Here is a 207,602-nt window from a genome sequence, read left to right on the forward strand (position 1 = left end):
AATTTTCTTTAAAAAATTATTATTATTAATACTATATATGCATCGCCTATTTAAATTAATTTATATCAACTAGTTAAAACAAGGTCGTGAGTTCAAATTCTCATCCACATAAAAGGGAGACATTAGATTTCCATAAGCCAAAAAGCTAAGAAATGGAAAGAAGATAGGGATTAAAAGGAAAATTGCACGGGTAGAAATCAGAAAGTGCATTCTCAAACCCGTCCCGCCCTAATATCGTGTATATATATAAGTAGCATATCAAGATTTAAGTCCTATCACTTGTCAATCACCTTGGTAAAGAAACGAACAAGAAAAGAAATAAAACAAGAGGACCCCTAGCCCAACCACCAACAAGAGAGAGGGAGGTATAATGTAATCTACCAGATTTCACTTCAGTTAGATGGGTAAAAAGGCAAAAAGACAGGAGGACCCCCAGCCCAAACACCAAAACAAGAAAGAGAGAGAGGTAGAGAGAGGTACTTTGGATGGCAACAGCACCAGAGGGGGCAGGGTTGCTCTTTTTACCTGTTGCTTCACCTGAAAGATATGCAAATGCAACATCAGTAAAGGGGAGGGGAAAATGGGATATTGCATTGGGTAAACCTAACAATCACCACAAAAAAAAAAAAAAAAAATCATTATTAATTCCAATATTCAATCATTTCCCCCAACAATCTTTTTATCTCTATGCTGATGGGAAATCACAGTAAAATAATAATATTTAGATACTGATCATTTGTTAACACCCGTTCATTGTCAATTATGTTGGGAATACGACCAAGTCCCACATTGACTAAATACAGGTAAGATTATAGGTATATATATAAAGGCAATTATCTTTATTACTATGAGATTTTTTGAATGAAACTAAAAAGTAAAGTCGTAATGATTATGTTTTTGAAGTACAAGAGTACCGTTATCCTTAACACAATATTAAATTTTTGACAAAAAAGAAAGGAAAAAAAAGTATATATATATATATACAGTGGTAATCAGCGGAGCATGAAGAGATCAACAACCATATATTCATCATAAAACAGAATACAATTAATAATGGTTTCAATATCCATCCATCCCATCGTCATCAGTCATCCCTTGCATTATAATTAATTATATAAATATAATAAGCCTAAGGAAGTGAAAATGATTAGCCATTCCAACTAAAGCATACGCCTCTGGCCTTTGATTAGTTTGTTGGGATTAGATTGTCATGTTAGGTCAATTGGAAGCATCAAAGAGAGTTTTTTTTTTTTTTTTGGGTGTTTGGTTTTTGATGCGAAGCAAGGCCACAACAATTATGTCATCCAGCCGACACTCCGGCTTTCAATTAATTCACATTAAATAACACAGATGAACATTATTGCCTATTCACCAATAGAATTCCAGATTTTGTATTTATCTTCTGAGATTCTTTTACAAAAGTTTAAATTCTGAATTCTTACCATTTTTACCCAAAAAAAATATACTGCAAATTGGTCATTTTCACCATTAAATGCTTGACAACTAAGAGAGAAAAATGCAAAATATAGATACTTTTTTTTAAATAATAATAAATTGTCAAATATTTAACGATGAAGAGGAATTTCTTCCTCATTGTTGAGAAACCAAGTGTTTTCCTTTTTTTCCACCCATACGAAAAGTTACTAATACCTTAACTATTGAACTAAACTTAAGTTAGCTATAAGATGTCTAACATGAGCTTAGCTCAATGTTAATCAACACATGTCTCTAACCAAGAGGTTATGAGTTCAAATCTGTTCATCCCACTTCTCGTACTAAACAAAAGATAGCTATAAGATATTTTTTTTATTTTGATAATACTATACCAAATTAATCTTATACACCCCTAAAAATTTATAGATAGATGTCAGTTATTGAAGTTGGGATTTCAAATTCTCATACCCGCACATGAATTGTAGTGAAGAAAACTTATAAATAGGTTAAGATATGTTTAAACTTTTTTGGATATATTTTCAATAATTATCTAAAAACCCTACTCTTTACTTATAACCAACCATGCGTTAGATCAGTTTAAAGAAACAAGAAGAAAATTTATATTTCAAAATAATTTCCATGAAGAAAATGCAGATAGAGACCCTAAGTAAATTCCTAAAAGCATAACTGGCTACTTTCATGAAAGAAAGAGGGAAATAATGATGAACCTTTTTTTTTCTTTAATTTTTTGGACGTTGGATGTGGGTGGGTGGGTAGGCTCTTGCGTCAAGGCATAGGGTTCCTTGGTGGGGCTTTGGATGCTTTTCCTCACTGCTGAAGATTTTGATATTGCAAATGGAACTTTCAAGCCACAGCCTACATCAATAGAAAAGAAGACAATGAGAGATTATTTATAAGAGAAAAATAAAATAAAAAAAATTTAGGTGCCGATCAAAATTAAATACAAAAGAGAGAGAGATAGCTTTTCTACTTTCAAAAAAAAGGAAAAAAAACGGTCAAATCTCGAGTGGTGAACAACATGAAAATAGGTTACTAACATCCGAATATTGTTGAAATTAAAGTCAAGACTTCACTTTATTATGTTGTGATGGTTGTGGGTTTGGTGAACTAAAGGAAGATGGGCTCACTAATTTTTGTCCTTATATTGCTTTTATTATATAACTAGTATTGTATCTCAACTATCTATCTCCTACCCTTTTTTTCTTTTTTTTTTTTACAAAAAGTACATATATCCATCCTAAATTTGGGAAATCATGATTTTTTTTTGGCTTACTTTGTAAAGGGTGTCTTTTTTTTTAATCTTGTTACACTAGTTAAGTTAACAAATAAATGGAGATTTAACATATAAAATTATTGGTGGGTAAGACATCTATTTCCAACAAAAATATCGTGAGTTCGAATCTCCACCTCACATGTTGTACTAAAGAAAAAAAATGTAAGATTATTAAAACTGACCTAACTCCTCTTCTAAAGCTTCAACTATAATCTCAAAGATCTTATTTTGACAATTTTTGTTCAAATTGTTAGAAATAAGACCCCAAAGCTAGATTGCAAATCTAGTACTAATATATAATCCCACAAGCTCAAATAAATTATATTACAAAATCAAATACAAATTGCAACATATTGGTTTCAAATTAAATTTAGGGACTTTCTCTATATAATAATAAAAATTATTATTAGTTACACAAATTTAATAATTTGTATACTATTTATTTAAGTCAACTCAAGCTTATTTATATTTTAAGGCATTAGGCATGCTACAAAGCACCAACTAAAAATTTCAATAAAAAAAATAGTCTTCAATCAGACATAAATCTGACAATTCCACACATTAAAATTTTAGAGAATGAATTAAGAAATTAGAAAGATATATGTGTGTGTGTCTAAAAGTTGAGTGGTTAGTTTTTAACTAAAGAAGGTTAAAAAGGGAGAAAATTTTAAAGCTTTTTTTCCCTTAAATTATTTTAAATATGGAGAGCAGAGGATTTAGGATTAAATTTCTCATCAATTTGTATACTTTTAATGTCAATGAAAAACTTCTCATTTTCATTTTATAAAAAGTCATCTCTATTCTTTTTCATCATTCCTAAAAGAATAAGGTGGCTAATGAGTAGGCATCAGATTGGTTAGATGTTTCATGGTAGGCATCACCAAATAAAGAAAATTAAGAATGTGAAAGAAGTTTGTTCAATAATTTGTAATTTATATCATACTTTTGGAGAATATCCCTAATAAGACAACTATACAGAGAGGAAGAAAAAAAATCAAAATCAAAATCAGTCCTAATTAACAATTATTCTACTAAGCTAATCATTTGTGCTTAGAATATAACCCTTTTGATTAAAAAGTACATGGTAATTGTTTGGATTTTTATTTATGAAAAAGAGAATCGAGAGATAACTATATAGAGAGGAAGAGTTAATCTGAACATAGTTCAACTAATCAAGACATTATTTACTACGCTAAAGGTCCTAGGTTTGAATCATCTCATCCTGTTGGTGTAATAAAAAAAACAAAAAAAACAAAAAAAAAACTATATATTAGAAGAGGCAACCTTTAGTTTATAGCTTTTAATTACATTAAGTTTTTCTCATTCTGAATATATTTGATTAGTCAACCCCGGCATAATTTAGTAGTTAAATTAAAACATCTCTACCTCTCTAATATTATTTGTTAAGGTTTAAAAGAGATGTGTCAACCTTTAGGGGTCAAGACAACCATATCTCCCCTAAGATGGAAGGTTTAATTCTTATCTCACTCCACATTCGTTTAATTTGGAAAAGGTAAAATAATAAATATTCGTTTAACTCGAAAAAAGTTAAAATAATAATAATAACAATAATAGAGACGAAAAATTTATATATCATGTATATCCTAAATCAATAGGTCATAAAATGCAATGAAGCTATGAACTCTTTTTTTCCCTTTCCAGTAATTGAGATATATTTTAAAAATTGTTAAATCTTGGACAACATCAAAACTACCCCAGAAATTTTTTGAATTATATATATAATTTTCAGAGATTTTATAAAATATCCATGATATATTAACAAAGTCGACTTAAAAATTTTCATCCATAGTTCAAATTTCTCCATCTTTACTCGTACTTTTAACAATTTTTTTTTCAAGAAAATCTGTAGTAAACTTTTTCTTGTACCTGTAAAAGTTTTTTTATGAAAAAAGTTCTCAAAATACACATTTGATTGTCCAATAAGAGAAAGCATTAATTATTGAATAAGATTCACACAATATAGTTGATGCTTTACTTGTTTATCACAGAATCTACTATTGAGCAATTAATAAAGCATGAGTCATATTGTACAACCTCATGCAATAATTTCTCCCTAAGATGACATAAATACTATATTGACATGTGAAAGGAAACTAAATTTTCTCAATCATCACATCAGAATAATAAAATTTCATTATATTATTTTGCTAGAAAACAACTGTCAACTATCTTTTTAAAGTAGTTAATTCGAACCTAACTCGATAGATAAAAACATCTATTTTCAATTCAAAAGTTAATGATTCAATCTCCATCCTACTATTTAACTAAAAAAACTATCTTTGTCCCCAGAGGATAACTTGGATGGCTTGAGGCCTTAAGGAATAACCTTACATATGTACTAGTTCAATTAGTTGGCATGAACATAAGGTTCGAAAATCTTTTCCCTTCAACTAAAATAATAATAATAATAATTAATGAACCTATCACATCAGGGTTTTGTTGGTACTGTCTAAAGTTTTAAGATTGTAACTAAAACTTTATTACAGTTAGGAATTAAAATGATATATAGATTAATTTAATTTAACCTTATTATTTTCATTAACATAGAATGAATGTTTGGAGGGAGGGGAAAAAAGTTCCGAGACCCCGTTCCCCTTTCCCCACTCCCTGACTTTATTTTATATCACATGGGCCAAATCATGTTCACAGTGCATATATATTTCCATGCTGCATTTTTCCCAACCATATACTATATAAAATCACAGTTTTTAACCTACCTAAAGTAATTTTCACTTTTTTTTTTTTAATTCAATGATATGTTGGGTGGAGATTCGAAACTTGAATTCTTGACGCCTTAACCAGTTGAACTTGAAGTTGACAATACTAAAGTAAATTTTGAATATGGACAAGAAAGGAAAATTTATGAGTGATGAAATAAACTATGACTTTTAAATCATTGATCTTTTTTATTGTAGTAAATATAGACTTAGTTTAACGATAATTAACACCAATCTCTAACCAAAACGTCATGAGTTCGAATTCCCAACTTCACTTGTTGTAAAAAACTTTTTTTAGGGTCCATAAAACAAGGTATTGATAAAACAACATATACATGCACTACTAACTAAGAGATCATGAGTTTGAATTCCTGTTCCACTGCTCTTTAGATCCGTAAGACAGGATATTGATAAAACAGAACATCCATGTGGGACTTAGTTGGACTGGCAGACAACAATATCTAGTTTGTGGGCTTTGTTAAATTCAATGAAACGACTTGGTGGTGGACATATCTCCTGTTAATAGGCATGGACTTACCCAAAAAAGTTGGTGATGGGCTTCATCTTTCAAACCCCACCATCCCAAACCCACAACAAAAGGGACACTACCAAGACCAAGAGGAACAAATATCTACGGCTTTGCTTCGTTTCAAAGAAAAGCTAAAAATGGCTGGCAAGGCATGGCTCAAACTTATTCTAGTGTCCTACCACTTCCAGAGAGCTCCTCAAACGCAGGAAACAAAAAAGTTTTATGTCAAAACCAAAAGTTGTAGTCCAGGCTCCAAAGTGGGATATTTGTTTTTGGGCAGTGGAAACTAAAGAAAAAGATGCACGAAAAGCAATAAGGCTCGGATAATCATGATGGGGAGCATGCAAAAGTGGGCATTCAACAGCAAGATAAAGATTCAATTACCTAGAAGAAAGGCCGCGCCTTTACATCCTGAAACTTGATCGTGCTGAGCCATCTTGCACCTGCAAAAGAAAGTAAAGCTGTTGGTTGGTCCCGCGTTCGCGTTCTTGGCTTTTGTAATTCTAGAACTCGGTTACTAAAGTAAACTGCCAATGAGCACCTTCTTACCGCTACACTCAAACTTTGACAGGTCTTTAGCTTTTTGAAAAACAGAGAAAATATTTCTTTTCCAGCCTCTCTCTTTTTACTTGTAAAAAATTCTTTAGCCAACTTAAGCTTAGCTCAACTAGTTAAGGTAGCTATATCCGACTAAAAGGGTGTGAGTTAAATATCCACCCACGTATTGTAATAGAAAAAAATATTAAAATTATTAGAACTAAGCACCTAAGAGTATTATTCGTCAATAAATAGAAATAATGACTATTTTTTATCAATCATGCAACAATAAGCCAATGGAAATGGCGGTCCTGCCAAAAACATGGTATATACTGGCGAGAATTTCACAAGTGATTAAATGCTGCATTGCCACGAGAAAATGCACTAAAATATTGAAGATCAGTGGGATAAGGTCGTTGGTTATGATACAAATTTTAGCATGAGATAAAAAGGGGATATTTCTTATTCAAGCGAGTCTATAACAAAAGGACTCTTAATCATAACTCACCAATATGCACTCTAATTTGCTAGGTAGTCACAAATCATGGATCATTAAGAAACGATCTGGGTTCAGATTAAGGTTTGTTTCAGATTTTGTATTGGGGGGTTAACGAGTAATACTATCATTTTAGTACAAATTTGAGATGATATTCTCTTCCTTAGACTTACTAGCGTTGTGTAAAAACTAGGGAGGTTCAATTTTCCCATGGGGCCCTGTTCCAGCAAAGATGTACCAAAATGGGGCGGAGACTCCTTGTTTAAATTTTCCGTGGGGTAGGGATGGGGAAAAATTTTCCCCACTACCTAAATGGGGACTCGGACGGGGAATACGTTCCCCGCCGTGTCAATTTTTTAATATATATATACACTAAAATAATTATATTATCCTCTTTATATTTACATGTACTAAAAAAGATCATGTAATCATGTATTCTTCTCTACTCACACCCACCTAATATATATATTTGAGATAATTAGATCTTAGAAATTAGCAATTAAATAAAAATTTCTTTAAGAAAAAAATATTTGTTGAAAGATAATTTAAAAAATAAAAAAATAATAAATGTCCCCACGAGGAACCCGATCCCCACGAATTCCCCGGTAATCCCGTCCCTGATCCTCGTGAAATTTCGCGGAGATGGAGAATTAAATGGGGCCTCAATCCCCGCCCCATGAACATCCTAGTAAAAACTAAGGTCGCCGACTCACAAGGATAGGATACGGTGCCTATTCTTTCTCAAGTTTAAACTTAAAAGGCCTAGATTCACAAGCTAGCTAGTGGTGTCCTTCAGGCAACAGTTATCATAGTCTATTTTCTTTGACAAAAAGTGCACATAATTTTGAGTAGGCTGAAATGAACTTAGAGGTCAATTTCTATCAAAAGGTTGCAAGGGCTGAGTACGGCCTGCATAGAATTAGATGCAGTTTGAAGTACCAGAGAACACTTCTACACATATAAGACAGATGACTACATGACAAATTTTCAAGTTGTGCACCAAAAAGTAATCTTACTTTCCTTCATAAACCGAAGACTTTGTACTAAGGATTCTAGTAAATCCTATTCATGCAATGTGCAGCTCGAAGGGAGTGGTTTTGGTTATTTAGGCTCATCATTTTGTCAAATTTTTAGTCATCTTGTTCTTCATTGTCTTATTCTCTTGTTCTTTTTATCATTTTGGAGTTTTTTTTTTTTTTCTGGACGTTGTCTTTTTTCACCTCTTTTGGGAGTTTGTATCTTTGAACTCTCAAAATATCATTTGGTTCTCTTTCTCCATCCATCTGTTCCAGGACAAGGTTTAGTTGACCACTTTTTCCTAAATTGTAATATCACTTAAATTATGGTTCAGGCTTTTCAATTTGGTATATTTCACAATTTTCTTCTGATGTTTATTCGTACTTTCGCTTCCAAGAGAATGTAGGCTTTTTGGAAATGTGCAATTTATATTCTGTTTAATATTTAGATTGAAACCACCAAGCTCATACTTTTAGGCAAATATCATGATTGGGTGCTTTTTCACATCTTCGTTCAATGCACACCATATGGGGATCATTCTTGTAGTTTTTATTTTTCTTTTTAGCTAGAGGATTTCTCGTCCCCATCACTCACAAATATTCTTTCATTTCAATATTTTTCTTATAAAATGATACGGATAGTATATTTTACAAGTTTGAGAACGCTACATTCATGATAATTTCCTACTATATTTGACCTTGCAATAGTTAGATTTGATCTAAAATGTTTTTATGTCTGCGGCTATTATTTTATTTGTGGCATATAAATGAAAAGTTTGGTTGTCAACGCATAGCTCAATGGTAATTGGTATCTACTTCATTCCTTGAGATTTTACTCCTAAGTTGTTGGATAAAAGAAAAAGGAAAAAAGAAAAAAAAAATATTCCCACAAATTTTTGGTTCTCCAGTTTCCCTTTACTTCTTCCCTCTATTTCTGTAGCGTTTTTTCTCTTCTCCTGCATCACTCAAATATAACAGAAGATTGTGAGAACTCTTAATTCCCAGTGATTTCTTGAAACTTAGTGGAACCATAACCATAACTATAACTATGCAGGAGAATAATCTTGGATTACTTGGAGCTTATTTGATAATGTTATCGACTCTTGTCGAACATACAATTGATAACTATTTATCGTTATTTCTTTTTTTATCGAAAAAAAATAATAAATGTATTTTGTACTAATTTATTATTTCTGGTTGAAGTATAAGTTTTATATGAAAATAAAATTTTCAAATTAAATATTCAAAATGGTATGTTATACTTATTTTTTGAGATTTTTGTATGAATGTTATAAATAAAAAAAATTATCTATGTTTTGAAAAAAATTAGAACAAGAAACAATAAACTTGATTTTGTTATTCAACACAATTTTGAAAATGTTTCTTAAAAACGAGAAACAAGAAACAAGAATAATTCCTTAACACTTATGTTCCCAAAAATTAGAAATGAAAAACAATAAACGAAAACATTATCAAACCGAGCTTAAAGTACTTAGGTGTGTATTGCCTATTAGCTTTTAGGAACCCATCACATAATTAATGAAGAAAAACATTCTACCCTTGTAGTCAATTCAGTAACGTTTCCTACACCATGCCTACGAATCAATAATTTTCAGAAATCAGAACATAAAATGAGTGACCAGATGGTATTAAGGATCCTACATTGATAAGATTAGAGACTGGATGCTCGTTTGAGCTTTTGGGCTCTAGTACGATTTTAATATTTATAGATTTCATCTCAAAATCAATTCGCAATGAAAAGGGTGACCCATGTTAATTATAAACCTTTGTAAGATCCATTTTCTTTTCAATGTAGGATCCTTAACCGATAGATTCAATCATTGGTGAGCAGAAATGTACCTTCAGTTAATAATTATAGGATTGCACCATTTCCTTTTCTGCCTTCTTGCTTTCCTTAAAATTCTTTCAGTTTCTTCCTTGGCATCTTCTATGGAGTAGTAACCTACATCTTCACCTAGTATTTTGGCACGTTAATATAAATAACTTCAAACAAAATACAAATCTTCAGTTCATAATCCAGCATGGAGACATGTTAACACTGATTCATCTGAAAGTCAAATGAAGCACGTTGAAAATAAAATTCCATTACAGAGGGTTTCCTAACTTTCTCTTTATATCACTATTATAGGACCCCTTTGTTTCATATTCTTTTGGAATGATCACTGTTTTTGCTTGCGGAAATAAGTCCTTTTGAGACGCCACACCACTGTCCTCTTATGAAGCATGAATGCTCCTCCAAAGTTAAAAGTATCAGTGTCCAATATCTAGGGCAGATAGACTCGCCTTGAACACATGTCCATAACATCTAAAAAAACCTTAGACACATTCCAACTTGAGCATACCTCGGTCAAGGCATCTATTTCTAACCAAAAATTCGTGAGTTCGAATCTCCCCATATTATTGTACTAAAAAAATATACATACATATCTTATCTTAACCAGCCCAATAAATTGCCAATCAGATCAATTTGGGATTGTCTGAAATCCCATATTGTCTACTCTATCCAAAATCAGAATCGCCATTCTGATTGCTCCCGAGCACTTAAAATGAATACCAAATTTCTATATTATATGTATCTAAACAGTGTCCATGTCTTAACTTTCTTTAATACATGTCATTATTTCTTTGTTCCGTCCTATCCATGTCTCATTAGTTAGTTACATGCTAGACAATTTACACGTGAAGAAGATATGATTAGCAATATTCATATTATCTAAATGCTTCTTCTATATTTCCAGGAATCACCTGTTTTCTTCTCTTCAATTAAGCAGGAGAAACTTCTTCCGATCTCCTCATCGGAATCAACAATAACTCTATATTCTGTTCCCAGCACCAGGCACTGCTAATATTCAAGGTGAAATCTTTAGTGACTTCGTAGAATAATTAGTAAAAATTTCTGACTCAATAATCAGGGAAAACGTCTACATTGGCTATCAAAAATACAATTACACAATTTCCGCGATAAATGGCAATGAGATAGATGGCAGAAAAAGATAAAAAATAATGAAATTCTAATCAATACCTGTTCAGAAAATGGAATTGCTTTCTTTGCATCTTCCTTTCTCACCACACTATTAGTGCAGAAAGCCTTTGAAACTTTTACTGATTTCCAACCTCCCACTTCCTCGTTTTGTACTGCAGGTGCTCGAATGCAAACATTTGGAGACGCAGATTGGCTGATGTTAAGAGGAAAAAGTAAGCTCTCTTAAGATGCTAAAGAACAGAGGACCACTGCATATAATACCAAATTTCATTTAACAATCGCCTGAACATTATGCTTGCTCAGGAGAATGATTTTGTCATGCTACATTAAGTTAACATCAGTAGAAAGAATTGGAAATTTCTTTTGCTCCTCGAATATGCTCCACAATGCCAAGTTACAGAATTTAATAGAATATTACACAGTAATTCCTTTGAGAACTTCCAGACTGCTATATATCAGAGCCATAAAATATACAGGAACTGAAAGAAATTATGGAGTTTTATAGGTCATAAATTTCATAGACTGCATGAAATTCTACATTTTTAACGTCAAGAAAAGATTAAATCCGAGACATCTGTTCAATCTAAATCCATTCACCATTATAAGTAATTCATTTATTCATTTAAGACAGAATGACAATTTTCCAAATATTAAATGCATGAAAATACTAGATATCAAGCCAGTTATTATGAAAACTAAGATTCATACATTTTACATCGCTGCCGCTTTTTCTGTGGAACAACCAAACAACCGCTACTCTGGCATTTGCAAGAAAAACTTCCTTGAGGATATGTTCAGAATGAAACAGATGCTTGATATATTTGACCGATATTTAATAAGAAACAGAACCTCAGGTGATCGAATAGAGTTTGGTGGAAATTTCTGTGATGGGTTCTTCAAGGCACAATTCATTGCCTACAAATCATTGAAAAATTACCAGCAAGTTACGTGACAAGAAAGGTGGCATTTACTTGAGATTTTAAAACAGTCTAAAGTACCAAATAAACACCCCATCCCATCACAACCAGAGTTAGGAGGAAAATTATTTTTATTGTGTATTAATAGCAATACCTAATACCACATGCACTTGCCTTCATTTCTTGTGTGAATGTGCTGACGACGTCATCTTTTAATTTCAGTAGAGATGCTTGTACTTGCTTTCCCAACGCAGAAAGAACATCGGAAATCTCATGTAGCTTTTCTTGGTATGCATCCTTCTTTAGTTGATCAGATATCACTTTGAAGCCTCCATCAAGGGTAGCTCTAATGTCATCTTGCTCTTTGTTCTGACGTTGAACTTTGCACTCATTAGTTGAATGCCCAATTTAGATATTCTGACTAAAATTAAACAAACTTAATTGGTCAGTAAAATATTCCTTAGATCTAGTACTATTTTTACCACGGACTGCAGTGAGCTACTGTGAACAGTCATCTTTTGCCATATGCCCTCCACTGCAATTCGAAAAAAATAAATAAATAAATAAGCAGATTATTTGAATAAACTTTTCGCCTTGAAGCAATTACTCAGAGGTCAGAATTACTTATTGATTTAGGCACTTTCCCTTTTCACAGTCATAACATAGAAATCTTAATTCTACTTTATGAAGGAAATGAAAATTCAATTAAATATTAATCACCATATTCCTACTTGAGAAACAAGCATATCAGGTTTCAATTCAGAAAGTGGTTTTTGCAGTAATGCATATTCTCTCTTCAGATTTTACTTTTCAGCTTGAGGGATTGGAAAGCTCACCATCCAGAGAAACTTGCTTCACTCCTTTGTTTAGTTGCAGGACATCACTGTGAAGAGAATCCAAGATCATTCCAAACTTGCTTAATGAGTTTTCTATGTTTCCAATGCGGCGGTCAAGTTCTTCACCAACTTGACCTGAAAAGAAAAGCTAAAATTATCGTAATTGAAGTCGCAACAAATAAATAAAGACTGTAAGAAATGACAGCTTATCACCCTGGCTACATATACATTTATACCACGCTGTAATCAAATCAGACAAACTTATTGAAATAGTCTGTGTCGTGTAATATGAGTTCCAAGAGAGTGAGCTTACACTTAGAGTCCGGAAGAGGAGTTGATTTCCATTTTTGTACTAGACTGGTAGAAGATCTAGAGAGTGGCAATTGGCAATCTTCTCTGGAATAACTTAGAGGAGGAAAAAATGAATTCTTCTTAATTGAGTTTTCTCGGTCTTGAGAGCTAAATCTCTGTCAAACAGAATGATACGTCTAAAATAAATCATAAGATGTGATGAAAAAAGAAAGAACGCAACTTGAATCATAAAAAAATAATAATAATAATAATAAATAAACTTTATTTCAAGTCTATACGAGGGCATAGTCATATCATCACTGCACAAGAAACTAGAAGCATTCATCCTGGCACTTTCATTTATGTAATGATTCTATGAAATGTTTTGTATCTTGTTCAGAAAAAATGATGCCGTAAAAGAAAAAAGTATAAGCAATTTTTACAACCAGTTTGAGGAATTTCAGCTTCCAAGTTCTAGTATGGACTTGATGAGTTACTTAAGTAGCCTATTATGTATCTGTATGTGGAAAGCTAGTTAGTCTACACTGCAAAATGCATGTAAGCTTAGGTGTCAGTGTCACTGAGTACCTGGAAACCTGCCAGCTCAGCTCACTGAGTTTATCATGTTGTAAGGTATCTTCCTAACTATTCAAGTTCTCGTAAGCATAGAGAAAATCCCTCACATACAAAAGGTGCCCAGCCGTTAGAGAGGGCTAGGAGCTCTCCTTCCCAAGTTTAAATCCTAACACGAAAGGCAAAAGATACCTTTCCTAGCTAACGAGGTAGCAACCTGACGCTCCTTTCCAGTTGTGAATGATCTTCTTTCCTTCATTATAGGGTTGCTCTTACCTCTGTAATCACCACACAAAAGGCTTGGTCTAATTTCTATACTGAGTGAATTGCTTACTGCATTCACAGAGTGGACGTAAGTTTTCTAATGCCGAACCACTAAACATATTCGTGTCCCTCATTGTATTACCCATCTCCTCTTTCCTTTACTGGCAATCATCTCGCCTTTAGTGTACATTCTGTTCCAATCAATTTTAGTTGATAAAATTGTTGGTCCTTGTCCTAATAATGTAAACCATGATGAGAAGAAAATTATTTCGGATAAGGTGGAAGGGATCTACACTCCAAACTGACCAAGGTCATAGACTTAATACGGACAGGAAAGTAATTACATTGGGCAGACTAATATTAAAGAATACAAAGTTCTACTAGTGGCTAGAATAAGCACTTGAAACGGAGTCAATGGATAAATACCTTCATGCATATGATTATATTTTACACGGTTAAAATTTTAGTGATCTATATGGGGTAAACTGATTTCTCATAGATTATGATCACCATGAAAAATGAATATTCAGATGTTTTGAAGTTGTATCAGTTACCATTCTCAAGAGATTATAAATGAGAACGACGTCCAAGTGAGCCTCATCCAGTAAAGCATATATATAGATGATTCATTTACCAGTACTGCAACTAAAGAGTTTGCAGGAGTTACTAAAGTATTCTCTTAAGATAAACAAATAGAAGGAAAATAAATTTGAATAATATATTTTTTTTTTGTTTTTTATGAAATCCGTGTGTCCGAGCCAGCTTGCTTAGGATATTAAATCCTAAGTAGGTGGCCACCATGTTTGAGCTCATTCCCTCTAAGTCCTTTGCTATTTACATTGGCCTTCATTGACCACTTGAGTCATCCCAAGATTGTTTGAATAATATAAATTTTAACAATAAGAAATTTGGAACTTCAGTTAAACGATTAATAACCCAAAAGAGTGTGAAAATGAATCAAGTCCTGTATACTACTACTAATTGTAATTGAACAAAAGGATTAGCGTGATTATGAAATTTTCGTTAGTTATAATGATAAACTAAGAAAACAATTAAAGGAAGTATGGTTATTTCAGATGAGAAAGATACTCAACTGACTTTTTATTTGCATAGAAGTGCAAATATTCACTCAGTATGGTATATGTATATACCACATAAATTCTAAGCAGTCTTTCAAGATTATAAACATAACCATCTAATCATATTCATAAACACATCTATCGCGTTAGCCAATGCATGTCCATAAGAGAATTTTTAAATACATAATGAAATCCTCCTTCCACGGCAATTTGAATCACTGTTCATCGCTAGAAATACAAAGAGCCATACAACTTTAATGCCATTTCCTTTCTATTACTCGCTTTCTCTATAGGCAAGCGAAATCTTAAAACCTGAAAATCCATAGTAGAATCGAGATTGACCTGATCATTTGTCACGACTTCGTCAAAAGAGTTCTGCGAGAGCTGAGAATACATGCCGTGCTGAGATGACAGTCCCTGTGAAAAGGATTGTTGCGAAGGTTGTGATCGCAACTGTGGTGCTTGCTGCCCAGTAGGTGCATTTGACCTCCTTCAGATCATTCAAGACAATTCATATTTTCATTTGAGAATACGTTTATGAGAAATTTTATACTTTCCTTTCTTTCTTATTATTTGTGTTTCCTCTGAAACAGACGAAAACAATGACGTAAAACTAAAGACATTGGATCGAGTTTAATTTGCAGCGAACTCAACTTGCAATTTCACGACAAGGTTATGGTCTGAAAACTTCAAATTCTAACTCATCTATGTTTTTATCCAAAACTAAAAGTCACTGAGTCTTGTATCTACAAAATGAAGTCAATTCAATCAAACAAACAATTACACAAAGCTGTGTAAGTACAAATTTCGAAGTTTACAGTAAAATATGTTGAAAATGTCGATCTCTTAAAAACTTCAAACCAATCAATTCCATCTGAAACATCAAGAAACATACCTATGATCAAAACGAGATCCATATCTGTCAGAACTCGGGACACAATAAACAGCTAGAAGCGCGGGAAATGTATGGAGAAAAAATTGCAAGCTAGTGAAGATGGACAACATTGCAGTCTAAACTACTTATTTCCATTAATTATTGCTAACAAAACAAAATAGAACGCTTTAAATGAAGAAATAAACATACATACCTGGATTGAGGAGGAAGAACAGAGATAGAGCTGAGATCGCAGGCCTTGTTGATCTTCAGCCGCATTTGATCGAAACACTCTCCGCGCGGAGACTGATAAACCAAATACGCTTAAACTCTTCGGCCAAAACTGCAGGCGTGTAAGGTAGAAGAACGATCACGAATCTCGAACCAAGAATCTGTTTCCTCACAGTACGGAGATGGGAAATATTCCTCCTAAGCTTGGTAGTTGTTAAGCTCCAAAATTACGGATATGAAAAGAAAAAACAATGGCGGGAAACGCCGCACGCGATTCGGAATGTGGGCCGAATTACCGGCCCATCTCTAATTGTATAACCCGACGGTCCAACTCCAATCTGGACAAGGATTCCCTGTGGTCGGGTGTAGAACGTTGGACAAAATTTCTCAATATGCTACCGAATTTAATTATCAATTTTATCCTTAATGTATTAATGATTATCGATTAGATATTTATTAATAGAAAAGTACTAGTGTATTTTTTTTTAAATAAACGAGTTGAGTTTTATGTAACAGGGAGCGTACAAGTAGCGGTGTTCGCATGTTAAAATATATTAATATTACACTTATTCGATGACATATTAAATTTTTGTTAATAAAATTTAACAAGTGAAATGACTTACTTGATGACATTTAATACATCGTGGTAATTTTGAAAATTTTAAAATATTAAATATCGAATTGAAAAATACCTCAAGTGGTAAGGATATTTAACTTTCTTATTTCATAAATTAAATATGAGTGTGATTTTTATCTTTAGTACATCAATGGGGATTCGTGATTCTTCTTCTTTAGTATGCATGTGGGTGCGGATTCAAATTCACGATTTTTAATTATAAATAGATGTCTTAACCAGTTTGTTAGATTGAGAATACTAAATATGATTTGGACATACTACTACCCTTTCAAAAATATTATTAATATATTAATCTGTTGAATTATGTTAAATCTCACTACTGAATTTTAGGAGGTAAAAGTTATAAACATACTAATCGATTTAGTATTTGTGTTTTGTTTATATAATTTAATATTTGTTGGAATATGACAAATACAAATAGTTTGCCCAAATATATGTTTTAGCTTCTAAATTTATTGGTGTTTTCAATCTAGTTTATACAAAGTCTCAATCGGTTTATTATATTTTAACTTTTTCAACTACATACTTTGTGATATTAAATATTAAACTTAATTATTGGAAAAATAATTTGTATGAGATGATAATTACCAGGTTGATAAACTATATGTCATGTAGTAGATAAAAGTTTATAATATTTGTTATAAATTTAGAAGAAGTTGGCAAAAAAATGTAGACTTTTTAGGGATTAAGAGGTTTAATCAATAATATCTTGTAATATAACTTTATTATCAATCAATTTGAGAACATAAAAAAATACTTAAAAATATATTAGAACTTTTTAAATAATATATACTAAATTTTAAAAAATATATTTTTTAGTTTAAGAATATATATTGTGAAGATTTGATCATATTTTGGTCTATATTATAATATTTTAATTAATTGAAACTAGGTTCAAATTAGTCATGTAAGTTAAAATGTTATTTTAAAAAATAAATATGAAAAAATCGTTTAGAAAATGCTGGAAATATGTGTAATATGCATATATTATGAAGAAAAAAAATACTGGAAATTCAACGGTCCGCCTGGCACTGAAAATGGACGGTGAAATCGAGGCTGACGACGTGACATATCGAATAAATCCAGAATATTCCGCGGCCCTCAATTTCACAATTATCTGACAACAGGCGCGCCACCAACAAACGTTGTCTTCTAATTTAGAAACGACCGATTATTTATTAATTTTATTAATTTTTCTTTTCTTTGATAGACAATTTATTTATATAATACGGTAAAACAAAAATTTATTGATTGGGAGTGAAGATTACACCGTGGAGGACAAGGAGACGTTCACTTTGCACTCGATCAGATATTTTTAAGTTATTTTGGACGATTTCAAGATGTCATACTTAGTCATAAATTCATTATGCGAAACATCCTACGATCCAACCAGCATCCAAATCTGACCCACTATCTAAGACATGTTCGACCTACCATCTGTTACCAACTCAAAACTTATAAATAGATGGTAACACTTTTGTAGACAAGTATTACATTCTAACTCGAATTTACTATTAGTTCGAACTAGTATTGACTTAAACGTCAGAATGTTTGTTTATCTTGTGTAGGTTATTCCTTGACAAATCGGGATAACTATTCCACCGACATTAACAAGACTTGACCTTGTTTTATTTCACGCATAAATAGTTATAATTGTTCAAAATACAAATATTCGTCTAATCATAATTAATTTATTCTTAATAACAAATGCAATTGAAGAATTCAACTCTCAATATTAATCAATTACCTGTATTCAATTTGGAACTAATATACTAACCATTGAAATATACTCGAACTAGTCCTAATCGTTCATTCAAATAAATTAATAAACAGCTCAATTGAATTATAATTCAATTAAACAAGATACGGACAAAATATATTGTGACCTTTTAGTCAAGTATTAAATTATTGTTAGTTTTAATTAAAGACGGTACGCGTTCAATTTTTAAAATATGAAAATAACTGGAAACTTGCTCATTCTGAATTTAAAATCAAACTTAGCCACAAACTGGAGATTTAGCATGTTGTCTACTAATTAGAGTCAAACAGGTTTTTTTTTTTTTTTTTTTTGTATTGTTATTCCTATTATTTATAATAGGATTGATATTTAAACATTGAAAATTTCATAATAAATATGTAATTCCTTAGTATATTCAAATTAGTATGTACCAACCTAAACTGATTAAGGTACTATAAGATTGTGAGTTCAAATTTTCACGTTTTTATATTAATAATAATAATAATTAACCTGCCATTTAATTTATAAAATATATATTATTTTCAACTTTATATCCATTATTTCAAATAACTTCATGAATGATCAGATTATTATTATTAATTTAAAAAATGTTAGACTTAACTAATGGTCTTATAAATACTACAATTCAATTAGTCTTTTTTAATATATAATTATATATGGGTGGAGATTTGAACTCACGAATATTTTGAATCGGAGATAGATACTTTAAACAATTGAGTCATGTTCTCATTGACAATTTAATTCATCAATTAAAAATATAACTATAAAATTAGATATAAGATAATTGCAATTTTAACAAATTACAAATATAACATGAATAAACTAAATATATGCAACAATAAACTATTAAGGTTTTTGGTTAGGGAATTAATAAGACATATATTATCCTCTTCTACCTCCACAATTATTTAATTAAATAACAGTTGTTGTCAAACCGAGTATAACTCAATGATCAATGATAATTGTCATATACCTCAAATCAAAAGGTTGTGAGTGGTTGTGAGTACGAATCCTCCCGACATTTCGAAAAAAAATTATAGCAAAATTATTTGGTTTGATTTGGTACGTATGGTCATCTAAATTGAATGGACTCGAATCAATTTGCTTCGGGTCGTCTTTTTGGATCGGGTAAGTTTCTCTCACTCTTATCCAAACCCATCTTATAAAATTCCTTCGCACCTAAGTAAATTGTACGGGGTCCTTTCTACATGCATGTATATATAATAAAGAATCATCTCATATGAACCTTTTCAATCCCACTTTTTAACGAGACAACTTTTTTCTTTATTTTTTTAATAATTTTTAATAAGACAATTGTACTTTATAATAATAAAAATAATTGTTATTTACCGAGATGAATATAGTTTTACAGTAATTAACATCTACATTTGAGAACAAAGATTCGAATTCTAATATATCTCGTGTATATTGTATTGAAAAAAAAGTTATTATTTATCAGCTTCGTCTAATGTAATTACTTTATAATATAAAATTAAAGGGCAAAAGAGTAAATGATATTGGATAAGGTAGGTTTATGGTTTAAATGTTGTTTTGTTATGTGTTTTTTTTTTCAATTTGAATACAACAATACGTGGTACTAAAAAAAAGAAAAGAGAAAAAAATAAAACGTGAAAGTATAGATTCGAATTTATAGTCGTTTGATAAGAAATAGGTGTTTTAATCCGTCGATCTAACTCTAGGTTGGAATTTTGGTATTAAAACTTTTAAGATTATTTTTATTTTTAAGATAATTTCTATCTTCGTTTATGAACTTTCAAGTTTATTCTATTTTAATTCATGAGCATTCGAAATGTCTATTTTAAGTCTACACTTTAAAAAGTTAATCAATTTTATTTTTATTTTAACAAATTAATAATATGGAGCTAAACGTGTTAATATAAAAAGGTGTGTTTATGTGAACATGTATTTAAACACAGCTTAAATTAAAATCTAAGTATTGGATAAGCAAATATAGACGTTATAAAATAATAATAATAATAATAATAAAATAAATAAATAAATATATATATATATTTTTTGAACGATTAAAATTACAATTTAATCATTTATGTACAGAAAAAATAAAATTAGAGGACTGCATCTGGTGTGGCTCAAGCTCAAGTATGAAATCAACTCCGACGACAGAAAATTGAATTTACATAAAGGTGTACTTATGTGGAAAAACAAAAAAGGAAGAAAAAAGTTACAAAAGCTTGAAATTATGTAAACAGTGTTTGATTTATTATTATTAATTTTTAGGCAAAAGATAAAACAAAACAACAAAATACTTGTCAAAACCAGCATGGTAGATGATCTCAAATTTATTTATTTAACTAAGAAAAATATAATTTTTATAGCATCGGAGTAGACGTTATTACTTAAACTATGTTCGGGTTGATTTTTTTTCTAATTTTTGTTTGAATTAAATAAACATCAAATTTCTATTAAATATTTATACAGAGTTGCAGACATAGAGACCAAAATTGATTAAAGAATTAGCAAGCTTATTATGATCACGAGGAGCATGCACGAAAGAGCAGGAGAGGAGAGAGCTGGATTTAGCTCTTATTTCAGGAATACAAGCCCGCTTTTCTCCAAGATACCCAGAGTCGTTGGTGAGGAGAGATACAGCACAAAGAGCATCCGATTCAACAATAAGCCGAGAGCAACCCCTATAAAATGACTAGCTCAGGCCCTTCAAGAATAGCCAGAATTTATGAATTTATGTGAGAAAAGCTGGGTAAGCAAGAGGTATGCACTTGGAACCTGCTGCAAAAGCTGAGTCAGAGGAGTTACAGAGGATGAAGCCTAAGCCAATGATTTGGATGACAGGTCGTATCCTTGTTGAGCTTAAGGGACGGGAAATTGAATCTTTAGGTAGTGAGAGATCTTAATTGTTTATTGACAATGAGTCAATGGTGTAGGTTTTACAAATTTAGTACCTATGCAAGCAAATACCTTAGTTATTTGAAATTGGTATGCCACTCGTACGTAAACAATACAATCGATGGTAAGCGTCAATGAATTAATTAACAACAAGTACCTATCGTATTTTGTAAGCCATAAAGACTAGATATGACCTTTAAAACTTTTAAAAGATTAATTTTTATTACGTTTTAATATATTTTGATTTTAACAATGATGAGAGGTAGATCTGTTAAATGATAACAATATTTTATCTACTTTGATCGCATCTTTTTCGAGTTAATCTAACTCATATGACGTCGATAGCTAGGTTATCGACAATAACAATTGCCATTTGAAGAGTGTAAAACGGAAAAAAGAATTAGAAGAAAAAATCATAATAGTAAGATATTTCAACACACGCCATGACACTGTAGATAGTCAAGTAAAATCTAGGAAAAATAAGATTATTGGGTAGCACATCACATATGTTCGTGATATTTAAAGTAATTTTACCTATTTCTTAAATAAAATATCATGAATAAAAAAGTGTTACAAAAATTATCTCTTTCTGCACTTACAGAAAATCCAAAGATAGACTTGTTCAACTAAGTTTTATTGGTCACTGGACCTTAAAAATATAAGGTTGGATGACAATAAAATATGTGGAATGACCATTTTTAACTTCTAAAATAGACTTGTCAACACGATTCAAAAACCAGTATCCGACTACGGAGTCGAGAGTTCGAATCTCTACTCCAAATATTGAGAAAAAAAAACCTTCTAAAAGAGGCTTACAATGGTGCAGTAGGAGTCTATGGCACGTATTTTTATTGGGTATGAAATAGGAGTTACCGCACATGGACTTTCTCCCGTCACTCGACTTGTTTGAAAATGGGAGATTGCTTGCTCCCAAACTCCTTTCTGTTTAAATCTTGGGAAATTGGGATTTTTGACCCATTTCAATAACCACTTGGACTTTTGACCCCCTTTTGATTTTTACCTATTTATGACCCCTCCACCTCAGATTTCTGACCCCTCCCCTTATTTTGCTTTGTAAAATTACCAAGTTACCCTCAATTTAAAAAAAGAAATCAAACCCAGCCCTCCCCTCCTTTCCCTCCCTGTCTCGGTCCTTCCCTTCCCTCATTCACTATCTCGTTGTCCATCCCAGTCTTCATCCCGGTCTCTCCCTCACAACCAGAAAGTTCATCTCCGTCGTTTCTTCTTCGTTTCCCTCACTTCGTCTCTATCAGAGCTTTCCCTCTTCCCTAATTGAGGTAATTTTTCTTTCGAACTCGCGATCTTATTGTGAATGATTTTCTACCTTTTTTTTTCTTCGTTCTTTGCGTGGGTGTGAATGATTTCAACCTTCGGCTCTATCTGAAGTAGCCAAGGTTATTATGAAGTTTGATTTATTGTTGCTTCCATTGTTTTGTTTTAATTTTTGACTTTCAGGGTTCCATCTCGGCTTTAAGCCCAGTGGATTTAGGACCGGGATGAAACCCTGAAAGTCCATTCCAGAAGGATGGACTTCCTGGATTCCATCTCGGGCCTCATCCCGGTTCGAAATAGACTGGGATGAAGACCGAGATGGTATCCAGAAAGACCATCCTTCTGGAATCCATCTTGGGACTCATCCCGGTTCGAAATGGACCGGGACGAGGCCCGAGATGGAATCCAGAAAGAGAAGGATGGTCTTTCTGGATATCATCTCGGTCTTCATCCCGGTCTATTTCGAACCGGGATGAGGCCCGAGATGGAATCCAGAAAGTCCATCCTTCTGGAATGGACTTTCAGGGTTTCATCCCGGTCCTAAATCCACCGGGCTTAAAGCCGAGATGGAACCCTGAAAGTCAAAAATTAAAACAAAACAATGGAAGCAACAATAAATCAAACTTCATAATAACCTTGGCTACTTCAGATAGAGCTGAAGGTTGAAATCATTCACACCCACGCAAAGAACGAAGAAAAAAAAGGTAGAAAATCATTCACAATAAGATCGCGAGTTCGAAAGAAAAATTACCTCAATTAGGGAAGGGGGAAAGCTCTGATAGGACCGAGACAGGGAGGGAAATGAGGGGAGGGTTGAGTTTGATTTCTTTTTTAAATTGAGGGTAACTTGGTAATTTTACAAAGCAAAATAAGGGGAGGGATCAGAAAGGTGTAGGGGTCTAAAAATCAAAAGGGATCAAAAGTCAAAAGTGGTTACTGTGAGGGGTCAAAATCCCAATTTCCCTTAAATCTTCGAACAAAATTTGGAAAGATCTTGCTGCGTCGGTTCCTCGAAGTTTCTCCTCCAAGGAATCGGCGAATCGCGACATGCGGAAAAACAGAGAGAGAGAGCGGCCGAGTAAGAAAAATGGATGAAATGGAATGGATTACTGGGCGTTTGATTACCAGAGCCATGTGTTGATTTTGTATTTTGCTTTCGCTTTCTCTTCTTTTTACATTGCAAATTCCATAGCGCCATTCTCTTTGTTCTCATCGCTGATTCATTGGCGCCAAAGACAAACTACCCTTTTTGTTTACCAAAGTAAACAGCTATTAGGACCCAGCATATCAAAATCTTCACCGCAAGTCTGAAAGGATTTTTCCCTTTCTCTTCGCGCTTTTGACTTTTGAGCCCTTTTTTCTCGTTAATTTCTTGAATTCTTAGTCGATATGAGCTTGTTTTCTGCGATTAGAATCGTTTAAGCTGTACCGAGTTACTTGATTTGTGATGGTTGAGTTCATTTTGTTCAGAAATTGGCGAGAGAGAGAGAGAGATAGAGAGAGCGGAGACGGAGGGACGGAGGTGGTTGAAAAAAAAAAGGAGAGGTTCATACTTTTGGTGGAAAAGCGAAAGTAGTTTGTTGTATGTAACTTTATCTGATTGGGATTCCCCACTTTTGTTTCTTTTTCCCCTCTTTTTCAACATGGGCATTAGGCCGGGGAATCCATAACATGAGTTCACTATCCAACTGGGAATTTACTAGTTCAACTGTCATGGTTCTGAAGAGGCAGAAATTTGCAAAAATATAATTGGGTTAAGTTGGGATGGAGTTTTGATGGTACAGTATCCTGGAGTTTCTTGTCATGGCGATCGTGAGTCCTATGCAGGCAACTACACCTCTAGCTGGTCCAACTAATCATGCTGAAGCTTCACCAATTATGTTTAGCTCAAGCAGAGAAATTGTAGAAGAGCCTGCGGGAACTACTGGTGAAGATATAATTTGTGTGGCTGTTGGGAAAGATGTGAAAGAGTGCCAATCGGTTTTGAGGTATGCACTAAAATCGTTACGTAGGAAGAAGATTCGCCTACTACATGTTCATGTCCCTGCACAGATGATTCCACTAAGTAAGTCTTCGTTTACACAGAGAACTCGGCATGAATCTTCCTGTTTCCCTGTAGTTATGTGATGAAAACTGTATATTCTGTATGTGTGTCCTTGCGGTGAACTGGTGGTTTATCCATCATGGTGATTTGATTTTTGGTTTTTCATGTCCCATGTTGTTTAATTTATGTTCTAGTCTGATCTGTAGACAATATGAATTATGTGAAGAAACTTGTACTTTTCTATGTTTGCATCATATGTGGACTACGTGATTAAACTTTGGTTTCCTTGGCTAGTGGGAACAAAATTTCCGGCGAACTCATTGGAGAAGGAGGAAGTGAGAGCATATCGTGAGTTTGAGAAGCAAAATTTGCCGAGGGTCATGAATGAGTACATTCTTTACTGTCTTCAAGAAGGGGTATACATCCTTCAGTCTAATTTTCTTATTGGCCTGTTTATGTGGGTTCAGTTAGATCTTTATTTTTAAATAATGGGTTAGTTAAAAATGATACCCAACCTTGAGTTTCATCACAGGCTTGTTGTGTAGGTCTTCTTGTCATCAATTTGTTTTGAATTCTGTACCTCCTTACTATTTTGCTAATATAAATTTTAAATTAAACAGGTTCATGTTGATAAATTATGTGCTGAAGCTGAGAGTATTGAAAAGGGAATAGTTGATTTGATTTCTCTGCACAGGATTAAGAAACTTGTTATGGGAGCAGCTGTAGACAAGTACTATTCAAGGTGAAAACTAACCCTTAGCCATTTTCAGTTTGATGTACATCCATCTAGTTCTCCAACTGTAGCATTTTTTTTGTTGGAGACTTTAACTATAACATAACTACCATATCGCGTCCCTAGATTTACCTCATCTAGCGTGCATTTCCACTGTTTTTGTTCATTTTTACAGACATGGCTATTTTCAGTCAAAATAGTTGTTAAATATTTTTTAACCAAAGAAGGGCAAATAAATGCTGATAGTCCTTACGAAAATACTGATGGTCGTTAAGAAAGGCTTTCAAACCACATTTAGGATGTATGAGAAATGATATAGAAATCCGACATGTGTGTGAAAAATTTTAGGCATATAATGATGCTTATATGTATCGGCCTTGCATCCGTTATTCAGCTTTACATGTGATGGCTTTTATTGATTAATAGAAAATGAGAGCTTATTAACTGCAATTTTTCTGAAGACTAGATTTTTGGGTGTTTCAGTTGCTATTGTTAATATTTTTAAACTGAGCCACTTCCTCATTCCTGGTTGATGTGACATTCTTATGCACATGTATCATGGGTTTAGCATTCACCATTTTCCTCTGACATTTTGTTGTTGAGCTGAAATCGGATAAGGAAGAGATTTATTGGTTCAGAACTTTATGAACATTTAAACTATGGTTGTTTAACATATCATGATGAATATTGTAGGAAAATGATGGATCTGAAATCTAAGAAAGCCATTTATGTACGTTCAAAGGCACCGGCTTTCTGTCACATTGAGTTTATTTGCAAGGGGAACCTCATTTGCATCAGGTTAATTACTGCTTGCTGCCTTGCAGATTTATTTAGATATTTGGACACATTAAAATGCATGTGCCTACCCATAACTACATTGATTGTTTTTATTCCCAAAGAAAATGTTTTTACTTATCTTTTACTGCCTCGCAAATCTTTTGCGTGAAATTGCTTGGGAGCTTCAGATAGTCTGACTTGAAGTGTGTTAAAATATTCGAATTTGTAATCTGATTAACACAAGTACCAGGGAGGGTAGTTCAAATGGAGCTCAAGTAGAAGCCACCATCTCATCACCACAAACAAGTCCAGATACTGAAGCCTCAGAAATTAGCCACCGGAGATCTCAGTCACTGCCACTGGGGCAGGTTAGCAGCAGGGAAGTTGGAAGTCCATCTTCGAATTTACGTCCCAGAGGGAGATCATTACTTGTTGACCATTTTAGAGGGAGCATACTAGATCCTTCTCCTTCTCCTTCTCCTTCTCCAAATATTATGAATGGGATTCAAACTGAGAGTAACTTAATTGTTAATGAGGCTTTTGATGAATGGGGTTTATTAACAAGGAGGAGTCCTTATGAACAGTCAGAAAATTCCGTACGCTCTCCTCGTGGTGTGATTGATATGGCTCCATCTCCACTTTCTAGGATTGAGTTAAGTGAAAATGGGCTGGAGGTAAAGATATTTTCTTAACTTTAAGTGTACATGTAATTTAGTTATTCTCAATCAGATGTGCTGGCCAGAATTACTAATCATCAGTTGTTGTCATGACAAAATCAAATTTAAATTTGTTTCTCTATTTGCCTGTGTATTCTTTTTTGTTCTCTTCTACAACCCACCCTCTTTAACCCCCAAGTAAAACAACCAACAAAATTCCCTCTAATTTTAGCAGGATGGGAAAACAAGTGATTGCCTCTACAATCAATGTGAACGGATGATGATGGAGGCTGCTCATGCAAAGCGTGAAGCATTTTTAGAGGCAATCGCACGAAGAAAATCTGAGAAAGAGACTGTTAATGCTCTACGCAGGGTGAGGTCAATATATTGAATCCAAACGTTTCTTGTTTTAAGTCTTGAAGTTGATTCATTATGTATCAGATATGGCATGCAAGTTCTTTACGTGTACTTCCATGCTTAAAAGGCAAATATGTTTTAGCTTTGGAAATATTAGAACTATTTTTGCCATAGAAAACTTAATAATTTAAAATCCTTGTTGTCTCTCAAAATTGGCCTTTGAGGTGGGAAAGCCTTTCGAAAATGAGTGAGTGTAGGCCATGAGCTTAATGCGAGGAGTGTGAATCATTTCTTATGTGTTACACCAGTCTGCTTAATCAGTATAATCATAACATATTTACCTTTCCATTTATAAACATAAAGGTTAAAGCTGCAGAAGGGTTATACGCTGAAGAATTGAACCATAGGAAGGAGATTGAACAAGAACTAGCAAAGGAAAAGGCAAAACTTGAAAGTATAAAGAAACAACTAAATGAAGAGATGGAAGAACTCCGGATGGCCCAAGATCAGAAGGCAAGTCTTGAGAGAGAACTTTCAGAATCTGACCTAACGGTGAAGGAGTTGGAGCAAAAGATTCTTTCTGCTGTTGACTTGTTACAGAGTTACAAAAGAGAGCGAGAGGAGCTGCAGATTCAACGTGACAATGCACTTAGAGAAGCAGAGGATCTTAGAAAAAATGAATACTCAGGCCGAAACATTCCGCAGTTCTTTACAGAGTTCCCGTTTCGGGAGATTGAGGAAGCAACTAAAAATTTTGATCCTTCAATGAAGATCGGAGAAGGGGGATATGGGAGTATATATAAAGGCTTTTTGCGTCATACTATGGTGGCTATAAAAATCCTTCATCCTGATAGCTCTCAAGGCCCCGCTGAATTTCAACAAGAGGTAAACCTTTTCTTTCAAAATTTGTATTCATTTTTTGTTTAATTTTGTGAATCATTTGTATTTTTCCAGAAATGAAAGAAAACAAAAAAGCCCACCAAAAGTGAGGGGTACCAAAAAGAACTTATAACAAGGAACCAACTTTTGGTCATCAAAAGTAAAGGATAATTATGAAAGAGATTTGAGTTAACCCAACTTTTGGTTCTCTTATCTCTGTTTTATCTGGTTTATCAGGTTAATGTATTGAGTAAGATGAGACATCCCAATCTGGTCACACTCATTGGAGCCTGCCCAGAAGCCTGGATTCTCATTTATGAATACCTATGTAACGGAAGCCTCGAAGACAGGCTCAGCTGCAAGGATAATACTCCGCCTTTATCTTGGCAAACACGAATACGCATCGCCACTGAATTATGCTCGGCTCTTATGTTTCTTCACTCGAGTAAACCCCATAGCATCATACATGGTGACTTGAAACCTGCAAATGTTTTACTCGATGCAAACTATGTTTGCAAGCTTGGCGACTTCGGGATTTGTCGCTTGTTGTCTCGGGATGAAATACTAAACAACAACGAAACGCTTGTTTGGAGAACTGACAACCCTAAGGGAACTTTTGCTTACATGGATCCTGAATTCCTTTCATCTGGAGAGCTAACAACAAAGTCAGACGTTTATTCGTTCGGGATAATACTGTTGCGGTTATTGACCGGTAGATCTGCAATGGGGATATCAAAGGAAGTGCAATATGCACTGGGAAATGGAAAGTTAAAGTCCATTTTGGATCCTTTAGCTGGAGACTGGCCTTTCGTCCAGGCTGAACAGCTTGCTCGATTGGCACTGAGGTGTTGTGATATGAACCGAAAGAGCCGCCCCGATCTCATTACTGACATCTGGAGGATGCTTGGACCAATGAGGGCTTCATGTGGTGGCTTATTGTCCGTCCAGCTTGGTTCTGCAGAACCATTTCAACCTCCCCCTTATTTCATCTGTCCCATCTTCCAAGTAAATCATCCTGCACCCACCCTAACGTGTTTGAGTTTCGATCTTTTACTAGTTTTTCGGTGTTTTCATTCAACTTTATCACCATTTCATGAACTGAAATTAACTTCAAGACTTGCAAATTCACAGGAAGTCATGCAGGACCCACATGTAGCTGCAGATGGTTTTACATACGAAGCAGAAGCCGTGAGAGGATGGCTAGACAGTGGACATGATACTTCCCCAATGACGAATCTTAGGCTCGAGCACCGCAACCTCGTCCCAAACCGTGCTCTTCGTTCTGCTATCCAGGAATGGCTTCAACAGAACTGAAACCTGAATCACTCCCATTTTCGGTCGAAGAATGTGAGGAAAGGAAAACAAAAGAGGGGGAGACAGAAAATTGCAGTATCTGCAACTATTCTATTCTTTCATGTGTTCCTCCCCCTCTTCTGTTTTCCTTAAGCATAGAGTTCATATTTTGGTGTGTTTTGAATGTATATAGCTTATACGGTTATGAAGATACGTAAAAAATGCCATCTGATTGTATATTTGTGACAAAGAAAACATGAAATTACATGCCATTTGTATATAACAATGCATAGGATTTTGCCTCTCTTATGCCGCCTTCCTTCATGCTTGCTTTACCGAATGAGTTGAAGTTCAAAAAGTTCTAAAATCTAGGGGTGTAATTTCGTCGGTTCAGGTCATTTTTCAGATAAAACTTGAATCAACCTGAAAATGTTCGGTTTAAGTTCAGATCGGGAAAAATTTTGTTTTTTTTCCCCTTAGTGAGAGATAATTTACTTCACATGAGATATTTATTTCTTGAAATTGAAATTAGAGAGATTCTTGAAATTGAAATTGGAGAGATTCTTGAATGTTTGCACATATATTTTTTTTGTCACACCAAAGGAGGTGCCATATTTTTAAAATCTAACTGCAAATTAAAATATTTTTAGAATAGTCACCTTCATTTAGCTTATCTCTTATCGAAGATGTTGTGGTAGAATAAAAAAAAAATGGGCAAATTTTTTATAAGTTGAAAAATTGCATCCTTAAACTTTTAATTTTTTAAAACAAACCCTTAAACTATTGTAGATTAAAATATTAATTAAATTAATTTTTATCATCTCTTCTTACTTTCTATCTAGAAACTTGAGGTTACTCAAAACTTGGAGCAGTGATAGAATCTTGGCCTAAATACACAGCCCAAAACTTCTTACTTCTTAGTGCATTTTCTATTTCAATTTCATCTTATCGATCTAATTGATGACTTATAGAATCAAAATTTTAAAAAGAACGATCGAAATTAGGTATTTACCAAAATGATGATGAACGACAAAGACACCATGAATGATAAGAGATGGTAATTAAATTTTTCACTGGGAGAGAGTAGAATCAGAGGAGAGAGAGTAAAAATTGATTTAATCTTTTTATTGACTAAAGTTCAATGACTTATTTTTTAAAACCGAAAGTTTAGAGGTGTAATTTTTTCAATCGTAAAAGTTGAAGAATTTTATTTTTACAATTGAGAGTGGTTACAAGTATAACAATCAATTCATATTTTAAGTATGGTTCAAGCAATTTGGCAAAAAAAAATCATAACAAATAACAACAAAAAAATAAAAAAGGAAAACAAGTGACTATTGACTATTGAGTCGTGGGTGAGGACTGAGGAGGACTCTCCTTTACAAGGGTCAAATCAAATAGGATAGAAGGGTATTTTTGTCTTTTCCTGCTATCTACGGCGTGCTCCTCCATAACGCGGAGGATGATGGGCCACGTGTCCATCTCTCGATCCCACCATTTTGTCATTCATTCACACCAAATTGCTTCCCGCTTCTTGAGAGAGAGAAAAAAAAGAAGAGGAGAGAGACGGAAAGGAATATGAATCTCTAAATCAGAGGCCACTGCTTATCTTCTTCTACAGCTCCAACAACGTCAGAGGATTGCAGGCTGCAGACTGAGCGACGGAGATAACTATAATCTTCTGCCGCGCCATCAGCCATGCGCTTTGTTCTTCATAAACAGTAGTTCTTTTCTTTTTCTTCAGTTTCAGTAGCTTAGTGGAGCTTTCCTCTGTTGAAAATGGCCATCGGCAGTTTGGTTTCTAATCGGAACTTTGGTTCCTTCGTCGGCTCAGGTATTTTTCTATTCTTCTCATCTAATTTTGGTCAGTTCTTATGCAGAATTGAATTTGTAGTGTCCGTGTTATTTTCTTCCTGCTCCAGGCCTTTTTTGTATGCTATGCAATGAAAACTTGTTTGCTGCTTTAGCTGCATTTTGTTCTTTAATATTCCTCTACATTTCGGTTATTCAAGGTTTTTGTCTCAAGTAAAATCCGGAAGTGAACAAGACTTAACTTCACGGAATTTTTTTGTTAGCTGATGATATTTTCTGCGATGATTGGCTTTCTATTGATTTTTCTTTCGGACAATTGTTCGTAATTCAGTCATTTTGATTTGCTGCACTACCGTTATATAGATTTCAGGAGTAATAATGCTTGGTGGTATGAAAGGTCCATGTATGGCTAATTTTGTTGCATATGATAATAAAGGAGTCTTGGATATTTTCTTGAACAAGAATGTTACTAGTTATTCGCACTTTCTGATGGTCTAACGCTAATTTGAATGCATCAACCTTGTTATTGTGGTTTCAATTTAATTGATTATTCGTGGATAAAAGATTATGACAGTATTGAGTACCGTTCCGATAGTGGTGTCTGTTAAATCTTCGCGTTTAAAGGTAGCACATATATATGTATATATGAAATTTAAATGTGATTTAATGGCCGTGAAGAAAACACATTTGCTTCTCACTCTTATGTTTGCAGGAAAAGCGTGCAAGACAGAGAAAGCATTTTCTCACCATGCAGTAGAACGTTCGGTTATCTCTGCGGCTCGATATGGACAGGCGAATTTGTTTTCTAGAAAGTCACTTGGTTTCAGATTAAATAGTTCTTGTCCTAGGATCTCATGTTCCACATTTCTTCATGCTCGAGCCCGAGATGGAAAACTTTTGAAGTCACAGAGAGTTTATACAGATGAAACTGCTGGATCAAGATTGCCATTTATCCAAAGTACCATCAGTTGGCCAAGAAGAAAATGCAGATGTTCTCCTCACTGTACTACTGCTTGCATTCTAACGAGTGGACCTAGTTGGTGGCAATGCCAAAAGTCTCGGCATGTTAAGGTCAACCGAACTTCTGCTCGTTACAAATCAAATGACTTTGATATAACAAAAGGAGATGTGGATGCGTTGGCATTGGCAGAGGGGTCAGGTGATGCACTTTTTATTGAAGGCAATGAGCAGTTAGTATCGCCTTGGTGGGAGCGCTTTCCCAAACGCTGGGTGATTGTATTGCTTTGTTTCTTAGCTTTTCTGCTATGCAATATGGATCGTGTGAGTATTATGCCTTTCCCTTTCACTTGGCACTTATCTTGAATCAAATTCATTTGTTTTCAGCCTGAAGAACATGGAACTATTGAACAGTCTCTCAAAAAAGAAAAAAACAATTATTACTTTGTCCTTATTTCCATTAGGATTGCTGCCTTAAGATATCCCCGTATAAAAACGTAATGGCTGTGTGCAAGAATGGCTTGTGGTAAAACCCAAACAATGACCTAATGTAGGTTTGTTTTTAGTTGTGGTCAATGGTCCACCAAGAATCTACAGTTAATATCATTAATCGTCTTTGATAACTTCAATATTTTATTTTTTAAGGCTTGATAAATATATTTTTTCTGCTTAGATAGTAAATAATGATTGGCTATAGTAGGTCAGTTAACACACGTGCATACATCTCTGTTTGTAGATAAAATGGTATTCTTGTAGGGGCAATCTTACATTTTATCCTCAATATGTCAAGGATGGGTTCAACTTGCAGTCTTCAATGTGCTGCCATAAATAATATCAATACATTTTACTTTCTGAGCTAAATGTATAATTTGTAGGTGAACATGAGTATTGCCATACTTCCAATGTCGAAAGAATTTAATTGGAACAGTGCAACAGTTGGCTTGATCCAGTCATCTTTTTTCTGGGGCTACCTTCTAACACAGGTTTGATTAGATTGATCAACCCAAAATTTCTCCCGACATAACTAATCTTGTTACTTTGATGCATTGGATTAAGTTAGAGATATTGCGAAGTGTATCATATATGATGTGTTTATGTTTGATTTCACTATTAGATTGTTGGAGGGATATGGGCAGACAAAATTGGTGGAAAGCTCGTGTTAGGTTTTGGAGTAGTCTGGTGGTCAATAGCAACCATAATGACACCTATTGCTGCAAGAATTGGGCTTCCTTTCCTGCTTATGATGCGTGCTTTCATGGGAATTGGTGAGGTAGGCTTTTTATGCTTCTCTACAGTTCCCATGTGCTCATATCATGATCATCTGAGTTTCACTGTCTTTTCTTTCTTTTTTTTTTATTTTTTATTTATCTCTTTTACCAAACTAATGTTCAACTCAGCTGGATTAAATTCTCTGATCGAATTTTGGTAAACTAAAATTGTTCTTGAGTAACAACACGTGATAGATCTCTTTATTTATGTTTTGTGCCTTCTTTGCAGGGTGTTGCAATGCCTGCAATGAACAATATTATATCAAAGTGGATTCCCATATCAGAGAGAAGCAGATCACTTGCACTAGTGTATAGTGGCATGTATCTCGGTTCTGTGACGGGATTGGCTGTCTCACCAGTGCTAATTCACAAATTTGGATGGCCATCTGTGTTTTACTCATTTGGATCTCTTGGAAGTATATGGTTTGCACTGTGGCTAACAAAAGTATTTTTCTCTTCAACTATGTTTAAATTATAATTTTAACACTGGGTATTCAAATAGAAAATATTAAACATGCAAGTTAATCGCTCTACTCCTCTACTAAAGATAATCCATTTTATGCAATCATCATAAAGAGAAGATCTAGGCAGTGAGAGAAGGAATATGCTGAGTTTTCATTACATCCATGCCAGTCAATTTTTCCTCTAACTTTTTACATAATGAATAGTTAAAAGATTGGGTAATAACAAAAAATGGTAAACTTTGAGTTGCACTTGCTTTTCTCATATCATTTTGTTGGATCGAAAATCTCTTTCTGCCTTCATCATTTCCTTTTGTAGTCTTTTCAATGAAAATTTTCTATTACCTGTCAAAAAAAAGAGAGAGAAAAAAGGCACTCCTACACGCTCATTCTGGTTCATTGTCAGGCATATAGCTCTCCAAAGGAAGATCCAGGTCTCAGTGCAAAGGAAAAGGAGTTTATCTATGATGGAAGCATTTCGAAGGAACCTGTGGAAGTTATTCCGTGGAAACTAATTTTATCAAAAGCGCCTGTGTGGGCTCTTATAATCTCCCATTTCTGCCATAATTGGGGAACCTTCATTCTGTTGACGTGGATGCCCACATACTATAATCAGGTAATTCAGGGTTCAACATTTAGCTCAAGTTGATGATAGACTTGCACGTAGACATAGCAGAAAATAACACGAGAAATGAGTAATCAAATCGCTAAAGAGTTCGTTCTCAATTCCTGGTGCATGAGTTGTGTACCAAGTTAAATAGTTTTACATGTGCCTTTAATCTATTTGCCGCTACTGAAGCTTGAACAAAAGTCCAAATAGAAAAAATTTTGATCCTGGATAACAAAAGCTGTATTAGATTAAGCATATTGCAGTTCCAGACTCCAGTATATTGTGGAATTGAAGGTTCCATTCGTGATAATTATGTTAACGATGATTGTATGTTCAGCTTCAGCATTGGGACACAGCCACTAACATTTCTATCAAACTATTGGTTCCTGTCTCAGGTTTTGAAGTTCAACCTCACTGAATCTGGACTCTTCTGTGTTCTGCCATGGTTGACCATGGCTGTTTTTGCAAATATAGGAGGATGGATTGCAGACACGCTTGTGAGCAGAGGTTTTTCCATCACTACAGTTCGAAAGGCAAGATTCTTTCCAACTTAATTATGTCTCAAGTAATTGGATGATTGAAGGGATGATGATCCGTTCTTAATTTTACGTTTTAGTACTTCGGAAAGCTTTACAGTAAATTTGCCCTGTTATCTGCTAGACGTTAATTCGTTTGTACAAGTATCATGCCACCATAATTAACTTGAAGATATATTCTACATAAATTTCATAGGGTAATCTGTTTCGAATAGACGAATATAGTACAAGATGCACTTCATTTTGCCCACTGTCTACAGCTGCATGAACTATATTTTCTCCTTTTACAATTAAATTGGTGTCCTACAGGAGTTATAGGTTGTATTTCAATTTCTACTTCATAAAATGCAGGGATTCTAGCCTAGTTAACTCAGGTTTATTAATGAACTTTTTCTCCTTTTTCCTTTCTTATGATAAATAATTATCCCGGGAGATCGTTTTTTGATGCAGATAATGCAATCTATTGGATTTCTGGGACCAGCTTTCTTCCTTACTCAGCTGAGTCATGTTAGAACACCTGCCATGGCAGTGTTATGCATGGCATGCAGTCAGGTATTCCCATTTTCTTATATAGAAAGTAATTATCTTAACTTAGATTGATTAAAGAAAGTAGTACAACTGCATAAAAAGTTCCTACAATACTCTCACTCCAAATCCACCAAAAGATGGTAAAGATAGTAGCTCCATTAAGTTTTAGCCTTTTTTCTAGAAGGATAAGGAACAGCAAGTTTCAAGAAGGCCCAAGACCTCACGGTGCACACCAAGAGAAACTGCTGGTAGAAAAATATGTACTTTATATAGTGAGAGAGGCCGAACCATTAGAGCCCGAGCATACAAACCATGATATGCCTCGAAGGTACAACACCCCGCCTCCTTGTGTTAGCCTCAAACATATGGTGAGAGAGGCCATCAGGTGGAGATATGCTGACAATCTCAAAGTCCATCTTGTAAAATACGCACCAAAGAAGGCTGAGACAAGACTAAGATTCGAGATATACCTTGATTAATCTTAACCCTACTACAAGGAAACTCCTAGGATATTAAATTTTAAGCAAGTGACCACCATAGTTTGAACACGTTCCCTCCGCACCTTTATTAACCAAAGCGTCCTTTTTGGATTCTAAGGTATTGAGCCTTCCACGACACCCCAAGTTTCAATGGAGTGGAAGAAACTTTCCAGCTTGCATTTCTTCTCCTCCATAGAAATCCCACCCCAACATTTTGTAATTTGGTTGTAGTTATGTGGGCACAACAATCATATGATAAAGATTAGAATGTACTGAAAATTATTTGTTTGAGCAATAAATTAAACTTGTGTTGACAGGGATCTGATGCGTTTTCACAATCTGGTCTCTACTCCAATCACCAAGACATCGGACCAAGATATGCTGTGAGTTTAATGCTAAAACTGCATATTACTTTCCCAATTCCCACATATTTCTGCAGTACCATTGCTCCTGAATTTTAAAACGAGTGGCAAATTGCATGTTGGATAAGTAATAACATGAACCATTAGCTCACTCAAAAAAACAAAAAAAATCATGAAACATTGGCATTTTGATATGATTAATTATGCTTTGTTTGTTTGTTTTTTCATACATAGGGAGTATTGCTGGGATTATCAAACACCGCAGGCGTCCTCGCCGGTGTCTTTGGTACAGCAGCAACCGGATACATACTCCAACGAGGTTAGTTGGAAAACATTTCACTCGTTTTGGTTAAATTGAAAATTTTTAATCCATAATCTTTAAAAAAAAAATTAAAAAAAAACTTAATCATAGAAGTGAAAAAAAATTAATTATATCCCTCGACTTTAATTTGTGATGTTGTGCGGTTTTTGTCCTTAGATAGAGATCATAGATGATAGAATAAGATGGGCAGTTAAGGAAAGATAGATTGATCATGTGTGCAATCTACCCTCATTTTTTGTCCTTAAATTAAGTAGCATTCGATAAGGTTTCTAGTTTTTGTTATTGTTTCGTTTTTTTTTTCTTTTTTTCAATAATTAAATATAGAATTGTGTTTGGTAATTGTTTTTTGTTCTTTTTTTTATTGAAAAAAATATAGTAACATATTTAGTAATTATTTCTGGCTTCTCATTCTCTAGCATTTTGATTTTATTAAAAAAAAAAACACTATATGAAATTTAATTTTTAAAATTAAATATTCAAAATTTGTATATTATATATATATATATATATATATATATTTTAATCTTGATCCTGCATTTTATAAGTTAAGAATGATAAAGCAATGCTTTTATTTATGTTCTGGAAAAAATTGAAAATGGGAAAAAAACGAGAAATTTGATCTGTTATTTTCAAAATTTCTACACAATTGTGGAAATATTTAACAAAAACAGTTACTAAATGTTTACATTTCTAAAAAACAGGAAACGAGTCTTGTATTATCAAATTAGTCCAAAATTATCTAACAGGAGGCATGTCACTTAATTGGAACTCTATAAAATTTAAGTATTACAAATACTACCCAACCATCAAAATTCTCGAACTAAATTTATGATTCAACTCTTTTTTTTTTCACTTAGTTTAATTTGATTGTGGATCACACGGTTGTGGGTGGTGCAGGTTCATGGGATGATGTATTCAAGGTGGCAGTTGTATTGTACATCATGGGCACATTAGTGTGGAACATCTTTTCAACTGGAGAAAAAGTCCTTGATTAAATCAAATGGAGGATGGCCTCTATGTCTACAAATAGTAAACAAAGTCAAATCCCATCAGTTGCCAAATTTTATGGAGGAAAAGAGAAAACAGGCAAGTTTTAGCAACTATAAAACCCCACCCATCCTCAAATGGCGTATCAATTTTTCTTTTTCCTTCTAGCAACAGCTTTCTGAGTTGGCTTCAAAAAGAAAGAAAAATTTGAAAAAGGAAAAAATAAAAAAAAAAAGGAAAGAGAGAGAGAGAGAGAGATAGATAAGGGAGAAAAAAAAACCCCCACATACAAATTATTCCACGCCCCTACTCTTTACTTTGTTCTTTGTTCTTATAATAAGAAGTTTGTTTGTTCCCCCTCTTTGCTCCAAGCCTAATCACTAATTCAATTATTGTTTCTCATCTTCCTTGCTCTTCTTAATGCTATGAGAAACTTTAGTCTCTTGTTAGCTTTCCCATTCGAGGGAAATTACTGTGCTTTTCATATTCTCACTTCCAGAAGATTTGATCTTGCACCATCTTCAACTCTTCTCAAGATCTAGTATTTTTTTAGAAAAGATTTGACCTTTTAATATCATGATGATGATTGGATCGACTAGGGTAGATTATCATGATCAAGTCGACCAAGCTAGATCACGAGTGAATAGAAAATCGAAAACCTAAAGAAGATAATATTTTACCTCAAAAAATTGATGCCAAACCCAACCGGTTGAGATCCATTCTAACCACACTACCGACCCACTTTTGAATTTTACACTAAAGAAAATTTGGTCAACAAGCGCAGTACTAGATTTGGTTTCATTGGTCTTTTGGGTTGGCCTAACACTCAAATAAATGCATATTAAAGTTAAATGAACAAGATTAATATGTAATTAAATCTGATTTGCAAGGCGATTCTCGACCAAGTCGAAAAGAAAATGAGCCCTAGATATAAGGACCTCCAAAACTTACATATCATCAAATTGATTAAGCTAATGTACAATGCGATATTGGTACTATACCACCATGATAAGATATAATTTAAACAATCAGACTTCAACATGTTCCCCAAAAGTACTTGTGTGTAAAATTTGAAAGACGCCCAAAGACAACCAGGCACATTCAACTAACAAACCTCTTTCTTTCTGTTCCTTTCTTTCTACACTTATCGTCGTCATCTTATAACTCACTACTGGGGCTGAACTTGATGGACGAGCCACGGCGTTGCCCACCCACGATCACGTCTTTGAGCCGAGTTATCGGTCCCAGCACTCTGTTTGTCTGCAGTAATTGCAGCAGTACAGTGAAAATTAAGGCCATAAGATATAAACGTGAGAATGGAAGCAAATATCTCTCCTAAAATAGGCATGATAGTGCATTTATATAACCATGGTGCGAGCAAGAGTTACAATTTCAAATAACAATGTAATGCGAGCAGAGCAACCGACGAGTAAACTTCTATACTACCATCTCAGAAATTGAATCAGAACATTTACTGCATGACCACGAACACGAGAGAAGGATGGAAGCAAGTTATTAATCAACATGTAATCGATGGCAATGACCTGTGTGTGGTTGTCAAGTGAAGAAGCCACAACCCAATAGTTTGAACTGACATCACTTCAAAAAGGACTTGCAACAGATGGTTACCATAATGAATATATCACAGTTCTTCCTTCTATTTTTTCTCCACAAGCCAAAACTAAGAACTAGAAATTTTAAGGTGGAATTTTGCATATATTTCCTCAGCAGCTGCAAAGATGAAGCTTGGAAAATAGTGGGCACTATAGAGATTTGACTTTGTAACCATATAATAAGTTCCCCTAATCAGAATCAGAATTATGGAATGCTTGGTACACCATTTGAATTCTGATTCTTGTTTTCAAATTCACTGAAGATTCAGGGGATATATATCTGACAAATTTATTATTGAAAACTATTTTCAGATTCTCTGAACCAAATAGTGTAAATTCTGAAAACATGTTCTATATTTTCAGATTTTGAATTTGAAACTTTAAAATGCAGAATTAAGTTAATTAATTTAAATTTTTTTATAAATATACTATTTCATATTACAACTTAATTTCATTTTAAAACTATAAAATACAACTTCGTTTTTCATTGAATCCCTATCGCCAACAAAACGCACTAGATACTCAATCTGGTTTCGTAGGTCTCAGAATTTGTGCCACCAACAAGCTCGTTCGCATTGTTTCTACTTATAAAAATTAAGCCTAGCAGTTCAACTTCAAGTCAGAGCACCATGTGCCTCTTCAAAGAAATGCTAGCAGGCTAAATACCAAGGAAATGTAAACAAAGATAAACCATCCTAAACAAGTGAAACTTTTCACTCATCATCTACGTGTTACTATTTTAAGATCTAAGTAGTCAGTACCATTGCTTTTGTTGAGATTAGACTAAATTCTCCTATTCTTAATCCAGAGACTGAAATATGAAACTTAAAATACATAATAGATGCATACGGAATGATAGCAAAGCAGCAGAACCAACATAAACAGAATGATACCAAATGGAGGCAACAGGAATCAACATACCTGATCATTTACACTAATCTGCCACTTCAGTTGCAAAGTCTGCCAACTTTCCTGCTGCCAGCGCTGCCCAAGTATTACAAGTCCCATAACAGCTGCTGCAATGAAAACGGACCAAAATGCGTTTGCTTCCTTCGCATGAGAATATAAATTAGCAGCTCTTCTCTTCCACCAAGCACCACAAGGAAGGGTGGACTTATTGCCTTTATCGTCAACTCTTGAAGTTTCTGAGATTTCTGGAGTTGAGATTTGATCAGTAGGTTCCAATGGAGGGATTTCACCAAACGTTGATGAACTGAGATCGGTTTCACCGTGAAAAGAACTGTATGTAGGAGCACCGAAGGGATCCTGCTCCTTGTCAATCAGATTTAAATCTTGTAGGGTCGTGTCGTCACCAAGATCACCATCATGAAAAGACAATTTGCTGCCTTTCTCCATGGTTTTATCAATCTCGGAAAACTTATCAGTCTCATCCAACCCTTCTAAATTCAAGCTGTCTTCATTCTTTCTACCAGATTTCCCCCCATCTACTGGAGAACAATCAGACACCACATTCTCCTTACCTCCTTGATCATTATGAATCTCGCTCTGATCAGGTTCTAGTGGCAAATTCTCGTGCTGACTTGGTGGAAATACAAAGTGACGAGACATAAAAAGGGCACTGGAAGTTTCTGCTTCATACAAATTGCTTTTATTTTCATCAATTGATTCATCTTCCTTCACACCAGGAGCAGCTTCATACGCCGAAGCAGTGAGTGAAACAACTTCCCATTCATTTCCACGAGAGGTGTTTTCTTCTCCATCGTTATCGGCATCTGCCATCTTAAGGGAGTCTCCTCGTGTATTCAAACCTCACAGAATCTGGCAAGGGAAAACACATCTTAACAGTCTCATTAAAAAGAAGAAAGATAACAGCACATAAATCCAGATGCAAAATTCGACCGTATAACAACCTTTCTTCCGCAAAATTTTGGAACAAAGTAATAAGTCGTAAAACCATCTTCTTCATACACGGAAACGGAAACAACAAGGCAAACAATAAGATACTACCCGATTATCACTCTAAGATAACAAAATCACGCAATTCAATCTAATTGAGAAAATTAGACCTGCAAAAGTATAAATTACCAATCAAATCGCAATTGCACAAACGCAAATACAATCATACATCTTGGTCGTATATTCATCCATTCAGATAGGTATTCAAGATCCAACAATAAACGGATCCAAAACCGTACCAATCGGCAACAAAGATCGCTACCAAACAGAGCGGATCATATCATCCATCAAACAGGTGAAAGAAAAAAAAAAGCAATAATCAACGAGACAACTTGTCGATCCAAAAAGAAAAGAGAAAAGAATCAATCAAGCTGCATAGAACAGTAGCGGAGACGAACCGAGGGGAGAGAGCGGCGATCGGAGATCTGCGACGAACGGCGACGTGGCGACGATAAGGATGAAAGTGGCTCGGGAAATGTAAGAGGGATTTTGGGAGAATGGAATTTGTTAAATGTGTGAAAGCAATGATGGAAACCGGCGGTTACCGGTGATACATATTTTCAAAACAGATAGCGTAACCGCTACAGCAGGTTGAGTTTGTCGCTTTGTGGAGTCTGAATCTGATATTCGATGCATTTTACCGAAAGAAAATTTTGGGTCATGATACGATTTCAACTTAATATTTCGATACCGAATTCATTTTAGTAAATAACATTAAAAAAATTCTGATAAATTCAATTAAAGGAATAACATCCTCGACCACAGTAAAAAGAACAATTTTGATCTCTTTACTTTTATTTTGATCTCGTTTATCTCACAAAGTACCCTCTTTTACCTGTAAAATAGAGGATAAGATTTAATAGTTATCATATTTTCTTCACGTTATAGATAAAAAGTTCTATTCATTCTCCTTGTTTTATAACATTTTCCATGTTGAAAAGGGAGAATTTATTTTTATTTATCAATATTTCAGCTATGACACTTTAATTGTTAACTTATTTTTATATATAATCATAAATTCGTATCAAATCATTTTCATTAATTCAAAAATTACAAATAAAGACCAAAGTAGTCCCTCTTTAAAAGTACTATAATCAAAACTAATGTTTTGAAATTACATGGACGAAAAACAAATGTTGAATGTACAGAGATCAATATATTATTTAAACCTTATTTTTATTATCATTCAAAAAGTTAATTCAACAAAATTTGCTAGTCCCCCTTTTCTTTTTAATATTACATTACAATCAAATTTTCAACTAAAAATAATTGGTAGCATGTCAACATCGATATACGAGGGAAAAGTCGGTTTTCCCCCATGTTATGGACATATCGACTCAAATGTTGACATGTCTTTTTTTTTTCCCTCTTCTTTAATGTTATTTTATTTTCATCATCTTCTTACTATGCCGCTATAGTCTATAATTTTTCATAACTTCGATGATTGTAATCTTAGTCTGTTTAATGAAACATTCGAATTTTAAATATAATTAATAAGATTTGGAATTTGCTTTATTGATAATTTCTAATCCAATCTAGTCCTACTTACACAATTGAACAATATATGTGAAATATTGGCATATATAAAGATTGAAATAATCTTATAATTTTTTAAAAATAAAATAGTATTATATACAAATAGTGGTGAAACATAAAGTGGAATAGGTAACTTAATTAATACCAAAAATATGATATCGGAGGATCTAGTGCACTATCTTGATAACTTTGATATAAATTACAATAGTTCTCCCCGATCATCCTAGACTGAAAGTTTTGAAGGTAGTTGCTCAATGAGTAAAATATGAAGCACATATGAATCCCATTGATAGATAATTTGGATGAAAGACACAATCACAAGGTTGAGGTGTTTGAAAATTGTGTAAATTTGGTTGGAAAGTTGGATTGATGATTGATTTGAAAATGTGTTTGAAAAATGTGTAAATTCAAATTTGAAAAGAGAAGTAGGTAAAAAGTAAACCGGTACGAGTTAATTAGAATTTTAAAATGTGTTTGGAAACCAAGTCGGTAATTATCTCATTTTCGAATAAATTCTATTATGAAAAACATTAAAGAAGTAGTAAAAAATTTACGATTAAAGTTTACTTCACATATTCGAATAATTTCCACCAATTTTCATTAAAGGAAAAAATCTTTTTTCGATATTTCCAGACATTGACGTTTTCATAAGTAAAATAGTCATATTCTTACATTTAATGGTCAATTATAGGTTAATTAAGCTACAATTCAAGTTTTATTTGCTAATTCAAAAAATTTCTATCAATTTCCACAATTTCCATTATTTTTCTCAATGGCTAACTGTCGTTTTATTTCTAAAATTTTGAAGATGATGATGATGATGATGATAATAATAATAATAATAATAATAATAATAATAATAATAATAGTGTGAGATTTTAAAATGTAGGGACATACACAAAATTTTTTTCCTTTTTAAACGAGATAGTACACAATTGTCGTTATTTTCACATAATATAATCTTATTTTTTCTTATTTTCGAATTAACATATTAAGATAGAATGGTTAAATATAGTTTTTAGTTACTAAAAGTTAACTCATCTAAGCATAATTCAATTGGTTAAGAAGTTGGTTAAGAAGATCGTGTGTTCGAATCCTATCTTTATACATTGTATTTTAAAAAACTTCTTTTAACTTGCTCTAAATTTACAAACAAAATGTCATTAGTTTCTTCTAACTTAACAAAAAGAACCTACATTTTCTTGTTCCATATTCTAATCAACTGTAAAATAAATGTTTAAATACAATCTTGATACATGTACTTTCATTTTAGTTTATGTACTTTTAAAATGTCTATTTTAGTCCATGTAATTTTTGTTCATTTTCAAAACGTTCACATTGGTCTCGTACTTTTAAAAAGTGACAGTATCTATCCCTATTTGTAAAATTTTAATACAAATTTTATATACAATGAAAGAATTTGAACACAACTTTATTGCTACATTTCAAGAACTTTAGTAAGTAAAATATCATGTTAAAATTTGGAACGAATTAAACAATATAAAAATGATGGGGTCAAAATAGTCACTTTTCTTAAAGCACATAGATAAGTTAGTGTTTCAAAAATATAAGAACTAAAATGAACAAAAGTTGAAAATATAGGAACCAAACTATAGAGTATCAAAATGAACCAAAAGTCGAAATTAATATTTAAACCTAAAATAAATAATGTATTTGCTTTGAAATCTAACCCGTACTTCAATAATATTTGTTTTAGAAACCAAACTTATAGTTTATTTTAAAAGAAAATATGATCCTTTTTACTTTTTATATATATGTGACTGTTTTGACCAGTTTGTGTGCACCTTGACTAAACTCACGAAACAATTGCTTGACCCTATAACATTTGGTGTCGAGAAACACATAAAAATTAATTTCTAAGGTAAATGGTCATCACAGGGTTTAACTCATTCCTTCTCAATTTTTCCTAGTCCCTTTGGAACACGAGGTTTTATCAACCCGTAAATTGATAAGCTTGGCTTTATCATTACTTGACTTGTCATGATAAAACTACCATCTGTCTTATGATTGCAAGAGATGACTTTCCCCATATTTTTCATGCTTGGCTACAAACAATACTAAGAAGTAAAACAAATCAACAGATCAAATAATCCCAGATCAAGCTTCAAGTTAAAGATTCATACCATGTATGAGCACTACAATTCCTGGTGCAATGGCTCAACATTTTCTGAAGGATTGGTGTCTTCAGCTTTGTTCTTATCTTTCCGGAGCATCTCAATGACTTCCTGCAGAGGAGGATCTCCAGGCCTTCGAAATACTTGGTCCCCAATTTTGATCTCGTATGACTCTGGCTGCCTCAACACATACTCCTTCAACTGCTCTCACAATGTAAAATAACATTACCAAAAAGAGAAAAAAAAGTTGAGAAGAATGAATTCGAAAAGCTATTCTCGATATCGTTCCCATTTTGAGGAGCAATGAATTGTTTGATTTACTTAGGAAGTTATGTTTGATGGGTTACTTTCCGAAAATCAAAACAGAGGAACAGCCCAGAACAGAGATGATCAAAACTGGGTGTGAGGAATAATGTTCTTGGTACTACATTTTTGTTTTTATTAGTCTGCAGTACCATAAATTTGAGTGATAAACATTGAAAAATACTGTAGTTTTGCATATAATGGGGGAAAAGGTGTTCTATCCAACGAGTTTTCTGAGTAAAAAGTGGAATCAAGAAGCTAGTCCTTAACAAACAACTTATTTAGGTTACAACACAACAACTTCACCATTTGAGCTCATCCTCAATTCCTTATATGGTCGGTTTTTACACGTTCTATTTATTAAATGGATTATGGGTCTACTAGAAAACCACCAAAAATAAGGAAACGTAATTACTTAATATGGTAGAGGAAAATTTGAGCTCGACCTATGTTCTAATGTGAAACATTTCTAGAATCTACTTATTTTCGAAATGTGATATCAACGAAATGTTAAAAAATGACCCAGTCAATGGAGGCTGGAACCTAAGTTGTTCTTCCCATCTGTATCTACTCAATGTAAATGTGGGAGTTTGATAATACAAAAACAGAATCAGTCATATAAAAAAAAATTATGATCGAACTTAAATGACAAGATTAATATGTTCCGGAACTGATTAACTTGATAGGAATTGAATATAGGGCTTTCGAATTAGATCACAACTACCAAAGCTAGGTGTAAAAACTATTCTTTCAGACAAATTGGAGAGCAATTGATGAGTCTCAGTTTCAGATTTTGGTAATTGAAGTAGTGTACCTCATCTATGTCTTGCCCTCTGCTCATCGTGAACATGAGTGTATTAAGGTCGACCGCCATAAAATGTGCCTCAACGGATCCAGTTTTGAGAACTTTCGTCCACTGCATAGCAATGTCAGCCACCAAGTCCTGAAATCAAGAGCCAAAAATGCTGGTAAAACGCTATCATACGAAGACGTTAATCGCCGAATTTTCCAATTATAAGCCATATACAATTCCAATTAACAGAAAACACATCGTTTAAATTGTACTACCGCTTTCTTCCAGATTTTCAAGGTTTTTCGTTCCAACTTCAGCATCAGTTAAACAGATTCCCTGTCCTAAAATCAGATTCGAGTTGCATTCGAAATTTAAAATCATTTCAGTACCGGAACCGATTGACTAGCGGAGTCAGATTGTGTAGCACTTTCCGGAAGGAGAATGTAGAAATACTTTCTTACCGCAGTCCGGCGAACGCCCAGCCGAAGCTTCACAAATCCCATAGCCGGACCTGAACGCCGCTTGATCATCTCAGCCTGAATCTCCGAAATCTCCATCTTCGACAAATCGGCGGCCGGCAAGTCGAAATTGCTGGAGGACGTCTTTTTCTTGCCCCATTCCTTCCAAGATTCATCCTCCTCGTCGTCGACCACGTCGTCGAGATCATCGGTAATGTGGATTCGCCGCTGTCCACCCTCAACTAAGCGATTAAAACCGGCATCCTTGAAAATTCCGACGGCGATTACGATCAGAAAGAAGATGGGAAGGAGAGGAGAACGTCGTGGGAAGCAAATTCTCATTGGTTTTTTTGAGTGAGAGGCGAGGCGAAGATTGCGAGTCCAAAAATAATAATAATAATAAATTAATTAAATTTGAGGGAAGTAGTAGTAGAGCAACGGGATAATTTGCGTGGACTGTTTGATTAATGCTCCATTAAAAAATAACATAAAGATTGCTGTGACAATATTTTAATTTTTCTCTCTAAATATATTTAGAGATTTTCAAATATTATTGTATTAAAAAAAGTTCGTCAAAGCGAACATAGTTCAGCGGTAATTGACGTATACCTCCAACAAAATTGTATGAGTTTGAATCTCCTCTACATGAACGTTTGGCCATTTGATATTTGTAGCTTAAGAATATCAAATATGGATTTATTCGCTACTCAATTTGAGAGGTCGAATTTACAATCAGACCGATTAAAGTTCGTCTAAGTTGATGATGTACGAGATCATGAATAGGAAAGGTTCGGATTTATTTTCTACATGTACTATCCGATTCTCATTTCCTTCATCATCTTGTTTGCACTTTCTTTGTGATACCTTTTAGTTGTGCTTTATTTTGATTGTCATTCTATTTTAATTTCTTATTATTTTTCTTCACTTGTCTTGATAGAACTAAATTGTATTTGATAAAATTTGTACTTAATATTTTATATTGTATTTGTTGATTTTAGCATAGCTTCGACGAAACTCCATGACAAATTTCACTTTATGAGTTTTTACTCAGTTGTTTGAATCACAATTTTAATAACAACACAATTTTCATACTTGCGTTGAACAAAAGTCAATTTAATATATCCTCTATCATTTAACGACATATATTTTCATTGACAAAATCTACAATATATATTAAAATCTTGAAGCTACCAATAAATTACAATAATAGATTTATGAATACGTATTTAAATTTGCACACTTGTAATATTCTAATGATAAGTCCATCAAATTTACAAGATGTAGGGTGGAAAATTAAACTTACAACCTCTTGATAAAAAATATATGCCATTATCATTAAGCTAATAGCTCTGACAGCCAAAAGTATTATAAATTTAATTATCCCATCTTATTTATCGTTTGAATGAAAAAAAAACTCAACAAAATAAATAGTCTAAAAGTTGAAGGGCTAAAACGAATACTGAGTTGGATCATTCACCCCTAAAATGTACTAAAAAAAATCTAAAAATTTAAAATTAAATATAAGTTATTTATTTTTGTTGTTGGAGGAAAAATAAAAAATTTATTTGATTTACGAAGCGACTGACGGATTTAATATTTGCGAGCCAATAAGTCAACAAATAATTAAATAAACTCAAAACTAAATTAAGAACTATGAAAAGAAAAAGGAGAAAAATCGTAGGGTCATTATCGTAAATACACAAGGTTCCAGTGCTAAATTCATAATATATAGAAAATCAATCGCGAAAATGTAACTGCAGAGACGCCGGTCCCAGACTCAAGCTCATTGTTCGCATAAAGCCATAAACTCCGTTACAATCCTTGAGAGAGAGAGAGAGAGAGAGAGAGAGAGAGAAGAGAGAGAGAGATTGAAAAATCGGAAAAAGAAAAGAATTTAAGGCTTCGAAAAATGCAAAATTGCGTGCAATCACTGATTGCGTCAACTAAGCTTCAGTGGTTGAGCCCTAAGTCCGATCCCGTTGGCCATTTTCCAAAAATCTCGCTGTAGAGAGAGAGTTTTTTTTTTTTTTTTTTGTTTGGTTGCCCAAACGCAGATAGAGCGGGATGGAGGGTTTTGAACATTGGGATCGGAGGGTATATATCCGTTGAATTTTTTAGGGATTTTGATTTATTAAACTTTTTTTCCGTTTTTTTTATTTTGAATTTTTGTATTTTTCGGAGTGGGAAGAGGGGGCTGTTCCTCGTTTGGGCTTCTTGGTTGGTATAGAAGTAGTGGAAGTGGTGTTGGTAGTTTAGTTTGGTTTGATTTTGCATGCAATCGGGTGGGGGTGGCCCCCCTCCGGAACCCGGGATTCCCGGCCGGTCGGGCGGCTTCGACATCGTCTGCGGCGTCGCCGTCGTCATCTTCGTCGGCGGTGTCGACGCCGCATTTGGGCTTTGATTCAATGCAGCAGCAGCTAGCAGCGTCTAGGCAGGTAAAGTGGCTCTATAATTTCTTTTTTCCTCGTGTTTAGCTAAATTGTCAGTTGGGTTCTGGAAATTGAGTCATGCCAGTGGTTAAAATGAAGTGTGAACTTGATTTTTGTTGGATTCATTGCTACTCGACGTGCATCTTGTTCCAATGGGTTTGGAGTGAAGTTCTCGATTCAGGCATTCTTGTTCTTTATTTCTTTTTCCCCTTTTTTTGTTTGGACTAGGATATTGGTATCAATGTTCGTTAGCTTCTGATTTTCTGTTTGGTAGTTGGTCTTTTCATTCTAGAATTGACCCTGTGCTGTGCAAAGATTTTGTGCTCATGTTGGATCAAGCATCTAAGCCAAGGCGGAGTTTTTATGAGTTTCTGATTATTTACTGAATTTGGGTTGCGTTTGACAATTTTGATTTATGTGATTCAGTCGCTGCAACATCAATTACTGAGAAAGTCCGATGGAAATGAAGCTCTCCTATCATATCAAGCTAGTGGTATCCCAGGAGTATTAGCTGGGAACAATTTTCCTTCATCACCGGGATCCTCACATTTGCCTCAGCAAGCAAGAAAATTCATTGATCTGGCTCAACAGCAGCATAGTTCATCTCAGGAGGGCCAAAACAGGAGCCAAGGTCTTGAGCAGCAAGTGATAAATCCCATGCATCAAGCTTATCTGCAATATGCCTTTCAGGCTCAGCAGAAGTCTGCTATGGCAATGCAACCGCAGCATCAGGCTAAAATGGGAATTATGAGCCCTCACTCTATTAAGGATCAGGATATGCGAATGGGAAATCAGAAAATTCAGGAACTTATTCCACCTCAAGTCTCTAATCAAGCATCGACGTCATTATCTAAAAATTCATCTGATCATTTTGTACGCGGCGAAAAACAAATGGAGCAGGGACAGCCATCAACTTCCGAGCAGAGAACTGATCCAAAATCTTCTAACCAGCTACCTGCCATGGGCAATTTGATGCCAGTGAATATGACAAGGCCTATGCAGGCACCACAATCTCAACAGGGAATCCCTAACATGGCAAACAACCAGCTTGCCATGGCCCAGTTGCAGGCCATGCAAGCATGGGCTCTGGAACGCAATATTGATCTTTCACAACCTGCTAATGCAAACTTGATGGCACAGCTTATTCCACTGATGCAGTCTAGAATGGCTGCCCAACAAAAAGCAAATGAAAGCAATATGGGATCACAGACATCACCTGCTTCTGTCTCAAAGCAGCAGATTAATTCTTTGTTTGCTGGGAAAGAGACTTCTGCCCATGCTAATTCATTGAGTGATGTACCTGGACAGTCTAGCAGCACGAAAGCCAGACAGATAGCTTCACCAAGCCCCTTTGGTCAAAACATGAATGCCAGTGTTGTTACTAGCCATACCAGCATGCAGCAGTTCAGCATTCCTGGCATGGAAAACCAATTACCTTCTAGATTACCGGTTTCTGGAAATACAATACCTCCAGTACACCCTTCAGAATCATCTGGGAATGTCAATCAAAGTGTCGAACATTCCCTTCAAGGAAAAACTTCATTAAGTAGCCCAGAGAATTTGCAAACACAGTATGTCAGGCAGGTGAATCGATCATCTCCACAGGCTACTCTTCCTACTAGTGATGGTGGTCCTAGCAATTCTTCAACCTTGTCACAAAGTGGGCACTCTAACCAGATAGCACAACAGCGATTTGGGTTCACCAAACATCAATTGCATGTCTTAAAAGCTCAAATTTTAGCATTTAGGCGGCTAAAGGTTCTCTCTTCTTCTTCTTCTGTTTATTTTTCATGCTAACTTAACAGATCCTTTTGGTGCATCTTTAGATGGATCTTTATGTTCTTTTCATTTCTGTTTCATGTCAGAAAGGAGAGGGTACACTGCCGCAAGAACTTCTAAGGGCCATTGCTCCTCCACCCCTGGATGTGCAGCTGCAGCAGCAATTTTTACCTCCTGGAGGTAATAACCAGGACAAACCATCTGGCAAGATTGTGGAAAATAAAAAAAACGTGGAGGTTAATGAGAAGGACTCCCTGTCTCTTGTGTCGAGTAATGGACATAGATTTCCAAGAGAGGAAGTTTCAACGGGAGACGACAAACCAAAGATGTCAACTGCGGATGTGCAAACTATGCCCCTTGTGATGAAGGAAACTGTACCTTTGGGATCTACTGGAAAAGAAGAGCAACAGGCAACAGTCTCGGTTAAATCAGATCAGGAAATTGATCGTGGTTGTCAAAAGCCTTCTGGTAAAAGTGACTTTCCAGTTGAAAGGGGAAAGGCTATTGCAAACCAGGCTGCTATACCAGATGTTACACAAGTTAAAAAACCTGCACCACCAAGTACTACACCCCAGTCAAAAGATGTTGCCTCTGCTAGGAAGTATCATGGACCTCTTTTTGACTTCCCATATTTCACTAGGAAACACGACTCGTTTGGTTCAGCAATGTCAGTTAATAACAATAACAATTTAACGTTGGCTTATGATGTCAAAGATCTTCTTTTTGAGGAAGGGTTGGAAGTTATTAGTAAGAAAAGGACAGAAAACTTAAAGAAGATTGGGGGTTTGCTTGCTGTTAACTTAGAGCGGAAAAGGATCAGGCCTGATTTGGTAGTACGCTTGCAAATTGAAGAAAAGAAGCTTCGACTTTTAGATCTACAGGCACGTCTAAGGGATGAAATTGATCAACAACAGCAAGAGATAATGGCAATGCCTGATAGGCCTTATAGAAAGTTTGTGCGTTTATGTGAGCGACAGCGTATGGAGCTAACTCGACAAGTACAAGCCTCTCAGAAAGCCATGAGAGAAAAGCAACTGAAATCTGTCTTTCAGTGGAGGAAAAAACTTCTAGAGGCTCACTGGGCCATCCGTGATGCTCGGACTGCACGTAACAGAGGAGTTGCCAAATATCATGAGAAAATGTTGAGGGAGTTCTCCAAGAGAAAAGATGATGATAGGAACAGAAGGATGGAAGCTTTAAAGAATAATGATGTTGAAAGGTATAGAGAAATGTTGTTGGAGCAGCAGACGAGCATGCCTGGTGATGCTGCTGAGAGATATTCTGTTCTCTCATCATTTTTGACTCAGACTGAAGAATATCTTCATAAACTGGGAAGCAAAATAACTGCTGCCAAGAGTCAGCAGGAAGTGGCAGAGGCTGCAAATATTGCTGCGGCCGCTGCCCGATTGCAGGCAAGTACTCTCTTTGTTCGATACAACCTGTTGATTTGGTAGATTTCTCATCAAGTGTTCGTTCTTGTTCGTTGAATTAGGGTCTTTCAGAAGAAGAAGTTAGAGCAGCAGCTGCTTGTGCTGGAGAGGAAGTTATGATAAGAAACCGTTTTATGGAAATGAATGCTCCCAAAGATAGTTCATATGTGAACAAGTAAGTTCAATATTTTATGTTAGCGTATGGTTCACAATGTGAAGAAGTTGACTTGCTGAGATCTGTGCTTCAGTTTTATCTCAAATTCAGCATTTTCTCTGCTATTTTCCTTTTCCTGGAGGGGTCCCTTTTCTTTTTGAATGAATTTATATCTTGCCAGGATCTGGATAAAGAGCAGTTATAGTTTCTGAACTGTTTTTTTTTCTTCCATTATCATCATCTGTCCTTTACTTTTTGTCAGGTACTATAACCTTGCTCATGCCGTGAATGAGAGAATTGCGAGACAACCATCAATGTTACGGGCTGGAACCTTAAGAGACTATCAGCTTGTAGGTCACTACAATTAGAATCAGGGGCGGAGCCATAAATTTTCTTTTCTAAAGGAGGGGAAAAATTTTACCTGCTCACTTTTTGTATATATAATCTTTCTATTCTAAAAATTTAGGGGGCAAATTAGAGGAAAACTACTAAATCTTAAGTACTTTATTTATACATGCTGCTGGGGTACCTCCTTCCTTCTTTGCTCTGCCCTTGATTAGAATTGTTCTTTACAGGATTTCAGTGCACTTTTCTCCTTTTCGTGGTTGTAATCATTTTTGTTTATGTTGCAGGTTGGGTTGCAATGGATGCTTTCACTATATAACAATAAATTAAATGGAATCTTAGCAGATGAGATGGGTCTTGGGAAGACAGTGCAGGTACTTTCCATTTGTTAGGCAATTGTTACCCGTTTCCTATTTTTTCAAATACGTTTTTGTGGAAGTGAGGACAAATTAGCTCATTTGTAGTGCACAGTGAGAACAAATTAGCTCATTTGTAGTGTATAGGTACTTTATATATTCTGGTTAAATATTAAAAGACCTTTTTCTGGTACTTTGTTCTCTGTCTTTCTTCTGCAGGTTATGGCATTGATTGCTTATTTGATGGAATTTAAAGGGAACTATGGCCCTCATCTTATAATTGTCCCCAATGCTGTTTTGGTCAATTGGAAGGTCAGTTAAATTATTTTGACCGTTTGGAAACTACAAGTAAGAGCTTACTTATAACATGGAATTGGAAAATTAAAATTTTGCAGAGTGAGCTCCATACTTGGCTACCATCGGTATCGTGCATCTATTATGTTGGTGGGAAGGATGAACGGTCAAAATTATTTTCACAAGTAAGAGATGGTTTTTCTTTTGTTTCTTTATAATTGAGGTGTCAAGTGACTGAGATTTCTTCACTGCATTATGCTGTACAGGAGGTTTGTGCCTTGAAATTTAATGTTCTCGTGACAACTTACGAGTTTATCATGTACGATCGCTCAAAGCTTTCAAAAATTGATTGGAAGTATATTATAATTGATGAAGCTCAAAGAATGAAGGATAGGGAATCAGTTCTAGCTCGTGACCTTGATAGGTATAGATGCCAGAGGCGCCTGCTCCTAACTGGGACACCATTACAGGTCTGTGAGGATGTTATTCTTCCTGGAAGCTTGTTTATCAGTAGACTTTGCTAGTGTGCCTAGAGTCTAGATTTCAATTGTCGAGTTTTATGGCACATTGCTTCTGATTCTCTCTACTATAAATGACTTCCCACTGGCTTAGAAAAGTTGATAGGGAGAACAAATATGTTTTAGTTATTGTTTCATGCTGATATAGTTGATGATTGAATCGGTTGTGTTCTGCATCATCTCCAAAAGAAAATTTTCTGTTCAGGTTTGACATAACCATGTGATTAATAAGGTAAGGCATAATCCCATGATTCTTTTACATTCCACAAAATTGTTTGGGTGGTAATGATAGCATCTTGTATGTGGACCGGTGGCTCATTTTTTCTTTTAGGTTTTTTTTTTGGGGACAATACAGCTGAATCTCGAGTACATACAAATAAAAACACCTGCCTTTGACTGAGAAGGTTTTGATTTCATTTAAAGTAAATCTTTGTTCCTCTGCCCACCTGTTAGAAAAAGCACGCAAACAATAATGAAAAAGGGTGGCATATGAATCAAATGGTTGGATATGAATGAAGCTTATTAGTATTATAAATGTCACGTAAGCATTGCTAATATGCTTCCAATTTTCTACTATGGTAAAGATGCTAAGCATTTAGTTTTGTAATTTAGAAAAGGAAGGCTTTCAACTTGGCTGATAAGGAAGGTTTGAATTTGGGTATATGCTTACTATCTTATGACTTGTTCAACCACTTCTTAAAATAAGATCTAATGAGTGAAAATTTCATAAATCTTCTTTTACAGAATGATTTGAAGGAACTTTGGTCGCTGCTTAATCTGCTTCTTCCAGAAGTGTTTGATAATCGAAAAGCTTTTCATGATTGGTTCTCAAAACCCTTTCAGAAGGAAGGTCCCACGCCGAATGCTGAAGATGATTGGCTTGAGACTGAAAAAAAAATTATCATAATCCATCGACTTCATCAAATTCTTGAACCTTTTATGCTTCGTCGTCGTGTTGAAGATGTTGAAGGATCACTTCCGCCAAAGGTTTGAATTTGTTTCCTCTGATGATCACATTTCATTTCACTTGTTCAACTAATGACACCAATGTTGAAATTCAGGTTTCCATAGTGTTGAGGTGTAGGATGTCAGCCATTCAGAGTGCTATATATGACTGGATTAAATCCACTGGTACTCTTCGCGTTGATCCAGAAGATGAGAAACTTAGGGTTCAGAAAAATCCGAATTACCAACCCAAGGTGTATAAAACACTAAATAACAGGTGTATGGAACTAAGGAAAACTTGTAACCACCCTTTGCTTAACTATCCATATTATGGTGACTTCTCAAAGGACTTCCTGGTAAGATCATGTGGAAAACTGTGGATCCTGGATAGGATCCTTATAAAACTTGAGAAGACAGGGCACAGAGTACTGCTCTTTAGTACAATGACAAAACTTCTTGATATATTAGAGGAATACTTGCAATGGAGGCGACTCATATATAGAAGAATTGATGGAACAACTAGTTTGGAGGATCGTGAATCTGCCATAGTGGACTTCAATAGTCCTGGCTCAGACTGTTTTATATTCTTGCTGAGTATACGTGCTGCAGGTCGTGGTCTTAATCTTCAGTCTGCTGACACGGTTATTATTTATGACCCTGATCCCAATCCCAAAAATGAGGAGCAAGCTGTTGCTAGAGCACACCGTATCGGACAAACAAGAGAAGTCAAAGTCATCTACATGGAAGCAGTGGTTGACAAAATCTCTAGTAATCAGAAAGAAGATGAGCTAAGAAGTGGAGGGTCAGGTGATTTAGAAGACGACTTTGCTGGTAAGGATCGATATATGGGATCTATTGAGAGTCTAATAAGGAATAACATTCAGCAATATAAGATAGATATGGCAGATGAGGTCATCAATGCTGGGCGTTTTGACCAGAGAACAACACATGAAGAGAGGCGCCTGACTTTAGAGACGTTGTTGCATGACGAAGAGCGATATCAAGAAACTGTGCATGATGTACCTTCTTTGCAGGAGGTGAATCGAATGATTGCTAGGAGTGAAGATGAGGTTGAACTGTTTGACCAAATGGATGAAGAACTTGATTGGACGGAGGAAATGACTAGTTATGACCAGGTACCTAAGTGGCTTCGAGCAAGTACAAGAGAAGTAAATAATGCTATTGCTAATTTATCAAAAAGACCTTCAAAAAATATATTGTTTGGTGGTGGTTATGGTTTGGAATCCAGTGAACTTGGCTCTGATTCATCCCTCAGAACTGAAAGAAAAAGAGGCCGACCAAAGGGCAAAAAGATCCCCAATTACAAGGAAATGGATGATGAAAATGGAGAGTTCTCAGAAGCGAGTTCTGATGAGAGAAATGGATACTCCGTCCATGAAGAAGAGGGAGAAATTGCAGAGTTTGAAGATGATGAATTTAGTAGATCTGTTGAGGCGACACAACTTAACAAGGACCAGATGGAAGATGGTCCAGATTGTGATGCTAGATATGATTATCCTCGGGCTTCAGAAAGCACTAGAAACAACCATTTGCTGGAAGAAGCTGGCTCTTCAGGCTCCTCTTCCAGCAGCCGAAGATTGACACAGTTGGTGTCTCCTTCTGTTTCTTCTCAGAAATTTGGCTTTTTGTCTACCTTAGATGCCAGGCCTAGTTCCCTCTCAAAGAGGCTGGTAAATTATTCTCTTTTATACTGGCGGTTAATGTTGGAACATTGGCCTATGTCAATTACATGGATTTATACCTTTCTTTTGTTTTTGTTTTTTTAACTTTTTCCAGCCAGATGAATTAGAAGAAGGGGAAATTGCAATATCTGGCGACTCTCACATGGAGAACCAACAATCAGAAAGTTGGATTCATGATCGTGAAGATGGGGAAGATGAACAAGTACTGCAACCCAAGATAAAACGAAAAAGAAGTCTTAGGCTTAGGCCGCGTCCTCCTGCAGAAAGGCGAGAAGAGAAGATATATAGTGAGACACAATCTCTTCAATATGGAGACTCTTCATCTCCTTCTCCATTTCTAGCCGACCATAAACTTACCAAATTGAAGAATGATCCTGAGGCTAAACCATATGGAGAATCTAGTTCTTTGAAGCATGATCCAAGTGAATCATCTTCAAAGGCTCGACGTAATTTGTCTACCAGAAGAATGGCTCCTACTTCAAAATTGCACTCCTCTCCAAAATCTAGCAGATTGAATTCTTTGCCTGGACCTGCAGAAGATGCTGGTGAACACTCTAGAGAAAGCTGGGATGGTAAACCATTGAATAGCAGTGGAAATTCAGCTTTTGGTTCTAAGATGCCTGACATAATCCAGAGGAGGGTACGTATTATAAGTTTGAACATACAGCTCTTTTGAAGGACGTGCATTGATTTTTTATGTTCTTATAGAAGAACGTTTATATTATTCCTCCACTTCTTTCATGTCTTTTTTCAGCAAGAGTACTGTGTTCATTATTTTTCTCTTGAACAACTTACTGCACTATCAGATATATCTTTCTTTTCCAAAGTCACAGTAGTTTACACTCATTCTGGCCGCCCTATTCTCTTCTCTCTGTCATATTGCTATAAAATAATATTACTTCTACTTTGGGTTCACGTCTTCATTATTTGGATGAATAATGAAGTGCCTGGTCTAGTAGAGATGTACGGTTAGTACGGTTATATTATTCTTTCTTCTCATTTGTACATTTTTGTTGAAAATTTCCATTTAGTGATACAGTAACTGCATTTCAAATAATTTAGCATGGTCTTTGATAAAACTAAGTTTAATGGGTTTCATCATTTTATTTCTACATTTAAGTACGATGTTGTTCCATCCTGTGATGAATTTGACGCTCTTAGTTTTTTCAGTTGGAAGTCTTAATTTGAACTTATCTGAACTTTTAAAATATTTTTCAGTGCAAGAATGTAATTAGCAAGCTTCAGAGTAGAATAGACAAGGAAGGGCATCAAATTGTGCCGTTGTTAACCGATTTGTGGAAACGGATCGATAACTCTGGGTTACCAAGTGGAGTTAGTAATAATATTTTGGATCTACGGAAGATTGATCAGCGCATAGACAGATTAGAGTACAATGGAGTCATGGAGCTGGTGTTTGATGTTCAATTTATGTTGAAGGGTGCTATGCAGTATCATGGGTTCTCGTATGAGGTATGATTTTAATTGTTTAGTTTTGCCTCTATTTGGACAAAGCTGCTTTGTTATCTTTTGAGACTTATTGATGAGATCTAAATGAACTATGTAAAGCTTAATCTCCTTTTGCGTGCATAATTAATCTCCTAGTCTTTGTTCATACATATATTTATATACTTTTTATGAGTTAAAGAACCTCAGGAGATGGAGTTTTGAACTTTTGACCAGCTCAACCAATGCTCAAGTTGGGTACATATATTTTATATTTTAATGTTATCTTCTTAATAATAATAGGAACGAATACTAGAAAGTGGGTTTGTGGTTTTTTCTAATTTAGTTTTTGTTGGGTTTGTAAGTAGTACAAATAAAGTCCCACATTGGTTAGGGAAGAGGATGATTATAGATATATAAGAGGACAATTATCTCCATTGAGGCCTTTTAGGTGAAAGCCGTGAGAGTTATACCTAAAGCGGACAATATCATACCATTGTGGAGAACCTACATTAGGGTACATGGGTACCGTTGTTCTCAACTGGAGTTTCCTTTTTGACCTGAATTAATGTCATCCTTGCCTATTAATGGCTTCTGACCAACTTTTTTCAAAGTTTTCGAGCTTGGTGGTATGCTATTTGTGTTTTGTAATCACCATTCACTAAAACAAATAGGATAAGATGTGCTACTTTATCAAGCCTTTTGACCGTAATATCATGATTTTTTTTCTTTTTGAATAAGAAACGATTCATTGAAAAAGAACAGCCTTCGGCCGCTTCCCAAAAAAGTAACATAGAAAAGCTCTTCAATCTTGCAAAATCAAAGAAAGACGGTAGTTACAAAAGAATTTTGTATTCCTAAGACACCACCAAGCTAAAACATGAACACTATTACAAAAAGAATCCCAGGACTAGAAAATTCATGATCAATGTTACAAAGACTAGAAAATTCCACTGTATGGCCTTGACATAAGTTTATCCTTGATCTCATTTTGGCACTGATCTCATTCTTGTGCTGTTTTTAGGTGAACTGTTTTGTTTGATTTGCCATTAAGTTGTACCTCCATCCAGTCAACTTCATTTATATCAATAGAAAAGAAACTTTGATGAGTTAAATTTACACCAAAACAGTGTGTTCTGTATGTTTTAGCCAGATGTACGTTGGTATTAGATAGAATTCTTTCATCAAAACTTGAGCAGTATCTTTTTGCATGGGTTTATATGTCTCTGCATTGTCTCAGTTTTTTTTTAATTCTCCTCTTAAGTAAAATTTGAAACTTTTTGCCCCTTGGATCTGCAGGTAAGATGTGAGGCCAGAAAAGTACACGACTTATTCTTTGATATTCTGAAGATTGCATTTCCAGACACAGATTTCCGTGAAGCCAGAAATGCTTTGTCTTTCTCTAGCCCGGGCCCTTCTGCTGCCGCTACTTTGAGGGAGAGACCTGTTAGCCAAACCAGAAGACATAAGATGATCAATGATATGGACACCGACTCATGCCTGCCACAGAAATCACTGCAGCGTGGACCAATGTCCTCTGGGGAGGAAACAAGGACAACCAGAGGTCACTTGGCCCAGAAGGAATCAAGGTTTGGGAGTGGAAGTGGAAGTGGAAGTAAGGATCAATACCAGATAGAAGAGCCCCCACTTCTGACTCATCCTGGGGAGCTGGTTATCTGCAAGAAGAAAAGAAAAGACAGGGAAAAAACAGTAGTGAAGCCAAGGATGGGATCTGGTGGCCCAGTCTCGCCACCTAGTGTTGCTCGCGGCATTAGAAGTCCAGGCCCAGTTTTGAAAGACGGCAGACCATCTCATTCTCAAGGATGGCCAAGCCAGCCTGCACAATCTGCAAATGGCGGAGGCGGACCTGTTAGTTGGGCAAATCCTGTAAAGAGACTAAGAACGGATTCTGGAAAGAGGAGGCCCAGCCATATCTGACTCCATAGGTTAGTATATGAAATAGAGATTTAATATCGAGCTGAAGCGATGAGGATATCGGTGACCCTATCGTTTTGTAAAGGTGCAGATAGCTCGTTGTGTTAATAGTGTAGGTCTTTGTTCTTCAATGCATGATATATAGATCCTTCCATGTTTTATATTATTTGAAATACATCTTTACATGTTATAGTTAGATCTCTGTACTCCATGACTACATCCTTCAAAGTTACCTGTTGTATTCAATTATGCCGATTGATAGCAACTCTGTTTCTTTTGCCCAAATATTGAGGGGGGAAAAATAGTTGTATTGGCAATACATAGCTTCTGGTCCTGTAGTTTGGAGTTAGATTTTATCTTCTCTATAGTTCTTCTATAGATTAAATGAATATGTATTCTTAGTTGAAATGCTTACTGAGTTCAATGTAGAGAATTGTCTGATGAGAATGAAGGCACCAAAGAAAGAAATGGTGAAGGATTGATTATTTTTGTTTTAGGATTTGAGTAGGGAAGGGTATTTAAGTCTTTAGCTAATTTTGTTTGCATAAGAGTTTCTCATTCACAATAAACAAAGGAATTGAATTGAAGGAATGAGAAGATTGAAATTTATAGGTCTTTTCTTTGTTGTGTATGCTGTTATTGATTCTCAAATGGGTTTTGTAGGATTAAGGTGAGCATAAAGGAGGCAAAATGTAAGGTTTGTTCAATGAACTATACTTGCTTCTAAGATAAGATTAAAGATTATGGCCAGTGATTTTAGAGCTGAAGCCAAAGGTAAAGTTTGAAATTTTTTACAACTACATGGAACATGAATATTGGATAATTACGTCGATGGATGAACTTAATAGTCGTGTACTAATATTGTAAAGAAGAGGTTGAAACCACTCAAATTTTATTTGTATAAACTTTGAATCTTTTTTTTTCCCTCTTTTCCCATGACTTTTGGGTAAAAACATTACATGTTCTTTGTGCAAAAGCAATTTAAGGTTATTTTAGTCTTTTTTGGTGGATGGGTTTGAGGGGGTTTTTTTTTCTCTCTTGAGTGTTATATTTGCAAATCTAGAATCTTGTTTTATTTGTAATTAATTGTGTTTGTTTTGCCATATACAAACTCTCCTAACTTAATTGTATAAAAATGCCATATTGAGAATAGTGGTGAGAAAGATATCAATGTGAAATAAACCATTTTTGTGAACTATTCATAGGTGCATTTTCACACTTCCAAAATTATTTGATAATGAAATCTTAACAACCAAAGAGGAAAAAAATCCAAACTTGTCAAGAAACAATCAATGTAAAATTGTAATAAAAATTTTTAGATTAGAAAATTGAAGAGTTACTTTCATTGGTCCATGAAAATCTACATAAAACTCTTGCATCTAATCACATCATTAACCATCTCTATCTTGTAATAGAATGAATAAAACAAGAACTCAATATAATGTAATAAAATTAGTGTTAAATAAATAATAATAATTTCCTCTATTCTATTTATTTGCATTTAGTTGAACTAGATATAGTTTATCTTTGCAAGTTTTTAATTTAATTTATTATTATTATTTTTTTACTTCTGTTTGAATAGTTATAGATATTGAGATAGAAGTTTACTTTGAATTTAGTTTTTTCTATAACACTTGAAATGAAATGTCATGTATTTGTCTGATCGGGCGACAAATCATTTTTTTACTGCATATAGTTGGCTAAAGGAAATGAAACAAGAAGAGTGTTGGAGTTGAGAGTGTTAATCTCACTAAGTGGGGAGTTGAGAGGCTGTTAACCTCACCAAGTGGCTGGAGGCTCAAAGGTTAGCCCAAGCCTAACCTGCACTAGATCCAAGTTCAACGCAAAGTTAATATTTGATCATACAAATTCAACTTAGATCATTCATAAATTGGAATGAATATGCATTACACTTTTTGAACGTCACAAATCTATTTGAGCCATATTTGATTGGAACTAGTCCAGTGAACTTATAATTAGGCTAATTCAAATACACGAAGGTTGAAAAAATATATTATTTATTTTATATCAATCATATATATACTCCAATTTTTGGTTTTTTCAAAAGATAGAGGAAAAGATGTATATAAGTCGTACATGCTTTAAATGTCAGTATCAAATCTCTCTAGCTGAGCTTCACTGTAAACTCCTCGACTAAGAGATTGCATAGTAAAAATCGACACAAGAAATTTTATTTTCATATAATGTTTGACACATTGAACAAAAATAACGAGAATATGAGAAAAAAAAAATCAAGTTGTAAAATAAACCAAAGTTAATATTTTATCCGACAAATCCATTTGTTTTCCTAGTCACATCCATTTGGCCTTTTAAGCAATAAAAAAATTAAGCGAATCAAAATTCTGTTCTCTGTAGTTTAAACTTAAACCTCTTTTAGGAAAAATATTGAGCGAGATCACAAAAATTTTGGTAAAATAAATTAATCAGATTGCTTTGTTTGAAAGAACTGCTTGTGTAACAGAAAAACACGAGCATTAAGAAGTGTCGAAAATGACTACGAAAAATGGATTTCATGATGTTTTTTAACAGTCACGAAATCTTTTTTGTCATGACATTTTTTAAACGTCACAAAATCCACTTTTAACTGTCACAAAATCTTTTTTTATAATGTTTTATAACCGCCACGAAAACATCCATTTTTCATGACGTTTTTAAACCTTCACGAATCGTACTTTTCATGACATTTAAAATAAACGTTATGGGACATGGGTAACGTTAAAAGATGGCGTCGTAAGTTTTCACTCTACCTTTCGTGGTGGACGGGCATAGCTAACGTTGTAAAAAAAAGTCACGAAAACCTGGATTTCCAGTAATGAATTACAGTTAACAAAATCTCGAGAAATCTGCAGAAGGGTTCGAAAACAATAAATATTTTTCGACATATTTTACAGAGCTTAAGTTTATTATTTTAACATGTGTGAAGCAAAGTGAAATTGGTATAACAAAGTCTTCCTTAACAGAACCATAGAGCATATGGTGATTACAAAATAAAAAGAGCATCAAATATTTATGTACAATGGCAGAAGAAAGTATTCATGGGGATAATTTACCCTTTTGATAAGTCTATAATTCAGGAGTTGGAATAGAATCAACAGAAACACAGACATTTTTGTACAGTGAAAGACACTTAAAATGAGCCCTCAGGGATCTGCTTTCCCGGCCACTTCCTCGTCACACGAGTCAGATTCATCTTCGCTAAGTTCTTCGTCGCTTGATTTGTCTGGTGCAGCTATTATGTCTTCTGGTTTCGCATACCTTTCGCAGTATTCTGTAAGACGCGAAACGAGAAAATTGCTATAATGGTCATATTCGACGAAATTCACAAGACAAAGGAGCAAACCCGAAAGTATAATCACAAATAACGTTTATGATCCTCAAGAAATGACAACCAAGGAATCAAAAAAACGAATGACTGCAAAAAGGCGTTTCCCCTTAAACCGACTCTTACTCTTTTGTACGAGTAATCGAAGCTCAACTATCTTAACTAATATCACATATCAAAATCAAAAATATTTTTAGTAGATAAAGACCAATCGATTCACATGTGCTATCTCCAATATACAAGTTGCAACTAGAATGTAGATGACATTTATGAAACCAATCAGATCATGGAACAAAAGCCTGAAAATTTCAAATACAGAGACTTCATCCCATTCTAGCTTAGGTGTTGGAGGAACTCATAAACTGAAAAACTACAAAAGTTATGCCACCGTTCACACTATTCTAGGATTAATGCTATCATGCTGCCACTGTCCATGTACACTACTGCTCGCCCGAAGCGGTAGACTAGTAGCAGTTCCATAAACATAGCAAACACCGTCTTGATATCGTCATCAAAACACCAGCCTTCATCTCAAAATCGAGTAGGATTGAATAAATATCACAATAAAAGAAAGGGTATGTGGTAGTGTATTTGGTTAGAAAGGAATAGGAGGCATTCCGAGTTGTCGGTAGAGAGGCGGATGAAAGGAACTATTCTTCTTTTTGTAACCTCATCTCGGATCTCGGGATGGGAGGGAGGGACCATTGCCATTCTCCTTCCCTCCTTCCTAATTGTTTCTCTTTCAATAAAGATTTATTGTACAAAAGGAAAGGCCAAAGACTACAATGCTATGCAATGTCCTCTTGGGGGAAGGATAATCTTTTACCTTTCACTCTCTTCTCAAGTATTCAAATAATCATGAAACTACAATGTTTACTATTGAGGAAAGTATCCCATGAAAATAACGGTCGAGCACTGCTTGACAGTAGTCACGAGCCTAGGCGATAAGTCTAGCACGGGCTGCTCGATAGGATAGAAGGACGAGGATCATAGATTTAAGCATCCTATCCCAAAATATAAGTGGACACAATACAGTAGGATAATCTAGTAGTTTTCAACTTAATCATCAGCAGACGTGGGAGTATTTTCCCTTCATTTTCTGCATTCATTTCATATTTTTGTCCTGGAAACCCAACTTCATAAGAACATGTCAGAAATTCTACAAATTTACAAAATAGCATTTTCATAGAAAACAACTAAATTGATTCAAATATTTTTTGTTTCTAAAAGATATTATATCAGCCCCAGGGGTGGCTCCGTTGGCAAAGGCTTGCAGTCTTGGAGCGATACCTATTTAAAGGTCACGTGTGAGAACATTTGAGTGATCTTAATAAGGAAAAACTCTTTATGTCTCTGGTCTGGACCTTGGAGCAGGCATCAGTACCTCTCAAATTAGTGTGGCTAGAACCCCCGATACCGAGTTATCAATCATGCAAACATCAAGACAATCATTTGTAAAGCTAGTTTTCAATAGAATCTTGAGAAAACCAATACCTTTTACTCTTTGTTCATAAGCAACTCGATCACGCATCATCAAGGCTGCAGCCTCTCCATTCAAAGGATCTGATGGATTGGGATACAAAAGGAGTTGTGGTAGGAACACTTCAAAAACATTTACCAGATCTGAAAGTACAGCATATAAGATGCACCATTAGTCTGAAAAATATGGGATGAAGATAACTAAATAACGAACGAAAAAACATTGCCTACCGAACATGGGGCTCCAAGTTTGATTGATAACGTCTAAACAAACCGAACCCGACCTGAAATGAAAACCAATTAGGAAACCATTACAATCAGAGCATACAACATACTTCATTTAAGTTAAGAACACATATTGAACTCACATCTCATCAACATTGGGGTGGTAAATTTTGTTAATAAATCCTATCGAAGGAGATTTATACGGGTAAGCGTCTGGGAGTTCTACTCTTATCCTCCACACACCTCCATGATAAGGACCTGCCAGAAACCCATCACATTGTGACTTTTCTTTATCCATTTCCTTCTGTTCTCCAAGAACATGGGAGAGTTAGGGAGAGAAAATGAGCAGACAAATAATCTGTTAATGCCATGAAGACACAGATTCACAAGAAGAAACAAGAGGGATTCTCACATTATTCAGATCAGAATCAGCTTAAAGCAACTAAACAGGGAAAATATATTCAGAAATAACTGCATATGTTCAAAAGTAAGTGAAACAATACTCAGAAATGAAATGAAGAGGCCATATAATTGGTCATTTTGGGTTGAAAACAGGCAGATCAAATCCAGAGTTAGAACAATACAGCAGAGATCCAAACTTAAAAACAAGCAAAGAAAACAAAGTAGATTAGAAAATTTGAAGAGTTACTTTCACTAGGTCCATGGAAATCTACATAGAACTCATGCATCCCATCATTAACCATCTCCACCTTGTAATCACTCATCATCCTGCCCAGAAATCCATCCATCAAACAAAAGATTTTGAGAAACAAGTAAAGAAAACCAACACCCAAAACCAAAAACAAATCAGTGAAACAATTCAATGAATAGGTTTCTAGAAAATTAACAGTTTCATCAAGTCCATCTCTCGGCGTTTGCTTGGAGAAGACATGGTTTCTCTGTGCAAGCTTTGATGGGTCGATTCGAAAACAGAGAAATCGAAGCTCGCTTTGAAGTTTGAGCTAAAAGGGTTCGGACATCAAGCAGAGAAACAAGGAGAAAACGAGAGAAGAGAGAGAGAGAGAGAGAGAGAGAGAGAATTTTCAATTAGGTGCCCCTGTGACTGTGATTGCTCAATATTATCGAACAATTTGATGTGTACTTGGAAGATTCTTCCTCCTTATACCCACTCCAATCCAAGGCACAGGGCAGGCTCCTTTGAAATTTTCACTTCCTTCAAGATTCTTCTTCCTCCTTAATTTGGTATTTATCTTCATAAGGATTCGATCTGCGTTCTATAAACTATATTCTGAAAATTATTGAATCTTTCTTTTAAAAATTTTGTAACTTTTGTCGTGAAGTTGCGCAGATAAGATTAATTAAATACATCAATAAATGATTTCTACTCCTCTCAAAAACATCATATTCTGCTGATGTCTTGGATTGTTGGATGATTGGATTATCTATATTCTCTTAAAAAAAAGATATTATATATATATTTTGTTAAAGCACCTTTTGTAAAGATGGTTCTAATTAAATATTTGTGAATTTAGTTTGTGAATTTAATCATTATATATATATATATGAAAGGAAAAAGAAAAATCTTAATTCTTACCGTCTGAGATAAAGTACTCTCTCTTATCTTATCTCACAACTTGAAATTAAGGTATAAGATCAAAATATCCTTAAAAAGACAGCAGTAAATCAAACAAGAAAAACAACCATACAAATCAAGGTCAAACAAGAGCATCAAAACTACAAAACTGGAAAAGAAAAATAACTCCCAAACAGATTCCATCCAAGTTTAACCTCTAGAATGAATACTATCTAGCTAAATCAACTTACGAGCATAAACATCATTCTGAACAAAATGTAAGATAACCAAAGTCGAGTGATACCACCATAGATTTTGAAACCAAGTTCTCTCCAAATATGAAATACAGATGCAATCCATAGGTGATCGACCTCCAACTTTGAACCCATTGACAAATTTGATGCGAAGAGTTTTTCAAGTAATCATAACACCCTAGAGTGATTAGTTATTAATCAACTTTAAAGTATTAACTTTAGAGTGATTCTGTAAAGAAAATAATTTTAAAGTAATTTGATTACTTCAAAGGTGTTTTTATTTGTTAAAAAATTTTTACTCTCCAAAATTACTTAGGGAGTTAACCCAAATATTTTGTACCATTTTACCAATATATATATATATACTTTAACATCGTAAAACTTTTAATGCATACCGAAAAGTATATAGGAGAATATATATTAAAAAAATTAAAATAAGAGATTTGATTACAATCGTATCTAACTTTTTTATGTTATTTTTTTCTTTTCTTTTACGTTTATAAATTCGATCCTCTCATTTTTCATAAAGGAAAAATCGAATTGTCAAATATTGATACCTTTTTTTTTTTTCAATCAAATGTGTGGGAGAAATTTTCAAAGTGGTTGGTAAAGCATTAAACTTTTTCTTTTCAAGCAGTAAGATTGATTTTTCTGCTAAATTGATTCCACTAAATTTACTCTTTATAAAATTGATACAATCTTATCTAACTTTTGTAATGTTCATGATTGAGTCAGCTCAAAAAGTCTTCATTTACAAGTACATTAAACCAAATCAATGGTGTTGAATAAATCTTAACCAAATGAAATAATGACTCAAATTCCATTTTTTTTTAATTTTAGAAAATAATATGTTGAGGGCCCATTTGATAAATAGGAATAAATAGTGGAGGAATGGACTTTTTAAAACATGTTGCTTTTGGGCATTCACATCATCCAACCCACCAAAAATAATTAAAATAAGAAACAATCACTTCATTTAATCTCTGTAATTTTAATTATTCAGCATAATTAAATTAAATTAATAAAAATAATTTTAAGAATATTTAAATATTATTTTAGTCATATACTTACAACTTTCATTCATTTTGGTACTTGTATTTTCAAGTTCTATCCATTTGGCCCCTTCATTTTATTTGTTTTTTTTCGTCATTACAATATCACACTCAATAAATTTCTTGATATAGATCCATAAATTTGTATTCGTGGGATGTGGCCAAAATAAATAAAAATTGAAAGTATAGAATCAAAATAAACATTTCGAAAGTACGTAGATCAAAATGAATCAAAAGACCAAATAGTATCTGAACCTCTTAAGAATCTAAATCCTATTCGTTACCGTCATCCTATTTTCAAGCTTCACATTCTCATCCTCACATACCAAATGTCGTCCTTCGAAGATCTTCTCGAAGAAGGCTCCATCGGTAGGTGAAAATGAGGGTACTGCTACAGATGCTTCTGGCTGAAAGCTCAGTTTAGAGCATCGAATTCCTGAAGATTTCTAGAAAGAAACTAAAAATCCAGATGTTCAAAAGAAATTGAATGGACGGCTGAGATCTTATGGCCTACTTTGAAATGCAAAACTATAGCATCCCAGATGAAGGAATCAAAGCAAAAACAATAACTTATAAATTGAAAATAAAATATGTAGAGAGAGAGATGCTTTTTCTGTATACCTTTGGCTGGACGGCAAGAAAATGGTATAATTCTTTGCAGAAATCATACACAATGACCCACTAGGAAATGCAAAAGCTTTTTCTGTACATTACGTAAACAATGCTCTCATTGATGTGATGATCCATAAAAAGGTGAGTGCCAAATAATCTATGAAAACTTTTCAACTCTTTTAGTGGCCAACAGATTTCAGAGTCAGAAAACCACTCCAATTGTGGACTAATATTGTGCCCATTTCTAACATCCAAATCTTTAGAATTTTTGGAAGCTCAGCCTAAAATTTCCAAAATTAAATGTGGTTCATCTTCATATATAGTTCAGAAAAACGTGTAAAAATGAGAAAATGAACCTGAGAAAGAAGAATGGTTGGGTGAAAACGAGAGGATTCCAATTTGAGACTACCTATAAAGAATAACAATACTTCCTCGCTAACTGGGCAACAGGAATTTCAAGTCCGGAGTGTAGAGGAGAGATTTTTCTTTTTTTCTTTCGAGAAATAAATACCAGTAAAAAATTTAGTGACGGCCAGCAGGAAAGTACGGCTGAAGTTGACTACTTCTACCAATAATGGTATAAAGGATGGGACGTTACATGCAACCTCCACATTTAGTTTTGTTCCAAAACCCTGGAAAGAAAGCAAGTGGGTAATATAAACACATATAATCTAATGAGATTGAAGAGAGTTAAGAAAAGCCAGCTAGAATTCTGAGTTACAGTTTTAGTGAATAATATTTCTATAGTTAAAATACTATGAATTTTCAAAAGTGTTTGTTTTAGTCCTAAAAAGTGACCAACTTGGTCCTTTAATTTTATTTTTAATCTCTTTTTTTCTATCACCAAAGATTTGGATGTTCTTCAGCCACTACGAGGGTCGTATATCGTCAGCAGCATAAAAGGATTCGGAGGTTAGGAATGGTAAAATCAACAAGGTAAAATAAAAGGGTAAAAGACGTAAAGTTTCTTCATTTAGGAGTGTTGCCATGGTTTGTGTATTCATGCATACAAACTGGTAGTAGTCCGTGGACTGACAAATAAATGTGTAAAACAATATGACAAACCTAAAGACAGAAAATGGTTCTTACCAAAAAATGAACACGAGTAGTGATGTTGCCTCTGGGCTGAAGGAGATGTATGAAACCAAAAATCATGTCGAAGGTCCCAGAACTAAGGCTCTTCAATATCACTTCACAAATATACTGTTACCATGTACTATGTAACTGTATTTTTTTCACTGATCAACTTCAACTGAACAAATGTGTACACGAAACCAAGAAAAACAAAGCAAAAAAAAAAAAAAAAATTCTCCTACTGATTTTCCATCTCGACAAAATGATGGGTTTCCAAAAAAGGTTTTCACTGACTACTTAAACTCCAATTCGTCATCACTGCAAATGTTATCTGGGGTGAATCTATTCTGAAATCCTCTACGATGCAATAAGAAGACATTAAAGTAGTAGCATACCATATCTTCTCTGCTTTTAGAAGGGAAAAACTTGGAAATCCAAGTCCGAAAAGACTTCTTAAGAGATACCGGACTAGACCGAATAGCATCCTTAAACTTATGCTCCTCTTTCTCTGTCCAACAGAGTCTTACTTCTTCCCCCATCCTATCAAATTTCCATTCATAGAATGCAGAGCCTATTTCCAACTTCAATTTGTATCTTTTCTTTAAAATATGATATTGAGTGCATTTAGTGGAACCACGCACCTGGCATTTACACGAATCTTGCCTCCCTTCCCCAATGAGATCGTGTTCAATGAGAAACGCTCGGTTCACTTTATCCGAAGGCCAAACGAGGGTCCCCAACCACTTAGAGTCACTTTCAGACGTTGTACCACTCCATTCTGCTACTTCCACTTGAAACTTTGGCCCTACCGGTATGTGCTTTGAGGCAGATTTTCCCATGTAATCTGGCATCCAGGTATTAGTTGTTACAAGAATCTCATGGTCTAGTTGGTCTTCCATCGCCGCTAGAAGACTTCGACCACTACTCATCCCAGAAGGAAGTATTTTTCTGGACTTCACCTTCTTTCTTAGATTGTAACTGGAGCCTTGATGATCATTGAACATGTATGGATTTATATTCTGACATTATTACAAAGGGAACACATAATAACATTATCATGCATTAGCTAAACACTAAAGAGATCAGTTACCTGAATACAAGTTTTCCATTTTTAAGCAGTATTTGAAAAACTTAGCAATGTGAATCATATCGTCATACTGAAAGCATGCCAAATGCTGAATTGCAGCAAAACGTATTCTCATTCATTGCAAAGCCACTACCTAATATAACTTTTCTTCTTGTTCACCATATTTCAATTTCATTAGCTTGCATATTTCTGGCCACATATAGAACCATTAATTGCAATCAAATAGGAACAACCAGAGAAAGTGATGGTATTGTTGACAAGATTGTCCATAAAAGCTAAACAAACAAAAAACAAGAACTAGAAGTGATGAAATGAATCATGATGATATCATATGCATACATTTTCATTTAACAATCCAGAAAACATAAGTAGGCACTAACTGAATGTGCTAAAAAGTTACTATAAAAACATGAAGACAGAAACGGTGCTATCATCCTGAAAAACTAAACAATTGGGTGTTAGTGTGTTACACAGCCATTTTTCATATGTATAAAAGTAATCAAGTGCTTGTAGAGCTGCATTAGACATAGCCCACGAGTACGGTAGTGTACAACACTATAAGTGCAGCACATTATTATCTCGTCTACAAAATGGTTTCAGACTGAATGTTGATTATTAGTAGGATGGAATAATATTCTCGTAAATGATTTTTGCACTTGTAGAACAAGTTTTCGTAGAAATATACCTGCAGAATAGACCGTCCCGCAAAAGAATTAGAATGTCTTTTCAGTAACATTGCCTCTCGAATCAGCAGAACTTGCTTCCAGATCTCTTCATTTCCACGTGACTTCCACTTTGATCTTTCAGGTAATGACCCGATAACAGGGTAAGATGGATTCTTTGCAATTTCAGTGATCCACCTTACCATTCCTAACAGGGATTCACACTTTCTCTCGTGGCTAAGATTCTGTTCCTCAATAGAGGTGGAATCTAAAATCACTCCTCCCTCATTATCAGGATCATCACCATCGCACTTTCCACCGCCATGAGAGAACTCCACATTGCTTTCTACTACCCCGTCTGCTGATACATTTTCATGCTTCCGAATACTTGGCATTAGAATGTCGTTCACGTTGGATGATAATTCGGGGCTTGTGTCTTCATCTTCGTACAAGTCATCTGTGTCAGGAATGTCTAAGTCGCTCTTATTTAATTGGCAAAAAGTTTCCCCGCAACCATAAATATCATTGTCCCTGTCAGTCTTCAGAATCACAACTGTATCATCACAGTCTAAAAAGTTTGACTCCTGCAACAATTTTGTATCTTCATGCAAATCATCATTCTTCTTCAAATACTGAATATCTGATGACAAACCATTGAACTCAAAACCCGTACCATCTCCCTTACTGCTGCAACTACTTGAGGATTCTTTATCCTCAACAACCTTTTCAAGCCATCTCTCTAAAATATTCAAACACTCGACGTATAGCACTTTCACAGTAGAGGGAATAATCGAACCTAAACCAGAATCTTCTGCTACCAGATCCCACAAATCATTCCTCGATACAGCATCATAACCACCCTTATCTCGTACAGCAACAAATAGCTTAAGCAAATCGAAAGTTTGCTCGACTGCAGTCATTTTAGTTCAATGTCCTGGGACCAAATTGCCTTGGGCCGAGTTTCAGGACACATATCAAACTAAACATCAACACTAGAGTTTATCTGAGCGATACACAGAAAACATGCTTATCCATTGTTAACTTATTATAAGCCATTAACGCCATAGATTCAAACCGTTGCAGAGCCATTAACCATCATCCACCATCACGCCATGGATTGATGATTCGAAATCCTAATAACAAATATAGAATTTTATTTTCTCTAACCCGTGACAGTAGAAGGATAGAGAAAGAAAACTCAAATAAATACACAATGCAGCAAAAAGACAACGAGAAAGAAGATTGCCTGACGAAAAATAAAATTATATATCTACCGGTCAACTTTCGGATGATCAAACTTTTGGCGGGAACAGATTAATAATGAGATTAAGAACTTCCGACTCCGAAGGCAGAACAAAATCTCTCCCGCGAACCGTCTCTCCAATTATTAGTAGAAAATCATTCGACTCGCTGCAGATTGATTAATTTTGCACGTCTTGAACAGGCACAAACGATTGTACCTATTATGCTGAGAGAGAATTTTGTAGCTATCTTGCTTCGTAAATTGTATTTGTAAGATGAGTTCCAAATATCGACGGCGTTGGTCGGAATCTCCGGCGACCTTCTTTGGACCTTTGTCCGGCCGCTCCCGCCGCCGCCACTGAAGATGGATGTGTGAAGGGAGAAAAGGAGACCGTATTTGAACAGAAAAAGAATGTTATTTTGTATTAAATAGAATGGTTAAATGCATAATTGAATCCCTAAGTCTTAGGGCATTTTTCTAAGCTTTTAAAAATTTTCCGCTTCATCTTTCTTTTATATATATTTATATTTTCCTTTTATTTATTATTATTTTTTTAATCAGGTCTTTGGCTCTTTCCTATCACAGAATTAAAGTTAAAATTCATTAATAAAATAATTGTGCTATGTCGAAGTATATTTAATTAATTAATTAAATAATTTGTCAAAAGTTTTGATGAAATAAATATTTACCCATTGGGGACGCCGTCTTAAGGCTTGCGCCAACGAGTCGAAAGTGTAAATTTGTCAACTTTAACATATCAACCATTTAAAGCATATATCTTCCATAAAAAACATTGGAAATCCGATTTATTCCTAAATATTGTCAAACTCAAAAGAAAAAATATAAAATAAAAATACTCATTAAATTTATATTTTATATGTATTCTAAATTCCCAACCTTTGTATAAACTCGGTGACGCATCTAAAGAGATACAAAACTATAATCAATGGTGGTTACATATCAAATACACATCTTTTGAACGACCATGTACCAGAACTATAATATTTCAAAAATATATATACATATACATAACCAAGAATTAAAAAACATGGTCGAAAACGAGCAATGTAAATGGTGGTTAGTGTCCAAATCTTTGCCTGATGCGATCCCTTCATCTCTGTCTTTCAAAGTGAAGCTAGATACTTCATCTCTAATGCACCGAAAGAAGTTGGCTTTCTGAGCTCATATGGATGTCCAGGCATAGAAGCCATTAATAAGAATAATCTAACTCACGTGCTGGCTTGTCTGTACTGAGCACCATTAAATCTTCGACAGGTAAGAAAAAGAATGCATAAAAGGACAAGACACTTATTCCTTTATCACGTCATATCAGAATTTATGTCTTTTCCTATCCATTTTTTCATTCTCTCAGATGCTTGTTTTACCTGAAGAATACCAAGGGCAGACATGCGATGAAATCCCATATCAACTAAAAGTAAGAAGATCATGCACAATTAATGTGAATGTGTATTACCTCTTTATCCCAATTGGTTCGATAGACGATAAACAAGAGGAACACTGTCTGCAAAGAGGTCCCAGAAATCATACCGATCCAAATTCCCTGAAGTAATAATGTGAATCAGTATACAAATGAATAGAATTAGATCATATATTGCACCTCGACTAATCTCACAGGATAACTGACTCTATTACATTTGGTTGCCAAAGAAACTTGTAGATATTAAATCCTAGTTAGTTGGCACTATGGTTTAAACTCATTCTCTCTAAATTCTTTAAAATTTACTTTGTCCCTTTGGACCAATGGACCAATCCATGATGATTCAGATCGTAAATAATTAATTGTTTGGAGTTGTGTTTGGGAAATCATATGAATTTGAAACTTTACCTCCACTCCCAAACCCATTTTGTAGCCCAGAAAAAACCCCAAAGGCAGCCCAACAATGTAATAACAGAACAAGTTTATACAGGCAACTAGAGCTTGCCAGCCTCCACCAACAGCAACACCTGCAGGAAAGTAACATTCCAACAATCAATCCAAATCTTTAAGTTGATAAGTTCCCGGTAAATTTAATCTTTTATAAATACCTTAGCACTCCTCACTTGTGGGTTTGGAAATTTGCATAAACCCCAACAAGTGGTAATCAATATTAAATAGGGTGGAAATGATATTACAATGGTTCGAACCTAGGACATCTTGCTCCGATACCATGTTAAATCACCAATCAACCAAAAAACTTAAGTTGATGGGGTTAGGATAAATTTAATCACTTTTCTCTCATTGACATGGCAATAGGTGCATTTTGATGGATTTGTTTTTCACCTGATATTACTGGTTGGACACTATTGAGAAGCATTGTTGCCCCAAGAAGGAATGCCAAATGAGATACCGCTTGTTGCATCCGTTCGCTGTCTGTAAAGATGAGAGAAAAGTAGTCTTTAGTTGCCACCACAACTGTTGCGAAAAGAATGCCAATGAGGAGAGACTCTACAACGGTGACAACGACGCAATATTTTGCGGCTCGGGGATGTCCAGACCCGAGTTCGTTCGAGACCCTGACGCTGCAGATAGAGTAACATTAAACAGCATGGGAGTCCAAAAAGGTTCATTAATAGGTGCAGGGGTTAGCCTTACCAACAAAGGAATAGAAGCTTCTTACCTTATAGCTGCATTTATCCCAATGAACAACATGCCTACCCAGCCATTGACATTCATGCTGAAACAAGCATGTAAAATACTTTAAACCCAACAATAAAATATGCCTAGACCAGGTAAAAAAACAAAATATAAATTTTTTTTTTAGCACTGAGCGGCCGGTAAAGAATTCAGTTTGGACTAAATTACAAAACAACCTTTTTTTTATTTTAAATAGTCCTATCATTTCAAAAGTATTTTTCATAAACATTTTAGTAATATCTTCTAAGAAAACATTCGTTAATATTTCTTAATGGAAAGTTGATGCGGCAGAAATACAGTAATTACGATTTCTTCCATATTTGCTCCTTTTTCAAACTTAGTCCAGGTAATGTTTCTATGTTAATTATCACATCGTTCCTTAATTAATATTTGTTCAAAGGGGATTTTTCTAACAATGAAAAATCAAAGGTGGTATCGAAGCTTTGGAAAGGATAGAGGTATTTTTTAAACAAATGACAAAGTTGAATATTTTTTGTTTTTGTAATTTAACCATTTAGTTTTCATTGGTGTTTCTTAAGAGTCCAATAAAATAAAATAAAACGGTGTTATCTCCAACATGCGATTAGAAGAACCGATATACACAAAGATAATCTCATCCAGCTATAAAAGCACTCTATCACTACTTACTAAGGGTATTAAATTTCACCACTTAAACAAGTTTAAAACTTACCAGATTGCAAGAGAACCAACTGCAATGATGGGGTTGGCAAGATGGCCAGTGAGAACAATGATGGTCATAAAGTACCAAATCTCCAAGCAAAGCATGACAGCTGAAGCAATGGAGAGCTTCAAAAAGGCCCAAATGTCCTTAAAAGCCAGCCATGAGAGCCCCCTCCAACCATCTTTGCACCACCCAACCACGTAAGCCACCTGAGCCAAAGCAATGGCCCATGCTGAGATGTTGTAGGCTGCAGCAGCACCAGCAGTTCCCCAGCCTAGCAATTTGATGAACAGAAACAGAACCATTATGTGGAAGATCAGAGCTGCAAACCCGATCCACGCCAAGATCCCGACGTCGCTCTGCGCCTGCAGGAACTTCTGCGTCGGGAAGTTGATGGCGAGAGAGAACATCTGAGGGATGATTTGGACTGTGAATTCTCCGGCGAGCTCGGCGATTTCGGGTTGTTGGCCAAGCAGCTTGAGGATGGGCGTGGCCATGGTGTATAATGGCAACAGCAGGAGGCAGGCGGCAGATAGGATGATCCATGAGCGCTGCAGGTAAACGCCCAACATCTCTACTTGCCCTGCACCAACTGCCTGCCCGCATAGTGTCTCCAGTGCACTTCCCATGCCCAGCTGTGCAGGAACATAATGAGTTTGCCATTAAGAATACGTATGAATCAATATTGAACATCCCAAAAACTTAAATATAAGCTTTTGCATTTGGATTTAGGATGTCTTTGAGTCCCTACAACATTATAGAATATGTATAAAAGTCCTGGTTTAAATGCTATTTCGGTCTTCAATTGATTTTTTTTCCCCTTAGATGATATTTTAATTCTTATACTTCTAAAATGTTAATTTTGATTTATGTATTTCTACCTTTGTTTATTTTAGCCAGGGTAAGTATGATGTAGTTACTAATTAAATACTCATTTGTAAGATTTTGACAAAGTTTTATACCCATTAGAATTCATATAATACAAAATTTATAATTACATTTTAAAATTTTAGTTAATGAAATATTACGATGAAAAGAAATGATATAAAAAAATGAATAGATCAAAATAGTCAGTTTTTTTTAAAGTGCATACACGAAAATGGACATTTGATAGAAATTAAAGGTTTTGAAAGTATCAAAATGACTAAAAAAAAAGTCTCAAAATCAAAATGGTATTTGAAAAAAAAAACATGGTTTAAGTTGATTTTTAAAAGATTTATTTTAATCTATAAATTTAAAAAAATATTATTTTGGCCTTTACTCTTTAATATTCGTCCTTACCAACTTATGCACTATATCTTTGGAGTGTTGTCAAAGCGAGCATAGCTTAACGGTAATTGGTATACACCTCTAATCAAAAGATTGTTTTATTTTCTATTTTTAAAAATTAAGTTGATAAATAATATTTAACTATTTTATATGTTAATTTTATATTTTTTAAAATTAATTTTATAATCACTATTTTCATCTCTACATTCTTTTATCTTGTTGTAACATTTTTTAAAATATTTTTAAAAATTTAAACCAAATTTTGAAAAAGAAAAACCTAACTTCCAAAAATTAGTTTTTGTTTTTAAAGTTTGTTATAAATTTTTTTAAAATATTTTTAAAAATTTAAACCAAATTTTGAAAAAGAAAAACCTAACTTCCGAAATTTAGTTTTTATTTTTAAAGTTAGTTGAAATTTTAGTTAAAATTTCAAATATGTTTCGAAAAAAATAAGAAGAAAAAAAAAATATATATATATATACACTAACAAAAGTGTGTAAAAATAATCATAATTTTAAAAAACTAAAAACTAAACATAAAATCCTTATCAAATCGAGCCTAGTTTTCAAATTTTCGTTTTTTATTTTGCTAAAAAACAATGGAAAACCTACCAGAAATGGTGTGAAAGTAAACGTAATTTAAAAAATGAAAAACAAAAAAGAAACGGAGGGGGCCCTAAATTCCGAATCCCTAATTTAAAAATGAATGAAACTAACCAAGAAACCAAAGGAAAAGTTGGCGACGACTGACAGAGCAATAGCGATTGCAGAGAGCTGCAGGTTTCCAATATGGCCGACGAAGATATTGGTGAAGGAATTGATGCCATAGTTGCACAAGATATTGAATGCGATCGGAGCCGCGATTCTCCAGATCTTCTTCGACTCCAAGAAACAAACACGTTTCGCGTCCTGGAAATCTATCACGGCCGGATAATCGCCGTCGTCCGGTCCGAGCAAAGTCGTCGGCGCAGGGTACAGCTCATCGGTTTCAATGGCGGTGGTTTCTTCTTCACCGAGTAACAATGGCGACACGTATCTCGAATCGGCGGATTGCGGCAATGGCGACGAAGAAGAAGAAGATGGTGAGCTCATTATTATTGTCGATGAGTTTCTAGCTAAGATAAAAAAAAATGGCGGTTCCTGCAAAGCTTTTTTCCCCCTTTAGAACCCTAATTGATCCGATGCTTCTCAGGGTCGTCGTGGAATTGTGTGTTGCCATGCTAGAATTTAGGGTGACCAGTCGAAGAAAACTGTTAGAGAGAGAGAGAGAGAGAGAGAGAGAGAGAGAGAGAGAGAGAGAGAGAGAGAGAGAGAGAGAGAGAGAGAGAGAGAGAGAGAGAGAGAGAGAGAGAGAGAGAGAGAGAGAGAGAGTCTTCTTCAATTCAACGGAAGGGAAGCGAAGTTGGTCTCGCCGTCGACCATTGCAGAGAAACCAACGGAAGCAATGTAACATGATTTTCGTAATTTTGCTCTCTAATATTATTTTCTTATGAACTATAAATTTCGAACAAATATGCGATAATAAATACTTGTGTAATTTGGTAAGAAATGAAATGCCACTCAAGAAAAACAATATATAATTAAAATATTTGTGAACTCGATCTTGTCGTGTCATTTTAATAGAATGATCCCTTTAGTTGGAATATTTTTCAAATTTCAAAACCTATAATATCCGTTTTGAAACTCCAAGAATTTTCAAGACCTGATGGTATCACGATCATCTATCATGAAGTCTTATATTTTAATTTTTAAATGAGTTTAATATCAAAAGCTGTTACTATCTCTCAAGTCTCGAGTCCAAGCCTTAAAGTAGGTGCGAGAGTAGCGGTAATAAATTAAAAAGTTATTGATTATGGATTGTTTAAAAAAAAAATCAAATAAACACTGAATTAAAACTTGTGGACAAACCATTTTGCCATTTAAATTTTATATTTTATTTAAAAATAAATATTTATTTATACTATTTACTAATTACCTCTCTAGGCTCGCCCTATCCTAATTCTTTCATCTTTTTTTACCTTGATTACAATGACACATGAGTGAAATTTTGGAAAAATATATATATATAAGTATAAATATTTTAATTATCTTATTCATTGAATATTAAAAAACTATATTTTAATTAATACTCGAGCAGTAAATTTTTAATACATTAACTCACTTGACATATTATTAATAATATATTCTATAAAATCGTTAAAGTTTGAATATAATATGGAAAATACTTGCCTCTTCAACAATACGGAGAAACTTTGTCATTCTCGCTATTAAATGTTTGATAACTAAGACAGAGAAATGCAAAAACAAAAACTTTTTTTAAAATAATAATGAGTTGTCATTTTCCATATAGTATTTATTTACGAACATGAGTATGCTAAAAGGTAATTGACATGTACTTTTTCATAAAAAAAAGAGAGAGAGAGGTGACATGTACTATACTCTTCTGTTTAGGTTAAAAGTTCAAATATTCGTCCACATTTGTTTTACTAAAAAATATATATAAATACATACAATGTCTATGGAATATTTTATATTTTAAAAACATTAATTTCAATCTTGACAAAATACATATATCAGTATTAAAAAAGATAACAAATCACAACGAAATAACTTCTTCTTTTTTTTTTTTTTTTTTGAACAGGCAACAAAATAACTCGACCAAATTATTATTAAATTTATTAATATATTTAAATTTATGACATGTTCCTTTTACACTATCCAAAAAACTGCAGAAGGTTGGAGACATCAGAGTTGGAGATAAGATGTTTGAAACATTTACAAGCAAGATTTTCAAAGCCTAAAAAGAGAGGGAGATATCTTTAATACTACATTTTTTTAGCCTATAACCAGGAGGAGTTCTTCAGAAATTGATGATCAAAGATTGGAAAAATAATGAATATGCATGAACATCTAACAACATGAGGAAGCAATGTTGTACGAGAGCATTATTTCTTTCCCAATCATCTGACTACAACAATTTACATCTCGAATTTGCAACTATGAAACGAAACGACCGACGTATCTACAGCCAAGATTTTGAAAATGAACTTGTAATTGAACAAGGAAAAGCACTTCCCACCAGTGGTGAACAGAGCTCAAGCTTGATTTCAAGGACCAGAGAAGTTTCTCATTTCTGCAGACTCAAGATAGCTCAAATATCATCTCCTACATCAATAAAAGAGCAGAAATTTATCAGTTCTGCAAGTATGAATCTTCATCTATGGCAATGTAAATAACAAATTGTGCTGCTTCACACTGGAGCAACCAGCATTAGATGAAGGCTGTATGCTGTTAATGAGCAAGAATATGCTGTTTTCTACAGTCATTCTGGTTAACAGAGAATAGAGATCCAAATTCGAATGTGATCGTCATATGCGTAACTTGTTAGAACAAACCTCGTCGCAGATAGGACAGGCATCACTTCTTTCAGTCCACTCGAGAAGGCAAGCCAGGTGAAAGTGGTGCTTGCATTTTGTAATACTTTCTGGATGTTCTGAATCATACTCTACAATAGGAGATATAATGTTAGACGTGATATATGGATTCAATTTGAGTTTTACAAGAACTAGCAAGTGGAAAAGAAAATGATGCAAAAGGGTATTAGTTGCTTGAGAAGCTGATTCAAATTCAGCTCACCTTCGAGACAAATGGGACAGGCATCCTCTTCTTCAGCGACCAGAGTCGGAGTATTATTGCCCTTCAACTTAGAATGTTCCAGTTTCCGTGGAGGGCCTCCAAGCAAAGGGCTGTCTTGGGACTTGTTGTCTGGTTCCCCAACAATTTTCGCCGCTGGTGAAGTTTTAAAGCTACATCCACAGATTGTTTCTTTAATAGAGTTAAAATCTTTCGACTGTGGACATCTGAAAACCATGTCATACGGGAGAGGTGTGGGAGGGGCTCGATAAGTGTTCGGTATCGATAGATCCAGGTCCGAATCATGTCCTGCATTAAGGAGCATGGAGGCTGAGCCACTACGAATTTCGGATGACTCGCGCTCCTCCATAGCCAGTGGGCACTGCAGAAAGGAGTGAAGGAAACTTGGTATTTGCAAAGAGAACAAGGATAATAATGAGACATGATCATGTGGAAAAGGCAAATAAACTAACATAGTAATATACTGGAGTTCCATTCACATGCGATTTTCGAGTTGAACAGCAGCAGCCTCCCATTATTTGATGATTTCTCTGATCCTATCAGCAGCTGTTAGAACATGGTTTCCTGTTATCTGGAATTATGTTATACATTAGACTTCGAGAATGGACAAAACTAGAGACAAGGAAGCCAGTCTAGAACTTAAAGATCAAGGAGCAAAATTCTGTTTCACGGTTTCACCAATGTGGAAACCGAATCAACATATTCATATTCTAAGACTGAAGGACCGAAAATGACTAGTGTTCCTCTAACATGATCATGATAATGGCTTCCAAAATTTCTGGTTAATGAACTAGCTCAAAATAGAGGTATCACAAAATGGTTTGTCCAGAATTTACATTTCAAACGTTTTTATCTTCCCCCCCCCCCCCCCCCCCCCCCCCCCTCCCCAACCCAACCCAACTCTAGCTATACGAATAGCATACCACGGGTCGTAATGAACAGATAGATACCCTCTTATATATATAAGGATTCAAGTAGAGGAAGTGGTCCATTTTCCCACATGGTTCATCGATCAAACAAATGAGATTTGAACTATGAATGGAAACTTCACATCAATCAGACTTTACAGTTGAGCCAACCCATATTGCACATAACCACCAAATTTCTTAGCACAGATAGTAATGAACAGATAGATATTACTTTTCCCTTCTTGCTATAACAATACAAGTGGAGATAGTGGGATTGAACCTCAAACAGATATCCCACGGTTCGAAATGAATGGATAGATACCATCGTTTGTTTTACGGAGGATACGAGTGACGGTGGTAAGATTCAAAGAAGTTCAAACAAATACTTCAAATCAGCCAGACTTGGTTGGTCATCGTATTATCTTCATTAAACTTTGATTTGGTAAAAGAAACGAATGAAAACAACAAGGCGTTGAGAAGTCCCTTTTCCAAAACAAACGCCCTGTCAAATGTCAATCTAGTTTCCACTGAGCTAACAGGATTGGAAATCCCATCTTCAAAATGAACAGAAACAACTTTTCAGAGGTAGCCATCAAAATACTTTAAAGTTAGAACCATTTGCATTTTTGCGTCCACTATTTGCTTAACTGCAATGCATCCGCCATAGCTATAGTTCCAGTCTCACCTATAATCTACTTCAAATCCTTCTCTAAACCCCCAAAAAATGACATAAATACACAATCAGCATTCAGCTCCAATCAATAATAGTGAAGATCAAATCCATAGATCAGCAAAACAAGCCAAACCCAGATCAAATAACGAATCATCGGCGATAAAATAAAACATAAATCCAGAAAAGAAGAATCGAATGCGAGGAAACACAAACTTTAATCGATTCAAAGATTATGAAACTGAAACGAACCAGAGAATCGGGCGGCGCGGTAGGAGGAACCGAAAGAGAGTGGCGCCGGTCTGGTCTGTCTTCTTGAGCAGTGCAGTTGTTGGAGCTCCGGCTTGAATCCAGTCGCGTCGCTTTCGGGAGCTGATGGCTGACGCCAAATTGCCATACAGCTTTTTTTTTTTTCTTGTTGGGTTTACTAATTATTGTGCTGGATTTGATTCAATCAACAGTTTTTTGGGTTACCCAAAATCAATATGAACGGACACGGCAATCGATGTGATGTCGAAAAAAAATCATAACAAAAACGGACAAAAGAGAAAAAGAGAAGAACGAAAGAAGGAAGATCCTATTTTGTTTGGACCTACTTCGGAAGAAAACAGTGTCCATGACGTGAAAGTATAATTTGTAGCAATGGTTTTCGTTTTTCTATGGTTCCCTTTGATTTATGATAATGTTTTATATTGTCAATGTGATAGACATTTTTCTAAGCTTTTAGCAAAATAATCTTTTAGTTTATCTGAAGAATAATAATAATTAGTTCTAGCGGTTTCGAACTCAGGTATATGACAATTCGTTGTGATTTGGGGGGCGATTTTTTGATTACCACGTGTCAACATCTAGAATCAATAATCAAAGAGAAAAGAAGACACATTTATTGAAGAGGATTGACAAAGTTAAGTTTCCTGAGATTTGTGTCTCGCTCTCGAACTACTACACCTTCTACGTATCGAACCACGACAGGTACGAGTCGAGGTTCAAGAGTAACCAAGCGAGCATAGATGACAAACATGTTTATCAATAAGACAATTTCGGTCCTAGATTATCGGATGCCTTGTCGGGAGCTTGCTTCTATAGATAGAGTATCTCACTTCTCATAAAAAGTACGAGAAATATATTATCTTTCGACTATAGATCGAACTATACACTGACTAGAGTGTTGGAGTACTAACTCTATTTTGTAAGTCCAGAATACATCACGGATCTAAGCTTGACCAACTTTACCATAAAACAACCTAAAAATAGAAATATGAAAACAAGATAATATATTGTCAATTTTTTTTTATCAGACAGTGTCAGTTGTTTTAATCCGTGTTTGGTATTGGAATTAAGAATTGAATTACAATTTAAAATTTTTCAAAATTGTGTTCAGTAATATACTTATAATTGGAGTTGCAAAATAAATATTTTGTTCAATCTAAAATATTATTAAAAACAAAGGAATTTGTGACATAATAGTGTATTTATTAAAGTTGTATATTATTATTTTAATGCAATCATACATTTCAACTTCTGAATTTCGTGTAAAAAAAAAAACTCTCAAATTTAAAAATATTAGAATATAATATTTTATTTTTAAAATTTCAACTATTTGGATCACATAATTCTAATAGAAACATAATTCGAATTGCATGTTAAATAAGTGCGTCTATTATTCTCTCGAGAGATTTTTTATGGCTCTAGGGCCAAAATCATGGAAAAAAAAACAAAAACAAAACAAACAAACTATATGTATCCTACGATGTGTTTTCTTAGGGAAATATCGTCTAAATATTTTCTTATATTTTCTTATGATGCATGTTAAATATATATACTTTAGTCTTTTTTTTTAATATATTTTATATTTTATAAATATTTTTATAGATTTAAATAAATAACTATAAATTTATCAGTCTTTCTCAATTCAACGCGCGCTTGCAAAATTAAATAAAGAAGTAATAAAATTCCAATGTTGTTTGAACCTATCTAATTGAATGGATGTTGGATTCAATCACTTTGATTGGTCATTTTCAATCAGAATTTCAAGGTTATTGTCTTCATTTTAGTTATTAATTTCTATTAATTTTCCAATATGCTGTTATCTCACATGATACTGTCTTTCTTTTCAAGGAGAGAGAGAAAATTGTGTTTTTTTTTAATAGTCAGTGAAATTCAACGTCAATAATTAAATATTTGTTAAGAATTATAATTAGGTACAGTTTTTTAGCAGTGCATATAGAGATGGAAGATTTGAACTCATAATCTTTTCTTAATCGAAAATAGTACCAATTATCATTGAATTAAATTTACGTTGACATTATAATTAGACAGTTGAGGATTCTATGTTAGAAAAAATACTTGGAACCGTCTTTTGTTGAATTTCTCAGTTTGTCTCTTTTTTTCTTTAACACGGTAAAATAAAATCATTATTAAAGAATATTATAAACTTTATTATAATATTTATGCCCATGCTTAAAGTGTCTATTGTCCAAAAGCACCATGAGTCTAATTTTCTTCCATTCTTAGTGTCCATTTAGTGATGCCTCATGATTCCCAAATTTGCATACTAAAAGAGGATTGTATAGGTTGTGAAAGACCAATTTTTTGGGGGACAAATCAAGATAATTTTTATACCAAATTTTATTTTTCAATTTTATATAGTTTATCCTTTATTTAATATATATTTCCTTTTATTGGTATTATCGTGGTGTCTCATTTTCCTCTAATTCCTAACAAAGAGAACATTAACTTCTATATGTGATTTTTTTTAATCAAAACAAACTAAGAGAAGACATGTCCCTCCTTCCTTATTTCCTATGTTTTTTAGAGCAGTAATTTTATGTGTATTTGATTGGTGATTTGAAAATAATGAATTGAATGAAAATAAAGTCACTTCATTTTTTAGAACACAAGATCTCTCGCTCTAATACCATTTTAAAGATAAATAAACCATCCATAAATCTAAACGTTTAAGATAAAAATTTAGATAAATTTTAATTCATATATGAATATATTAGCACCAATTTAAATATTTAGTAGCCCATGGTTTGTAGAATTACTATTTTACATTTTTTATTTTAACAAAAGTGAAATGATATTATGATTTGTTATAATATATTTATCAAATTTTTTATATTTTCTAATGTAATTTTGCATTTTTTTATCAACAAAACTACAAACGAAATTAAGAAACAGAATAACAAAAATCAGGGGTCCTAGAAACCCGACAGTCTTCCTGTCAGACGATGAGAAGAGGGGAGGAGCAATCTTTCAACCACACTCCAGAAGTCTCAACATCGGTTGCCAACCTTGCCATTTCATGCGTAGCTCTATTACAAGAATGAGGGCAGTGAGAGAAGCTCACAAATTTTAGATACTGATAAGACCGACTATCTCTTTCACAATCCATCAGAGCTCAGAATCGTCTAGGTGAGGGATCGTGATTTCTCGATCACCTGAAAGGGAATCATACTCCACCTCCAAATTGAAGAAACCAAGCTCACAAATTTTACCTCAACTATTGTTGGGTCATATACACAAAATTGAAAATATTTGAATATTTGAAAATAAAAAAAAAAACAGAATCTGGATGCCATATCATGCCGAAACGAATCAATAAATTAAAGAAAAAATTGACAACTAGTGACCAAGCAACAGAGATTACAGATAATTTTGTAAATAAATTTTAACAATTTATTTTTTTGAGTATTTTAGTTTATTGAAATTTTTTAATCCACCTGTACAGAAATTTAGTCATTATATTATCCTTACAGTAACATTTTAGTCCAGCCTTTATTTTAACCTCAAAATTTTATTTTAAAATATAAAAAGCAAAATAGAAATCATTTTGGTTACTTGGCGCCGCCATGCGCAAGTTGATTTCCAGCTACACAAAGGTCGGGTTGGTGCTTTTGTCTTCATAACTTCGATGGGTCCCACTCAATTCCTTGGCCTTCTCTAACCAACCGACCTCCTTTAATTACAAAAGAGCCCCCACCCAAAAAAAATATATAAAAAATAAAACAATAAAAATCTATGCTCGCTGAGAAATTGTTTTGAAACTTATTAAATCATTAATCTACAAAATATGGCCTTGTAATTCACTGTGGATCATGAATTCGAATTCTTCATCTTAATCATGTACTTAGTGGCTATGACATTTTATTTATTTTCTTTGAATCGGATGTTCGATCTCTCATTCTCTCATTTAAACTCCTCGATCGATTAAAAAAAGGTTTTTAAAAACTATTTATTTGTCTAGTTTTCAAATATTTATGCAATCCAAATAAATACATAGATGAAAGTGATACTTACAAACTTCTTTTTTAGCTGAGTATCTCAAAATAATGTGTTTCTTACCGTTTCTTTAATATGTTTTTACTTTACTAAAAAATAAATTTAAATTATTATCTAATTCTATAAAAACATATGAATGAAGGATTTTTTTTCCTATTATTTTCAATTTTTAGAATTTGACTTAGATTTTAGAAATATTTTTAAAAAGTATACGAGAAAACCAAAAAAACCAAAATATTTTTTTTTCCTACATTTGTTGTCGTATAAATTATTTGAAGGGATATCAACTAACTAACGTATGACACTTGAAAAATAATCATTTTATTAATTGGAGGTTGGATTTTGTTGATAAATTGATTGAGTTTTTATATGTCAAATAGAATTCGAGTAGCATGTTAATCGATCTAAATATGTAAATAAAACAACAGTTTAACGAAGTTTTATTATTAAAAATTTTGAGTAAAATCTTATGGAATGACTTAATTGAAAAGTCTAAGACATGATCAAATTGATGGTTTTAAAAGGATTAAATAAAAATTTGAGTAAAATAATTATAGCGATGATTTTACACTCTCAATTATCTATTAACAATTGTCAATTCGAAGATAATTCAATTAGTTAATATACTTATTTAAGTGGTAGTTTCAATCATCATCATATATTATATAAAATAAATATTTTAACAATTAACTTTATTAAAACAAAGTCACTAATGTCTCCTTTTACATTGAAAAAGAGAGGAAAAACACAACCAACCACCAAACATCACTGAAATCATTTAATTTGATAAATTATCTTAACAATTGTCGGTTTTATCCTATCTTTTCCCTTTTTTTTTTCCGGATAAATTTATTTTAACTTTTGTTTAATTGTACTTTTAAATTCATATTAAGTTTTTAGATTTAAAATCTCAAATTTTGTTCATATATATTAATTCAAATATGAGTAGTATTAAATATAACAAAAAAAGTTGATATGGTCAATAATTTATTAATATCCGACTTTCAAATTATAAAAATGGAATTGATTGTAAATTGATAGTTGACCAAGGGGTTGTCAATTATTATTTGTTAATTTTCTTAAAAAATATTAAAGGGGATTTCTTGAAATTTTGGACAAATTTAAAACTTAGGTACTATTTTGAAATGTATTTAACTCTCCACCTCACAGTCACTCCCAATATCATTCAATTCAAAAACTTTATTTTATATGATTGACAATCTCCAACTTAACTGCAAATTCCCACTTTGATTAACTTATAATCTAAGTGTCACATTTCTTTCCTTTATCTCTATGAATTTTTATATTTTTAAGCTAATTTTCAACTTGTTGGTAAGAAAACATAATTTGATTATAATTTTAATGTTTATGCTTTTAAAAATCTCATTAGTGTCTCCTACCATTTGATCAGAGATCTTTTAACGATAAACAATACGTATTTAATGCAACAAATTATTTATATATTACTTTACAAATAAATTTAATGGTGGATGTTTTATTTTTTAATAACATGAAGATATGATCGACTCCTTGGGATGAAACACGTATGACTTATGAATTGTGGCTGCTCACATTTTAAAGTGCATTTAATAATTTATCTTATTAATTTTTAAGTATAGTTATAAAACAACCAAGATCTAATTTTGTTAAGATATCTACCGGTAACTAAAACATAATAAATTCAAATCTTCCACCGCCACATATCATACTTGAAAAAAAAAATCTTTAATTGAGAATTTAAATCACATACCAATATTTTAGAGAGGCACGTGGCAAAAAATAGCAACCACATTTAGTTTTTCAAATATAATATTTTTTTTTCAAAAAAACGAAAGTCCAATTATAAAATTACAAATTCACCCTTTAATATATCTGATATATATCTGTAATATATCCACTGATATATATCTCTGATATAATAATGATATACAATTGATTTACTTCTGGTATAACTATGATATCTACTCAACTTCTAACATGTCTTACCACTGATATACGTATGATAACAATTGATTTACCACGATACAACACACATATATGTGATACGTCTCTAATTTACCATTGATATACAAATGATATAACACTGATACAACTGTGATATCTACTGATATAACTTCTTATATATGATCATATGATTTACCACTAATATAACACTGATATATATTTGATATATACTTAATATGCTTCTAATTTATCACTTATATACCTCTCATATAACCATTATATTTATTAATATAACTACGATACATGTGTGTTGATATAATACTATGATATCCAATATTTTTTTCCGATGAAAACAATAGTGCAAAATTTTTTATTTTATATTTTTGAAATATAAAGTTATTACATAAAAGGTTTGCGTGGACCATGCAGGTCCACAAAGACAAGTTTGTAAATTTAAATCGTTGATATTTCTTATATTTAGTATCTAATTAATATTAATATTGAATAAATATTAGTGATATAGTAATCAACATTATTGATAATATTAGTATATTAATCAACAAATTGAAATGATAAGCTAGAATTTAAACAGCTCACTAAAAATTAAACATTTGATATACCTTATATTTAGTATATCGGTTGAAAATATATTTAGTATATCATAAATTAGAAATACATCATATATATATTATATGTATAATACGTATATTTGATGTATATCAGTGGTATATCTAATAATGTATATCATGGGTACATCTGATATTGTATATTAGGGGTACGCGAATGTATATCGAAAGTATATCAGAGTTACATCAGATGTAGATTGGATGTATATCATATATAAATTTACATCAGATATATATCAGATATAGATTTGATGTATGATATACATCATATGCATATCAGATATAAATTGGATGTATCTCAAATATAGTGATATACATCAGATATAGATTAGATATCATAACAATAAAATTGGGATAATAAAAATTTCGAAAATAAAAATTCAAATATTTTACTATATTTAAAATTTTGAAAAACTCAGTAACATTTTTTGAAATATATAACCACTACGATTACCCTATTTTAAAATTATATACAAACATGTTTTTCTTTTTTAAGAGAATTTTAAAACCTTATTTTCGTGTACATGTAAAATTTTATATTAAGACAAAACAGCAAATATTTTGTCAAGACATGCGGTAAATTATATCCCCAATTTTTAATTGTTATAAAAGAAAAAAAAAAAGAAATACACGATTTGAGAATTGGGACAGCGAAAGAGGCAGTCAACGTTCGATAGTTTCCTTATGAATGAGAGAGAAAGACGTGGAAATTCAACAAACTATACATTTTGTAAGAAATTTGACGTCAGACCAAAAATTTAATATGTATACATTTTTAATATAGCATAAATATAATTTTTTGAAGTATATATGTATTTTTTCTTACATTTGAGTTTGATTTAAATTGAGAAACACTATTTTTTAAAATTCACTGTTATACTTAAAAATACATATTTATTTTATATATTTTTTTAATAATATGAGACATGTCTTTAAGTCCAGTTTCACGCCCCTTGTCATTAGGACAACTCAAAGTAATTGTTTGGTTTTTTTGAGGAAAGGTATTTGGTTTTTTAATATTGAAAATTATACCAATGTTCTTATACTTGTATGGTTTATCAAGCGTTATTGTAAATATTTAACAAAAATAGAGATACAACGCGATCAGTTATTTGTATTATGGATTTGGCAAATGAATTTCATGATATGACATATTCGTGACGTGGAGTTGGAAAAATTGTACTCATTCATTTTTTATGATCACATATAACTTATTACTAGCAAAATTTTAAAGTATAGGGAAAAAAATAAGTTAATAAAATCTTAAAGCAAAATTTATTCACCTGATTTGAAATAACTCAATTAATTTAATTACTTATAACAAAAACTCAATCAATTTAATTGAGATTTTCTTTTAAATATTACCATTTTATCAAACCGAACTTATCGAGTAATTAATATATTTAAATTGAGGGCTGCGAGGTGACCCCAAAAATCCCAGCTAGTTTGGGCTGGCACTTTTCATTCTTCATATCCCACTTCTAATAAATCAAATCCATATTTTTTGAAATATGAACTTTTCAAAAGGGAGAAGAGAGAGAAAACTATTTATTTTGATAACGAAAACTCTTTAAATTGAGAAAAAGAAAAGAAAAAAATACCAATAATTATATATATAAAAAAAAAGAACTTTTCATATATATGTGTACGCGCGCGAGCGTAAGTTAAACGGCGTACGTTAGAGTCACCCAATCGCATTGACCCACCAATCAGAATATTTATGACTTCGGCGCACGTTAGCGTCATCAACTTGAATTGGAGCGTCTTTTAATTCTCAACAATCAACTTTATTGGGTACCGCCATTTCTCTGCATCTCCTTGGTTCTCTCCTCTGTTCAAGTAATGACAAGCACAAGTCCATGGAACGGCAGCGTGCGCCGGAACTCCACCTCCGGTGATGAGCGGCGGAACTCTGCTTCCGGTGGGGAGCGGCGGAACTCTGCTTCCGGTGGTGAACGCCGGAACTCTAGCTCTGGTGGTCTGGGAACGCGGATTCAATACCTCTACTCGCCTAGTCCCGATGTGTCCTCCGGTCTGGATTCCCGCTCCCGACGAAATCCGGTGAAAGCCGCTGCACGGTCCGTCGCCGGAGCTTTCATTACTTGCTTTACCCCGCCGGAGGGGGAAACTTCGCCGGGTTATTGTGGAGGATGTAATCTTCCCTCAGGTAATACTTGATTTTGCGGGTTTAAGCGAGGGGAATGAGAAGGTTTTGTGAGTGCGTCTGTTTTCCACTAGGTTTTGGTCTTTTTGAATCATTCTTCGAGAAAAACTGGTAATGGAGACGATTAATCGGCTTTCCGAAGCTGTTAAGCTGCTGTTTAGTGTTATTTCTTTTTCATTAATCTTCGGATCGTGGATGTTCATAAAAAAATTGGCTAATAATTTTCCGAATTGGTTGTTTTCTGCATTATCTCCAATTGAGAACTCCACGTCCTTGCAAGCTGCGAAAACTGTTTCTCCGAGACTCGTTTATCTGTTTCTAATTGACGATCGTTTGTGATCGTGGATTCCTTAATCTTCCAACGTGTTCAGATTTTGTGCGCAAATATTATTCCCATTTTTGGATAACGAGAATAATATAGGAATAAGTGGATTTTTCGCATCACTTGAAAGCCCCTGAAAATGAGAGTTAAGAAAATTCAATTACTATTTTCGGTCTTCGGTAGGCTCGCTTGATTCAAATTGTTATCTCTTTCAAACGGGAAAAGCAGAGCAGTAGAATACTTATTCCAATTGTGATTTTAGGATGGACTTATGTGTTTATTTCTCTGTAATTTCAGATACATCCAGTCATAATGGCAGTAGAAATCAAGGATCTAGACGAGAATCCCACTTCAGTTCAAATCTAGCAGCCCATGATAGAGAGCCTGGATCTTTAAAGATCAGTATAGATGAAATCCGCAAGGCCACGAAGAACTTCTCCACAGCTTCAAAAATTGGTCAAGGGGGTTTTGGGGCTGTCTACAAGGGGAAACTTGATGGAATGCTTGTGGCAATAAAGCGTGCCAAGAAGGTTCAAAATTTTGATTATTAACCAGTTTATGGCTTAAGGCTTTCAAACACAGTTTCTGTTCATTGTTGTTAACTCGAATTCAGTTTTTTCCATAACCCCTTCACTTGCAGAGTGTATATGATAATAATTTGGGCCTGGAGTTTAAAAGCGAGATCCAAACACTGGCACAAGTAGAACATTTAAATCTGGTAAAGTTCTATGGATATCTGGAACATGAAGATGAAAGAATAGTCATTGTAGAATATGTGCCCAATGGCACTCTCAGAGAGCACTTGGAGTGTGAGTTACTTTTTTCTTATCATTATCCTCTCTTTGAACATTCCTTTTACTCTATCTGAATCATGAAACTTGATGGCAGGTATCCATGGAAATATTCTTGACCTTGCTACAAGGCTTGATATTGCAACTGATGTGGCTCATGCAATAACATATCTTCATATGTATACAGGTTTGGATTTCTGATTCAATGCCCAACTCATCTTTAACTTCATACAACTTAGCTTCATTGAACTCTGGGTGAGATTGGGATGGCTTTTGTGAGGGTGAAGAATTGATTTTCTGGGCTAGAAGAACTTGAAAAATTCTTAAAACACTAAAATACTTAAAAGAGTTCTTTTAGGGTAAACACTTAATCAGTGAAAATCACTTCAATCATCCCAAACTAAATCTTAATGTATCCTCCTTGAATTCTACGGGTCATTGTAACTGTTGACTTGTTAAATCGTACATCTTCTGGTTCTTGTTGGCCTGACTAAATTCTTGTGTGTGTAGACCGTCCCATCATTCATAGAGACATAAAGTCTTCCAACATTCTATTGAGTGAGAATTTTAGAGCCAAGGTTGCGGATTTTGGCTTTGCAAGACTTGCAGCTGACGGTGATGCGACCCATGTGTCCACCCAAGTCAAAGGAACTGCTGGCTACTTGGACCCAGAATATCTCAAGACTTATCAACTGACAGAGAAGAGTGACATCTATTCATTTGGTGTTCTATTGATTGAATTGGTCACGGGCAGGCGCCCCATAGAACCAAAGCGAGAACTTGAACAGCGGGTCACTCCTAAATGGGTTCGACTTTTTCTCTCATCCCTTCATTACTATTATAAGATTTTATATCATAACTGTTGAGGGATACAAGTACCATCTCATGTTGTCTTAAATAAGACACAACATATGTATTGGTATAAAGTCTTTCAAGTCATATAGGTTCGAGCCCAAATCATATTATATAAATATATAGAAAAACAAGAAAACGAGAGCCTCCAATAAGTACAAAATTAGATAAAAATATCAAAAAACTCGGTGTCATTGTAGTTTGTTCTTCGCACACTGCCCAGTATCAATATTTATGAGATTTCATCTCAAAACCAATTTGAACTAAGAGTAGTCCATATCTATTATAAACCCTTATTAGAAACCTTATATTTTCAACATGGGATCCTTAACATATCCCTCAAAATCGTGTCTTATAACTCATCGATCTTGGTCGGGTCACATTTTTTTGGACTGGATGTTCGTTTGAGCATTTTGGACTCTATAACATATCAATATTCATGGAGTTCCATCTCAAAACCAATTGATAATGAGATGAGTAGCCCACGTCTATTAGGTATCTTATCTTTTCAATGTATGATACTTAACACTCTGTGACGATGTTAATGCAGGCAATGAAGAAGTTTGCTGAAGGAGAAGCCAGTACAATTCTGGACCCAAATCTGGAGCAAACAGTTGCTAATAATTTAGCAGTGGAAAAGATTCTAGAGCTGGCCCTACAATGCTTGGCCCCCCGGAGGCAAAGTAGGCCTAGCATGAGGAGGTGTGCAGAGATACTATGGAGCATACGCAAGGATCACAGAGAGCTATCAGCTCCAGATTTGCGTTCATTCTCTTCAAATTCACAGAGGAGCGCCTCGATAAGAGAAAAACGAAACTGAAATCATGTAGAAAATAAATGGTGGAATCCATTAATACAATTGCAGGTAAAGCTTGTTGATTCAGAATCATGATACATTGGAAGTAATCCTGATCCTACGAGGAGCAAGCCCTCTCAGATTCTTTATCCGAGGAAATCAGCAGATTCCCAGAACGTATATTCCTCTAATTTTCACTGGTGAGATTATTATTTGTTTGGCTTTATGTAATGTTGCTCTCTTTTGCTTGTAAATTTATGTATTTAGTTCTCTTCAGGATGGTTGATTGATTTCTGCTGTGAGTTAATAACTGACCAGCAATGGAGAAACTTTTAGCCAATTTCTTGTCCACATAACTATGTGATTTGTTCTATTATATAACAATATTAGGTTCTAATCGACCACAGTGAGATGGCTCAAGTGATCAATGAGTGTCAATGTGATTAGTTAGTTGGACACACGTATTTAAAAGTTATATCACGATGTGACTATGTTATAGATCTAGACCCTAGCTTTGAGGCTTTTACCATTGCGTCTGACTCATAAACTTTATACGCAGCGGTAATTGAAGTATACCTCCAATTCATGACCTCTTAGTCAGACATTTGTCAATTATTGTTAGCTAAATTTGTGTTAAATGCCTATCATGTTAGTTGGCGAAAATTGATTTAATAGCTCGTATTTATGAGACATCGAGTTTTTTTTTTCTTTCCTTAGACGAAAATACTTATAATTGTGAAATCATTGATGCAACTCAGCCAAATCAACGAGGCAACTTGGCCTGTGTCACAAGTAAGTCTCACATGCCTTGTGAAGCCTCTTTCATCATAAGTGTGGACCATTGAGTTTAATCTTTATTACTTGACAAACAAGTTAATAATCAAATCCTTTGAGTTGTGACCAAGTTTTATATTCGCTCTTGATTTGTGACCAAACTTATTTAATGTGTTTTTTTTCCTTTTCAAACAAACTTAATTATGAGTTAATCAAGATATAATTTTTAATTTAGATTATTCTTCACGTTTGAAATTCTGTGACATTTACCTTTTCTTTTCTTTTGTTTTTTTCGAGTGACCTTTGTTAGTTGACTTTGACTTGGATTTGAGTTTGGAATACTTTTATTATAAATTTTTATTTTCCTTGCCCCTTAGAAAGGGCAATCAAATATAATTTAAATTAAGGAGTTTGGACATGGTCTTTATAATTTTAAAATTTAGTTTAATTTCTATAATTTAAAAAATTAAATCTGATCTCTTTAATTTTAATTAAATCCTGCAAATTATTTTTTACTTGTCTAAAAACTACATTTAATAAAGTCAATCAAATAAAAAATGTTTTAACTGTTGTCATGTAATGGGGAAAGCATGACATGTATTAAAATATGAAAACAATTTGTACTAAGATAGATGATATGTGAGGTTTTACCAACACAGGAATTAGGCCAAAATTGGAACGATTGAACTCGACCTTTTAAGAGCTAAAAAAAAAAAAACAGAAAAAAAAAATCTTCACCTTCAAAAATCATAAAAGGACAATCAAAATTACTAACTCACGTTACAAATACCAATTTTCTTTAAATCAATCATATTGTTACATGTGAAGAAGGAAGATTGAACTTCCGACTTCTGAAGGAGTAAATACTTAATCATTGAGCTAAGTTTATACCATTTTGTTAGTTTAATATAGTTTATGATATGACGTCTAAGACAATAATATAATTTTAATTGAAAATCAAAAAGTGAATTGGGACTAAATGTTTGACAATGCAGTTGATATCTTACCTTTTCCTGATAACAAATTCATTCCATAAGCTTTAATCACGAGATAGAAATAAAAATTAAAGTCATTTGTTAAGCTTTAATCACAAGATAAGAATAAAAATTAAAGCTTTCAAGAAGCTTACCTACTAAATTGAAACTAACCTTAGAGTATAAAGATTAAAAATGTAAATTAACCGACGCTTAATTATTATATTTATGTTGTGCATGTATAAATTATACTTTGGTACATGAATTTTCGTTTTTTCTTTTTTATTGAACACTATGTTTTAGCTTCTCGAATTTCAAAGTGTTATGTAATTAATAATACTATCAATTTTAGATCGAAATTATTCTAGTAACTGTTGTTATTTTTTTTAGATAGAATTCTAGTAAGTGTGGTTAACTTTTCGTTAATTTATTAACAAACACATAATCTCATTTTGAAACTTGATATCTAACCTCAAACATTTGATGACAGCTATCAATTTTGTATCTAAATCATTTTAGTAAATAATCTCTGTTTAAATATTATTTTGGTGTACTTGGACTTTGATATATATTTATACATGTACTTCGAAACCTTTATTTCGTTCCCGTATTTTTTTTTTAATTTTTATTTGTTATAGTTTGAGTACTTTTAAAATGTCAAACCTCGTATCACAATTTTAATACGACAACTCATCCACTCAAATTTTTTAAAAGGTAGCCATAAATTTGTACTATATAAAATAAGTGTTAAAATATTGTAAATAAAAATCAAAATAGTCCCTAAAATAAACAAAAGTTACGTACAATAATCAAATTAACGTTTTAAAAACATACCAATCAAAAAGTAAATACTAAATAGCATTCAAACTATACTAAAAGGTATTTAAAATTACTAAAACTAAAACAACATTATACACGTGTTTTGTATAGTGATAGCGATGTAGTTTTAATCATAGTTTTATTGTTAAGTTGTTAATTAGGTTATGTTGTTGTTAGTTAGGTTGTTCGGCCTATTTGTTTAAAATCTTGATCTCTTAATGATAGCCTAACGGCTAGTTTTAGGGTGTATATATATAGGAACTATCCCATTCATTTGGGATCATCTTCCATATTCAAATAAAAATTCTCTCTTCAGTCTCATCATATAGGGTTTTTCAAATTAATTAATAACTCGAAGATTTGAATAACCCAACTCAAGTTTAATTATTTTTGGTCGATTGAATCCGAACTGAACTTTATCCCTCTCATTCTCTCTCTCTCGTATATTTCATCCCTTCACATTCTTTCTTATTCCACACCCCTCCCATCTCTATGTTCGTGATTGCCTCTTATTCCTTTTTTTTTTTGTTCCCTTAAAATTTTGGCATTACAAAAATAATGATTGGGTCGAATACTTCTATCGGGTCGACCCGTCCGACCCGTTACACCACGTATTTGTACTGCCAATTGTCAAAGAAAATTGAAAACCCCGCTCGGACTCGTCTTCCTTTCGCGCCACTCCCGCTCTCTTTTAATCTCACTTTCTCTCTCTAAGACTGACGAAATTATCTCCGTTCCTCTTCAATATCTGCGTTTATCGCTGTAAGTATATCTTCAATTTTTTTTCTTCATTATTTCTTCTTCAGAACTGAGATTTGTTGCGCTGAATTCACTGTTCTTCTTCTTTTGTGGTTGTAGATTGGATGTAGTTAGGGTTCTAGATACGAGAATTTAGAGCCAATTAAAGCGTTTGAGGGTTAGCGTCTTTCTTTCTTTTCGCGAAAATGAAATGTTACTTCTTCTTATGCCATCTAGTTTCCTTTAGAATTCTCGAGGAGCGATTCTGATTACTTGTTTTTGCATTTTTTGCGTCGTTGAGTATTTGATCTGATTTTTGTTTGATTCTGCCGAGTGAAAGTGATTAACATGACATGAGTAAGAGGTTGGTGACGAGTGTGATTTTAGTTTCCATTCAAATATATTAATGTAGTTGCAGGGGGACGTTTTCCCTGTAAAATTGAGTTTCTCCTGTGGTTTTGGACTGAACTGAAATCTTCTTCCGTAATGGATGGATTACAAGCTTAGAAGTTAATCACTTACTTTTGTTTTTTTCCCTCCCATGCATGACTTATCCTTCTCCAATTTGACCTCTCAAGGTAGAATTGCAGTTTGTTTAGAAATTCTCAGACAAAGAGTTATAGATAGAATGAATTTTATCTTTGTACTTAGGATAGAAGTTCGGATCTCAATTATACTCCACAGTTATCTGAGGCAGTAATCTGTTATTATTTGAGTATTGTCATATGAGGTCAGGTTAGAGAGCGTTATATTGGGTTAGTTGGGTTCTTTATCCCTGTCTTGTTGCCATCCCTATCGAGAAGCCTGGGGAGCTTACCACTTTCTATTGTCTTAAATACAGTGGCCATTGCATGGTCTTAGACACACACAAGAATGGGGTAACAAGACCTTGCAAAACCCCTAAATATTGATTTAAGTTTGTCATCCTAAGTCACGATTAATCTCCATTTGGCACGAGTTCTAATTTGACTTCTCATCCCAATTTGTTTCAGCATTGATAGGAAAACAGTCTGGGAGAATTGCCAAAATAATTGGACACATGATGGCATCAAGTTTGGGAGGAGCCACGATGTCGCAAACAGATGATTTCGAGGCGTCAACTCCAACCAATGATGTTGAGCCTCTAAAGAGGGCTTGGCGTAATGAAAAGGCTGCTCCTGAGATTCTACCCTTTGAGGCATCTTTGATTGGGAGAATCAAAGAGCAAATCCAATTAATGGTATTCCTGAAACTCTGCTTCAAAGCCTGTTTGGTTCCCAAGCAATTATACGGAAAGAAAATCAGTTGCAAAATCACACCTGATGTAGTCCCCCCTTGTTAGTATTTATTGAATATCAGATCTGAAATTCTAGCAATTCATGATTTCATTTTACTAAAATCTAGCTTCTGAAATTGCAATTTAGTTCTTGTATTCTATTCTCAACATTTATTTTATAAATTTGAAAAAAAAAAAAGAGATTTCTGAACGGTCTTTTGGTTTATATGGCACAATATTAGCATAGAGATCTTCCTGGTAGTAGACTAAAAATATATATTAATACCCTGTTCTTAAACTGTTATTACTATTCAATATTTCAATTGCGTGGTAAATTTACTTTATTCATAGATTAACATTACTGATACCGATTTGCATCTGTTCACAGGAAGAAACTATAGAGGAATATTCAAGAAGTGGTATTGATCCCCTAATTGTATCACTCTATCAAATGGATTTAGATAGGACACAGTTCTTATTGAGATCATATATCAGGATTCGCTTACAGAAGGTACAACCTGACTATAGTTTAATTTTGTTCAGACTGAGTAGTTACGATTTTCTTTATCTTTTTCTCCTTTTCCCCGTTTTATATTTCACATAAGTTTATAATGCTTTCATTGCATTTGAAATTACGAATATGTACATTCCACCCAAGCATAGAGAACAAATCAAGAGTCAAGACCCAACTTGAATAACAACTTAATTTTTCAATTTACATTCCTCGTTGCTATTACTTCTATTTTTTAATTTTAAAACAATCTTCCTCCCTCAGATCGAGAAGTACATGCTCTATATGTTGAAGTCAGATGAACTTTTTGGACGCCTTTCTGAAGAAGAGAGAGTATTTGCTGAAAGGTAAGGCTATCATCATGTTGTTCATTTTCTACAAATTTATTTATTTATTGTTTTTTTGACATTCGTGTTGTGGTGCAGGTGTTGTCATGATGTGAAATCTCATTTTGATGAGAGTGTTCTATCAAAATTGCCTAATAATTATCAGAGCATTTTGAGGCAATCTATAATAAGTGAAGAGGATGACATGGGTACTCATACACCTTCAAAATAAATTCTTTGACTTTTACATGAAACTTTTTTTTTGTGTTCACATATGTATATCTCAAATTGAATCTCTCGACGGTAATGCATTTGGGCATGGTCCAATTCCTTTAGTAAGATTGATATATTAGGATATTGGCTCGTTTCAGAGCACTGATGATCTTCTTTGATCAAATAGTTTATAGATGGAATTGCAGTATTTCTTAGGAACTTAAGTCTTAAGGTTAGAAAAGATTTAACTTTCCCTCAATATTCGTTTCACTGGAGCTTTTCTAAGATCTTAGGTGCTCAGAATTATGAATTGTTGGATCGTCGTGTTCTCTGACAATGTATTGGAATGAGATTTAGGTTAAGTCAATATGAAGGATAGTGATTAATCCCCGTGTAGGAGTTTTATTTCCAACCTGCCTCCTATAATTCCACTCATGCTTCTTAGTGGGATGACTTGTCAGATGGGTATGAATTTTGCCCTGCTTAATTAACTGTTAGAGGATAAATCTTTTACTCGGTTCAGCATCTTTCTGTATCGTATTCTTTTGGAAGTTATTAACACATGTGAAATGTTATTGACATAAAATTGACTAATTATATGATATTTGATTTTCTCTGATTCAGTTCCAGAACCTCCACTGGATACATTTGTGGTTTGCAAAAGTAAGGAATATCTGGAACATATACAGCTTGAGGATGAGGACGAGAGGGCATCTAGTAGACTGTAACTTTCTTTCTTTCGTATCATTTTACTCTGTTTATAATTTCCATTTTTTGCTTTTATATTTATTATATAAATATATCTTACAATACATCGAATTTTACAGAGAGGAACCTTTTGAGATGGAGGCCAATGTATTACACATTATTCGCTACAAGCCCATAAAATCACTTGTTGAGAGTGGGAGAATTGATTTGCTGTAGACAATCTCCACGGTCCCTTTTGTGCTTCATCTTTGATGTTCTGAAATAGCGGCTCTCGACATCGGTACCCCTCACCATCTTTATTGTTTTGTTTCTTGTCTTGGTCAATCTGTATGTTATAAAAGGCATGTTCAAGTTGCTTTTGGTAGCTTCATGACATTAATGTTGGTGACTATTCCATAAAGCAAATAATGTTAAGAGTAGTTGCAAAGTTTGAACCTATCTTGGATGGCTTTGCAAGGTAATCAAACAGGATTTCTTATTGCCAGTTAATGGACCATAATGAGCTATGTAGCACCAGTACAACCAACTGCTAAAATAGTTACGGCATCTGCCTTGAACTTGACTCTTGACATATTTTTATTTGTGTACAGATATGACATTATTAAAATTCTAAATTAGTGAAAATTCTACACTTTTCTAAAAATAATTAGTTTAGGAATTAAATATTTTTTATTTGATCACTTCTTGGAATCTAAATGTTTAGTTTGTGATCTAAAAAAATTATAGTGAAGATTTTTTGCAGAGATAAAATGGTGAATAATAAACGTGTCTCATCGCTCATTTTATTTTTCTAGGAGAAAGATTCGATTGATTAAAATAATTGCACATCATACTTGAGTTGCTTTGAGGTTAAGAATTAATGTCTAATTGGAAAGGGTTTTGTTTTGTTTCTTCTTTCTCTGATTGATATAGACATCCCTATCATTTATGGTCCTAAACTTGGTCTTAATTTTCGGTTAAACACATACTTAAAATTTCAGTTCAATATCTTCTTGGATTTTGTTTTGGTTTTTGAAGTATTATAAAGATTTATTTTTGTCCTTACCATTAAACTTTCATATTGCATTAGCAAAAATTTTGTAGCATCGTGTGATTTTGTGTTTTAAGTCATATATTAACCATAAGAAGCAAAACAAGTTGTTAAATGCTTAAATCAAAACAAAATATTAAAAGAATACAAAGGTTAAAATAGAATAAATCTAAAAGTTGTTATAGATCTTCCTTTTGTATTTTCATCTTATTTTGTTTACAATTTCATTTTAAAGGTGATGGAGACTATCTTGCATTGGTTACTTGGATGTTTATTTCAAAATTGGTTGAGCCCATAAATGAAAGGAATGGCAGAGGAGCATTGAATGCATTAGCAAGAGCTGGTGAGCCATTTCAATCTGATATCTCATGATATTAAATGCTCAAACTGTACAATTTATGCGTAATTAAAGTTTCATATCGATTAGAAAGGATAGAAATTATAAGGTTATGGATAGAATAATTTGTCCTGCAACTTAGTAAATAATCACAAAAGGAAAAGTTCCTTTTGTTGAGCTTAACTTGAAATAATTCAACTAGTTAAAGCACAGTAAAAAACTTCTCTCCTGGAGATTCAGGAGGAAGCTTGTAATATAAACAAGTGAATTTTTTAATCCACTTATCCATATGTTACGGGACCACGCATTTCCACCTGAATCTTTAGGAAGGAAGTTTCGTCCAAAATACATCAAAATGTCGGAGGTTCGAATCACTGTCCTCACTTATTGTTTTGGTTGAAAAGTGATAGAGACTCTTTTTATTAATGAGAGTGATTTTGGGGATGGCCAATGGAAGGAGGGAGATTAGAAATCCTTGATCCATTGAACAGAGATGTGTGATTATTAGTTTTGTTATTGGATTTTGAGGCATCCAAATCCATATGAAGATCAAGAATCCCATCAGGATTTACTTTTTAAGTGAATAATTTGAAAGACTGATGGTTTGGGTTTGAGTGGGAGAGGCATGATTTGTATTTATTTGTTTTTACTTTTTACCAACTCCAAAGTTAAAGCTTCCACTGCACCTCCTCAGCAACCTTATAATTATTTTATTTTATTTTAAGAAACATGAAAAATTTTAAGAGTTGTTTGGTAATTATTATTTTTTTAATTAAGCTAGTAAATATTACTTTCATCTGTCTTTATTTGTGTTTTAATATATTTTTCTTAAAATGAATTTTAGCCTAATTTTAAAAACTAAAAAAAAAAATTGTAGTTTTACTAACTTGTTTTTTATTTTTTATTTGTGTTTTTAAAGAATGTGAAAGTTAATAGGTATTTTATCAATTGGATTATTTTTAGATCAATATTGTTCCAGGCATTAGTTGTCATGCATCGCCACGAGAGAATCTTAATATCGATGTTTCATTTGTTCTCATTACATATACCAATTGACAAAACCCGGAAAAACTTCTCAAAATAGAAAAAAAAAAAGGAAAAAAAGAGGGAGAAAATCATAATTTGAGTCCAAGTTGTGTGAGAAACTAATTTGAGTAATGGAGACAAGATCCACAAATATCGGAAGAGCAAGCCTAATTCTTTGCCCTCCATAAGCACCAAAAATTAACTACCACTCCATTTGATTTTGTCCATCTTTTTTTTCTTCACATCTCTCTTTCTTCTCTCTCTAAAGATTATTTGAGTATTACACCAAGTATTAAATTTTTGTAATGTAAACGTTTTTTTTTGTCTGCATTGGGTATTGGTATTTCCATTTCTAAAATGATTTTATTGTTTAAATTTTGGTATTTCTATTTCTAAAATGATTTTTTTTGTTTAGATTTTGTTTTAGATTTTAATTTAATTAATATTTTTTCTTTTTAGGTTTGTTAGTAAAATTCTTCTATTCGTATGAATGATTATTTATTCGAAGTGTAATTTCGTATCTAAAAAATCAGTAGAGATTTTCCTAAGTTGTTTGACCATTTTATGAAATTTTAAATAGCTAATGGATTCTGTAAATTGATATTTGCATGAGATCATCGATCTTTGATATTATATATATATATATATATATAATATCAACAAAATATCACTAATAAATTCCTTTATCAAATTTTGGTAGAATTTTTTAGTTTGAAGATCTTTGATCTAAAATAGCCATTAAATATAGGAAGGTTCAAATGAAGAGATCAACATAATCTTTCTTCAAGAGTTCTAAAAACTAAAATAGTCTGTCTAAAAACAAACATGAAAAATTCGTAAATCAATATTGGATTTTTTGCTTTTATATCATTCATACCAAATCGCCAAAATCATTTGGAACTTGTAAATAAAATATAATATATATATATATATATATATATATATATATATATATATATGTGTGTGTGTGTGTGTGTGTGTGTGTGTGTGTCTGCGCTTTTTTTAATATATGGTTCTTTATTCTATAGTTATCTTCATTTGATCTATCTTATTTTATAAGATTTTGTATCTACCAAGGTTTTAACGTATTGTTTCTTCTTTTTTTAATGAAGGCAATAAAGTGGATGGATTTGAATCATATTCTGCCAGTTGTACTATCATCACAAGTGGACAAAAAATATACATAATTTTTTTTACTTAAAAAAAAGAAGTTAATTATTTTTTCCCCTAATAATCCCACAAAGTTGGGATTAGTAGCATAAGCAAATATGCTTAGATTGTATTTAAATTAGAATTCCATTTTAATATTGGAAACCCACATTTTATTTATTTTTTATTTTAATCTTGGGATTTTATGGGGAGCAAAATCTAATTTATCTACAATATACATTGCAATTAGCAATATTTTGGTTCAGAAATAAGAACGAATATTACTAATTTCAAAAAAAAAAAAACTTAGCTATAGTCGCCGGAAAGCTCAGAACAGCCGGAAAAATCAGGGAGCTGCGGAATAAACTCGTCCGGCAGAACTAGGGTTCTACACAGAGGACAGCTTCTCTGATCGCGAATCATCCATCGGTCCAAACATTCCTTGTGGAAAATGTGTTTGCAATTCTTCAAACACCGGACCTCCTCCTCGTCCTCAAATTCGCAGAGGCAAACGGCGCAGCTCTCCGTCGGGGATCCGATTCCGACGTTGGTGGCAATATCGGAGAATTTGACCACCGGAACGAATTCCTCGATGAGGATCGCCGATACGACGGATCGATCGTGGAAAATCGAGGTCTGAGATTCGGGCCAAACGACGCCGGTTTCGAGAAAATCGGAAAGCCCTAGAAATCGGAAGAGCGAAACAATGAGGCTCCGAAGGTAGCCGAGGAAGAAGAGGAGATGAAGAAAGGCGTTGGGGAAGAAAACATGGCCGTAGCCGACGGGGTAGCCCATGGCGATCGGAGAGATCACAGAGGGTTCTCGATTGGGGATTCTGTGGCGGTTCATCGATGAGGAGAAATTGCGTATTTCAAGAGAGAGAGAGAGAGAAAGTGGTGGAGATCGGATTTAGAACCGGAGACTGTAGAAAAATAGTAACGGTGGCCGGAAAAAATGGACGGAGGCGGCGCCGGGGAGCGGCTGCAGCGGAGGAAGGGACCCAAAATGGGAACGAGATGTCAGGTATGTTCTTCAATGGAGGGTTTTATAGCCACACCCCACATTACTCATCACACCCACTTGCCTTCGCACGTCAATTTTTCTTCTACAAAATAAACTTTTTTTTTTCTTTTTTTTTCTTTTTTTTTTTTTTAAGATTTGGTTTTCTTAAAATCATTTTATTTATTTATTTTTTAGAAAAGGTATAAAAGGTTTAACAAAATGACGTGTGATGTTTGATTAAATTGAAATTAAGTCAAAACCTCAAAATTAAATTGATAATTTAGTATTAAAAATAAGGACAATAAAAAAAAGGGAATTATATGTGATTGGTCATGTTGGGAAACGTATGAAAAAATTATTATTATTATTATTATGCAAAGGTATACTATTTTTATTCCTTGTTCTGAAAAAATGTTTTAAAAAGTTATCATTTAAAAAATATAGTTTCTGCGTGGAAATTGGTCAACTAATTTTCAATACTCAATGAATACAATTCAACTCGATTGGACATGCGTTGCTCAATCCGATTATTTTGGTCGATTTTTTCAAATTCACACCTATTTTAATAGGTAAGAAATAGATTTTTGTTATTTTTCTTGAGAAAAATAGGAAAGATTTAAGAAATGTTATTCTTACCTCTGCTTTTTTTTTTTTTTTCCAAATCAACGTGTTTTCTTTTTCACACACCAGTTTGTAGAAATAAAAACCGCCGTAATTGGAAATATGTCGTAGAAAATGATGGCAAAACATTTACATGTTGGAAAAATTGTCTGATTGTTTATTTCGAAAGTTTTTTTTTTCCTAAATCGCCATTAACATTATTATTTTTTCTTCTTTTGTTCTGATAAGCACATTCCTCGTTTCATAAAAATAATTTTTGAAAAAAAACTTAAATATTTAAAATTTGTTCGGTAGTGCTATCATTTATTATTTCTCGTTTTTAATTTTATTAAGAAATCTATATATTTGATGACAATTATTTATATTTGTTGTTTATCATTTGAGTTTTTTTTTATTAAAATTGTATATAAATTTTGGAAACAACAAAATTAAGTTTTCTATTTTGTTTTGTTCCCTTATTAAGTTGTTCCAAGACATAAATAATATTATTCTTAAATTCATAGAAGTTTGTGACTTGAAAATCTTACTAATTTTCTTTGTTATAAAAGAGACGGAAGTAAGAATAAAAACATTATCAAATGAGTCTTTAAAATCCATTCGATAACATTTCAATTTATCTTTTATTGTTTTATCTTTTTCAATAAATAAAAATATAACTAGATTCTTACTAATTGAAAATATTATTTCTTCTTTTCTATTGAAATAAGAAACATAAATATATTCGGTAATCATTTATTGTTTTTAGTTCTTTAAAATTTTAAATTAAATAAAGTGTGAAGTTTTCTTATTTTCTTTTTTACTACGACTTTCACGTGATGATATAAAATGCTAGCACAGCCTCTCAAAAGGGTTTCACCATTCAAAGTATTTTTCTTCCCCTACTTCTATTGTTATAATTAAAATTTTGATTTAAATATTATTTTTGTCAATGTATTTTCTATTTTTTTTTTTTGAGAAATCGACTTTAATTTATTTTGATTCATGTACGTACTATCAAAATGTTTATTTTTGTTCTTCTACTTTCAACTTTTGTTCATGTTACTCATAAAATGTCGCTTTTGACTTTTGTAATTTTAAAAGGTATATCGTTTTAGTTTCTTCATTTTCATTTAATTTTAGTATCATTTATTTCAATCTGATAATTTACTTTTTTTTTTACAGCAACAGAGAGCAAACAAACTAAGGGAAACAATAAAGACAATCAGAAGCAAGAACTCGAGTAATGGCTATATAATATTCCTCAAGCCACACCCTATTAACATGCTGCACTAGAGTAGCTCAAGTTAACATGACACTTTTCACTCCTTAAATCTTTTGAATGTATTGATAAATTTATATTAATGGATTTATATAAGGTAAAAAATTTGTGGTAAAATTTTGCATATAGAAATCAAAACGGTCACTTTTAAAAAGCATAATAAATAACACTTTAAAATTAAAATAATCAGAAATTAAAAATATAGGGACTAAAATATACCTTTTGAAATATTATAAAAATAAATTTAAACCTAAAAATTTCCTACTTCGTTTTTCATGATTGTTATTTTGTTGGTTAATTTAATAGGGTCATGTGGTCACTCTCATTCCCAAAAAGCAATCTTTTTTTAATTTGTGACTAGAAATCCATTATTGGGAAAAGGGTGATTGCCTTTTGAAACTCCTCAAAATAAAACTTTACGAAATTTGTCTTTATTTATTTATTTTTAATTCTTTTTAGATAAGGAATTTGTCTTTACGGTGGGGTTTGTCACGTGGAAAAGATGGTGTTGCTTTCTTATCAATTATTTTACAATATTTTTCTGTACGTGGCTGCTATTACTCACCCTTTTATCCGGCGGCTGCTTCACAATTATTATGTACAATATATATATATATATATATATGAGGCTGCGTTTTGTGTAATAAATCGCATTAAAAATGGAAACTATGAAATTTACACACTAATTATTCATTTTTCCCCTTATGATAATGATATCTTTGAACTCAACAGAAAAGAATATATAAGAAAAGAAAAGAAAAAAAATCGACATCCCATATCAAATTGTTGAAAAATGGCACACATCTATTTTTTTTAATAAAAAATTTCAATTGTAGTTAGTAATTATTCTCTAAATCAATAGCATAAACCAACTCGATTTTTTTCATCGTCTATAGTAATTATGTGTCATTTGTGTGTTTTGTCTCCTGTTTGTATTTTCTACTTTCAGTCTTCATTATTCCCCCTAATCTTCTACTAATACAAATAAAATTTATCTTATCTGTGTCACATGTGTTTTTTAAAAATTTTATACACAAAATCACTTCTGAATTCTAAAAAAGTTATAATGCCCCTGAATTATTTAAGATAAGACATGTTTTACAGAGCTTAGTATTAAGATATTTGAAAATTTGAAAACAAAATAATAATACTCGTTGAGTAGAGGTCAAAATTTCAAAGTCCGAAAAAAGTATTCCACGAATATCACGATATAGGCGAGAGATGTATTTCTATTTGGGTTACATAAAAAATTAATAACGTTGACACCTACTAATGGTTAAATTCTAATCTACATAATCTATTTACATTATCAGAATATTAGATCTAAATATCCTTCAAAAGTATTAATCTAACTATAGCTTTATTGATTAAAATATATATCAGTGATAAAGAATAAGTTGCCCGAATCTTTACCCTACAAAATTTTCCGTTTTCTTTTTATTATTAGGAAGGGTATTTAGATATGAATGAGTTTTAAAGGAAGAAATGAAATTAAGGGTTGGGAAGAAGGTTAAAATAGTAATTGAACATAAAATAGTGGATAGTAGATTAGGTTTCACATTAATTTAAAATTTAAAAAGAAAAATGTAAATTAAAGAAAAGACATATATGAATTTAGTATTTACACCGTAATATTATTTTGTTTTTTTTTGTCTGTTAGTTCCTACGATTAGGATTCCAACCACATTTTAATTTTCCTTAAAAAATAAATGAAAATGACAAGGGAAGGAACTGGCTGAGTGATGTGGGCCCCACAAGAGGTGGAAAGAGACAAGACGAATATCAACGGCTTGGATATTTTGGACTCTTCGGCCCACCAACATAGTAGTAAATAGGCTGCCAACGCTCAAGGCCCATCAAAATTCGGAAGCCACGTTGGTACGTTGTGGAGTAGGTGGGCCGTGGGCCCATTTCTGCTCAACTTGGTAACAAAATTTATTTTAAAAATAAAAATAAAATCAACTCGTAATTTACTAATGAATATAATTCCTAAAAAAAAAATTAAAAATTAAAAAACAATCAAATATCTAGGTTTTTCATTTCAAGTTTTCAACCCTAACCATTCACATGCAAAAAATTCTCTATAAGCATTCAATGTTTCCCTCACATGAAAGTGAAGAAGAGAAATTACATAGATCAACGGTTAAGACACATGCATTAAAAAAAAACTTATGTATGCAATTTGTCACCACTTTTTTATTCGCTCTTTCAACGCACTATATTCTTTTAATGAATCTACACAACTGTAAGTATGGTTTCTTATTGATTTAGATATAATAACCTATTTCTATTGTATTTAATAAATAAGCTTATGTACAAAAATTTTATATTCAATAAAACTTTGTTTCATAGAAGGTTAGTAAAAAGTCTTACTCATAAATATGTGATACAGCTTTTTACAGGAGAGATACATTTTGAGTGAAGATGAAGTTTAACTAAAAACTTCAATTTTATTGCATATTAATTTGAGTACATCAAACAACATAATACGTCTCTCATTTCCTTCAAGAAAAAAGTCAACCAATGACGGCAACATCGATGACAACACCACGTTCATCAAGGACAACATAAACACGGTTGCAACAGAAATCACTAAGTCTGACCATGCCTGGTACTAAATAAACAACTATTGCATATGGGGCTTCTCTTTTGATTATTACTCTAGCTACTCCTCCTTTCATTCCAATCACTTCAGGCCATCTAAATTTACGTCCTGCATGCACAAAGTTTTACATTAATAAAATAAACAAACAAAAATCGTTGTGTTTAGAGGGAAAGAGAAGTTTTGAGCGCGAGAAATCCCACCTTGACCCAAAGTGCAACAGACAACGTCTGTGCAAGTACCACTAGCACAAGAAGGATAACGAGGCCAAGAAGAAGCACCTGACATTCTTTTAGTTTTTACAATATACTCTTGTTTTGAGATAACAATTTTATCATCTTATATATAGTCAATTCAAAAAATTACACCTCAAAGCAATTTATTTCTCTTGTCGTTTAGGCCATTAATTATGTTTTCTATTTAAATATATCATAAATATTTTTCTTCTCTATTCTCTCCCATCTTTTAAATCTCTTTTAAAACACATGTTCAAAGTAGAACACAATCATTATTCTTCAGTGATATATTTGGTTTCACCTTGTTTTTCCATCGCCAAAATTCTACAACATTGCCTTCTCGGAGCCTGACAATTAAATATCAAAAAATTTCTCAACATTTAAAAATAAATTAAATCAACGTATGATACATAATTCACCAAAATAGCTATTTTCTTTTATTACCTTGTCCCATAGAGACGAATCGGGTCTTTTCCAAACCACCACTTTTTCTACTGTACGATCCAATAATTTCCACTTGCATTCGGGTTCGTGTACCCGGTACCAACTGTAGTCGCTAATCGTCATATTCGTACTCGCACCAAATGCAACGTGGCGCAGGTAATAAACGAACGGTTTTTGGCAGACGTCGGCGGTGACCGGCCGGGTGTTGAAGGCGTGGGCAGAGCTGCCGGCGCTCCGGTACCAGTTCAGGAAGGTGGTGGCCGGAAGTTGGACGTTCCGGGGGAATAATATGCCGCGGAATATTTGAACCGCGTAGCCCCACGAAATTGATACGGTCCAAGCCCCGGATTTGTCATAGCATATGGACTGCTGCATCAGCCCAGCTGGGTCCAGTTTCATTGGGGACCCAAGTCTTTTTAGGGCCTGAACACGGCCCATTTCCGGGAATATTGGATCCACTATGTCTAGGTGGTGAAGAGAGACCAGAGGCGCCAGTGGATGGGCCGTAAGAAGCCCAAATAGATCGCCGTACACATCGCACTGACCAGCAATACAGTGTGAATTGCAAAAGAGATAATATCTTGGGAGGTCTATTTTGAAATCTTAATTACATGAAAGTGTTTAGGTTTCAAAATTTACACTTTTAGATATTTGCAGTTAGGATTTTATTTTAATACCCTTTCTACTCTTATTTATTGCTTTTTATTTTATTATAATTTTTAAATTTTAAAGATTTGAATCATTAATTTGTAATTATATTCATTTAATTTTTGTGGACCCCATTCAAAATTTCAACCTTAATTCCTCAAATCTCTCATTCAAAAAACATTTTTTCTCTCTCACCAATTAACAACTCCCAATTTTGTTAAATGAATTAAATGCTACCGATTCTCTTTCCTCGTTCGCTGTCGATTTTCTCCAGCCACAGTGCAAAACCGATTTTCTTCACCGTTGTCTTCGTTTCCAAGGTGCAAAGACGTCGGCTGCCAGACCTTCATTTTCCATCTTCAGGACTTTTATGAACAAGGTATTTATTTCTTTTGCACGTTTTCAACGCCGCTCATTCCTGTTCATTCCCGTCGCCGTTCATTCCCGTCGACATCTTTGCAAGTTTCCAATGCCGTTCATTGTACACCAAATCAACGAGGTATTGATTTCTTCTTCCCCAAACACGTCCAAACCTTCAATTTTCGTCGCTGAATAAACTTTCTGTCGATGTCGTCGTGCAGCGTGTTCTTCGTCTCCTGTCCCCTTCTGTTTATACCATGGGTAATTAATAGTCTTCCGTTGAGATTGATATATATGAGGATATATTTTATGTATGTGTACAGAAAATTGAAGTTCTAAACGTCTCACAGTGTTAGTATTCCAGATTATATTCGTATATATAGGTATATATTGTATATGTGAATATATCTTATATGTGTATACATATATCTTATTAGTCTTCCATTAAGATTGGTATATATGAGGATATATTTTGTTTATGTGTATAGAAAATTGAAGTTCTAAATGTCTCATATTCTTAGTATTCCCGATTATATTCATATATATAGGTATATATCTTATATGTGTATATATCTTATAGTTGTATACAAGATATAAACGCATATATCCTATAGTAATGTAGAATGAGTCCTCCAAAACTGAATTTTTAAACATCTCATGGATGAAGCGAAAAAAGTTCTTAGATTTCAAATTTGGGAGATTTTTGGACGGAATTTGGAAATATTTTGGGAGGTTATGATTTCAATTTTGGGGAATTTAGGGTTTTGTTTTTAATGTTTTGGTGTTATAATTTGTTTTGGAAAGTATCATTAACCTAAAATTATGGGATCTAAATTATAACCTTCCAATTAATCAATTTTGCATATTAAAATGAATTTAAAATTAATTTGTAAATACAAGAGGCTATTTAAGTAATTTATATGATGTGTACCCTCTTAAATAGGGTTGATAGATGACAAATGTGTAAATTCTATACATTCCATCCTTTTATGTAATTAGGATCTTTAAATAGCCCATCAATGTACTAATCCCTTTTAAAAAATGGTTGAATTGAAACAAGTGGTATCATATGGTACTCCAAAATAATTATAATAAATAGTATATGTCAGATGAATAATAATTATATATTTAACAATATTTTGACAAAAGTATTTTTTTATGATGAGATTTATAAGTTTTTGTATTTACCGAATTCAATATTGTCCAAATATTTATCTTCAATGATTATTTGGAAAGTTTTACATTATTTTTCTTTTGTTAAAATTAGGGGATTAATTAGCATAAATTAAATATAGGGTATAAATTACAACACATATCCACGTTTAAGGTTTATGTAATGAAATTGAAAGTTTATGGTAAAAATTGATATAATTTGCTAAGTTGGAGTTAAATTTTCATATATAATGTTGGTGCAAAAATTCTAAAGTTGATGGATGAGAACCCATGGACATCAAGTCTTAAAAGTGGTGGACTATTGAGTACTCAAATGGCCAATGGGTCAACAACGTAGTTTTAGGCGACAACGTAGTTTTAGTCGCCTAAAAGAATTAGGCAAAAATGTTCACGTTTCAGCATAATTCAATGTTAACGACATCTACTCATTCACTTAAGATTGTAATTTAAATTCTTGTACCCTATATTTAATACTAAAATGATAATAAAAATAAATATTTCCTTTCTTCCGTATTAATCTGATCTCTTTAAGTATAAGATATATTTATACCAATTAATATATTTTCACAACTTATGGATTGATTGGAGATATATTTACCAATTAATATTTAAGTATTATTTCCAAAATTTTAATCTATATAAATATAATCTTAACCTATTTATACTAAACTAATGTGTCCGTTTAAATTTTGATATTTTTTTAGTTCAACAATATGTGAGGGTGAAAATTTAAACTTTCAATCTCTTGATCGATGATATATACCTTAACAAATTAAGCTATGTTCTGATGATTTAAATTTTGATAACTTTGAAAAAGTATTTGTGATAAGAATATATAAAAAAAATTGATTTCCTCTAGGTAAGATTATCTTATCTATTGTTTTCATTTTTTAATGTTAAAAGAACTTTGCACAATACAAGATTTTATAAGAAAATTATTTAACAAAGTTTATTAAACATGTTTAAAATTTTTATGATATTTAAATTTTTTAGAAAATACTATTAGTTATTTAAATTGGTCGAGATTGAGTTGGAACAATTTCTTCGGTAAGTAAATAAAGGTTTTATTTAGACACCACCATACTTTAATGGGTCGAAATATAATTTACTTCTAAGAATTTCTATTTTGTCTAACAAAAAAATAATTGTTTTGTTTTGTTCTAACTTGAAAAAAGAAGACAAATTAAGCCAACCATGTAGCTTTTGCTATCCAAAATTCACCTTCTTTTTCTTCCCTCCAAAAAAAAAAAAAAAGAAAAAAAAAATTGTAAAACATTTAAATCAACTAAATAAATAATTTTTTTCTTTTTTAAACGAGAGAGAGATAATATTTTAAAAAATGACCCTGTGGCCTTGAATTTTCTCGCGCACTTTCTCAGAAACCAAACAGATAGAAAATCAGAGTGAAGTTCGTGCAGGTTAAACGAAGAGTTAAATCGAAGCGAGAAAACTCACCTGGTGAAATCCTGGTTCTCTGGTGAGAGGAACGCCGAGCTCCGCCATACAAGCCTGAATCCGATCATCGGAACCATACAGATTCGGATACCGCTGCAAGCAACTGTCCTGCATTTTCTCGAGTTCTTTCGCCAATGGATAACTTATGGCGAATCCGCCTCCGCCGTAAGCCATATCGTAAGAGAAATGCATATTCTGCAAATGACTCTCCGATGAGCCTCCGATGTAGTAAAATTGATTATGATCGTACTTCCGCAGCACCTGGACCAAGTTATCGACAGCGAAAAAGGTGTCATCGTCGCCCATAACAAGCCACCGTACCTCCGCCCGACCAAAAATCCCTAGCCTCAGACTTTCAGAGACAATCCGCGATGTCCTTATGGCGGATCTGTGCCCTTCCGGATTTCTGTAAGCAAATTTAGAAGTATCGGCGGAGATTCTCGTCGACGGCAGGAGATGATCGTCATCGGCGCTTTCAATCGGCTCGTCCAGCCAGATGATTCCTCGCATTTCGCTGCTCCGCCACCACAGCATTATGTAATTTTTTCTGTGATTCCAGAGCTTAGCGGAAGCGGCGATGCCGAAAACTACATGAGAGAGATTTGTTTCCTGATTAGGTTTCGGAGATGGCGTTTCTGGTTCCGGATCGAGAACAGAGTCGCCGATTTCCTTGGAGAACGATATACGGCTGTTACAAGAAGATGAAGAATAGACAAATTTTGCAGAGTAAAATAAACAGACGATGGAGGAGATTAAGAGGAGAAGGTAAAACATTAATATCGGAAGAGATTTAATGGAAGCGGCGAGAGGATTTTTCTGCTGTGGACGATCTTCTGCGGTTTTCTCACTGATCTTCATGGCTTAAACTGAAAATTCCCGCGTTTCTTTTCCTGGAAAAAGTGATAGAAAATTAGAACCGACAGAATCAGTGACCAGAACTTCAATTATTGAAGAAATTTTGCTTGGTACTCCGAAATTGATTCAAATCGAAGAATGGGGGAAATGATAGAAGAATTTGACGGAATTATTCAGTGGCGGTTTGTTACATTCGAATAATTTTATATCATAAAGTAAAAATATTTTCGGTATAAAACAAATAGAGCAGGTATCATATTCTTCATCAATCGCGATGATGATGAACAAAGTTTTTGTTTCAGAGAAGGTTCTGTTTTGGGATGATTATGAGAGAGCAAATTTCTTTCATATTCGGTTGATTTGCGATTAGGTGTAACCGACGAAATAACTGTTTGTCTTTCGGTGTTTTTTAAAAGTTTGTTTTGCAAAATTTTGTGTTTATTTTAGAATAACCGTTTGTAAAAAAAAAAAGTATGTATTTATTTATTTTCAATATATTCACTTAATATTAAATATAAACCTGATGTATTGTTTATTTAGTCTTTAAACTCAAAATTTGTTTCAATATTTCTTTCAACTATGATTTCGTGTTATAATTGTCGTTAACTATGTGATAGTATGACATGTCTATTGGACAAACATTAATTGATTTGACGTAATATTAACAAAAAGAAGTGAATTGTTACATAAATTAAATTAGAAATATATATAAAATCCTTTTCACATAAATCACAAATTTTCCTCCTAGCTTTAAAATACTCTACTTAAAAAAGAAAAAAAGAGAAAATACTCCGTACTAATTGGTAAATATCTATCTTGTATGAATTAGTATTAAATTTTTGACCAATAAAAAGGATAAATGCAAAAAAAAAAAAAATTATTACTTTTAAAAACAACGAATTGTCAAATTTTTAATGATGGTCAAGATAGATAGATGCTCACTAGTCAGCACCTAAATATTGTTCAACTTAAAATTACAATCACAATTCAAAATTATTAAAATTAGAAGTTTGGATTAAATATACAAACCATTAAAGTTTCATGCCTCATTTAGATTAAAAAGTAACGATATTTAAATAGAAAATTTCATAATTTTTAAAGAAGATACCATTTCCTTACCATATGCAAAGAAAATATACCAAGTACGAAAATGGTCCAAACATGGTAATATGAGACATTTTTAGAGATCTAAACCATATTATATGAGTCAAATTAAAAAAAAATAGAAATCGAATTGAAATTAAAGGAGAAACTGAATCGGCAATTCAACAAATTTTATTTCTTAATTAGAAGAAAAAAAATATTAATTTTGGTTAGTGATGCTCTACAGATGAGGCCATTGGGCCGAGCCCTAATTTTTGTGGTCCAGCCCAACCCAAATCAGATACCCACCGACCCGTTACGGTATTTATATAGAAATTCTTTTTATCGAATCATTTGGAGTTGGGGCTCGTGCACCGCTGGATGGATCGTATCATGGCAATGGATGCATCCGACGGCCTCAAATAATCTGGATCTCCTACGGCCATGCTCACAATTCACACGATTTTGCTTCAACTTTTCTTTTTTTTGCAAAGGATGTTGCTTCAATTTTCTTCTGAGCCATTTCCATTTCGTTCATCGCAAGGAAGGAACTCGCCTGAAGGGCTTTCACTTTCAGGAACTTCAATGTCACTTCATTCAGATTCCTCCACCACAGATCAGTGAATTTGAAGTTTCTGGAACCATTTATGTTCTAGTTACCAGGTTAAGTTGGAGGAGAATTCGTATGGATTCAGCAGTCGTCTGTGTTTGATCGTTTGTTTTCTCGCAGAGTAGCCAAGGAAAGGAAAGGACACGAGATTTGATTTGATTCTTTTGTTAGTATGTTTATGCTAAATTTGCTTCGATTTATTTGCTTCCTGATTACGGTTTTGAGTTTGTGGATGTAATCGTAGTCAAAGTTTATGCTGCGTGTGTTTCTATAATGCGTCTTCGCTGTCAATTGTGATATTGAATCACTCCGTTGTTGGATTATTGTCACCTGAATATCTTGTCTTGCAGATTTGGAACTCAATTGATAATTGAGTTCAGTCTGGTTCTACAGAGTTTATTGGACTCTGCCGAATTGCTCCAATGGCTGGCATCAGGATTTTCATTCTGAAGTCGATTTATACTTCCTCACGCTCTTATTTGAACCCGTACTCATCTCAATCTTACAAGCCTTACACCAAAATTTCCGAGTACGTTGACCGGGGTCTTAGACCGAGTACTGTTCTAAATAAAAAATGCCACAATGATAACTCTCGCCGCACGAAAAACACTTCGGGTACTGGTTTCCCAAGGGCAGCTTCTGTATGTGGTTTAAATATCTCCAGTCACGGTGCATATCCCATTGATACATTTTTGCCTGCATGGTCGGTGAGATACTGGAGAACTGTCCCTCTTACTTCACCCGGCCATCTGTCAAATCCTCGATTGTATTCATCGGCTTCTAGCAGGAAAGCTGATATAACTGGAGACACTGGTGTTTCAGCAGCTTCTGCTGGTGTTGAAGCAGATATCAGTAACACCCAAGATGTTGGAACTGGAAAGGAATGGCTTGAAAGAGTTAAGGATGTCTGGCAGAGTGCTGTAGATGCAGCATCTTTCACCGAGCAGAAGGCTAAAGAAGTGTCTGATGAATTCACTCCTCACGTAGATAAACTCTTTGATTCACATCCATACCTTAAAAATGTAATTGTTCCTGTGAGTATGACCTTAACTGCTACTCTCTTGGCTTGGCTGGTAATGCCTAGGCTTTTGAGGAGATTCCATAAGTATTCAATGCGAGGTCCCGTTGCCTTACTATCTGGAAGCATATCTGTTGAGGAAATTCCTTATGAGAAAAGCTTTTGGGGTGCCTTGGAGGATCCTTTGCGATATCTTGTTACCTTCTTTGCATTTTCTCAAATGTTAGTGGCTCAAACTTCAACATAATTCTCTTATTTACACATGGATTTTCAGGTTGTGTACCTTTATCTTACCTTGCAATATTTGTCTAAGCTTTGATTTTCAGTGGCATGATGGTTGCACCTACCACTGTTGCATCAGAATATGTTACACAGGCGTGTAGGGGGGCTGTCATTCTTTCCCTTGTCTGGTTTATTTATCGCTGGAAAACAAATGTGCTGTCTCGAGCATTGGCCTCCCAGAGTTTTTCAGGGCTTGATCGGGAAAAGTTGCTTACCCTAGACAAAGTTTCATCTGTTGGCCTATTTGCAATCGGATTAATGGCTTTGGCCGAGGCATCTGGGGTGGCTGTTCAGTCTATGTTGACCGTTGGTGGCATTGGAGGTGAGAGCTTCCTGCCAAATGGCTTTGTAGTTTTATTTCCATTGTACTGATTCTTGGTTTGGGGTCACGTGTCCTCCACTTAATTTGTCTGTTGCTAGGGCTCAACGTTCAACATGATTCATCTGCTTCTGTTTTCTAACTAACTGCTTAAAAAATGAAGGAAAAAGAAGAAACGCCTCTATTGATAATTAATACTACCCGTAACCATCCTAGATTGCCCAATGGTCAAGTTTATGTGGCAAGTAAATGTTGTGTAGAGTCTGGAAATTGTCTCATGAAATTAGTTGAGGAGTCCGTAACTGGCCTTGACATTTATCGATATAAAAATGAAGAGATAGCTAATACAATACTTACGTATTGTTGGTGAATGGAGACAAGCTCTGAGATAACAATTATGTTCTTGGAAATGCTCTTCTTCAGCCATTTTTTGGAGGATAATCAGGCTTGTTTATTGTTTATAATATGGAACATGTGTATTGTACTCTAAATCTCTTACTTCCTCTTTGCAGGAGTGGCCGCTGCTTTTGCTGCGAGGGACATACTTGGGAATGTTTTAAGCGGCTTAACGATGCAGTTTTCACAACCCTTCTCTCTCGGAGATACAATTAAGGTGTGTGTGATGTGAATCATCTTTTTCCTTCATCTTTTGGCGTGGAACGAAGATGTATCTTGTAATCCTTTTGCATGTATGATCCACAAAAGTTGGAAGATTTGAATCTGAGGTTGACTTCAATTTTTTTCGTTTACTATTATTATTACTATTTTGATAAAAGCATCATTGAAGTTGAAAACTCAATATCAATGATGCTTGGACTTTTAGATGACATGCATCTTTGTATCCAGTTGATCTTTTTGTGATACTTTGTAATACTGTTAAGTCCACTATGGTGGAGTTCTGTCATGTGTACTTATCAGTCATTTAGAAGCATTTTCTCTCTGCATTTACTGGGAGTTGATAACATCAAACAAATTGGTGGAAACTTGTAGACTGTTTCTGCAAGTTTGTTCTATTTGTCCTTTCTCGTTAACTTTGAAACGAGTTGCAACTTTCCATTTGCAGGCTGGTGCTATTGAAGGTCAAGTTGTGGAAATGGGACTAATGACAACATCATTACTAAGCGCTGAAAAATTTCCAATCGTTGTTCCAAATTCTCTATTTTCTAGCCAGGTGGATTTTTTTTTGTGTTCTTGGGTTAATATTATTATTTTATTATATCACGGTTATCTTTTTAGCCTTTATTTTTATTCCTTTATAAACAGTAATCACTGCACCTTTACATGGTCACCCACCTCACTGAACTCAATGCTTCCATTATTTAAAATTTCTAATAAAAGTCAAGACGTATTTGACTAGTAGTTTCCATTGCTGAACGATGCATGTGTAGCCAATAATTTGATCAAGTTTATTTGTTATCTGGGAGATCTGAAGGGATACTGGCTTTCTATTTGGAATTAGGGTACAAGTTTTGGTAAAACTGTGATCCTGTAGAGGCCTCTGCTCATGTAGAACATGCGATTGTTATGTTCAAATTAATTTTTCTGGAAGTCTCTGTGCATGTCTTAACAAATTTTTTATTAATATTTATTTTGGAATTTTTAGAGTAAATTATCCATTTTAGATATCTCTATTTCTTTGTGTAAAAACATATCATTTCCAACTCCCACGAGGCAAAAAATCTAGGAATCATCTGTTTGGATTTGGGGATGCTCAATAGTCACGAGTGGGAAAACTTTCTTGTAATGCTATATTTTATCTTCTATGTTTGATCCTTGAATTTGTTCGAGGATATGTTTTCATGGCGTACGTTTTGTTGTTTCTAAATATTTTCTCATGAATCTCTTGATTGATTATGTGTTAAGGAATTCGATGGAGTTCTTGGATTAAGATAGTGATTTAATCTATTTATTTACGGTCGTTACTCTAAAGTTTCAGTTAACACAAGATGGTGATATTTTGTAGGTAATTGTAAATAAATCGAGGGCGCAGTGGCGTGCCATCACCAAGAAAATTCCTTTGCAAGTTGATAATCTCAGTACTGTTTCTCAGATATCAGATAACATTAAGAGTATGCTTAGATCTCACCCAAAAGTGTTCTTGGGAAAGGAGGCTCCTTATTGCTTTCTCTCTCAAATTGAGAGTACATATGCAGAATTGACAATTGGTTGCAACCTTAGAAAGATGGTAAGTCCAATATTTTGGCTTGCGCTGGTAGCTCCTCGACGTGTCGCCCCTTCAAGTTCAAACTATATATTTACGTACTTCAATTTTATTTATGTAGAGTAAAGATGAGTTATTCTCCACGGAGCAAGATATCCTCCTTCAGTCAGTACAGATCATTAAAGAACATGGTGCAACCTTGGGTAGCACCATGTCTGATTGGACGAACCAATGATGATTCGATGCACAATTGAAAGGAGAAATGTCACGTAAATGGGCGACATTTCTCAATGCGACAGGAGAGCCAGGAGTTCAATCATGTCCATTTTGATAGAGCAACTCATCCATCAATGTAAAGTTCTGAACACCACCTTACAAAATTTCCATGTAGAATTCTTGTGTGTTTGTATTTTTGGTAGTTGACAGAGAATGGAATGTTGGAGATTACTGCTGGGCGCGGGCGCTGGCACAGGCATGGACATTTTCGTAAAGCTTAACAAGCATTTTCGTCTGAGATTTAACTATTTGATGCAATGGATTTCTTCATGTTTTGACATTATTGTGAATATTTTTCTTATTTCCAGAAAAGAAAAGGGAGAGAAAAAAAACAAAAAAATTGTTGTGAAAACGGCAGCAGGTTTGGCCAAGATTGTCTAATAGCTTTTATGTGATCTTTGGCAATGAACTTCTGGACAGGTGGCTTAAAAGATACATGTTTTGTAATCCCGAAAACACAGTGATGAATCAGTAATAATAATAAAATTATATAACTTTTTGCTCATATGGGTCAATAAAAATGGAAATTAAAAAATGGAAAGGCAGTTTCTGAAATTTAGTTCCTTTCTTTTTTCATTTTTTAAATGTTTCTCAAAATTTAGAAAAGAGAAACTGAAAGGGTTACCAAACTATGTCTGATTCACAAAATAAGAAGCGGGAACGTCATCAAACGAGAATGTTCACTTTGGTCTTTGTTTATAAAATTTAAACACAATAGAAGTGTTTTAATACAAATTTATGACAACATTTTAAAAAATTTTGTGAATGAATTCACTAAAATAAGACGTTTCTTAAACTACCAGAACCAAAATCAAAAGTACACAAAAGAGTATTTAAATCTAGAAAGTTATCCAATAAGCTACTAAAGAAAAAGTTATGGCAATGCCAAAATGAATTATTTTATAAAATTTAAGGGTTAAATTGGTTTTTTTTTCCTTTTTTCCATTTTTATTATAGACACCTTGAAAGTTTTGGAACGAAGTTGTTTTCCTTTCCACCATGAAGACCAATAAGAAGGATATAAATAGTATGACATCCTCCCTGAACGAAATAATCGACCTTCCAAATTAGAAATAACTTGGTAGTTAGGCATATATACCTTGTGGAGAGAGGCAAATAAATAAATTCTATGATATTTTTAGGTCCATCATTTCATGGTGTCTTTTTCTTTTAAAGAAGCATACAAAATATATATATATATATATATATAAATCTAAAATCCTAAAATATTGGTTGGAAAAATTTTCTATGGAATGAATTTCTGTTAAGTTTTCCACTCCCCATATCTTATTCTAGTGGGCAGATAAGTTTTATCCTAATTTAAGTCTTAAATTATCAATATTAACGTTAACATATCCGTAATATGAAGGGTATATTGACATTTCTATCATAGTACAAGAAAATTGATAAAATATAAAAAATATCAACGAAATATCACTAATATATACATAATATTAATATTAATTATTTTTAACTGATTTAGAAATATGAAAATGTTTATTTATTAACTTAAAAGATTTTTTACAATTTTTTGTTTTATTTTTCTAACTTTTATAGAAGTATCTTGACACTTTATCGATATTTTCATGATATCGAGACGAACTTGGTTAAACTTTCGTTGGGCAACTTTGTCGCCGTTTACATTACTTTTAAGCTAATTTTGTGACGCTATTTACCGTCATATGCCCCATCTAGAAATATCTGCTTTGCAATTCAAAGTCAACCAGAGTCAAGTTACCTAAATTGCGACCCAAGAATCTGAGGCACAAAAATTGTGATATTATCACGCGACCTCCATGGAAGCACTTTCATGGCCGCTCTGTGCTCATTTCCAACAATATATAAATACCCAAGCGATTATTCATCTCCAAGCTCACAAAAATGGCGGAACGCGATCTCCACGTTCTTCTGTTTCCATGGTCCGCCTTCGGCCATATTATGCCCCATTTCCAGCTCTCCATGGCCCTAGCCAAAGCCGGCGTCCATGTCTCCTTCGTCTCCACCCCCAGAAATTTACAGAGACTCCCCGGAATTCCTCCGTCGCTCTCCTCCCTCGTAACTCTCGTCCCCATTCCACTCCCCAAACTCCCCGGCGATCCCTTGCCGGAAGCTGCAGAGGCCACCGTCGATCTTCCGTTCGACAAGATTCCGTATCTCAAACTAGCCCTAGATCTCGCCGAGCAGCCGTTTAGGAAATTCGTCGCCGATCATCCTCATCCGCCGAATTGGATGATCGTCGATTTCAATGCTACTTGGATCTGCGATGTTTCTCGAGAGTTTCGAATCCCGATCGTTTTTTTTCGTGTTCTCTCCCCTGGATTTCTTGCTTTCTTCGCGCATGTTCTTGGGAGAGGGCTTCCTCTGTCGGAAATCGGAAGCCTGATGACGCCGCCGGTGATTGAGGGGGAGAAATCCACGGTGGCGTACCGGCAGTTTGAAGCGGCCGCGGTTCGTTCGGGATTTTTTGAGAAGAACGATTCCGGTATGAGCGATCGTGACCGCGTGACGAAGATTATCTCTGCCAGTCGAGCGATTGCGATTCGTTCTTGCTACGAATTCGATGTTGAGTATTTGAAATTGTACGAGAATTTTTGCGGAAAAACAGTGATTCCTCTAGGGTTTCTGCCTCCAGAAAAGCCCCAAAAAACAGAGCTCCCCGCCGATTCGCCATGGAAATCGACGTTTGAGTGGCTCGACAAACAGAATCCCCGATCAGTGGTGTTCGTCGGATTCGGCAGCGAGTGCAAACTCGCGAAAGATCAAGTTCACGAGATAGCGCGTGGAGTGGAGCTCTCGGAGCTCCCATTTCTATGGTCTCTGAGAAAGCCGGCCTGGGCGGCAGAGGATTCCGACGCCGTGCCGCCCGGATTCGGCGAGCGGACGACGGAGAGAGGGATCACGAGCATGGGGTGGGCCCCGCAGATGGAGATTTTGGCGCATCCGGCGATCGGAGGTTGTCTGTTTCACGCGGGGTGGGGATCCGCCATTGAAGCTCTGCAATTCGGGCATTGCCTTGTCGTGTTGCCGTTCATCATCGATCAGCCGCTGAACGCGAGGCTTCTTGTGGAGAAGGGCCTTGCGATTGAGGTTGAAAGAAATGAAGACGACGGGTCTTTCACCGGAGAAGCCATAGCCAAAACTCTGAAAGGAGCTATGGTTTCAGAGGAAGGAGAAGAGATAAGGAGGCGGGCCAGAGAGGCTGCCGCCATTTTTGGGGACACCGAGCTTCATCAGCGATACGTAGAGGATTTCGTTCGATTCCTTAGAAATGGGGATTCGAATCAATAAAAATCATCGTGTTTCGAAGATACGATCTCTTGCAATAGTTTTCATGTTTGAATTTCTTGGAAGAAAATAGCTTTTGGTTTTGATGTTTTATGTTCTAAAAATCTATTGGGTTTGATATTGAAAGAATGAAAGAAATAAAATAAAATGAAGGTGGGAGGAAAATAGAACTTTCGTTCAATCAACTTTGTTTCAAATTTAGTGAAAATGATTTACCAATAACTAATTCAAGAATTCATAAATTAGATAGGTAATAATTTATTAGTTTTGAAATTAGCGGCAACAATTATATCAAATAGACAAAAATTTAAGTTGAATAGAATAGGGCGAAATCTACTCCATTTAATATGGACAAATCTCTAATATTTATAATTAGATTAAGTTGGAATTTTGTTAAACTATTTAATATATAATAAATGTTTTCAAAGTTTAAAAATTACCGGAAATAAAATGAACTATTAAAAATATTATACCAAAATAGATTTTTTTAATAGATATGCCTCCGTACAAAACTATCGTTTTTAAAAAGTACCATAGTTAAAATGAAGGTTCAAAAGTATAAAAATTAAAATGAAAATCATTAAAGATACAATCTATCCTATGTCCAGAGTTATCATCATTCTTTAAAAGTTACCGCTAAGTTATACTCGCTTTGGCAACAGTTTACTCTATTAATCCTACAAGTGAGTTTTTAGACACATTCCATTTTGATAAACTTTCATGAGGTGTAGTTTGAATTTTAAAGTTAACCGCTGTAACATCTGTTCGTTAATTTAAAAAATACAGAATAATATTCAAACTTTCCATTTTTTTACTGCGCTTAATTAATCAAGCTAGACTCAAGTTACATTTTTATATCATATTTGATCAAATAGAATAAATAATATGTTAAATTACAAAAAAAAATATCCCTGAACATTTTACTCTTTTTCAAAAATATCTCAAACTTTAAACAACCACATCAGTCAGCATTTATGAGAGCAGAGGTGGCGAGCACTGCAACGATTTTTTTTGGAAAATTAATCGATTTGTTCTGAATTTTTGGTTGCTTTTTGAAAATTAATGTACACCCCTCCAACGAATGGGAAGAAGAGGGCGAGTCAAATTGGGGTCCACTTTGTACCGTTGATACAGACCTTTTGTAAAAGTCATTTTTAAAAGAGACCATGTCTCTCAAAATTTTCTAATTTCACATTTTTAGGTTTCTTGCACGATTTTATTTTAATTCTGATTTAATTTTTATTTATTGTATTTATATTTATTATATTTATTTGTTTTTTTAAAATATAAAAAATTTAATTCCATAAATTATTATCACAATTATTTAATTATTGTGGATCCCATATTAATTTTCAACATAAATGGCTTAATTCACTCATTTAAAACCTTAATTTACTCATTCAAAAATATTGATTTTTCCTAAATTCGCTCCTACAGGTGCTCAAACTTCAAGGACAATTCAAAATCACGTAAACATCTTTTGAAGTCTCAATAAACATATATCCGCATATTCAAAAAATATATTCACAATCACAGTATATATCCCCATATATATCCGCATATATACATTCAAAATCATTATAGTATATATCCGCATATCCGCATATATACAAATAGTTCACATGAAATCAGAAATCAAAAACAACCATTTGAATGCAAAGCTTCCGATCAGGATAAACGGAGACGAACTGCTCTGGCGACGAAGAAAAATGGAGGCAGTCGGATATGAAGGCAAGCAGACGTCGGCCGGAGACGAAGGCAAGCAGAAACGACTGGAGAAGAAGGAAGAACGAAAATCTCCTTTCGAACGGAATAAACGGAGACGACAATCGAGAAAAATGGAGCCGGTCGGAGGAGAAGGCAGACAAAGACAGGCGGTCGAAGGAAGAAGAACAAACGGTAAGAGAAAGAAAAACGGATGGTTGGAGTAAGAAAAGAAAAATCAGTCGGAAGACAAAGAAAGGGGTTTCGAAAATGGATGATTTTGGGGATTTTTTTATTTTGGAAATTATAATTAAGCACATTTTAAGGGATTTAAGTGTAACCTCGCAATTTACCATTTCTAGATTTTAAAAATTATTTAATATTGAGGTGTATCTTAAGATACACTAGTGTTAAATTTTATACATTTCAATTGTCACTATGATTCATAAATAGACTATTAATATAATAATCTCTTTTTGAAAAAGACTAATCGAATCCATTCAAATTTACTACCTATGAAATAAAATTGAGAAGTGGTAGGCTAGGTCGGTCGGGGTCGATTTTTGGCCAACCCCAACGCTAAAAACCAACATAATCGGTTTCGATCGGTCAAAATCTTTTTTTTTATCTCTCAATACAAATCGACAGTTCAACCAATCGTTCCGATCGGTTTGGTCGATTCTTAGAAGAAATCAGAGTTGTTCAAAATGAGTGCGAAAGGGAAGAGAGGGGAAGAAGAAAGAGAAGATAGGTGGAGAGAGAAAACATAAATGAAAAAGAAGGAATGGCAATAAAAGAGCCACCTCAGTTAGAGAAGAAAAGTGGGTAAAAAAAGTAAAATATAATAATAAACAAATCAAAGTAAATACTCATATATATTTCACCTGAATCATGTGAAGATTTTTTTTTTCTTTTACATTTTTCAACCCACGTGGCTTTATATTAGCCATTCCCTCTTTCTTTTCAATTCATTTTTCCCCCTATTTTTTCTCTCTCTTTTTTCTTTCTCCTACCTTCTCTTTCTCAGTTTGTTTGGTTTCTTCTCTTCTGCTCTTATCCCTTCTTTTTATTTTAGCATTCCATCCAGAATGGCAGTGAGAGTAGCAATAAATGCAATAAGACTAAGAGTTTTTAAGTATAGAGACAAGGTATGTGGCACTTTTAATAATTTGACAAATAGACACGTGTCAAAAAGATAGAGTTACACGTCTCGATAGGTAAATAATGTAATTGCTAAAATGCACTAGTAATATTAAGCCACATCTCTTACCAACCACAGGGAAAGCGGTTGCTTATTTCAAACACAGTTGCAGAGAGGAAGGAGCAGCTTCAGTGGTACCTTCAATGGCGGCGGGAAAAAAACTCCATGTTCTTCAATTTCCATGGTGCGCATTCGGCCACATTATTCCCAATTTTCATCTCTCCATAGCCCTAGCCAAAGCCGGAGTCCACGTCTCCTTCGTCTCCACTCCTAGAAATCTACAGAGACTCCCAAAACTTCCTCCACCTCTCGCCTCCCTCATCACTCTCGTCCCCATTCAGCTCGGTGGCGATCTCCTACCGGAAGGCGCCGAGGCGACGGTGGACCTCCCGCTCGACAAGGTTCCTTATCTCCAAAAAGCCCTAGATCTCGCCGAGCCGGCGTTCCGGAGCTTCGTCGCCGGTCATCCGAATCCGCCGGACTGGTTCATCGTCGATTTTAACGCGACTTGGATCTGCGACGTTTCTCGAGACTTCCGAATCCCGATCCTGTTCTTCAACGTTCTCTCTGCTGGATTTCTCGCGTTCGTGGAGAAGGTTTTCGGAGAAGGGCCAACGGATGTGGAGAAGCTCACGACGCCGATCCAGATCGGTGAATTTCGGTCGACGGTGTCGTTTCGACGATTTGAAGCCGTTACGATGCTCTCTGAATTTCCTGTGGAGGACGAGAGCGGGATGAGTGTTCGCGAGCGGGTGGCGAAGATTCATTCCGCCTGTGAAGCGATTCTGCTTCGTGCTTGCGACGAATCGGATGGTTTATACTTGAATTTATACAGCAAAATTTGTGGAAAAAAAGTAGTTCCTCTAGGGCTTCTCCCGCCGGAAAAGCCCCAAAAAACAGAGCTCCATTTCCCCGCCGATTCGCCGTGGAAATCGACGTTCGAGTGGCTCGACAAACAGAATCCCCGATCCGTGGTGTTCGTCGGATTTGGCAGCGAGTGGAGACTCACGAAAGATCAAGTTCACGAGATAGCGCGTGGAGTGGAGCTCTCGGAGCTCCCATTTCTATGGTCTCTGAGAAAGCCGGCCTGGGCGACGGAGGATTCCGACGCTTTTCCGGTCGGATTCCTGGAGAGGACGGCGGAGAGAGGGATCACGAGCATGGGGTGGGCCCCGCAGATGGAGATTTTGGCGCATCCGACAATCGGAGGGTGTATGTTTCACGTGGGGTGGGGATCCACCATTGAAGCTCTGCAATTCGGGCATTGCCTTGTAGTGTTGCCGTTCATCATCGATCAGCCGCTGAATGCGAGGTTTCTGGTGGAGAAGGGCTTTGCGATTGAGGTTGAAAGAAATGAAGACGACGGGTCTTTCACCGGAGAAGCCATAGCCAAAGCTCTGAAAGGAGCTATGGTTTCAGAGGAAGGAGAAGAGATAAGGAAGCGGGCCAGAGAGGCTGCCGCCATTTTTGGGGACACCGAGCTTCATCGGCGATATATTGAGGATTTCGTCCAATTCCTCAAAAATGGAGATCCCAATCAATTAAATGGTGTTTGAAGATATGATTTCTCGCCACAGTTTCAAGCTATAATTTCTTCAGATGAAAATAGCTTTTGGTTTCGATTTGTTATGTTTTTTAAAAATTATTGAGTGTACTAGAACTACCCCTTTTTAAAACAAAGGAAAACATTGCTGTGCTAACTCTGAAAAATACTTGACACAACCACGGGGATCAAATCAAGTCGAAAAACCGATCCGATCAACAAAAACTCGATTTAAGAAGTGAATCGATCGGTGTCGATTGGTACACTCTTTCAAAATCAATTAAAGAGTATGGGGTGGGCCCCGTAGGTGGAAATTTTGGGGAATCCGACGATCGGAGGGTGTTTGTTTCACGCGGGGTGGGGATCCGCCATTGAAGTTCTGCAATTCGGGTATTACTGCGTTGTAGTATTGTCGTTCATCATTAATCAACCGCTAAATGCGAGGCTTCTGGTGGAGAAGGGCCTTACGATTGAAGTTGAAAGAAATGAACAAGGAGTCTTTCACAATCTTATGATTAGAGGTATATGTCAATTACCACTGAGCTATGTTTATTTTGATAATAAATATCGTGTTTTGAAGATACAATATCTTGTGATAGTTTTCATGTCCGAATTTCTTCGGAAGGAAATAGCTTTTGGTTTTGATGTTTTATGTTCTAAAAATTTAGGAGTAAATTGCACCTAGTGACTTTAATTTTAGTTATAATCGACATAATCGTACCCCGGAGAACTTGTTATTATGACATTTTGTCGTGTCACCGTCTTATGAAAGTACTGCTTCAAACCTAATTTATTTCTTGCAGCATAGTAAACAATATAATTTTCATTTTTTTTTTTTTACTTTTCTTGTTTATCATCTCATCATTATTATTTAGGAGGCGAGCAATGGAGGCTGCCGCCATTTTTGGGAACACCGAGCTTCATCAACGATACGTTGAGGATTTTGTCCAATTCCTAAAAAATGGGGATTCCGATTCCAATTAAAGCTATTATTTTGTTTCTTTCTTCTTTTTCTGGCAAGATATTTGATCTGTGACGTTCAAGGGAGGTGGCTCTTGTCGAACATTGCTAAATTGGTCGTTGTAACAAGCTTCCACGGAAGTTCGATGGTTTGCATTTGGTTTAGTTTCAATAATATTCCACTGTTATTTTTTAGTACATCAACCTCGAGGCTTGAGAGTCCAATTCATAACAACAGATATCAATTCTTCTCAAAGCTCTATGCCATATTATATTGCCTGCTTTAGGCATAACACTCGCGTCATCATTTTAGTTTCACTCAAAATTCTTTATACTTATCAAGACAATTTATTTTCTCTCATATATTTTGAATCATTCACTTCACTAATCAATGTGAATTTGAATGGAAAGTTCGGTAAATTTTAATTAGTCTCTGTAAGTTTATCAGTATGTTTGAAATATTATTCTTTATCGCAATAGAAGAAATTAGATATTAATCTTCCCTTGCCATGGCATTTTAGTATTGATATGTCATTTCATATATATTCAAATGAGTTTAATTAACAAAATAAAATATAATTAGAAAGGGAGGAAGAGTCCCTTTAATTTATATATAGCCGTGGGGAGTGGTGATTACAAAATTTTATATTACCATTAAACTTTGTAATTAACCCCTGTTTGAACCTCCAATTAGGGATTTCAAAATCTTCATTTCTTGGGATAAGTAAAGAAAAAAAAATTTGAAATACTAAATGATTTTGAATTATGTTTTTGGTTTAAATATTTTTGGTTCGAAATAGGTTTGATGTGTAAGGATTTTAACTTTAAATGTAAGAAATTTCGATTTTACCCTACATGAATAAAAACTTAGCACTCTAACCTCTTTATTTGTACATCATCAATCAAATTAGTTTCAAAATTTGATTTCTTCCTAGTTCTTTTTTCTTTTATTCTATAAACTCGATTTTTTTTTTTTTTTGCATCACGACTGTAACAAAGATTTTGTTTTTATATAACACCACTGTAACAAAGATAGATTTTCTATTTTGTTTTTGGTGTATTTAAGATTCTTTATATTTCAATATTGTTTAGATGTTTATATGTTGTTTTTTAGGTATATTTTTCGTCTTTTTTTCCTTTTGCTTTTATTTTTTTTACTGCATATCATAAAATAACTATGACAAAAATAAAAAAGAAACAAATTGTTGCGAATAAATTGAAATAATTTGATTTTAAGAATTTTTCTAGTATTTGAATAAGAAAAATTTGCAAGTTTTTTTTTTTGTTTAGTTTTTAAAATGAATGTAACATTGACAGGTTTTAATTTTTGTTAGGTTAATTTGATTAAATTATTTATGTTTTTCGTGGTTGAAAGTACTAGTTTATATTAAAAAATTATATTATTAATAATATAATATTCTACAAAATATTAAGGGCATAATAGTAAAATGTTATACCTTTTTTCCATTTCTCGTAAACATCCAAGCAATAAATTTTAATTTTAATGATTTACCATATTTTGATTCCAAACGTAATTAGGAATTTGAAATCATTTTCATTCATTTAAAATCATGGAAGTTGAAATCATTTCCTACAAATTCAGATGTCAAACGAAGCATAAATGTTGACAATTACAATGATGTACATATTAATATATAAAATTAATTAAATGTTACAAATTCCAAAAAGTCAAATTTGAGTTTCAATTTCTGAATACCTCAATACCACTCAACGATAATTGACATATATTTTAAATCGAGAGGTGGTGAGTTCAAACCTTCAAACATGTTTGCATGAAAACACCTCCAAAATATAAAGTGAACCCATTAATATTTGGATCTCAAAATAGCTATTAAATTTTATCCAATAAAAGAGTACCATTTAACTTGTTAGTTTTCAATATATTTTTAAAATAGCGGCATTAGTTGATTGAGGTTTTATTGCATCCTATACAAAGTTTTAAACGTCAATGTCGATGGAAATAACGATGTCTCAATTTTATGGAAATATCCATAAAATATCGATGTCGATGGATATTTCTGTAAAAGTTATAGAAATTAAAAAATTGTAAAAAATATTTAAAATAACAAATAAATATTTTCTTATTTCTAAATAAGTTAAAGAATAATAAATATTGATATTATATATATATATATATATATATATATATATATATATATATATATTAGTGACATTTTGTTCATATTTTTTATATTTTGTCGATTTTTTTGTAGTATGATGGAAATGTCGATTTACCCCTCATGTCGATATCGAACCATGAAAACATAAACATGTCAATGAAAATATCGACGTGTTGATCGATATTTAGAACCATACTCCTAGAAGACATGAAAGCTATAAACTAGACTGTAGGCCAAACCCTTATTGTGAAATTTCAATGCATAGCATAATTGTTTTTAAATTTTTACAAATATAGATTTTTCAAAAAGTAATTGAAAATAGAGATAGCTACATAAATGACTCCTTCCAATATAATTTAATACTAGAAAGTTGTGTTTGTTTGTGAGAGTGAGGATTTGAATTTTCGATAATTTGGTTAAGAATATATGTCTTAACAAGTTCAGTTATGTTTAGTTATGTTTAGATTGACTTTAGAAATGCATATTAAATTTATGATATAGAGTTAGTAAAGTTTGTTATTGAAAAGAAAAATACTTAGTTTATGGGTCAGCCGGAAGTCTTTTGTTAACCAAGATTAAATTTTTGATAAGTAGGAGAGAAAAATTCATTAAAAAATGTTTTTATATTTTTTAAAAAACTAAACAACTATCAGATTTTTATTGGTGGTCAGAATAAAAATGAGCATGAGCGTTGACCAATAAACATCTAAATGTTGTTCACTTGAATACACCAACCTCCAGCATCTAATTCCTCTGAGATTCCATGTCATCCGTTGAGATCCATATTCTATATTTTGCTATAAATTGTAAATATTTGTTAAGGTTTTATTTTATTAATATTTTGTATAAACTAGTAAATCGAGTGAAAATTAGCATATCTTGGTGGTAATTTACATCTACTCTTTTGTGAGATCGGAGGTTGGAACTTTCATACCCTTAATTTGTTGTATTAAAAAATAAGAGGAAAAAAAAAGAGACCTAGTGAATGGAAAATAAAGCACTTATTATAAAACTATGCTAGATTGATTTGTACTTACCCAACCGAAAGCTTTGAACTAGAAGTTCAATATAATGGGCGAATGGCCTTATTCTAATAAGCTTTGCATGGGCTGGATCATGGGCTTAGTCTTTGTTGGTTGGGCCAACTTGATCCAGAAAGGTTTATTGGGCCTAGATCTGTATTTCTTTGGGCAGCCCGATTCGAACTTTGATTCATTTAGCTGTCATAAATGAAGCTATTAATTTAGAAGTCGGGCCGGCAGCCCGCTTAATCTTTCTTTGGGGAGGGGATGGCCGATCCGGGTGTCTTCCCTTCGTTTCAAAAATATCACACCCTTTTAAAAACTTCAATATTGCCTTAAAAAACGTCGATATTTTAAATAGAAAGTTAATCAAGTAGTCTAACTATTTTAATGCATGTATCTCCGATAAAAATGATCGTGTATTTGATCCCGCCCTCAAATATTGTACTAAAGAAAAAAAAAACGTTAACTTGGTAGATCAGCATTTTAATTAATTAAAGTTTTTTGGGAATAATTAGATGACACTACAACAAATTTAACTTTTAATGATGGTAAAAAAAATTCACAGGTGGAAACAATGACAGGCCCACGATTGATTTGATCATACTAAATGTCAAATTTGTTGTTGTGAAGTTAATTGTTCCATACAATTGTCACGTCATTCTAGATTTTTCCACGTTTTCAAAATATTAACGGATGTATAAGGATAATATTGAAATTTTTGAAATAATAAATATATTTTTGAAGGATGCATAAGGATAATATTGAAATTTTTGAAATAATAAATATATTTTTGAAAAACATATAGGTATTTGTCAGTAATGTAGTCAATCTTGTTTTAAAGTACAACAAGTGCAATTTATCACCAACGTTTTAAATGTTGATGTCGATAAAAATATCGAGGTCTCAATTTCATAGAAATATCGATGGGAATATGCATAAAATGTCGATGTCAATGGATATTTTTGTAGAAATTAGAAATTATTTAAATAAATATTTTCTTATTTCTAAATTAATTAAAAATAATTAATATTAATATATATTAGCGACATTTTGTTGAAATTTTTCATATTTTGTTGATTTTCTTGTACTATGATGAAAATGTTAATTCAACCCTCATGTCAATGTCAAACTCATAAAAACATGGATATATCAATGTGTCGACGGATATTTAAAACCACATTTATAATCACTTGACCAAACAAATATAGAAATTACCAATAAATTAAGTTTAAGTTCGCGTAATATAACCAATTACTTATAAATAAAGAGATAATATATATAATGATATATATATATATTATATATTATAAACCCGTGAGCGTGAGAAGTGGGTTGGTCGGGAGTGGCGCAGGGAGGAGAGAGAGACAATGAGACAGATGAAAGAGAAAGCATTCACGAGATTAAACAAAACACAACAAACCCCAAAATAAGAAAAAAGTTCAAATAGGACAAATGTGGGACCCACTAACAATATAATGTTAGGGGCAGCGATGTAAAATCACACACTCCACTTCTCTCTCTCTCTCTCTCTCACATGCTTATTCCCCATGCTTCCCACTTCCTAATAAAATCATAGAATGTCCCTTTTTCTTTTTCTTTTTCCTTTTTTTAATTATTATTTTCCTTGTGGATGAGATTTAGCAACACTATTTAACTTCTAAATTACAAATATATTATACAAATGAAAACTAAATGGGTTTTTTATTTTCAAATACTATTATTTTTTTAATTTCTAAATTTTCCTTCATTTCTAGTAAAACCCAAATTTACCTTTGATAGGTTAAATTTTATTCATAGAAAAGTCTATTAATATTTGTTAAAAGAAACGGTATGTATGATTCAATTATTATTTTGTTAATATATTTGGATGGGTGAACATGTTACGTGAAATAAATGAATTTTGTTAACGGATTGGACGAGTTTTTTTATGAAACTATTTGAGAATATAGATTTCTAAAAAGTTCCTAAAATGAGAATTTGAGGGTCCAATTATAAACTCGTAAACACTGAACTTGTATTTCAATTTTATTTTAAATAAAATTGAAGTATAACGTAAATTAAAAAAATGGAAACAATTGTCTATATATATATATATATTAATTGAATTTTTATTTAAAGAACAAGAAAATTATTATTCTCAAAAAGCTACTTTGGTTCATGAACAAAACCAAATTTGATGGGTTTTACTTTATACAAAACTGATTATAAACCCTACTTTCAAAATATCCCTTTTGTTTCTTAAGCGGGGTGACTTTATTTTTTACCTAAATTTTAAAATATCCATTAAAATAATTATTTTAATACTTTAATTTATTTTATTTTAATAAATAGATAAAACAACTTCGAGCATGTTTAATAATAAACTAATGTGGACATATATATTATATAATTATATTAAAGGTATATTAAATTGGTTGAGGCGAGTATTAGGCAAACAATTATAAAAAATGATTTTTTTTAATGATGAGGAACTGAATTAAACATTTTGAAATTCTAAAGACCAAAATAATTATTTTATTTAAAAATTTTAGAGACTATAGATATTTGTATTATTTTTTTTCTTATTAGATACAAAATTGTAAACTTAAAGATATTTTAGACCCTTTGTTTTTTAAACTATATTAAACACAAAATTTAAAATTCATTATTATTAATATTTTAGTACAACAATTTAGGAGATATGAAAGATCCAATCTCCAACCTAGAGTATATGTCAATTACTATTAAATCATATTCATGTCGGCAGAATTTATTCTTTTTAAAGTTACTAATTAATTAATATATATATATATTTTTTGGTAGGCAAGGATCTTCCCTACTTATCATTATTAAAAAATTGATCTTTTTTTTCGAATTTTTTTTTTATATTTTTCTTTATATTAACGATCTATTTTCTAATAGTAATAAATAGGATGTTCGATTTCACGAAAAGAAATAGATGTCAATTATTAAACTATTTCGGTTCGTGTTGTGATGGTAAGTAGGTGAGTTAAAACTTAAAATATGTAAATATTATCTTTTTCAAATGGTGGGTGGAACATGAACCTATTGAACTATATATATATCTAAAATTATCCAAAAAAAAAAAAAAAAGCTTGTGATTTGAAAATGGTGGGTGGAACATGAACCTATTGAAGAACAAAACTCCACCTATAAAACCACCCACTCACACTCCCACTTCTCTCACAAACGCTCTCCACACTTTCAAACACACAAACTTCCAACAACTTCCAAAACCATTTTCCTTCTCCAATGGAGAAACTCTGCAAAAACCCCATCAAAGCTCACGTAAGAAGAAAAAAAAGAAGAAAGTTTCTTCCTTTTCCAATGGCGGCATCTTTTCAAGCTTCCATTTTTAATGGCTTTTTGCTCCAAATCCCACCGACCCATTTCCCCTCTTCCATTTGAGCAAACCCTTTTAACCTTTTTTTGTAATGTAATCAATTTTTTTTTGGTTTCTCAGGCGGCGAAAATGGCGGTTTTTGTGGTGGTTCTGGCGGCGGCGCTGGCCGGAGAAGTGGAGGGCAGAAGGGGAAAAAAGGCGCGGAGAAGGGCTTTGGACGGCGACGGGTTTGAGTACGGCGCCATAAGTTGTAGGGCCCACAGTGCTTCGATAACGGAGTTCGGCGGCGTTGGCGACGGAGTGACGTCGAACACTAAGGCGTTTCAGGCGGCGGTGGAGCGGCTGAGCCAGTACGCCGGCGAAGGCGGCGCTCAGCTGTACGTGCCGGCGGGGAGATGGCTCACCGGCAGCTTCAACCTCACCAGTCATTTCACTCTCTTTCTCCATCAGGATGCCGTCCTTCTTGCTTCTCAGGTTCTCTCTCTACCAAAATTTCTATTACTATCCAATAATCTAAATATTTTGTAAAAATTTTTAATTACTGTTAAAATTTAAATATAACGTTAAAATTATAGTATGAATAAAGTAAATAGTTGTCAAAACCAATCTAGTTTAGCTGTAATTGACATGTATTTGAGTTTGATCCCACTCCCATATATTGTATTAAAAAAACAAAGAAAATAGTGCCCTTATATTTTCAAAATATTTAATTACATTTATATATTTAAAAGTATAGAGACTAAAATAAGATAACCAAATTAACATTTTAACATCATCTATTGTTATTTAAGGTGAAATTTTTATATCGTTCTTCTATTAAAAAAAAAAAAGATCACGAGGGTAGGATTGTATTTTGAAGCTCATTTTTCTAGTGGATTCAAACTCGTGACTTTTTATTCAGTTGTGACTGAATTGCATATAGGTGACCAAATGTTTTTATCATATGAAACATAAAATCCGAACAAAATTAAACTTTTATATAAAATTAGAAAGAAAAGAAGAGCATAGGAAAATGGTTAACCATTTATTATTATTTGTTACTACATCCAATTTTATAATAAATATTCATATTTGCAGCATCACGTGAATTGATAGTAAAATCACCGTATATTATATATATATAATTTTTAAATGTTGAACTGTGCGACAAAATAGTAGAAAATGGAAAGATTTTGAATAACAGGGAATTCCATATGTAATAATTATATCAAAATGACAGAAATGCCCAGCTGTTGTTTTTCGTTTGGAAATAATTCCTTTTCACGTGAAGACAATTATAGGTGTTGAGAAAAGTGAGTTATGAGTAACAAATTTCTACCAGAATGCTTGTCAACATACATAGGAATATTATTGTTGTGCAATATTTTATTTTTTTGGTAACCCCCAAACCAGATTTTTGGCAATTTTGACACTAGAAACTGCCACTTTATTAACTTTCTTGTGACTTTTTTAACCTCGTTTCCGAGTCTTGCCACGTGGACTATAAATTGTAAATCATCCGTTTGAATTTAGGATAACATGTTAAATCACCAATGGAAACACTTAGAATAAGTACAAAGTTAGACGTTTATTTGTAGATTGACCAGTGGTGACGTTGTTTCTGTTTTGCCTTTAGTGAGTTTATTTTAAGGCAGATGATTTATTTTTTTTTAATGATCTAGAAGCACAGAGAAGGGCTTTTAGATGAGTTATTAGAGTAGGTGGGGCAATTTTGGTATTATATTTTTTTGACAGTTACAAATATATATATTTAGAATCAATTTTTTTAAAAATCAAAATGATTTTCTTTTAGAATTTTTGGTTTTACAAGGTCATCAAGGCAAAGACATTGGTATCTTGACTTTAATAAAAAAACTTGAAGTGATGGGTCAAAAGTGGCTTAGAGTTGCTTCAACATCCTCATTTTCTAGCTTTTAACAATTTTAGATGACCTAACCACAGCCAGTGTTTGAAAATGGAAGAGGGTTTGGACCTAACCTTACATGGAATCCAATGGATTTTAGACCTTCAACTCAGTTTTGATAGTTTTTTTCAAAAATTACTTAGAAAAGTTGAAGAAACTGCCCCACGTAGAGCATTTATTAGCTTAGCTGAGTTGGATGGACCATGCAATAAGCCTCTCTCGACCCTCCCTTTCCCATACATCTTCTTGAAAGTCTCTTGCCCTTCGAGATACGGTCCATCACCAACCCAATTCGTATCTTACTGTTTCCTCAAATTGGATTGACATGCTGCCTTGCAGAATTCGCCCTTTTATCAGCAAATTAGTAAGGTTGGAAGTGCAATGAAATTAGAAGAGTTCCTCAGATTTAAAAAAATTCAATTGATGTCTCCGAAATCCTTGATCCATGTTCCCCATTTGCATATAAATCAACTAGACTTGTCAATTGAACCATGGCTAGATTAATCATCTAAGCTGAATTGTCTAAATTATCTCATCTAAAATTTGTCTGCGTTTCAACTACTCTGATAGGATCCTAACGAATGGCCTGTGGTCGACCCATTGCCATCCTACGGTCATGGAAGGGACACGTCGGGGGGAAGGTACATCAGTCTCTTATTTGGAACAAACCTCACTGATGTTGTCATTACAGGTAAGTGTCCCAATGTCTTGCCGGAGCTTGATCTGTCTGTCATTCTTCTTGATGAGTGTCTGAAAATTTGAGCGAAACCCGATTCATATCAGGGAACAACGGCACTATTGACGGTCAAGGCGCTCGCTGGTGGCAACTTTTTCATCAGGGCAAGCTTAAGTACACCCGACCGTACTTGATCGAAATCATGCATTCCAACGATGTCCAGATATCGAACCTGACCCTGCTAAATGCTCCGACTTGGAATGTTCATCCTGTTTACAGCAGGTAATTAGAGTTAATTATGAAAAATCTATAATATGAAGTTCTACACTTCCTGGTTTGATTCAGTTGCAACTGTTATGCAGCAATGTTCTTATTCAAGGAATCACCATTATCGCTCCAGTTCGATCCCCGAATACAGATGGTATCAACCCAGGTTTGTATCTCGAAGCAACTCGAGAAGATGAAGTTTTATACGTCCTGTAAAATTAATGACTGATTTCATCTGCAGATTCCTGCACAAACGTTAGAATTGAGGATTGTTACATAGTATCTGGAGATGATTGTGTGGCAGTCAAGAGTGGTTGGGACGAGTATGGCATAGCATTCGGATGGCCAACTAAACAGTTGATCATCAGACGGCTCACGTGCATTTCCCCGACAAGTGCTGTCATTGCACTGGGAAGTGAGATGTCGGGTGGGATCCAAGATGTCCGAGCTGAAGACATCGTAGCCATCGATTCTGAATCAGGGGTCAGGATCAAAACTGGCATAGGAAGGGGAGGCTATGTTAAAGACATATATGTTAGGAGGATGACAATGCATACCATGAAATGGGCATTTTGGATGACTGGAAATTACGGGTCGCATGCCGATAAGAAGTATGACCCCCACGCAATGCCTGCAATAGAAGGAATCAACTACAGGGATATGGTTGTCGAAAACGCAACGATGGCAGCAAGATTGGAGGGAATTTCGGGTGACACATTTAAAGGCATATGCATTTCCAATGTGACAATCGGCATGGCAGTGAAGGCCAAGAAACAGCCATGGACTTGCACCGATATTGAGGGAATAACAAGCCATGTTACTCCTCCGCCGTGCAGTCTGTTACCCGATCAGGGGGAGCAGACTACAACATGTCAGTTTCCAGAGGATACTCTACCAATCGATTCAGTAGAGTTGAAAAAATGTTCGTATCAATTGAGTCATGTTTGAGGCTTTCTTACTGTGCACCAGCAAAAGCTATATCAATTATCAAGTCAGTGTATTATCACTGTTAGTATAAAAATCTATCTATAAAACTGTTCCGTACGCCGTGTATCTTGCTTTTACAGTACAGTTCTATTGTTATAGAATGTATGCAATCATTTAACGCCATTGAAATAATTCCTCTCAAAATCAACTAGCACTGGCATCAAGTAGTGTATTGTATTGAACCATTACTTTCAGAACCTATGAGTTGAGAAAGTTATCCAAAAACTAGTATAATGGAAAGAAAATAAAAGGACGACTTTTAAGATATGAGAAGGATCGTGAGCAAAATTCACAAACAGGGTGACAATTTGTACAGCCAACTCACAAATGTTCAATGATAAGATTGGAATTGAAGAATTCTGCACTGGAAACTCATGCTTCTGATTTTTCCATCTGTCACTACATCAAGAAACAAAGACATGAGATCATAATCCAAGGGCTTCAAAAATAGTATATGGTAGTATCAAATATCTTCAGTACATTGTTTAGGAAGCAAACTTTACAGAGGATCAATAATCTGATTGAGTAACAGTAACAATTTACCAACTTGAGTAAGCTCCTATTCCAACTCCATACAGCATCGTATCCACACTGCATCAAAAAAAAATTCAATACAGAAAGCCTTACACTTGTGTTTATCATTCAGTTTAGCATATGATACTAACACGGTAAAAAATTTGTGGAACTGAGCAGAAAGAATTACTATTGAGACAAATTACAGTGCGGAAGGCAAAGAAAGCTAAACTGGTGTGAGCCTTTTACTTGAACATGACATACTTTTCCATTTCATTCTCATTGCACAGTACAACATTACATGATCAAACCATAAAAATAGTAAAGATAACGTAGAGCATTACTACACAAGCTATACTACTATGACAAGCCAGACAAGATAGTGTACATTCGCCAATCAAAAGATAGGAAAATAACCAGTTGAACCCTTTTATATAAAGGAACAAGCTCATCTCCATCACAGTTGTCTTGTTGTAGACAGCCCCCCCATTCCCTGATCAAATACTGTCTCACTTGCTCTAAGATTTGAAAGCAATGCATCACGTCCCGATAAAACAATGTCGAAAAACTCGTCGACTTGTTTTGTAAGATGATCAAGGCCTTGTGAAAGCTTTTCTGCCTCCCTCCTCGAATCTACAACCAAATTCTGGAATTCTTCTGCTTTAATTCCACCATCTATATTTCCTTGAATCATGGAATGCAAATTTGTTACACTCTCATCAACTGCTTCAAGCTCTCTCAATACAGTAAATCGTCCACTAGAATAAATTTTCTTAATTCCCACGTTTACATTTTTCTGTAAGTCAGTAAAAGCTTGTGCCCATCTATATGTATCAGGAACAGTGATAGGAAACAACTTTTTGGAAGAACCTGAGAAGACAGAAGCAAAAACACTGCAAATAAACAGAGTTTCCACCTTCACTCCGTACATCACATGCATCAGAACCTTGCCTTTGGATGAGTTCTTCACCTTCGGAGGATCGAGCGATTCCTCAAGACTGTCCAGAATAGAACAACAGCTCTCGAATCTGGAGGTTCTGGAACTAATATGTTTACTCCATCCATCTAACGAAGAACAAGCTTGAACAAACTGGTTGGAAGATGTAGATTCCAGATTGTGCAAGGCACACCGAAGTACCAGTTGACCCTGATTCAACTGTGAGAGCTCAGAGCTAAAATCATTGCATATATCAAGTAATTTCACACTGATGCCCAAATACTCATCTAACCATTTCTCCTCCCAGTCAGATACAGGGAGACCAAGGTCTTCTATAAGTGTTTTAACATCATTGTGAGTCTCGCACAGCAGCTTCATTGCTAATTCCATCCATGAGAAGCTAACTATATCATTATCTGATTTTGGAGTAAGCTTTTTCAGCCTCTCTGCCAGTGAATCCTCAAAAGCGGCTAACAAAAAGACAAGTCTAGAGGACAATTTGGAACCCTTAGGTGATATTGCACGAAAAGGATTTCCGAAAGGAAAGAAAGGCCGGTGTGGCTCTTGTGGTCGGCTCATTATATAACACCAACTGCAAGATTTATAAAATCCAAGGATGAGCTGCTATTTGGAAACAAATTCATGACAACCATCCATCATGCTGCAATCACATGGAATATATGATGTAACAGACTTCCAGATACGATTGATGCATAATGCATTCAAAATCTGGGACAGTGTACAAACCATTCAATGGAATTTTCAAACAAATCATGATCAAAGTAGCCAAACTAGGGCAGAAGTGAAACACTGATGAAGCAACTGGATACACCAACTACTAACATCACAAAATAGCCAAGATGCCTTCATAACAAGAAATTTTCCTTGAACGCAATAACCCTGATAGCTAATTTTACCCATGTTTTTTATTTCACAAAATAGACATTAAGGGTTTTTGGTATTAATCTCATCAGAAGGTACGAACTATGACCAAGAAATCCTAAGTCCTTGCCAATTGGGCTGCTTCTTGGGGGTAATTTTACCCATGTCATGTAACAAATTCTGGACCTTCAGAATGAAAACATCAGAAGAACGACTAAAGCAACCCAAATTTGAATTTTTTTTTCCAAAAACCCATTCAAATTCTTGCATGCAAAAAATCCAAGTAAAAGGCCAGAAAATTTATACATCCTGAATATAGCAGAACACGTTTAATCAAATGCTACTTCTAGTATCAATAAACTGCACCTAAGAAATAAACCATTTTCAAAACAGAAAAGTGGAAAAAAGATAAAACGTCAGTTTGATCTTCAGTTTTCTGAACCAGCAAAACTACTTACTAGCCTTTGCTTCAAAAAAGGACCTCAAAAACATTCCAAAACGCAAAGACATAAATCAATTTTTACACCAAAAAACCCCCCAAGTAATCAGCTCGAACTAACAAAATTAGAGTGAATCCAAGAAATTACAAGTAAATTAAGAAATCACCAAAACAAAACAAAACTACTTACTAGCCTTTTCTTCAAAAAGGACCTCAAAAACATTCCAAAACGCAAAGACTTCCAGAAATCAATTTTTACACCAAAAAACCCCCCCAAGTAATCAGCTCGAAATAACAAAATTAGAGTGAATCCAAGAAATTACAAGTAAATTAAGAAATCACCAGAACAAAACAAAACCCAAAAAAATAAAAAAAGAAGTTACCAATTCGTAGATCTACGAACAAGGAAAGCGTTTAGATCAGAATGAATGAAAAAATCCCGCAGATATCGATCCCAAACATCTATTGAAAAGAACAAAAGAACAGAAACCCTAGATAGTTACATCGAAACCTAAATCTGCAGCTACAGAATAATTCAAAAGCAAAAAATTCCAATCGCTTCGATGAGAAAAAAGAAATTGGAGTGGTTCCTACCAGATTCAGAAACCAGAAAGCAAAGGAAATTTCTAAGAAATTATTGCAGCCAGCAAACGTTGAATTCGTCTGGCGGAGGAGTGGAGCTTATTCCTAAATTGAAGATAAAGGTGGTGATAGTCTAACCGCAGTGGTACGCAAATTGTGCGAAAGGTCGAAACGTGGAGGGAATTGATTGGATGTTGACGTAACACCGACTACCGAGACATATTTATTCTTTGTAAATCGGCACGTTGATATTTAGGTGAATTTATTTCGGACTTTTTTTCCTTAATATTGCAAAAATTGTTATTTAAATATAATTACTTTAAAATTAATTTTCAAATAATGTAATTTTAATTCAAGCAAAACTAAGACAAAGTCGTCGCCTAACTACAATATTTTAAAAATTAGTTTTGAAATGATTATATTTAAATAATTTTTTTACCATATTAAAAAATGGTCCAATTTATTTCCCTTAGCCGTATTTGCTTCCTTTGTGGGATGCGCTAAAATGACTGCGAAGTTACTCACAGACAGATTTCAGGACTTCAGGCGCTAAACGTGGCGAATTATCAGTGGCTTTGGCTGGTGGAATTGGAACAATGTTACCGTTAACATCTTCCACGTATGGACGGTGTTGATTTCCGTCACAATATTATATAATTAGAGGGCAATATTTAATGTGTCTTTTTAATTTGAAATATTGTATCTTATATTAAATAAAAAATATTTTACCCCAAATTTAAAAAATATTGTAATGCAATTTGACTATTTTATATTTTTAAAGTTTTTGTTCTTGTCAACATAGATATTTTGTTCAAGATTTTTGTACACTACATTTTTTTTATACATTTATGAATCTTCTTCATATGTAAATTGTAATGCAATTGTTGAACTTCAAAATAAATAAATAAATAAATATATATAAATAAATAAATATATATATATATATATATATATATATATATATATATTCAACTACATAAAATTTTCTAAAGGTCATAGATTCCATTCTTAAAGTTGGTAGCTCAATCCTCCGCCGTGTAATTGTTGAACTTAAACAAAAAAGACTCAACTCTATATCGTGCCATATAGATTTGTCAATTGCATGTGAATTAGCACGTCAACTAAACAAGCACTGCACCACTTATAGAAAAATATTTCATAAAAAAACATACACATGGAAGACATTCTCAAATAAATTGATGAACATAAATATTGGATATTCTCTAATTCGTCGATAAATATGCCAATTCGACGCCGAAAATGTCGACAAATGGCAAAGCTCTTCTGTTTAAGGAACAAGAAGCAAACTTGCTCAAGTCACATAGGACTCAGATCTGCAAATGGAAACAATCAGCAGCAATATATTCATATTCAAACATTCTTTATAAATCTGACAAACAACATTGTAAAAAAATGCAAATTTTTCAAGAAAATTATGTTAAATAAATGGCCCAACTCCATCAAGTTACAGAAGCCCTTGAAACTTACTCCAAAAAGCAAGCTTTGGATAAGGAAGGAGCTCCCCATCTTTCAGTTTGACAGAGAGATGGCAAGTGCTTGAAAGGACAGTGTATGGTGCAGATAAACCAAAAGATTGATCCCTTCAGAAACATCCACAGCCAGCATAGAACGAGACTTCGGGCAGCCAAACAAACGTGTAGATCAGACAAAAACCCGTCGTGTTTTCAACAATGAACACCTCAGTTCTAGTCCACATCTTAGCCTTCCTTACTGGTCCAGTCAGGTCAGAGCAAAGAGCACATGAAGGATAAGTTGCAGTTGGAGTTGTCTCTACCAGACTTGCTGGTCGCAGGGACCACACCCCAGAAGCATACAATTCTCGGTTCGGCAATCTCGTTGGCAGTTTCAACCAATTCCATCAACATAGCTGGTTAGGTGCTCAACCAAACAGTTGACGGGGCAGGCTATCTCCGTAATAGAAGGGCATAATTCTAGATGTACAATGACACAAGAGCTATCCTTACCAAACAGAAACTAGGTGCCCTACCCTTAAAGCTAATTATACATAGACAATGATTTTGTCAAGTCAATATCAAGACAGAAAGCAACTAAGATTTAACGAAACCGAACAGGACGCCCCATATCTAACAAGAGAGAACGTGTAGCAATTCTTATGGTTTCTGTAAGAATGAGACTAATACATATGAAGATTAGAAAAGCAACCTAACTGGAGATGGGATGCATCTGAAGTGCAGAAAAAAAGAATCTATAGAGCAAACCCTATAACTGTTGGTTGATATTTTGGATGTTACGGCTCCCAACTTCGGAGAAACTTGAAGAGTTAGTCATGTATCGTGCCAATACGGTACATTATTATCTCCACCTACTTGGATGTTGAGTATTTCCATCACTCTCACCTTCACTTATATTAGAAGATGTTCCTTCATCTTTCTGATTGTTAACTCGTCTTGGAACGGCCCGGTTCTCATGTTGATCACCTTGAATTGAGTGGGAAGAATCCCTACCGACCCGATGTTCCTACAAAACAGTAATAGATGGATGCAGATGGACAATTGTTAAAAAGAGACGAGCAAACCAAAAACTTCAAACAAAGCATATAAATGCAGATTTATACATGATGAGACAGTAAATTATCTGCCTCAAGCATGTGGATGACATGCCCCATTTTCGGCCTCTTCGTTGCATCGGGATCAACACACCGAAGAGCAACCAGCAAAACACGTTTCAGTGCTTTGGAAGGAGGCTTCTCGGGCAACTTGGGGTCAACCACTTCCTCGGATTTTCGGTCTCCAACCATGGATTTCAACCAATCCACCAAATTTACCTGCAATTATGTCATTACTTACAACTGAATAAGCAGCAAAAAAACCATAGATGACATTAAAGCAGGAGCAATCGTAGTCAAACATTAGATGCAAAGAGAAACTAACCTCTCCTTGGGGTCTACCATAATCAACAGGGCTTCGCCCGGAAATTAACTCCATAATTAGAATTCCAAAGCTATAAACATCACTCTTCTCATTCAACATTCCAGTGCAAGCGTACTCGGGAGCAACATAGCTATAGAAATCACCACATGACTTTCCATCTTCTAGACCGTAGAAAGTAAAAATTGATTATAAGATAGGAACTAACCCAAATGTGCCCATTACACGAGTTGTCACATAGCTCCTTTCAGAACAAAGAAGCTTGGCCAGTCCAAAATCCGATACTTTAGCATTCCACTGACGATCTAGCAGTATGTTGCTAGATTTTACATCACGATGAACAACCTTCGGTTCAAGACCCTCATGAAGATAGGCTAATCTAAAAAATAGAGAAAAATAACACTACATGAGTGAAATTTTAAATGCTTCAACACGAATCAATAGCTAATCCTCAATAACACAACTATATACCCCTTTGCTGTTCCGAGTATGATGTTAACACGAATCTCCCACGTCAAGGGGCTCACGTCACCAACATCGCCATGAAGCCATTGGTCTAGATTGCCATTGTTAACGTACTCATAAACAAGCATTCTGAACAAAAAAGGAAAAAGTTCATAAAACATGTTCGTTACACCGAAAACTCTCTCAAATTTGAATAAAATCGCCAATACCTATATGCACCCTCAACGCAATATCCCAGCAACCTGACAAGATTCTTGTGCCTTACGCGTCCAATTGCTTCAACTTCCACTTTGAATTCCCTCTCAGCTTGACCCCTAATAACAAATGGGTTAAATTTCCACATCAGTATAATCTTCAAACTAAGAAGAACATGGCAAATCAGAAAACACACAAAAATGTGGCAGTTTGAAACTTTTCCTCCCCCAAAAGAGGAAAACACAACAGCAGCAAAACCGTTTCCCCATTCTTTTTGCTAAGTTTTCTCGCAGCCAAACAGAACCAGTCTCAACTAAAACCAAACGGAGCTCTCAAGTTGCAGAAAGCAAATAAATCAAAGTACAAAGTCAATGATAAAATGCTAGAGAATTAGTCAACAAGATCACCTGTTATTTAAGAGGTTCTTGATAGCAATTCTGGTACCGTCTGCTAAAACGCCCAAATACACGATCCCATACCCACCTTCTCCAATCACATTCTCCTCACACAAGCCATTAGTGGCTGCCTCGAGCTCTCTCAGAGTATACCATCTACCCCAACCCAGGTGTGAAACCTCCGGCCCGACGGTACCAGATCCAAAAGAAGAAGCAGTTTCACTCACAGCACCTCTGCTCTCCCCACTGGAAGGTCTGTCGGAGAAAACAACCCGATGCTCCGATTTTCCGATCTCGACGTGAATTTCCGGCTGGAGGTGGTGGTGGTGATCCGGCACGGCGTGATGGACGATTTCCTGGATCTCTTTGGAAACGGCGGGAGGGGAGTGGTCGGTAGTGGACTTGGGGAAACGGATTTGGTTCTTGTGGCGGTTCCTCTTGCGAGAAGTGAGGCAGAGGGACAGCAGAAACAGCGCGAGAACTATCAGAGCTCCGACTAAGATTCCGATTACAACCCAGAGACGGAGGCCGAAGATGGAGGTCGGCTTAGAGAGCTCCGTGTTCACAAATGCAGCATCATAAACCGACATCTTCGTCTTCTCCGTTCGACTGAGAGAAAGAGGAATCAAAAGAAGTAGAAAACTAGTGGATTCAAGGGCATTGATGTCGTCGGAAAATCCGGCCGGGGAGGTTACCGGCGAATCTGAAAAGAGGGAAAATGGAACTGAAGCTTTATGAATGAGAGAGAGAGAGAGAGAGAGAGAGAGAGAGAGAGAGAGATTGTGTTAAAAGGGATTTTGTACTTTTTTTTATAATTTTTATTTCACAATTGATGATAGTGGGGCCCACTACTTTACATGCTCCGCTTTGCTTAGCTGTCAAGGCCAAGAATATAATTTTTTTAATTTTAGTGTTTTCTATAAACATATTAATTGTTTTGTAATACTCAATCTAAAAGAGAAAAAAAAAAGGCATATTAACTGTTTTTAGGGTAAAATAAATGTTTGGACTACGCATAATAATATACTAACTCATAATAAGATAGTACCTCGGGTTAGCCACCCACATATTACGTGCTTACCACTTGTTTTTTTTTTACTGTTGAACATAAGACGACTCGAACCTGGATCTTGGGTGAGACACCTCAGACCTCTTGCCACTGCACCAACACCCAACGGTACAAATTGGTGATTGTATTGTTGACGATTGGACTTTGAGGCCATAATCTTATCATTCTTCCATCTTCTTCTTCCTCTCTCATCTTCTCCTTTAGTGAACTTGATTTGAAAAATGACTTAATTTTTAAAATTTTGATTATGATTTTAAAATTAGATTAAAAAAATAGTAAATAGGTCTATTTTTATGAAGTAACAAACTAAAAAGAAATAAAGAAAACTTGTTCTGGAAATCTTAGATGCTAATGTTTTAACTCACACTAGAATAATTTTTTTGATACAATATATGTAGAGTATGGATTTGAATCTCTTGAAGAAAGATAGATACAGTACATAGTTAACTACTTAGTTATGTTTATATTGGTTAAAATAAAATTTAAAAAAAAATATTGTATTTGTTATTTTATCGAGAACCGAGATTTGAAACGATGTTAAATAATAATTGGTATTTTCTATATTTTAATAACTCATAAAGATATGTCTAAAACTCTCTAAATCTCAGATATACAAATTTGAATTAATGGCGCAAGATGGAAGTAACTTTAAACTTAATGTGTTACCATAAATAATGTTACTATAATGTAGAAATATAGAAATAATTTGATTGATTTCATCTTAAATTAATATTTAATTAACAAAAATTAATTTTAAAAATTCTATTGTTCCTTTATTAGTACAATAAATTGGGGTATAGAAATTTAAACTTCCAATAAAAGAGAAGTAATTGTTAATTATTGTTGAGCCGTGTTCGTGTTGACTTAAAATTATGTTCTTTAAGACTCGAGGTTAATTATAAATAAAAATTAGAATGACCCCATTTTTCCCCTTTCTCCACATTTTCCAAGAGCAATATTGACCCCACTAATTAAAAATATTGTTAGGTATTTATTAACCAAATAACTACAAAGTAATCATCTTTCCTTAATTGATTACAACTTTGACTTGAGGTTTTATTATTATTATTTTTTAAATTAACTTTGACTTGAGGTTGTATGAGATTAAATTTTGATGATTGTTTGCGATGTCTTCAAGATGTTCTAATGATGAATTTTTAGAAAGTAATGCCTAACAATTTCAATTATTGAAGAGGTTTTTAAGGATTATTATTGTTTAAATAATTAAATTGATTCGGACGTACGTATCTCCACCCAATTCAATTGTCAATCAAATTGTTGCATGAGTTAAATTAATTTCTGTTAAAGACAACGGGCACCCAATACTCTCAAATATCTCTACAATGATATGATATTGTATGTTTTTTATAACTCTCACGACTTTACTTTTGGTTTCACTCCAGAGATAATTGTCTCATACTTATATACCATGGATTATTCTCTTGCTGTGACTTTGTTTATTAAATTTTAATCTTTCCTTAATTTTTAAAGTTTATTTTTTGCTACCTTTTTAGTCATTTGTAACTAAACTAATACATCATAATAAACAAGTTTAACACTCTTGGATGCCAGAGATCAAACCCTTTTTTTTTTTTTTTACTTTTCTGTTTCCACTTGTTTTACTTTCAAAAGTTATTTTTATTTCATTAATTTTAACTTCCAATGGATCAAAGTTAAAAGAAATCATGTATACAATGAAAATAAGTTGTCAACTCTGAGTAAAAGGCAAAGTAATAACGAAAAAAAAAAGTATAAAATTAGTGAGGAAAAAATAAAAAAGGTACTTAAATTTTGCACATTACAAAGTTAACTTTCCTTTCCACTATCATTTATATTATTTTGATTATTTTCGACGAGGTGGAAGCTGGTTAGTTGTAAATTAGTGCTTAATATGAGATGATGTCGAGTCGAACTTAGTAAAAGTTGCAGAGTATAACATAGCTCTTTAATTAGTGACTAGATAAAGGTCGTTGTATTAGTTAAAGTGTTATGATTAACCAAATCTTGTTGATTAATTAATCATCGTTTTCTATTTTGTTAAAAGGTTGAGATGTCTGTAAAGATTTGTATCGTTCACACTAAAGATTTAATAAGAATAATACACTTTTTGGTTCATCTTTCTCATTCTTACTTTCTGCGTGCAAAAACATGTATCAGAGACCGACAAACTCAAACAAGTATCTAATAAAAAAAGAGAGAGATTTGAGCTAAGATTAGTCAATCCAAACGAACCACCATTATAAGGATTCCACATTGAAAAAATAAGAGACTTAACAAATGTTTATAATATACATGAATTACTCTTGCCAATGGATTTTGAAATTGAATCTCGTGAATATTGACACAAGATTTAGTTAATCAATCACTTCAATGAACTATCTTTACACATAGAATTACTACCTTGAGAGGAATGGATCTCACCTTTTATGGGGGAATTTTGCTGCTCCACTATTTTTTTTATGTTTTATACCTAATAATCAGCGATTTTTACGTCGGTGACATTTGTAAGCACAAGTCATTTTGAGACTTGAGACGGATTTTATTGGGCATATCATGAGTGAATCACGTCTGGCCTTCCTCAATCTTTACCTCTTCGAACTAAAACCAAACACGTATTTTATGTTTTAAATCAAGAGAGCTAAATGACAGACTCTGGTCCTACCGATAACTTAGAGAAAAAAAAGGACCAAAACTAGAAACAATTCCTTTCCTTTCCACTATTTTTTATATTATTCCATGTCTCTTTAAGACAAAATAAGGAAGAAAAACTGTGAGTTCGAAGACTTACATGCACACATTGAATTATTTAAAATCATCACATAAAACAAAATGAGGCAATAAAATGAACAAATAAAATAAATATATAATTAAGAAGGGGAGGGGATATCAAAAGACATTAACAGGAAATTTACATCGCGATCAGTAAAATAATTTTAAAATAAAATTTCAAATTGAAGATATAATATTTAAAAGATAACAATAATTAAAAGAGTCAGAGCTAACTCCAAAATTAAATATTGAGTTATAAATTTAGTCATAAGCTTTCAAATATCTAATTCGTTCTTCACTCATTCGCATGAGTCAAACTCAATGGCATTTTTTAATTAGAGGATCATTCGCTCTTCACTCTTTTGATACTATTACTCGTAATAAATATAACCAAAAAATGCATATTATCATATAGAAATAAGCAAAGTGTAGTGATTGTATACTAACTAATTTTAGTAATCGATGGACAATAGACCATAGGTACAAGCAAACATAGTGAATCACCATAGATAAGCTCCTACCTACTAGCCCGGGTGAGCAAAGTGCAAAGGTGATGGCTGTTTGAGCGATTAAAAGAATCGATCTTAAAAATTGAAAACTTTTTATACACAATCTTGAAACATTCATAAACTAAAACTGTTATTTACTCGGATTAGACAATTACTCAGAATCTTTAGAGTGAATATTTCTTTTTGATCTACATGCTTTTTTTAAAGAACATAAAGATTGATGGATCCCATTTGCTTGCTTTTCTGTCAAAGCAAATGGATGTTGAGAATGTGGAAGTGATTAATGGAATCTTTTAAGAGAATATGCAAATGAGTGAAGACAAAGAATGGGAAACCTAATAAAATAATTGTGAGAAAGAGAAGAGAAGAGAAGAGAAGGGAAGGGAATTGAATCACAAGTGGACAGTCTCTCAATTGGCTGGAATTTGTTAAGGATTTGCTGGTCTTTTATTTTTATTTTTATTATTATTATTATTATTTTTTTTTTTTTGTGACAGCCATGTGTGTGTATTGTGTGCATTTTTTTATGACGACCGAGATATGTGTTTTTTTTTTACTTTTTATATTTGGTAAATTTTCTAATTTGCTATACATACGAGAGAAGAATTTAAATTATTAAATATATATATATGTATGAAGGGAGGAGTGAAGAAGAGAGGGAGAGACAATTGTCCCATACTAGTTTGTCATAATTCAGAAAAGTATAGATAAAATTCTTAAGATTTTGTAGCTCTTTTCTTCTTCTTTTTTCCTCTCTCTTTCTTTTTTTTTTTTCTTTTTGCCTTCTTAAGAAAAATATTTTGCAGTTTTGCACTAGTTTGGCCATCTAAATCTTTGGAATTGAAATATTATATATAAAAATAAAAAGTTAGAAGGTAAAATTTACCCCTCTTAAAAATTTCTCACTCCGCCACCATTTTTTATTTTTTTACCTTAATCATATTTTTTTACCTTAATCATAAGCACTACCATGTAAAAGCAAGAAAACCTCGCAAATCTAATATGTTATATTCTATATTGATTTGATTCTTTTTTAGTTTTGATTCATTTTCATCCCTATACTTTGATTCATTTTAATCTCTATACTTTTAAAATATTCATTTTAATCTACTTCATATATTTTCAAAACATTCATTTTGATCTCTATATTTTTATAAAAATTTTTAGTCGGTTTTTTGCTAACTTTTAACATAAATTTCATACACAATAAAAATGACTAAAACGGTGCCTTTTAAAAGTAAGCAGATATTAGAGGCTAAAGGAAAAAATAGATTTAAACCAAATTAAATTTTATATGCACGTCTAAAGGTTAACTATGAATTGTCCACGTGGATACCAATAACTACTGCTCTAGGTGGATGTAACTTTAACTACAATTTCTATCCACCCAATAATATTTAAAGGTTACGTATTCTAAACTATTTATATTTTATGGAAAAAGAGAAGTTAAAGTTTTCCCTTTGTCTTGATTCTGGTTTTCTATATATATATACTTTTTTCAGGTACTCCTATTTTGTAGATTTTGGGTTAACAAAATGAAGTAGATGAAAAGGGACAGAACAATATCAATTTACACATGCTCTTATGCCATTTAAACATAGAACTAAGGAACAAAAAACAAGGTTACTTAAAAGATGGTTATTTTTAGTAATATGAAAGAAATAAGATGCCTCAACTTTTTCAAAGGGGTAGAAAAGTACCTCAATATTGCTAAAGAAACCAACTTAAAAGGTAGGTAGAAAATACCTTATCCCCAAGTTAGGGCAAGAAATCTAGAGTAAAAGTTTTCATTCCTTGCAGAGAAAAAATATTTTTTTCTTAAAATATCTATTTTTCAAAAAATACTTGTGTGTTTTTGTTGCCTTTTTTTAGAAGTGATCCCCATCACAATTGTTCTTTTTTTCTTTACATTTAAGACTAATTTTACAAACACGGATTACAAGCACCTTAAAATCACTTTTTTGGAAATCAATTTGAAATAAAATTTTCAAAAAAAGAAAAATTATAACTAATTTGATTATTTCAAATGTGATTATTATTTATTACCAAACTCTCTAGATGTTTTTCTTTTAGAAGAAAAAATAATTTTAACCTTCCATAGAAAGTTAATCCAAACACGTGATCGAAGATTTTACCATCTATAACCACGATTTGGGCTTGAACAGAACAACCTTTTGCAAAAGCATCAACCTGCATTCGCAAACAAGATTAGTAGAAGCTTTGCAAAAGTTGATAAATCAATGCAAAGGATTAACACCATTCTAATCAAAAGTAATACGACCAAAAGTTGTCAACAATGTAACTAGATGTTTCTCTCTCGTTCCCTTCACAGTAGAGGTTAATAACAAGAAAGAAAAAAAGAGACCTGTTTTTTTTTCTTCCTCTTTAAGGAAAAACTAGAACATGCTTCCCCCAAGGGAGTTCTTCTCTATCAGCGCTCGCAAAACAAAGTCAATCAGGTAGTGTAGAACGTCAATTCACCTGCCAAATATATGTAAATGTACCGAGCGAGGCCGGTGTATCATTCTGCTTTCTTATCCGCTTGGTCCAGTGCTGCCAATCTTTCAACTAGTGGAGGATGAGAATAGTGGTATGCGGAATACCAGGGATCTGTATTCATTGCCGACAGATTTTCCTCCTGAAATCAAAACTTTTATTACTAGTCCGACTCTGGCATGCAAATATTCTTATCACTGAGGTTACAGAATGCGTTAAAAAGTTGAGTTTTTGACTAAACATATGTTTCAGTCCCTGATTTTTGGAATATTATTCAATTTAGCCTCTCACCAATAATGAATGTTACAATTTCGCCGATGATATATTTGCATGGCATAATACTTGATGAATTGGTGGAAGTTTGGAGGAAAAGAAATGTCAGGAAACAAATTTCTAGAAACTTTCCTCTCTGTAGGTAACTTCTTTTCTCCTCCAAATTTCCACTGATTTACTAAGTATTATGTCATAAGTTTATCAAAAGTTAGAAACTAAATTGAAAAATGCTGAAACATTGGTCACTAAATTGAAACTTTTTAAACCATAGGTACTAAATTGAAAAAATTCCTAGACGATGGGGACTGCAATATAAATTAGGGTCATAAGGGAAAGTCTTGTGATGCATGTAATTAGTATGAAAACATGACAATAAAGCAGGAGGGAGGGAGAGATGATCATAATTAAAAGTCAGATGTGATGAGTTCACAGCATACGTTGGAAACTATAGATTAATAATAACCTGTAGTTTGACAAGACCGGCGCGAAGAGCTGAGGCATAACCAAGTTTCCTTGCAAAGGCATCAGCCTGCATTTCGTAAAAGACGAAAATGTATTTGAATATCAAAATCCTCCTACAAAATAGAAGTAAAATAAAGCAGCGGCTGCAAGTGTTTCTTTCATACCTGGAACTCGAAAGATCGGCTCACAAGGTTGAGACCAAAGCTTACTAGGTGCTGGAGAGGTATTACAGTGTGCTGCACATCCAAAATCAACGGTGAAGGACATATTTCAATTCTGTTCAGAATAAACTAATTCCATCTCATCTTTCCTATTTATAGCATTTTATGGTTTTATAAATACAGATCATCGGAGTGAATTGATTAATTTGCATAGAGTCATAAGAATTCCTTGAGAATGAAATATTTAACTGAAACTTCAGATTGGAAAGAAATGAAACAGTTGATACTTGATAGTGGAAATGCAATGAGGGACGGGAAAATATGCGCATTGCTTATAGACTCGGAAAATGTTTTTTTTATAAGAAACCGAACTTTGAGATAAATGAAAAAATTATACAAGGACATACAAAAAGTACAGCCCAGCCCGACAATAGGAAACCCCCTAAAAGAATGAGCTCCAATCTAAAAGAATAACACCTAACAGATAATTACAAAAAAGCAAAAAACCTTAGAAACCAAACCCACAAGGAAGAACGACACGTGAATATAGTAGAAGAGCCCAACACCTCAATAAGTAAGAACAACATAGTATGTCAACTTTAGAAGTATAATTCAACTTTATGTTCCATCTCTACCTGAAAAATGATGAGTCCAATAAGCACTGGCTGAGTATCAAACCCAAAACTTCGAAACAAATCATTGGAATTCCTCACCAAGGTATATCCGCCAAATTGCAAAAGTGTAAGAATCTGCTCACAAACATTTAAAAAATGAGCCTTCTAAAACTTGAAATGCCTAGAGCTTAACTTGTTCTTAGCAAATCTGTGTTCAGTGGTGCCAGACAAATAACCATAGATTATAAGATAATAATAAATTAATATAGAGTTAGACAGTTGTCCTATGATTAGTCAAGGTGCGCACAGCTGGCCCGAACACAGATATAAAAAAATATATTATTATTAAATAATTAATTAATTAAAAAAATCTCTTTGAGAGACAAAAATTCAATATACTATTTGTGGAATTGGAAGCGGAAATCTGCAATTACATAACCATAAAGAAAAGACAACATAAGCATGATGCTAATCAGAACCTTACTTATTCTCCGCCAGAAGCATGAATAAGAGAGAGCAGCTTGAGGTGCTATATTTTAGAATGTACTTCAATGGTTTGACAGTCATCTGGTTAACTTTCAAATCAAAAAACCATTTTCCATATAATCCCCATTCTGTTTTCCCCAAAAAATTCATGCCATATTTCAAACTGATGTTTTACAGAGTGGTAAGAAAGATAACATAACATGCAGCCTGCTACAAGCTATGGAGTTCAGATCATGACTTGATTTAATCTAATATTAAATCATATACCTGTAAAGCGATGAATGAGTACATCGTATGATTTAGCTTCCAATGCCCCAACTCATGTGCTATAACAGCAACAATTTCCTCATCATTTTTGCACTAATAAAAAGAATGAGAAGAAAGTATGAAGTTATTACGAGCAAGATAATTGAAAAATCTATATAAGTAATAAAGCACTTGATCATGTCCGAAGCACTGTCCAAAAAATAAGTTCAGCAAGTAAAGGCTCTAATCTGATAAGATATTTCCATAACATTTCAACTCACCTGTTGAATCAATGTATCATAGAGGACGATTCTCTTGTTCTTGAAGAAACCATACATGTAAGCCTGCATATAAGGCAGTAATTTGATTGAGATCATAGCAAATAACATCACCAAGAATTATTCGTTAGAAACCAAGTAGGTATATCTTATATTTATTCATCTAAAACTAATAAGATAGAATTCCATAATACTCTGAACTTTCAATTGATAATGCAGGAAGAAAAGAAGAAACTAATACCAATAAGGTATCAAAACATCAGTTAACATATATTATCATAAATGTAAGTATCTAAAATAGGCAAGCTTGAATTTGGTAGTCAAGGGTCTCACATTGCTATGACTTGACCTTGTGGATCCATCAACAACAAACAACTTCTTCAGTGGGAACTTGAGGGAGGAAGCAAGTTTCTCGATCTTCTCCCTGAGCTCACCTGCAGGAAGCTATTTTTCACAGAGAATTAAAGTGGGATGACTGAACCTAAAAACACCATCCAGTCACAAGCTTTGATCAAATTACACAATTTGGATACTTACAGGGGTAAATTTATTGAAAAGAGGGGCTATAAGAATTGGATAAAGGGTCATCATCACAAGAGATAATGTGAACATAAACGCCCATAGATAGATGGCAAGGTAAGGGCCTCCTTTCTGTGTACAAACGAAAGATATTATTAGTTCTTGTATAATGCAAAAAAAAAAAAAAACAAAACAAAACAAAAAAACAAAAAGAGAGAGAGAGAGAGAGTGAGAGAGAGAGAGAGAGAGATTTACAGTGACATGCTTCTGTACGATTATGCTATGCTGATTGCATAAGCTAAAATGCCTAACATACATGAGCTTACCTGTACTATTATAATGATTGCAGACACAATTGGTGGACCAAGTAATACAGACAACAAAATCCCTTTAATCATGTCCCTGAAGAATAACCATATTGTTTGCTGTAGAAGAGATATTAAATAAGGCATTAGGACAATAATAAGGAAGTAGACCGGACAACAATGAAAACTTCCAATTTCTTTTAGTGAAAAGACATAGGAAAAATAATTGACCAAAATTAAAGAAAAGTGGACGTATCCCATTGTTAGTGAGTTAATGGTGTTTGGATAAAGATACATACTTTATTGAAACCATGGCGGGCTTCAATCACAAAAGTCGAGTAGAGAGAAAATGGTAGATCTGTGATCTACAAATAAGTCCAAACAACCAATCACATAAATATCACGAGTTCAGCCCATAAATGAAAATATTTTAGAACTTCAAAACCAAGCAGTCAAGATATTTTGTGAAAAAGTGAAAACCCAAATTATTGGGGAATAATTCAAAAGAGATAAATAACTCCAAAGTGAACAGTGAAATTTAGCTATTTCTAATGCTTCCTCCCCGTCTCTATCCTTGTCAGTTGTCATTGAAGACTCTCATTTCTATCTTTCCATTTTCATTTAGTAGAACTTCTCTGATTCATACCAACAGGCGAGAGATACAACACACAATTTTTTAGAAAAAAGTTGCATGCTGAGTTTGATCTCCAATTCAAATGCAACTGGCAAGTTTCTTTTTCTACAGTCAATTAACAAACACAAATTTACACAACTCACAAATCCAATCGCCTGAATGGTAATGGCATGTTAGAATCAATGAGTAGACGACAACATACAGTTTTGAACCATACACAAAGAAAGTATGCTGCTCTGTGTAACATAACATGGTGGACCAAACTATATAAATCAGGATATTCAGAAAGAAGATTGAGTTCAATAACTTCTTTACTTCAAGAACATGAAAATTAAATTATGAGCACACCTGTGACCAAATCATGACCCCAGCTAGAAACGCAAGTGTGTGTAGAATTTCATTTTCAGCATTGAGGCCAACCGTCACCACAAACTCTCCAGATTTCTGCATGTGATTGCAATAGTGGACAATAAGAAATTTTCAACAGAAGAAAGTAAAAACTTCAATGAATTAATTCACTCACCTTCCAAAACCACGGCAGTATGCCAAAAAATAGTATTGAAGAATCCATCACTATAGTTACCAACTCATGAACAAAATGAAAATAGCTGAAAGTCAAGAGGCACATGTTATAAAGATTAAAAACCAAAATAAATATAAGGCAATACTTAATCATTTGATATAATTGCTATGCTTAGTGTGCGACTCGTCGGTTTTTTTAAGGTTAGGATTAAAAATAAAAAGGATCAGCCGATACATAATCTGAACTAATAATTATAAAACAAATAACCAACTAATTGCTACGCATTATCTGGATCTAAAAAATCAACCATGCAAGATATGTTATATTGGTCATATCATTGTAGCAACTGAAATCTTTTTTGCATAAAAAAAAAACAATCCGATTATGAGTTGTGAAGCAATAAAAGTATGCGGATAAATGGAAGGGTGAAAGAAAGAGAGAAAAATAAAGTTCAGGGAAAGTATGGACAAAGGCTGACTTTATAAAAGAAACAAACCTTTTATCAAGACTGTATGCCCGGGATTTTTCAAACTTCTCTTGGCTAATAACTCCTAACAAAGTTTTTGGAAGGGTTGGCAGTTTCAGAGCAGCATGTTGCCGTAGATCCAAATAACTTTCAAAAATATACATCAATATCATGAAACCTGCGGAAAAAAATCCATACATCAGAAAAGCAGCTATTGCATCCCTTTCCTTTATCAATAAATTAATTAACCACCTCTATTCTAACAGGTAATAGATAAGTCAAGAAGGAAAACTACATCAACCGACTTGCACATATACTCTCGCAATAATTATATTTCTTCAGAGACTCGCTCAATTGAATCGCAATAATTCAATGTACGACACAAACTCATTTCGAAATCAAATTGAAGCAGCCCCGTCCTATGGACCGTAGGAGAAGCTATAGCAATTCGAACATTACAAAGCATGCGATCATCATTTTCCGGAGCACTAATCAGACTTGCAATAACTCATTCAAAAGCATTTCCAATGCCTAAAATCCTAATCAATAACACAAGCGTAAAACCCTAACAAAAACATTACAATTCCGATAATGTTTAGAGAATCAAGAAGTTAAAACATATAAAGACGCAACAAAGCTCAGCGGATCTAACAGACTTCATGATCGTCGAAGCTACTAAAACGAACGGGAGGTAGCAAAAACCCGAAATCAAAAACCAAACGTGAAGCATCTAAAGACGAACACGAAAAGATTACGTGCATAGACATTAACAGAAGCAAGAAGTAGGTGAAGAGTGAGTACCAACAACAGCTTCCATGTACGGAAATGCCATGGCTGAGCGAAGAAACTCAATGAGTCGACTATGCAGAGAAAAAATGGTCGACGGTGCGTTTGCTTAGCCGAGGAGCTTCGTCTTCGGTGGATATTTATATCAAAAATATTTTCAATCGGGTCTGATGGAATCCGAAAACCCGGCCCAGCTTATCACCGGTCCGTTGTCCCGTTGATCTTGGAAATTTTTTGCCAATCGTTGGTTGTTGACTCTTTTTTAAAAGTACAGTAAATTTGAGAATACCAAATTCCAATTTTTAAATAAATGTCAATTATTGTTAAACTATATTAATGTTTGTAATTACTAAATTGGTATGTCCACCTTAAAATGGTATGTTTAAACATAATTCCATATTTTTAATAGTCCTGTTATCATTTAGTTAATTATGTGATTATACTATGTTATAATTTAAAATTCGAAAAATGTATTTAAAAAAATTCAAATACAGATTTTACCTTGACTGCTTATTTATCATCCTTTAACTGCCTTATATTCAATTAAAATCTTTTTATAATTTATAATTGTATTCTTCACTCTATCAACACACTATCACTTAAAACTTTAAAGTTAATGGGTTTCTCGAGATTTTTCATTCTTCTAAAAAATAAGGATTTGGGGTAACTTAAAAATGTGCGGCTCCCGAAACATATATATAGGTTTCAATATTTCTTTAGTCTCTAAGACGGGAATTTCCTAATCGGTGACGGATTCCCGTTATAAATATATATTTTTAAAATTTTTAATTTGTTAATTAATTTTTGTTATTATTAGTATAAAAAATGAACAAAAAGTGGCTAAATTGGGTATTAACTTGAGTATTTTTAATTAAAAAGTGTTTATAAAATTAATATATATTAATATTATTATAAAAAAAATAGAAAAAGTAATAAAAAAATTAAACGGGACGGGGACGGGTCGGGGAGACCGATCCCTGTCCCCGTCGGGAAACTCGATTGGGATCCCCACCCGATCGTCAAGTACCCGCAGGGATCGAGTCCCGCGGGTATTTTTGCCATCCTTATCTCTAAAGGACCGTTTTGTAACGTTCTCATTTCTCGTTCTCATTTCTAAATTTTATTAAGAAACTTAAGCATTTTACAACCAAGTATGTTTTTTGTTCTTTTTTTTTTTGGATATATTCTCAAAATTGTATAGAAATTTTGTAAACAATCAAGATAAGTTTCTTGTTTATGCTTCCAATTCATTACAATACATAAATATAAATATTATTTGATCTTTCTTGGATTCATGGAGTAGGACTATACTATTTTTCTTTATTAAAAATAGAGAGACAGGAACAAGAAATAGAAACGTTACTAAATCAGCCCTTAATTTTTTACTATGATTTTTGTCTTATACCTTCAAAAGATCTATTTTTATTCACGTAATTCAATTTTATCCGTTTAATTCATTTTGAGAGTATATAGACTAAAATTAATTAAACTCAGAAGTATAAAAATAGTATTTAAATCTCTATATATATATTAGTCTGATGGATTGGATCATCATTATCCAATCTTTAAAAAAAACTATATTTAAAGGTAAAATAGGAAGTTTATAAATATATAAAATCATTACGACATGACATAATTGATGCTAAAAGTGGGGGAAATGGTTAAGTACAATTCAGCAAGGGTTGGTCGGCTAGATTTTTTTAGGATTCTCATCTATCTACTTCCTAGTTTCGAATATTTTTTTGATGTGATTGAACTATATAATTCACAACACAATTCTTTCAAGGAAAAAAAGCATACTGGCAGATGATATGGCTGAATCTTTCCCTGTTTTCAGAGAATATCACTACAAAATCACATGTTATAATTTATAGCTCTTACTATGCAGAGGAAGTTCTAGGATTTGAGCAATGGCTACTGGGATTTACTGCTCTAACGCAGCAACCGGTGCCAGAACTCCGTTCGGGTCGGCGAAATTGAGCATCAAACTTCCGAGTTATAGGGACTGGTCTCACAAACAAAAATCTATAGCACCATCAAATTGGCATACACGATACAGCCCATTCTAAGTTTGCTCGAGTGCAGTTTCTTCTTGTACAGATACAAGAAATGAGTTGAAGCTTAAAAGTTGTGTGACTGAAATAAATTAATTACCTCCGAGCTCTTCCCTTGGATTTGGAATCAAAATGGTGGGACTTCAGCTTCTTTTTCCGCATCAAAGTTGCAGAGCCACTGCTCTCTCTGAAAGGCATTCCCATGAGAGCCAAGAGTCGCTGAGCTTCTTGATCTGTTTCAGCTGTTGTTGTGATGCAAATGTCCATCCCCCTCGGTTTGCCGAATGTGTCGAACTTTATTTCTGGAAACACGCTCTGTTCGCGGATGCCGATGGAGTAATTTCCATGTCCATCAAAGCTATTTGAGTTCACTCCCTGAAAGTCCCTCGTCCTAGGCAGCCCCAAGTTGATCACACGATCCAGGAAGGAGTACATCACCTGTAAATACAGTCAATAAGCAAGCTGCCTAAGAACTGAATAGTCTTTAAGATTTAAGACATGAGTGCCAAGTCACACCCATAACTTCTTTCCGTGTAATGATGCTTCATACTTTCCATTATTAAAACTAAAGGACACAGTAGTACAACCTATAAAATAGATCCTATTCAAGTAAGGTCGTCCACTATTACAACCTATAAAACAAATCCTGTTTAAGTAAGGTCGTCCATTATTACAACGTTAGGTTTATGGTTCTTTCACATTAATTGGCATAAAAATCTTGTACTCTAAATGAGTATTACGGTGATAAGTGTGTCGAGCCCATGAAGGAGCAACTCCCTCCTCCACGGTCATTCCTACAGACTTGTTTTAGACAATTATCTAGAATAATTGAATTCCTAGCATCATCATACAAGAGAATCCACTACACTAACCAGATTAAAAGCATATACAGAACATGAAAGTAATATTAACTAATACATGCAGCCACAACCATGACTTCATCAATTCAATGATGCTAGATACCTTCCACGCACTCGTTCGAGGACATTCCTTTGCACTTGTTTTAGACAATCATCTCAAAGAATCAAATTCCTAACATCATCATACGCGAGAAATCTACCACACAAACACATTAAAGCATATAATATCATCTTCGTAACATTGTTACTGTAAATATGACATGAAAAGGAACTACAAATGCATATCAAATACAAATATTGAAAATCAGAACCAATTCCAAGTACCAAAACGTACTTTCCAATTCAAGATACGCTGAACCAAGTAGCACTGAGGACTATAATAGGAGCCAAAAGATCAAAAGAGACAATGACTAACAGAAAATTTTAAGAAGAACAAGGAGAACTCACACTTCCTCGAAGAGTTGCAGCAATCCCAAGTGGTTGACCTTCCCTGATCTTGAAGGTTGCAATGGACTTCTTTGCACGCGTCTTCACAGGTCGTTGTCCTGTAATCAATGCTAGCTCATTCATTGCAGCTTCCAAACCTTTCGCATTCTGTTGTGCATCTCCAATACCACAGTTCACAACAATCTTTTCAATTTTTGGGACCTAACAGAAAAGGTACAAATATTTCCTTAAGATAATCATGTTTATTCGTCATATGTGCTGTCAAATGTTTAAGAGGGAGTAAAAGAAAAAAAAAAACACTTAAACCAGAATTCTGAGCCCACTAATTAGAATCACAACCACAAAAATTCAAAATTCGAACTTAAATCTAGGAGAACAAGTACTGTAGCTGTAGCATACTACTACTGAGTATAAGTATGAATTTGGTCCCAGTTTTCTGGGTATTTAATTCATCAAGAATTCTTATGTTCCATATGGGTGTAAATATTTGCATACAAACTATAGAAGTACGTGTGTGGTTTTATATTAATGTGCATTTCCCTCCAATAAAAGGAACTTAAACCTCAGCTAAGCCAAGTGGTTATGTTCATAGTCGAATTTCATGGGTTGAAAGAAGGGGTAAAAACAAACAATCAACATTTTCCAATTCTTTTAATAATCTCAGAACACATTAATGATCCCTCCGCAAACAATTAAAACTAAACTCTAAAATTACCTAGCCAATCCAACCCAACCTCCACGAAATTTAAAACCCGGCGAACTCCAGCCACCAATTGAGCAAATAAATTAAGAATTCAACCAACAGCTAATAAATTACGAAAATATTCGGTCACCACCTGGTGGATATTGGTGTAGGAGAACTCGTCCATAAGCAGCGGCACGATTTTCTCGATGTAATTGGATTTGAGCCTGTTGACCTTCTCCGCCTCTGCCTTCTCCACAAGCACTATAGAATCACCAGCCGCGGCCTTGACTCTCACCGCCAATGGAGCTACATTGCTAGGGTTTCCGCACGCACCCGGTGCAGGAAACCGGACCGAGAAGAGCGGGCAATGACCATGAAACGACGACGCGGCGGAGCTCAACAGCGAAGAAGCGGCCATCGGGGTTCAGAGGAGCTTCTCCTTCGCTCTGTGAAGGAGTTGATTAAAAAGAGCATTTCACAGCCAAAGGAGTTTTCTTAATTTCAAAAATTCCGTGAATAGCCTCGTAGTTCCACGTTATTACCAATATGCCAAACTCAATAAGGCGTTGGGATCTTTGTAAAATGGGGTGATGATAGGGGTAATTTCGTCATTTCGGCTGCCTGAGAATAGAATTGGATAAGGGAGAGATTCACTTGGACGCCATGTCCATGCTCGTCTGCTGAGAGGATAGAAATATAACCTTTTTTTAATTTAATTATAAATAATTTTATTGACTATTCTTCTTTTTACCATATAAAATCAAATCATTTTTTACTATTGTTCATTTATAATATAAACATTTTAGGTTTAAATTCCACCCTTATTCCATTTTTTTTTCTTAAACTTCGAGTTTTTTATAATTTGATGTTTGATGGTGATTTAACGTTCTTCGTTCTCGATTCTCATTACTCTCTTTATTGTTTATGGTTTCTCATTTCATGTTTCATATTTTGTCAGTAAATACAAATATAACTACGTTATAACATTATTTCTTCTTTTTTATTTTTTTATTAAAAAATAGAAACATTTTTTGTAACCAAATTTTGTTATCTGGCAATATTATCTAAGCTTGCTACTATAGAATTATTAATTTTGTGTCGAGTTTACTAACGAAGATTGTGTGATCAATTAAATTCAGGACATTTGATAAGACTGGCCGTGAAGATAGATTTTATTTGCAGCATATACTTTATTGTTTATCATTCCAATTTCATTGATCATTTGACATGGGGTTCTAATTCGTTGACTTGCAAATTTTGTAGATATTTGACTAATCGTCTTATACCTCCTCAATTTTAATCATCTGAACTCTATTCGAATTTGTGGGATTGTTTAAATTTCAGTGGTACACGATAGAGGGTGAATTTTGCCTTAAGATAAACTTTGGTTTTATTTCAACAATAACATGATTGCCTTATGTGTGACATTTTAGGTCCTATTAATATACATGTTTATTTTATTAATTTTATGGATGATTGTTCTCGTTTAACTTGGACATATCTCATGCAACGGAAATCATCTCCTCACTTAATTATTCCATGGTTGTTTAAAATGGTTGAAATTCAATTTCATAAGGTCATTAAGGTTTTAATTTCAACAATGCGTCTGAACTTCAGTTTATTGTTTTTTTTTTCCACTAATACGAGAACTTTACATCAAATTTCATGTATTAAAGATATAGAGTTTATAATAGATACAAACTACTTGTCTCATTGTCAATTAATTTTGAGATGGAACTCGATAAATATTGATAACCCAAACTTTGTTTTTTTAATCCCGCATTTTACTTTGATTTTGTGGGTTTTATATCGATATATATATACCTTCTTCTCAATGTTAAATAATTCACTATGTTGAATTATCAATTTATTTCAATATATGGATGAAGCGAATTGGAATGAGTTATACATCATTTTGACAAATTTGTCAAGTAATAAATAATATATATATATATATGACGGTGAGGTACAATACGTGAGGGTGATGATGGTTCTAATTCAAGACCTTCTGATGATGCCTTAATTGCTATGCTCATTTTGAGCATCTTTATTGATTAAATGTTGAATCTTAATTCAATCAAATTTATTATATATATATTTTTTGGTGGAAGACATTTGCCAATTAGCTAGGCTCATTTTGACAATATTTATTAGTTAAATTGATTTTATATTCCTAATATATATATATAGAGGTATATTTATGTGACAATCAATCAAATTTATTGCATTTTGAGGTTTCATTTAATTATCTTATTGCATTAATGTCAAAGTGAGTGTAGTTCCACGGTAATTGACATATATGTCTAATTAAAAGGTCGTGAGTTCGATTCTTACTAGTAGTAGCTGGTGCTACTTCGCTCTTTAAACGTCCTATTGTTGTCTTAAAAAAATAAATCTTATTGCATTAATTATGAACACAATAGGTACGAACAAAATAACCTCTCAAACAAATTTTAACGAATTATTCGCTAGATGGGTTGGTGACACACGTATTTATTTATTTTCCCGAATTACCACTTAATTGTTTTTTTCCATTGTAAAAAGAAAAAAATTGTTTTTCTCAAAGAATATACTAAAAAAGAAAAAGACACATAAATTAGATTTTGGAAAAAAGGAAAAATTTTGAAAACAAATTAAAATTGCTCATGCTCAATGCAAGGTACCGGAGCCGGCGCGCTAAAAATATAGAATTCGGAGGCTCAAATTTATTTTAAACCCGTTTTATTTTTTTTTTCTCGAGGGTAAAATTTCCCACCACCACCACGCTCCAAAACGTCGCGTGAAGAAAACGTCCAATAATATCGAAGCGAAGTGCCGAAGTCTTGGGCGCGTGGATTACGGGGAGCAACATGCGCGTGGGGTTACCTCAAAGTCGTAACTAAGTTGAATTTTTTAGTTTTATTATTTTGTTCCTCATTTCTGATGGATGTGGTTTAGGTTGATGAACAGAGATCAGAAAAGCCAGCACTCGATTTCTCTCTCGCGTCCATTACTCGGGAAAATCCATAGATCAAAAACCCTAAGCTTCCAATCCGTGAAGAAGCTCGTATCCATGGGGATTTCTTTATGAATTAACTCGCGTTTTGGATCCAGGTGTTCTGATTTTTTTTCCATGTACCAAAACCCTAGTTTCAATTTCGAGCTATCGGATTGAACAAAACCCTAGGATTTGTTGTGGTTCAACGTCTCTGATTACGAGTAATAACGAGAATTTCGTTTGTGTTGGATGGATCATACGGGAATTGGATTTGTGATTTGTGGAAAGCGCGATTCTACGTAATAATCTGTTTTATGGGGTTGAGTTTTCATTGAAAAAAGTGGTAAACGGGAGTTGGAGATTGATAAAATTTCAGCGAGTCGGTTTGGGTGGATGGATTTTCACTTTTTGCTGGATTTGTTGCGCATTCAGCTGGATCAAAGATGGGATTGCCTCTGAGTCCGCGTTTTTAATTCTTCCCGACTTCAATTAGCTTCGCTTGAAAAATTATATTCGAGGACGAGGTGATGGGGAGAAGTTGTCAGTGTGTTGCCTGCATTGAATTAATTGGTTTTCTTTCATGAACGAGTTGGTATAGCATCTAATAAGTGTAGAATTAGCTTGCGGCAATTCTTAGGCGGCTTTGTTGATAAACCTCTGGTTGTTGCTCAGTAATCTGGCTCTGGTGCTGTTCAAGACTTTTGCATATTGATCGACTGTGCTGGTAATATTGTTCAGGCCAAGCATCGCAGAATGAGCCTTATGAAGGATGATTCGAACTCACACGATCAGACCGCTACAATAAAGCATGAGTTGCAAAAGTAATTTTCTACCATTTGCAGTTCCGGCTGCAATACCTGTGGTTTATTTTCTCATTTCTTCCTGCTCCTTTAATATTCGTCTTCCACTATGAATATGTGTTTTGTTGACTATATTTTCCCAATCTTTAGGAAATCCAAGATTTCTTACACGAGAGATTTCCTCTTGTCCCTGAGCGAATTGGATATTTGCAAAAAGTTACCGAGCGGTTTTGACCAATCAATTATCTCGTACGATGCTCTTTCCTGAATTTTATACTGTTAAATTTTTATTTATTTTTTATATGCGCAACTGAAGTCCGTACCATAGAAAGTAAAGAATCAACGATAAGCCTTGTGGTCGTTCTTGTTTTCCTTGTTGAATTATTTTTCTGAGTACACGTTCCCCCTTGTGCAGTGAATTTGAAGACGCTTCCTATGATAGGCAAAGAATTTCTGGAGGTTTGTCTTTGAATAGTTTTAGGCGAAACGAGTATGGTTCATCACCACCCAGTAGGGCAGAAGCGAATAATTATTCTCGTCGGATACATGGAAAGAGGGAAGTTCATTCTTCGGGACGAAGTGATAAAGATAGTGATTCACAATCTGATAGGGATTCAGGTAAGGTCTCAGCTTAATCTATTATCAAGTTTAAGTAATTACATTGTTCCATACAACTTAATCTGAATATCGCATCCTATCCGGCTTGGTTAACTGTTGGGTTTCTTCTGTAGTTGATTTAATTTACTAGAATACTGCTGTTTCTGAAATCATTTCAGTAATGCATGTGTGTTCATGTATATTTATAATCTTAATTCTGCCATCGTAAGCTGGCCTAGTGGTCAATAAGGATCAATGTAAATAGGATTAAGTTTAAATCATGGTGGACACCTACCTAAGATATAATATCCTACCAGTTTTCTTGGCAACCAAATGTAGTAGGGTCAAGCGGTTGTCTCGTGAGATTAGTCGAGGCGTACGCAAGCTGGCCCGGATACTCATGGATTAGAAAAAAAAGCATTGTCAGCATTGCTTCATTCCAAAGCAGAGCAACACAAGAATATGTTGTTTGTATTGGGTTGATACCTTATAAGTGTAGACTTGAGTTTGTTCAAACTATTCAATTCTGATTTATATTGTGAATTGCTATGATATTGACCTTTTAATTATTATTTTAACAGTGGATTCTGGGTGGCGTTATGGTGATCATTCTAGGAGGTCTTTGCAGGGTCCTGAACATGATGGACTTCTTGGCAGTGGTTCTTTTCCTAGACCATCTGGATATGCTACAGGATTTTCAGCGCCGAAGGTTCGAGCTAATGAGCAATACCAGCTCAACAGAAGCAATGAGCCATATCATCCACCTCGTCCTTATAAGGTTCACATCATATTTCCTGATATCTCTACTTGTGAACAATTAATTATTTGTCTTTAAACACAAGCAGAGTCATTTTGTTGAATTGGTAAATGAATTACTCAACAAGAATTTGAAATTATGTTGATTAAGCCTTCCTTATGCATGATTTTATTTCATTAATCAGGCTGTAGCTCACCCCAGAGGGAATATTAATGATTCATACAATCATGAAACTTTTGGTTCTTCTGAGGACACAAGTGAGGATAGGGTTGAAGAGGAAAAAAAGAGAAGAGGTAATCACTATTTTCTCCATGATGCTTGTACACTTTGGCACATCTTCAGATTTTGTTCAAATTGTTTCTCCCAACAATTGGTACATTCTATCTGAGAAACTTATTTTGCAGCTTTATTTGAGTCGATGAGGAAAGAACAACACAGGGCATTTCAAGAAAGTCAGAAGTCAAATCCTGTGAAGCAAAGAGATGAGTTTGGCATCATGATGCAGTTGGATGAGTCTAAAGATGATAAGAAATTGCTTAATACAAGCAGTGGTTTTGATGAATCTATCATCTTACAGGCTTCAAAGAATGATCGAGAAAAACCTTTTCCATCACATACAACTGTATCTAGGCCACTTGTGCCGCCTGGATTCACGAGCAATGTGTTGGAGAAAAGCTTTGGAACAAAGTCTTCAGTTAATCCTCATTTTCTGGAGGTGATTATTTGTTTTTTTTTTATCATATTGTTGTGGTTTTAATAGGTCTGATTATAATGTTGTTTCCCATTTTAAAGTTGTCAATGTCCAATGACTCCAAGCTTCTACAGGTTCCTGTGCAGTTTGGCTTTTTCTGTCATATATCATTATAATAAATAGCTCTTCTTATTGACCTCATTTGGCAAAAGTTAACTATTTCATTAAGTGCACATATGTTCATCATTTTTGTAGGTTAAAGATGATGTTGTTGACAAGTCTTTGCAAACCAAAGATGAGCATTTGCACAATGGAATCTCTGAAGATTTAGTGGAGAAAAATTCATCAGAGCAAATGGGTTGCCCTGAGCAATATGGGAAAACAAGCATTAATGCTTCTGCTAACAACACTAGTGAAAAGATTATTGATCTTTTTTCAGCTGTAGACATGTCTAATAAAACAACTGGAATTGATGTCGAATCCCTTGAAAGTTCTTTGCAAGCTCTTCAAGCTTCTGAAAACAGAGCAGTTGCTGATTGCAAGACTGAAAAGGTGCTGGCGAATACAGCCATTGGTGAAACAAGTCAAGTCCATTCATCTTCAATCTTGGAAAAACTTTTTTGCAGTGCCATAAAGTTAGATGGCGGTGCTACTAATTTTATTGAGGTACTCATGATTTCTATAGCATCCTTCGATACCTGTTTTAACCACCCCACCCCCATCCCCACAAACACACGGAACTGAAAAAGAAAAAGAAGCATACCTCCCTAGTTATTAATGTTCTGTCTGCTTAATAATTTTATTTGTGAGGCAGCATTCTTTTAATGCACTACATGATTTATTTAGAGGTTTGTTGAAATATTATATAACAAATCATTTTTACACATTGTATTAACTTTCTGGTCTTGATCTTTTAAGTTTGACAATGAAATACATGAAACAATATCCTATGTGTATTATTATTAGAAGGTACATGATCCTAGGTACTTACCCAGCTTAGGTTTCTCAAATATCAAGTTATTAAAAACAGCCATAAAAGTTAAAAAAAAAATGCAGAATTAACTCCAAACATTTGGATATTTTTTCTGAATTGCAATTTTATCATAGGGAAATAATTGTATAGTGACAAGCATTTGGTCCCAATTGAACGTGGGATGATATAATTTGTAACTATACCTTTTTCGTTGCATGTCAAATTATGATGCATCTATCACTGATGTGTGTTTCCCTGGTCTTATGTAGCAGCATGAAAATGAGATGGAGGATGCATGTAGCCCTCAAAATACGCAATCTTCTAAATTTGCTCACTGGTTTGTGGACAATGGTATGTTGGTAAAATTTCTACACGCGAAAGATTACCGAATACCAGTGGCTTATACACTGATTTGCTTTGAGTTTTTAGGGCTCATAGCTCATTTTTTCACCATGCAGATGGGAAACAGGAGGATGGCGTTTCACCTAAAAGGTCAAATGACTTGCTTACTTTAATTGTAGGTGGAGAAAAGGGTGGATATGACATATCTGATGTTGCTTCTGAGCAATCTCTGCCTACTGTTGCATTTCATGGTTATGAATCTGCAGAAAGTTATATCACATCAAGTGAAACATCGTCCAATGCTCAGAAGACTGAGCCATTTTATGATAAGAGTAAGCCAGAGGCTGTTTCTTCGATCCTTACCTGTGAAGCCGTTGAACAGACACTGCTGTCAAAAATGAGCGAAAATGACTCAGCTTTGCAGCCGTCTGATCAAAGATGGAGTCATTCTGATGCTAATAACAAGCATCCAACTGGAAAAAGTGATGATCATGCATCACAACACCTTCTCTCATTGTTACAGAAGGGTACGAGTCCGATGATTGTGGGATATGGCAGTGATGATGGTTGGAATATGGGCACTGGAATTCACAATAAAAAGGAGGAAAGTAGCCACAACATTTCAAATCCAGGCAAGACATTAACTCTTGAAACACTTTTTGGGTCTGCTTTTATGAAGGAGCTTCAGTCAGTTGGAGCTCCAGTTTCTGCACAAAGGGGTTCGTCGGGGTCCGGAAAAGTTGATGTTTCAGAGTCTCATGGTCCGATCATGGATGATGGTCTCTTGTCCAACAATGAAATTCGACCTAGTATGATTAATCATGATCATGGTGATCAAAGGCAGCAAAATCAACCAGATTTAGTTCGTGGGCAGTGGTTAAATCTGAATGGCCCTCGACCTGAATTGGATTCTTCTCATCCCCAAGCTAAGTTAGGACATAAGATTGGCGGTTATGATGGACCAGCTGAAATGCCCTTTCCTGAAGAGGACAGTCTAATCATAAGCGATTCTATGAATTTCCAAAACCTCATTTCTATCGGGAATTCAATTAAACCTCAACCACTGTTCTCACACCACACACAGGACAACAATTCTGCAATATTTAACTCTGCCTTTAAGGATGAAAGGCCTAGCATGGGAGGTCTAGAAGGGCTGCCCTTTTCAGCTAGCCCCTTTGATAGGAGGGAGACTGAAATGCCACATCGTAAAGCTCCTGTTCATTCCTCCTTTCCCCAGCTTCATCCCTCACAAGCGAATAATGTCAAGTTGTTTCATCAATTTGAATCTCATCCTCCTAACATGAATTCTCAGGGAGAGTTGCTGTTGCCAGAAGGAATGGTTCATCACGACTCACCATCTAATCACCAATTTGTAGCAAATATGCTCCGTCCTCCTACCTCTGGATTATCCGGATTTGATCACTCTATTCATCACCCAATGTTGCAGCAGATTCAAACTTCAGTCAACCTTCCCCCACAGCATCTACTACAAGGGTTATCTAGAGGTGCACCTCCGCCTATGACAAACAGAAGCGTTCCTCTACATCCTCACTCTGTCAGAGGTAGTGCGGCACCTCCCCAACCCAACAACCAGGTTTCTGGTTTGGTGCAGGAACTGAATTCAATCCAAGGTTTTCATATCGGTCAGCGTGTGCCTAATATGGGTGGCCCCAGAATACCCTCTCCAGGTAACCTCTCATGACATTTTGCTTGCACTTCAGGCGCTATTTTTTTTATTTTTTATTTTTGATTTAATTGATTTTATTTTATTTACCGATAGACCAGTTCCCATTTTCTGCGTATTTGGTCATTATTTGTTTACTTTTTGCCAAATCGATATGGCCACTATTAAATGTTGCTGATTAATAATATCTTTTGTCCTTTAGCAAAATGAAGCAATTTTAAGAACTTTGACCCATTTGGTATTGGTTCTGCTTAAGACCTTCTTTACTTTCCAGTTGCGTTTGGCATGTTTTTTGAATTTTTTTTTTATTTATTTAAATTTTAAGTGAAGCACTTCTGATAGAAAATTAGTTAAATGTTCCCTCTAACAGAACTTTAAAATGTTTTTTTATCTGTTTTTAGAATTTCTTGAACCACATTAACTCATTGAAATTTTTAGAAGTTCTTTTAACGGGTCTAAAACACTTTTTACCCCTCTTTAGAATTTTAACCAAATACGATTCAATTTTTTAGTCGAGCACCTGCAAGCTAAACAGACTTATTCGAGCTTAAAATTCCCAGTCTCTGTGCATGTCTGCTGTTGAATACACAAAGCAACATAAAGAAAGGCATTTGAATCGTCTTATTTAGTGCGTGGCTCTCTTTTTTATTTTGTTTTCTGGTTTAAACTTACAGCTCCTGGTATTGGAGGCAACCAACCCGATGCAATTCAGAGGCTCATCCAAATGGGACACAGATCAAACCCACCAAAGCAAATTCATCCTCTTTCTGCCAGTGGCCATGGCCAGGGGATTTATGGCCACGAGTTGAACATGGGTTATGGGTACAGGTAATTGTAACACTCTTACTTCCTTCATACTTGCCCAAATCCTTAATTTCTCCGATAGAGAATGGACCCAATATGCTCCTCTTAGTAGGATTGAGTGAGAAATGTAAGTAATGAATCCTTCTTATGTTTGTTTTGTCGATTTGTCTTTTGCTGATTTCCCGCCTGATTTTTTAATTTGAAATGAAGTCCAACGTAACCTGAGAAAGAGAAATTAGCAGGTGAAAGAATTCACATGGTTTTCGCTCTTAGGCATTTTAAGAAATGGGTTGTGTCTTCAACAGGGTTTTAGTAGGGAGCCATTTTTACTAGTTAAAACTTTCGAGGCGATTCAGTCAACTTGGGGAAGAGGATGAAGTGGGGGAACCCATCTTTGCTATATTTGGCTCACCAAGTATTCGTATGCTAGATTGGGGGAAGTTTCTAGTACCACGCCACTACTGTTAAAGAATGGTACGATCTACAGAATAAAATAATATATTATTTAACGTGTCAAATGGTAAATGAAAGGAGTATATATTCTCGTAGAAATTTTCTCCTAGATCGAGCTTTTCTACCAACGGAGTTTTAAGCGATGTTTAGCGTGCATTAATGAAAATGTGTAGGTTCAGAAGTAGAACAGTTGTGAGCTGACCGGGAATGAATTTTGAAGTTAGAAACTTCATAGTATTTTTAGAAATATTTGTTTCCCCGAAATGTAATCTTCATAGTTGGGTTGGTTTTAGATGATTTGGATTTGCTTTTTAAAGAAAATAAATAAAAATTAAACTTTGCTGATTTATTAAGAATAATGTCTATTTTTCAAAATTACCAACTAAAATTCAATTTTATATCTTTTTGTTGATCAATCAATTGCATTTCAAATGGTATTTTGGTTAGTATTGTTAGTTATGGCTGATAAAAGAATGATATTTTAACTAACTAGTATTAAAATCCATTAAAAGTACAAACATAGAGTAGGTTTTCGTTTTATTATAGTTTGACTTAAATTTTCCAAATGGTTCTAAAGGTGCGAACTGTTTTAGAAAGCAACATTGGACAATTCAGTAGGGATGTCATTTTTTCTTATGTCTTTGAATTATGTAATTCTCGATGAGCTGTTTCAAATTTCATTTCACTTAAGCAAGGTTGATGAATCGAAAAATCGTCTACCAATCGTGTTTTTGGCTATTATATTGGCCAAACTTCAAAGCAATGTATCATCAACTCAAGCCTAGGCAAAATATTCATGATTTCAAGTTAGTTTATTGCTTACAAATGTGTATCCTAAAGAAAAAGAGAGACCAGAATAAATAGTTATCAACTTTTTAATGGCAGTAAATACGTACGATATTGTACCATGTAATATCATAAATAAGATCATTTTATGACCCTACCTTGTGTCGAATATAGTTTTGTTCACATTATTATTACATCTATAAGATACCAATTAGCATTACAAACCAAATACAGTGATACGCACTCAAGCCTCTATACATGATCATCCGCGGGGAACAAAGCACACAGTAAAATCACTGAATCAATCCTACACTGCTTTATGCTCAACTTCTACCATGTACAAGGATACATTCCAAAAAGGATCACCGTGCAGTACTAGATCGATCTATTCGTCCACATAATGTACTGTGCATATACAATATATGTGACAAGAAACGTTGGCAGAAGTTGGCTTCCCGACCCGACTTCTAGTTCTTCGATATTATTGTAGCAACGGGACAATCTTGATCCCGATGGGTAGCTTGTATTTACCTTATTATTTTCTAAGCGATAATGGTATTATCTGATCTGACAATGCATAGACTATTATAGAGGCTACCGGATTTAGCCTTCTTCAAGTCCTCATCATGTGATGAAATCAATCTTCTCTGTATTAATTTCATAGACATATCAGTAATCTATCGTTATTGAGAACCAAATAGTGTAAAGAAAAAAAAAACAAACAATAAATTAAAAAACAAAAAACAACAATAGATGACAAGTAAACCCCCAAATAATAGTTAATGTAAATATATGATCAACTGGTGTGCACCTATTAAACTAAAATGAAAGCAAGAGTAATTAAATCATTGTAGAATAAATTTGTATAAGAATAATTTCACTGTTAGAATGTCTATTTTACTAATGCTATCTACACAGTAAGTGAAATAAATCGACTGGCTGTACTGCAAAATTCTACTTGATACCTTAAATGACAGACTATAATACATTTTAAAGCTGAGCAGAAACAAATATTGAAGTTTCAAGAACTTCAACTGCCCTACTGGTTAGATAGAGACTGGCGTGCTCCCATCCTGTTGGTCTCAGCTTCAAGCCCGCAAAGTATCAGTTGTCTTAGTCCTCTTAACTAATGGTATGGGAAAACGTTCTCCATAATCCGAACGTCTGGCTTTAGACCTAGACCCCCATGTGACCGACACCAAAAGCGTGAACTTCACAGTGTTTGACATTTCACTGCCATGACCACCAGGAATGTAGACTTTCTAACAACAAGAGGCTCTTCTCATTGATGTAGTAAAAAGAATAGATAAATTTGATATTCCTCCTAGAAATTTACAAAACAATCTCCAATATGAGATAATAACAAATTACAGTTGGAGTAACTACAAAAGGAACATGAAATTCAACTATATCCAAATCTTCCTCCCAGCTTTCCTTGTCGTTGAAGATTCAGGAATTTCTTTCCAACCAACCATCCCTTTAACAGCATTGGTCCACAGAGCTTCACCCTTCCATCACCAAATAAGAACTGCAACAAGTATCCTTTTGCTAGCTATGGTAGCTAAATCTTGAAGATTATGTGGCTCCAACACTTTTAGTCTGAAGAACACCTAAAAACAGATGGTCTTGGCTTCCTTCGGCTTACTTACATAAAACATACCGACTTAAATTGGGCACCCTTTCTGAACTCCTTTGGTTGTGTTCATACTTCCATTACACGAGGTGCCATAGGGAATTTGCCTTTTTGGTTGTCCATCGTTTCCACATAGCTTAGCGAGGTTCTTTCCTTGAGTATTAAGTAATCTATTAAGCGAGAAGAAACTGTGAGGAAATGAGCATCTGCCATCCACACTCTTCAATCAGTACTACTAGTCAGGGGAGAAACAAAAAAGCATCGCCCTGTTTATACTGATTTAATTCCCACCCTATTTGTCCCAGACGGTCTGTGACCTCCTTTGGTTGCACAACAGCAAAATAATGGTGAAGGTGAAGGTATCTATCAGAGAGTTTTATCCCCCGTCCACTTTTCCTTCCAAAAGTTGGTTTTCTTCCTACCAAATAAAGAGGATCGCCAATAAAAATCCGTCATGAGACTCCAGTCCTGGTCAGTTGGGTTGATATACAATAGGGAAACAAAAGCCAACTAAACATAATACTTGGGCCAAAATTTGCCTTGTCACTCTCATAAAATACTCACCCGTAAGTCTCTTGGGCTCTCGAATCATAATTTTTTTTCCTTAAAAAAAAATGGGCACTCGATTCTCCCCCACCAGAAAGCAGCTCCATCTCCATCTCCTAGATATCTCTCTTTCTCGCCATCACTGCTGCTCTACTCTCTCTTCCTGCCAATCACAACTGATTGAAATTTGAATTTCCTTCTCGAATTTATTGATTTGGTGTGCTACATATATTGGCTCCTTCAATGGTGAAAAATAGTTTCGCCTCTGAATGTGTTAGAAATTCAACTATAAGGGGGAACATAACAAAGAAGTTAAATAAACTAGGATGCATCGTCAACCAGGACTGATACCCCTCTTTTCCCTTTCTTCCAGTTTTTCTTTGGTGGGGGCGAGGCTCAGACATTTTTCATGCGTCTGAATGTTGTTGTGGCTGTTGTTTTTGAGTGGAGATGAGCTGGTTGAGATTTGAGAAGAATCCCTCCTCCTTTACATATGGGCTCGGAACAGATGCTGTCAACAACGGTCTATCTAGTTCTGACCCAAAACTAAACCAATCAAACCGGATTAACCAAAATAAACAGTTCCAGTTTAAAATTGATTTCTTCATCTGCTTGCTGCTAAGGTTTTGCAATTTTAGCCTCAAAACAACCAAACATCTTGGTTCTATTGAAGGTTTGGTGGAAATTTGATCAAACTGACCTGACGTCAATCCTATTAGAGTACCAAAATTATTCATACTGCTCTTATTCAAATTGTTTGCTCGAGGTTCATGTCCCATGAAACAGTGTCTCCTAGAAATATAAACTTACCTCGAGTGGAAGTATATCGAGAGTTGTCGGTTATTTTGCAAATGTTTCACATCTATATACTAATACAATGTCATACAACCGTTGAACCTAGGTTACTTGAATGATGACTCAGCTAATTAGATCTAAGGCCAGGTTGGATGGGGGCATAGAAAAGGTTGTAGTCTGTAGAGGTGAAAAGCAATAGAAGGAAGTATTGGATCCAAACAAGCTTGAAGACCAAGTTATTAGGCTACAATATATAGTTGAACCTCAAGAACCTTGAGTCAACATGTAAACCATAAAGCATAAACACTAAATGAAATCATAACGATAGAACTTACATGATTCTCAAATTCTGGACTGAGCAAGTTGATGGCAAGGTTTTGCATTAAAAGCAGTGCCTGGGAGAAACAAACATATTTTTTAAGCACATGACAAAAGCAGCTTTACAAGTAAGGAGAATAATAACATGACAAGTTAGATCAAGAAATAAGACTGCTGCTACGTATTTATCATTACAGCTACCAAAATATCATTCCATGATGTCATAGACATTAAAATTATAGTGCATACCGTCTCTAAATCTATTGGGTCCATCTGTCTTAGTCTCTGAAGATGACCAGAGACACTGGGATCAAAAACACTGCCAATAAAGCTGTAAACCTGAGCAAAATCTGGCATTACTGGAGTGAAGCAAAGTAATGATGTTAATAAGTGCATGAATGAAAATATAGAAGTTGGCAAGATAAAGTTCCAGTTTTTATAATATAAGATGATACTTCGGTTTGACCAGTATTAATTAAAATGAAAAAATACATATGCACCAGAGAGGCAATAAGGAGTTTGAAAAGAGAGATGAGAAACTAAAAGGAAATTTTAAGCAAAAAGACAAGAGATGACCTAGAAATTTTGGAGGGGGTACAGATAGTGTTAGTTCGTGGTACGAGCTCAACAATAATTTGCATAACCAATTTGAAATCATTTTTTAAAATTCCCGAGCTGCTAGGCTCTGGAAGGATATCTCATCCTTTTTGCATCTTTGGTAATTTTTACATATGAATAGAACGGTCTTTTAGAGAAGAATATTACATTGAATTTAACATCCAATAATCCTTTTAGAAGAGGAATAAATCAGGATGCAACATGGCAATAACCCAATTAAAACAATTGCAAAAATATATCATAGTCAAATTGTTTAGAATTGTTGATTGCAAACTGAAAGACTATAATGAACAGTAAATTGAAGACATACCTCTGTTTCGCATGCTCTGATCTCCTTGTTCAGAAATTTCTCCAATTTTCCATGTCCTCGGCGTGCTCTCATTACTGCTACTGTAGCAACAGTTACTTGCAAATGTCGATCCAGCTAATTTTACACCATCTAAAAATAACATCATTAGTTTCAAAGAAGATTTAAAGAATAGACGTCATAATGATGGAAGAAACCAAAAAACAAAAAAAAAATTCACAGTAATAAAGAAGGATGACGATTGGAACCTTTAGGTACTTGTGTCGTCACATCAATAGTCGGCACAGGACTACAGCTCCAAGAAGAAATATTAGCGTTTGGACAGGGATGTCCAAACCCTGCTGTTGAGTCTGGAATGTAAATATATCTTTGTTCGAAGGGAGAAGATATAGGTTGATACGTCCCAGGATTCCGAGTGGTCACTGGAACCATCAGAAATTACACATCAATTCATATTATTTTTAAATGAAAGATCAACTAGCCAAAGAAACAATATACTGACCATTCTTAGGAGCTTTTTGTGGGTATGGATGAGATGCCTTCTTCTTCGGTCGAGGAGGAGGTACGTGCTCGCTTTTCCCACTCTTTTGGATCTTCAGAAAATATTTTTGAGCATGACTCCGAATCTGCAAGCCCCAAGGACAGAACTCGCAATTAAAAATAGCTGAAGAGATCTTCAGTAAAATTAGCTAGAAAAAATTCGGATTAGCATGAAATACATGATACACAAAGAATGGCGTCCAAATTTCATTTATAGCATGTGGACGGTAATACTACTAATCTCCAATCATCACAAGCACTGAGATTTTGGAATTTTAAGGATTGGTAAAATGTTACATAAATAAACTGAAATCTTAGACCTCAAGAAGACATCATACTGACTCCATCACACTTATAAGGACCAGCCCATCAGATATTGAACTTTCTTCCTTGAACCCAGTTCACCCAAAAATAAAATAGAAAGTTACGGAAACATAACTTTGGAGAAATGAGGAGTTCATATCACTGTGAGAAATTACCTGGATAACTGTTTTTGAGCCAACAAATGCTTCTATCTTCTTCCAGTCACGATCAAATCTGTAGGGAGTAGAGCACAAATATACAAATAAAATTAAGAAATGATTACATAAGAAGCAAGGCCAAAACCAAGCTCTTATTAATAAACTATTGATATAGCATTGGTGATATTGACTTCATATTGAGATTCTAATATCCAGCTACTGTGAAGGCATCCTTGGCAAATTTCCAAAGAGGCTCGCATTTGTTAAAGAACCCTCTAATCACTTCACTTACGAATTTCTCGCAATTAACTTTAACATTCAAATTGCCCACATCATCCATTCATGAATTTCATAACAATGATGATAAATTTGAGGTTTTAGATGAAGACGATCAAATTCCCTTGGTCTTTTCTTCATCCAAAGGACTTAAACCCACAATAAAAAGATCATCACTAAAGGTATAGGATGGTGCCCTTTCCACATTTTAGACAGAGAGAAAAGAGTATTACCCCCAAGAATTTCGGGAAGATTTTTTTGACGAACTTTTAAGAACGAGAGATCAAAAGAGAGAGAGGTCAGACACGAGAGGGATAATAAAAGGTTCACGAGCTAATGGGAAAACGAAAATAAGTGTTCATTAAAACTTCAAAAAACCCAAATCCAAAAACAGTGTTCACTCTTTTACATCTAAAAGTGCAAAAGGTGGTGATGCGATTCGCCTAGACTTCAAATGTTTCGGAAACAACACGCAGTCCCTTGCTTCAAGTACTTGGCGCGAAAACAAGATTTTCATATTTATGTACGCGCCTCGAACCTAGAACAATTCTCACTAATTTGTAAAGAGGACGTGAATCTCCCTCATTAACGTCATATCGGTTGAAGAAAGACTTGAACACCTCTGTTTAAAATATAGAGTAACATAAACTAAGAACTAAGAATGAATCGTCCAATCAAAGATAACTAATATAACAGGAGTTCAAGCTCCACAACCTCAGGTCTGTTTTGACCAATTGGAAGAGTGTAAAAGACGACAACAAAGATCCTCTGTTTCCTTGTCCGAATTTGTAAAACAGAATTTACTGGTCATTGCACGAAATTCCAGATATTCAATCACTCAAAGTCATTGAACGCCATACTTTTGCTCACATGTAAGTCACAGAGAAATACGGACTGGCCAAAAAGCAAAATTCCTCCTCGGAAACTTTCTCGTCCTTTCCAGAATTCTCTCCGCTAAAAAACAGCGATAAGAAAAATATTCACACAATTCATTTGAATTCCCCATCAGAGAAAGGAAAAATCATCACTCACAATTGAAGAGCTTCAAGAAACTTGTCGTGCTCCTGCTCCGTCCAGCTCTCCCTCGACTTGGTAATCGTATAAGGCTTCCGAATCTTCTTGCTCACATCCTCCGAAACCGGGAAGGCAGTGGCACAATATGAGGTCGAAGTAGCCGGAGTAATAGTTCTTACTGAAGCAGTTTGCGGCGGAACAGAATCGATGCCCCGAAGCCGACTCATATTCGTCGAATCTGAGCAAAATCCTCGAGTAGGATGAGGATTGAGATTCAAAGACACCAAAAAATCATCAAAAGCTTCGAGAAACGCTTACTTTAAGATCAATCGTCAGTGTTGTTGGCTTGAATTCACCAATTTCCTCTGGTTTTGGCTCTAGAGTTTTCGCTTTCTATGGTGGAGTTGGGCTGAGTACGGAATGTGGCTTACAAGTTACAATACAACCGACTTTCGGATTTGAGCGAGCGAGAGGGAATACAATAATAATATAATATTGTAATTCTGTGTTCCAATCGTAACCTGTTTCGTTTGTGGTTGGATATGGACCGTACACGTGGCGCGTGGAGGTTCGCTTTGATTGATCCCGTGGGTGCTTTTGTCGCTAGGCAGTGATGGATTAGTAGAGAGGACGCGAGAGAGGACTTTCGTTTTCAATTTTTTCTAAAAATGTTTTGTTTATAAATTTTGTTCAATTTTGGAGACCATATTTCAAAAATTCAAAATATTAACTTATTTAATATAAATAAATCACATGGATGTTTCTTGTTCTTGGCCTTTTCATCCTAAAAGGACAAAAGGCGTCATTTTACCAAACTAATAGTTCATTAATATATCCTATTCAAATGAAGTGTGTGATAAAAATTTAACTCCAACCAGTATCGAGATTTTCTTCTATAACCTATCACAAGAATCAAGTCAGAATCTTAACATTAAGACTTTCTTTTTATAATACCAGTAACCAGACTTCCCTAACGAACTCATGCATCAAACACGTGCTTCGTACCAATTACGAGACAATATTTAAAAAGATACTTTCAAGCACGACTCTAGAACACCCGATTTTGAACTAAACAAACTGAAACTTGTTAAAACTACGAGCTAAACAAGTGTTCTCCAATTGACATCATCTCTCGAAACTCGCACCCCGAATCCAACGTTTAAGGGAGAAGAAGGATTGGGCAAAGAAAAGGAAATGGATGAGTGTTGGGAAAGGCATGGAGCACTGAAACAGAATCGGTTATCCGTTTGAGAGAGAGAGCGAAAAGAACCTCTGCGTCGCCCATGGTAGGCAAGGAAATCGCATAAGAACATTCTAGTTTTTTTTTTTTTAATCCACATCCACGTGTACTCGCCAGCCAATCAGAATGTGCCACCACAGCTGATTAAGCAACTAATTGCTGTCCTAGTTCTCGTATATTTGGCAATAAATGTCTAATTAATGTTTAGTTTTTTTTCTTTTCTTCTTTCATAGGATTTGATGGATGATAAAAAATAACATGTTTCTTTCATACTGCCATGTGGGAAACTTTTTGTTACAATACAAGCAATAAAGTAAAGCAAACTTTTTTCTTGATTTTTGAAAAAATTAATGTCCATACAAATCAACTGAATATGAACAAAAATTTCAACAGGAGATGTATAACAGTTTCGTCATTACCATATGATAACAAACCTATACTCGCCGTAATAATTGGAGTCAAACCTGGTCAACTTTCTACCTCATAAAAGAATAGGCAGAAATATAAGTAAAGTGAAGTAATGAGAAACTGACAAGGTGATTCCTCGGGGGAGGATGGATATTGACTTCATTTCATGGAATAGATTTGTAAAAAAGGAACAGGTAGAAGTCACCGACCATTTTCGACCAAAAGGTTGAAAATTCGAACTTCTGCCCCTACAAGTTATTGAACTCCAAAAAAGAAAAAATAAAAAACAGAATCAAGCTAAGGTTGGCATTTCCCGCCTAATTTACCTTTTCCAACAAAAATCCAGACTTTTCAAGCACTCATAAACGTAAACCATGTATCTCATTGACCTAATTGTGTCCACACACATAAAATAATAAATAATATTAGGTACACAATACTCATCTTCCACTAAAAATGGGGTGGAAATATGGGTAAGGACTGTTTATGTTTGAGAATACAAGCTTCAACTTTAAGTTAGCATTTTTCAAGGTTAATGGACATGTTTTTGAATTATGTGCTTTGAAGGCCAAAAGTTGTTTAAAAAGCTTCACCTAACCTACCATCAACTTTGACTTGAGGATTAAGCAAAGACATAGTTTTTTTTTTTTTATTATACTATGAGTCGAAGTTTTGCTCTCCTATACTTAAGGGCACCCACACCCACCCCAAGGTTCAGACTCGAGAGACATCGAGAATTTTTTGTATGAAGCTCCCCATAAAGCAAAGACATAGATTTACACTTAGAGATCTACTTGAGGGAGAAAGTGCGTTCAATCTTTAAGAAATCTCAGTAAAACTCTAAAATAGATTACAAAGTACACTCATTCATCCACAGGCTGAGCATAAAGCCAACAACTTCAAAGCCTATAGTAAAGAAGGTGGCATTTAGATGGCAAACAAGGAAGAAAGAGGAATAAGGTACCAAAAACGAGGAAAGGAGAAAGAATGCTCTACAACTTTTAAAGCTTTCAAAATTATGCAAACCTTGAATTAGTGGACAAATGGGGTGGAAATTTTGAAGACTTCTAATCTAACCAGCGAGTTACTCCATCATCGCCTACGGTTGCCAGAACCTCGATGCGCACATCCAAAAGTGCCTACAATTTTCATCAAAATAACCAATACCATAGAGATGAGCGGAAGAAAAGGATTGAGCTATAGAAAGAAGTTCTTACGCATCACATACTGCAAAAGCAACAATGGTACTATGTGACATTACATGTTCTCAAACTGTGAATGTGCAGACAGCATAATACAAGCCACACATAGTTCAGAAAGTATGTGGGATGACTTTTAACAGTAATCTTGAGTAAAATGCTTCTTTAATGGATAGATTTAGGGGGAAAAAACGCTAATAAAGTGCTCACTTTCAATGCACTTTAGAATTATTAAGAACACATTGGACCATATAACCAAACACCGTGAAAAAAATTAATTTGAAAGTACTTTTAACTTGACTAAAAACATATCTTTAGTGTTCATTCAAATATGTATTTTAAAGCAATCTGCTTTATAAAAAAATGTTTTTTATTTATTACCAAAAATGGTAGATTTTTACAAAAAAAAAAAAACTTTTAATTATTTAAAATAACTTGGAAAACTATTACAAAACACACTCTAAATTGGTTGTCTAAAAAACATTTTTTTTTCAAAAGCTAAACTAACTGACGTCATACATGGAAACATGAGACTTTTCGATTAAACAAATAGAAAGCCCAAATGGCCATATCTTACTAAACAGATAAATCAGGCATTAGAATCACATCCACAAGTATACCAAGTATGGTCTATAGAAAACTACACTCTCCCCCATGGAGGGAAGAGGGGAGAGGAAAGTCAGATAGATCTTCATTAGAACTAAACCTTTAGGGCCGAGAGAGAGAGAGAAGAAAATAACTACTACTTACATGAATTAGAAATGGAATGCAATCAAGAAAGCAATAAGAAAAGAACTTACCATTGGGTTTCTACAATTGACCAGCCTACATTCGTCCAGAGAACCTTCAAGCGTCCAACTCTCCCAAACATCAAAACTGTGGCTAGCAAATACGAACTCCGTTCTACGATTGATCTACAACATGAAAGTCAAACCACACCTTCTTAAGATATAGAGATAACAAATTAAAACATTTTTACAACAACCAGATGGGCCTCGCTGAAGTGGTTTTAATTCCATGGGTTTTTATTTTACCCAAAAAATAAAAAATAGAAATAGAAATGGTAAACATTTCGTTGGGGTGAAGTGAAAAGTTGCGATGGATAGAGGGAAGAGCCACTTAAGCCAATAAAAAAGAGCTCCAATTGGCATGCATCATAAAAGGGGAATAATTACAGAAATTTCAAAGATTTATAACCAAAAAAAAGTTTCAACCCTATTCTGCTCAGTTTACTTCTATTTGCCAAAATGTTCCACTCTTAATGAGAATAACATCAACGTCTTCATACAATGTGTGGGTGTGGGTGTGGGTGTGGGTGTAGGTGTAGGTGTGGGTGTGCACCAAGACTCAGAGTTCTAGCCCAATATGGTACAGCAACCTTGTACTCTTACCTGCAATAACTTCCCGCCAGCAGATAGAGATCGTAGACCAATTGTGTCCTGAAAAATAGAGTATCGTAAGATGATACCTCATACCAGCCATCAAATAGCAACAAAAGTCCAACAAAAGAAGGTTCCCAAACAAACCTTGCTTCTGAAAACAACAAGAAACTGTGCAGCAGGGTCTCTTTTTGTCACATCTGTCATGGTATCAAGAAACCAACCGCCACCTTTAACTCTTTGCCGGGATACATGGAGTGCAGGACGATCTCTAGCATATATGGCTACAACATAGCCGTCTTTCAGCTGATCAATTGACTTTCTAACTAGTTTTTTGCTGGATTTAAGTGATGGATCTGAGGTAGATTCTTGCATAGACTCCATAGGCACTTTCCTGTTTCTTGATTCATCGGGGGAAGCAAATCGAGAACTTGAACTTAATACTTGATCTGTGCCACTCATAGCAGTATCATCCTCTCGGTGAGAGGTGCTTTCTTTTTCTAAAACAAGAGAATCGTCTAACTTTTGTTGAGATTTTTGACGTGTATGCCTTTTTTTGGCTTTCTTACCAGACCTACTGCGTCTTCCATCAGACCGGGTGACAGTAGTCTGGGACAAACTGGAACTCTGAGGCTGACTGGAAGTCTCAGTTGAGAGAGTCAACCCTTTCTTCTGGGAGCTCTCTGAAGTTAAGCGGTTATCATCAGTCAACTGCTCAACAACTGCAAGCTGAAGGGTGCCTTCCCTGCCTCGGCCATCAGACTGTTCTTTTACCTCACTAACTTCACTTTCGTCTTCATCCCCGTCAGATATGGCATTCTCAGGAACTGCCCCATCAACAAAGAATGTTTGTAATATGGAGATGCATTTCTCCCTGATCTCCATCCAAACTTCTTCACTGTAATCTGCACTGTGTGGAAGTATCAAAACATTTGGCATTTCCTTCACCTGTGGCAAAGTTATGATTTAATTTGACTGTTAAACTAGAATCCTTTTAGACTCTTACCCATTCTAGAATTCCCACTAGTTTTGGAACCATGGATAGGTGAAGTATGCGATTAACAATGAGTTGCAACAATATAAGATTCAAAATGCTAACACTCCAAAATAACCCTGGCAAAATTTACATACCCATGCTTCCATCCACTGTGGCCCCTCAGCACCATCCAGAGCACAGCCAGCCAAGGATCCGTCAATCAGAAGTTGTTTCACAGCACAATCATCCAATAATTGGCTGCTACCAGTATTAACAAGAAATGCCCCTGTAAAATGCGATAATCTCCCATTAACAGATAACAGATGGAAAAACAAACTTTCAATAATGAATTCAAATTCATGCGCATTAATACATACCAGGCTTTATATGCTGCAGACATTCAGAATTGATAATCTGAACTGTATCGTTTGTAAGGGCACAGTGAAGTGATATAAGATCACTTGCAGCAAGCAAATCATTGAGAGTATCCATTCTTCGAGCAGCAGATGGGAATGTTATTGTAGACTTGCTCACCTTTCCCTATGTAAAGGGAGTCCAGAGCAAAAATGTTTTTAAAAAATGCCAACAGTCAAAAAGAAACATAAACTATTGCCAGTCAAGGTAAAACGCAAACAAGTAGATGAATAATGAATTTACCAATAACGAGGTAGCAGGAGCACTGCTACTCCCACATTCATGAAGCTACCCAAGATGAAAAAAGTTGGAAAAATTAAAACCACCGGGTAGATATGAACTAAGAACAAATGACAAGTCCTTGTAAAACTTCACTTGGCCCAAAGTCTAGTGCACCAGAAGACAGGGGAATCAGAATTCTGCTATATCAAGTGGATATCCAATAGAATCAACGGTTTCAATTTGTAGGCATCATATAAAGCCTAGTGCGGAGATCAAAGAACGAATAAGCTGACTGGAAGTTTTACATTGTCACTCAAATCCCAATGAACGCAACCCTCCCAGATCCAACAAAGACAGTACTGCAATCTAGCTATGGAATCACGTCACTTGGAACCAAATACTCTAGGGAAGTAAAAGAAGACTTAAACGTTAACTTAAGCAGCGATACTTACATCATTGACATCAAAATAAAGCACGCTAATCTTGAAGGCTAAGCTCCTCGTAGCCAAAGCCCTAGCTGAAGAAGATCTACCAACTATTCCCAGAACCAATCCTCGACACCGCCTCATTCCACGGCAAAGAGGCTGAACAGACCCAAGCCATCCCGAAGCCGAGAGTGTATGGCGCGAGAGTAGGTGAGTACGGCGAAGCAAGCCGAGGAAAAGCGCCATGACAGAGTCGGCGATCTCCTCCGCTCGGGAAGTATCGACATGAACCAAACGAAGGCCGAGATCCGCAGCCAAAGCGGAGTCGACGGAGCGGTCAGCAGAGCCAAGGCAGAGGATAAGATGGTAAGGATGGAGCCGGCGCTGAGCAGCCCGCGGGAGGTACGCAAGCGAGTGAAGAAGCACCGCCGCAGCCGACTCGATTTTCCCGTCCGCCAAACGACTGAGCGGCACATGCTCCACCACCGCAACGCCGGCCAGACAGTCCTGTTCCAGCGAACAATCTTCGATGCAGTTGAGAGTAACAACCAAGGGGAGAGGCTTAGGGTTATTCCGATGAGGCATTGCGGCGGAGGATCTGAGATTGCTGTGCATCGTCGCCGCCTCCGTCGCAGCTGCTGAAATGATGCTGCCTCCTCGCCGGAGCTCGTATATCTACCGCAACAAGGGGCAGAGGCCGTGATTCCGGTGGAATCTCAAGAGAAATTCAACATGTCTTCACCGGCAGTGGTTGAAGTAGCTGGTTGAAGGTTCCTTCCGGCGAGGGGTCGTTTTTCAGAGCGGGGAAAAAGTTTGGTTTTCGGTCAGTCAGATCTGTGCCCTCCACCAGGTTATTACATACCCTCGTGATTTCACTTTATTCCCTTCATGTCCTCCCTTTAAATTATTGCAACCATGACCATATTATTCCTATATACTAATTTCAATTTTCAACCCAATAATCGATTTCAAATTTCATTTGCAAATATGATGTTGCTGTGATGTCCTCGATCCAATTGATATTTTAGTCTTTATATTTTAATATTCATTTTAATTTAATCTTCCTACTTTTAAAAATTTATTAGCCATGTTAAAAGATATTACGTTTTAGTTAAATTATAAAATTGATCCCGATAGTTTTGATATAATTTTATAAGTTTCAATTTAATTCATATTTAGTTTCAATTTAGTTACGGTGGATTCCTTAAATATTAGTCATTCCTGAATTATAGGGCATCCGTTTTTTTTTATTATTTTATTGTTTACTCAACTTTGGGAAAAAAATTAAACCTCAATTCAACCTACTAATGAGAAATAAATAATAAAAAAGTAAATACATTAATGACTACTCGTGAAATTTTGACCAAATCATGGACTACTACAGATAATTAATTTATTTTTTTTCTAGTAAATGAGGTTTTATGGACAAGCACCAAACTTTTGACATAAAAAATAACAATTTTTTTTCAGTACAACAAACGAGAATTCGAACTCGTGACTTATTGGTTAGAGACGGACAACAAGATTAACTTCAGATTGGCAATAACAATGTTATAATATGGTTTTAAAGGGAATGTGAATTTAAATTATATTATAGTAAAAGTTACTTATAGCTTAAGGATTATATACTATGCTGGTTCCTCTATTTTTACTCATCTTCATTTTATTTTATATATTTTCAAAACGTTTATTTTAATCATTTACTTTAAATTTGTGTTATTTTTAGAAATTATATTTTTCAAAGCATCAGTTTTGGTCTATATACTTAAAACGAGTGATTGATTTGACTTGTATTAGTAAAATGTTAACACAAAAATGTATACACATGAATAAACTAAAATGAAAAAAATAAATGAGATAAAAATATGTACTCGTCTTTTTTAAAGTTCATGGACCAAAATATACGTTTTGAAAATACATAAATTAAAATAAACAAAAATTAAAAATAAGAAAATCAAAATACATTTTAAAAATATATGAACCAAAGAAAAAACACATTAACGGTATTTACACCTAATTTAAAATTTTGATTATTTGATATGACATTGTGTTGTATGGGCTAATTATAATATTTAATTTTTTAGATTATCTAAGCAATGTTTGTAATTGTTTGATGTTATTGAAAAGTTTGATGATTCGATGTTGTTGAGCAAAGAGTTTGGCTTGCCGTTTATACTATTTTATTTGCTTCAAAAAAAAAATTTTTTTCGCTTGAAAGAATATTATTTTATTCGCTTCTGTTGTGTATACGTTATAATAATTTTTATATTATATCCATATAGATTATTTCGTAGATGCATAGGATAAAATTAAAAGGAGAAGAATATTCGAGAATCTATTAAGCCATGTTGGTGGAGAAAAATGTTGGAAAGCATCATGTCAAAACAATTTAATTGAATTCATTTTCAAAGTAATAATAATACCATAATTGTATCAAAATATAATAATAATAAGCTTTGAATACCATATTTGAATCATGTATTTTTATTTTGGTTTATTTTAGTCACTATACTTTTAAAATATCAATTTTGGTCTATACGAAAATTTTATGCAGCATAGTTCAGCGGTAATTCGAACGTACTATTTTCCTTTGAGATCATTTTATTCATTGTACTTTCGATGTTCGTTTTAGTACTTGTAAGAAGTAACCATTCTGGCATCTTCATTTTTATTTCAATTAAATTGTTAATTTGACATTTCACTCACTAAAATTTTTGAAATGTAGCCATAAATTTATATTAAATATTTTTCATTATGTATAAAATTTGTACTAATCATTTTGCAAATAGAAACCAAAATGGTACTTTTTAAAAGCATAAGGACCTGAATAAACGTTTTAAAAGTATATAGACTCATGTAAATAAAAATTGAAAGTATAAAGATTAAAGTAGACATTTTGAAAATACAAGATCAAAATAAACCAAAAGTAGACGGACCAACAAAAATATACGAACCTAATAATAAATTGAACTCATCCAATAGTTTGTAAATTCAATTCTCTCGATTACTGAAATGCACCCGGCACATCTAATACCACTCTAAATAGGTATTTAATTGTCAACACGAACTTAGTTAAGAACTCATGAAATCCATTCTTTACCTATTTTTTGTACTAAGAAATTTTTTCATATAAACTTTAAACTATACCTTTATTTACCTACTATATTGGGTGAAATATATACTTTTCTCAATTTTATATTTCAACCTTTCAATTTATAAAAATTTGATTTTTACCATCTAACTTTCACTCCACTTTGATCCATAACTTCTTTTGAATTCGATTATTCCATCCCTTGTCAAAGTATAAAAATATGAAAAATATTTGTTCGCATACCTCATCACTGTTAAATCTTTATACTTTAAAAACAACCCTTTCAATTTTTACTATTAAAAAGAGACCAATTCAATCCCAATTGTATACACAATAAAAATATTCTAATCTAAATTTATAGCTACATTTTTTAAAAAATGCTAAAATTGTAATCGAAAGAAATGAGATAAAAATAAAAATAAAAAGATCAAAATAGTTGCCTTTTGAAAATACAGCAAAAAGAAAAAGAACTTGAAAACCTTTTTTGTAATTAGTCCGTGACACATTTATTAGCTATAGTCCAAAACAAAAATCAAGAAGTGAAAACGAAATCAAACTAAATTCACTTCCTAACTAAAATTAAATCAGACAGAAGCAACAATAATTTATGGGTCCAATGCATGAACCAATCATACTAAAGAAACAGTAGAACAAATCATACGCTAAATATGTCACATTCACAGAACTCATCCAGAGAAATTTGCTACAACAAAGTCATTTTCTCTGCACTCCGTGAAGGAAAGCTAAGAAAATTTTTGGACAGAACAACTCAAACCAAGGAAAAAAAAACCAAAACAAAAAACTCTTACTACTTGTACTTTATCATTTGAACATTTTGATCCTCCTCGTTTCATTTGTTTCGTGTTAGTTCTCGTACTATTTCTCCAAAAATTAACTATCCAGTTAAATAATAATCAAAAGCTGACGTTTTTCTCTTATCGACTCTGACATATCATAATGTCATGGCAATTTCCCCCGTGTACTAAGTCAACTTTTTGGTACCATTTAACTGGATAATCAATCTTAGAAACTAAAACGAATACAAGTACCGAGGCTAAATCGAAACAAATCAAGACTTGGGGGAAAAATGGCAAAGTAAAGCGACTATATTTGTAATGTAACAAAAAAGGGGAGGAGATTATTCTATACAACGCCGGAAAAGAAAAGTAGATGCTCTTTAAAACGAAGTCAAACCTCACACAAGCTTATTCTGTAATCTGTCCTAGGAAATCATTTTTCTCTGCAGGGTCGTGTTCCGATAAAAGACTACATCGGTCGAGGATACGCACCACCGAGAGCCCTGCATTTTATATAAAATAAAGTATTTATAAAATGTTAAGCAGCCATGGAATGAGCAAGAAGGTCTCTGATGCCTGAGAGAGAGTGCTTTCCATGCAGAGAAAAGAACAAAAAGGAGAGACTGTACAGCTTTCATCCTGCCTACAGAAGAAGTTAAAGCTCAACATCCTCGAGTGGCTGTCGCTGATTTCTTGATCCTGTTCAAACCCCTAAAACAAACTTATTACTTCCTTGCCTGCATAAACTTTACGTTACATCCAGGCTTAACCATTGGGAACCCGAAACGTTCTCCGCCTTTATTGTCTATTCACTCGCTAGAATGACAGTGTCCAGATTCCCAAGTATCAATACCCTAATTACAAAAACCGTCGTCTAAAATGCCTGGTTGTGGTTTGGTATGAACGCATGAGCAGGCCAACCCCGATTCCAACTCCGAGGCACACTCCGAGACCAATACCAACACCCACTCTAACACCAGCATTAAACCACGATAGCTGCCCATCTTCACCAGTATACACATCATCACAATAGTAACCATGCTCCATCTTAACATCTGGGTCATAATCATCAACTTCAGACCCCGTCATCTAAATGAACCCAAGAGAGCAATATAATCAGTACATTAAAAAGCAATTGAATTGTACCCAAAAAGACACAAGAAAAACATTGTAGTATTCCGAGAAATTGCTTAGTTTTCAATCATTGGATGAGGTACAATGTATCAACAAACAGAGATCACATAAACAAGACAACCAAGATATTTTACTGCAATAAGAGGTAAAATAAGGTTCAACAACAGAGGAGGACCAAGTGGCCTGAATCCTCAACCGTAGTGAAGAGAAAAACACTTTGTGTTCTACATATCTTGCAATCAGCATTGCACAATACAGTGAAATTTGAACAATTATGTTTTTTCCAATGCATAGATACTATGAAGAGCATGATACATTGTGAGAGTCACTACTCAAAATGTTGTGCATAACAAATCGAGAAAAGATGTAGAGTACTATTTTCAAATTAAAATATTACCCATCCCAGCTCTATGTTATGATCGAAATTAAAATCAGTACCTAGTGACTTGTGAGAAAGCACTATTATCCTATATTCAAGCCTAGGTAAAAAACTTAGGTCTCGTTTGGTAACCATTTTATTTTTTATTTTCTATTTTTGAAAATTAAGCTTTCTAATACTACTTACATCCATGTTTTTTTTATTTTACTACCTATTTTTAAAAATGTTATCAAAGTGCAAGCTAAATTTTGGAAACTAAAAAAAATAGTTCTCAAAAACTTGTTTTTGTTTTTGAAATTTGGCTAAGAATGCAAATGTGTTTTTAAGAAATGTAAAAATATGCCCAGGAAATTGTGAGCAAATAAGCATAATTTTCAAATCAGAAACAAAAAAGTAAAAACTAAAAGGTTATCAAACTTGGCCTTAATAATTTAAGTTTGTCTATCGAGTTGGCCTTGGGTGTGTACAATCTCCAAAAAGGGTCATATATTAGTAGGAGCACGGTGCATGAACATAAATGCAAGGAGCGGGGTCCGATACCCCGTTATCAAAATTATATAAACTACACAAAAAAAAAAAAAAAGATCCTGCAATCACTGTAAATACAACCTAGCTCTATATTATGAACAAGTTCAGGACCTCAAAAGTTCAACCAGAATGCAAATTAATCACATCATTTGATTTAAACATGCCACCTACACTGGTTTTCTTTCACAAGCCCTACAAATCCTAAAGCTGCAAAACAGAGAATTAAAGCATCGTTTGATCACGATTTCATTTTTAGTATTCTGTTTTTAAAAAATATGCTTGTTTTATCACAATTTTTTTAATATACTTCTTATCCCACATTTTAGAAACAAAAACAAAGTTTTTAGGGACTTTTTTTATTAAAAAAACTGGCTTATATTTTGAAAATGATTTTGAAAGTTGATAACAAGAAGTAGTGGTTGTAAAACAGGAAACTACAAACAAATAGTCATCAAACCGGGCCTAAGTTGCTCATCATCGACAAGATAGATTATATGCTTTCATCCGAAAACAAAATGTGATGTACACATTTTGTAATGCAGCACATACCAATCCCAAATTCCTGAGCTCACACAACATAATGAGAATTGAATATACAAACAACATATTTTACCTGCACTTTCTGGTGCCGAATCAACCCATTATTGCCATTCTCTTCCTTTCCAACTTCCTCATCCTCCGGAATTGCATCCAGGGCACTCTGCCTCATATTCTTCCGCCTCGGACTAACCTGAATTGTCGTCGTCAAGATCACTGGCACGCCGGAGCAACAGCCGGCGATGTAAACCTCAATTGCCGGCGAGGAAACCCCAAGTTTAGGCTGGAAGAAGGCCGACGAACCCGAACACATGGACGCGGCCATAAAACAGTCCATAGTCCAACCTGTCTTCGAATTGTTCTCCAATCCGACGCTCCCATTAATCCAATTGGCCTCCATTCGTTCCAAAGACCCACAGAGAATCAAATCCTCGTTCTCATACACCTCGAAATCCACGCCGCCGGTAACCCGAATGCTGTCGGTGCTAACGTAAGTAACCTCCGATGATTCCTTGTTGAGCCGATCACGGCGGAGGGCTATAGAAGCGGAGTCGGAGGAGGGAATTTGGGACCCATTAATTTCAAGAGAAACACCGATTTCGCGGCGGAGATGCCGCAGATTAAGATGGTCGGGAACGCTATGAATTACGCAAGGGGAAATCCGAACGTAGAAGAGCCGAATCTCCAACCAAGCAGAATGACTCAACGAAGGGCCATTGATGTACGAATTCGAGGTCCTGGATATCGCCAAGGACGAATCTTTTTCTTGGAAATCCATCAGATCCTCGAATTCGAGAGCCGACGCCAAAAAAAAAACACAAGAGCGATCAGGAATGACGCAATGGAAGCAGTTTTGTCCCCGGGGAAATTAGATATTGGGAATCATCGGAAAAAGAACCCCGTCATGTCTCCAGAAACGAGGAATTGGGAGAGAAAATTAGGGTTTTGAAGAGGAAAAAATGGTGGGAAAGGGGGGTTTTGGGGAAATTGCTTGGTTTTTTCATGGGTGATCAAGAGAAGGAGAGAAATCATCCGGAATTAGGAGTTTAATAGAATAGAATAGAATAGAACAGTGATGGGTTTCGAGGCTGATCTGTATGCTGCAGATATTTCTTCGTATTTGGTTTTTGCGAGACCGAAGACAAAGGCAGACCTGCGAGACACACGTCGTTTCAACGGTTGGAACTTCCCACACGGCTTTGTACGTGCACTCTGTTACGCTCCTAAATGGGCCTCCATCACGGCCCAATAAACTTCACAGGCCCATATATATTTATTTATTTATTTATTTTAACCACAACGACCTAAAGGATTTAAAATTTTTATTAACTCGAGGCTCAAAAAAATAAATATTTCAATCCAATTAAGTTTTATCCAAATGTAGTAGCCCATGATGAATAAAACTATTATGATTTCATCAAGTTGATGAATAAAATACATTTTTTTATGTTATGGATTGGGGTAATTCTATATTTTTTTTTATTAAATTATGATCTAAAGAGCAAAAAAAAATCGAATGATTATTCTACGATTCATAAATTTTAACTAGATGAATAAGTAGTTGTCGGGAAAATTTTGAAAATAGTAAAAATCCATTTTTTATAAAATAAAAATTTAAATATCATAGTTTAAAAAATTAAATAGAATCATTAACTATAAAAAATTAAATAGAATCACGAACTAAAGTATTCCTTCAATATAGTTAAAAAACAAATATTATTTTTATAGTTGGACGTACCTATAAAAAAAATTTGAATGTGAATGGCTTATTATTAACTCGATTTCTCGTGACAATTATAGCTAAGTTCTCATGTTAATGGCTGAAAATAGACATTTCAATTTAACAAAATCATTTGTTTCTAATATTTTATTTTGTCAAATTTTACTTTTAATGAACTATTCTTTTTAGTTTTTATATTTTGGCTTTTTTCTCTTTCGGGCCAAAACCCCAAAAAACTAAGAGAAAACATTATTTGAAAGTAATGTATTGTTACATTTTATTATTTTTGAGCTCTCTCTTGAGAGCTAACTTTTCCACAAATTCCTTTGCAAAAAATTTTCCCAAAAATTTATCCTCCGTTATCTTGATAGTTGGTCATTGTGATCATGAATGCCCCTATGTAATTATTTCAATCGCAATGTGAGCATAATTTAATAATAATAGGCACAACATTCTTAAGTCAATATTCAAATATTTACTTGTATACTAATTCGAACACAACTCGAATATTTAAGGATGTATTTGATCGGTGATCTAAAAATAAAAATTTGAAAATAAGGGATTCAATCAAAACAGAGTTTGGTAGTAGATTTAAAAATTGTAAATTTAAAAAGAAATTGTCAAATATGTGTTTAATAATATAATTGTAAAGAAGTGGTAATTACCAACTAAATATTCAGTTCAATATAAAATATTATCAATTAGATTAAATGAATTTATAACACCAGATAATCAAAATTTTACTTTTTAAAAAAATATAACTATGATATCAAAATCCCAATTTTGAATTTATAACGTGAAATGGTTTTCGAAACAAATGTACGTGACATGTAGACGGTGAATGAATCCAATCTAAAAATAAAAAACAAACTCCAAATTCTCTACAAAAGCATGCAATAAGATACTCTAATATTATCTAAAAAATACTAGGTTTTGTATCCGACTAATTTGCTGATTTTAGACAAAAAAAAAAATATATCCTTACTCCTACCATTGAAATATTATGTTCAAAATAAATACACATAAATAGCACGGATAATCACAATTTAAAAAAATAATTGTCTTTTTTGTTTTTTTTTCAACAATTATTGTCTATTTTGTTCATTATTTTCAATGGAATAAGAATACGTAACTTCTAATATATAAGACAGCTGTCACGTAACGTGTATCAATTCTATTAAAACTATATAATATTATAGTATATTTCATAAATTTACCAGCTATATAAATTTTACCGCTTTATTTTAAAAATACATAGGTTTAATATTTAAAATAGGCGAATTACAATAATACCATTTAAAATTACCAATAATTCATATTAGATGTCACTTTCTAATTTTGGGTATACACGAAATCTATATGAAAACGTGGCAATTTTGGAAACCCTAACCCCAAATATACATATATATATATATATATATATATATATATATATATTTGAAATATGATCACAAAGTTTATCCAATAATTATCTCATAGTATTTAAGAAATGTTTTGTACATATATTAACATGGACGGTTGATAATTATTCCGTCGATATATAATATTTTGAAATATTAAAAAGCCTATCAGTTATTGACACAGAAGATACAATTATTTAATATTTAATATTAAATTAAATGTACATTTGAACACATGTTTGAATACTATTTTTTGATTATATATTTTTAGTTTTGTTAATTTTTGTCCGTTTATTTTGTTATAATTTTTATTAATTTTGATCACTATACTTTCAAAACATATGTTTTGGTATCTATACTTTTATAAAGTAGTTAATTTGGTCCATATTTACAAAATTTCAACACAAAATTTTAGATACAATGGAAACGCTTTAATATAATTTTATGGCTAAAATTCAAGAAATTTAATAAGCGAATAGTCATATTGAACCTATAATCGAAATAAATGAGATAAAAATTAAACCGTTGTTTTGAGAGTACAATAATTAAAATGAACAAAATTTTAAATTATAATTATCAAAATAAAACATTTGAAAGTACAAATATCAAAATAAATTAAGATAAAATATAAAAATCAAGTATTTAAACCTTTTATGTACTCAACAAAAAAAAAAAAAAAAAAATATATATATATATATATATATATATATATATATATATAAACCTTTAATCCATTTAATACCGATAAAAAAAATAAAATATTTGCCATCGTGTTTCTCCACTCGGCCGCACGAGCCGCCGTGGCCCATTGATTGGCCATTTGGTCTCTTTGGATAACTTTCTACGCTCCTGATCTGACCTTTCTTCTCACTCAAAATATTTTTAACATGAATTTAGAATAAATATATTCATCAGTTGAATAGGCCTAATATAATGTATATATATTAATTATATAACATTATTCTTTTTACAAAAAATAAATTAATTTGATGTCATCAATTAAAGTGAAAGTAGGTCGAATGACCTTTGCATTGTCCAGAATAGCCCCGCTGATCCTTCCTTATTATCACACATACTATAATTATTTAACTCCCAACTACTTCTCAATAGCTTTTTCTAAATTTATCAAATTCCGATTAACAATTTATAAATGAATCATCATCTTATTAATGTGTTTGTTGAGACGAGTTTTGAAGAGGTCTACTGTGTTCTATAGACAAGTGTCGATGAGCCTACAACAATGATTCTCGACACTGATGCAGTGTCTGACCTAGTTCAAATTAGTAATCGGAATAAGAAGTAGCATAGAGCACCTTGAAGATTAATGATAGATTTTTCACTTACTTGATGGTGGTAGTGGCTCTTCCCTTTTATAGATGTTCATGGCCGACCAAGAAAGACATTTCATACATGGCACAATGAGGCTCCTTGTCGTACGGGATTCTAACGTGCAGGTGAGAATATTTATGGTTCGCGTCATCTGCTAGTTCTTTATGCATAATGTCGTCTACATGTTGTGGCACATTTCTCGTACTAAGTGGAGGCGTGCAAGGTCGTCTGTGGTCCCTTTCCTATTGTCATCCCTCACTTCTGACATGCTTGCCGCTCGAATTTTATCCTCAACAGTACTTTTTTTCCTCCTGAAATTTGAAGTCGTACTTATTATATTATTATCGATGATTTTAATAAAATTGGTAACACGATTTATTTGACACACTTCACATATCAAATCTTATTAAAATTTGATAAATAGAAGTGCACGTGATTGTTCGACTCAAAGTTAGGAGAAAACAAAAAGACTAGTGCATTGAATCAAATTTCAACAAATGGGAGGCTAATTTTCTAAATTTAAGCATGACCCTTTTAACAAAAAGCATGATTTGTAAATTTAGAAACCGCATGGATAGGCATCACTGATTTAAAAAACAGAAGAAAATGTAATTTGCAAAATCGACAAAATAGAGGATACAATTTGCAATTATTGAGTTTCCCCAAATAAAACAATATTTTAAATCAAAGCCCTCAATCCCAAACCAATCTTTTGAGCTCCTTTTTGGCACGACGACATATCGGCAAACCAGTGGTCATCGACGATGCACCATGGAAACGACTGCCACGTGGCAGATGAAAATTATGTGTTTGGCGATAGCCGTAGAACCGATTGCAGCGGATTCTTTATTCCTTTTGGACGGTCTGATTGTACTCGTTGCCGGTGCGCCGTGGGGTCCGCATTTCCCCGTTGGCCAAAAATTGATTGCTCCACCCGAGCCGCCTCAGCCGTGCGTATATGCCACGCGCCACCGGCCCGTGGCTATTTTCTTTACACGGGATTTTTTAAATAATTCCCCGTATGATTTTGATTTCGATACTTCGTAGATTCTGAAATTATTATTATATTTTTTTTTAAATCATGTATGGGGTGTGAACTATGAAACACGATGCATACGTTCTTTTCATTAAAAAGGAAAACCAACGAAACATGATTTTTCAATAATTATTTTTTTGGTGAAGTAGACACAATAGTTATCCTCTTTTAAATCCAACCCTTAATCTTTTGAAAATTTTAATTTTACTATTTTTTTCAATGGGTTATTTTATTAAAAAAAATTGTTTGACCTATCATTAAATTATTATTTTATAAAAATATTTGAACACAAACAAATGTCACTTTTTACCCCTAAATTTTCATTCACCCATTAGTAAAAATTCCAAAGTGGTATACATATTCAAGTTAACAAAACAATAATTCAACGAGATATAAATTTTTTCAAAAAACATATTTCTACAATCTCAAAACCAACTGTGTTGACTCTTTTGGCTCATCGATCTTGGTATAATATTATTTTTTGACTGAATGTTCGTTTGAATGTTTTGGATTCAAATATCATATTAATGTTCATTGATTTCCATCTAAAAAAAATTGACGATGAGAATAATAGGCTCATGTCTATAATAATGTGAGATTTTTAACAATTTCAACATTGTGTTTTTTTTACCAAATAAAGAGTGATCGGGTAGGGAGAAAATTAAGAAAATTATTTTTCATTTTTTTAATACATCATGTAGGATGTGAGAGATTGAACTTACACTCTCTTGATTTGAAATATATGCTAATTATCACTTAATTATGGACATATTTATAACGATTATTCAAATTTAAAAAGTCGAGATAAATATAAATTAATATAAGAAAAAGAACAGTTTCTTAAAGAACCTGTATTGAATTTTAATATGCATATAAGAAATATTTGACCTAAGTGACTTCACGGCGATGGTGGGAAGCACGAGAACGTGGGGCGTGGAGTTTACGCGCCGGTGGTGGCAGTAGGTTTTGCGAGCAAATTATTGGCTGCAAACAACTGCACGGTTTGTTGACAGTGAAAAAACGGAATGGATGGACTATATAGCCGTAGCCCCTATAGCTTTCCGCACTCCTCTCTCTCTCTCTCTCTCTTCACTTTTTTTTCTCTCTCTCTCCTCCTCCTGGCCAAACCAAAAACTCTCTCCCTTTGTCTCAGTCATTTTGCAGAAAAAAGAAAAACTTCTCAACAATGAAGGTATACTCCCCATTTCCCATATTGCCCCTCTCTTTCTTGCAATATATTTTATTTTAAGTTTTAACCCCTCCTCCTCTCTCTAGCAGAAGGTTGTTCTGAAGCTGGATTTGCACGATGATAAAGCCAAGAAGAAGGCCCTGAAGTTGGTCTCCACTCTCCCAGGTCATTTATCTGTTTTCTTTTTTTTTTAATCTTTTTCTGCGTTCTAAATATATCTATGAAATAAAAATAAAGTTTTTAATTCAAGTTTCTGGATGCAGTGTTGATTTAACAGTACAGTATTTCTGTTTGAAACCACCGAAAACGTTTCTTATTCTCATTTCTAATTTGTTTCTAAACCTAAATCAAACGAAACAATGACAGTAACATTGATTATTTAGAAGAAAATGAAGAAATTAAACAAACAGAGTTTTGGATTTATTCATGTGCGTTTGTACAGGAATCGACTCCATCGCGATGGACATGAAGGAGAAGAAGCTGACGGTGATCGGAGCCGTGGATCCGGTGACCGTGGTGAGCAAACTGCGAAAGTTCTGGCCGGCGGACATATTCTCCGTCGGGCCAGCGGTGGAGCCGAAGAAGGAAGAGGAAGGGAAAAAGGAGGAGCCGAAGAAGGAGGAGGAGAAGAAGGCGGCGGAGGAGCCGAAGAAGGAAGAGGAAAAGAAAGAAGGAGAGAAGAAGAAAGAGATCAATCCAAACGACGCCGCTTTGGAGCTGGTGAAGGCTTACAGAGCCTACAACCCCCATCTCACCACCTACTATTACGCCCATAGCATGGAGGAAAATCCAAATGCCTGCGCCATTTGCTAGTTCTGCCATTTTCAGGAGCTTGGGGGCAGTAAAAATGGCGGTTCCACTTCCATGTACAAAGTAAAAAAGTAAAAACATCAGTTGGTTGTATTATATTTATAGGGGATTAGGATTATGATGTAGGTCGTGGGGTTTTTTTTTTTCTTCTCTCTTTTGGGTAAGTGATTATTTTATTAAGTTTTATGTTTAAATTATATTTTTGTCAGACACTTTTTTATTTTAATTTATTTTAATGCATGTATTTTTACAAGTGACTAATTTAATTTCTATTTTTAAAATTGTATCTTTTTTTATTTTCAATATAGAACAAATCGGAGGAAAAGACTGACCCATTTGGTCTCATCTCAAAATTACATTATCGTTTAATACAAATGTACGATTATTTTCAAAAAATTTAGTAGATGTGTTGGAAATAAACGAAATAAAAGTAGAAATCAAATAATCAAAATAAACAGTTTTTTAGAAATACAGTAACCAAAATGAATATTTCAAACTTAAGTTCACAGCCAATTTTGAAAATACAAAATTTGAAATGAATTAAATTTGAAACTCGAGATGAAAAAAATATTTTATTTAAGCCTATGTTTTCTAATTTGTAAGAAAAAATATAAATTAAGTAATTAAATTTTGATGGATAATTTTGTGGGTGTGGTTGGTCGAATCTATAGGAAGGGAAATTCTTGGCCATTAGAGGAATTAATGGTCGGTGATGGCCATAATTTAATTGTTCTATTATTATTTTTCTTTTTCTTTTTCTTCCTTCTGCTTTTGAGATGAGATGAGAATTGAGATTGAGAGTGACGCTGTTAGTTGTTCTACTCAAGAGAAAGAATGTAGGTTTTTGGAATTTTGTTTAATTGTAGAATCATAGCTTCTTTAATTGATTTCAACTTTTTATCTCTTAGCCTTTTTTTCCCCTTCAACTTGCATTTTCCTCCTCATATTTCTCTCTCTTTAATAACTGGCCATTTCTCAAAAAAAAATATTAATAATAATAATAAAAAAAGGGTTAACTGACTTTTAAAAAAATGTTTAATAAATTATTGCACTTTTAATATTGTCTTTAATAAATTTATGAAATTTTAATCTAGATACCAGTAAACATAATATTCAAATACATTTACCTGTCTGACTTTTCATTGAATTGTAATTCTTTTTAATTTTTTAAAGTTGTCCTTAAAATTGTTAAGTTATAATAAGTGTTTGCAATTTTTACCTATCATTCAATTTATGTTAATTCACTTACTACTTTTAATAAGAATTAATGTAAAATTCACTCATTTATTAGAATCAAAATTTGCACAAAATCAAGCTGGATTATTACACAAGTTCAACAATTAAATAATTATTGTATTATTCATTGAACCATGTTTACATTTACGCCTAGTTAATTTTATGTTATTAGAGATGGAGTGATAATGAAATGATTTGGAAAATATAATGTTTAAATAATATTTTGGTTTATATACATTTAGATTTGGGTTGTTTTTTATATATATTTTCATTGTCAAAACGTTCATCTATTTTCAACTTTTGTTTATTTTAGTCCTGTGTACTTTGGAAATATTCGTTTTTTCTCTTTTGTATGTTTAAAAAGTGACCATTTTTGATCAATTCATTTTCATTTTTATCTTATCTTTATTTGGATAACAATTTTAGTTCCATATTTCATTCACTAAAATTCTTGAAATATAGCTATCAATTTGTAATAAAAGGTTTGGTAAATAAAATTTGTGTCAAAATTTTGTAAATAAAGACCAAAATGACCCCTTTTAAAGAACATAGTGACGAAAATAAAATTTTAAGAGTACATGAACTAAAATAAATAAATGTCGAAAGTAAATGGATCAAAATGAATTCTTTAATAATACACATACGGAGAAAAGTGATCTAATTCATCGTTGTAACACAAATAGTTATTGCATTTTTATTATTATTATATTTGAAATAATATTTTGATTTCTATCCATATCATTTAATTATATACATTTTTTTGTCATTACTATAATGACAGTGATGCCAATATGAACTTAGTGGTAATTGATATTTATCTCTAATCATTAGGTCATATGTTCGAACTTCGAATTCCTCTCATTATTTGTTGTAAAAAAAGGATGATAGTGATATTTATTTCACGTTTTTAAATTCAAACATTTGATATTTGAATCAATGTTATATATCTTAATCAATTGAGTTATTATTATTTTTTATTTTTTTTAAGTATAATCAGTTAAGTTATGATCCTATCTTTTTCTTTTTTATATAGATATATATATATTTTATAGGGCAAATTATAAATTTAAAAGAAAAATAAATATCTTTACAGAAAATAAAAATAATAAAATAAATCTATTATATATTGTAAGGAACGACAAGTCGTCGGACTTCGGCGGTGGCTGGCCCAGTTAACGTGGTACCCACAATTCCATCGCCACGTTTTGCCAATCTCGACGAATCGAAGTGAATGTGTTTTTTTCTCTTACGCTTTTATAAACGTGTGGTCAAATCTTATAGTTGAATTTTTTTACGTAAATATTTGAATCAATTGAATTATTGAAAACATCAAAACAACTTATTTCATATTCATACAAAATTTATGGAGAAAATTTTCAAAATTAAGCTTTTCTGCCATCAGCATCGAGATTTTTTAGTTTATAAACTGTTTTTTCAATAAAAAAAAATAGTTATGTACCTAATTTTTGAATTATGCTTCAATTTTATTCAGGTAAATAACAACTCAACATAATATAAACACAATGAGTGATGTGTTTACAACCTATGAAATGAGGATTGGAACCTCTAATTTTTTTAGTTGAACAATCATGTCATAATTAGAATTGAATTGGATCAAGTTATCATACTAAATAAATGTTAATTGAACTACTTTAAATAATCATTCCGTATTAAAAAAAGTACAAATAAAAAAAACTGCCCCATATATTTTATTTTGAACAATGAGATATTGTATTAAATTGAATCAGCCACGTGGGCAACAAAATGATGAACACTACCTCTTGGGAGTTTAATGAGCCAGAAGGAAAAGTTGGTACACGAAGAATAAGAATTTTGAATTTGTAGAGTATAATTCGCAAGTGTATTGGCTTCCATGTTTGAATCTTGTCGAACATGCGTACGTGAAAGAGCAAAATTCGAAATTAGCAGCCTGAACTCTTATGCCATGATCAAAATGTCCCATATTAGTTCAAGATTAGACATCAATATCGGTTAACTTTACACACAGTAACATAACTTAAAAGAAAATTCAAAAAAGAAAAAATGGAAACTTTTATACATTTAATTGAGTTATTAAAAGTATAATTTATGTTGTTAGAGGAACGTGAATCCAACTTTTGACATTTTGACATTTAGGAAAGTAATATGTGTTATTTACACATTAATTGTGTACTTATAACAACATCGATGAATTAAACTATAATTTAATATCAAATGCACCTTTGATTGATTTGGTTTTTTATTTTATTTTTTTCAAAGGGACATTCCATAATCCTTACTCCGTGGAACGCTTTACTGATTCTTTTATTTTATTTTTCTGTTTTTGGGTAAAATAAATGACAAAAAATTAACATCTTTTGCCCTTTTTTCTGGTAAACGATTTATAATTAAATTAAAATAACTCGACTGTGACGAAATTAACAACGCTATACAACTGTCTGCCTTGTACGCTGCACGTAACAATGTGAAAATAAGCTATAAAAAAAAGTGCAAAATAAAAATAATTATTAATGTGGTGCGAAAATTGATATTAAAAATGGTGGGCCCCAAAAGCCCGTATTCATATTTGTTTGATGATTCGGACGTGACTCGGATTTTTCCTAATTCCCATCACTCTCTGAATTATTGCACCCACTCCCCGCTTGCGCTTAAGAATAATTATCACATTTTTATTTTATTTTGTCCATATATCATCATTTCATTAACAAGATTAATGAATCTTTGGAAGATTCAAAAATTAAATCCTTTTAGTGTAGGGGATCTAAGAATTAGTTTAACAAGTAAATACACTTATTTACGACTAAAATGCTATGAGTTTGAATCTTTATTTGTACATGTTGTACTAAAAAAATATAATAAGTTAATTTCTAATTTGACGATGGGTCAAGTTAGAAATAACAAAACTTTATAACCGACAAGTGATTTTTTATCTGGTATCCAAATCATATGATGCTTTACTTTTTTTTCTTCTCGTCTATTCGGAGAGAAAAATAAAACCTTCTTCTTCTTGTAAGAAAATTGAAGGCCAACTCGTGATTTATCTAGATTTTGAATATCAAATCCCGTAAAGCGACGTTTTCAATTATGGATCTAGGTACAATTAACTATGCTTGAGTTTGTAATTTTATTTTATTTTTATACCTTAAGAATCTATGTTGACTTTATACTGAAAAATATATCATGTGTCAAAGTTAATGTGATATTTTGAGTATATTAATCGAGTCCAATTTGAACCTCAAAGAAATAAATTTAAATGATCTATCAAATAAAATCTCAAGTTGATTTTGAAGAATCACTCGATCTACACTTGTATTGACTATTAATGTCAATATTAAATATGATGAGAACATGTATTTATGTGTATGTTACTCATGTAATTTTTTTAGTACAACAAGGAGGATGAAAAATTTCAGACTCATGATTTTTTAGTTAGAGATATATGTCGATTATTGATCAGCTTAGTTCAAGCCATCAGGTAAGTTATTTCTAATTGAATAATATTTTTATAATAACGATTATTTAGATAACTTTATATAAAAACTCACTAAGGGTGATTTGATTGTTTACACAGTAATTCATAACAATTAACAAGGTACTTTAAAAATTAAATAATAATTTATTAAAATTAAATGTCATTTTAACGTAATATGACATTGCAATGTTAGATGTGGAGATTCAAATCTTATACCTATAACTAATTTGAGCTTACGAGTTGAGGCACATACATACAACCAAGATATCGTGAGTTCGAATTTTATGTTGTACTAAAAAAAATATTTCAATTATAAATTATCGGTGTTTTTAAATTGTTGAGCTAATAAAATTGATAATTAAAACTGAATTTAGATCCGATAATTAAAAAGTTCGTGAGTTGTAAGGAATAATGTGCGCGGTTAAAAAATCTATGTTTTTTATAGGAACACGCATGCAGCATGCCTAGACTCCTGACGCAAACTCCCCAAAATAAATAAAATATAACAAATAAATAAATTTGACCACGTAAACAATTAAATATTTAAGTTTATCTACAAATTGAAACTTCTCTGAATCCATATGATTTACTTTTTCTTTTTAAATAAAAACAATGTGTTAGTTAGGACGTAGGAGGACGAAACTTATTCAAAACGATTACAAAAATCTTGGGCCAAATTTGAAAAGGGGGATTTCTATAGATTTTTGTTGGTTTGATTTTCTTTTAATAATTAATACAAGGTCCACCTTTTTCTAGGAAATCTGAGATTTATTATCTGGAATTTTTCTAGTACACCATGTGGATATGAGAATTCAAACTTATGACTTTTTAGTTGGATATAGGTTGCTTGATTAAATGAACTATGGCGAGAGCGGTAAACCAGTAGTAATTAACATATATCTCAAAGTTCGATCTCCTACCCTCACTTGTTATATTAAAAGAATAAAAAAAAGTCAATTGAACTATATTTGAATTGACACATATTAACTTTGTAATTGGTCAGTAAATATAAATATTATTAACAAGATTAATCTCAAGCTAATTAATTGAGTAAGATGAGATTTGTTATAACATAGTACGTAGTTAACAATAGTTGTAGTATTCGATTTCACAGCTCATTTAGATTTATAATTAAATTAGATAAACTAAATTAAAAATTAAGACTGACTTATTAAACTCTAAGGTTTGAATAAAATTTAAAGTCCCATTTTATAACATTGTTTTTTTTTTACTTCCTTTTATAACATTGTTCCTTGTTATTGTTTTCACATTTCTAATAAATAAAAATAGAATTTAATAATAATAAAACAATATTTTATTTATGTTTTTTACAAATTATAACCTAGAAATATAAAGTTGTTTCTAAACTTTTTTATACACTTTGGAGAATGTTTAAAAAAAAAAATGAGAAATAAAAACTTAAGTTTCTTAATAAATTTGAAAAAAATAAATAAGAAAGGGTAACATAGCTATAAACTTCCACCAATTATAATTATTTTATAGCTTTTGAATGTAAATTTGTTTAATTTTAACATTATCCTAAACTAAATGAGGAACAAAATTTAGTGCTTTATGATTTAAAAGCCTCTAATTTTATATACACAAACATTTTTTTAATTATATCCTCGATATGAATGAATGTTAAAATTAACTAGTGACAAACTCACGTGGTTTGATATTTAGTGCATCAGTAGAAATTCCTAAACGAACTTCCCTCCTACATCTGATCACAATCAGGTATATATGGTCATTTTTTCCATAAAACTGGCGATTTAAAATAATAATTAAATCATATAAAATGATAAAAGTTGTATGCACCAACTTCTTAAAATTTGTGGAAGAATTGCAAATTTTTAAATACATGAATTAAAACACACACACATATTTTAGTACAATAATTAAAATATAGATTTGGCCATAAGTCAATCCATGCTTAATTAATTTTAATTGATTTTATTTTTATAAAAATGAAAATATTGAGCATATGTAAAGACACCTATCTTATAGGTTTGAATCCACAGACCTTCGTATTAAAAAAAATAAAAATAATTTGCCA

The 207,602-nt window shown here is 33.9% G+C and overlaps 26 protein-coding genes and 1 pseudogene across 61 annotated transcripts; 11 read left to right on the forward strand and 16 right to left on the reverse strand.

Moving 5' to 3' along the window:
• Nucleotides 1-205: 205 nt before the first annotated feature.
• Nucleotides 206-16,332, reverse strand: PRD3 (putative recombination initiation defects 3). Of its 5 annotated transcripts, none has more exons than XM_088123668.1 (14): nt 16,097-16,332; nt 15,351-15,498; nt 13,115-13,268; nt 12,802-12,936; nt 12,448-12,500; nt 12,140-12,334; nt 11,898-11,963; nt 11,757-11,806; nt 11,088-11,241; nt 10,811-10,904; nt 9,905-10,013; nt 6,380-6,438; nt 2,163-2,310; nt 206-537 (listed from the first exon to the last, which is right to left on the reverse strand). In XM_088123668.1, exons 1-11 carry the CDS (start codon nt 16,159-16,161, stop codon nt 9,907-9,909), a joined length of 1,221 nt encoding a protein of 406 aa, XP_087979794.1. In that variant the 5' UTR covers nt 16,162-16,332; the 3' UTR covers nt 206-537; nt 2,163-2,310; nt 6,380-6,438; nt 9,905-9,906. The 5 variants fall into 5 exon arrangements, with proteins under 5 accessions (XP_087979794.1, XP_022147454.1, XP_087979793.1 ...); XM_022291762.2 differs by having other exon boundaries at nt 9,905-10,019; XM_088123667.1 differs by having other exon boundaries at nt 10,811-10,907.
• Nucleotides 16,333-23,826: 7,494 nt separating this feature from the next.
• Nucleotides 23,827-29,736, forward strand: LOC111016317 (U-box domain-containing protein 33). 2 transcript variants are annotated; one of them, XM_022291671.2, is made up of 9 exons: nt 23,827-24,753; nt 25,027-25,148; nt 25,353-25,474; nt 26,159-26,263; nt 26,493-26,916; nt 27,131-27,271; nt 27,619-28,140; nt 28,372-29,139; nt 29,266-29,736. In XM_022291671.2, exons 1-9 carry the CDS (start codon nt 24,492-24,494, stop codon nt 29,446-29,448), a joined length of 2,649 nt encoding a protein of 882 aa, XP_022147363.1. In that variant the 5' UTR covers nt 23,827-24,491; the 3' UTR covers nt 29,449-29,736. The 2 variants fall into 2 exon arrangements, with proteins under 2 accessions (XP_022147363.1, XP_022147364.1); XM_022291672.2 differs by having other exon boundaries at nt 27,134-27,271.
• Nucleotides 29,737-30,957: 1,221 nt separating this feature from the next.
• On the forward strand, nt 30,958-38,151 carry ANTR2 (Major facilitator superfamily protein). The gene is made up of 11 exons (XM_022291653.2): nt 30,958-31,261; nt 31,952-32,520; nt 33,072-33,179; nt 33,311-33,466; nt 33,694-33,909; nt 34,332-34,541; nt 34,931-35,068; nt 35,522-35,623; nt 36,396-36,461; nt 36,675-36,759; nt 37,660-38,151. The coding sequence occupies exons 1-11, from the start codon at nt 31,207-31,209 to the stop codon at nt 37,755-37,757; spliced, it is 1,803 nt and encodes a 600-aa protein (XP_022147345.1). The 5' UTR covers nt 30,958-31,206; the 3' UTR covers nt 37,758-38,151.
• Nucleotides 38,152-38,658: 507 nt separating this feature from the next.
• ATI1 (mesoderm induction early response protein) lies at nt 38,659-41,838 on the reverse strand. Its single transcript, XM_022291685.2, has 3 exons — nt 41,678-41,838; nt 40,284-41,141; nt 38,659-39,009 (listed from the first exon to the last, which is right to left on the reverse strand). Exons 2-3 carry the CDS (start codon nt 41,100-41,102, stop codon nt 38,908-38,910), a joined length of 921 nt encoding a protein of 306 aa, XP_022147377.1. The 5' UTR covers nt 41,103-41,141; nt 41,678-41,838; the 3' UTR covers nt 38,659-38,907.
• A 2,943-nt stretch (nt 41,839-44,781) lies between these two features.
• Nucleotides 44,782-46,889, reverse strand: LOC111016328 (LDL receptor wingless signaling/trafficking chaperone). Its single transcript, XM_022291686.2, has 3 exons — nt 46,508-46,889; nt 46,068-46,196; nt 44,782-45,151 (listed from the first exon to the last, which is right to left on the reverse strand). The coding sequence occupies exons 1-3, from the start codon at nt 46,844-46,846 to the stop codon at nt 44,972-44,974; spliced, it is 648 nt and encodes a 215-aa protein (XP_022147378.1). The 5' UTR covers nt 46,847-46,889; the 3' UTR covers nt 44,782-44,971.
• Nucleotides 46,890-48,340: 1,451 nt separating this feature from the next.
• BRM (transcription regulatory protein SNF2) lies at nt 48,341-60,834 on the forward strand. The gene is made up of 15 exons (XM_022291662.2): nt 48,341-48,939; nt 49,360-50,691; nt 50,799-52,124; nt 52,205-52,317; nt 52,559-52,646; nt 52,929-53,015; nt 53,217-53,309; nt 53,393-53,476; nt 53,558-53,761; nt 54,554-54,796; nt 54,871-56,445; nt 56,552-57,097; nt 57,676-57,927; nt 59,200-59,846; nt 60,499-60,834. The coding sequence occupies exons 1-14, from the start codon at nt 48,910-48,912 to the stop codon at nt 59,836-59,838; spliced, it is 6,612 nt and encodes a 2,203-aa protein (XP_022147354.2). The 5' UTR covers nt 48,341-48,909; the 3' UTR covers nt 59,839-59,846; nt 60,499-60,834.
• Nucleotides 60,835-62,809: 1,975 nt separating this feature from the next.
• On the reverse strand, nt 62,810-66,111 carry UBC6 (ubiquitin-conjugating enzyme 6). Of its 2 annotated transcripts, none has more exons than XM_022291647.2 (6): nt 65,731-66,111; nt 65,532-65,611; nt 65,026-65,186; nt 64,889-64,941; nt 64,673-64,801; nt 62,810-63,124 (listed from the first exon to the last, which is right to left on the reverse strand). In XM_022291647.2, exons 2-6 carry the CDS (start codon nt 65,544-65,546, stop codon nt 62,997-62,999), a joined length of 486 nt encoding a protein of 161 aa, XP_022147339.1. In that variant the 5' UTR covers nt 65,547-65,611; nt 65,731-66,111; the 3' UTR covers nt 62,810-62,996. The 2 variants fall into 2 exon arrangements, with proteins under 2 accessions (XP_022147339.1, XP_022147338.1); XM_022291646.2 differs by having other exon boundaries at nt 65,026-65,140; nt 65,731-66,106.
• A 1,724-nt stretch (nt 66,112-67,835) lies between these two features.
• On the reverse strand, nt 67,836-72,871 carry LOC111016306 (AT-rich interactive domain-containing protein 1). Of its 2 annotated transcripts, XR_015790814.1 has the most exons (4): nt 72,432-72,871; nt 71,181-72,290; nt 69,424-70,427; nt 67,836-68,966 (listed from the first exon to the last, which is right to left on the reverse strand). XR_015790814.1 is itself a non-coding variant. In XM_022291645.2 (3 exons), the coding sequence occupies exons 2-3, from the start codon at nt 72,075-72,077 to the stop codon at nt 69,702-69,704; spliced, it is 1,623 nt and encodes a 540-aa protein (XP_022147337.1). In that variant the 5' UTR covers nt 72,078-72,290; nt 72,432-72,871; the 3' UTR covers nt 69,277-69,701. The 2 variants fall into 2 exon arrangements, 1 of the variants encoding a protein (XP_022147337.1); XM_022291645.2 differs by lacking the exon at nt 67,836-68,966 and having other exon boundaries at nt 69,277-70,427.
• A 432-nt stretch (nt 72,872-73,303) lies between these two features.
• On the reverse strand, nt 73,304-78,487 carry LOC111016382 (protein DETOXIFICATION 34-like). Its single transcript, XM_022291772.2, has 7 exons — nt 77,703-78,487; nt 75,727-76,352; nt 75,019-75,075; nt 74,682-74,920; nt 74,247-74,365; nt 73,875-73,961; nt 73,304-73,785 (listed from the first exon to the last, which is right to left on the reverse strand). Exons 1-7 carry the CDS (start codon nt 78,075-78,077, stop codon nt 73,720-73,722), a joined length of 1,569 nt encoding a protein of 522 aa, XP_022147464.1. The 5' UTR covers nt 78,078-78,487; the 3' UTR covers nt 73,304-73,719.
• Nucleotides 78,488-79,841: 1,354 nt separating this feature from the next.
• On the reverse strand, nt 79,842-82,753 carry RHB1A (RING-H2 finger B1A). 3 transcript variants are annotated; one of them, XM_088123664.1, is made up of 5 exons: nt 82,470-82,745; nt 81,092-81,203; nt 80,622-81,000; nt 80,381-80,490; nt 79,842-80,150 (listed from the first exon to the last, which is right to left on the reverse strand). In XM_088123664.1, the coding sequence occupies exons 2-5, from the start codon at nt 81,152-81,154 to the stop codon at nt 80,127-80,129; spliced, it is 576 nt and encodes a 191-aa protein (XP_087979790.1). In that variant the 5' UTR covers nt 81,155-81,203; nt 82,470-82,745; the 3' UTR covers nt 79,842-80,126. The 3 variants fall into 3 exon arrangements, with proteins under 3 accessions (XP_087979790.1, XP_087979789.1, XP_087979791.1); XM_088123663.1 differs by having other exon boundaries at nt 81,092-81,210; nt 82,470-82,739; XM_088123665.1 differs by lacking the exon at nt 81,092-81,203 and having other exon boundaries at nt 82,470-82,753.
• An 8,098-nt stretch (nt 82,754-90,851) lies between these two features.
• CRCK2 (calmodulin-binding receptor-like cytoplasmic kinase 2) lies at nt 90,852-94,352 on the forward strand. The gene is made up of 6 exons (XM_022291561.2): nt 90,852-91,238; nt 91,855-92,087; nt 92,198-92,366; nt 92,446-92,535; nt 92,859-93,154; nt 93,751-94,352. The coding sequence occupies exons 1-6, from the start codon at nt 90,914-90,916 to the stop codon at nt 94,018-94,020; spliced, it is 1,383 nt and encodes a 460-aa protein (XP_022147253.1). The 5' UTR covers nt 90,852-90,913; the 3' UTR covers nt 94,021-94,352.
• Nucleotides 94,353-97,192: 2,840 nt separating this feature from the next.
• Nucleotides 97,193-104,036, forward strand: SLD5 (DNA replication protein-like protein). Of its 7 annotated transcripts, XR_002602183.2 has the most exons (10): nt 97,197-97,325; nt 97,422-97,479; nt 98,294-98,520; nt 98,945-99,067; nt 99,332-99,414; nt 99,493-99,602; nt 100,231-100,330; nt 100,434-100,594; nt 101,580-101,687; nt 103,820-104,036. XR_002602183.2 is itself a non-coding variant. In XM_022291793.2 (8 exons), the coding sequence occupies exons 3-8, from the start codon at nt 98,341-98,343 to the stop codon at nt 100,528-100,530; spliced, it is 693 nt and encodes a 230-aa protein (XP_022147485.1). In that variant the 5' UTR covers nt 97,197-97,325; nt 97,422-97,479; nt 98,294-98,340; the 3' UTR covers nt 100,531-100,887. The 7 variants fall into 7 exon arrangements, 1 of the variants encoding a protein (XP_022147485.1); XR_002602181.2 differs by lacking the exon at nt 103,820-104,036 and having other exon boundaries at nt 101,580-101,957; XR_015790912.1 differs by lacking the exon at nt 103,820-104,036 and having other exon boundaries at nt 97,199-97,329; nt 101,580-101,957.
• Nucleotides 104,037-104,162: 126 nt separating this feature from the next.
• Nucleotides 104,163-104,705, reverse strand: LOC111016398 (brassinosteroid-responsive RING protein 1). Its single transcript, XM_022291794.2, has one exon. The coding sequence runs from the start codon at nt 104,703-104,705 to the stop codon at nt 104,163-104,165; it is 543 nt and encodes a 180-aa protein (XP_022147486.1).
• Nucleotides 104,706-109,233: 4,528 nt separating this feature from the next.
• LOC111016241 (uncharacterized) lies at nt 109,234-114,513 on the reverse strand. Its single transcript, XM_088123895.1, has 3 exons — nt 113,656-114,513; nt 110,020-110,559; nt 109,234-109,922 (listed from the first exon to the last, which is right to left on the reverse strand). The coding sequence occupies exons 1-3, from the start codon at nt 114,511-114,513 to the stop codon at nt 109,848-109,850; spliced, it is 1,473 nt and encodes a 490-aa protein (XP_087980021.1). The 3' UTR covers nt 109,234-109,847.
• A 1,569-nt stretch (nt 114,514-116,082) lies between these two features.
• LOC111016329 (mechanosensitive ion channel protein 1, mitochondrial) lies at nt 116,083-120,630 on the forward strand. 3 transcript variants are annotated; one of them, XM_022291689.2, is made up of 7 exons: nt 116,083-116,373; nt 116,554-117,443; nt 117,548-117,825; nt 118,335-118,435; nt 118,886-118,993; nt 119,786-120,007; nt 120,105-120,630. In XM_022291689.2, exons 2-7 carry the CDS (start codon nt 116,626-116,628, stop codon nt 120,216-120,218), a joined length of 1,641 nt encoding a protein of 546 aa, XP_022147381.1. In that variant the 5' UTR covers nt 116,083-116,373; nt 116,554-116,625; the 3' UTR covers nt 120,219-120,630. The 3 variants fall into 3 exon arrangements, with proteins under 3 accessions (XP_022147381.1, XP_022147379.1, XP_087980601.1); XM_022291687.2 differs by having other exon boundaries at nt 116,083-116,369; XM_088124475.1 differs by having other exon boundaries at nt 116,083-116,256.
• A 1,198-nt stretch (nt 120,631-121,828) lies between these two features.
• On the forward strand, nt 121,829-123,725 carry LOC148211150 (putative UDP-rhamnose:rhamnosyltransferase 1 pseudogene; annotated as a pseudogene).
• Nucleotides 123,726-126,408: 2,683 nt separating this feature from the next.
• On the forward strand, nt 126,409-128,149 carry LOC111016246 (putative UDP-rhamnose:rhamnosyltransferase 1). The gene has a single exon (XM_022291558.2). The coding sequence runs from the start codon at nt 126,593-126,595 to the stop codon at nt 128,003-128,005; it is 1,413 nt and encodes a 470-aa protein (XP_022147250.2). The 5' UTR covers nt 126,409-126,592; the 3' UTR covers nt 128,006-128,149.
• A 7,081-nt stretch (nt 128,150-135,230) lies between these two features.
• LOC111016350 (putative polygalacturonase) lies at nt 135,231-139,351 on the forward strand. The gene is made up of 6 exons (XM_022291727.2): nt 135,231-135,406; nt 135,582-135,935; nt 137,935-138,055; nt 138,148-138,322; nt 138,403-138,473; nt 138,549-139,351. The coding sequence occupies exons 1-6, from the start codon at nt 135,371-135,373 to the stop codon at nt 139,253-139,255; spliced, it is 1,464 nt and encodes a 487-aa protein (XP_022147419.1). The 5' UTR covers nt 135,231-135,370; the 3' UTR covers nt 139,256-139,351.
• On the reverse strand, nt 137,747-142,815 carry LOC111016351 (protein BPS1, chloroplastic). Of its 12 annotated transcripts, none has more exons than XR_015790705.1 (5): nt 142,660-142,815; nt 140,724-141,336; nt 139,838-139,885; nt 139,620-139,693; nt 137,747-138,309 (listed from the first exon to the last, which is right to left on the reverse strand). XR_015790705.1 is itself a non-coding variant. In XM_022291730.2 (4 exons), the coding sequence occupies exons 2-4, from the start codon at nt 141,321-141,323 to the stop codon at nt 139,691-139,693; spliced, it is 651 nt and encodes a 216-aa protein (XP_022147422.1). In that variant the 5' UTR covers nt 141,324-141,336; nt 142,660-142,815; the 3' UTR covers nt 137,747-139,690. The 12 variants fall into 12 exon arrangements, 3 of the variants coding, with proteins under 3 accessions (XP_022147422.1, XP_087979784.1, XP_022147420.1); XR_015790704.1 differs by having other exon boundaries at nt 137,747-138,938; XR_015790700.1 differs by having other exon boundaries at nt 137,747-138,938; nt 139,620-139,687; nt 140,225-141,336; nt 142,660-142,814.
• A 1,167-nt stretch (nt 142,816-143,982) lies between these two features.
• LOC111016389 (Protein kinase superfamily protein) lies at nt 143,983-147,385 on the reverse strand. Its single transcript, XM_022291783.2, has 7 exons — nt 146,624-147,385; nt 146,231-146,335; nt 146,028-146,150; nt 145,765-145,935; nt 145,560-145,689; nt 145,244-145,453; nt 143,983-145,146 (listed from the first exon to the last, which is right to left on the reverse strand). Exons 1-7 carry the CDS (start codon nt 147,199-147,201, stop codon nt 144,982-144,984), a joined length of 1,482 nt encoding a protein of 493 aa, XP_022147475.1. The 5' UTR covers nt 147,202-147,385; the 3' UTR covers nt 143,983-144,981.
• Nucleotides 147,386-153,191: 5,806 nt separating this feature from the next.
• Nucleotides 153,192-159,376, reverse strand: ATSTE24 (Peptidase family M48 family protein). 2 transcript variants are annotated; one of them, XM_088124274.1, is made up of 14 exons: nt 159,223-159,376; nt 158,452-158,599; nt 157,956-158,040; nt 157,781-157,876; nt 157,098-157,163; nt 156,820-156,918; nt 156,512-156,625; nt 156,308-156,418; nt 155,978-156,040; nt 155,718-155,810; nt 154,986-155,099; nt 154,354-154,425; nt 154,191-154,256; nt 153,192-153,596 (listed from the first exon to the last, which is right to left on the reverse strand). In XM_088124274.1, the coding sequence occupies exons 1-14, from the start codon at nt 159,251-159,253 to the stop codon at nt 153,480-153,482; spliced, it is 1,275 nt and encodes a 424-aa protein (XP_087980400.1). In that variant the 5' UTR covers nt 159,254-159,376; the 3' UTR covers nt 153,192-153,479. The 2 variants fall into 2 exon arrangements, with proteins under 2 accessions (XP_087980400.1, XP_087980401.1); XM_088124275.1 differs by lacking the exon at nt 157,098-157,163.
• Nucleotides 159,377-161,213: 1,837 nt separating this feature from the next.
• LOC111016423 (Ribosomal L5P family protein) lies at nt 161,214-163,718 on the reverse strand. Its single transcript, XM_022291827.2, has 3 exons — nt 163,405-163,718; nt 162,569-162,769; nt 161,214-161,699 (listed from the first exon to the last, which is right to left on the reverse strand). Exons 1-3 carry the CDS (start codon nt 163,669-163,671, stop codon nt 161,358-161,360), a joined length of 810 nt encoding a protein of 269 aa, XP_022147519.1. The 5' UTR covers nt 163,672-163,718; the 3' UTR covers nt 161,214-161,357.
• Nucleotides 163,719-166,167: 2,449 nt separating this feature from the next.
• Nucleotides 166,168-173,056, forward strand: LOC111016288 (chorismate synthase). 4 transcript variants are annotated; one of them, XM_022291611.2, is made up of 10 exons: nt 166,168-167,051; nt 167,181-167,279; nt 167,446-167,648; nt 168,209-168,405; nt 168,569-168,677; nt 168,789-169,099; nt 169,331-169,741; nt 170,318-170,399; nt 170,507-172,078; nt 172,749-173,056. In XM_022291611.2, exons 1-10 carry the CDS (start codon nt 166,984-166,986, stop codon nt 172,904-172,906), a joined length of 3,210 nt encoding a protein of 1,069 aa, XP_022147303.1. In that variant the 5' UTR covers nt 166,168-166,983; the 3' UTR covers nt 172,907-173,056. The 4 variants fall into 4 exon arrangements, with proteins under 4 accessions (XP_022147303.1, XP_022147305.1, XP_022147304.1 ...); XM_022291613.2 differs by having other exon boundaries at nt 170,570-172,078; XM_022291612.2 differs by having other exon boundaries at nt 170,321-170,399.
• Nucleotides 173,057-174,180: 1,124 nt separating this feature from the next.
• On the reverse strand, nt 174,181-181,156 carry LOC111016340 (protein REVEILLE 3). Of its 2 annotated transcripts, XM_022291709.2 has the most exons (10): nt 180,944-181,156; nt 180,644-180,863; nt 180,482-180,565; nt 179,354-179,411; nt 178,837-178,960; nt 178,583-178,756; nt 178,338-178,466; nt 177,659-177,768; nt 177,427-177,486; nt 174,181-174,764 (listed from the first exon to the last, which is right to left on the reverse strand). In XM_022291709.2, the coding sequence occupies exons 2-10, from the start codon at nt 180,850-180,852 to the stop codon at nt 174,660-174,662; spliced, it is 1,053 nt and encodes a 350-aa protein (XP_022147401.1). In that variant the 5' UTR covers nt 180,853-180,863; nt 180,944-181,156; the 3' UTR covers nt 174,181-174,659. The 2 variants fall into 2 exon arrangements, with proteins under 2 accessions (XP_022147401.1, XP_022147403.1); XM_022291711.2 differs by lacking the exon at nt 180,482-180,565 and having other exon boundaries at nt 180,944-181,108.
• On the reverse strand, nt 179,354-187,788 carry AN (NAD(P)-binding Rossmann-fold superfamily protein). Of its 3 annotated transcripts, none has more exons than XM_088124577.1 (8): nt 186,916-187,788; nt 186,205-186,367; nt 185,983-186,113; nt 184,999-185,799; nt 184,864-184,911; nt 184,273-184,386; nt 183,300-183,412; nt 179,354-179,411 (listed from the first exon to the last, which is right to left on the reverse strand). In XM_088124577.1, the coding sequence occupies exons 1-7, from the start codon at nt 187,501-187,503 to the stop codon at nt 183,341-183,343; spliced, it is 1,917 nt and encodes a 638-aa protein (XP_087980703.1). In that variant the 5' UTR covers nt 187,504-187,788; the 3' UTR covers nt 179,354-179,411; nt 183,300-183,340. The 3 variants fall into 3 exon arrangements, with proteins under 3 accessions (XP_087980703.1, XP_022147307.1, XP_087980702.1); XM_022291615.2 differs by lacking the exon at nt 179,354-179,411 and adding an exon at nt 183,068-183,179; XM_088124576.1 differs by lacking the exon at nt 179,354-179,411 and having other exon boundaries at nt 183,068-183,412.
• Nucleotides 187,789-190,625: 2,837 nt separating this feature from the next.
• Nucleotides 190,626-194,492, reverse strand: LOC111016292 (Erythronate-4-phosphate dehydrogenase family protein). Its single transcript, XM_088124578.1, has 2 exons — nt 193,431-194,492; nt 190,626-191,865 (listed from the first exon to the last, which is right to left on the reverse strand). The coding sequence occupies exons 1-2, from the start codon at nt 194,130-194,132 to the stop codon at nt 191,635-191,637; spliced, it is 933 nt and encodes a 310-aa protein (XP_087980704.1). The 5' UTR covers nt 194,133-194,492; the 3' UTR covers nt 190,626-191,634.
• A 5,386-nt stretch (nt 194,493-199,878) lies between these two features.
• On the forward strand, nt 199,879-201,099 carry LOC111016368 (Heavy metal transport/detoxification superfamily protein). Its single transcript, XM_022291751.2, has 3 exons — nt 199,879-200,031; nt 200,118-200,193; nt 200,471-201,099. Exons 1-3 carry the CDS (start codon nt 200,026-200,028, stop codon nt 200,839-200,841), a joined length of 453 nt encoding a protein of 150 aa, XP_022147443.1. The 5' UTR covers nt 199,879-200,025; the 3' UTR covers nt 200,842-201,099.
• Nucleotides 201,100-207,602: the final 6,503 nt, after the last annotated feature.

Source organism: Momordica charantia (assembly GCF_013281855.1).
Source record: "Momordica charantia cultivar OHB3-1 chromosome 5 unlocalized genomic scaffold, Mcharantia_2.0 BLBB01000005.1, whole genome shotgun sequence".
Taxonomy (NCBI): domain Eukaryota; kingdom Viridiplantae; phylum Streptophyta; class Magnoliopsida; order Cucurbitales; family Cucurbitaceae; genus Momordica; species Momordica charantia.

What these genes read in the sequence shown, in the direction of transcription:
- LOC111016423 (XM_022291827.2), bottom strand. Translation starts at nt 163,671, where the DNA reads ATGGCCGCTTCTTCGCTGTTGAGCTCCGCCGCGTCGTCGTTTCATGGT. An exon ending in CCTACACCAATATCCACCAG is followed by an intron (nt 162,770 to 163,404) that starts GTGGTGACCGAA and finishes CTTTTCTGTTAG; the next exon opens with GTCCCAAAAATTGAAAAGAT. An exon ending in CTGCAACTCTTCGAGGAAGT is followed by an intron (nt 161,700 to 162,568) that starts GTGAGTTCTCCT and finishes CTGTATTTACAG; the next exon opens with GTGATGTACTCCTTCCTGGA.
- LOC111016328 (XM_022291686.2), bottom strand. Translation starts at nt 46,846, where the DNA reads ATGAGAATTTGCTTCCCACGACGTTCTCCTCTCCTTCCCATCTTCTTT. An exon ending in TGGGCGTTCGCCGGACTGCG is followed by an intron (nt 46,197 to 46,507) that starts GTAAGAAAGTAT and finishes TCTTGATTTCAG; the next exon opens with GACTTGGTGGCTGACATTGC. An exon ending in GAGGGCAAGACATAGATGAG is followed by an intron (nt 45,152 to 46,067) that starts GTACACTACTTC and finishes TTGTGAGAGCAG; the next exon opens with TTGAAGGAGTATGTGTTGAG.
- LOC111016382 (XM_022291772.2), bottom strand. Translation starts at nt 78,077, where the DNA reads ATGAGCTCACCATCTTCTTCTTCTTCGTCGCCATTGCCGCAATCCGCC. An exon ending in GTTGGTTCTCTTGCAATCTG is followed by an intron (nt 75,076 to 75,726) that starts GTAAGTTTTAAA and finishes TGCTTGTTTCAG; the next exon opens with CATGAATGTCAATGGCTGGG. An exon ending in GGGATAAATGCAGCTATAAG is followed by an intron (nt 74,921 to 75,018) that starts GTAAGAAGCTTC and finishes CTCTATCTGCAG; the next exon opens with CGTCAGGGTCTCGAACGAAC.
- UBC6 (XM_022291646.2), bottom strand. Translation starts at nt 65,774, where the DNA reads ATGTCTTCTCCAAGCAAACGCCGAGAGATGGACTTGATGAAACT. An exon ending in GAGATGGACTTGATGAAACT is followed by an intron (nt 65,612 to 65,730) that starts GTTAATTTTCTA and finishes ATTTCTGGGCAG; the next exon opens with GATGATGAGTGATTACAAGG. An exon ending in CACCCCAATGTTGATGAGAT is followed by an intron (nt 64,942 to 65,025) that starts GTGAGTTCAATA and finishes TTTTCATTTCAG; the next exon opens with GTCGGGTTCGGTTTGTTTAG.
- AN (XM_088124577.1), bottom strand. Translation starts at nt 187,503, where the DNA reads ATGCACAGCAATCTCAGATCCTCCGCCGCAATGCCTCATCGGAATAAC. An exon ending in CACAGTGGATGGAAGCATGG is followed by an intron (nt 185,800 to 185,982) that starts GTATGTAAATTT and finishes ACTTTGCCACAG; the next exon opens with GTGAAGGAAATGCCAAATGT. An exon ending in TCAATTGTAGAAACCCAATG is followed by an intron (nt 183,413 to 184,272) that starts GTAAGTTCTTTT and finishes TGAAAATTGTAG; the next exon opens with GCACTTTTGGATGTGCGCAT.
- ATI1 (XM_022291685.2), bottom strand. Translation starts at nt 41,102, where the DNA reads ATGGCAGATGCCGATAACGATGGAGAAGAAAACACCTCTCGTGGAAAT. An exon ending in AGATTAGTGTAAATGATCAG is followed by an intron (nt 39,010 to 40,283) that starts GTATGTTGATTC and finishes CAATTACTGCAG; the next exon opens with ACAAACAGAGTGCTGGGACC.
- LOC111016246 (XM_022291558.2), top strand. Translation starts at nt 126,593, where the DNA reads ATGGCGGCGGGAAAAAAACTCCATGTTCTTCAATTTCCATGGTGCGCA.
- LOC111016351 (XM_088123658.1), bottom strand. Translation starts at nt 141,323, where the DNA reads ATGAGCCGACCACAAGAGCCACACCGGCCTTTCTTTCCTTTCGGAAAT.
- BRM (XM_022291662.2), top strand. Translation starts at nt 48,910, where the DNA reads ATGCAGCAGCAGCTAGCAGCGTCTAGGCAG. An exon ending in TAGCATTTAGGCGGCTAAAG is followed by an intron (nt 50,692 to 50,798) that starts GTTCTCTCTTCT and finishes GTTTCATGTCAG; the next exon opens with AAAGGAGAGGGTACACTGCC. An exon ending in GGTCAAAATTATTTTCACAA is followed by an intron (nt 53,477 to 53,557) that starts GTAAGAGATGGT and finishes TATGCTGTACAG; the next exon opens with GAGGTTTGTGCCTTGAAATT.
- LOC111016317 (XM_022291671.2), top strand. Translation starts at nt 24,492, where the DNA reads ATGGCGATCGTGAGTCCTATGCAGGCAACTACACCTCTAGCTGGTCCA. An exon ending in TGCACAGATGATTCCACTAA is followed by an intron (nt 24,754 to 25,026) that starts GTAAGTCTTCGT and finishes TTCCTTGGCTAG; the next exon opens with TGGGAACAAAATTTCCGGCG. An exon ending in GGGAACCTCATTTGCATCAG is followed by an intron (nt 26,264 to 26,492) that starts GTTAATTACTGC and finishes CACAAGTACCAG; the next exon opens with GGAGGGTAGTTCAAATGGAG.
- CRCK2 (XM_022291561.2), top strand. Translation starts at nt 90,914, where the DNA reads ATGACAAGCACAAGTCCATGGAACGGCAGCGTGCGCCGGAACTCCACC. An exon ending in TCTCAGAGAGCACTTGGAGT is followed by an intron (nt 92,367 to 92,445) that starts GTGAGTTACTTT and finishes ACTTGATGGCAG; the next exon opens with GTATCCATGGAAATATTCTT. An exon ending in ATATCTTCATATGTATACAG is followed by an intron (nt 92,536 to 92,858) that starts GTTTGGATTTCT and finishes TTGTGTGTGTAG; the next exon opens with ACCGTCCCATCATTCATAGA.
- ANTR2 (XM_022291653.2), top strand. Translation starts at nt 31,207, where the DNA reads ATGGCCATCGGCAGTTTGGTTTCTAATCGGAACTTTGGTTCCTTCGTC. An exon ending in TGGTTCCTTCGTCGGCTCAG is followed by an intron (nt 31,262 to 31,951) that starts GTATTTTTCTAT and finishes TTATGTTTGCAG; the next exon opens with GAAAAGCGTGCAAGACAGAG. An exon ending in GGGGCTACCTTCTAACACAG is followed by an intron (nt 33,180 to 33,310) that starts GTTTGATTAGAT and finishes TTTCACTATTAG; the next exon opens with ATTGTTGGAGGGATATGGGC.
- SLD5 (XM_022291793.2), top strand. Translation starts at nt 98,341, where the DNA reads ATGATGGCATCAAGTTTGGGAGGAGCCACGATGTCGCAAACAGATGAT. An exon ending in AAGTGAAGAGGATGACATGG is followed by an intron (nt 99,603 to 100,230) that starts GTACTCATACAC and finishes TCTCTGATTCAG; the next exon opens with TTCCAGAACCTCCACTGGAT. An exon ending in GAGAGGGCATCTAGTAGACT is followed by an intron (nt 100,331 to 100,433) that starts GTAACTTTCTTT and finishes CGAATTTTACAG; the next exon opens with AGAGGAACCTTTTGAGATGG.
- LOC111016241 (XM_088123895.1), bottom strand. Translation starts at nt 114,513, where the DNA reads ATGAAGATCAGTGAGAAAACCGCAGAAGATCGTCCACAGCAGAAAAAT. An exon ending in GAGAACCAGGATTTCACCAG is followed by an intron (nt 110,560 to 113,655) that starts GTGAGTTTTCTC and finishes ATTGCTGGTCAG; the next exon opens with TGCGATGTGTACGGCGATCT. An exon ending in ATTCGTCTCTATGGGACAAG is followed by an intron (nt 109,923 to 110,019) that starts GTAATAAAAGAA and finishes TTTAATTGTCAG; the next exon opens with GCTCCGAGAAGGCAATGTTG.
- LOC111016389 (XM_022291783.2), bottom strand. Translation starts at nt 147,201, where the DNA reads ATGTCGGTTTATGATGCTGCATTTGTGAACACGGAGCTCTCTAAGCCG. An exon ending in CGTGTAATGGGCACATTTGG is followed by an intron (nt 145,690 to 145,764) that starts GTTAGTTCCTAT and finishes TGATTTCTATAG; the next exon opens with CTATGTTGCTCCCGAGTACG. An exon ending in ATGGTAGACCCCAAGGAGAG is followed by an intron (nt 145,454 to 145,559) that starts GTTAGTTTCTCT and finishes ACATAATTGCAG; the next exon opens with GTAAATTTGGTGGATTGGTT.
- RHB1A (XM_088123664.1), bottom strand. Translation starts at nt 81,154, where the DNA reads ATGGGAGGCTGCTGCTGTTCAACTCGAAAATCGCATGTGAATGGAACT. An exon ending in GAACTCCAGTATATTACTAT is followed by an intron (nt 81,001 to 81,091) that starts GTTAGTTTATTT and finishes TCCTTTCTGCAG; the next exon opens with TGCCCACTGGCTATGGAGGA. An exon ending in CTGTCCCATTTGTCTCGAAG is followed by an intron (nt 80,491 to 80,621) that starts GTGAGCTGAATT and finishes CTCCTATTGTAG; the next exon opens with AGTATGATTCAGAACATCCA.
- PRD3 (XM_022291760.2), bottom strand. Translation starts at nt 16,161, where the DNA reads ATGCGGCTGAAGATCAACAAGGCCTGCGATCTCAGCTCTATCTCTGTT. An exon ending in AAGCGGCAGCGATGTAAAAT is followed by an intron (nt 11,242 to 11,756) that starts GTATGAATCTTA and finishes TCTTAACATCAG; the next exon opens with CCAATCTGCGTCTCCAAATG. An exon ending in AATTGAAGAGAAGAAAACAG is followed by an intron (nt 10,020 to 10,810) that starts GTGATTCCTGGA and finishes CCAAAATACTAG; the next exon opens with GTGAAGATGTAGGTTACTAC.
- ATSTE24 (XM_088124274.1), bottom strand. Translation starts at nt 159,253, where the DNA reads ATGGCATTTCCGTACATGGAAGCTGTTGTTG. An exon ending in GCATACAGTCTTGATAAAAG is followed by an intron (nt 158,041 to 158,451) that starts GTTTGTTTCTTT and finishes CTTGACTTTCAG; the next exon opens with CTATTTTCATTTTGTTCATG. An exon ending in ATGATACATTGATTCAACAG is followed by an intron (nt 155,811 to 155,977) that starts GTGAGTTGAAAT and finishes TCTTTTTATTAG; the next exon opens with TGCAAAAATGATGAGGAAAT.
- LOC111016398 (XM_022291794.2), bottom strand. Translation starts at nt 104,705, where the DNA reads ATGAACCGCCACAGAATCCCCAATCGAGAACCCTCTGTGATCTCTCCG.
- LOC111016340 (XM_022291709.2), bottom strand. Translation starts at nt 180,852, where the DNA reads ATGAGTCGGCTTCGGGGCATCGATTCTGTTCCGCCGCAAACTGCTTCA. An exon ending in ACAAAAAGCTCCTAAGAATG is followed by an intron (nt 178,757 to 178,836) that starts GTCAGTATATTG and finishes TGATGGTTCCAG; the next exon opens with TGACCACTCGGAATCCTGGG. An exon ending in GACGACACAAGTACCTAAAG is followed by an intron (nt 178,467 to 178,582) that starts GTTCCAATCGTC and finishes TGTTATTTTTAG; the next exon opens with ATGGTGTAAAATTAGCTGGA.
- LOC111016350 (XM_022291727.2), top strand. Translation starts at nt 135,371, where the DNA reads ATGGAGAAACTCTGCAAAAACCCCATCAAAGCTCAC. An exon ending in CCGTCCTTCTTGCTTCTCAG is followed by an intron (nt 135,936 to 137,934) that starts GTTCTCTCTCTA and finishes CTACTCTGATAG; the next exon opens with GATCCTAACGAATGGCCTGT. An exon ending in TACAGATGGTATCAACCCAG is followed by an intron (nt 138,474 to 138,548) that starts GTTTGTATCTCG and finishes TTTCATCTGCAG; the next exon opens with ATTCCTGCACAAACGTTAGA.
- LOC111016292 (XM_088124578.1), bottom strand. Translation starts at nt 194,132, where the DNA reads ATGGATTTCCAAGAAAAAGATTCGTCCTTGGCGATATCCAGGACCTCG. An exon ending in TTCGGCACCAGAAAGTGCAG is followed by an intron (nt 191,866 to 193,430) that starts GTAAAATATGTT and finishes GGGTTCATTTAG; the next exon opens with ATGACGGGGTCTGAAGTTGA.
- LOC111016329 (XM_022291689.2), top strand. Translation starts at nt 116,626, where the DNA reads ATGGCTGGCATCAGGATTTTCATTCTGAAGTCGATTTATACTTCCTCA. An exon ending in ATTCTCTATTTTCTAGCCAG is followed by an intron (nt 118,994 to 119,785) that starts GTGGATTTTTTT and finishes GATATTTTGTAG; the next exon opens with GTAATTGTAAATAAATCGAG. An exon ending in GTTGCAACCTTAGAAAGATG is followed by an intron (nt 120,008 to 120,104) that starts GTAAGTCCAATA and finishes TTATTTATGTAG; the next exon opens with AGTAAAGATGAGTTATTCTC.
- LOC111016288 (XM_022291611.2), top strand. Translation starts at nt 166,984, where the DNA reads ATGAGCCTTATGAAGGATGATTCGAACTCACACGATCAGACCGCTACA. An exon ending in ATAAAGCATGAGTTGCAAAA is followed by an intron (nt 167,052 to 167,180) that starts GTAATTTTCTAC and finishes CCCAATCTTTAG; the next exon opens with GAAATCCAAGATTTCTTACA. An exon ending in TTTGACCAATCAATTATCTC is followed by an intron (nt 167,280 to 167,445) that starts GTACGATGCTCT and finishes CCCCTTGTGCAG; the next exon opens with TGAATTTGAAGACGCTTCCT.
- LOC111016368 (XM_022291751.2), top strand. An exon ending in GTTGGTCTCCACTCTCCCAG is followed by an intron (nt 200,194 to 200,470) that starts GTCATTTATCTG and finishes GCGTTTGTACAG; the next exon opens with GAATCGACTCCATCGCGATG.
- LOC111016306 (XM_022291645.2), bottom strand. Translation starts at nt 72,077, where the DNA reads ATGACTGCAGTCGAGCAAACTTTCGATTTGCTTAAGCTATTTGTTGCT. An exon ending in CGGGACGGTCTATTCTGCAG is followed by an intron (nt 70,428 to 71,180) that starts GTATATTTCTAC and finishes TAATAATGTCAG; the next exon opens with AATATAAATCCATACATGTT.